General features: G+C 38.6%; 1 protein-coding gene across 1 annotated transcript; it reads right to left on the bottom strand.

Moving 5' to 3' along the window:
- Positions 1-48,483: 48,483 nt before the first annotated feature.
- LOC112053888 (uncharacterized) lies at positions 48,484-279,067 on the bottom strand. The gene is made up of 7 exons (XM_052889199.1): positions 278,788-279,067; positions 80,201-80,415; positions 79,945-80,080; positions 75,290-75,423; positions 58,245-58,453; positions 50,134-50,279; positions 48,484-49,574 (listed from the first exon to the last, which is right to left on the bottom strand). Exons 1-7 carry the CDS (start codon positions 278,843-278,845, stop codon positions 49,513-49,515), a joined length of 960 nt encoding a protein of 319 aa, XP_052745159.1. The 5' UTR covers positions 278,846-279,067; the 3' UTR covers positions 48,484-49,512.
- Between the last annotated feature and the right edge of the window lie 9,291 nt (positions 279,068-288,358).

Raw genomic sequence — 288,358 nt, 5'->3', positions numbered from 1 at the left:
GTTAACAGATCTGGCCGTCTACTAATTACATGTTGGCTACTTTTTTTCCAAAATTCATCTTTATACGTCAAATAGTTTTCGATATTACGCGATGAGTGCTTTAATATATTTAGATTAAGAAGGATTTTTAATATTATTGTTTACTACGTCGCCCGTGAAATCTCATGGATTTTTGCCTATGGAGCAGAGCCTATGGTCTGCTACAGGGTCCAATTTAACAGATCGACTTACTTTTGAATTTATAGTGTGGAATAACAAAAGACAAACAGTCATACGTACATTCAGGTCCTTTTAGGCTTTAAACAACTTTTGTAGCCGGTTAAAACAAGGTCCATCTATCCCCAAAACGTCTTTGATACTTCCCGGCGTTTTTTCCTCCTATTTAGCTTAGTGGCTTTTACTTTGCTGTTTTTTCCCGAGATGGGATAATAGTATTACTGGCTGTTTTGGGAAATAATATCATAATGTAATTATCTGAAACATTCCGACCTTCTATGGCTTTGTCTGATTTGATTTATTTTTGCTAAATATTCAAAATGTTAAGTTAGTATTATAATTATCGTGTAGATGGATTATTTAATGTCTCGGACTCCCAAGTCAAGCCAAGTCGATATTTTTACATTTTTTATTTTAGATACCTTGAAAAAAGATGGACCCCCAGGTCCCCAGGTTACTGAAATGGCAACCCCGCACTGGAAAGCGCAGTGTTGGTCGACCCCCACCACTAGCTGGGCCGATGACATCAAGCGGATTGCAAGAAGCCGCTAAATGCTAGCCGCCCGAGGACGTTTTGTTGGGAAGCCTATACAAGAGGCCTTAGTGCAGTAGTCGACATCCATCAGATGTTTAATGATGATGATGATGAAGTTAGAGTAAGTTTTTATACAAAATCTTTGATATTGATGTATGTTTGATTCTAATGAAAGACGGTGGATGTTTTTTAGGAGGTGTTCGGTATAAAATGTTTAATAAAACTTACATTAACGTGAAAAGAGACGCGTTCGATTGCTAGTAATTTTGAATTGTCGTTATCAACCCATATACGGCTCACTGCTGAGCTCGAGTTTCCTCTCATAATGAGAGGGGTTAGGCCAATAGTCCACCACGCGGGCCCAATGCGGATTGGCAGACTTCACACACGCAGAGATGTGAGAAATTCTCTGGTATGCAGGTTTCCTCACGATGTTTTCCTGCACCATTTGAAACACTTGATATTTAATTTTTTAGAGAATTTTGAATGGGTGTTGAAATTATTATTTATTTAATTTTTACTGTATGTTTCATAAGGTTCTTTTATCACACAAATTGATGTCTACAAAGAAAACACATTAATTTGAAACCTGTTTGCTTATTCATGTCCCTCAAATAAAGCTCTTTATGCCATTAGGTATTTGAATATTAAACGAGAATTTGGAAGAATAATACATTTGATTCGACATTAGTTATTTTTAACGCATTTTCTCGCTTTAATATACTTATACTAATATTATAATATTTATTTAGCCTTCCTAATTTCAAGATAAGCATATATTCCTAAAAATTGGTACATAAATCAGGAATTTCTCGGAGAAATCTTAAAACAATTAAATATTTCTTTCAAGAAATTTTAAAATGATGATAATGATACATGAAATCACATCACACTATCACACTAATATTATAAAGACGAAAGTTTGTGTGTAAGTGTGTAAGTATGTTTGTTCTTCTTTTACTGAAGCGATTTGGCTGAAATTTGGAATGGAAATAGATACTCTGGATTAATACATAGGCTGCTTTTGATCCAGGAAAAATCCATAGTTTCCGCGGGATTTGTGAAAAACTGATTCCACGCGGACGAAGTCGCAGGTGTCCGCTAGTATAAATAAAACGCCGCTTACTTATTTTATACGTTTAAATAAAATACGTAAGCGGTCAGTCATTAATTTCCTAGAATTGCTTAACATTACAGTCATGATAACATCTCCTAAACACATCACAGAAGTGGAAATAGAGTTGAGTTTTTGGAAGTCGACAAAGACAAGGACACTACGGACTAATTCACAACTTCATCGAAACTTTTTTCATTCATCGATGTCTTTTTACTTAATGTTTGTGTTTCTATGAAACGATTCTCGATATTACCTGCACTAGTGACTACTTTATATAGGGATTCAACTTCAAATTCCGATTTGAGACGCCGTAAAGAGTTTCTTTTATCTAAATTGTGGAATACTCTTCTGACGTTTGTGTTTCCTGCCAATCTAAATCACAACAGCCAATTATTATCACCCTAAGCCCGCTAATCTGCAAAGAAACAGCGTGGTGCTATTAAACTCCCTCTTCTAGAAGGAGATAGTACTGACCCTGAAGCCCAGTTAGTAATGCGAAAGCTTCGAAAATTAAAATGTGTATGGAATGTCATCCACTCTCGACAGGTCACGTGATCATGTTGTCGATCGGATTTGTCATTCCCATACATTTTTTTTCTCACCTGATGGTAAGTGATGATGCAATCTAAGATGGAAGCGGGCTAATTTGTTAGGAGGAGGATGAAAATCCACAGCCCTTTCGGTTTCTACACGACATTGTACCGGAACGCTAAATTGCTTGGCGGTACGTCTTTGTCGGTAGGATGATCATTATCCATGGCGAAAGCCTCCCACCAGCCTAATATATATTGATAGTTTCGAAGCGTTAGCGTTTGTAGAAAGAAAATTGACGTGCCACATGGTTAAGGTCCCTGACATCACAGTGAGCCGCTGATCTATACTAATATTATAAAGCTGAAGAGTTTGTTTGTTTGAACGCGCTAATCTCAGGAACTACTAGTCCGATTTGAAAAATTCTTTCAGTGTTATATAGCCCATTTATCGAGAAATGCTATACGTTATATAGTATCCCCGTTATTCTACGGGAGCGGGAACGAGAACCCAGTTGTTTTCACCCGCGCGGCGTCAGTTAGTACTGTATATATTCTCTTTAAAACTTTTTAAATCTTTAAAATAAAACCTGAAAAATGCACTTCAATAACGAAACCTCCTTTTTTGAAATCGAAATCAAAGTGGGAGATCATATTTTACTTCTGATAAATTTAAAATTACCCCGACTCAACTTCAAGTTTGCGAACAACCCAAAAAGCTTATCAAAGCGTTTCGATGTGAGTAGCAGAAGCAGTATCAGTGGCAGCATCTCAAAGACAAGTCAGCAACAAACGGCAACAAACGGCAACTTGTCTCAACTTGCGTTAACAAGTTCCTTGTCTCGAGCTCATTTGCAGACGTGCTAATTGCACGCTTTGTGTGTGATTGTTTAATTAAGTCAGGTTCGCGACTCAGAAATAATGACGTCATTGTTTGTGTGTCGTCACCGTGCGGTGACCCGGTTACACTGGGTTAGGTTTACTGTAGTTTGCACGTGTAAATGTATTTTTTATAAGTCAATGACGAGTTAGTCTTATAATGCGATGAGATGGTAAGTGACGATACCGTCTAAAGGTAGGCGTCCATAGACCCGCATTCTATGCATTGGACATAGAATGCGGGTTTTTTAATTTTATAGTAGACTAGCGGACGCCTGCGACTTCGTCCGCCTTTAGACCTCTTTAATCCAGCCCTTACAGTAGTAAAAATGGAGTAAATTCTCCCGTTTTCCCAACATTTCCCTTCACTGCTCTGCTCTGCAATGAAGAATAATTGTACCAAGTTTCGTTAAAATCTATTGAGTAGTTTTTGTTTCTATTACGAACAGACAGACAGACAAAAATTTTACTGATTGCAATTTTGGCATCACCATCGATCACTGATAGTTATATACCCGCTAATTTTGGAAATATATTTCATGTACAGAATTGACGTCTCTACAGATTTATTATAAGTATAGATAAAGTCCGTTCGATACGATCCCTACCATGCGGATCAGTAGACGCACTGACTTTCCATACAAGGAATATTAGAATCCGTTTGATGCAATGCGTCCGATACGATGCGGACCTGTGGACTCCTGTTGTTAAATGACACGAACTTATTTGGAAGAGGTACAAGGTTATTCTTTAACTTTTTCTCCCGAATTTTTGATATATTAAGTAACGATGAAGTCTAAAATTGTAATGAAGAAGAAGTAGAAGATTTTTCAACCCATACCTCTGAAGGTTTCTACGCGGCTTCGTATCGGAACGCTAAATCGCTTGATGCTACTAAGTCTTTGCCTGTATGTCGTCAAAGCCTCCCCGACAGACAGAGTGCTCATAGGTTCCATTTATCACTGCACCGAAATTTATCTGAATCGGCTTGGAGTTAGCCGTGGAAACGTTAAATAGACAGACATACAGAATTAATTTCGCATTTAGAACAACAACAACATTAGTGTAGATTGTCACATTATGTAGTTAACTTAATTATTTAAAAAAAGTCTAATTCTCTTATTTCTAATTTATACAAACTAATATTATAAGGCCCATAGTCAGCGACCAAGTCTCGGATCCTTGATATTAGAAGGCTTAAAGTCACTCAGCGGGCGATGGAGTGAGCTATGCTTGGAGTTTCTCTGCGTGATCTAGTCAGGAATGAGGAGATCCGCAGACGAACCAAAGTCACTGATATAGCTCAGCGAGTCGCGAAGCTGAAGTGGCAATGGGCAGGCCACATAGTTCGAAGAGCTGATGGATGTTTGGGTCCCAAGGTGCTGGAATTGCAACCCTGCACCGGAAAGCGCAGTGTTGGTCGACCCCCCACTAGGTGGACCGAGGATATCAAGCGGGTTTCCAGGGAGCCGCTGGATGCAGGTTGTGCTTGGAGGTCCATGTAAGAGGCCTATGTCCAGCTGTGGACGTCTATCGGCTGATAAGGTATAAGGAGTTTGTGGTTTTGTCGGGGCCGATCTCTGAATCTACTGAACCTAACTTCTTTTACTAGAAAGCCACGTTATTTGTGAGTGACATAGGCTATATTTTATCCCGTATTAAGACGGGAACAGAAATCGCGAGGCGTGGCTTAGTAAAGTATAAAGTAAAACAAAGTAATAATATTAGTTTGTAGCAGTTTTTTGGTGGTGCCCAATAAAGTGTATTCTATTGGTTTTGGCAGAGTACCAGCGCCCAGGTTTTACTGACAAACCCTGTAGCGTGCGCTGGGCCGGCGCCATTTTGTTTTTGTCATTTGCATTCTACTAACTGTTATTACTGATATGATTTATTGCTCATATTACTTATACAATAAAATTATTTCATAATTATCTACATCATGGATTAAAAACTATAATAATATTTAAGTAAATTAAATAATTATAATAAACACGCACCATCTAATTGTTCACCCATAGACAAGTTATATAATACGCTGCTGTTAGCCCTCTGGATGGCAACACTTATCCTTTGGGCCAAATAAGCGCCAGCTCTTACTGATATTAAATATCTATAATATAGTAAAAATAGTCCAATCTAAATAAGTGTCTTTATGAATTAGCTGATATTTGGTTTTGAGATATGTTATAGCCTGGATTAACACATAGGCTACATTTTATCCCAGAAAAATCCATGGTTCCCGATGGATTTGTAAAAAACTAAATTCCACGCGAATGAAGTCGCGGGCGTCCGCTAGTCAGACATTAATGATAATGACTTAAACATGTTCTCCAACCTACGCGGTATTTTTTTTTAATTTATTTGTTTAATAGTAATCAACTGTGTTTTTTTTTCTTATTTATGTTATGTTTTTTGGCTGAATAAATGTTTTTATTACTTTTTTTTCTCTCATTTATTTATTTCTCCTTTCTTTTTAAATTTTTAACAATGTTATACATAAAATATACAAAATACTATTAAAAACTTACAAAAAAAAAATTCAACCCTCCCGCTGCGGGACATTTGAATGCCCAAGCAACCGGTAGTCAGGGCTCCAGAGTAAGCAATCTCCTCACAATACGCGCCGCCGCAAGAATCACTGCCTTCTGTATCCGACTCTTGGTCCAACAGTTAAGCGAAAGCTTCTTAAGGTGGTGGTCGAAGCTTTTCGCTATAAGACTATTAACTGAAAGTGTATGATTATTAGAATACATTAACTTAGGCCACAAAAATTACAGTATTGATTTTCTTATAAGGTTAACAATACAATACAGTTTCGACTTTAACATTAAAAATAAAAACTAAGAAATATAATTGTTTTGAATTATAAGTTACCAGTTAGCATTATCGTGAAAATCGTGAGTGAGAGTAATTCTTGCCTTGAGTCCGAGAAAATCGAAGTTAAATTGAGTAAAATTTATTGGAATGAGGGACACTCATAAGTCGAGTGTTCCGAGGTAAAACCACCAACTTCACAACGCCGAGAAAAAAGAAAAGCTCATAATAAATAGCCCGAGCAAGCGAAGTACTGCACCAACGAGACAGCTAAAATATATTGCAATATTACGTTTGTAATTTTGTGATTGAAAACACTTAACTTCAAAAGCTTTCTAGTCCGGTGATCTGAATGCAAAACGAAAAGCTCTTATTTAGCTAAACCATCCCGCAAATAGCAGCAATACTCCACGCACGAACGAATCTGAGCGTATTTTTCAAATCCAATTTCATAAAAGTAGAGAAGAGATGTTAAATATAAAATATTGGATTTAATTTTGAATACTTTATCAACAGACGGTTGGGATTGCATAATTAAATTGGCTTTGTTTGGCTTTGTTTTGTGCGAAATTAAAATGGGAATAATGAAACCCAACGTTGGTTTGGATGCATGTAATGAACGACTACGATAATAATAATAATAATTAGTCGTGAATAAGCGGGTGTTGGACAAACAATTCGCTGATGAGTTGTGAATAAATTTATGATGTAACTGTGATTTAATTATATTAATAATATTTAATAACCGCCTAGTGGTTAAAATTCGATAATCATGAGGTAACAATTCAACAATTTTCAACAATATGCAACATAGTCAAGCGTTCCAAGACACACACGTTTTATTAATCATAGTGTAGTTTTTTTTAATCAAACATTTAACCAGCTCATTACTAAGGGCCCCGTATGGGTTCGAAACTAGTCGGGCATACTCCGACGTAATATCACGTGAGTTTTAGCCGTGTTTCATAATCAATTAATATGAATAACACTCACGATAGTTTAAATTCTAAAACTATTGTATTACTTAAGAGGGGTCTGTCTGTCTTTAACTGGAAGATATTAAAGGTTATTTAGCAACGTGTAAACTACTTTTAATTATGGAAAATCCACGGTTCCCGAAAAATTTGTAAAGTACTGAATTTCACGCAGATAAATTCGCATGCGTCGGCTAGTTTTAAATATAAAAGTGTTCATAGATAACTGTAGATTTTATTGAAAAAAGAACCATTTTTATTTTCCTTATCTGAGATTAATTCCTAATACCTCATGTTCCGCAAACAAACTAGCTAACCACTGAACCAATGAGACAATAGTAGTGTTTGTTTGTCACAGTAGTCGTGATTACAACCTTTGTTATAGTTTAATTAGAGGATATAATGCGAGAGTATAATTATGACTCTATTGTCTTTGCCGCATTGTGCTTCAGGTTGATTATACAGCGTTACATTAATAATAATATCTCGTGTTTTGTTTGTTCATACATATGTACTCTGTATCTCTGTATCTCTGCGTGATTAAATCAGAAATGAGGAGATCCGCAGAAGAACCAAAGTCATCGACATAGCTCAACGAGTCGCGAAGCTGAAGTGGCAATGGGCGGGGCACATAGTTCGAAGAGCCGATGGACGTTGGGGTCCCAAAGTGCTGGAATGGCGACCTCGCACTATAAAGCGCAGTGTTGGTCGACCCTCCACTAGGTGGACTGACGACATCAAGCGAGTCGCAGGGATTCGCTGGATGCAGGTGGCTCAGTATCGTGATGTTTGGAAGTCCCTACAAAAGGCCTATGTTCTGCAGTGGACGTCCATCGGCTGATATGATGATGATGATGACATATGTACAGTTAAAGTATATTACAATATTCAACATTGACTGTGTTTGGGTTGAGTCCTGGATCTGTGACTGGTTGTTGTGTTTGTTCATTCCTAATAAATTAAAAATGCTTAAACACCCAGAAAGCATTTCTTTTTTATTCAATGATAAGTTAGTTATGACTACAATCTCACCTGATGGTAAGTGATGATGCAGTCTAAGACGGAAGCGGACTTACTTGGACGAGGTACGAGTAGGTATATTCTATCTACACCTTTGATGTCTACGCGGTATCATACCGGAACGCTAAATCTCCTGGTAGTACGTCTTTGTCGGTGGTAACTAGCCACGGCCGATGCCTACCAGCAGACTAGATTTAAGTCTATTTAAAACTATAAAATCCAAATCTGACCCCAGCTGGAAATCGAACTCAGGCCCTCTTTATTGAAAAACACAGCACTACCAACCTTTTGGCCCTTAAGACACGGGCTTACCTAGTTTAAGGGCCAGGACGTCATTGCAATTTATGTACTGAGTTTTTTCAAATAAACAATTCTTATTCTTAACTGCGCCAGAGAAGGCATGATTTTTTTTTTAAATCTTTACAAGTAAGCTCTTGACTACAATCTTACATGATGGTAAGTGACGATACTATCTAAGATGGAAGCGGGCTAACTTATTAGAGAAGGATGAAAATCCACAACCCTTTCGGTTTTTACACGACATCGTACTGGAAGGCTAAATTGCATGGCGGTACGTTTTTGTCGGTAGGGTGGTAACTAGCCACGGCGGAAGCCTCCCACCAGCCAGACCTGGGCTGATTATGAAATCCTCAATCAGCCCAGCCGGGGTTCAAACCCAGGACCTCTGTCTTGGAAATTCACCGCGCATTGCGCCACGGAGGAAAGCAAACTTAAGGAAAGTAAAATTTTAACAGTACAAAAAGTAAAAAAAAATACTTTTAAATATAATTATGTCTAGATTTAAAAGTTGTAGTTTATTTGAGCTAAGCTACATTTCGATAATTAAATAGTTTGCTAAGTTCCTCAAGTCTCGGAGTACCAACTGCGGCACGTCCGTAGAAACTAATTTTGAGACGAAAACGGTCCAGTCTCATTTTCACTTCCTTTAGAGTCCATTAACTTAATTAAAGTACGCTAAAGCTTGCAATTTAGTTAAAATTAACAATTTGTTAAAACGCTCTGCAAAATGTCAATACAAAAAACTTCGTAGCTACAAGGTGCTACGTTGATGCTACGTGTCGCTACGAGAGCTACGCCGTAGATTCGATGTCAAGAGATGGTCAACAAATTGTTTTTACGGTTTTCAGAGGATATTTTTTTTTTTTGCCCTTCTCACAGTCTTTGAGACTACTACGAGGGTTCAAATTCAGGTACGTTATGTGATTTCTTTGTTTTTATTATGCTTGTAGATTTAATTTCAAAATGAATAAAATTGATAAAACATTATTTTTTACTACGAGGTTATAAAAAAAGAGACGTTTAATGTATTGTGACATGGAACATGATGTAATTATGATGATGATGTACTCGTATGGTGAAAATTGTGTGTGTACTTAGAAACTTAAATTTTATACTTTGTAAAAATTGAAGCTTTATGAAAACTGTTACTTTAAATATGTTTCACTTGTGAAAAATAGCTTTATTTATATTTATTTGCGAGGTACCTATTTGTTATAAAAGTGTAATGTCTTTGCCTCGAAAAAATGTAAATTCTTAGGTATTGCAATTTTGCGACGCACGAATGGAGTTTTCTATATTGCCCCATAGCATACACTGTGGACGTCTCAATACCTACGCTTGAAAAGTGAAAGGTGCGCAACCAAGAAGCAGCGGCAGCTTGCACGCTGTTGGCGGCAGTGCACGGTGAAAGGTGCGCCGAATAGGTTGTATATATTTAGGCTAAGCTGATTCAATAAAAATATTGCATTCCAATTCAAACAATCGTGACTTTCACTTAAACTTCTGACCAGCAAAGTGCAAACCTTAAAGGAAGGAAACGAAAACTCCTACACGCACAAAAACCTTAACGCTGTCATTCGTTCATCGAATTTTACTGCGCATATTTTTTTTCTTACCGGCTGTATATAAAAATTGATTCTTATGGAGGAAACTCCAATAATAAATACAGATAAGAAATGAATTCATTTACAAAAACACGTGGCAAACTACAATTAATTCACTTGCTCTTAGCCTACGACACGTAGACTAAATCGTTGTCTGTTCACAACTGTCTAGTTATTCCAGATTTTAAAAGATACCCAGTTTGAAAGCAAAGCGAGGTTCTGTGTCGGAATATCCGGCATAATGAGCTTGTTAGGAAAATGAAACGCAAATGAGAATTTAAATTAGGTAAATGCTTGTTGTTACATTCGAATAGGCCGAGAGCAAGTGAGCATTATTGATGCTTGACATTTATACTTTTGAAATAAAAACAATTAATTAAATTTGTGTAAAATATTACAGCGAAATTGGTTTATTGGCTATTATTAGTTGGTATGAGTTAATCGTGTAAACAAAATGGAAGGATTAGATTTTGGACATTTCAGCGAATTAAAAGCAAAGATTTTCCAGTGCTCTATCTGTGAGTTATAATATTCTAATTATTGTTTTACTAATAATATTATTCACGTTAATAATACATCTACGTGATTGAGATATTATGATCAAAATGAGAGTAAAACAAAAATTACTACACAAAGAACGGTATTAAAACAGTTTTAATGTATGTTTGGTTCCTAGGTCGCTAGCGCTTGGACTACAATTTTCAATTAATTTAATGCATTTTAATGTGAAGAACTACATTCAGTCTAGGTTAGGGAAAGTTTTATAATAAAAATATATAAACATTTTCTCGCAAACTTGATTATTATGATCTGATGGAGTTTTGTAGCATAGAATAATTTTTGCACTGGTAAATTAAAACACTGTATTTTTCCACATCTTCTACGGTCTATAAGGTCAATGTTCCCAGGCTTAGCAAACAAAGAAAATTGGTATTGGGTTTTTGTACGAGAATACATTAATAGAAAACTGGTGATAAGAAGTTACCTTTATTAATACGCCCCCCATGTCTCAGAAAACAAGCTCTAAAATAGCATGCTAAAAACGTGCGATTAAGTATGCTCCATATGAGCATGCTTATCATCAGTTTACATTTGCTAGCAATAATCATGCTATTTTTAAGTATGCTCCTGAATAAGCATGTTCAAAGCAAACATTTCAATTACACATGCTAATTTGTATCTATCGCTCTCTGTCTATAGTATCGTGTTAGACAGGGAGAGATGAAGGTGAAGAGAATACAGAATAGCAATACTGATCAACTAGCATATTCAATAAGCAAACCTGTTTAGACGCGCTAAAAGCGCACCCCCTTCCACCCTCGCAGCAAATAGCATGCTCATAAATCGCACGACTGTTGATTCTTGAGTAAGCGCGAAATAAGCATGCTCATTATTAGCATTGTTGCGATACACATGCTAACAAGAAGCAACTGCTCAATAGTAACATGCTTTCGTGCTTAAAATGACCATGTGTAACAGTAGCTTTACTTACCAATGCTAAAAGCACGAACTGACAAACTGACAGCCTTCATAAAATTAAGTTTGCTTGGCAACATCCGCCCTCAGTTCAATACACTCATTACACAATTTATTCCCATTTACAATCCCAAGTACACACACATATTATACATAAATTTACTTTCCCAAAGCGAATCAATTTCCACAAGCATGTTATGACGTCACACTCGCAGTTATTTGTGTTGCGACGACAATTTATAAATATCCGCGTTTGATATCCGCGCACTCACACCGACATCAGCTGAAATAGGTAAATATCTCAGATTTCACAGACTACATGTCTCAGATGAGAATATTCAGCGAAGCATCATTTATAGTCTACGATTTATATCCACAAAAGATAAAATTTATATGAAGATATATAAAGATCCTAAGCTGCACCTCTCTATTGTGAAGGACATCACTACCAACTCCAGCGAAGTCGTAAAAAAAAAATTTGGCGTACTGGTTATCTTATCAGCCGATAGACGTCCACTGCTGGTCATAGGCCTATCGCATGGACCTCCAAGCACAACGGTCTCGAGCCGCCAGCATCCAGCGGCTCCCTGCAACCCGCTTGATATCCTCAGTCCACCTAGAGCTGGGGGTCGACCAGCACTGCGCTTTCCGGTGTGGGTATTTCAGTACCTTGGGACCCCAACGGCCATTGGCTCTTCGAACTATGTGGCCTGCCCAATGCCACTTCAGTGCGTACTTACCTTTTTTGAAATTGTCTTGAGTCGCATACAACCAGCGGCTTCCTGTTCCTCTTGAGGTCGTCGTTCCACCTAGTGGAGGGTCGTCCAGCACTGCAGGACGAGTGCGGTGTCATTATATCGTATCGCATTATAATATCGTATTGTAATCGTGTCGTCGAGTGTAAAGCGTGCTATCACTCTGTAGCGACGCGCTTGATGTTGTCATTCCCATGTATATTTATCATTCGCCACATTCTTCGGCTGCAATAAATAGAATACCGTTTTCTCCGTTATTATGATAATGTACTCTATTTACGTACCTAGTACTGGATGGCTAGCATTTTGGATACTTGAAGAATGCCTCAGTAGAAGAATAAATTAATTACGATTTTATTCTTTTTCCCTGCTACATAGAGACCAGTAGTGCAATTTTAGTAGATGTTTTTCCTTCACCGTTTGGATTACATGTCATTTAATTTCTTAAAATGCACAGTTGGAGATACATGCCCTGGTCGAACCTACGAACAAAGAATCGAAGGCAGAGGTCATGTCCACTTTTTTTTTGTCGTTGGGAAATGCGTTTACGCATCCCGTCCGCAGACTGCACAGGCAGAGCTGTGCAGTCTGCGGCTAGCTATGTGGGACTAGCTGCAAACCAGAATACCAACTAAAAGCCAGCGGGGCCACCTAGCGTCCTATTGGGATGTAAAAGTTACAGGCACTTTCACATCCCGACGCGCTCGTCGTTCTACTCACTGGTGTCTACAAGGGTGGGAGAAGATGCGCATAAGGACGCCTTTACCACCCGTTCTTCTTCTGCGTAGCGGGTCAGCATCAGACGCCCGCTCTCTCTGCTGCTCCGCTGCCTCCTTAAAGCCGATGATGGTCTTACAAAAGGAGGCACGTGAGACCGAGCGAGAAGTCTCCCTGAAAAAAAAGACACAAGTGAGTGCCATTGCCTTTATCAAGTTATAATTAACCTTAATAATGCCTTCTCCTATTGCCTACCCGCGCGTTACAGCCTACAGGCTTCACCTCAGCAGGGCCGATGAATCCTTAATAGGGTTTCCTCGATGCATGTCTAACAAATCCCAAGGGAGAAAAGTTTAAAATTACCTTCGAAGTTGCCGCTAGCGTGTACAATAGGATATAGGTATTATTGCGGCCAGAATTTTAGTTGGAATTTGATGTTCAGTTATTTATTAGTACCTAGAGAACTTTGTTATAGTCCTCGTCTAGGAAAAGGTCTTATTGATTTTCTCTTATTGATTGATCTTTCGAGCACCATCTTGCTTCCAATCTGAAGAATATCGTTGCTGGAGTGAGTCTGATAAAAATATCTAATGGTGATAATAATTACAAGGGAATTTAAATTATCATTATCATCATCATCATCATCATCATCATCATCATCATAATCATCGTCATCATCATCATCATCATCATCATCATCATTAGCAACCCATTTTCGGTTCATTGTTGACGAGTCTGCTCTTAGAATATGAGGGGTTAGGTCAATAGTCCACGGATTGGCAGACCGTCTGAAGTAAACCTTTCATCTGTCACCAGTGAAATAATCAGGAAATAATTTATTTATTTATCTCCAAAGGTGCTGATAGGCTTAAGCATTGACTTGTAATGAGTATTCGTGCGAATGTTACATCACAGAAAAATACGAGAACATTTTAACGAGCATTCTATCGAGCGTTCTGACGAGCATTCTAGCGAGCAGACTTGCTTGATCGAATCGAGCGTTCGCTAGAATTCTCAAGATGTTCATAGCAATATTTGGCTGTATGTTTGACTTAGCTCGTTGTTGAGTTCAAAAAAATGTCGGCACGTTGTTCAGTTTAAAAAAGTATAAAAATTACGAAGACTCGATGTTCTGTTACAAGCGAATGCTCAAGCTATCTAATAAGGTCTATCAGCACCTATATTATTGTTTATTTATCTCGGTGGTCTAGTAGTGAAATTGTTAGTTTGCAGATCGTAGAGATACTTAGGATTCGCATTTATTGGTGACCAAAAATTATAGACTTTCACCACCACCGTCACCTCTTTACCATCGCACTGCAAGACACCGGGCTTGTTTCCACGCCTATGTCATTGACATCCCCAGTACTCGTACGAAGCGATTTGCTTCTTCGTTTCTTATTCGCATGACTAGAGTATGAAACTCTCTCCCGAAATCAGTGTTTCCTAATTCTTACAACCTGGGCATCTTTAAGAAGAAAGTGAATAGGCATCTTCTAGGCAAGCGCGTTCCACCTTAGGCCACATCTACACTTACCATCAGGTGAGATCGTGGTCTAGCGCGAGCTTATTCAATATAAAAAAAGACTAATTCTATCAGGAAATTCTCAGGATGTATACATTTTTGTTTAACTCAATTTTCCATTTAAGAAATCTTATAGTTGTAGGGTCAAGATGCTACACCTCTGTGTCCTGGGCATTAGGTACGTCGGTCCTGCCCCTAATCTTTCACCGGTCGTGTCGGCTTACTGTCCCGCCGGACTTTCGGGGTAGCTACGGAATGTTTGCTCACTTGTACACTGTAATATTTCATTTATTTATTACATACAAACTGTTTCCTGTCGATATTTCACGCCCTTACTTGAGAAACATTATTATCTACTAGCTGACGCCGCTTGGCTTTACCCGCGTGGTTCATGTTCCCGTAGGAATACGTGGATAATATAAAGTCTATAGCCTTTCTCGTTCCTTGATAAATGGGCTATCTAACACTGAAAGCATTTTTCAAATCGGATCAGTAGTTCCTGAGATTAGCTCGTTCAAGCAAACAAACAAACTCTTCGTCGTTATCAACCTATATTCGGCTCACTGCTGAGCTCGAGTCTCCTCTCAGAATGAGAGGGTTTAGGCTAATAGTACACCACGCTGGCTTAATTGACAGAATTAAGAAAATTCTCTGGTATGCAGGTTTCCTCACGAAGTTTTTCTTCTCCGTTTAATAGTTTTTTTCTGTGATTTTTTTTACTACCTGCGCGCTGTCGCGCTTTGTTACACGCGGAGATCTCACTTCTGTAAGAATACTCTACTGAAAAATAGCTTAAGTTACTTATAACATTCGCTATCTGCCAGTGAAGGCCCGTTAAATTGGTTTATTGATCTTGTGATATAGTTAGTAACATAACTGATATGATATCTGATAAATACATACAGCTGATGGACGTGCACTGCTGAACATAGGCCTTTTGTAGGGACTTCCAAACATCACGATCCTGAGCCGCCTGCATATAATAATACCTGCGACTCGCTTCGTATCGTCAGTCCACCTGGTGAAGGGTGACCAACGCTGCGCTTTCCAGTCTGTGATTGCTATTCCAACATTTGCCAGGGATTCACTTCAAATACGTATAATATTCTAGATGAACACCGACACAATTGTAAACAACCAATTTTATCAAACAAATATTTTTCAGTTGTAAGATTTTAATACACGGCCTTACTGACAAATACTAGAACAACATACAAAATATTTTTTTTACCTACCTATCATACGAAAATTATCATAATTTTAGTTTAACTTAAAACTATTAAACATTCCACTAATTCAATAAAGTTACAATAACGTCGTATTAACACAAAATTAGTGTAACAATGTAATACGAAATTCATTCACAACAACGTTTCACAACAGTTTCACAATAGTTTCACGTTAAATAACAGCTCACTTCATAATAAATAATGAAGTTTTAATCTCGCTCGTGAACTGCGCCGAGCGCTGTGAATAATAACTGAGCGAACTGTAAAACTGTACACGACTCAAATCTCTGCTTCCGTCAGTCGACTGAATTATTCACAAACGGTGCCTTTAGTCTACACGATGAAATCTTATTAATTATGAACATGAATTCATATTAACTTGCCTATCTATGGGCCTCATAAGAAGGCTCAGAAACTCAGAGTCACTCAGCGCGCGATGGAGCGAGCTATGCTTGGAGTATTCGCATGTTTTAATCAGAAATGAGGAGATCCGCAGAAGAACTAAAGTCTATACTTTTTTTTTAACTTGAAACTTATTTATTTCATAATGTACTTATTACATTATGTATTTACACCAAGTAAAATAATAATATTTACCTAACTAATTTAAGTACCTAATAATATTATAAAGATAAAATGTAAGAAAATATAAAATATTAATGGCGGTACGTCTTTGCCGGTAGGGTAGTAACTAGCCATGGCCGAAGCCTCCCACCAGCCAGACCTGGACAAATTAAGAAAATCTCAATCTGCCCAGCCCGGGATCGAACCCAGGACCTCCGTCTTGTAAATCCACCGCGCATACCACTGCGCCACGGAGGCCGTCAAAGGAGGAGTGGAGTGGTAAGAGAATTATAAAAATCAGGTCAGTAGATGCCGTTGCATCTACTGACCTGATTTTTATCGTTATACAACACCCTTTACTTCTTTATAATACTAGTAAAGAAAAACATTATACCTACTACTAAACATTCCTTCAAAAACTTTCCTGCAAATATACATATCTATAATAAAAACCTCACACAGTTTTTTTAATCTGTCTATGAAAATGTCTTGGCATATAAAGGTCCTTACGAGTTGCTCAATAGCCTTCCAAATACATTTCCTTTTCATCCCGCGCAGAGGGTGACTAATTAGGGGCGCGAACTAACATTACACTGCTTCCGGTTAACATGGCGCCCGGAAACGGAGACATTGTCGAATTAATACATTTAAATGACCTTACAGACCGCGAGGCTGCAGTCATTTTCGAATGTTTGTCAATCCACTCTCATACATAGTTATGGAATGGGTAGGGTAGGGTAGGGCAATAGGGTAGTTGACTTTTATCAAATTTAATATAAACAATACTAATTTTGCATAGTACATGGAATAAGGGTCCGAAATATATCGATATCAATTATTATTAGTTAAGGATTTCTTATAAAATTTAATTTAATTTAATTTAATTTCGGAACCCTAAAAAAACTAAAATTTCCATGTAATCACGTCTAAAAAAATATGAAAAAAAATACATCTATCTAGTAGAACGATAATGATCTATATAAAACCATTTAAAAAAGTGTCAATTAGCCTATTATGTTCATTCATCCATGGGGCACTGCTCCCATTTATGGGATATTCAGTCAAATACCAGCTCGCTATTTTGGATTCAGCGGTTTGCCGAACTAGAAGGCTCATTCGCTAACGAGGCGGTATCACTATATTGCAACCGTTGCGTTGGCTTAATTACAAGCGCTTTAAAGCGCTCTCCTTTATATTTAAAAAAAAATTGATTTGTTTGGAACATGCTTTAGAAGATCACAGAGAAGGTTCAAGCCATCATTCGCACGAGAGCTTTTTTATCGGACGTTAAAAAAGCGTTCAAATACAACAAATGCATTCCCAGGTATATGTTCACACGACAGCGTTTTTAAAACACAACGCTTTTTTTCGAACAGTGTTGCCTTTTCAATTTTCAAATTAGCCTGTTTTCTTCTTAGATTGCATCATCACTTCAGGCGAGGTTGTTGGCAAGGGCTAACTTGTAAATAGTAAATGAAAGGTCTGCATATTTTTTATATTATACGTAATTTCTCGTTCCATATCCATCGATCTGTGATATGACAGATTACCTGACGCCGCGCAGTTTCATCCGCGTGGTTCTCGTTCCCGTAGGAATACGGAGATAATATATAGCCTTCTTCGATAAATGGACTACCTAACACTGAAATAATTTTTCAAATCGGACCAGTAGTTCCTGAGATTAGCGTGTTCAATCAAACTCTTTAGCTTTATAATATTAGTATAGATAAGGTTGCCTTCATGCTATTAAGTTATTACATGGCAGAAGACAAGTTGCCAGTTTACTCAATAAAACGAAACACGGAGTAAGACACATAAATACTTTGGCCAAGCTCGGCGTAACAAATAGACGCTATCAGCGAAGAGCTTCGCGCCGCCAAGTCGCGAACGAACGCGCTATTAGTTTGGGGATTATGTTGTACTCGGTACACGGTGTTCGCTGTACGGAGACTTGGCTGGGAGATGGGTTTAAAAGTATTAATCAGACATTCTGGTTGGTCCAGTGGAAACTCCTTGTCGGTCTAGTGGTTAATATATACAGGGTGCTCGGGAGTATTTTCCATAACTTCAAGGTATTAACGAGACCTTAAAGGAACCGAACTGCTTATCTAATATTTTATTAACTACAAAAAAAAATGTTTTCATACAAAATAATTCAAACAATACCAGCTATCCATGTAACACACGCCTATAAGTAACAAAGTGACAACGTTGCATTTTAAAATATAAATACTTCATTATTATAAGGATAAGGAACACATTTTAAGATCTATTTACAAAAGAAATCTCAAAACTAAATGGAAACACAAAGTTGGCAAATGTAATTAAAATGTTGGTGCCCCATCACACGTTTACGTACCGCGCGGCTTATATATTTCAAAGATACGGCCGAGTTGGAATACTGCATTTTTAGCAGACTCAGAAGTGGATTACAAAAATAAGAAAACCAATGTCGAACAAAGTTTATGATTCACAATCAATTCAGGACAACTTAATTAACAAATCAAATTGTAACCAAAAAAGGGCAAAGAATGGCAGAGAATGATCTTGAGTGGAGTCACGCACTTGTGAACCTTGTGTGTAGGGTTAAAGGCTTTTGACAGTTAACTAACACTCCTCTTTTCTATTCCAGTCACTCTTCCCGCCTATCTCAAGTAACCCATAAAGAAATAAACAATATGAAAGGTGGACAGCTCAGACAGCACGAGTATACTGAAGCCGACCGTACGACGAGTGCCTTAAGTCTATATATAAGTATATAAGTTGTTCCCCCCAAACGATCGTTACCCCTCTCTAACTCCCTACTCTTTATGGAAACAAGTCGCGCCACCAGGCGCAGGCACGAGCCAACACGAAATCGAGCCATCATATCAGTCTCAGTACTACTATTTCCTACAGTATGTGTAATATTACTGTCACTGCGATCAGGAGAGAGGATGTCCATGAGGAGTTTTTCCTCCTGAAAAAAAAAACTTATATCGTTTCTCAGCCCGGTTGGAAATTGGTGCTACAAGCCAGTTCAGAGAGTAAATTAAACGTCGGTCCCGGTTACTAACATCAACATATTATAACGTTAACGAATTCAAGATCATCAGCCTAAGCCTGCCAACCTGCAGGACCGGCGTTGTGAGTCTAAACTTTCTCTATAAACTTTAAATCTTTTTCTATAAACGAGGGAGATCTACAATGATAATGAAGCAAAACGAATGTTCTATAACAATCACAACATTCCCAAACTTGAAGGGAAAAATAAACATGACGAAATTTCCTGAAGAGCTCTAATAATAAAAGGTAAAAAAAAATTAGTTATTGATTGCAGGATTTAGCGCGTCGTCCATTAGCGAGGCGGGTACGGTCCGCAGAATTCATTTAGTTTCGATTGTTTCACAAACAAGGAGCGCGGCCGAGCTCTCGGCAGCGGCTTGTTTTGCTGTTGCTACATTTATATAGAAATTGCAGCCGGGAATCGAAATATCTCGCTTTTAAATTTGTAGTTAACGGTGGAATAAGTGCTTTCTGTTTACGGAAAATAGGGATTATTAAGATTTTGTGAATCGAAAAGCTGAAAGTTTGCCAACCCAAATTTTTAAATTTAAGTAGCTAGGTAAGGAAAGCAAGTAATAAACTAGGTCAAAACGCTAAATCATAATTATAAAGCGATTTTTTTTAATTTTTCCGGAATACAATGACAAATCAAGTCCTTTAACCTCGTTTGAAAGCTGAAAGCTCATTAGTCAATATTTATTTATTTTTGTTTATATAATATTTTCATACTTACACAAAACACAATTAATTATTAATCAGTATTGACATACTCGTAAACTGTTTACGTGTAGCAATTACTTACAAACAAAAAATCACGTAAAAAGGGAAAAATAAAACCTCTTTAATACTCATTCAAATAAAAAAACAGTTTATCTAGAAAGCTACATGTAGAATCTTCTTCAGAAACTTATTGAGTGAGTCTGCATAGATATCTACTGCAGTTCTGAGATTATTTATGTGCCAAAGGTAATTACGGTAGCTAATATGGTATGGTAAGCGAAGAAATATATTGTTCCAACAATCTTTAACGATCTTCCGGACACGGTTAAAATTCTTCTAAGAGATACGGCCATAATTATTTACAAACGTGCATAGGCGGAAATTGAAATAACATTTTTTGAGACAACTCACACAATAATTATGTTGTTTATTTTACTACTCGCTAATGATTGTTCTATTTTATCTTTTCTCTTTTTGTTTGTTATTTCATTTTGATAATATTGAATATGTAATAATAACCAGTGCACAGTAAAACCAACTGTGGTTTGTGTTGCATCATGGTTAGTCTTAATTTTAATATGTATGTTGTAAAATAATAAATAGTAAAAAAAAGAGTAATAGAGTTTGGAACGTGGAACGTTCAAGGGTCCAGCATAGCCTAACATATTTTAAGTCTTACAAATTATCTCCTTACTACAATATCTGGATGGTAAGTCATGATGCAATCTAAGATGGAGCTTTGGTTTCTACACGACATCGCACCGGAACGCTAAATCGCTTGACGGTACGCTTTTACCGGGTTTGGTAACTAGCCAGACTTGCACCAATTATGAAAAAGTCAACCGGCCTAGCCAGTGATCGAACCCAGTGCCGCATACCACTGCGCCACGGAGGCCGTCAGTATCTGGCCTTCGCAGGTTTTTGGTCCATGTGCGGTCGTGCGTGCCGCAGCCAGGCTGCAGGTAGGAGGCAGCTAGGCTGAGGACAATAAAGCTTGAGACGCGTGCGGGTCAGATTGCCTTATAAAATATACACAGGGCCCCTTTTTTACGAGCGCACCGTTGATATAGAACCCTAGATACACATTAGCATTTTTAGTAATTACTGATAAACGTTACTGTGTCTAGACCCGTGTGTGTGTAGACCCGTGATAGAACAGTGGATATGACCTTTGCCTCCGATTCCGGAGGGTGTGGGTTCGAATCCGGTCCGGGGCATGCACTTCCAACTTTTCAGTTGTGTGCATTTTAAGAAATTAATGTGTCTCAAATGGTGAAGGAAAAACATCGTGATGAAACCTGCATGCCAGAGAATTTTCTCAATTGTCTGCGTGTTTGAAGTCTGCCAATCCACATTGGGCCAATGTGGTGGACTATTGGCCTAACCCCTCTCATTCTGAGAAGAGACTCGGGCTCAGCAGTGAGCCGAATATGGGTTGATAATGATGATGAACAGGAAAATGAGAATTCCTTAATCTACACTCACTCGTTTTCAATTTCTCTTTCTTAGTATATATGATTATTTTTTGACATATGGGCTGCTTGGCAATATCATACGTAACACTCCCGATGTTGCGCGCGGGCCGGTGGACGTGACCCACGACTGATGCACGTCACTTTCCCGCGCGCACGATTTAACACCCGCGCAGTCTTTCCCCCTGGTGCCCGCATATAATGTGAGTGTTATCAACGAACTTGCCAGACTACTTGGTTTTTAACTGGACAATATATTAACAAATACTTTTATAATGACAATAAGAGAAATGTGCATATGTATTGAGGTGACCAAATCAAGAATTAAGGTTTATTTGTACCAAACTGTATATCTTAGGTTTTGTATATCAATGGCTACATCAAATTTGTAAATTAACCCCCAGTCTTTTGTTCACAAAATGTAAGAAATATTGCCGCCACGGTGTGACGCGAGCGGCGGCTGATTGCTCAAAGCGGAGGAAACCACTGCTTATGTAAAGTGTTACATGTCAACTTTAGTACATGCTCGTAGCTAGCTGAACCTCGCAGTTTCACCTGCAGCGAATCCATTCCCTGTGTCAATATCGGGATAAAGAATATTTTATATGCTTTTTCAGAATGTAATCTATTGCTATGCTAAATTTCATCTATTTTCTGGGTTATGATACACATCGCAGGGTAAAGTCCAGGGAGAGTAGGTATGTAAGATACTAGCTGATGCCGCGCGGTTTTACCCTCGTGGTTCCCGTTCCCGTAGGAATACAGGATAATATATATCCTATAGCCTTCCTCGATAAATGGGCTATCTAACACGGAAATATTTTTCAAATCAGACCAGTAGTTCCTGAGATTAGCGTGTTCGATCAAATAAACAAACAAACAAACAGACTCTTCAGCTTTATAATATTAGTATAGATTGTAATGTGGTGGTGCTTTCTTTTTTTATGTTAACGTAAAGACAAATAAACCGATTATTATGTATTTTTTAGGGTTTCATGCGTCTGAGAAACAACTTGGAACACTTATAGTCGTATAGACCTTGTATGCCTTAGTCCGACAGTCATAGTCAATATTCTCTGAATCGGAAACGGAGGTCCTGGGTGACTAGTTACCACCCTACCGACAAAGACGTACCGCCAAGCGATTTAGCGTTCCGGTACGATGTTATGTAGAAACCGAAAAGGTGTGTGGATTTCATCCTCCTCCTAACATGTTAGCCCGTTTCCATCTTAGACTGCATCATCACTTACCATCAGGTGAGATTGTCAAGGGCTAACTTGTAAAGAATAAAAAAAAAAAGAATCTACTAGAACTGATTAAATAAATTGTTAAATTGTGGGACGTCCGCCGACACATTTTGACATCCCTCGTTTACGTGGGGCTTAGTAAAAAACAAAATAAAACCACCGGACACTAACCGCACGCATTAAAGTTGTTTGAAAAGGGTGGCGAGGGCTAAAACCAACAACCAAAAAGTGGAGGTGAAACCAGAAAACTAAACAGAAAGTAAAAAACCGACGTTGTATCTTATTAATCTTTAATACGGCTGCCGAAAATCCTTTTAAAAGCGAAAAAAAATCCCTAAAAGCCCTCCGCCCTCACGCCGTCCCTCGGGGACCGTGAAACAGAATTTTAACCCCACTACAGCCTGATGTTGGGGTCTATGGAACGAATAGACATTGTTATCCACCAATTACTAAGCTAAAAAGAAACATTCGTAATAATAATTAAACAGACAGATTTTAACCTACCAATGCTGAAATTTGAACAGTGTTTTTTTATCACACCAAGCTTATCTATATATATGAAAATGAATCCATATATCCCTTGGTCAAGCCATCACGCGTGAGCGGCTGGACCGATTTCACAATTTTTTTTGATGTGTTATTGTCAGGAGAAGGTTTTTATAACAGAAAAAAAACAAAAAAATACGCGAAAAATTAGAAAAAGGGGTCGGGCTAGGGTAGGGGTAGGGGTAGGGTAGGGGTAGTTGAAATTTTACATCGAGTTTCACGCGGACGAAGTCGCGGGCGTCCGCTACTTTATTATAACAATTGCTGTATTTATTAATGACAAAGATTCTTGGAGGTGATTGAATCGGCTTTAATTATCACTCAAATAGAATTGATAATACGAATAATTAATATTATAAAGAGTAATTATTTATTAAAAGATTAGTGAATTAATTGCCGGCTCTACAGTACCTACCATTCTAACCGGTGGTATAGCAGTTCGGAAAGTGTTTTTTTTTTTAAAGAGTAACTGTTGAGTTTCTTGCCGGTTCTTCTCAGCAAAACCTGCCTTCCCGGTGGTAAAATTACTATACAAATAGTCAACTGACGTGTCAAAAGTGCTTGTAAACTGAGCCCATTTGAATTTTGATTTTTGAATTTTATTTGTACCTATTTAACAATATAAATATTATCATTATTGAAAGTAAGCTGTGCTTGTATGACCAATTATTAATTTATTATCAAAATCTTTAATACACTCATTTATGTGTAACTTAATATTGTCCTACCGCTTCTAGTATTTTAGTAGATATTTCGATTAGTTATCTTTCAGATAATACAGAATATTGATTATAATGAAAAACTTCGTAGAAAATGTAATACTTCTTTGTCAATACTTCAAGCAAAGACGTAGTTAATCTCTCTCAGAGTTAATATTTGCCAAAAGTCGAGGAAATATTCAAAAACAACTACTAATATTGGCGTGGCTACAGGCGATATCAAATATCATGTCTTGTCTTGTCTTTTGTTATTCAAATTGTCCTTATATCTCTCTTATATTCATCCACGACCAAGTGAACTTCGACCATATTGTTTGAGCCATTGAGTTCAATTTGCCATAGATCGTAATACAAAAGCTTTATACGCATTAGTCGAAGAGACAGGTACAGAATTATGAATGATATTTAAACGGGTACATACCACGATAAAACGACGAGATTTTTATTGTCGATATTTCGACCCAGTTGCATGGATCGTGATCACGACGGGACTGAAGTTGCGAGATGAGAAGTGAAGTCAGCTGTTAGGTAAGTCAGCTCGGGGTATATAGTGGCGGTCCGTGGAAATAATGCGTGGATTATGGATCTCAATCCAATGTTTAGTTCCCGGTTGTAGAATGTGATCAGCTATCGCAGACTTTTGCGGGTCGTTGTTTTTTATCGCTCGTATATGTTCTGTTACACGGGTTGCTATGGGCCTCTTCGTTTGTCCAATATAAGAGCTACCACAGCTGCAGTCGATTTTATACACACCCGGACACTGGTATGGCAAACGATCCTTTGGAGAACGCATCGACTATAAAAATCTCGTCGTTTTATCGTGGTATGTACCCGTTTAAATATCATTCATAATGAACAACCACGAAATAAGTTTAAAATCATTAGGTACAGAATTGCTTTGAGATAAAATTCATTATAAAATTTCTTAGGGCTCCAAAAAACTCGTCACTTTATAAAGACAGTAATAACAGCCCATTACTCCTGCTGGCAAGCAGAAAGTTCAAGTTGAAGTTTCGGTCTAAAGGTAACTATTAATACTGTTTATAAAGTTACCACGAATATATTTGTTACTGAGAAGTTACTGACAACGTTTTTGAACCATATTTTTTTTATCATTTTCATAAAATTTTAAACTCGTCATTATTAAAAGCTCTTTTTATTTTATTTGGCTTAGCTGACAAGCACTTCCGAAACGTCAGGTAATAATTATGTAATGGCAATTATAATTGGTCAAAAACTTAAACTTACGTGGGTTCCAAACGCGCCCAGGTCCGAGAAAACTTCTAAACACCATGGCCGCCATTAGCGCCATTGTGCTGCCAGCGTCCCACGGCTGAATAACGCACTCGATGTCTCGCCGGTCCTCCTATAGTAGGGGGTCAACCAACACTGTGTCTGCCGGTGCGGGGTTGGCTTGCCAACATCTTAGGACCTCGACCATTATGAGCTCATCGAAACATAGTTTGCCCTATGTTTGCGATTCGTAGAGCTATTTAGTTCACTTTGTTTCTACGAATACGCCAACTATAGCACGCCCCATTGCCCGCATCTATGTTGTCACTGGCTCTTGCACTATATAGTAAAGGAGGACTATATTAATTCTTATTTCGGCAAATATGAAAGCGTGTACCGAGTGAGCGCTTTCTTTGTGCCAGTGAGCCCGAGCCGGGAGGAAATGATTTTGAAAATATCCCAAATGACACGATATTCCCCGATACATAACCTATTTATATTAATACATTCTCGATATTTTTGGGATAATTTTTCACATTTTGGGGTCGTTATTTTGATTTATGGCGCACATTTTTCTCGCTTACTGAAAATTGTATTGAAGTGAAGCGGGAAAGTGTATTTATTAAAGGACATTACTAAGTAGGTAAAACTTAACCAAGTGTTTTACAAGTAAAAATATACAAATTGGCTTATTATAGTTTTAAAATACTACATTATTATTCTTTAAAAAAAAACATTTTTTTTAAACTATTGCTCCCCTTTCTCCTCTAAACAAAAAAATACTGAACTATGACTATAGCTACAACTCAACTTTCTCGTTGGATAGGGGATAGTTTTTATGGTGAATATTCTTTATTATGCACCCTCGTTCCTCAGAGAGCAGGTTAAGCCGCTAGTCTCGGTTAATATTCCTAACATCTGATAGTCGTTAAAGAATTTAACACTATCACCCTAAACCAATTCGTATTGGAGCAGCTACTCCATAACCCCTCCCTTATAAGGAGGGAGGCCATGCACTGTAGCAGGCCGTTGAAATTCGCTTACGTTAATGACGGGATAAATCTATACTAATATTATAAAGAAGTAGAAGTACAGTAAGTACAGAAGCTTAGTGCAATGGATATGGAGTTTAAGTGAGATCCCGGAGATCCATTTGCCAAAGGGGTAAGTCCACATAAACCGTCTTGTCCCCCAGTAAGTCGGGTATCTCAGAAAGAGATGAAGGCAACCTCTGGATCTATCAAAACCGATTATGGAAATTCTTTTACCAAAAGAAAGCCACGTTATTTGCGGGTACCATAGGCTACACTTTATTTCCTTATTCCCACGGCAACGGGAACTATGCAGGTGAAACTGCGGGTCGAAGATTTAAGCATTTCAATTAATTTATTTATTCTAAATCTCGTAAATAAAGTTCTACTAACTTTTTTTACATTAACTGTAGTTACAATACAATTGCCTTGTCACGGTACAAAATTGTTTTTTCTCCCCACACGAGTACAAGATGAGAACATAATAAGTCTGTCTGTTTGCACACTAGACGTCGACTCCTTGCCAGTGACGGAGGTGAACGTTTATTACTGCCGTGGAGGAAACAGACGTTTACAGGACCTTTGGGTTGGAAGAAAAAACGTCGGCCAAGTCTGTTAAATACTCGATTGTTTTTATAGTAATTGTATAGGCTGTATTGTATCTCCGTATTCCCCGGTATTGAAATATACCTATCATAGGCATATTTTTTTATTTTATTATTCTTTACAAGTTGATCTCTCCGAAGCTATTTACCGCCGCATTGGAAGACGACTTTAAGCTTCTGGACTGGAGCGGACTTGGCATCAACATCAATGGCGAGTACATCACTCAACTGCGGTTCGCGGACAATGTAGTCATCATGGCACAGACTCTGGATGACCGTAGTACCATGCTCAATGACCTCAGCAGCGTTTCTCAACAGGTGGGCCTGAAAATGAACATGGGCAAAACAAAAATAATGTGTAATGCTCATGTATCGCTGCACCCAGTTATAGTTGAGAACGCTGCACTCGAAATTGTAGACGAATACATATACCTAGGACATATGATCCAGTTAGGTAGGTCCAATTTCGAGAAAGAGGTGAACCGTCGAATCCAACTCGGCTGGGCTGCATTCGGGAAACTTCGTAACATCTTTTCGTCCGAAATTCCTCAGTGCCTGAAGACAAAAGTCTTCGAACAGTGCGTGTTGCAAGTGATGACCTATGGTCGCTAACTATGGGCCTCATAAGAAGACTCAGAGTCACACAGCGGGCGATGGAACGAGTTATGTTAGGAGTATCTATGCGTGATCGAATCAGAAATGAGGAGATCCGCAGAAGAACCAAAGTCACCGACATAGCTCAACGAGTTGCGAAGCTGAAGAGGCAATGGGCGGGGCACGTAGTTCGAAGAGCCGATGGACGTTGGGGTTCTAAAGTGCTGGAATGGCGACTCCGCAGTAGTAAGCGCAGTGTTGGCCGACCCCCCACCAGGTGGACTGACGACATCAAGCGAGTCGCAGGGATTCGCTGGATGCAGGTGGCTCAGTATCGTGATGTTTGGAAGTCCCTACAAAAGGCCCATGTCCTGCAGTGGACGTCCATCGGCTGATATGATGATGATGATGATGATGATGATGATGACAAGTTAGCCCTTGACTACAATCTCACCTGATGGTAAGTGATGATGCAGTCTAAGATGGAAGCGGGCTAAATTGTTAGGAGGAGGATGAAAATCCACACCCCTTTCGGTTTCTATACGATATCGTACCGGAACGCTAAATCGCTTGGCGGTACGTCTTTTTCGGTAGGGTGGTTTTTAAATTTTTTTGTTTCAATTAAGAAAACCTCAATCGGCCCAGCCGGGGATCCGTCTTGTAAATCCACCGCGCCTACCACTGCGCCACGGAGGCCGTCAATTATGAATCCATAATACTCCCATTACTTTTGATCAGTTGCAACAAATCTTCAATGACGCGAGCAAACCTGCATCAAAAGGCAAGTAATCTCTGTAAATGTATAGTATTACGTCCGAGTCAGCGGCGGGATGTGAAACAGCGCGTTATCATGTGAAATGTTATCGCCCACTTAGTTATAAGTCCGACATGTCGAAACGTCACACGCACTGGCCAGGACCGCTTTATGCAATACTTGCTCTGTACAAATCTAATTATATTTTAATCGACTTCTTTCTTCTACAGGTTCTTCGAACTACCAGAGGGCCTAGTGGCAGTTTGATACTGTTAGTATCGCGTTAACGTAAACGCAATTTTCTAAGGAATTGAAACAGCACCATCTAGTGGCACTACTACACAACTGTTTGAATTCCATATAAATTCGCGCTTACGTTAACGCGATAGTAACAGTATGAAAATATTGAAAACTCCCACTAGGCACACAGGAGACCACTTTAGAAGTTAGGTAGGCCTAGATCTGTCGAAGGTCATTAAAATAGGTTGCTTACGCTGAACAAACAAATTAAAACATAAAGAATATCTTTTCTGGCTTGACACCGCTTTCAAACTTTTCGGCAGATATGACATAGATACAAGGTTATTGTTTGCTTTTAGCGAAGTACATCTTTGTATATTTTTATGTCAGTTGAATTTCTTGTCATATCTTTGTGTCAGTTATAATCCGGGAATGTATCTTATTTATATTTTCAAGTATATTCTTGTGTCTTCTCGTCATTTCTGACTTTAAAAATTGTTATTAACACTTACTCTTCTTCTATAAGTTGGTGCTGTATGTAACTTTGCCAAGTAACGAAGGTATAACGAAAATCTTTAAACAATCAAAGAGTAAAGCATATTGTTTATGTACGTGTCTACTTCCGCTAACCTAAGGCATAAATGGAAATATATTAAATAAAAATAACTGGAACTTACTTACGCCAATTTCTAAGGAATTAAAACAGCGCCATCTAGTATCACTACTGCACAACTGTTTCAATTCCATATAAATTCGCGTTTACGTTAATGCGATAGTAACAGTATGAAAACATTGAAAACTCCCACTAGGCACACAGTTGATAAAATTGTTTAGTCAAAAGTTAGAAAAAAATTGAATTATTTTTGCATGTCTTACTTCTACATAAGAGCGACCAGTGGACAGTTCACGCTGACCCTCATCACAGCTAACGTATTTATTGCGAAATTTAAATCAAACTCTAATGTAATAGCGATAAAGCACATTTTGCTGTGAAGGCTTTATTCTTATAATGAATGCTGCGAGGGTGCCAGTGTCCTGGTTGACATTTTGAATGTAACATGGAAACAATTGTTAGTTTGTCCGTCACACCCGGTGATGTGAAGCCTTTTTAAAAGGCAGTTTATTAACCGACTTCTAAAAAGGTTTGCATAAATAAATGTTATTTAACTCTGTTTATTATTGTTTATTAACTTAGGAGGTAGTTTACAGTAAGGACATTCGGTCCCAAAAGGACGGTGGGAGGTGCTGGAATGGCGACCCCACACCGGAAAGTGCAGTGTTGGTTGACCCCGCACTAGGTGGACCGAGGACATAAAGCGGGGTGCAGGGAGGAGCTGGATGCTCGCGGCTCGAGACCGTTTTGTTTATAAGTCCATGCAAGAGGACTATGTCCAGCAGTGGACCTCCATCGGCTGTTAATGATGATAATGATGATGATGATGATGATGATGATGATGATGATGATGATGATGATGATGATGATGATGATGATGATGATGATGATGATGATGATGATGATGATGATGATGATGATGATGATAGTATAGTTAGAGGTCTACGATTAAATATTTTGCACAAAAGAATCCCAATATTAACGATCTTATCCAGAGTGTGAGGAACCTTTTACCAATTGTATCGTATCTGGAAAATATAAGAAAAGCCGTAAAGTTTATGTGGCACAGGCAGCGCTCGGTGGCGCCTGGAACCCATAAAATTGTATCTACTGCTATGAATTCATGACTTATGACGTCACCAGAATTACTACCACCAGCACTCGACATTATTTGAAAGCCGCGACATTAACTTCAGTCCTTAACCGCCTTTTAAAAGAGGTACCTATTGTATTTGTACTTTTCAGTTGTGTGCATTTTAAGAAATTAAATATCACGTCTTAAACGGTGAAGGAAAAATTTCGTGAGGAAACCTGCATACCAGAGAATTTTCTTAATTCTCTGCGTGTGTGAAGTATGCCAATCCGAATTGGGCCAGCGTGGTGGACTATTGGCCTAACCCCTCTTAGGAGAGGAGACTCGAGCTCAGTGAGCCGAATGCGGGTTGATAATGATGATACGATACTATAACGAGGTAAAGCTTGTAGTGTTGTATGGGGTAATCTCTGGATTTGATGAACCGATTTGTAAAATTCTTTCACCACTAGAAAGACACGTTATTTGTGAGTGTCATGCGTTATATTCTCCACGTATTCTCACGGATACGGAAAAGAAATAATGCAAGTGAAATCGCGGGGCATGAGCTAATTTTCTCAGGTTTCCTCACGATGTTTTTCCTTCACCGTTTGCGACACTTGATATTTAATTTCTTAAAATGCATGCCCCGGACCGGATTTGAACCCACACCCTCCGGAAGCGGAGGCAAGTATCCACTGGGCTACTGCAACACTGATAGTATGTATAGATACGAGTAAATAAGGCACTGGGGGTGTAAATTTAATAAAACAGCTCTCAAGGGTGCAACAACAGTTAACAAAGGTTGTGATTATCGCAGTTTTTGCAGCAATTAGTTCCCGCTGCAGCATTCGCTCGCAGCTGCCGCTGCCGCTGACGCTGGTCCGTTCGCTCCCACAGTCCGTTCACTCCGCCGCGTCGCTGTTCTGTGAAACACTTTATTTATTGCTATTATGGAAATGTGGTAGCTATTTTCCTTTTCGGGTAAAGGAATTAATCGTTGTTGAATTTATTTTTCTAGATACTTGCTTGTTTCAAAGCAAATTGAAATAAGTAGGTCCTTAAAAGCCAAATGTAATATACGGAAAGCTCCTTCATAATGCTCGACTGATTTTAATAATTATTTTTCTTATATAAGTCATCATCATATCAGTCGATGGATCTCCACTGCAAGACATAGGCGTTTTGTAGGGACTTCCATTCAGCAAATCCCTGCGATTCGCATGATGTCGTCAATCCACGTAGTGAAGGGTCGACTAACACTACGCTATCTAGTGCGGGGTCGCCGTTCCAGCACCTTGGGAACCCAACGTCCAACTATGTGCCCCGCATATTGCCACTTTAACTTTGCGACTAATCAAGCTATGTCGGTGACTTCAGTTTTATATAAGTATTTGGTAGGAATGTGAATAGACCACTTTGTTGTCTGTCCATTTGTCAGCCTGTTAACTCTCATTCGTAAGTGTGAAGCTACCTAATACCGAACTACGGAGCAAGCTCCTTTATCATATGCGGTGTAAATGAGCTTCAGAGCGCGGTCGCAGCATCCGCGATCTCGCTCGAGTCACAGCTTCTGAACGTTTCCACTGCCACCAACGTGCCGCGGGCCCTTCAGCACGTTAAAGTGCTAATTGACGGATAAAGTAAATAACCCAGGCCATGATAAGTGAAAAATTCTGTTAATATTAGTTTATTCCACTTATGTACATGTCATTTGCTTGGTCTATCTCGTCGTCATCAACTCATATTCGGCTCACTGCTGAGCTCGAGTCTCCTCTCAGAATGAGAGGGGTTAGGCCAATAGTCCACCACGCTGGCCCAATGCGGATTGGCAGACTTCACACACGCAGAGAATGAAGATAATTCTCTGGTATGCAGGTTTCCTCACGATGTTTTTCCTTCACCGATTGAGACACGTGATATTTAATTTTTTAAAATGCACACAACTGAAAAGTTGGAGGTGCATGCCCCGGACAGGATTCGAACCCACACCCTCCGGAATCGGAGGCAGAGGTCATATCCACTGGGCTATCACTGCTCTCTGGTCTATCTATACATATTATAAAACAAAGATCTCCGATTCATCTGTCTGTTTGCTTTGGGACTGGGTATATAATGTGCCAATGTTTTGAGTAAATCAGACGATATATGACGATTAGCGTATGACGATATTTATGTTAGAAGTGTCAAGTCAAACTCAAGACATCTGAGAGCTTTTATCAAAAACGCTGCCTTATTCAGATATAATAAAACAATGTGTAGTATTTGAGATAAAAGTCTGCGATGGCACAATATTACAAAGATTGCTTAAATCTTCTAAAAAATGGTCAAAAACATAAATATTCTTGCAGCCGATTTCGCGGGCGTCCGCTAGTTAAACAAAAAACAAAGAAAGCTTACTTTTCCTCGCTATTTGCGCAGTTTTAATCAATTCCCCTGCTGTATATTTTTCAAAGAGTTTCGTAAGCAGTGTATTGGAAACGAGCCGTAGTCGCATTACTCATCGAAGTGCGACAGAGTTGCACTTGGTGTACAGTGACCCCCATCGGTAACAGCATCACGCCAACTTGGTCCTTACGGCTTGATAATAAGGTGCATGTACAGTGGTCGGGTGTACATTCGCTCGCGCCAAACTACCAAATGAAGTGGGGTTTGTTTTGCGAATGCACTTTATAGCCGTTTGGCACCCTTCCTTCTGGAGGCGGTAATTTTATTGTTTGTAGCAACATTCTTGCAGTTTCGCAGACGGGGGCTGGTTTGAGTTCACCCAATTTTTTGTACATTACATTTTGTATTATCGAGTTTTTTAGGCCCGAGGAAAAAACAGGGGTGAAGCTTTTGAAGCTTGTGAAGATATTTTTCATTTTCGAGAATAACAAGTTTTTGGTAGTTTAGTACTAGTTCGTTCAATATCCGTTCTATGTAGAGCTTGCTGCAGATATATTTTTTTATTGTTTACAAGTTAACCCTTGACTACAATCGCACCTGATGGTAAGTGATGATGCAGTCTAAGATGGAAGCGGGCTAGCTTGTTAGGAGAAGGAAGAAAATCCACACTCCTTTAGGTTTCTACACTACATCCGGAACGCTAAATCGCTTAGCGGTACGTCTTTGCCGGTAGGGTGGTAACTAGCCACGGCCGAAGACTCCCACCAGCCAGACCTGGATCAATTAAGAAACCTCAATCAGCCCAGCCGGGGACCATCGTCAAAATGTATTCATTCCAATAATCCATTCAAACCCTAACCAACCTTTAACTCCTTTCTAAGGCATATTTTACACTAACCACATAGCCATATTTCTAAGTCATAACACTCACTCAATTTTATTGTATAGCAAATAAGGATGTTAGATTTCCATGGCAAAGTAAGGGCTAGTTTAATAATAATTATTTTTTTAATAACATTCTAATATTTTCTACCAACAGATCAGTTTACAACGGTGCTAAGACGGTGATGCATCAATTCGAGGCATATCAAAAGATTTTGGTTTCTCGCACAGTGTTCTATCATTTTAGACTGAAATCAACACGGTTTACACTGACTTACGGATCCGAGACTTGGTCGCTAAGTATGGGCCTTATTAGAAGGCTCAAAGTCACTCACCGGGTGATGAAGCGAGCTATGGAGTTTCTCTGCGTGAACCAAAGTCACTGACATAGGCCACATAGTTCGAACAACTGATAGATGTTGAGGTCCCAAGATGCTAGAATGGCGACCCCGCACTAGAAAGCGCTGTGTTGGTCGACCCCCCCAGTAGGTGGACGGCAGATATCAAGTGGCTTGCGAGAGCTGCTGGATGCTGGTGGCTCGAGACCGTTGTGCTTGGAAGTCCATTGGACTGCCATCGGCTGTTATGGATAATTGTGATAATGATACTTTAATAACACCTACTTATTACTACATACTACCAAATATACCCTCCCCAACAAAAAAATATCAAATTTGGACCACTTATTAAAAAGTTATTCGTGTTCATACATAAAAAATACTTACCAAATTGAAAACTTTCCTCCATTTTATCGTCGGTTAAAAGAACATGATGTCGCTAATCAAATTTGTACCGTTATCACAAAGCAATACCCAGTAGGCAAATCGTTTATGCTGATGAGACCCCCACCCCCCTGTAACAACTCTATCCGACCCTTCGAACGACCCTTAATAGATTGTAGGCTCTTATTTACAAATGCCCTTCGAGAAGTACTTTTATTTGCGTTTTATGGTTTTTATTCCATCGCTTAAATGTTTAGTGCTATTGGTTTTAATTCCGTGAGTGTAGCGTGGTTACACCCTTTCGTTTGATTGGTTAGAATTTATCCTAAGTATAGAGTTAAACAGTAAATAGGTTACCAGAAATGTTAATAATAAACCAGCCAAGTATGAATCTGACTCGCGTAAAGGTTCCGTGCATTATCTATACAAATGGCAAGAAAATCTTGTTTGTTATAGCATAGGGCTCCCATCTAAAACCATGACTTTTGTTTTATCCTATTTATTTCGTCCTGTTTTTGTTTCTTAATAATAATGTCTCCTTTTTGTACGGAGCCCTAAAAAAGAAGGCCGTGTGGCGCAGTGGGTAGCCCTGATTTTTACGTCCGAGTCCATGGATTCAGTTCCCACAACTCCAAAATAGTTTCCTGATGACGTATATAAAATAAAGTATCAAACATTGCAAGCAAATCGTTTTCATAGCAAAGAATACCTTTGCCGATAACTGCTTTATAGCGCCGACCCGCGCCGTTAATGGCTTAGGGTGTAGGGTCCTTCCGGCGCGCGGCGGAGGTCTTAGTGAAGGTTTATTGGATTTTAAGCTGCTCTTTTACTGCTACGGGACCTCTTAGCGCAGGTGCTATTAATTGATTACTTTTTTTGTCTTTTAGCCGATTACAATTAAATTTAATTGTCATAATTATTGTAAGTAGTTGGAGATGTTCGCTATTGTAGGCTCGTTATCAAGTGGCTTGTCGTATTCCTATGCTATTATGGGTCTTACGGGGTGCTGAATGAAGCCTATACGTAACACTAAAAAATATTTGTTTTATGGGAGCCCCCTTAAATGTTTATTTCATTCTGTTTTCAGTATTTGTTGTTATAGCGGCAACAATAATATAATTTCTATTACAATCACGGTTTTTGATATACAATCTGGTGACAAACGGACGGATAGATGGACGTACAACAGTCCTACTAGGATCCTCTTTTACCCTTTGGGCATGGAACTTTAAAATCATTGACTCAGTCGAGATTGGGAACTTACCAGGACCAACATCTTCACGTTACGTTGCTACGTTGCGTTTACGATGATCATCATCGCTAACGCAACGCACATTCTTTCTTACCTTTTATTACTTCGCCATCATATTTGTACCACTATCTTACTCAATGCATTAGTTTTATGTTAATTACTTGTTATTAGTGAGTTAGTTAGAGAGCCGTGATAGCCTAGTGGATATGACCTCTGCCTCCGATTCCGGATGGTGTGGGTTCGAATCCGGTCCGGGGCATGCACCTCCAACTTCTCAGTTGTGTGCATTTTAAGAAATTAAATATCACGTGTCTCAAACAGTGAATGAAAACATCGTGAGGAAACCTGCATACCAGAGAATTTTCTTAATTCTCTGCGTGTGTGAAGTCTGCCAATCCTCATTGGGTCAGCGTGGTGGACTATTGGCCTAACCCCTCTCATTCTGAAAGGAGACTAGAGCTCAGCAGTGAGCCAAATATGGGTTGATAATGATGACTTCAGATAATTCAATTTGAAATGCATTGAGCTTAACATTTTTTCTTGGTACATTGTTATATTTAACTAATTCATTGAACCAGAATCTTTAGAATTCGTCGGTTAATAAAACGTAATGATTATTTTCCACGGAACCCTGCTGCTGCAGGCTACGAGTTCCTCATTAACGACCAATCGATACTTCGCAACTCGATACCGAGCCCTTTGGAACTTACAACTTTTAACAAGAAATTGTATTTTGCATTAATCGCTAGTCAAACTCAACATTTTCTTCATTAAAAAAATCGGTATACAAAAAAAAGAAAGACATTTTCTTCATAAATTTAATAACACAACAATTTATTGATTTTCAGGTAGTTCCAGAGAAAGTTGAAGCATAACTCAGTATATTCCACACGGAGAGAAATAACCTTGTACCTTACCTTAGTTTACCTTATCACCCAATAGACGCCCACAGTTGGACTAGGCCTCTTGCATGGACCTCCAAGCACAAAGGTCTCGAGCCGCCAGCATCCAGCGGCTCCCTGCAACCCGCTTGATATCCTCGGTCGCCATTCCAGCACCTTGGGACCCCAACGTCCATCGGCTCTTTGAACTATGTGGCCTGCTCACTGCCACTACAAGCTTCGCGACTCGCTGAGCTATAGTGACTTTGGTTCGTTTGCGGATTTCCTCATTCCTGATTCGATCACGCAGAGAAACTTCAAGCATAGCTCGCTCCATCGCCCGCTGAGTGACATGAGTATTCTAATAAGTTCCAAAGTCAGCGACCAAGTCTCAGAACCGTAGGTTATCACTGCCAACACGCACTGGTCGAGAACTTTCGTCTTCAAGCACTCAGGAATTTCGGACGAAAAGATGTCGCGGAGTTTGCCGAACGCTGTCCAGCCAAGCTGGATTCGGCGATTCAACTCTTTCTCGAAATTGGACCTACTTAACTGGACTGGATAAGCTTGTAAATTACTACTTACTGCGGGAGCAGCATACGTAAAATAGATGCCGTATACTTAGTAATGGTGCAGCTTATGCCGTTTAGAAGCAGTACAATGTTACCTAAGAAGCTTGTATACAACGTGGTGCCAGCTACAAGCGTAATAGTCATCTGCTACGTATTTAAGTATGGCGGTTCAGGATTTTTTTTGCCCTGATTTTGAACTTGGGAGAGAAGAAGTAATAGGATAGGTTGGGATTCAAATTGAACTGGGAATCTAAGCATATTGCTAGAGATGAAGGAGAAATGGGAAGCTATAAGATTTCATTAGGAAGGAATAATAAAGTGCAAATATAAAAACGAAAGTAATTATTGGTAGATTTCTCCAACGCCTGGGGGGGGGGGGCTTTTTAGGTAGGTAGGTGTCTTGTACTTATCCGATTCAAGATGCGTAGTAATCAAGTAACATTATAAACGCAAAAGTTTAATTGAGTTTGTTATTCTTTCACTTAAAAACTACTAAATCAATTTGGCTAACATTTAGAATTGAGATAAATGATAACATGTAGTAACACATAGACTACTTTCTATCTCAAAAATCCATGTTTCCCGCGGGATTTCCGTAAAACTGAATGTCACTTGGACATACTCGCGGGCGTCCACTAGTACTTAATCACTGTTGAGCACCAGTCTCCTCTCAGAATGGGGGTGAACGGTTAGGCTTTAGTCCACCACGCTGGCCATTTGCGGATTGACAGACTTCATACACATAGAGAATTAAGAAAATTGTCATGCTTTTCCATGATATTTAATTTCTTAAAATACACGTTACTAAAAAGTTGAAGGTGCATGCCCCGGACCGGATTTGAACCTACACTCGAATCGAAGACAGAGGTCATATCCACTAGGCTATTACGTCTCTAGTACTTAATAGTGGATAATAAACCATGCGTTATATAACTTGAAAGGCAAAGCAATGTAAACGGTTATTAATCATAATTTATTGGGGATAAATAACACAGAAGCGGCAAAGTTGTGTGCGGCGCGTAGTGAATCAGCCATTATAACTAATAGCCCATTAATGTGTCGTGCGGAGGCGTGGCGGGTTATAGCCCTACAATTATTGCCGTATCGTGACTTGATCGTGCTAAATAGAGTGTGTTACTCGTACTTAAGTGGGGTGCTCTTTAAGCAGACAATGATTGATAAATAGAGCATATTAAGCAGAAAGTATTGTTATGGCCTTTGAAGTTTGACACGAATATGGTGTCGTTTTAGCCCGATACATGTTATGATTATATGCAGAGGTGTATCTGAACAACACGCAGCACACATTGGCTCCCCAGCAACACTCCATGAGGCTATCGGCGACCTGGGCGGCCTGCTAAGCTTCTGGAGCGAGCACGGTTGACTGGAGTGACTCCGGCGGGGACCAGCACCAAATGGACCGACGTACAACGGCCAACCACTAGTGGCCAAGTGCGGAAAATGCCCAGGAAAGAAAAATAAGAGAAGAAGATGGTTTCTTTTTGTTAGTGTTATTTTTTTATCAAGGATTTCCAAATCTTTATTGGGTAAAACCAACATTTTATATCTATACTAATTTATAAAGCTGAAGAGTTTGATTGATTGAACGCGCTAATCTCAGGAATTACTGGTCCGATTTGAAAAATTCTTTCATTGTTAGATAGCCCATTTATAGAGAAAGGCTATAGGATATATATTATTTCCGTACTCTTAAGGAAACGAGAACCACGCGAGTGAAATCGCGCGGTGTCAGCTAGTAAGTTATATTTACCGACATTTTTGAAATGGATTGGAATGGCATTGCACTGTTCCTTGCATTTTTCTAGTTGAATTCATCACAATAAAAATACTTCATGTTATTAACCAAAAAATGATGTTATCTTCGGATTTGCTTACCTTATTACGATTATAATATATAGCTTACAACTTTCCCAATAAACAGCTATAATATCAAAGAAACTGAATCTAAATCGGTTATTCAGTTTATCAGAAGTCACCAACATCATTATCATCATCATCATCATCACTATTATCAACTGATGGACGTCCACCGCTGAACATATGAACCCTTTCTTAAAAACTTCCAAACAATATTGTTTTGGAATGCCTGTATCTAACAGCTACCTGCAACCTTTCAGTTTTTCGGTCCGCTTAGTGGAGGTTAGAGTGTGATTTTCGATGCGGGATTCCAGCACCTTGAGACCCTAATGTCCATCGACTTTTCAAACTATATGCGCCATTCGTACATAGAGATACACCACGGCCTTAATAGTTATATTATCATATGAAGTCACCACACCTGAGTTGTTATTCGCGTTTCCACATATCGTGCGATATTCATGATATATAGGGACGGCAGCTAAATTGTTTTGACACGATAAACTTCGCTGCCATGTTTATGTGCTTGTTTGCGCCGCTGCGACTTTTTATCAGATCGCTCCTTGACTATTGTTTTATTGCTCGCGGGGAATTGGCGGCGGGCTCTTGTTTTCAACGAGTTGTATTCGAGTTTTTGACTTTTTCGCTTATTATATATTTAAAAAATAGACCCACTTTGTCGGGTTGGTAACCTCTGACTCAAAATAGTGTTGTAAGCTTAGCGTGTCTGTATGTCTGTGTATCTTCCACATGGATGAATTACTTTGATAAACTATGCGTAATTTGTGTACTTGACAACCGACGAATATTTTATTTTATTTTATTTATTTGGGATCGAAAACAGTTAAGTACAATAATATAACTTATAAAACTAAAAATAAATTTTAGAACAAATAGTTTACATACACAACCTATCTCATCTCCTATACACATCTCTCATCTCCTATACATATCTACCTATACACATCTCTATCTACAAGTAATTATACAAAATGTAGATGGGGCTGATAAAAATGATTTTCAAATTAAACTATCTAACAAAGTGCTTTTATACAAAGAAAAGAAAATAATGAAATAAAAAAAAAGAAATGACACAATTACAATAAAAATGAAAATATGTAAATAATTAGCAAAATTATTAATCGCTTTTAAGTGTGCCGATGGCCAACTTTTTAAAAGTACCTACTTGACTGGCAAAAATATGCAAATTATAATTATATTATATAGTTTTTATATACTTTATACTTTTTTCTCTTTTCTTTTTTAGCTTTTTGTTCGATTGTAGGAAGCAAGACTCGAAATCGCAGCAAAGGCGAGGCGCAAGTTTGTCTGGAGGCGAAGCGAGTGAGGAGTTTCATATAATACAGTTCGAGTTAATACGGTGCCGGTTCTTTTCCGAGTTCTTATGTGTGATAAACGACCTTATTATTTTCTTCTAATTCTTGGTTGAGCACCGGAATCCTAAAAATCATCATATTTTTCATTTTCTCAAAATCATCATTTCCCTCACGCGCATAATTCTCTCGTAGGAATAACAATAAGCGGTTTCCTCCCTCGGTGCAGAAATAATACATTCCATGGAATGGAATTGAGCTAATAAAACTTTTCCCGCTGTCCGAATTTACGGCAGGTAGTGTTGTGGGGTTATGGAGTTACGGGCCGGATCGGGAATCGTCGATTCCGTATTTTATTACTACCGTATATTTACCATGAGATAGTTCGGAGCGTTCGGTTTGACTTTCTTAAACTGTCGCATTGGTTACGTACGAATAGAATGTGTACCGTAGACAGATAAAGAAATAGACAACTGGTTGAGCCGTGGTCATTTACGTTCTAATAATAAAAAAAAATAGTCCAGTTTTGACAATATAGTAGTCCAAATTAAAACGCTTATATCACGTGTATACAAAAGAATTAACCCCAGAAGCCTAATCTATTTCGGGCTTACATAAAGCCTTATTAATATACGTCTCGGAGGCGTACACATTTATTTATTATTAGCCTTTTTTAGAAATATTATTTTATTATTATTTTTATCCTTACGCAGAAATTTTAATTTTGAATATAAACTATAAATAAAACAACAGTGATATTAATTATAACTATAATCACGGTTTTTTTACAACAAGAAAGCAATAAGCACAGAAAGTAACTAAAAAAATAACTTCTTCAAAATCAACTGGAACATATTATTATTTTTTTAAGAAAATATTTTTTTTACGCCAATTAGGTATTATTACAGCAAACATTACAGTTAATCAGATTTTAAAAGAGTAGTTTCACTTTAGTAGCATTTTACATACATATGAACCTTGTGCTCACCACACACACACACAGATTTTTTTTGGGTTAGTGTTCATCTTCTCGATTTTCGTTATTTGAATCTGTAGGTTAATCGAGTATTTGGCTTATCTATACTAATATTATAAAGCTGAAGAGTTTGTTTCTTTGTTTGTTTGTTTGATTGAACGCGCTAATCTCAGGAACTACTGGTCCGATTTGAAAAGTTCTTAATTCAGGGTTAGATAGCCCATTTATCGAGGAAGGCTATAGGCTATATTTTATCCCGGTATTTCTATGGGAACGGGAACCACGGGGGTGAAACAGTGCGGCGTCTGCTAGTTTTTACATAAAGATCTTTTCAATATTGGAGCTTCAAGTCTCTTCTCCATCCAAGGCGTGACCAAATCTGTGCTGAGTATCTTCAAGAATTTTCTTCTGTTTAATGGTTTTGTATTATTCTTAATCATGTTGTGGCCATATATCATAACAAAAGCCATATTTTGGATACCAATAATTCAGCCACACATTCGTTCAATGAATCTACTTCGCGTTTCACAATATTGTGTTTTCTTACATTAATGTTTATATAGTTTTTACACTTCTTAAACACACAACTCGACTTTGTAGACAATATTTAGGTAATTTGTGTTAAATAACTTTCGTTATTTATTAACCGACTAAATGAAATTAAGACAAATATGCACATTTGACCGCCTCAATTTTGATGCTAATGCCCTGTCTCTAGTATAAAATATCGTTATCAGCACCAACAAAACGTAGCTTACAGTTCTTTCATTATCTTACGAGAGGTCCAAAAAACCAATATTAAAATATGAGTTCAAAAGATTCGATAATTTCATGCGCTTCGCCGGCGTATACCTCAGCATATGCCCGTCTTTAAATTCCACAAAATATGCAAGCTCAAAGCAGTCTGAAGCGCGCGGGGTATTCAGCAAACTTTACATCTAAAATTTAGAATTCACGATCGGAACTTTTCTTTTAAACTCCGCAATTTCACCTGTTATTTAAACATTTTCAACCCAATCCACTTTGCGATCCCGAGAACAAAGGCTTGCTTTAACAGGATTTCCTTTATGGGGGGAAAACTCAAAAACGGGGCTCCCGCACTGAGCCAATTAGCAACTTTTTTTCCGATAGCGGTTATAGTCGGGATTTAGCAAAGTATCCTGATTATTGAAAGGCTTTTGAATTGAAACTTTTTTTTCGATTAGAACTTCTTATAGAGCGGTGAAACGAATTTTTAGCTCGTTTTAAATATAGGCGCTGTTATTACCTCTAGTTGCCTAAAATTTACTAAAACTAAAATTATTGTGAACTAGCGGACGCCCGCGACTTCGTCCGCGGGGATTTCAGTTTTTCCAAAACCATGGATTAAAAATATTCTATGTGTTAATCCATGCAAGAATATATCTCAATATTAATTTTCAGCTAATTCAGTTCAACAGTCGAGGCGTAAAAGATAAACAAACATTCATATCATCAAAATCATCAGTTCAAAAAGAGACTCGAGCTCAGCAGTGAGTCGAATATGGGTTGATAATGATGATGATTGTATTATTTAGTTCTTTTACTAGTACTTGTGAGTTGTGCTGTGGATATGACCTCTGCCTCCGATTCCGGAGGGTGTGTGTTCGAATCCAGTCCTGGGCATGCAGCTCCACCTTTTCAGTTGTGTGCATTTTAAGAAATTAAATATCATGTGTCTCAATCGGTGAAGGAAAACATCGTGAGGAAACCTGCATACCTGAAAATTTCCTTAATTCTCTGTGTGTATGAAGTCTGCCAATCCACATTTGGCCAGCGTGGTGGACTATTGGCCTAACCCTCTCATTCTGAGAGGAGACTGGAGCTCAGCAGTGAGCCGAATATGAGTTGATAATGATGATGATTGTATTATTTACTTTTTCTACAAGTACTTGTAGTTCTACCTACTATTTTACTGTTTACTTTTTGTAGCATAGTGTACCTAGAAGCCGTCTAAATATAATTTGAACGAAAATACAAATAAAATCATAATAGATTCCTTTATACGGGAGTCTCGGGTCCGATCAAATGATATGTGAATAGAGAGAAGTGGAATTTTATTAGCTCTCCGAATGAATATATTTTTTTGGAGTTGTTCGGTGATTTTTTTGCCCTTTTCGGATTGAGCGGCCCTTTATGAAGGGAGGAGTGGACCGATTTGATTTATTTGCATACTTAGTAATATTATGTTAGGAGAGTTACATTTGCGATTGATTCTGTACTGTTTCATTTTTATTTTACACTAGCGGACGCCTGCGACTTCGTCCGCGTAAAATTCAGGTTTTCACAAATCCCACAGGAACCATGGACTTTTATCGGCATTAAAAATAGTCTATAAATGTTGCTCAATGTATTCAATCGTCCAGTGAAAGTCCTATGAAAATTGGTTCAGCCATTCAGCCATAGCCTCCGTCGCTTCTAAATCGATCCATTTATATGTTAAGATCAATTTTTTAAATCGAACCATTCATATGTTAAGATCGATTTTTTAAGTCTTTTTCCCAAATTTTAAATAGTAGTTACGGTTATTAAAATGAAAAGGATGCAAACAGGCCGGATTTTTTAAAAATGTCAATCAGTTTCTCCAAAATCAATATATTATCAATCATAATTTCTATTTTATGCCCTATAATATCAATATCACGACCCAAGTTGCCAGTTATTTAGCTACGGCAATCCTTCGAAAATTACCAATAAATATTAATCTTTAAGGGTCCGTAAGAAATATTAGTTTATTAATGTTTGTATTATGTGTGAACCTCTTACTTGTTAACTGGGAATCGAGCTCAAAGCACATCATTGGTCAAATAGAACAATCAATACGAAGGTCGTCAGTATTAGTAAGTAGTCAGGTATCTATCACTCCACTTATCCTTATCCTTCTAACAAGCTCGGGTCGCAGCCTAGTAGTGCACTCCTGGCTTTGCTCCAATTCCTCGCTTTATTGTAGGACCCTTCTCCTCCTTGAGAAATAACGACCCCACTCTCCACCTGACGCAACCGATATTATACCTTACACAACACCAATAAGAACTTTGTGAAACGCAAATAAAATTGGCAAAGATTGACTCTCGAAGACGCGCAAAATTTTATCACTGACAAGAGATTTTGTACTTTATTTATATTTCACATAAGGTTAACTTTACAATGGGGGGATTTTTTAAAATTGAATAAGAGAATCGGTTCTGAAGTAACCGTGGATTGTGTTAAGGCGCGCAAAGTTTTTTAGTGTGAGGTGTATTTTACATTTTGAACGACAAATCGTCTGGAACGACGTAATTTTGTTCTGTTTTTGGCACAGTTTTAATATATTGGATGCTACGAATTGCAGTTTAATGGTACAGTCTATATATATGTTCTGGCATTATGAATAGCATTTTGGCGATAAATAAATATTTGTGGAATCATTTTAGGATCTTTACCTTTGTGGCAAACTTCCGCTGAAGGCCCTTAAAGTTAGATCAAAAGATTGCCAGTCTACCGGTGTTTTACAGGATACTTTTCAAAAAGTGTTTTTTTTATACGAGACCAAGACATCATACGTACCTCTTTCTTTTTACCACCTTACTGAAAAATACCTAGTGAATTTTTATCCGTAGTTCTATAGTTGTCTAATCTATTAAACAATGTTAACTGTTATTAATGATACAATATAATATATTTTTTAACATATTTCTATTATTTTTTCTTTTTTATCCATTTAACAGATGAGTGAAGAATCAAGATCACTTCTAATTCGGATCTTAGACTGCTTGGCAAACAATGCTGATGCTGCTACCTTTTCCAATGTTGTGCCAAACGTAAGAAAATGATGTTTGATGTTTTTACTACTTGGGTTTTTGTCTCTACATGTCCAAGTGGAGACATACGAGACAAGTGGTACGATGCCGTGTAGAAACCGAAAAGGGTGTGGATTTTCATCCTCCTCCTACCAAGTTAGCCCGCTTTCATCTTAGACTGCATCATCACTTACCATCAGGTGAGATTATAGTCAAGGGCTAACTTGTAAAGAATAAAAAAAAAAACATTAAATACTACATAGTGTAAGGTTACAATTATTTTTTAATTCTCTTCTTCTTTGTCGCTACACTCTTGACAGAATAATCGTGGTTGTCATTTAGGTGTGGTGGCAAGCCTCACTATCCGTCGCCATTCCTCCCGTAGTGTGGCTCTCCAAGTACATTCGTGGAGTGATCCATGGAGAGCGGTTTTCACTTGGTCAGTCCAGTGCGTTGGTGATATGCCAAGTGTCTTTGTACCACTTTTCAATTAGTTTATTTACAAGATACAAAACGGCCTCTGTGACGCAGTGGTATGCGCGGAGGATTTACATGACGGAGGTCCTGGGTTCGATCCCCGGCTGGGCCGATTGAGGTGTTTCTTAATTGGTCCAGGTCTGGCTGGTGGGAGGCTTTAGCCGTGGCTAGTTACCGACGTAAAGACGTACCGCCAAACGATTTAATGTTCCGGTGCGTGTCATGTAGAAACCGAAAGGGGTTGTGGATTGTCATTCTCATCCTAACAAGTTAGCCCGCTTCCATCTCAGATTGCATCATCTTTTACCATCAGGTTAGATTGTAGTCAAGGGCTAACTTGTAAAGAATAAAAAAACAACTTTAAAACGAAGGATGTAATTCATAGTGTTGTTACCTTCGAGTACCTTTAGTGCTATAAGTGATTCAGCTCAGCACAAAGTCAATATGAGCAGCCCCATTACCCGCTGGCGACGCGCCAGACAAACACACAAACACACAAAAACCAACAGACACCGCCTACCAGAGATTGAGCCGCTACTTACACAGACTATCATTTTGTAACCTCTTGTTACATCTTTATTTTTGAAATAAGCCTTCGAGATTTTGTTTCATTATAAACAGGGGCAGTTTGTGAGGTCAGCTATCAGAGATCTTCTCACGTATATTCATTTTATCGTTATGTGGCCTGTGACTTGTTTTTTAGTAAAGAAAGTCCTCATGATTGTGTTTTATATGTCTACTAGCGGATGCCTGCAACTTCATTCGCGTAAAGTATGTTTTTTTAGTCCGTGGATTATTCCTGGAAAAAGTAGCCTTTGTTCTATTTCAAGGTGCACTTTATCTCTATACCAAATTTCGTTCAAATCGGTTCAGTGGTTTGGAGGTCCTGGATTCGATCTCCGGCTGGGCCGATTGAGATTTTCTTAATTGGTCTAGGTCTGGCTGGTGCGAGGCTTCCGCCGTGGCTAGTTACCACCCTACCGGCAAAGACGTACCGCCAAGCGATTTAGCGTTCCGGTACGATGCCGTGTAGAAACCGAAAGGAGTGTGGATTTTCATCCTCCTCCAAACAAGTTAGCCCGCTACCATCTTAGATTGCATCATCACTTACCATCAGGTGAGATTGTAGTCAAAGGCAAATTAGCCCTTATAAAGAATAAAAAAAAGTTAATCTTGTACAATAATGAGAATACAAATAAGGTTCAGTGGTTTAGCCGTGAAAAGGTAACAGACAGACAGATAAACTTACTTTCGCATTTATAATATTAGTATACCTACTAATAATATAAAGAGGTGAAGTTTGTGTGTGTGAGGTTGTTGGGAATAATCATACACCGTCACTATCATCGATATACTTTACTACAAGTGTATTGAACAGCTCGTAAAAAACACAGGATAAGATAAGATAGATAAGATAAAGTTCATTAGATAAAATAATTATAACACAAGAAGAACATAAAACAAAAGAAGATCAGTATAACATAAATGACATTGTGTATCAGTAACATTATACCGATAACAATGCTATAGTGTGACACTGAGTTGCAGTTATTACCGCTTTTGGCATACTTATAAAGAGTATATAAATAACATTAAATAATGTGTGTGGTGTTTAAGAGATGTATAAGACATAATAAGAAGGTTTTCAGTTTCATCATAAGTGAGGGTACTAAGCTAATTTGACAAAATTTTCTTACTTTTTCTTAATGTAAGAGGGTAGATAAGTATTTTATTGATTTTATTATAATAGTTTACATCACCAGAATCCAATTTCACAAGAAGGATTCAGTCCCGATGTTTAATAACCCATATCCTTTACATAAAGATTCGTTCCTGTGCCGTTCCTGCGCCGGTGCTGGGACGGCGAGCAGGTCTAGATTCTGCTTTACATTTTTATGACTTTAGTCAGTTCCATAATTTCTCGCTCGTATTATTCAGTGGCTCTTAACCTATTCCGAAAAAGTAGCAACAAAAATCGTAAAACAGTCGGCAAACTTTCAATTTCAAATAATTTCGCTTCAATTTTATAAGGTAGTTTACTTATTAACATCTGGAATAGGCGAAGTGCTTAAAAATGATAAATTAAGATCAGAACAATTAGCTCTAAATCTCCCATTAGTGCGGTGATTGTTGGATTAGTGATTGGAATAGGCAGGGAGAATGACCTGAGTGGAGAAGGGGAGTGTTAACTAGTTTTTAAAGACGCCTTAAACCCTACATCCTTCGGTCACAAGTTTGAGACTTCACTCAAGGTTATTCTCTACTATTCAGGGATTTATTTTTTGGTAGGAATTATTAGACTTGGTAGACTTTCATTCAATACCTAATAGTGTTTTGCCTTTAAATCCGAAATAGAGAAGTCTCTTTTTCTATTTCCAAATTCGTTTATCAATTTTTACCTGATAGACATTTTTACTGAATCCAAAGAACGTAATGTATAGATTGTCGGATAGATATGTTAGCCAGAGTATGAAGCGCTTAATACACCGTGTCGTTTACATAAACATTCGATATATATCCGCATCCGCCGGCTATCCTCAGGTTAGCGGAGACAGCTCGGCGGAGGAGATCCTCTTTACATTTTTATGAGCCGAGTCCGTATATTTTAGTGTGCAGAGATCCGCATATCTGATACAGTTCATTATCACAGCTGAAATGGTGTGAACTTTATAATATTACAGTATCATTGGAGAACTACCACCCAGTTTACCACGAGATATGGGGTTCAAATCCCCAGTATATGAAAATACAATAAATTGCTCAATACAGGTAGCAATTTAAAATATGGTGTGATAATTGTAATTTATCTATGATGTGGTCTATATTTCTCTATACTAACTGTAAAAAGGTGGTTTACGGTATTGTAGGGAATCGGTAGATCCAGAAATCTTTTACCACTAGAAAGGAACGTTATAAACCATCATTTGTGAGTGTATGTCGCGGTAACTACGCGGGTAAATCTGGGAGCGTCGGCTAGTTTATTTTAAAAAGTAATTTCTGGTAATTTCTGGATCTATTGAATCGATTTTGAAAATACATTTACCAATTCTGTTATCAAGAAAGTCTCATAGGCATACTAAGAATCAGAAGCTTTATTTTATCCCTTACTTACTACTAGATACTTTGCGGTTGAAAACACGGGGCTTAGTAGGAAATAAAAAAAAGTTAGTAACTAATAAATTTATTTACATATTCACATATAGTATTTTTAACATTGAAATAATTATTATAATATCATAACTTATACCTAATACGCACGGCAACACAGCTCTTAACATACTTACTATTATTCATATATCATTATTATTAACATAATAAACATCAATTGAATTGACCCTATCGTCATTTTATTTACATGACAATAAAAAAATGGAAATCGCATCTGTACGTATAAACTTTGGTTGCCGGTTGTACGTATCAACTATTTATTAATATTACTTTATCAAGACCATTGCGTTTGAGTCACAAATGTTTGCCAAACACATTTCCAAACATATTGCCAAACTACATTCACCGCGGCTGACAGAAAGACTGGCTCATTTTTCTCGCAAAGTATCAGCCTGGCTATCCAACGCAGAAATGCAGCCAGTATTCTAACCACTATTCCATGTGGGCATGATTTGTAAAGCTATTAGGATGAGCTTTAGTTTCTTAAATGAAAGAGGTATTCAAGAAATTATAAATAGAAATAAAGTTCACTCAATCGTGGACTATGCGATGTTTACTGGTTAACAATGGTGTCCCATGGACCTGGTGTCACCTGGTTGACAGGTGGCATTTCGGTAACACTTTAGTCAACACAATTTAGTCAACAAGTGGTGGGTATAATGAACGATGATCTTTAAGAGGCGGGTTAGCTATAAAAAATTGTCTTACATTAAGTCATTAATAATATGAGTAATGAGAAGCTTTGACAGTTGAATCAAGGGTACGATACAGAAGGCAGTAATTCTTGAGACAGGGCATTGTGAAGAGGTCCGTCACACTGGAGCCCTGACCACCGATTTCTTGGGCACTCAAAATGTGAACACCCGCAATGTGAGGCATTTTGAATAAATTTTTAATAATGCTTTGTTAAATATTTTGAAAATTATTAAAATTATAAATGGTTGTTATATTGGCATATAGATGTGGCTCGAACGCAACAGTCCTTATGTCTATCACAACATTCAGTTCCCTTACGCTGTTACGGCAGTCGGCCACGTGATCATAACGTGGCCAGAGCGCACGCCGCGCACGCCAGCAGCGTGTTGTAGCTCAACGTGGTACCTGCGGCAGACAGACAGACTGTTGTAGGTATATCTAATCATGGTCACATTGTGAATTATGTATATTTATAAAAGCGAAAGTCACTCATCACGAAATGTCGAAAACCGTTCCCGAAACTCGTTTTTCCCTTTAGGGATAAGTACCTGATGATTTCTACTTTGAGTCAGTGGGATTTCTTGGCCCCCATCAACTGCGAGGTAAGTAAGTGAGGCCATGGCCATAGGTTCCATAAAAGAGAACAAGGTATCTACTCGATTTTACGCTTTTGCCTTTACAGTTTTTTATGATAAAATCAAGCGCTTGACTGCAATCACGCCTGATGATAAGGTATACTGTAGGCTATGATGAAATGCTTCGTCGTCTAAAAGGTGCCTATTCACACTTGACTTAAAGATACTCACGTTGTAGAGAAAACGAAATCTGGAAGGGCATTCCATATATTTGCAGTGCGTAAAGAATAAGAACTCAAAGCGCTTAGTTCGCGTCTACCTACACCAATCTACAGCATATATGATGTAGATTGGTGTAGATTACTGCGAAGCTTGGCAATTTCAGTTACCTGATGAGTCTTCTCCTGTGACGGAAGCGGGGTGCGGGGCGTCCTCTCGGATGAGGACAGGCTCGCTCTTACGCGCGTAGATGTCGAAGATGGTCGCCACGCAGCCCAGTGCGAACTGGCCGCTGGCGGGGGGCACCATTGTGTATCTGAGGAACAGAAGATTCTATTGTTATATACGTAGAAAGATCAAAATATATCAATGAACCACCTTAGCTTTGCAGATTCGTTGAGCAATGGCAGTAACTTTCATGATTTACCGAGCGAATCTGGAATGGCAATGTACACATAATTTGAAAAACAAACTGATTTCGCGGTCTATTTAATGGCACCCGTGCATCAAAAAGCACAATGTTGGTTGATCGAAACTAGTGGAAATACATTATAAAACAGGCAGTTGCTAATTACACTCGGTACGAAACCACAGCGTATGTAAAAAATGTTTATGCAGCAGAAGACATCCATTGATTAAATAATGCATAAAACTTTCTAAAAGTAAGGTTAAATCGACCATTGGTAAGTCAATGACTGTAGTGGCCGAAACGGCGCCCCTCAAACGCAGGCGGGGCCCATGAGCGCCCACGATGAGCGTCCGTTTCCACTAGGAGATCGGCGTTACACCGCGTCCTAGTTCGCCGTCAACTAATAATAGTGCGATCGGTTAATCTAGACTGACCTTGACAATCGGCGTAGCCCTCTTGGGCACAAACGCCGCTGGGAGCCGCTATGCCACGCCGGGTGATCCACGTAGTTCAGGTTATGTGTATTGTGTTGGTCGTTGGTGTGAGTATCAGTGTATGTGGATCGCTCACCCTTCAGCAAAGACCCCAAGCACATGCACCAAACACGCCACAAAATCACTGCGTTCTGTGCCGATCACAAAGGGTCAATACCTCGGACACAAATTATAGTCCAATCACTCGATAAATGCTCAACCAAGATCGAGTTAAGCTACCATGCGCTCAAAAAACTCCGGAACAAGAAACACGGGTTCCCGGTCAAAGCGTCGGACCAAGACTGGCGGTCAACGAGGTCGCGCGCGACGCCGCGAAAACCGGTCGCAGGCGCCGGTACGCCCCCCGCGCGGGCGGGGAATCGTACTACAATCGAGCGCCCAGTCGCGCCGCGCCATCTAGCGCGAACATAAACCCCCGCTCGGAATCCCCAAAGGTGGATTCCCTACTCAATGGGCAATCGTGCCAGTGACGATACAGCCCGATGCAACAACGAATCTCCCACCATGACCTCAGCCACGCGGGGCACTCCATCCGATCCAAACATCAACTTAACAATACGTCCGCGACGCCAATACAACGGTAGCAAATTCGACTCCTTGACCAGAACTAGGTCACCAACCTTAGGAGGATCCGTCTTGTCAGTCCACTTCACGCGCTGCTGCAAAAGATGCAAATACTCCAGAGACCAACGATGCCAAAAGTTCTGGGTCATCTGTTGCAACAATTCAAAGCGAGTCAAACGAGAGGTTTTCGCGTCCCTGAAGGGGTACTCAGGCAACGCGCGAAGGGGCTGGCCAATCAAAAAATGTCCCGGCGTTAAAACTTCTAAATCGTTTGGATCGGATGAGAGAGGGCAAAGGGGCCGAGAATTGAGGACGGCCTCAATCCTGCAAAATACGGTGGCCAACTCTTCAAAAGTCAAAATAGTTTCCCCAATGACACGGTAGAGATGCGTTTTTGCTGACTTAATCACAGCTTCAAAAATTCCACCCCAGTGAGGGCAAACGGGAGGATCAAACTTCCAGGTTACCCCCATTCGAGAGGCAGCTGTGCCAATAAAAGTCTTATTACTATCCAAGAATTCGACAACTTCCTTCAAATACCGATCAGCACCACGGTAGTTGGACCCACAATCAGTCCGTATTAGTCCCGGAATTCCGCGTCGCGAACAAAGACGGGAAAGCGCGGCTACAAAAGCTTCCGTACTGAGGGAACTGACTAGCTCGAGATGGACGGCCTTGGTGGCGAGGCAAACAAATACGCATAAATAGGCCTTTACAGGTCTCGCATTCCGGAGGTTCGAGCTCCGAACCATGAAGGGGCCTCCAAAATCAGAAGCAGTTCCGTAAAACGGACGAGACTCCGTAACCCGATCCGCAGGCAGGTCGCCCATGATGGGTTGAATGGGCGCCGCTTTCAAGCGGTAACAAGGGATACACCGAAAAATTACGCTTCGAATGACGCGTCTGGCCGACAAAATCCAAAATTCACGCTGCAAAATAGCAGAAATTGCATTACAACCAGCGTGAGCATTGTTCAAATGATAATGCCTCACAAGCAGCACCACAAAGGTCCCACCATTTGGGAGCAACAAGGGATGTCGCGCACCATAGGGTAAGTTGGCGTTCCTCAAACGTCCACCAACTCTCAAGATCCCATCAGGATCCACAAACGGATTCAGGCGGGCTAGCGAACCCTTCAAACCTGAACCGGCTTTCAATTTCTGAATTTCAGCCGAAAAATGTTCGGCCTGTATCAAGCGCACCCAAAACAACAGCGCTTCCTTTCGTTCAATGGGAGACAAGACTGGGGTCCGTATCTTGGACTGCGGCGTTCTGCTATTGTGGTGGAAACGCCGGATCCAACCAGTAACTCCGATCAATTTTTCGAAAGAGCTGTACCGCTCCAGCAAGAATTCGTACGTGGGAGGAGACAAATCCTCAACCACTCCAACACGCAAGCAAGGTAAGGGCTCAGGGTCAGAAAAACGATTCTGAGGCCAAGAAGACTCAGATCGAGTCAGCCAAGCTGGCCCCCACCACAAAGGATGATCTACAAGAAAAGACCCCTCGCAACCACGAGAAGCGCAGTCGGCGGGGTTCATTTCTCCCGGCACATGCCTCCACAACAAGGTGGTTTCCGAATTCTGGATCTGTGAGACCCGATTCGCAACAAACACCTCCAAATTGTGAGGAGAGGCACGCAACCAGCACAAAACAATCTCACTGTCTGACCAGGCAACGACCTCAGTCAATTCGACTAGCGAGGCCATAGTTGCTCTGACGTGATTCAACAACCTGGCGAGAAGCGTGGCTCCGGACAATTCCAATTTCGGAATAGTCAATCTGGTCCGGATCGGCGCCACCTTGCTCTTGGCCAGCACCAAATGCACCGATACCTCACCGTTCGCATTGACGGTGCGAAGGTAAACGGCTGCAGCATAACCCTTTTCACTCGCGTCGCAAAATCCGTGCAAGCTCGCATGGCATCTCCCAGGCGGCAAGAAACGTCGGGAGATGGAAATCCGGTTCACCTCAGGGAGAGAGGACACAATGGAAGTCCACTCCTCTTCTAGTCTGCCCTGAAGTGGCTCGTCCCAACCAACCTGAGCAATCCAAAGCTTCTGCAGGAAGCATTTTGCCAGGAAGATGACGGGCGTTACCCAACCATTTGGGTCAAAGGTGCGAGCGACGGTTGACAAGACGGAACGCTTAGTCCAATTTCTCGGAGATGGGTCCAATTTAACTCGGTACGTAAACACATCCTGAACTGGCCGGTATTGTATCCCAAGGACGGACAGCAGGTTCGTATCATCCGGGTTCTCAAATATGTAAGGATCCTGTTGATCTTCTCCAGGAAGGTCCTTCAAAAGGTCAGGTGAGTTCGACAACCATTTGCTCAATTCAAAACCCCCTGCCTTCAGGATCGCAATCAATTCATCACGTAAAACTAGAGCATCTTCAAGGGTTGAAGCTCCGGTACAAATATCGTCCATGTAGACCGACGACTCCAAAACGGCTGCTGCTCGCGGGTAATTGAGCCTCTCGCGCTCAGCCAACTCCAACAAGGTCCTGATCGCAATATAAGGACTGGATCTCAAGCCGTACGTCGTGGTGTTCAACTCATACACCTGCATCGGGTCGTCAGGATGCTCACGCCACAAAATCAGCTGGTAGTTCCGGTCGTCGCGATGCACAATCGATTGCCGAAACATCATCCGAATGTCGGCTACAAAAACCACCTGGTGACGACGGAAGTGCGTGAGGATGTCCGAGATGTCCTTCAGCAATTTCGGACCCGCATGCAGGCACTGGTTCAAGGACACGCCGTTTGAGGTGGGTGCGGACCCGTCAAACACAACCCTGATCTTGCTGTCAGGGGTTTTCAAAACGGCGTGATGTGGCAAGAAGTAGTGTTCATGCGCGCGCCAATCAAAGGTTGACACCGACATGTGTCCCAATTCCTCGTATTCGCGCATGAATGCAGTATACTTTTCTCGAAAGGCCTGGTCTCTTCTCATACGCCGTTCCATAGACAACAGTCTCTTCTCTGCCAAGGCTCGTGACTGTCCGAGAGGGGGTCGTGAGGCCACAAATGGTAGTCGAGTAACAAATCGTCCATCCACACGACGACCAGTGTTATTCTGGTAAAACAGCTCACAATCCTGGTCGGAGGGGTTCACTCGAGACGCACAAGGGGGTTCCTCAATTTCCCAGAACCGCTGCACAAGATCAATAAGTGCGGTGCCCGCCACTCGGAGAGGCTCATCGCGCTCCAACGGTTTTACTGGCAGGACAGGACCGAGAAAACTATGTCCAAATATGGTTGGAAGGGCACTCAACCCCTTAGCCTGCAAATGTTTAATGCCACCGGTCACAATGCAACCCAAAACGTCGGCTCCCAACAACAAATCAACCGGGGCCGGAACAAACCAGTCGGCATCGGCTGGAGTAAGGTTGGCTGTCAAACGTATTGTAGAGTCCCAAATTCGCTCCTGAGGGAGATGACCCAAAATATTGTCCAGGACAGATGCCCTGACCACAACTCGGAGGTTACCCCTACGGGGTGCAAACATCAACTCCGCTTCTCCCCGGGAGACGAGTGGCTCCGAATCACCAATACCTCGCATTCGCCCTCCATGAGGCGACCATGGGAGGCTCAATTTCCTAACTAGGTAGGATGACACAAGACACCGCTGTGAACCCGAATCCAACAAGGCCCTTACAAATAAACACTCCCCCTTCGGGTTCGACACCTTTACCGATGCAGTGGGCAATAACACAAGCTGACAATGAGTTTGCTCCAAATCCAAGGCATCAGGAAAGGTGGCGGTGAGGGGGGTGAGAGCGGCCGCTACCTAGCGCGGGTCAACTCGCCTTGCCGGCCCTCGAGTCCGCGGCACGAGGTCTCGCGGCAGGTCATCAAACCCCCAGCCCTGGTGCCACTCGGGGCAATCCTCAGGGACTAGGCGATCGCCCTGCCTTCCAGTGGCAGGCGCTCGGTATCCCCGCCAACGCACTTGGGGAGCCCTACGCTCTAAGCGCGGCCACTCAGCCAAGGGTGGGGAAAACCGCGGGGGCTCTTGGCCCTGCGCCACAAGCTCCTGCTGAGGGGGTGCGGTACCCTCTTCAAGATTTCTAGGGGGGGAACCAAGTCCCCCTGTCAATGGGGAGCGCGCCCCCGCCCGTCGGGGCATCGCGCTCCTGCTCTCTTCAAAATAACGGGGGGGGGAGCTAAGCCCCCCAGTCAAATGAGAGCGCCCCCCCGCCCGTCGGGGGGGTGATTCTTCCTCGCGTCGAGCTGTCGGCAGCTCGCGCTCGCGCTCTGGCGCCTCTCCGTTGCGGTTGGCGCACAGAAGCCCCAAATGGTTCCCCTGGCAGTGGGGACAAGGGCGCCTACTCGCGCAATCCCGCTGCCAGTGTGGTTCCAGGCACGAATAGCACCATTTCCGCGCATTGGCGATGGAGCGTCGTGCCCGGACCGAGAGAGCCGCAAAATCCGGACAAGCCCCGACCCGGTGGCCGGGACCTTTACAAAAAGTGCAGCGGGCCGCGCTCGCTGTCGCCACGCGAAAGCGGGGAGAAGGCGGCGAACCCCTGGGTGCAACTCGTCCCTCCTTGGAGGGGCCTCCCTGGGGCGCCCCACCCCGACGCCCTTCTTGGGCTGAACGGCCGGAAGGAGAAACCGGAGCGGGCACTCCGGCGTTCTCCGCCAAGCGGCACTCCTGCTCCAGGAACGAGATCAGTTCCTGGAAGCCAGGCAAATAGGATGCCCCGTCCCCTCCGTGCCTCTGCTCAAAACGGAGCTTGAGGTCGGAGGGCAGGCGAGACAACACAATATGGAGCAACAAAAAGCTCCACTCCTCGACTGGTAAATCCAGTTTTCGGAGGCCATTAGTGGCCACCACAACTGGATTCACCAGTCCGAAGCGCAGCTGCTCCACTCCCCTTATCATGGGGAGGCTTAAAATTTGGCCCACATACCCGTCGGCCAGACGGCGCACGTTCGCATATCTCCTCTGAAGGAGGAGACGTGCGGTGGTGTAGTTCGTGGGCGCCAAGTCCAAATGTGCCACGACCTGCAATGCTTCCCCATCCAGAGCCGATAGCAAATAGGCCATCTTCTGGGTGGGGGCTAGGTCCTGGCGGGAGTCCACGAGGCCATTAAACATGGCCTCGAAGCCCAACCACGAGCTCAAGCACCCGCTAAACCGGGGCAGCTCGATGGTGGGGAGACGCCCCAACAATTCGGGCTGGGTCGCACGGCGCAAGGGCGATGAGTCCAAGGCGTTGAGCTTGGCCTCACGCGCCAGCCTGCGATCTGCCTCAAGTAGCCCATCGCAGAGCTCTTCCAGCTGCTCCAGATCTTTGCGGCTGGACTCCAAAATCCCTGCATCAACGCCGTCCATGCCGAGTAGCGCTCGGTACGCTTCCTCGGCAGCGCACAGCCTCGACGACAGCTGCGAACACCTCTGCCTTAGGCTCTCCACGCGGTCGTCACGGCCTATCAATGTGTGGGCTGCTGCAGCCCACCTTAGCTCCGCCGTGATCCTGATTGAGAATTCGCGCTGAGTCGGCATCTCACGAAGCTGTCGAATCCGAAAAACAACAAAAAAAAACCTATCGGTGCGGTTGCCAACAACAAAAAAAATTAATGTTAACCAACAAAATATTATTAAAACAAACAAAACACTATCAATTAATCAATAAAATAAAAGAAAACCTATCAGTTCGGTTGGCAACAACAAAAACAATTAATACGGTTAACCAACACAGTTAACCAACAAAGACAATAAAAATATTATTAATACAACAAAAAAAAACTATTAACTAATCAATTAAATACTAATCCAACCCATGAGTATCAAAACGCAAACAAAATGAAAATAAAAAAAAAAAATATTAAACAAAAGACAACAGAATATTTCAAGTATCATGGGTTGGTTAGGTCGCGCTATAGTACCCTACAACAACAATTAATTTACAATCTACGTGGTCAGCTAGACCAACCGATCGCGAACCACGCTCTGCTGCCAAAACTCTGTAGTGGCCGAAACGGCGCCCCTCAAACGCAGGCGGGGCCCATGAGCGCCCACGATGAGCGTCCGTTTCCACTAGGAGATCGGCGTTACACCGCGTCCTAGTTCGCCGTCAACTAATAATAGTGCGATCGGTTAATCTAGACTGACCTTGACAATCGGCGTAGCCCTCTTGGGCACAAACGCCGCTGGGAGCCGCTATGCCACGCCGGGTGATCCACGTAGTTCAGGTTATGTGTATTGTGTTGGTCGTTGGTGTGAGTATCAGTGTATGTGGATCGCTCACCCTTCAGCAAAGACCCCAAGCACATGCACCAAACACGCCACAAAATCACTGCGTTCTGTGCCGATCACAAAGGGTCAATACCTCGGACACAAATTATAGTCCAATCACTCGATAAATGCTCAACCAAGATCGAGTTAAGCTACCATGCGCTCAAAAAACTCCGGAACAAGAAACACGGGTTCCCGGTCAAAGCGTCGGACCAAGACTGGCGGTCAACGAGGTCGCGCGCGACGCCGCGAAAACCGGTCGCAGGCGCCGGTACGCCCCCCGCGCGGGCGGGGAATCGTACTACAATCGAGCGCCCAGTCGCGCCGCGCCATCTAGCGCGAACAATGACCAATGGTCGAGTTATCCTATGGTCTGCGCCATGTACCTACCATGAATGCGCTATGAAAGTGTTTGTTGTGTGTCAAGATTTAACACTGTGGTGTTTGAAAATCACATATTACAAGAGTCATGTATCCAGCAATCATGACAATAATGACTTTGTATAATAATATCCACTTTAAATGAGCTAAACGTGTTTTGCTCCTTGCAGCCCTGCTCCACTTACCTGACACTGACAACATCCCGCTCGTCGTCCGCCTCCGCCTCCCGGTCGTAGATGTAGTGGTCGGGGTAGACGCGGCTGAGGCTGGCGCTGGTGTACGTCAGCCCCACGCGGTAGTGCTCCGCCTCCAGCACTGTCAGTTCCAGCTGACTGAACGCGCCGCGCTCCTTGAAGTCCTGATCTGATGTCCGCCAAGTTACCGTCTCTGCTATCTGCAAAATAAAGCGAAAGGTCTTTACAAAAAATATCACAACGATGACAATGTAACTGCCTTTATAAATCGCTGCAACAGAATGTGCAGAGGTGCTATTTTTTGTCTTCCAGGTTATAACGATCAATGAAATTAAAAAGAAATTTTCTCAACATCTCTGCTAAAGCAACAGCTTTACTTGAGATGTTTTCTCTGTACCTAAAACATCCTAACCCTTCTTCTTTTTTAGACTTTCGACTTATCTTGTTGAACGACAGCAGAGACTCAGCTTTGATAAAATTTTCTCTGAATGGGCTGACATCTCGAATGGCGTACCCCAAGGTGGATTCCTGTATCCAATTCTATTCTCAATTTTTATTAACGAAATCACTAAAGTGATTTCTTCGCATTATCACATTCTATTCATTTCGACTTGGCTTGACTTGGAAATATAAAGAAGTGAGCTGATATATTATATGGCCTATCAAAGGGCACAGCGAATCATTTGTAGCACAGAACATTGAATAGTACATTACATCTCCTTGTAATAAAAGTAAAATGAAAATTAATTTTTCAAACGCAGTAGAATATCTGAAGTTCAACATTTACGTACGTTATAAAAGCAGGAATACATTTGCAGAAAATCTTTTAACAAGCATAATATGATCCTCCATAATAAATCCGATTTCGTTCGAGAAGTTATTACAGTGAGGCAAATAAAACTAATACTTTTATTTTTAACTGACTTGGTATAAATAGACGCGTCACGGTTTTATATTTTATAATATTTATTTACGTAGTGCGCAAATTTCTAGGAAGGCAGATGGTCTGTTCAATTGCCAGTATGGTGTAGTTCAACTATTTACATTTTTAAAACGATGCGCTGTTCCAGTGCAGGTATGAGCTTTAGCTGAATTTTGCTATGACTGTCAGTAGAGGATCCCAATATAAGACTACCTTCATCCATCTGTTTACTGAATCTAGGGGTTTGTCGTATTGTAGAGGATAATCTCTGCATCTACCCGCTTTAGGAATTATTTTACCACTAAAAAACTACGTTATTTGTGAGTGTCATAGGCCCATTTTATCCCCATATTCTCAAGGGAACGGATACTACGCGGGTGAAGCAGCAGGGCGTCGACAATATATTTATTGTTATAAAATACTTTTCATCCACTAAACAGATGGTTGGAAGTTGTTTCTAATCTGTGTACCAGCAATATGCTATTTAGTGTTTCGATACGTTGTCAGCTCTAGAGGTACGAGTGTAAGTAGAATGAGTTTAATGAATGTGAGAATTGCACATTGTCTTTGTCACTTTACATCAACTTGAGTAATAAAAGGTTTTCATTATTATTGTTTTTATTACTGTCAGCTTATTTTAACGGCCCATTTTAGGACAAAGCCTCCCTCCTTGTACGTAGGAGAGGGGATATGGAGCTCAGGCCCACTACGTTGCCCACTAAAAGCCTGTAGGTAATATAATAATAATAATAATTTATTTATTCATCAGAAAGCAGGTTTAATAATAATAATATATTACATAATTGGTCACGTATCTACTAGTAATAGATACGTGACCAAAGATATTTTTAATAAAAGAAAATGGCGCCGCCCGCCGGCTGTCTACTATAACCTGGATTGGTTTGCGAGGAGTGTACTCCATAGAAAGATTACTTAAAATTATAATAAGACCCTGATACTTTCTACCATAATAATTTGGTGTATGAAAAATTTAAATAGACTATGTATAATCCTAATTTAAAAGCAAACAAATAATTTAAAAGAAAACATATGTAATAGCTTATACAATTTAACATTTTAAGATTCAATGATTATGATAAATGTAACTCAAAACTACTGTGACAGATAAAATAAAATAATAGTCTTAATATATACTGTCAAAATTATTAAACCATGTTAAATTGAGTGCAAAGTCAAGTAATTATTACCAGTTAAATGTTAAAATGTCAATTAAAATTATGTCAAACACACATGTCAACTAAAATTATGTCAAAAAAAAAGAATATCATTAAAATTTGTAATTTAAATACTCATTTAAGTTATAGAAACATTTATATCCATAAGCATTTTAGAAACCTTACTCTTGAAACTATTTACATTGTCATTTTGTTATATATTTTTTCTTTTTGTTGAAATTCCAATCGTTTAGTGTTAATAACCGGTACCGACGACTTTACGTGCTTTCTGAAACACAGGGGTGTATACTAACATCCTCACACGGGAAGAGAGTTTTTAAATATTAGGCTAAATACTGATAAACTAAAAAAAACCTGGCTGAGATTCTTGTGGGCTCTTCTCGGATCAAGACGCGTTCGGAACCCTCGTAACTTTTAATTTTTAGTTTTTGACCAATTAATATGAACATTATCTAATAATATTATTTGACGTTTCGAAAGTGCTTGTAAAGTAAATCTAATAGATATTTTGTATTCGATTTACTTGACCATTCTTTACCTTAGTGACATTTTTAATATCATTATAGTAGAGCGTGTGCATCTATGCTTATCAAAACATCTGAGTCTGAATCTAATTGAATAATCTATTCCATTTTCCATTATGTTTGAAGCAAATAAAAAATGGAATAATCAGCCTCTCAGATTAATGGAAAGGTTTAAGCGGGCTCACTCTCCTCACTAATTGGTTAGAAAGATTTGTTATACCACAATACTCGCTTTTATTTCATTCATTTATTCTTTAGCTAATTGTATTCTTTAGATTACTTTACTTTGGCCGTATAGAATTTTGACACGAACTTAATAGTCATATTCTAAAGTGATATTCTCTGTTTGTGTGTATTTTTGTAAAGTGAATGTAATGTACATAGAATAAATACCTATATAAGGACAATATATCTATTGCCATTATGTCACAAAATATGGGTATTAAGATAATAATTATAAGGTATACATAAACTTAAGTAACATTATACGTATTTAAATAGTAAATACGTAAGACAGGACTTGTGGAAATAGAACCTACGTCCTTGGAGAAGTTTGCTCACTTGTATCACTGCACCAATCGACCGTTATCTCAATAATATAAAAAGTTTTTTTTTGTTCAACTTTACAACTTAGCTCAAGACTACAATCTCCCCTGATGGTAAGTGATGATGCAATGAGGAGGATGAAAATCCACACCCCTTTCGGTTTCTACACGGCATCGTTGCGGCTCAATCGCTTGGCGGTACGTCTTTGTCGGTAGGGTGGTAACTAGCCACGGCCGAAGCCTCCCACCAGCCAGATCTGGACCAATTAAGAAAACCTCAATCGGCCCAGCCGGGGATTGAACCCAGGACCTCCGTCTTGTAAATCCACCGCGCACACCACTGCGCCACGAATTTCGTTATAGTGATAGGTAAATGAGACCTAGTCATACCGAGCTGAATGTCAGGCTACTTATTTTTCCGGAAAAATCAGAATATCGAAGTTGCGAGCGTTTACTTAGTAATAAGGCAGATATTGTTAAAACCGTAAGTCGATGGGAAGGGGAGATTTAACAAAACACCCTGTCGATCAACACGAGGAAATTGAAGAAAAACACAAAACCTTTCTCGCTAACGAGCGGAGTCGGGACAAAGCGTAATGTAAGCGATCGGGACAACAACCGGACATACTCTCTATGTTGATGGAACAACAACTGGTCAAGTTGTTGTTGTACAATGTTGAACAAACTCGATCTGGGGGAGGTCTTTGTGTGAAATAAAAATGTAAATCGACCCAGCGATACCATCTGACTATGATTTGTTCGGGAAACGGTAAATTGTTAGAACATTTACAATGTCACAGTTTGTAAATGTCGTATAATAGTTTCTTGTGAATTGATAAGGGATTTTTGTAACACTTTTTTCATACTATGTTTATCATGCAGAACATATAAAACTCAAAGGTGACTGACTGACATAGTGATCTATCAACGCATAGCCCAAACCACTGAACGGATCAGGTTGAAATTAGGCATGCAGGTAGATGTTATGACGTAAGCATCCGCTAAGAAAGAATTTTGATCAATTCTACCCCCAAGGGAATAAAATAGGGGATGAAAATTTATATGAAACTTTGTCAATTTTGCGGCGATTTGGCTGAAATTTAGAATGAAAATAGTTTAATTTAACTCTGGATTTACACATAGGCTACTTTTCAACCCAGAAATATCCATGGTTCCCGCGGAATTTAGGAAAAACTTAATTCCACGCGGACGAAGTCGCGGGTGCCTGCTAAGCTGTAAGTACTCGTATTAATCACTTATTACTTCTGATATCCATAGTCAAGTGTATTTAACAGATGATATTCTATTTTAGGAAGACAGTTTGGCTTTGGGTTTAGTAGTAAGTTGATTTTAATTCTATGAAGTACAAGAGTAATTCCACTCTCATTCTCACTAGTTTTGATGTTCGAAAATTAAAAAAATGTAAGAGTATGACATTCACTATTGACAGGTCACGTGATCACGATCCTATATCTGTCATTCCCATATATTTTGTTAGCTTACGAAGCGTTAGCTTTTGTAGTAAGAGATTCGACGTGCCACATGGCTAAGTTCCTAGTTTTGTATAGGCTCAATTCTACTTGTGTTCGATTAAATTTTTGTGAATAAACAATTCATTCATTCAAGAGGACCCTCATGCTCGTACTCAACAGTGAGCCGAATATGGGTTGTTAATGATGACTACAAAATAAATAAAATGTTGATTCGATGAAACATGTTTATTTAATGTATTAAATATAAAAATTTAATATTTTCGTTTCGTTTGAAGAGCATTTAAGGTTTCTAGTGGAAAAACTTGCGTTATGAATTAAATGCCAGACAGACAAATAAATACCTGTTTAAAGCCCGTACTGAAATTCAATATAAATATTTGTGAGCAAATTTTCATAAATATTTTTAGATGATATTATACGGTGTTATTTAACCGAACCTCATATTAAAACCACCCGAGGTAAAATTATTATTTTTTAAGAATACAGTTTTAAGTGTCCCGTTGGTAAAATGGTTAATCGAATGGCGAAAGATCATTAAGTCCCGAATTCTAGTCCTGGATTGGGCTGAATAATTGATTTTATTGTTTTAGTAGCATCTTGAAGTAGGAATGTGTGTTATTTCGAGCACGTCAAGCTGGTTGGCTTAACGTGCTCTCTGAGGTACGGGGCTATAACACCAACTTAACTTCGATCTGACATTTGTTTATTAGATTTTCATACAAGAAAGCTCAGAACTTGAATATTTCACAAATGAGTTTTTGTCTTGTTGTCTGTTTATCCGGGCTTATCTACGGATTGGCTGACCCAATTTTAATAGAACTTCACTGGAAGATAGAGGAGATCGTTGACGCCGAGTCGCGGGCGTCCGCTAGTGTAAAATAGAAACCATACCAGAAAATCCTATGATTAAGAAAAGCAAAAGATTGTAAACAACATTTCCCGGAAGTTTCCTGTTACATATGAGATTGGATTTTTAAGAATTCATTTCCTACGCGTTTCACTAAAAATTCAGACACGAAATATTATTTGTTTAGGCTTAAAGAAAAATCCTGTTATCATATAGAGAAGTAAAGTGAGTGGCAAAACTCACGGCTCGAGACCGTTTTGATTTGATGTTCATGTAACAGGCCTTTATCCTGAAACTAGTATGCATTTAGTTGCAAAGAGTAAATTAACATGCTTAACAGATAACCGATAATTCATCCATAAACTACATCATCATAAAACATTCACACAATGAGGCTAATTCAAAACAAAATGTCCACTTTTCTTCCAGGCTTTTCACTTGTTTACATCCCCGTCCACTCGTTAGTAGCGCAAAGGTTTTATTTTCATCCAATTTGTCTCAAATAAACAGCCTGATTTTTTCCTCGTCCGTAACTATTGTATCAACTGAACAGACGATGTTATCAATATCGTGGACCCTCGTATCGGTGAAATTTCGAGACGCAATGTTTTCTCTTCCTTTTCACTTTTCTTTTTTGTTACAAATGGCATTGTTACAAATGATATTGTTACAATAAATTAGATGGTGTAGCTTGTTAGCAAGTTAGTTTGTTCGTTGTTTTTGTAGTGTGACATGTGATTCATAAAAATGTTGCTAGTTATTTTTTATTTTAAACTAGTAGATGCACGTGACTTCGTCCGCAAAAAAATATATTTCTTCTTTAACGTTAGTGATAGTCCATATTGATCACTAGCCAACGCCGCGTGGTTTTACTCGCGTGGTTCCCGTTCCCGTAGGAATACGGAGATAATATATAGCCTATAGCCTTCCTTGATAAATGGGCTATCTAACACAGACAGAACTTTTCAAATCGGATCAGTAGTTCCTGAGATTAGCGCGTTCAATCAAACAAACAAACAAACAAACTCTTCAGATTTATAATAATAGTAGGAGTATAACTAGTAAAACAATTTTCTTGCCTACAGATTTTTATCAAGTTTTCAGCCAAGACGAAGGAAAATAGGAATTCATTTTTAAACACATAATAGCTAATCGGGCAAACGTTGTTCATATTACTTTTTCATTCAAGTCCAGTCTTATTTAATTTTTCAATCTATACTAATATTATATAGAATTTTCTAAAGAGAAAAAAATTATGTAACTTTAAATTAATGGACCGATTTGAAAACCGTTTTCTTCTCAGCAGAACCAGCCCTCCGGACTGGTGGTAGAATCTTTACAAATAGTCAACTGACGTGTCAAAAGTGCTTGTAAACTGAGCCTACTTAAAATAAATGATTTTTGATTTTGATTTTGAAAAGTTATTTCACCAATAGAAAACTTACCTATAAAGGAGTAACATAGATTTTTTTATTCCCGTATTCTTACAAAAATATTAACTACGCGAGTAAGACATAGAAATATAGATATTCATATTTTTTTCTCTACTTCCAAACCAATCACACACGAACCAATTCCAGCACCTCTGAATACAGAGATTTCACGAAAAACTAAACAAATTTTATTAGAATAAATATAATGTATTTCCACGAAGCAAGACCTCTAAAATAAAAGTAACTATATATTATATTATAAAGGGGATTTCACAATATAATATTCAGTTAAAATGAAGAAATATACTGAAAACCTGCGATAGCTAGACATAGTTCATTTTATGAACATCAGCCAGACATAAAATGTTCAGCCAGACATTAAATGTTCAGCCAGACATATTTTTTCTTTTTTTTTTAAAGAATATTTGTCATATCTTTTAAATAGGACCAATATTCTCATTCCCCTCCAACTAGTCGGGAAAGACTGCATTAGGAGTGGGTACAATAGACCAACGGTGCGGGGATCGAACCATCTTCCCTCGGTGGTAAGTTCGAAAATGTTTAGCCAGACATAAAATGTTCAGCCAGACATAAAATGAAGAATGTCTGACTGTCGCAGACTTTCGTTCTATAAACTTCTGTGCGTTATTGCGAAATGTAACGTAGCCTATTTGATCCTCGATTCTAATAATATTTCACAGTCGGGCAAGTGTCCTGATTGAAGGGAGGACGTTTTATCCGGCGGGCTCACTACGGCTCGCCGTAGCTCGGGTTCTCTTTAGATATACTATTCATCTACAGCTGTAAGAGTTATCTATAAATACTCGTACTACGCTTCTTATCGTTTTATCATAACTTGTTTTTAATAAATATGTTTTAACTAATATCATCATCATTATCAACCCATATTCGGCTCACTGAGCTCGAGTCTCCTCTCAGAATGACAAGGGTTAGACCAATAGTCTACCACGCTGGCCTAATGCGGATTGGCAGACTTCACACACGCAGAGAATTAAGAAAAAAAATATTTTTTTTAAATACACTCCACTGAAAGTTGGAGGTGCATGCCCCGGACCGGATTCGAACCCACACCCTCCGGAATCGGAGGCAGACGTCATATCCACTTCGCTATCACGGCTCACTACTGATATCATAATAATACTAAAAGAATTTCTATTCCTGGGAAAAAACATACTTGCTTGCTTTTTAGGAAACAAAACCTTAGTACTTATTACTACTTATTACTCAGTTGTAAGGTTTACTATGTATTTGTTAACTTCAAAGTTGTTCTATACTTAACGAACTTAAATTTCAATACCTAGGGTAGAGGGGAGGGGGGCAACTTTCCCTCCCCGCCCCCTTGGTGATGCCCTTGTTATAGCTTTCTTTTGACTCCAATATCAAACCAACCTATACTAATATTATAAAGCTGAAGAGTTTGTTTGTTTGGTTGAACGCGCTAATCTCAGGAACCGATTGGAATGGTCCGATTTAAAAATATTTCAGTGTTACATAGCCCATTTATCGAGGAAAGTATAGGCTAAATATTATCCCCGTATTCTTACGGGAATAGCGTCAGCTAGTGACACTATAATTGGTGAAGTTTTGTCCAAGATTCGATCGCCTAATTAATATTTCAGTCCAAAGTCTAAACAGGGCTACTTATAAAAAACATATTTTTGTACCTACTTTATTATAGTAGGTAAGTTTATTTATTTATTTTTATTGTAGTCATTGATCACAAACGTTTGCGACGGTATGAATAAGTTTCTCTGTTGTGAAGTTTCCCGCGGTATGGTAATGGCGGACGTCGGACTCCTGATTGTTCATGAATTTTAAATACGTCTGTGTTTTTGTATAATTCACGAGACGGGACTACTTCGGAATTTTTAACTACCAAGCTTAAAGGAACCGTTTATGGAAAAAGTTTATCGGCTCTTTATCATTCATAGCGTTCGGTGCCTAGCTGTATACGGCCAGTTCACATTGCTCCAGTAGCATTACAGACGTTGGACTTGTGCAACAAATATCACTATGTGTTGGTCTGTTCGTAACATTTGGGCACGTAAGATTAACCGCCTTACATTTATAATTTGTGTACGTCTTGAATTATTAATTACCAGTAGATATCCCCGTGAAATTTTGTTTTTTCAAATTCCCGCGAGAACCATGATTTTTTGTATAAAAAGTGTCCTTTGTTCAGCTCCCAGGTTCAATTTACCTCTGTATAAAATTTCATCCAAATCGGTTTAACAGTAAGGACTATTAGTATTCTAATGACCTACCCAATCCTACCATCTGAACCGGTGGTAGAGTCACTAGTCACTTCAAATAGATAAACTTGACATTTAAAGGTGCTTGTTAACTGAGTCTAAACCTAATCTACTATTTTTTGTTACGCATGGAACATCACTTTTAGCTACAAAGTATAGTATCTATGGTACCTTTAGCCTTGTATTCGGCCGCAAACACTTGCGGTCCGTTGACGGCTGTAAGAAGTCAGCAGCTACGATTTGAAGCAACTGTATCATCAGTTTATAAAGACTCGCTTTCATGTGCACTGTGCAGTGAACTGTAAAAAAATCTACGTAACGAATAATAGAAACTGGTTTTTGAAGCCGGTTGAGTATCACTACTCACTGAATTGAATTCTCAATAGACTCATTGTCTCCTTTTCTTTATACTATGTATCTTCTATTAGCTTCTATCATACGTCATATTATCATCTATTCCTTTAGCACACAATATATACTCTTTCATACACTCCAATTTAATTTATCTTCTGGTAACACTTACTTTCACCCCTATGCATCAAATTCCCGTAGAAGCTTATACACAGTTCGAAATAAATGAATTAAATTTATTTGGACGGACGAGTGTAGTGCGTAGAACAATGTAAATCGGGCGTTGTAGCCTCAAAGCGTATTCGTCGGTGGCCTTTATTTGCAGTAATTGAGAGAAATCTTCGGCCAACTTGTGCCAAAGAAAATTTAACCTCAGATGTTGTTTTATTTTCTTTGACTCTTGCTCTGATTCATAAATATTAATGTTCTCATGTCGGGTCCCCGAGAATTGATCAAAGAAAAAACAATATTTTATCAGTTTCGATTCTTTTGTTAATCTAAAGTACTCTATAATCTTTGGAAATAAATTATTTTTACGCGGATTACAGTGAACGCCTACCTCCAGATCAAACAGACCACATTTAAAAGATAAACTAAATAAACCAATTCAACAAAGTTAGTAAACATATACAAAACTAGCTGACGGCGCGCGGTTTCAGTCGCGTGGTTCTCGTTCCCGTAGGAATACGAGGATAATATATAGCTTATAGCATTCCTCGATAAATGGGCTATCTAACACTGAAAGAATTTTTGAAATCGAACCAGTAGTTCCTGAGAGTAGCGCGTTCAATCACACAGACAAACAAGCAAACTCTTCAGCTTTATAGTATTAGTATAGATTTATTAGTAATTCTTAAGTCACGTGATTTCGTGTTCACTATGTATATAATACTAACTGATCAAAGTTGTTATTATAGGTACAAAACTACATTTGGCTACTGTAACCCATCGTGGATATCATAAAGTAGGTAAATGTGAATTTTGTTAACAATGGACGTTACGGAATACGATTACGGTTGTTATTAATTTGATGTTAATTAAATTAGGTCTAAATTAAATTGGCCGGCAGGATCTTTTTATGCCAATTACCAATGCAATACCTTCTCTTTAGATGAACAGAAAAGTCTAGATCTTAGAGTTATCCTGGCTCTGAAAGATAATAATTACATTTTTTATGTTAGCGATGTCTCTAGAGTTTGAATACACTAAAAACTTCGTTAACATAATATTTTTATTATTCTATTAGCTGAAGCACTAAAAAAACATCTCTCGAGAAGCTCTGGAGTGAATCTAAAATTACTTACGTCTCAAAAAATAAAGACGTTAAAAAATTTCGCAAGAACAAGATGGCGCCGCGAAATATTACAGGTCCTTTGTACAGCGATCACGTACGTCCTTTATTTGATAGTATTTCATCTGAGCGGCCATTTTGTTATTTAAATTACGACGTTATTTGTCGCCACTGTCGCTTACGCTAATGGGATTGCGAGGGTACTTACTGAAACGCTTGTCTACTGCAGTGAAGTGAGTTGAGAAGAATTGAGAAGTAGTATGGTAGTAGAAGCGATAAGTGTGACTTAAATGATTGGAGTGGCTTGTTATGTTTTTATTATTACTCTTGTTTTTATTTGAAAAAAAAAATAAAAAATCACAGAACTAAAAAGCGATAAATAACATCATATGCCCTACCTTCTTAACACTTTCAAAGTGCAGGCAGTGCTAAGTGCCAGTGACGTATTAATTAAAACCGTTTCTGAAAGAACCACAGGAAAGTTAATGCATCATTGTGTTGACACCGCTTTTAAAGTGATCAGAAGGTAGCACAATGTTATTTTTCGCTTTTTCATTTTGAAGTCGGTTTAATTTATTTATTAATAGGATTTTCTTTTTCTGTTTTAGTGTGTCCTAGCATAATGAACGCTAGCGCCACTGTACGGGAAATTTCATTATTTTCAATTTAACACAGAATTACTGAACCGATTTTCATGACAACTAAATGGGACCGTAAAAATGTGTTTCTTTTTATTTTTTCTACGGGACATCATATGATAAATTGTGTTGCCAGACCCTTAGCTTCGAGGCAACTGTGTGTGTAAACTCCATAATTAGCTATCTTACTTATCTATGGTGGAAGTAGAAAAACAAGCCTTTATAAAATGAGGTATGTGAGGATTTTTCAAATGGTCTGTCGTATAATTTTTTCGAATACCAAAAAAATGCGGAACCAAGAATACGCTAACTCAAAACAGAATTACAAAAGAACTTAATAAAAGTTGCTTGAAATGCTATGAGATGCCAAGTGTCGCAGCGCTCCGTTATCTTGTAGTCTCTTGTAGTCACTTCTACGCCATCTTGTATATAATTTACACTTTAAATACTGCAGTGTCCTGAACGTGTTTTAAATTTTTACACAATTCCAACTGCTGGAAGTATTCGGAGGACAATTGTAGATTTCCCGGAGGATTTTCCGTCTACTTGTTAGGAACTGAATTGATACTTGATTTTGCCAATAAAGTTTGATTCGAATGCCTGTGCGAATAAACGGATTGAAATTGGAAACAGGATGTTTTCTATCGATGTTTTGTGTTTATGTTACAAATATTGATAACGAGATAGCATTTTGATAATATTGTCTTACTAGCGGAATCCTGCGACTTTGTCTGCGTGAAAATCAGTTTTCCCCAAATCCCACATTTTTATTGCTTTTCTGGGAGCATATTTTACTGATGCACAGAAGTCTAGAAGATGGCTTATAAGGAAACTCCACCATCATAGTTAGTTACGTTCATAATTTGTTTGACTTGCCATGAATATCATATTACAGAAAGTTTAGGCAGCCAAAGTCAAAATTCATTTATTGCAATTAGGCTTCGCATACAAGCACTTTTGAAACATCAGGCAATGTTATTAGATTATGGTGATAATTTAAGTCGAAAGATTAATAAAATTAAAACCTTGGAGAATAAGAGCCCACAACAAACTCAGCCAAGTATTTGTTTTGTTTATCACCATTTTATAATATTTAAGTAGCCAGTCATATTATAGTGCACTGTCTTTCCAAACCTTTTTAGCCATACAAATATTTTATAGAAGTTAAGTTTGTGGTATTGTAGGGGTTAATCTCTGTATCTTGAAAATTATTTTCCATCAGAAAGCTACGTCATTTGCGAGTCTCATAGACAGAATACTAGTATCCCTGTATTTTGACGGGAACGGAAACTACGCGGGTGAAATCGCGGGGTGCCAGCTAGTCGTTTATAGAATATTAACACTATTATTCAGAAAAGTTTTATTATTGTATAAACTAGCGGACGACTGCGACTTCTTCCGCGTGGAATGCAGTTTTTTCACAAATTCCGCGGTAACCATGGATTTTTCTGGGATGAAAAGTAGCATATGTGTTAATCCAGAGTAAAATCTATTTCCATTCCAAATTTCAGCCAAATCAGTTCAGAAGTAGCGGCGTTAAAGAGTAACAAACATCCAAATAATTTTTTGCGTTTCTAACATTAGTAGGATGAAGCTTGCGTATAATAAAAGTTAGGAGTTTATTGAGAGACATGCCTGTGATTTCGTGTGGCACGATACTGAATCAACATATTGATTTTAAGCCCGAGGACTATATTATAACTTTGGTGGTTTTCCCAACCAGCACTGACTAGTGCCGCGTATCCATCAGTAGTGTAGTACAATATTTGTGCAATATTCAAAAAGCCCTGTTCTGTAAGACAATCCGTGATTTCCCGGGAGAGGCGCGCGATCCCGTTTCACTTTTAATTCTTTATGCTGCTGTACATACAGGAAACATTACTTCTGTTGTGTACCAATGTCGCCTTTCAGAATATTTTATCTAGGAATACCTCCTCATAAACTGTAAAACATCACTTATGTATTACAGAGGCGAGACTTGGGCTAACTATGGGCTTCATTAGAAGCCTCAGAGTCACACAGCGAGTGATAGAGCGAGCTAACTTCGTAGGTCTCAGCACGCGATAGAGCGAGCTAACTTCATAGATCTCTGCGTGATCGAATCAAAAAGGATGTGATCTGCAAAAGAACTGAAGTTACCGACACAGCTCAACGCGAGTCGCGAAGTTGCAGTGCAATTATAGGCTGGTTCCTAGAGCCGATAGATTGGGGTCCCAACGAGCTGGATTGGCGACCCCTACACAAAACGGTGTGGTTTGAAGTCTTTTATAGACTTCTAGAACTCTTTGCTACTGAATTTTAATGTCCCTTTTGTTTTATATATATAAATTGTTATATTCCAGAATTGACCGAATACATCTGAATGTATGTGTTCTCAGAAAATATATATATAAAATACATACGAATCAAATACATAACTGGATTTTTTGATATCGGTTATAAAGAAAAATGAAGTCAAAAAGTTCCACTATAGTAAATTCCTCGCAGGTGTTTCAGAGTGGTAGTCTCCGGGCGCTGCTTCGTTCACACTATTTGCAGCTTCCATGCGAATGGGGGAGAGAAGGGGAACTTATGCACACTACCTGTTCAATCAATCAATCAATCAATCAATCAAATGGATGGTTTATTATAAGACATTTTCTTGGTGCTAATCTTGTTTAATATTAACAGTCAATAGTCAATATTCATTTATTTCAATTAGGCTTTATAACACAATATATCTTGTTAAAAGAATACATCATGAAAAAAATTAAGGATTTTTTTTTAGGTAAACAATAGCTTTTTGATCACAAAACATCTTCGCTCATCATTGTGCTGTGTCCGTCTGTGTTTAAAATTTTATATGTATTAATATTTTGTCTTACAAGAAACAAAGATTCCGGCGAATTGAGAACCTCCTTCTTTTTTGAAGTCTGTTAAGAATATACTTGTCTACTATGTAAAGCAATTTTATTACAACATATTGTAAGACCTATATTATATGCTACAAAATGTAATGCCCTACATTCTGTAGCATATAATATAGAGTGTTCTGAGTCAGACTTCGATATCGACAACCCCCAGGGAATCCCCTTACGTACCAATATGTAGTACATGACTACTTATTGTCTTGCCTTTGTTATATTTTCTACAATGAATAATTTATTTTATTTTTAACAATGAACTTTTGGTCTGATCCAACCAATGTGTTTATCAGAGCGTAGACGCCCCGCGGTTTCGCCCACGTAGTAGTACCTACGCCGTACGCCGTGTTACTCGTTGAAGATGTAGCTTTATAAGCCCTGTAATCATCGTAACTTTAATTTTAAGTTTTTGACTTTAATTATCACTGTTAAATCATGACATCACTTGACATTTCAAAAGTGATTGTAAATCAAGTCTAATTGAAATATATGAATTTTGAGTTACTTTTTAGAGATTTTTGAAATCAGTTAAGTAGTTTTCAAGAGTAGAAACAAACAAACAAACATCAATATCTTATCTCTTTATAGTAGTTTAGATACTTACTAGCGGACGCCGGTGACTTTGTCCGCGTGGAGATCGACGTAAACTTTCAACCCCTATTTCATCCCCTGCGATTTTTATTATCGCATGTTTGTGTTATGTTTCTTAAATCGGTTCGTACATGAACGATTTATATTAAAATAACTTTCATATTAATTCTACCCCTTTAAAATTATTTTAAAATATATAAAAAAATCCAAACTTATATTTTTTTTCAAATCATCCCAAAGCATAACTCTGGTCTATAAAATTTTGTGTTCTTTATGAATATAGAACGAGTGCATCAGAAAAATTGTTTCAGTTATTTTTACAACCTTTTGCAGTTCGGTAGCCGATGCCTTAATATTTTAGAGAGCGAGGGAATCTTACAGTTTTGTACGAGCATCCTACAGCTGCGAGCAAGGAAAGAATGTGTTTAGTTAGTACATTAGTGCTGCTGGTACCCCTGGTACCTGTTTAGATGTTGGCAGCCACTCGGGGGAATGAAGCGATGTTATGAAAAGGTAACCGTTTGAGATATCTCTAAGCGGTGCGGTGTTAGCAGATGAGAGAATTCCAAATGGGTTTAGAAATATCTGTGGAAATCTTCATTTAATGTACGTCTAAAGTAGCTCGTTGTGAATTTTTTTGCAATGTTACATTTTTATTCTTTTAATCTTACTAGCAGACTTCGTCCACATGGAATTCAGTTTTTCATAAATCCCGTGGCAACCATTGATTTTGTTGAGATGAAAGTGGCCTATGTGTTAATCCAGGGTATTATCTATCTTCGTTTAAAACTTCAGCCAAATGGGTTGCGCCGTTAAAAAGTAAAAAACATCCATACAAATTGTCGCGTTCATATCATTACTAAAGGATACAATTTGTCGATTTAGTATTTTGTACGCATCGATCTCCTATAAGAGGTCAATGTTTGTACGTCGCCGGCAAAAAAATATTTGGTGCTTTTGAGTTTTGTTTCGTCGTCATCAACCCATATTCGGCTCACTGCTGAGCTCGAGTCTCCTCTCAAAATGAGAGGGGTTAGGCCAATAGTCCACCACGCTGGCCCAATGCGGATTGTCATACTTCACACAAGCAGAGAATTAAGAAAATTATCTGGTATGCAGGTTTCCTCACGATGATTTCCTTCACCGATTGAGACACGTGATATTTAATTTCTTAAAATGCACACAACTGAAAAGTTGGAGGTGCATGCCCCGGACCGGATTCGAACCTACACCCTCCGGAATTAGAGGCAGAGGTCATATCCACTGGGCTACCACGGCTTATGGAGTTTTGTTTACCTCATAATAACTATCTCTCCAACAGAATTTATACAAAATTTTCATCGCTCACACATTTTGTAATTTGATCGACTTAAATGTTTTAACTTGTAAGTCATATGTTATATGTATATAAGTCATATGTATATAAATGCTTTCTTTTTAATTTCGTTATAATTTTATACTAATGCGGAGATATTTTTCACGTATATACGGTACTCGGGAGTATTTCCCATAACTCTGGGGTTATATTATTTACCGATAATTAATTTAAAATGTTTAGAGAACATGTGTTCATAAATTAATATTTTTGGAGTAAATAATATTTCTTTTGTTCACCCTAAAATGTGTCCCCTAAATGCATTTATATAATTAAATATGTAGGTTAATATATTTAAATTTTAAAATGCAATGATAGTTAAAGATGAATTATTTTGTATGAAAGTAAGCTTGTCCCGAAGAGAATCAATTCCGATTAGTGTTTGTTGCAGTTAAATGACTCGAGTTGATACGGTGAGAATCTTTTTCCAAGTTACTTCCCTTCCACTCCCATGATATGCGGGTGACGGGGGAGAAGGCCTACGCGGTATGAAGGAGCATCGTTACCCGGCCCCGTGGACTATCGGGAGTGTTACGAACGAATTTGACACGCTATAGCTTTGCTATGACGCAAGACACGAAAACGTTACAGGCCTTATAAAAAGTATGCAAGTAAATAAGTGTAGTAAGTAAATGCAAGTGTAAGTATGTTTACCTTGTGATCGTCGAGTATCCACGTGATGTTGGGCGCCGGGTAGGCCTCGTCCACGGAGCAGTTGGCGCGCACCACGTCGCCCCGCGCGTAGCTGCGCTGCGACACCGACAGCTGCGGCGCGCGGAACGGGGGGTCTACAACCAACATCGAACTTAAAATATTTTTTTTCAAACCTTTATTTACCAGCACTGTTGAAACGGCCAATTTGTAAAGCCTCTCCAATAATCTATGATTAGGAAATTAACCTCGTGTGCAATGACGATTATATTTTACATACCAACAGTCTCAGCCGCGCGATGACAGTCTCAGAGTAACCCAAAGTAAAAAAGTTTTTTTTTAAATTGAAAAAAAAATCTATTTAGAGATAGTTCATCATCATATTTCAGTGTATGGATTCTTAATAAAAGTGGTAAGGACTAGCGATTGGTTTCTCATTATTATACCGAAATATAAAAAAATACGCTTAGACCTGGTTCAGGGAGTTCTGGACCCTTAGAATCTACTACATCTCAAACATATCACGGTCCAAACTCCACAATTTATTACCAGATTCATAGAACAGAAAACGCTAAGAGTTAACTACGATTATTCTTAACCAACGTTATGATCAGTGCCTACAAAATCACTGCAAATAGTGATTTGAATTCAACTACTCTACTGAACGCACACATGTACAATTTTATGTTTAATTACATTATATATTTATGTTGTTTTACACTTCCTCAGTACATAACTCGACTTGGTATTATTTGTTTAAATAACAATCGTTTACTATGCGAATTAGTCACCTTTGTTCGCCTCAGTTTTGACGCTTTAATGACATATCTAATAGTATAAAATCTTTGACCGTACTTATTTACGTATAGAAGCATGAGCTGACGAACTTTTCGCTTTTGTAAAATAAGGCAAGTCTTAGACCATTTGGAAAAGTAGACGGATTTAAAACTGCTTTACAACTCTCTGTTACGTAAGGGAGCACATTAATTAGTCAGTTGGTGATGTTTTAATTCGTTTACAAGAACTGCAAAAACGTCGGCCAGCCTTTAAGACTAATTAAAGACCATTTTATTTTAATGGGCGAGTTGTTTCGTCGCAAAGTCAAATGGGATGCTGTTGAATTATTTATAGAATCGTTTGCTGGAGTCTTGCTTGCTTGGTGAGCCATCGCTTTATTGGTTTTGTGCTTGCGATTTACAATTACCAATAAAAATCAATCTTTTAAGACTGCGCTGGCCGGTAGTATAGGTATTATTTTGTCATACATAATATGTTGTGAGGGTGTTACCTCGCAGAACTGAATGGACCAAAATGTCCCCTTGATAATCAGCATACCATTAAATATACTGAAATAATCGTAACACTATAAATATCTACCGAAAAAAATATTTCCTTTTCCCTCAATCCAATAACTACAATGAATTTTTTCATAATATTCACAAGAATCGACAATAATGTCTTGTTCAAATTTAAATTTTACTGAAAAACTCAATTTAATAGAAAAAGAATATGCAATAGTTCAAGTAGAATATCAAATAATAATTTACAAAATAATGTAGTTGTTATTTCAGAATATATTTCAAACAAACATATAAAACACTGGGAGCAACGGTTAGCGTAGCCTTAAACGACCAGCAAACAAAGAAGTATGAGAAATCAAGCAAAAATTCAAAGTAAATAAATAAATCAATTTGCATTGTAAAATAGGCAGCAGAGCTAACTGTGATGAGGGAGAGCGAATATTTATAAAAATACAGACAGACAACTGACGCAGTTTATGCAAAAGGTTATATAGCTGACATCATTATCAGTCTGAGAATGGTTGCTAAGCAACGGTTTCTTGGTAAACGGGTGTCGATGTCACATGCCTTCTGTATCGCTATAAATAATTTAACAATACGTTTCTATTGTGCTGACGTTCCTTTAGTTGACAAACACAAACGCGTTTGAGCTGTTATCGCGATTTTTTATAGGACGTCAATGGTTTCATTATGATTACGATTTAACTCAAGGACTATATGACTTTTTTATTATTTCATCATTAGAAAGTTACATCCTCCTCGAGTAACAAAGATTTATAATCATTTTAACCTATATATTCTCACAAGAACGGGAACAACGCGGGTGAAACCACAGAGCGGCTGCAAGTAAAATATAACATAACGCATAAAGTAGGTCAGGCGTCTACAAATACAAAAATTTCCACAAAAATGAAACACCTTCAAAGCCTTTTCACGAATCTCTGAAAATACGCCCGCTTTATTATAAAGGTGGGTTTCCTCGCAAATATTTATTTTGGAATGATATTCAGGAAAACTCAGTCACGAAGGCCAAAGAGCCAAAAGAACTGAAAAGACGCTAGTGGTTTCACAATTATTGGGAAATTGTAAGAAAAATTCAAAGTTTAATTTTCTCGAGTTGAAAAGAAGTCCCTAATTGCTAGTTAGCGACGTCGCTTGAGTCGCCAACTTACAATGAAGATCATTTATTATTTTACCAACAGAACGTCACAGCTTTAATTTTTTTACTTGTCTTTTTACTACGAGTACCTTCCATGTATATGACATAAACCGGAAACCTGCGCGAAAGCGATAGTAGATAATAGTTACTTTTACTATGCTAGGTAGATATACTTTTTAAAATCACTCGATTTAAATTACGCCAACTATTATTAGTATAAATATATCGAAGTATTAATTACTGGTATCGAGATATACCTCATTATAGGAAGGCAGCAGTGACACCAGTGCGGCAAAATCTAGCCCTGCTAATGACTAACCCAGTGACCATCGCCAGCGTGGTCATTCTTGTGGCATGAAACCATTATGGACAGCCAAAAACAAACAGCCCCCAGTCCCCGGTGGCCCCGCTATTCTCGGCTCTAGCAGAAGTTGTGGTTTGGTGGGACACCACCTGTCCCATCAAGTGTCAAGAATCTCCGGGGGAGATTTCGCTGCCAACCCCTACGACTAGACCGTTTACGCACGCACGAACATTTAACGCACGCACTTTTCTCAGTGAGCTAGTGTTTAGTGACTAGTGATAGTGTAGTGTTAACTGCTACATGGAAGATCACGTGAACAAAGTGACCTAAAGACGTAATAGTTAGTGAAAGACTAAGATTAACTTATTGGTCGCTAATAATGGGTCTTATGAGAAGGCTCAAAGTCACTTAGCGGGTGATGGAGCGAGCTATGCTTGGAGTTTCTCTGCGTGATCGAATCAGAAATGATGAGATCCGCAGACGAACCAAAGTCACTGACAGCGAGTCGCGAAGCTGAAGTGACATCGGGCAGGCCAATATGGCGAAGTTCGAAGGTTCGAAGAGACGAGAGAAGTTGCCAATACTAACAGAACCTCGCGGTTTCACCCGCGTAGTTCTCATTATCTTGTAGTTATCGGAGGGTAACATAAGCTATAAGCTTATGTTACTCTCCGATAATGTAGCTTTCTACTAGTGACAGAATTTTTCAAATCGGTCTAGTACTTTTGAGTTTATTGGTTATATAGAAAACACAAATCTTTCCTCTTAACAATATTAGTAATAATAAAGGCCACCCAGTAGAGTGAGAGTATCAACATAAAACTTAACTCAGGCTCGTTAGTCTCGTATTGCTTAATAAAATCCAGTTAAGCACAATAAAAAGAAACGGCCTTGCAAAATGTGTTTTTATACAAAAAATTCAACTTACTAACTGCCATTAAAAGCTATAGGGTGATGCCCGGTGACCTAGAATCTTAAAATTTGGCACGAAATAATGTTTCACAAGTGGTGAGAAAATTTTGATATTCAGTCATTTGAACCTATCATAATATGTCGTCGTGAAGAATCGTTATGACGTAATCATAATCGTTCTATCGGTCGGGTTGGCTCGTATCGGTAGTCGGTACAAACACGATAGTCTGGCAAGTTCACTGAGGACACTCATGATATGCGGGCGAAGGGAGGAAGATTGCGCGGTTGTAAAATTGTGCGTGCGGGGAAGTAAGGTACATCAGTCGTGGGCTTTTCTTTCATTGCTACACGCCCCCCGGCACGCGCGGTTCATCGGGAGTGTTACAAACGAAGTTGCCAAGCTATAGCACGAATTGTTCCATGAATATGGTGGGGTGTAGTGGGGGAACGAGTTGGGGTAATTCTTGTTGTGCAATCCTTCTTGACTTCTTTCGGGATAAGCAGGGAGAATAACTTGAGTAGTGAAGGTTAGTGTTTTATGTACGTCAAAAGGGATCCCTTTTAAACCTGCACCCACGGTCACAAGCCCGGGATGCTGCTCAAGATTATTCTCTGCCATTCAAAGGTTTATTCGATTACATTCTTGGCGAGAACTGTGGGACTTAACAGGCTTTAGGCTGTCAGCCCGTCTTCAGCAAATATTTGTCAAGTATTGTTATGGACTGAGTCCGCGATTGCAAATTATGGAGTTTGAACTATGATGATTATGAATGATAGAAAGATTCTGGTTAGCCAGGCTAGAAAGGTTTTGTGTGTTCAAATATAGCAGTAGAATTTATAGACGTTACGGGGGCGCCCCCAGAGGACCGTTCACCCGCTGAGTGTCGAATTTAAACTCTATGCGTGAAGGTAAACGATGGTGAACGACCCCCTGGATCCTCGTAACGTCTATGAACTCCACTGCAGGTAAACAAAGCCTCACCGACGACTGTGAGCGGCGCGGAGCGGATGTCGGTGTGGAACAGCGGCGCGTCGGCCGACACCTCGCACTGGTAGTCGCCGCTGAGCCGCCGGTTGAGGTTCACCACGCGCACCTGCTGGTGGTCCGACTGCGCCAGCTGCAACACAACACCTGGTCACTATACTGCCCACTGAGTGAACACGCCTGCCCCTCGCCGCCAGCACGGCGCGCGGCACGAAGATCGACAGGTTGTGTGTAATAGACTATATCAACATACGTCGACGCTAGCGCCGGGCAGCGGGAACACCATAGTGGGCGGCATCTCTCGCGGCACGTAGCGGTAGAACTCGGTCTCGCTCTTGTACCAGCGGATGGAGTACAGCGCGGCGCCCTCCAGGTCGTAGCTGCAGCGCAGCACGGCCGCCTGCCCCTCGCCCGACAGCACGGCGCGCGGCACGGAGATCGACAGGTTGCGGAGCGACCACACCCCGCCTGTAACAACGAGCCCTGAATTAAATTATAAGCTATTGCTTAAGGCATCACCGTCTAGAAAGAACACCAGAGACCGCACCAAAGTTAAAACCATTTCGAAATCCGATCCTAAATAAACATTTCTAATGATTCTTTGTGCACACTTATGGATCTATTCTCTCACAGGGGAAGTAGCTAGGGCATCAATTACCTTAACCCTGCACTGACAATAACGAGAACAACTGTTGTATTGTTTGAATACAATACGTATACACTTGTAATATCGAAACTAAATACTACCGCACTTATGCAGCGCGTAACTTAAGCAGTACGCAACTCAGCTTTGCCATCAGAGAAAAACATGGTAGCGGCCGGCACTGTAACCACAGACAATATTCAAATAGTAACACGGTATAATAGTAAAATAAATAATGGGCTTAGTTTGATATAATCGTGTTACACGATCGACGTTGTTACCTTGACAGTGTCAACTAACTGTACAATAACCATTTGAAAGTCGGTTAATAATTATGGTTCTTGTGCCATAGATTAAATGATTGCAACAGGTGGTCAAGGCAGCGTTAGCGAGAAGTTTGATCAGTGGCTTTGATTTGGTCTGTGGGTTATAGAATGCAGGGGAATTAAACGTCTCTCTAAGGGAATCTTCTGTCAAACTCGGACTTCAGCTTATAGAAGCTGACAGCCCAACGACCGTCACTGGTTAGAATGCATGCCCGTGTAACATAATATCGGAGAAAAATTAGACATCCATAGATTTTAAAAAGTGATAGATTGTACTGAGGCTGGTTCTTTTCTTTTCAAACTTCTCAGGGTTTGTGGTGTGAATGGGATCAATCTTGACTACCCTGTGACGTCACTTGACACGTCTATGTGATGTATAAGATCTGTGTACAATTATTTATTTATTCATAAAAGAGATTCCTAATGCTTACGACCCTTACCATGACTTAGCCACAGAGGAGATCGACAAACCCGTATTTATGGTTATGTAAAAAAAAACCTTTAACTATGGTAGGAGTTTACGGGCGTGTAAGAAGTAACAAGAACTAGCAGCTGTCGCAAAATTGTTTTATGAAAACTTTCTATTATTTAGAAAAATTACTGACTATAGACTCGTAATAATATTATTCTCTATCTAATGATACTCGTTACTTCATTCTTCACAAACTCCACTACGTAGACCTAGACACAGAATAATCAACAAAGAAAAAGTCTCCAAAAGAAAGTACTAACTAAAAATCTTTTCGCAACATTAAAGCTTCTTTTTAAGCGAAAGAAATTGTGGAATGTATGATTATTTATAAGACGTAGGAGCGCCACATTACGCCTCGCAAGTGGCGGGAAACTATCGCTGGCTCCTCGAGGACTTCTAGCGTGAAATTGTTAAAATAACAAACAATTTGTCTTCATCCCTCGGGCGATATAAAAAAGTTTTGCACCGCTGAGCCAAAAAACATCCGTAAAATTATCTAGTAAAGTTTCTCGTAAACAAAAATCCTTTGGAAGTTTTTTCTTGGCTAGTGGCGATCAATCTTTGATAGTGGAATATAATAATTGTTATGGTTATGTATTTTGAAGGGGGGTTTAACTGTTAGTAAGTAATTGGTTTATATTGCTTTTATTATCCACGAAAAACCAACAAAACTAAGCGACATCTTGGATCAAGATTTTATTTCTTGGTAACATACCAAAATATCTACGTATAATATGACTATAGTCATCATTATCAACCCATAATCAGCTGAGTTCGAGTCTCCTATCAGACTAAGAGAGGTTAGGCTAATAGTCCACCACGCTGGCTCAATGCGGATTGGTAGACTTCACACACGCAGAGAATTCAAAAAACTCTCAGGTATGCAGATTTCCTCACAATGTTTTTCCTTCGCTGTTTGAGACACGTGATATTTAATTTCTTAATATGCACACAACTGAAAAGGTGCGTGCCCCGAAACGGATTCGAACCCAACTCCGGATTCGGAGGCAGAGGTGCAGTCGTCGGTAGCTGCTGCCACTCGTGTAAATGAACACTAGTAAAATAATATTTAATTTTTGAAACAATAAATGTCTTGCGACACATTTTTTTATATTGTAACCAACCAGATTTAAGACCACCATGAGACCATTTAAAAAAAAGAAACGACTTTCTTATCAGTTACATAACAATGCTCGTAACACGGCCTCTAAAGTACATACTGCCTTAACAGCATTTAGTAGAGCCTCTAAAACAGAGTCGGAACCTTCGAAGACATAATTTCGTCGGGCGAAGTCCGAGACGAATGTTTCCGCGACATTAAACTCGCTAACAAGTGGAATTGTTTCGGTAAACTACAAATAATAATGAAGTGCTAGCAGACGACGTCTCTGCGGACGGCAGCCCGGCTCGGGAGCTACTGAATATTTGAAGGAATTTGTGTTTCTACCCGCTTTGTGTAGGAAATGTGGTTCCTTTGGTTTTGATACACAGCTGTTGTACGCTGCGGGTTTGACTCGTGTGTCGCTGACTAATTTGAAATTCTCAGTCATATCTGTTGATTTATTTATAGATTAAAGGTCGTAGCTCATTAGAGCCACCCGGGGCCGGACCCGCACTGCTTCGTCGCTAGGCGTCCACTTGTAGACGACAGATGACCACGGGTAGACGCCGTGTTGTTACCAGTAAACCTCGCGTGGTTAAGGAATTTCTGAGTAGTAGTTATTTCACGCGAGTCGAAGTAGATATAGAGTGGTCAAGTGGCAAGCAAGGCGATCCGGTGATGGTCATCATCATCATCATTATCATCATCAGCCGATGGACGTCCTCTACTGGACATAGGCCTCTTGCATGGACCTCCAAGCATAACGATCTCGAGCCGCCAGCATCCAGCGGTTTCCTGCAATCCGCTTGATGTCCTCTGTCCACCTAGTGGGGGGTCTACCAATACTGCGCTTTCCGGTGCGGGGTCGCCATTCCAACACCTTGAGACCCCAACGTCCATCGGCTCTTCGAACTATGTGGCCTGCTCATTGCCACTTCAGCTTCGCGACTCGCTGAGCTATGTCGGTGACTTTGGTTCGTCTGCGGATCTCCTCATTTCTGTTTAGGATATTTTTTATTTTGTTTTTTGACTAGTTAATTTTTATTGTTATTTTTTTGTGTATTCTAATTCTTGACTATTGTTATTAATTTATTTGAATTGTTTAATTTTAATTTATTTGACTTGGTTAATGTTAATTTATTCTTAATTTTTAATTTGTTTGAATTTGAATTGAATTTATTATTTTTAAATTATTTTGATTGTTTAATATTCATTTGGTAATTTTAGATTTATTGTTGTAATTATTATTTCTGTTTGCTCGAGAAACTAATTGGGAAACTGTAATGTTTCTCTGGGCATATTTTATGTGTATAAATGAATAAATGAATAAATGAATTTGTAAAGTATGAAACTCTTACTCTAGTTGAACCCAGGACTCTCGATTAGAAACCAACCTACAGCAATGCTGTCACAGCTAGCCGCTAGAGTTTACTGCACCGCCCAGTCACAGCAGTGTCATCTATATGATAATACCTCCATTGTCGCATTAGCATTGCTGACAAGCCGCAGCGTCTTACAAAGCCGTTCCAGATGACCGCGACTAGATTGCTTGTCGTCTTGCCGGAATATGCACGCCCCTTCACACACTCACCACCCACAAACCAATTTAAACCTTATTAACAATACCATAAAGTTTATTGTACTTTGGTCTGGTTATCACGTTTGCCATCAACAGACCAATTTTAAATTTTATTGCTAACAACAAAAGGTTTATAATGCTTTGCTTTGATTTCCATTGCCAGATTTGCTGACTACCTGTAGTTTAAGATGAGATTTAATTACATTAAGATAAGGTTTGTTTTGCTTTGATTGAGTTTGCTTTGTGATGTGATTGATTTGGTCAGATATGTTAATTTGATCACATGTCAATGTCTTGATTGTGTTTGATAGAGTTAACTGGCTATTTATTAGCACTAGCCGATATTTCACGGTTTTACCCGTATAGTTTCCACCGCCACATGTAAGAGACACAATACTGCATACGTCATTCGATGATAACGTAGCTTTTCATTGGTGTAAAAACGTAACATACAAACAATATCACCTTCAAATTTATAATATTGATAAAGAACGCCTGTGACTCCACTTACGTTAAATTTTGTTTTTTACAAATCCCGCGGGAACCATAGATTTTTTCAGTATAAAGATTATCTTAAGTTCTGCTGCAAGGTCTAATTTATATTTACACCAATTTTTATAAAAATCGGTTCAGTGATTAAGGTAACTAACAGACAGACAGGAAACAGTAAGATAACAGACCAAACGCGCTTTTGCGTTTTGTCTATCGTCCGAAAGTTATTTTCGTTAAAGAAAGTTTCTTAGAGTTAAATTCGTAAACCTTCAGTTTTACACACTAACACTCTGCTAACTGTCTACTGCTAAGTGCGTGTCTATACACGTTACCTTTATATCCAAAACGAAACAGACTTTAAAAATAGACAAACTATACCGTGAAATAACTATTATATTAAGTAGAACCCACAACAAAGTAGAAGAAGAAGAAGAAGAAATATACTTTATTGTACATTAAAAACAAAAATAAACAATAACTTATAATAACACTTAGAAACTAATGTACAAATGGCGGTCTTATCGCTAAAGAGCGATCTCTTCCAGACAACCACTGTGGAAGAAAAAAAAAAACGTAAGCACCGATTCGGGTATACGCACACAAAAAATAAGAAAAGTTAAGTAATTTAAATACATAAATAATATGCAATAACACATAATAATAATACTAACAGACTATACTTAACTACATCATACATACATACATACAAAGAAATACATATATACATACATACACACATACATACATGAAAACCTGCAAAACATAAAAACAAGACGGCATCTAAGGGAAGACACAAAGAAAAATAAATAAACAAAATAATTCAAAAATAATTAATAAATAAAACTTACACATAAAAGCGTAATTTGGTTAAAGTATTACCTATAGTATAGCTACTTTAAAAAAAAAAGTAAAGTGGTGCTACTTGAAACAAAGTGTTTGTAATACACCCAATTTTGGGTATAGTGGGGCAAGTGGCGCCAGGTGCGTCCACTTGCCCGAGATTACCCCGGCCGGGCCCTTTGTTTGACACTTACCTGGACGAGGGCCGGCTCTACATTGATTGCAGAGCTGATGTTTTACTTATTGCGATTCTGTCGAGAAAGATACGTGACTATTATTCTACTAGATTTTGTCAATCAGTTGTATGCCGAATGATTGACTACAGTTATTTTTCTATAGGTACCTCTTGTATTTTTTTTCTTATTAGAGCTTTCTTGATTTCCATGTATAAATGTATGCCGAATTTTATGATTATATTTACCTTTGAAACCCCTGAGTGAATTTCACTGGTACATTAATAATAAATCAAATAATGTTTATAAACAGCTTTAAGTTACTAGTTTTAAGTTAGGATAATAAATGAAAAATCATAACGGCTTTTATATTAAATTTTGAAAAATATAAATTTTTTAGGGCAGACTCATAAAGTAATCAAAACTTAAAGTATTTTTTTCTTTACTTGTGTAGAACAAGAAAAGAAAAAATAAAGTAATATTGTAACATTTTTTCAATTAATTTGTACATAGCCTTGGATACATAAGTCACACTTGCCAACTTTTTTCTTTTAAATAGTGTAAGTTGTTAGTATTATTTACCGTATTCCTTAACTTAATATCACTGAACACTTAACAACAAGCACAAGTATGAAAAGAAACAGAGCTCAATTCATTTTTCTTACTCATGGAACAATTATGTTCCAACATGTTCTCTGTTGTTAGCCTCGCCGCTTCATCTCTCCCCCGCCTCCCCTTTGTATGAAGCGAGATTATTAAGCGACGGAAAATTAGTGATTTTTCCTACGCTATTCTATCTGGTAGATGGACCAAACAAATGGCCTTGCTGACGTTAATTGGAATAATAGAGTATTGTTTTGTTAGATATATGGCGCTGCGCTGCGCCGTCTTACAGGCCTAGCATACGTTAACAACATGATGAATCTCACGAAGCAAAAAAATAAATATAGTAGTCGTCGATATCAACCTATATTCGGCTCACTGCTGAGCTCGAGTCTCCTCTCAGACTGAGAGTGGTTAGGCCAATAGTCTACCACGCTGACCCAATGCTGATTGGCAGATTTCACACACGCAGAGAATTAAGAAACATTTCTGGTATGTAGGTTTTTCTTCACGATGTTTTCCTTCATCGTTTGAGACACGTGATATTTAATTTCTTAAAATGCACACAACTGAAAAGTTGGCGGTGCATGCCCCGGACTGGATTACAAACCACACTCTCCGGAATTGGAGGCAGTGGACAGATCCACTGGGCTATCACGCCTATAATAAAATTGGTTCAGTAGTTTTTGAGTATTTTTAATATAGTGGCGGTTTTAAAATATCGCTCTCTCTTTCGTCCCATTGAGTCTTTCTTTCGTCTCAAAGAGACATTGATGTTTTAAATTTTGCCGAATCGTAATATCAAAATTTTTTATCGAATTTGTACTTCAACTTAAACTTCTGCATAATCAATATATATCTAACTGCTCATTACAGTTAAAAATATATTGATTGCAGAACTCTCTCCTTTAGACCATGTCTAAAAAGGCATCAGTTAATAAAAGCTAGGTTTGTTCTTTACACCATATATATTCTTATATTCTTTACACCACCAAAATAAGCTAATCTTATAAAATATTTCTTCATAAAGTATAACAACGAAAATGTTCACAAAGTAGTTATGAACTGCCAGCATACATAAAGAACAAGCCACAACAGACCTCGGAACAGTCAACAATAACTATTTCATTTTTCCTACTCCGGGGGAAATTATTTTCCAACATGTCCGCAATTGTGTCGGTGTCCCATCCCGCCCGCGCCTCCCCTCACACAGCACATAAAGCGCTTACTCTCGCTCACAGAAGCCCAATCGGACGTTTTGCTTTGAACGAATAAACATACAACTATGATTTGCTTTTGTTGTCAACATTTTTATTATAGTGTTGGTGTCAAAATATAAAATTTGATTTTATAATATTTTGTCGGCCTCCGTAGCGCAGTGGTATGCGCGGTGGATTTACAAGACGGAGATCCTGGGTTTGATCCCCGGCTGGGCCGATTGAGGTTTCTTAATTGGTCCAGGTCTGGCTGATTGGAGGCTTCGGTCGTGGCTAGTTACCACCCTACCGGCAAAGACATACCGCCAAGCGATTTAGCGTTTCGATACAATGTTGTGTATAAATCTATAGGGTGTGGATTTTCATCCTATTCCTTACAAGCTAGCCCGCTTCCATCTTAGATTGCATCATTACTTACATCACGTGTGATTAATGTGTGATGTTTTTCTTTTTATTGAATGACTATGCCCTGCTGGCCTATTCACTGATTTGGTATTTATTAACAACCTATTAAAAATAAATATCAAATCAACCGAGAAATGTTATCTACCTACTGGATGATATCCACGAAGGGTTGTCGTGGGCAACAGATGACGTTTGTTGCATACAATCTCAAGTTTGTATGTGTCAACTAACATAGTTAGTGAATAAGCCTGCTGGTGGATATCTTATAGTAGGTAAATGATATTTGGTTAATTGATTTGATGTTTATTAATAGATTGATTGATAATAACTAAATATTTCAACACTAGGACTCGAACCCAGGTTCAATGATTATGCCTAAAGTGCTAACCAACTGGGTAATGAGACATTTAAGAAAATGCACCGCCGTAAGATCAAAGGTTCTGCAAAGCAAATTCAATGTCCCGTAGATAATAATTAATTAGGTATTTGTACGCTTACGCTTTGTGTAATGATGATGTATTGCGATCTAACATGTAATTAACCGCACTCGCTAATTGGCGGGATGTTATTACACACACAGCCTGTGTACACACACACACAATACTACAAGTATTGTAACAGTAGGAAAATAAGATAAGAAAAGATAGTTAGTGTTAAGTGTACAAAAACATCATCATCATCTTCATCATATCAGCCGATGGCGTCCACTGCAGGACAGGCCTTTTGTAGGGACTTCCAAATATCACGATCCTGAGCCGCCTGCATCAAGCGAATCCCTGCGTTACGCTTGATGTTGTCAGTGCACCTGGTGGGGGGTCGACCAAAACTGCGCTTTGTAGTGCGGGGTCGCCAGATCCTAAGGGAATCCCAACGTCCATCGGCTCTTCGAACTATGTGCCCACCCATTGCCACTTCAGCTTCACGACATGTCGAGCTATGTCAGTGACATTGGTTCTCCTGCGGATCTCTTCATTTCTGATTCGATCACGCAAAGATATTCCTAGCATAGCTCTTTCCATCGCCCGCTGTGTGTACAAAAACATACAAGAAAATAAAAAAAATAGGTATAAATTGAAAAGAGGAAATTCTTAAATGAATCCAAGCTAGGCATCAAATTTAAGATCATGTGATTTGCATTTATACAAAGTGTAACAGGAATCAATCTTCAAAGAACAAAAATGTAACAAACATTTTCTCCAATATGTTTATACACGACACAGCAAGCAATTAAATACCGGAAGCACGATAGAGGAAAGAAAATATATATCTAAATTGTCTTAGCATTAACATTCTGTTATAATACTTTTATAAAAGATAACTGAAATGGATACGGTATAAAAGGAATAAAACTGCAATAGTAAATTTCCTGATTGAAAAAATACACTTAACCGCTGAGCAATCTAAATACAACCTAAAACTTTACTGAATAAAGTTCATTATTGAATGCAAGTGACCAGTACGTTGGCTGACTTCAAACCAAACGAAGGCTTTTGTTGAAAGGCACCGGAAATGAAGCCGAAGCCTCCTCGGAGAAGTTTCTGACGAGGAGAGTCGGGAAAAGGCGCCAAAAGGATAATGAAAAACGTTAAGACTCGGGAAAACTGCAATTCCACTCCCCTTTATGGAGATATATTTTTAAATAAGGCGAGAAAGAAAAATACAGGACATATTTTGAAATTTCAGAAAATGTTTTCATATTGCACAACATTTATTTTACAAGTATTTAATTTTAATAACTGCAATGTATTTTAAGAGTATATTAATTGTATGCAACATATTTCGCGAACTTTTGCGGATCCTTTAAAGAGCCTTTACAAGCAATTTTCTCTATTATCGTAAAGGTATTTTTTTTTTTCAATTGTTTTTATGTAGTCTTTTGCACTAGCACTTTTTCAAAAGTCAGCTCTGTCAGTAAGTTGTGAATCTACCACTGGTTTGAAGATCATTTAACTATACTTATAATAAATCTGTAGAGAGGTCAATCTATAAATGAAATATATTTCCAAAATAACTATCAGGGGGTGATTAATGATCGATACAGATGCCAAAAATGCTATCATTAAAATTTTTATCTGTCTGTCTGTATGTTCATTATATAAATAAAAACTAAACAACGGATTTTAACGAAAGTTGGTACAATTATTCTTCATACTCCTGGACAGGTTATAGAATACTTTTCATCACGCTACGATCTTTAAGAGCAGAGCAGTGAAGGGAAATGTTGGGAAAACGGGAGAAGTTACTCCATTTTTACAGCGATACTACTGTAAGGGCTGGATTAAAGAGGCCTAAAGGCGGACTAAGTCGCGGGCGTCCGCTAGTGTTCAAAGTTGTAAAACACCTAAAACTGTCGCAATATCTGATTACCACCTAAGACTTTTGACACCAAGTGAAACCAAACGCTAGTATATTGAACAAAAAAAATATTTCCACATCAGAGGGAGAGACAGCTGAAGTAGTTAATTGCCTGCCATAAAAGAAAAAGTGGCATATTCCCGAAGAGCACATCGCCTCAGCTGGCTGCCAGTAATAAGCTCATTACGAGTCTATTCCGTTATCACTCACGTCGACATCCCAATGGGCCGCATACATTGCCGCTCGCTCACACAACTCGCGCATCCATCATGATCATTAGCGGCAATGAACAAGCAGCGCGGCAGGAAATTACCGACATCAAAGAACTCAAATAAATGCGAGATTGTGGAATCAATTTGCCATGAATGGAATCACGCTGCGATAACAGTATTGCTTCCAATGTAACGCTGATGTGTGTCATTTGTATTTTTGCTACGTTTTTCATGCTGCATTGTTTTCTATACATACGGCGGTGTATACAAATAATAATAGCATTATAAATACCTAACACGGTAATGTAATTCACCACTAATGAATTTTCTATCATTAACAATCCATATTCGGCACGAGTCTCCTTTCAGAATGAGAAGAGACTAGAATAGAGAATTTTCTATTTTTATAATATATGTTTCCGATCGAATTGCTTTTTTTTCGGCCTAGGCGGCCAATTTCATGGTGCGATTAACCATGTACGCAGGAGATATTATAGTACACAAGTGTGTGCGCAAACACAGGTGCACTCTCTTTTCCCTCACTCTCATAGTCCGATAGGATGGCAGTATTTAAGCGGTTTCTATGCCTAGTAAAATTATGTACCACGGTTAGGAGTTATTATATCCTGGAATTTCCTTGGAAAAATCCAAAATTACGGAGGAAAAATCTTCAATTCGTAATTTCATATGATTTCGACCTACTGCAATAGTTTATATTATAATAGGTACCACCTACCTACCTTACCTTTGGAACGCCTTAACCGACTTTAACGGGAATTTTACTGAAAACTAGATGAGGTTATCGAGCAACATATACATATAGGTTACCACGGAAAAAAAACTACGGCTCCCGCGGGAGTTGTGTAAAAGTGAATTTCACTTGGTGAAAGTCGCAGGTGTCCGCTAGATCTGAAATAAGTTTCAAGTTAGTCAATACAAAACGAAAAGTGTAAGCAAAAACCAAATTCTATACAACTTGCTAAGTCAAGCAGCGAAACAGTTGATTTTACTGCCAGCTGTAGCAAACTGAAGCCGAGGCTTAATGAAGAGTATTTGACGTGTAGTTCGCAACTTGACAAGTCAACAGTTTTGCTGAACTTCGATGTTACAGCACTAGTAGGTAATGCCGCGGGTTGTCTGGATTAATTACTGTGCTAGAAACAGCAGATTATGTAAAGGTACTCACTTGAGCATTCTTGGAAGAAAGAAAATCTCTAAATTTCAGAAACCTAATCCGGTACTATAGCTCAGCGAGTCGCGAAGCTGAAGTGGCAATGGGTAAGCCACATAGTTCGAAGAGCCGATGGAAGTTGAGGTCCCAAGGTGCTGGAATGGCGACCCCGCACCGGGAAGCGCTGTATTACTCGACCCGCATGGGTGGACTGAGGACATCAAGCGGGTTGCAGAGAGTCATTGGATGCTGGTAGCTAGAGACAGTTGTTTTTGGAAGTCCATGCAAAAGGCCTACGTCCAGCAGTGGACGTTCATTGGCTGATAAGGTAAGGGTAAAGATCCGGTACTCCTAGGGACCTTTTATTTCGGGTGCAAAATCTTTTTGTGCAATACTCAACTTACTAGGGGACAAGACGGGTTATGTAGGACTTAGCACTTAAACCAACTCGGTGGCAACCCTCAGCGCATTTTGGTAACCTCCGGGACCTAATTTAAGCTCGCCAATACCTCCAAACATCACAGAACTACCGTACCTACTTAGGGTAGGAGAATAAGCTGACAAACTCTTAGCTTTTTGAAAATGAGGTATATCAAGCTACAGCAGGCCTTCGATCTATTAGTAGAGGATCCGAAGAGGGGATTTTAGCAGTTACTTAAGCGCGGCAAATGAACATAGGGGAGTACACCTTGCACGATGTTCAGTACCTCCACCAAGTATGAGCCTTTAATACTGGTAGGTACGTTTGGGGAAACCAAAAAAAAAACTAACTTCAGAAATACTCAACCAGCACGTCAGATTAAGATAAAGTAGGTGAGTTGATAGCTAAAAGATGTGCATTTCAAAAATCTGACGATTCGAGCGTAGCGCAATGGAATGGGAGGGTTCTAAAGTTACAAAATAAAACCCTTATATTTCTGTTATCGAGCCACGAGCGCGGTTAATTTTTTAGTTATTTTGAATGAACTAATCTCCTAAATAATCGCTCATGTTTTATTACGATTTCAGTAAGCCAAAGTAATAAAAATTGTCTTTAAAGTCTGCAAATTTAGCATCACGGGCTCCTCTACTATATACAATGTTACATTCCAGCTGCTGGCCTTATTACCCGTCGATGGGAATTAATATCGGAATATTCCACCTAGATAAGCTGAATTAATTTCACGTCAATGAGCATCATTCATACCTCTAATTAACTGAACCGGCGGGACCTCGTTAGCTATACGACTTCCTTTAACCCCTACCTACCCCTGGTAGAGGGGTAGGGGTGTACCCCTTGCAACGTAATCCTAATCATTGGAGTAATCGTGAACATAATAATTGTTATTAAGTTAAAGTTCGGCTTCCATTCCAGAAACGTTTCATTAAAGCGTAAAGTTATTTAACACATTCTCTAGTGTAGTGGATTTGTTAAACGTTTTTATATATTTGTTGTTAAGAGAGGTGCTAGGTTCGGTTTCCAACTCGGATAAAATTAAGATAGTTGAACCCTACTCCTTCCAAATCAATTATTTAAAACGTTTGTCTCACTCACTGAGATTTTAAGTGATTTACTGACAAACAACTTACCATCTCAGTGAGTAGAGTTTGGCTAATGAAAGTAGAGATTGAAATCGCCTGCCAAATTAAAAAAAATCAGAGTAAATTCTCAAAATTATAGTGCAAATATTGGAATAACTGAGTTTAACATTTATGGTATAGGTAGTAATGTACTCACAAACAATAAAATTATAAAAATTCATGTTTTTTAATTGGTTTAAATAACTTTTTACTTGATGATCTAAGGCTTGATGTTTGCCAAAATTTAGTTGAAATTATATTATTTCAGTCAATATTGACTAGCTTATTTGTTGAGAACTTGTAACGGGGACCAATTCTGACGCATTTTCATGATTTTTGAGTAACTTTAACCGTTTACCTTTACAAATAGTCAACTGACGTATCAAAAGTGCTTGTGCTGAGCCTACTTGAAAATAATGTATTATTGATTTTTTGATTTTTATTATTCTTGATAAATGGAGAATCCAACAAAAAATTATTTTTTCAATTTGAACCTGTAGTTCTTTAGATTAGCGCTTACAACCAAACAAACAAACTCTCCAGCTTCAGCAAACTAAGTATAGATATAAATCAACTAATATAGAGCAGGTAGGTATATCTGTTAAATAGATATTCGTAATCAATCAGCGCTAAGCTCCGTGAGCCACGAATGCGCTGCATTATTACGTAAAGGGACTCCACAATTTCAATCAAGCTCACTATTAAATCTGGATGGATTTGATGCGCTCTCGGCCATTAGCACTGCCTTAGTATTATTATAATGTTTGCGGGTAGTTACGGTTAAAATCTATATAAGGGACATATTATATGACCTCTGCCTCAGATTCCGGAGGGCGTCCGGGGCACGCACCTCCAACTTTTCAGTTGTGTGCATTTTGAGAATTAAATATCACGTGTCTCAAACGGTAAAGGAAAAACATCGTGAGGAAACCTGCATACCTGAGAATTTTCTTAATTCTCTACGTTGTGAAGTCTGCCAATCCGCATTGGGCTAGTGTGGTGGACTAAGGCCTATACCCTCTCATTCTGAGAGGAGACTCGTGCTCAACAGTGAGCTGAATATAGATTGATAATGCTGATGATGATGACGTATATAATCTAGGATATAAATTGTCTCAGGTCTGATCTGCAGGTGGAAGGCATCGGCCATGGCTAGTGGCTAGGTACGTATGTACCAAGCGTTCCGGTACGATGCTACGTACAAACTGTCAGACGTAAGTATAGAATAAACTTGTGTCTCTTCCATGTTAGCCCGTTTCCATTCTTATTTACAATCATTGATGCTAGTTGAGATATACGAAATTAAGATTCTATGTAACAAATGTCATCCGGTGCTTACTGGTGAATATCACACAGTAGATAAATGACATTTCTGGCAGGTTGCTAAAAAGACCAAAATAGTGAAAAGATCAGCAGGTGAAATAACGTAGTGCATATCCTTAGCATTCATCACGAACCTGTATTGGAGAAGGAAAGTATATAAAATACCTACCCTACTCAAGAGCCCTGTGCACGCCACTACAAAGCGCCACTAATTCTTATTCTACCGCAAAACGTGACGCCCTCCATACACAAACGAAGGGACACACACGTAGCGGACCATTAACTATAGTCTTTACAGAGGTTTGTCCCATCAACTAATAGAAAATTCAATTTGGTCTGGGCGTTAATCTTCAATAAGCTGTATGTTGGGGGGTGGAGGGAGGGGGTGGGGTGGGTAGCGGGTAGTGCTTATATCAAGTTCGCATAAGGTTCGCGCGGAGTTGATCGTAAAATTAGTTTCGATGTGTAAGCGCTTAGCTGTTTCGTAGTCGTTTGCTAATCTATTTAATTGATATTCGATATATTATAACATTGACCTAACATAATAAGACTAATAATTAATTACTTAATCTAATAAGTTATTAAATCATTTGTAATTTTGGTATTTTATTTTAACACTAGCGGACGCCCGCGACTTTGTCCGCGTGGAGTGCAATTTTTCACAAAACTTGCGGGAACCATAGATTTTTCCGGGATGAAGAGCCTATGTGTCAGTGACCTTGAGTGGAGTGACGCATTTGTGAACGTTGTGTGTAGGGTTAAGGCGTCCTTGACAGATATCAAACACTCCCCTTTTCCACTGAATTCACTCTCCCCGCCTATCCCAAGTAACCCATTTAAAATTACAAAACAATAAAGTTGGACGACTCGAACGCCTACGAGTCAAGCAGACTGTACAACGAGCGCCTTATATCGCAAGTCGTTCCCGCCAACCGATCTTTACCCCTCTCTAACTCCCCACTCTTTACGGACACACTTTTCGCGCCACCTGACATCTTTTTCCAACTTTTTCCAACACCAGACTAAAATCTGTTTCTACTTCAAATTTCTGGTGATTCGGTTCAGTAGCCGAGGCGTGAAAGAGTAACAAACATTCATACCATCAAAATCATCAGGTTTTCGCAAAGTCCATGAATTTTTTCAGGATAAAAAGTTCATGTGTTAATCCAGAGTAAAATCTGTTTCCATTCCAAATTTCAGCCAAATCGCTTCAGTAGTAGCGGCGTCAAAGAGTAACAAACATCCATACAAACGTTCGCGTTAACAATATTAGTAGGATATTAAATTGGTGAATCATTAAGTTTCACGCAGATGAAGTCGCGGGCGTCCGCTAGAAGGTATATAGATACCTATCAATAATCCACGCCACAAATCAGAAAGCCTCAACCATTTAGTACCAACGTTTGACAAAGGCTGGCTCGCAACACGTGTCGGTATAGTTGCGCTCCCGGAGGCTTATTGGGCGATCGCAGGAATTAGCGCGTGCCGTATTCCGGGACACGGGGATTCCGATAACCAATTTTTTTTAACAATTTAACCGCCTCTCGGCTTTTTTCAGAAATTAAATGTTACCAGAATTTAAATGTCTGTTGCGGTTTATGAGCTCCTGCCCCCTCTAGCCAAGTGGCACGTCGATTCTCTTTCTACGGTCACTAACGCTTCGAAAATTAGAAAGATGTATGGGAATGACATTTGCTATCACGTGATAAAGATCTATCATCTGATCTCGGCTGGTATTGGCTTTTAAAATATTGTTTTACATATCACGGTCATACTGCTCAACATTTGCGATATTTATGACAAGTCGGACAAAACTATAAACATAGCGGGCTGGTGTTTGGGTGGTTTCCTTCCAAGCGATCTTGTTAACTTCGATGCGTCCAATGACAAATATGCTCCTTGAAATTTGACCAACAATGTTACAAATAATGAATAGTTTAAAAAACTAAAAACAGGCTTATAATATGATACCCATATCATGGTGGTGCATTTCAAATAGCCTGTCCGTCATCTTGGACGTCCGCCATATTGGTTTTAAGTCACGTAATTATTTTTTCGTATTCCAGACAGCAAACCTGTTCATTTGATATCCCTATCATGGGGGTGAATTTTAGGAAGGCCGCCATATTGGATTTGTAATGACGTTTCTTAGCTAGTCATGTATTGTCATCAGAACTTGAGCATGAGCAAATTTTCATCCTAATCGAAGATCGGGAAGGGGGTCAAATTAAGATTCCAAAATTGTCTTACATACATAGTTACAAGAGCGTTAGCTTTTAGCGAAGTCTGTTCTGTGGTTACAAGTGAAGCTGATATAAGCGTGTTAAAAACGTTAATACTTAACAAAACACCGAGTACAGCTTGATCGACTAGTTATGGTTTACGTTATAAATCACAGTGGTAACACTATAGTCCGCGCAATCCGCGCCACAAATCAAAAAGCCTCAACCATTTAGCGTCGACGTTTGTCACAGCGGCACGCACCGCGGGTCGCCACGCAATCGTCCCGACGGCTTATCGGCGATCGGCTGACGGCGCGGGAATTAGCGCGTCCCGAATTCCGGGACACGGATTCCGATTCCTGATTTTTTTTTTACAATTTAGGTACACGTAACCCTTGATCTAGTCGCTACACTGTTCTGGTCCATGAAATCCTGGTGGAACTGTAAAATATTGGTTTTCGTTCAAAGATTTTTTTTGTAGAAGAAGTCTGGAGTTGGGAAATCAATGGTAAACAGACTTATTAAGAGAATATTAAGCTGTTATTTTGATAGTGATCGTGTCACAGTTAAACATTGTCACCTGAATCCTAGATCAATTCATTTCGTAAATTTCAAATCGCTTCTCTGAGAAAATCAGAATGAAGGGATCACACTAATATTTTAAATGCGAAAGTTTGTGTGTGTGTATGTTTGTTCCTCCTACGATTTGACTGAAATTTAAAATGGAAATAGATTTTACTCTGGATTAATACTTTCATCCCGGAAAAAATCCTTGGTTCCCGCGGGATTTGTGAAAAACTGAATTAGTGGAATTGTGGATGCGCGTGGAAGGGGCGTCCTCAAGTTAACAGTATTTTTATTCAAATATCTAAGAAAGATGCTCATATCTTTCTTATTCATCATCATCTATATTTTTTGACACCATTTCTAATATAAAAGTTATCATTTTTAGCTAAACTATGTATTGTGGAGAATGTATTTAATAAGGTATTTCGTACTAGCCTAAATTGAGTAAAAAATAACTAGAAAACCTAATCGATTACACAAACCATGTCTTTCTTTTTAATATAATAGTTGTAGAAAACCTTTTTTGTCGAAAAATATCCATGACAAGGCCAGGGCTACCGCAATATGCTAATGAAAGCCTCCGAAGCCGATCGCGGCGTCAGCGAACGCTTATCGAAGGACGATGGCTGATAGTGACGTCACTGTCAGCCCTTCTCTGGCAGATAGAACGTCGACAGGTATACTGACATCTTAAATTCTCTTCAGGTTTTATGTTACCCTAATACATTGCTTAAAAAAAAGAATCCTACTAATATTATAAACGCGGTTTGAATGAATGTTTGCTTGGATGTTTGTTACTCTTTAACGCCGCAACTACTGAACCGATTTGGCTGAAATTTAAAACGAAGATAGATTATATCCTGGACCCTTAGCTTGGTGTAACCTTTCCCTAAATACCCTTACTATTTTTTTACCTTTAACTGTATGTTTTAACGGTTGCCGCGAAGCTAAGGTTTCTAATATTAATAAGCCGAGGAAAATGTGAAAAAATTATGCCTGTACTTACTTGGACGGTTGAGAGTCCGAATCCTTAAACCCACTCCAAGCTACCATAGTACAAACTCCTTAGTTACCTACCGTACAACTATATGTAGCTGACAAATATTCAGCCTTCAAAATGATGAAAGTATTTTATAACTAGCGGACGCCTGCGACTTCGTCCGCGTGGCAATCAATGTAAACTTTCAACCCCTATTTCACCACTTTGAAGGTTGAATTTCAAAAGTTCTTGAATCACATTATGTTTCGTATTATTTTAATGATTTACGAACAAAATTTTAAAACTGTAACTCTAAAAATGAAGGACTTTCCATATAAACTTTCAACCCCTATTTCACACTCTTTTATTTTTTTTTTAGGGTCAAAGTATCCTATGTTTTGCTGCAAGGTTCCATTTACCATTATACCAAAGTTCATCTTGATTGGTTCAGCCGTTTAGCCGTGAAAAGTAACAGATAGATAGACAGACTTACTTTCGCATTTGCAATATTAGTATGGATGTAACTTATCCGGATACAGCCAAAGAATATCCAAAGCAAGTGTAACAGAGACACCAATAATTAAATTGGTTTCCGCGATCGATCTAAAGTTTAATTAACGAAGCGCTTGCGAAGGCTGCGCCTGAATTATTACGTAAAGAGAGCGAACAATTTCAATCAAGTCGCCGCTTTAAACAATTATTGAGTGATATAATTTCTTCTTCAAGTTTTAGTGAGGCTTTGACTGTATTTAGGCAAGGAAGCTTCACTAAAACTTGATGATGAAGTGTTTTTTAAATCAAAACCAAAAGTCATTTATTTCAAGTATAATGTGAAAACTGTCTGTCTGTCACAGGAGTTTACAACTCTTAAAAGAAGACTCTAGCCTTTTATTATTGAAATAAACTATGTTTATTTATTTATTTATATTTATTTAAAAACTGGGAAATCTATGAGGAAAATTTGGAGCGGAGCGATCGAGCGAGATGTTGTCGATTATCTCCACCAAGTACGGACCCTTAAAATTAGCAAATCAAACAAAACCAACTTTAGTAACTTATAAGTAAATAATATAAACCGCAAATGCACACATTTGCGTGAGAGGTAAAATAAAATCGTTGTATACATATATTCCTTTCTTGAGTCACGACCACCCTTAATTTTTATCACTTGAAATAATTAATACTTGTTCCGTTTTTCCGCGGAAAGTCGCAGACGTCAGGTACCTTATAGGAATGGTAAATAAACCGTGTTTTCTGTAAATTGGACGTCCTGAATCGCACATTACCACCCTGACAGCAAAAGATTGACTGCATCTATGACGTCATTCCCACCCCTCAAATGGTAATGCGATAGCCGTTGCCCAGGGCGTAGAGTTTAACGAACTTGGATCCGCTGACTCAGCTATAAAATGATAGATTTCCGTTCAAATGGTTTATCTATTGACAAGAATATTTGAGCAGCAAAAAAACAGAAGAACTAATACATAAATAGTTTACTTTTATAATATTTCAGAGTATCAGTCTACACCTACATCTTTAATTCATTATAAAAAACGGCTAAAACTCACGTGATATAAGGTCGGAGTATGCCCGGCTAGTTTCGAACCCCTACGGGGACCTTAGTCATGAGCCGACATCTTTGTTCTGGGATGGACCGCTTCCGACACTTTGGTTGTGCAAGAAGTCTGTGTCCAGTTACATCAACATTTTTCCACTAGATACTCGTAGTTATTTGTAATTTTCTGCTTTTAAATAGTTTTCCAATACTTTGAAATGTTTATCTGTAGTTCATTCAGGTTAATCTCATAATCTGTTAAATTGATTTCTATCCGTTTTTATACGTTATTAATCTAAGTTTGGAAAAAAAACAACGTACAAAAAATACGAACATCTTTTCAAACGAACGGATTCGTATGTTTTTTTTTCAAAACACATATTTCGATAACCTTACCTTACCTTACCTTATCTTATCAGCGGATAGACGCAGACTGCTGGACATAGGCCTCTTGCATGGACCTCCAAGCACAACTGTCTCGAGCCGCCAGTATCCAGCGGCTCACTGACATATTTCGATAACCACCACAAACATTTGATCTCGAAATTAATTATATTTTATCAAAGTAAACTCAATGAACTTATTACAAATAGGTTCGAAGTATACCGATCTAAAACCGAATACGGTTCGTTAGCACCCGACCAAGTCGGGCCGACTCGAGCCGACAAACGACCCGACTTGCTCTAATCTTTAATGGCCCAATTAAGGCTCGATTGTGCGGTATTTACACAGCATTAGACCGGATTATTATTGCTATTACCGGTAAATAAAGTTGCTCTCTAGTTGTGTAGCGAGAGCCTGTCGCGTCTAGACCTACGCATTTTTTTAAAAGTTTAATGTTTGTTAGATATATTTTTGACAGAATTTGTGCCAGAATTTAGTATTGCTTAAGTAAACTAGGGGGAGGCCTAATAACCCAACGAGAGATCGTTTTAATTTAAATAAATTTAAACTAATACCTACTACAAAAAAAAATCTGTATTTTTAAAACTAACAAACTAAATAATATAAACATTAAATATACTAACACTACATTTAAGAAAATAATTGTAACTCTACAAAATAAGGAAAAACAAAAGGCTTTCTTATTTTATAAGTAAACTCGGTTTCGTACAAGTGATTAGTATCTGGATAAGTTTCGCTTGGGATTCTCTTTTTGGTATTACCTAAATTTCATGAAAATCGTTGTAGCCATTTCCAAGATTCGGTTTATATCACAGGAATTGATTAGTTAACCGTAGATATAGTATGTTTTACGGGAAAATGCGAATTTCACCAGAATTTAAGCTCCACAGTTTCCTTACTTAAACATTATCATAGGAACATAAATTATAAAATTATCAGCCTTTAAAAGATGACGAAGATCTGGCGTTCACATTTCACAAGCTCTCGTTTTATAATGTACCTGAAATATTGCTACACAAATTGTTTCTATCCTTCACAATATATGCTACTGGATTTTTCTTTTGCTTTTACAATAATATTGTAGAAAGAAATTAAATTGATTGCTTGCAAATATTGTTTTGAAGTGATTCACGTTTTTTCTACATGTTTTTGCATTTATCCATTCCATATTCCATAAAATATAATCTAATCATAATATTCACACACGAAGCAAACACTTTGTGTTCTTTTTTACGAAAATTACCTACACAAACGGAGGAGCGTGAAATGTTACAGTATACCCAGGTTTAAATTTTAGACAAGGTTTTACTTTTATATAGGTATAGGTCTATTTATTTTCGAATACGTGGAGAATATTGGTATACTAGGATTTAATCGGAAAACACGAAATTAAATATTAAAATGTCTCTCCAAAAAAAAGGAACACAGGATGTACTTTTTTGGTTATTTTTTATGGATCTAGGTGTTTTCAGACGACATTTTCACGTGTTTTCCGGACAAGGATACATTTAGTTCCAGCAGGCTTCCTTCGTGAGCTTTTGTTTTTTCAGTCGTTAACTAGGACAAGACAAAATATATATTAAAGACGGAATCTTATGAGATAACGTCTTTAATCATTTTTTTGAACATTACTTCCTGCTCTATCTTGTGTTGAAAACCCCTGAGAGCAAATTCATGGTTGTGTTTGACGGGTCTGCAGCCACCTCCAACGGCGTTGAACCACCTGCATGTGGGGCCTACATTGTTGAAGGACATCTCAGACATACTCACACACTTTTGCCGTCATCAGGTGATTCTTTTGGCCGATATCCGAATGATGTTCTGGCATTTATTTGATTTTGTGGCGTGAGCATCCTGACGAATTTTGAAGATTTGTTACGTAGAAGTGCCTTAAAGATTGCACTTACGTAACACGCAACTAATACAGCATATCTATTAGTAGGTATATAAAACATGGTCCATTACTAACGGGGAAACTTGCCCTAATCTTTAATGGCCCTATTAAGGTCCGATAGGAATTAACCCTAGTTTATGACAGTACGTACTACCTGCCGACCAACTTCCGGCCTTTGCGAGTTCACTGGGATTTGCGCCGGCTTTAGATTGTTCCAACTACTAGCTCATTGTGTCACCTATTTAAAACTAATTTATAATATTATGTAGATTTATGGTTAGGAGCCGACCTCAAGTGCTAAAGATTTCCAGATCGATTCCCGTTTGTTGGACGGGACGGGACTGACACAGATTTTTGGTTAAGTACTTTAAATGAAAGGATGACAAGTATTTTTCCAAAAAATTTAACAAAAATGGGGTTAAAATAATTTTTATGGATAAAGTGTTTATGTGTGTTCAGTTCGAAATTGAGGATATTAAAATATCCTCAATTTCGTTTTTTATTTAATCATACATAATTGAACAAAAACCATTTAATTTTATAACTCAAAATTGAACAAGATGATATCAAAGATAAATAAAACATTACGTTGCCGAAAACGATGTACAAATGGTAAACACAAAAAAAAACACATTTGTGTTAAAACAAACGTATTTCAACGACAGAAAATTCGTGGTTATTTATTACAAGAAGCCTCTAAAAGGGTTTAGAAATAAAAGTTTCCCTAGTACTTAATAATTTCAGTTCATCTGGAACGTACGAGTCTGTAACTGAAACTTTTATAATAAAAGGAACTTTGTCAAAGGAAAATCAATATCAGTACTCACTTCCTTTGGAGAGGCCGAGATGTGCCGCGAGCCGTGTGAGGACGTGCCGGTGCTTGCGGTACACTTTGATATTGTAATGGCAGGATTACGTTGAATAATATATCTCGGACTGAGAGCTTCAATAGCTTAACATACCACATTATAAGGAAGATGGAAGTTGCTATGGCAACGAATTATGGAGTTCGGAATGTGGTGACTGGATAAAAAATGTTAATAAAAAGAATTGAACCGACTTCAAAAATATAAAACATACTGACTGTAGTATTTCTGATTATTTGGCTCGCCTACGCACCACCACGGGCTACCTGTCCGACGGTCTGGCACCGACTGCCCCCTCTCTTCGGCCTGCCCTAATGACGTATACGCTCGAGACAAACACCACTATAAATACATACACTACATCCCTTCCTTATTTTAATATATTTGATCTTTGTATGTATAATTGTATTCCATGATAATTAAACCACTAGGTCTGTACAGCAGTAATCCTTATTAACTCTGTAACATTATAATTTGATATCATAAACTCTGCACTTCTACACATCTACTAATTTTGTTTGTTTGATAAACTTAGATTCAATAATCAGCTATAAATTTATTTCATAATTATTTTCACAACAATCACATACATATTGATTTTAATCTGATACCATACCCTGCTTATCTTCCTTATTTCCATTATTTCTATCTGTATGCTCTACTTCCTTCTCTTTGTCATTTAGAACTTGCCACTGTCCCTCAATTCTTTTTAAATGAACTACATTTTTTCTTGATATTTGTCCCGTTAAATCATTGCGAACTTCAATATCTCCGCTAATACTTTTCTCTACGGTATGGGGGAGAGGATTATAATTTAGGCTTAGTTTGTTATCCTTGTGTAAATTTATTAAGTATACCTTATCTCCTGGCACTAAGTCACACTCTTTAGCTTTTCGCTTTTCATCTGCATACTATTTTCCAAGCTGTTTCTTTTGTTTATCCATATCTCTCATATCAGAGTCTTCTAGGTGACGAGTTAGGTCGCTAACTATTGGAATTTTGTCACGAAATTGTCTTTTGAAGAATAATTCTGCAGGCGGTTTGCCAGTTACACTATGTGGTGTACTGTTGTACATGGTTAAGTATTCCTCCAAAGCCTCTTTCAAATTGCTTTTTTCTGCTTAACAAACCTTCAGACGTTTTAAAATATCGCGATTCTGACGCTCGACCTCCCCGTTTTGGTCGGGAGTTCATCACGCCCATTGTAATCCAGTGCCACAGCATGTACCAGAGCCACTGCGAACAACACGGTCCTCCGCGCTCTGCATAAACTTCTGCAGCATTGCCTTCATGAGCACTCGCCTGCACGAGCATGCGTCTGCATGAGCACGCACCATCACACATGTTTATATCACAAAATAAGAACATCCTTTTGTTTGGTTTTAGAGATGTCCGTACCACATAGTTCCAGTTAAGGCAAAAGCTGTGTAGGAACTTAACTTATTTAAACCAGATGACAGTTTTATACTTTAAGAGTTCCTTATTCAAATTCAATACACTTTTGTTGCATAAATGACGTGTGTGGTAGACTGTTGAAAATTAGTTTATTTGTATTGCTGACGTTTCCAAGTTCACCGAGAGTTCACACAACTTATTATGCTTAAATAAATTGTACACTGGTATAATCTGTATTTGTGCAATCGCTATTTTATAGCTTTATTAGTAAGTCACTCTCAAACATTGTAAGAACCTTTTGTTTTTACTAATTTCCGTATTACAGATGACACTCTTAAGAAAGTCTGTAAGCATCGTAGGATCGACCACAAATTGAACCCCCTGCTCCACAAGTGACACTAATGCAGTCAGATTTATCAATACACTGGACGGCACTTCTAATACTATTACTTTGGAAGCAATGATGACAGAGAACTCAACAGTTTCCCTCTCTCTCTCTCTGTCTTCTTTTTTTTTTTTTTTTTACATAGCGGTGCAAAATCTTACATTTTGACTATATTTCTGTAATTTTTTGGTGCAGAAGACAACATATAAAACAAAGCTGATGATATTTCGAACATTCGTTTGGTTGAACCTGTCACAAATGTCAGTTTTCATTAATCAAGTATTATTAAGTACCCCTCGAAAGCTGTCACAATAATTGACAGATAATTCTAACTTTGCCGCAATGCTCTTACTTTGTTATAATATTTAATTGTAACAAATAGTTTTGTAAAATTGAAACTTACGCTGACCCGCTCATTCGTTGTTAGCCTCAATGTTGTTTGACTTCGAACCAATGGCTATTGTTTCTCATTCTAATATATATGTATATATATATAGGACTGTTCTTCCTGCCATTCACAGTCCACTGCTAACACCTGCTAAACTCAATCATGCACCTATACATAGTTAAATTGCGTCAAAACTTAAACTTAACTGCGCTAGGTCTTGATGAAAGTATTTCCACCAACCTACATTGCAAAATGACTAATCAATAATTAAAGCTTGTTGTAATCCGACCAAATGATGATCCTGTGCAATTTCACTTCACAACGCATTGCAAGCACCATCATAAAAACCCTTTGAAAATAAGAAAACTAAATTTCATCAAGTTGTACAAACTTGCAGGTTAAACAATGGCATCTGCTTGATCAATTAACAAGTCTATCAAATACACCATAACACACACATAAGGGTGAAACGACAACAAATTTCAATTCAACGTTCAACAACAAATCTTTAATCGAATGATACTAAATAACTCAAATGTAAAACAACTAAAACTTTTAGCGACTCCCTCAATGTCGCTCACATAACACGCCGCCTGACTTCGGATGTTCCTTGGCTATTTATAACTTCAAACTAACACAGTGATTTAGTATTAATACCCTAATACAAAGACAAATAATTATTATTTGAGTGTCACAAGCATGATGACAGAACAATTCTGCACCACCTCACCATCGAACAGCAACTCTTAGTGACATCTCCATGTCCACATTCGTTCAGAATGGTCTCTTACTACGAGATCCTTTACAACATTTTGCGTTCACAACACTTAACCACCTTAACCACAAGTTGAACGTCCCCTTCTATCACAGCATAGCCCATGTCATACTCACGACCAACACCAACGACGCAGTGGAGTGACCCCTTTAACCACGACACAACTACAACAACCAAGGAAAGAAGGAAGGGATGTAGTATCCCCTTCACATTCAAACTTTTCCAGCGTAAGTTGGGCCATATTAGCGCAGAATCTGAAATTAAAAAGTTTATCGATTTAACGATCAGCTATGCTGCTTCTAGATTGTCGATTTAACGACCAGCTATGCTGCTAGTAGGTCGTCACTTTAACGACCATCTACACTGCTTTCAGGTTGTCGATTTAACGACCAGCAATGCTGCTTTCAGGTTGTCGATTTAACGACCAGCAATGCTGCTTTCAGGTTGTCGATTTAACGACCAGCTGTGCTGCTTGTATGTTGTCGATTTAACGACCAGCTATGCTGCTTGTATGTTGTTGATTTAACGACCAGCAATGCTGCTTTCATATTATACATGAACTGCACGACTTAGCGATCAGCCATACCTGCATTATGTTTTTTTTTTTTTTTTATGAACAAAATATAATTTTTATAAGCAATGCTGCTTCCAGGTTGTCGATTTAACGACCAGCTGTGCTGCTTGTATGTTGTCGATTTAACGACCAGCTATGCTGCTTGTATGTTGTTGATTTAACGACCAGCAATGCTGCTTTCATATTATACATGAACTGCACGACTTAGCGATCAGCCATACCTGCATTGTTTTTTTTTTTTTTTTTTGAACACTGTATAGTAAATACTGCAGACTGATCACATACTACTGGACATGCAGACTATACCGCCCTGCAGTCACCGTACTGGCTGTACCTATTTTATTTTATTAAATGCACACATAAGTTAAGTTTGAGCGAGATTAACACCCCGAAAAATTATTATTTAATTCATACTACAGTCTATCTATACACGGTCATACTCAGTCGCGCAAAGGTCGAAGACAGTACGGATGTACTCGGAGACGTAATTTATTACAATGCCTTCGATTATTGTTTATGTGCTTATAGAATATATGTCTATTACGCTTGTCTAAGTAATTCATATGTCGTGGATATTCTACCCTAGTTAAAACAATATTTATTTTATCAACGTAATAGTACGATATTTTTTTGATCATCGTTCATCACTTGCTAATCCAAGTTTTTTTTTTTTCAATAAACCAGAATGAATCTGTTGTTTGAATGTGGTACTCGTTCTAATATAATCGCCCGGTGGCGCGTACGTCACCGACCAGCTCAATGTTTTTCGTAATTTTTTTTTTTTTTACATATCCATTTGCACGCCGCACCCACAACATTTTGTTATCACACTTCACACGATAGATTCAATTCACGCACTAACCCGTGCGCAAATTGCAGTATGCCAATGTTTATCGACGCGGGCGACTTATGCGCTTGACACAGAACACCAAGCTGTATCAACAGACGAAGACGAATGCATTGTTATTGTCATGTTGGTTGTAATTAAACATCACACAATGTAACTTGGGTAATACTTCCCAAGAGTATTTATTATTTATTATGCTCACGTTTGATAAACATCAAAATTATGTAAAACATCGTAAAAGTTACATTTGACCATTTAACGTTTATCACTTCTATCCCTTTTCAAATTATACAAACCATCAACCATGGTTTTAGATTTAGATCACGTTTGTAATGTATTAGCTGAAATGTTATGAGGGTAAACATAAAACAATAATAAATCAGTCGGAGATTGACCGCCGTTAAATGGCACAACCGACTCCTTATTTTATTAATTTTACTACTTTTCAGTATTCGATTCGTCTTTGTTTTTTTTTTTTTTTTTTTTTTTTTTTTGAGTTTAGCCTAATCAGTAAAAGCCAGACCAGCAAGCAGAAATCGGCTATGTCAATGTAATGTACACGCACACAATAGCAATTTACCTAATCACTAATTTGTTCACTCAATTAATTACTTTCACTTAATTGTGTACTGTAGCACCGTATTGCTATCGCTGTAATACTGGACTCTTAACACCACCATTAAATAACGTTGGAGCTCACGAATACCGCCTTCCTCATCATAAAACGTTGAGACAAGGCTATCGCTTATTCAAACGCTTATCATAAAGTTTGTACAATGTGATACCTGCAACGAATATCGATACCCATTAAACTTTAATTTTGAGGGTAATACTTGATGTGACGATAAATAAATTTAAATTCCTGTATACGTCATTTAGTAAATACGTAATGTATGTAAGACCGTCACTCCAACTGGCAAACAACACAATAACTTTTGTCTTACCGTACTGGCCGTACCAGCTTAGGTATAGTGAACTTGACAGTCTAGCAGGCAAATCGGCAAGGCGTACTTCACAAAACGGAATATGTCTATTCCAGCAAATCGCTGCGGGATACTGTCCCGGCTTACGGATCGCTCGACTCAACGAAGGTAACTAATTTAGCTATTTGAATTACTTTAGGTGTAGTGATAGTCAGTTCCAGCTATCCCCTCTCTGAATCCCTGCAGGATGTTATCCCGGCTTAAGGACTACTTGATCCAGCGAAGGTAACTAAATTAGCTATTGACTTATCACTTGCCCACTTAACGAAATTGCCACGCTACGACATGTCTATCACTTGTACACTCATAAAATGCCATGTCATTTGATTATCTATCATCACACAATGTCTTGATAAACAACATTAAATTTATTCAACAGTATTAAAAGAATAATTATTACTTCGACCTTCTGTCCTTTTCAAAAATAAAATTGACTAACCGCATTGCTGTATTCATTTTACTTTTTTTTTACGTATTATCTTTCTTTTTATTTTTTTTTATTTTTAGTCGCTGTAAACTAGACCATAGTCTACACAGCGACTTAGTTTAAGCTTAATCGCTGCAAACTAGACCGGCAGGCAAGAACCGGGTCCGTAGTCTGGGCAAGCGATTTTGCCAATTACCAAGTAACAGAACACAACAATTTACGGATAATAATTATAACTACTTAGTTTTTTTTTTTTCTTTTTTTTTTTTTTTTTCACCTCGTCGCCAATGTAGTATTTCTGATTATTTGGCTCGCCTACGCACCACCACGGGCTACCTGTCCGACGGTCTGGCACCGACTGCCCCCTCTCTTCGGCCTGCCCTAATGACGTATACGCTCGAGACAAACACCACTATAAATACATACACTACACTGACTAAACTAAAAAGCGAAAAATAACATCATACTAAGTTCTATCTCTCATATTATGTACTAACTGATGATCAGCTTGAAGGCGGTGCTAAACCGGTGTTGTGTTAATATAAGCCGTTTATTAAAGAATTACATGAAAGAACACTGTCCGAAAAACCTAAATCTTACATGGCTTGAATTAATACATCATTGGACTAGCAGCGCCTTTAAACTGATCATCAGTTAGTACATAAAATGATAAAACGCTATAGTTGCCAGACAGCACCGCACCTTTCAATCAGTGGCGTGGATAAGGTTTTTAACTAGGGTATGCAACATACGTTCAAATCGTACGAAATGTAATATTATTACTCCTCCAATGCAAGTATGTAATGAATCCTCAGGGTATGCATTGCTTTTATGCATCTATGAATTGCACACCACTGCTTTCAACGATGCAACTTTATAGCATAGAGGTATTAATTTGTTACTAAGAAGTCTTTGAGATTCCTAAGTAACTAAGAATCTCGCTCAATATATAGTATCCTCAGTGCCAGGTCCATCATTAAGAAAAATAGTATTTACTCCATAGACGACGACCTGAACTAACCTTGGTCTAAAAGTAGTTTCATCTCGAGCTAAGTATAAACATAGAAGCTGTTCTGTCGGGAAACATCGCTACTTTTTTAGTTCCTTGAAAATTACATTCAGTAAATTATATAAATTGCTTTCCATCAGAAATGGAAATTTTCCTCAAAGTGTAGTTTTTCTTCACGCACGAGCAAGGCGTCAGCTCGAGGCATTGGAAAATGAATGCTCTTGGATCTCTTTTTATCGTGAACTGCAGATTATTATCGTTACAAATCCTTAAAGAAGTTAAAAAGCATGAACATTTTAAGGAAAGTTTACACTTAAAGAGTGCTTCATCCAGCACGCGGACATGTGCAAGTGCCGCGATAGTTGGACTATCATAATCTTATCAAGTTCTAGCACAAGCTTTTGTTTGTAGATAGAATATTTCAATAGATTATATTATTCTAGTTTATACATTTTTATTGTTCAAACGAATCAATACCAATCAATAGTATTGAAATATTTTGTTTATGTTTAAGTTCTTTAGTTCTTAGTCTAATTTATGCATTTAATTGGATCATGGATGGATTTGATGTAAGCACTTTGTTAAGTGACGTTGCTATCGTAAAAAAATAAATATTTTTTACACATCTCATCACACTAATATTATAAAGGCGAAAGTTTGTGTGTAAGTGTGTAAGTATGTTTGTTCCTCTTTTACGCTGCGGCTACTGAAGCTGGCTGAATTTTGGAATAGAAATAGATTTAACTTTGGATTAACACATACGCTACTTTTCATCCCGGAAAAAAAATCCATGGTTCCCGCGAGATTTTTGAAAAACTGAATTCCACGCGGATAAAGTCGCGGGCATCCGCTAGACAGAATATAAAATTTGATAAATATGAATGATGAGTAAGCCAATATTTGGATAGAATTATTCCAACGCGTCTGCATGTCATATGTACCTACTTATAAAAGTTAATTGCTGTTTGTTAGTTTCGTTAAAAGTAACAAACAATTTGACTGACTGATTAGAGTAATTTAAAAGAAATATTACGAAAAACCCAAAAAAAAACAAAAGAATAATAAAATGTAAGTACACATAAGTAAATAATGATGTTTGGGAATGGTGTCACAAAGGTCACCTAGACAAAAATAAATATCAAAGACTATAAAATAAACAATCCAGGCGAGTAACCTATCAAGGACGCGAGTTAACTCTCTCCGTGTAAGTATGGCTTAAGACAAGTTTTTTGCACTAATACATTAGTAGAGTATTGCGAGCGCCTTTGAGCACAGCTCCAGTGAGAGCTGAGGAGCGCTTAAATCTGACATTTCTCGAGAAACTTGCGCTACTTATGAAAAACTCTGCAGATTATCTTGATGGTTTAAACGCTTATATAAAATGTTTTAAGTTTATTCGACGACAAGTTGTTGGCAATTTCATTTAATTTTACTCCGTACTTATGTGTTTTTAGTTTTGCGATGTAGCATTAATTTAGAAAAAGACCAACGTGGTATTTAAGTAGTAAATGAGCTCTTCGAAGGTCACGCAAGATCATCAACATCATCATATCAGCCGATGAACGTTCACTGCAGGGCATAGGCCATTTGTAAGGAAGTCTAAACATCATCATGATTCTGAGCCGCCTACATCCAAATCCCTACGACTCGCTTGATGTCGTCAGTCCACCTGGTGGGGGGTCGACCAACATAACGCTTACTAGTGCATGAAACCCCAACGTTCATTGGTTCTTCATACTATGTGCCCCGCAGATTGTCATTTCAGCTTCGCGACTCGTCGAGCTATGCTGATGACTTTAGTTATTCTGCTAATATCCTCATTTCTGATTCGGTAGGTAGGTACATCAACCTAAAGTGTATGTATATTGTATAATGTACAATTAGGAACAGGCCTTTCAGACTAGAACACAAGCTGTTTGTTACAAATTAAAGGTACTTTGAGAAGCTTGTTCCTCAGCTTCGCGCCTCAATAGGTACACAGTGTAAATCTACTCAAGGACTTGACAAAAAAACCGCATCGAAATTGGTCTACTCGTTTAAGAGCTACGATGCTACAGACAAACACACAGACTTCGATGTCAAAAATATAACACCCCATTTTTAAGTCGGGAGTTAATAAGAGGAATATTCATTTGTCAAATAAAAACAATTAATTGAAGCAGAATAACACCTTGGACTTCGAGTCAGGTCTTTGACCGTGGAACTATTGAGGCATCAAATTACATTGCATTGTCTTTGAAGGTTTCAATAAACTCCAAGAGAGGAATTACCAACTCTCAAAAGGTTTTTCATTTGGACGCAAGGAGTTTTCTTTGTGCTTTCCACCGACACTGTTTATTGTTTTAGCTCCAACTTGAAACGAACAAATTCTTTCCCTTGAAAGCTTAGATATTGATCAATCTTTAACAGTTTTCCGAATTTATTGAAAAGTGTAGTAGGTATTGTTTCAAACAATGTTTATACAACTAATCCTACTAATATTATAAACGCGAATGTTTGTATCGATGTATGAATGTATGTTTGTTACTCTTTTTTTCTTCTTTACGCCGCTACTACTGAAGCAATTTGGCTGAAATTTGGAATGAAAATAATTTTTACTCTGAATTAACACATAAGCCACTTTTTATCCCGGAACAATCCATGGCTTCCCGAGATTTGCGAAAACTGATGATTTTGATGATATGAACTCATATTTTTTACTCTTTCACGCCTGGACTACTGAACCGAATTAGCTGAAATTTGGTATAAAGATATATTATAGCCTGGATTAACACATAGGCTACTGTTTATCCCAGAAAAATCCATGGTTCCCGAGGAATTTGTGAAAAACTAAATTCCTCGCGGACGAAGTCGCGGGCGTCCGCTAGTAGTCAAATTCATGACTACATTGCTCAAATATTGTGTATTTATGTGATGATGATGGCTAGACGAGGTACAATACTAATGATTGTCATCCTTGCTTACCATTCAACATTATTGTAACAAAATACTAGGCTTTAATTAGTATAAATAAAAAAAATTGGCCAAGTGCAAGGGTTCCGTAGTTATACGTCACCAATGCTGAATCTCAATTATCTTTCAATTTTAATCCCAACTTAGCTGTCATAGTTTTGCTCTCAAACTCTTTAAATATTGTTTCTGTACATCTTTTAAAAGTATCCGTAAGCAACAGTTTAGCTGGCAATAGGAGATGACATACGTGACATAGCAAATATTAGCATTTTTAAAACTTAATATTTCACAAACAGATAGATATTTATATAATAATACGCCCACAATGTTTTTAAAGACCTATCCAATGACATTCTATTATTTAAACGAGTAAAAAGGGAGTACTATAAAAAATATTTTTTATGATTTTAATATGCATCTTTGTCGGCATAATCAATATAAGTACATACTTACACCAAATATTAATTTTTCTAGTAAGTACTAATAGTCAACTGCGGATGGTCAGACGGACATGACGAAATAAAAAGGTTCGATTCCGATGACTACGGAATCCTAAAATGTGAACATCATTGATTGTATAAAAATGCATTTTAAAACAATAACAAGTGTTGTCTCGACAGCAGAACAAAACCCCATTGAACGACCACTCGATATAATAAAATCGATTCGATTCCCCCCAGCGGCTAGTCGAGTCAAGTCGATAGTCGATAGTACGACAAAGTTGCACAACAGTTTTTATTGAACAAACAAACAGCGCCGGAGGGTCCTTATAACTTCTACACTACAAACTTTGTCGCGTCGAGTTCAAATGTCGCTTGTCAGACTATTTTTTATTGCAATACACTGTATTGCAATAAAAAATATTATTGAGAAGTGATATACTGACGAGCTATTTAACTTATCATTAATCATCATCATTCTCAGCCGTGGCGGTAGGCTATTATAATATGATAAATTAAACTTAATCTATAATTATATAAAAATAAATCCATAATATATCCCTTGGTCACGCCATCACGCATGAACTTCTGAACTATTTTTTTTTATGTGTTTGTTATTGTCAAGAGAAGGTTCTTATGACAGAAAAAATAAAAAAATAGGGTCGGATAGGGTCGGTAGGATAGGAATAGGGTAGGGTAGGGGTAGGGCAAGGGGTAGTTTAAAGTTTACTTCGAGTTTCACGCGGACTAAATCGCGTGCATCCGCTAGTAATATAATAAAAAGGGCTCTTGCCACCATATATATTCCTGCGCTAATCGAGCCTTCAGGAATCAGTTGGGATGATGACAAGAGACCTGATGGATTGACGCTGGTTCCCTGGGAAGGGCGGGCCCTAATGTTGGATGCTACATGCGTTGACACATTAGCACCATGTCATAGGGACACAGAATCAAGACCGGGAGCCGCAGCAGAAAAAGCTGAAAACCGTAAGTGATTCAAGTATGCCTCGCTGACTTAGAGTTACATATTTGTTGCCGTGGAGACCTTTGAGCCATGGAGACGCAGTGCCAAAAAATTTCACCGAATCATTTCACCGCGGCTAGTTGCCTCGACTGGTGACAGAAGGGCTGGCTCATTTTTTGCGCAAAGGATCAACCTGGCTGTCCATCGAGGAAATGTAGCCAGTATTCTTGGCACCATTCTACGTGGGCATGATTTGTATAGTTATAGTTGTGTTCTCAATAAAAAAAACATATCATAAACTCATTAAAAGAGTATTGCACTGACTTGATAGCTTATTCCTTGCAAAAGTTGTTGCAATAGAAAACAAGAATAACAGTAAAGAGTTTAACAAGTCTCTCGCGGAAAGTTTCACCGAGTCGGCAACAAGCGGAGAGATCGAGAACTACTCTCGGCTTAATGCTCAATACAAATATTATATCGTTTTAACGTTCGGAAAGTTTGCCAAATTAAACGCTCGACTGCGCTTCTTCGGGTTTATCTGTTTGAGTAACTTCAAATAGAGAAAACTGTAAAACTTGTCAATCAATAACTTATCTAGAAACATCATTGTCAGGATTAATGTTTATTCTTTACAAGTTAGCCCTATAATCTCACCTAGTGGTACCTAATGATGCAATCTAAAATGGAAGCGAGCTAACTTGTTAGTGTAATTATCAAGTAAAACACAATGGCGGTTGAACTCAGACTGATTTATTAACATAAGTTAATGACATAAGTTTTGTGCATACCCTCATATTACTTCATATATATTACAGTTAGGAGGAGGATAAAAATCCACACCCCTTTCGGTTTCTACACGACATCTTACCGGAACGCTAAATCTTTTGGCGGTACGTCTTTGGCGGTAGGGTGGTTACTAGCCACGGCCGAAGTCTCTCACCATTCAGACCTGGTTCAATTAAGAAAATCTCGGTCCAGCCGGGGATCAAACCCAGGACCTCCGTCTTGTAAATCCACCGCGCATCACTGTCAAAATAAAAAATAATATATAGTTGTAATAGTGATGTAGCTCAATGTCAACCCCCATACCAGACGTGAGCTAATTTAGAAATTAAAAAATCCTAAAATGAACCGAGATGGGAATCAAACCCTGGACCTCTGTGTTGAGATCCAGAGCACTGCCAACCGCGCCAGAGAGATCGTTGAAAATATACTCAGAGGCACAATTATCCGCCCTCTTTAATATGACGCGAATATATTGCATCTCAAGCAGATATTCCCTCTCATTAGAGGAGCCTGAAGCTATTGTTTATAACGAAGTGTCGAACTATGGGAGCCAAGGTTCCTCCAGCCATAACGTGTTACGAGGCCTGATGATGGCGGAACTTCTCGAGTTTGATTAATCAAAATCAAAATTGCTCGCAAACTTCCGCCGTTAAAAGTGATTTTATGTTGATTCTGACGATCTCCCGAGAGCAGGAGAATCAAATCGCTCCACTCGGAAACTTTGAGAATATAAAAGTCGAGATTATCGTCTTTCATTACGCATTTCCTCGGGTAACTGTTTACCTAGCAATACGCACGAAATAAGGGTTTCTACAAACGTACTGCCTATATACGTAGAACTTGGAACCCTCGTAACTTTAATTTTTAATTTTCGACTTTACTTATTATTAAAATAACACAAACTAACGTTTCAAAACACTAAACTTCAAAATTACGGTTAGGTAACAATTTGAGTTTAAAATGGCAATCCTTGGAAGAGGGCATAACCCGAGAGGGGTTCCAGTCTAAATATGATACCAAAAATGGTACACTTTAAATAACTTTCCGTTTTTGTTTGTTTAATTTTTTTTAGTTTTAGGTACCTAATTGTAAGATTTATTTAAGAAATAGAAGGCTTTTTTATTTTCACTATTTATTTATTTAACAATTTGAGTTTTTTATAACGATCCACTAGCCTAGACCTCCCTCCATGTAGGAGATATAGAATAAATTTAAAGCAGTCTCAGCACGCTACTCCTATAGCTGTCACAATTGGCGAGCTTAGGGTAATTATGTTAATTTTTTTTACGACCACAATCAGATAATAATGTTTACCTATTACCGCGGTTTTACCTATTTCCGTAAGAATACGTGAAAAATATATAGCCTATGACACTGACATTTGACACAAATCAAATAATGTGGTTTTTAATGGTAAAAGAATTTGCAAAATCGATACCGACCCCTACAATACCACAAACTTTATAATATTAGTAAAGATAATAACCGGGGCAGGAAATTTGACGTATTCTCCGAAACACGGGTAACACAATTCCCGACTTTTGGTTTAGTTATTGGGTAATATTGTTTGATCACTTTCAGGTTGTAATGATAACGACCGGGACGAGGCAATGTCATACGGTACGGTATCACAAATAAAAAATTGGTGATCACTAGCCCTCGGCGTCCAGTTAGCATAAAGTAGTAATATTGTCCGCGTCGCCCGATCGCCATTCGCTGCGCAATAGAACGGCGTCCAAACTGTAATAAATTCCGAAAACATTGCAACATTCTGACCGAGTTTCATGCAATTCAAATATTGTCTGTACATATACGGCTCGCGTTGATGGTATTTGATTTTTGATGTTTAGTACTAGCTCATATATATTTTATTTTATTCTTTACAAGTTAGCCCTTAATAAAAATCTCACCTGATGGTAAGTGGCGATGTAATCTAAGATGGAAGGTGGCTAACTTGATAGGAGGAGGATAAAAATCCACACCCCTTTCGGTTTTTACACGACATCATACCGGAGCGCTAAATCGCTTGGCGGTACGTCTTTGTCGGTAGGGTGGTAAAGCCTCCCACCAGTCAAAAAAAAATATGATTGTAAATTCTTTTTAATAATTCAATAATAAAAAAAAATGAGAAAATCGTAGGTATAATAGTTATGTTGAAATAATAGTTATCTTAACCTTATTTACTGGTGTTTGTGTGTGTGTCTTAAATATGTATTATATAACTATTTAAAAGTCAAACTTCCAAGTCGAGCAACTACGTCTACACAGTGTAACAGTCGCGTGAAAAAGCCCTTATTTAAAATCGGACACATTTCGATTAAAAGTCGATAATCCAAACAAATCGAATAGAATCCAGCCGAAGGCGGATAAAAACTGTGTTTGCACAAACACCGTTCCAATTAACGTTCGTAAACATCTGTCTGTGTGTTGTGCCGATTGATACTAACTGAATCAATCACAATAATATTATAAAAAAGTTCGTGTATGTTTGTTACTTTTTTACGGCAAAATTACTTAACCGATTTGGCTGAAATCTGGTATATCGAAAAATGGAAATAATAATAATTTATATCGGAAACATTCATAGTTCCCACGGGTTTAAATGAAATCAACGTCCTTGGTTGCAGAAGGTAAGGTGACCCATTAAGATACTGGGCCGTTCTAATGAACTTCCAGTTTCTATTACAGCTATGTAGGCAAATATATTATTATAGGGATATGTCACAAAATATATATTAATAGCTTGGCAAATTCGTTCGTAACACTCCCGATAGCTCGCGGGGGCCGGGAGGCATAACTTCACACCTACGCAGTCCTTCCCCCCCCCCGTCACCCGCATATCATAGGAGAGTCATCCACGAGCTTGCCAAGCTATATCACGTCAAAACTGATGAAGGCGGACAAAAGCGGCTAATTGTCTGAATTTCGTTGAATCGCATAGTAGACAACGAAAGTTATGTAAACAGATATAGAATGCCTAAAAATTGTATACAATGTCGAGTTGTCTGTTCAGAAACTGTAAAAACTGTATACTATACATAAATGTATAATGGAATAAAGCACAATATTGTGCATGTGTGTGATCAGTCGTCGTTATCAACCCATATTCGGCTCACTGCTGATTTCGAGTCTCCTCTCAGAATGAGAGGTGTTAGGCCAATAGTCGACCACGCTGGCACAGAATTAAAATAATACACACGCAGAGAATTAAAATAATTCACTGATATGCAGGTTTCCTCACGATGTTTTCTTCACCGTTTGAGACACGTGATATTTAATTTCTTTAAATTCACACAACTGAACACACACCCTCCGGAATCGGAGGCAAAGGTCGTATCCACTGGGCTATCGCGGTTCACAGATCAGTGGAGTAGCTAAATTCGGATCACTTTTTGCGGTGATTTTGTAGGCTTGTAATATGTCTATAGTATAAAATGTCGTAAGTAGAGCGTGAAGTTATTTATTAATATTAATAAAAGAATAAAAATCACACAGCAGCAAAAGTTCGCACAAAAGGCGGTAGAAAGAAAGTTCGCAGCACCGAAGCGCCATGTCATCGCTCTTCATAACACATTGTGAGAAAGTTCGGGAAAGAATCCATTAGAGCCGCCGCATACAAGTGTCAGTCGAAATTACGCCTCGCGCCGTAGGTGGGGGTGCTCATGTGACAGCTAGTTGTTAAACTTTTATATACTTTGGCATCATGAAATATCTATTCATCATCTTTATCAGCGTATTTTGATGGCCTTCTAACATTCAGTCAGTCAGAGAAATGCCCCTGGCATTTCTTTATGCAGGTTGGCTTGGGATGAAAATGAAAATGTTTCATAAAAGCCATGACGGAAAATGACTAGTCCTGGTGAGCTGTGGGATTGTGATGTCACAGAAAGAGGCGACGGAAAGGTTGAGAGAGTTCGACGTGGACTCTCATCCTATCCGCCGTAAGAGAGTCAGACGCAAGCGGCTCGTTCAGGCCCGTCATTTCCGCCCGTCACCTCCGGGTGATAGATACGGAGAATCTGTCACCCGCCGGAGATAAGTCCTTGAGTTGTTAACGCTTTCAGTGTTTCCTAAGCGATCTTAATAAAACAACAGGAGAGCTCGGTTTACGAGTGCCGCTGGCTGGGTTGTGGTAGTTTACGAAATGTCCCCGTGGTCCCGTCATCAGGCGGGAGTCGGAACACCGTGAGGATTTAGTCGAGTGAAGTCTGACATAATATAACAGTCTTGCCTCCTCGTGGCGAGAAGGATTACCCCACGTTTAAAAAAAAGGGTGAAAATGTTTGTCTCTTTAATGATCAGGGATCACTAATAGACGTCAATGGTAATCTGACGGCTAACGTGCCTAAAAGCGCGTTTACTCGTAACACCGCTAAGTTTCAATATCCAGGATTACTATTTTTATTAAGAATTTCTGGGAAAAACAGAACAGCTTTATATTTCATATCCTGACTAGCCTGACTCGAACCGAGAGGAACTCGAACGTCGTGATCCGAAACCACATTGGCTAACTACAAATCCAACGAGGTACTCAACAATACACAAATACACTAAACACTTGACTGCGATCATGCAATAACTGAGGGGGGTGAAACGTGATTGTCTGAGATTTATATTCACTCTTATCTTGAACATAACTTTATTGAAAGTGGTAGGGAAAACTACAGCTGGAAGAGTATACAAACCTTCAAGTGTTAAGTAAGGTTTTTAGGATTAGTAGAAATGTTCCGGAACTGAACCTAGGTACATCTTTGTTTTCTACAACCAAATGGACATAATTATTGTCAAGGTACTTGAATCACGTCGGTCAGCGCGAGAAGACGCAGATAATGGTAAAACTTAAAACTTTATTGAGATCTACATTGAGTTTAACTTCAGTCACAAGTTGCCCAATTTGTAAAACACATCATTCAATCGAATTTAAACCCTAATACTAAAAATATTAAGTTTCATTTTAAACAAAATCTTATCTAAAGTATAAGGTAAAATGAGCAATTAAAATTAAACCTTATGACAATGACGATTAAGTTTTAATTTCACCTACAGTTCCTTTCGTAACCTATAAAACAGTCAAAGGAATCCAAACCTTGTTTCAAAGAAATAAAGTAGGTATTTCAATAACATGTAAAAGTACAGTGTTTGCCAAGAAAAATACAACAACGCAAGAAGGATCACATTTGTTAGTATGATGATAGCTAACGAGCCACAGTTCTTACCTCCACACGGAAGCTGCGATCACCCTAAATGTCTTTCTTTGCGTCGTCTATATTCTCAGATTCCAGTGCAGACTGGCTAGACAGTTGCTGGAATAGGGTTGCTGATTCATATCAAATTTTATAAAAACAATATTAATTTCGTATAGTACATGGAATAAGGGTCCGAAATATATATTGGATTTCTTATAAAACTAAATTAAAAAAAAATCCAAACGTCAAAAACGCTGTCGTCCTTTTTGTGACGTCACAAAGTTACTTGATGTATCTAGGTACTTAACGCCAAATTAATTGTTAACTAATATTTTTGTCAAACGCTCCGTTGGTAAGAGATTTGTTATAGTGACGTCATGAAACAGTTGAAATACAGACCGTCATGGCCGACAGGCGTTTTGACTCGTATTGTCAAAACATATTTAAAAACTAAAATTTTCATGTAATCACGTCTCAAAAAAATGTGATAATTTTTTTTCAATCTAGTAGATCGTTGCACAATTTAAGACCATTTTAAAAAAGTCCATTATAATTATTACAATTTCCAAAATTTTCCAATACTAAAAAAACCTTTGCACATTCTGAACCCGAATCAGCGAAATCGAATCTCGTGATTCGGAGCCACACACTACTGTGCCAACGAGACACTTTAGCAAATCATCATCATCATTACCAACACATACTCGGCTCACTTCTGAGTACGAGTCTCCTCTCAGAATTAGATTGGCATTCCTCAAAGTGGATTGGCAGACTTCAGATACGCAGAGAATTAAGAAAATTCTCTGGGTTAAGGTTGCAGAGACGTGATATTTAATTTCTTAAAATGCACGCAACTGAAAAGTTGGAGGTGCTTACCCCGGACCGGATTTGACCCCACTCCCCTCCTGAATCGGAGGCAGAGGTGACATCCACTGGGCTATCACGGCAAGGGGTTTTATTGAACTTTAGCAAATAGTAAAGTTCAATAAAACCCCTAATCGAGTTCTCGGATCAATCGCCGATAGCCCTCTCTCGTACGAGCGGGTCGAATGTCCCTCTCACAAGCTCTCGCTGCAGACTCACACACAAAGGGTTGCAGTTTGAAGAATGGATTTAATATTGAATTTTTACTTAAACCTTTAAATTGTGCTCGGTAACCCTTATTTGAAAGTTTATTTAGTTATCTATTTAACCTAATGTTATAAAGGAGTTTGATTTGATATTTTTGTTTATTACTTGTTACGATTTAACTCAGAAATTTCGCCAAATCAGAACTGTACTCCTCAATGGTTTATAATTTCATGTTGACGATTATCGTGGCGCAGTGATACTTATATGCGGTGGATATACAAGAAGGAGGTCCTGGGTTTGATCCCCAATTGGGCCGATTGAGGTTTTATTAATTGGCCCTGGTCTGGCTGGTGGGAGGCTTCGGCTGTGGCCGTTACCACCCTACTGGCAAAAATGTACCGCCAAGCAATTTAGCTTTCCGGTACGATGCCGTGTAGAAACCGAAAGGGGCGTGGAAATTCATCCTCCTCCTAACAAGTTAGCCCGCTTCCATCTTAGATTGCATCATGACTTATCATACGGTGAGATTGTAGTCAAGGGTTACCAAAAATTAAGCAATTTCGACGTTATAACGTTATTTATTTATTTCTATTTAATGCATTCAATTACATCTGTGCTAGCCTGTACCGACTGAAGCGACGGCTAGTTATTTATTAACGCGATCTAATTTGAGCAATCTGCATACACGATGAGATCGGACAGATAACGGTGACGTGCGCCGTCAGTGACGGACGAATTGCCGTCACGTGACGGGTTGTGGAGACAGACAGATTGTTGTAGTGCGAGAGCCGATGTGGGGATTCTCGGATTTATTTAAGCGTGGCAGAATATCAAAAGAGAGTATACCTGCATATTCTTGCATATTAAGTACCTTCACTTAGTATGAGCTCTTAATACCTATTCGTGGGTATCTTTAGGGCAATCCAAAAAAATATCAACTTAAGACGCACTTTAAATAGGAGTTAGGTACGGGTCGGTAATAACTAAGAAGTTTGCACGTAGAAAATTAGATGATTTAAGCGAAACCGAAGGAAACGCAGTACAAATTTATGACAAAAATATCAAAAAGAAGAATCACAAAGTTGCAAAATAAAACTCATGTATTTTTGTTATCGAGTCACGGGTGCGCTTATTTTTTTTATTTTGAAGGAAATAATTCTAGTAATAATAAATTGTAAATTTTCTTTGAAATCTATAGCTTCTTTTATTTCACCGCTGAAGCGAAAAGTGTATTTGACCATTCTTCCTACCATCTAATTTACCAATCCAATCTTTCCTCGCGATGCTTAAATAAATCCACATTTAGCATCATGGGCTCTCCTACCATTATTATATTTGCTGTCAGCTCTAAAGGATTCGCTAATTTGATTGTATCCGGGAGATGTTATTGTCTGAGATGAAAATCTTGTTACTTATAATTGGAATATGTCTCGTCATTTATCATTACCTGTTTGTCTTTTTTATATTACAAGCAATGATATTTTATTCTAGAGATATGGCTCTAGCTCATCAAAACTGAGGCAGAAATGTAAAGACTATATGTATATACATAAATATATAATTTTAGTAAACACAAAATATGTTTGACTTTACCCGTGGCTTCGCTCACATAAAGGCTCGGCGCCGGAGCGGTGTCGCTGCGTCGTCTTAGGGTCTTAGGGGTCGTCTTAAGTCCGATGCGACGACGCATCTCAGAGTTGTGTTTTTACCCTAAAGCTATGGTATGGTAGCTAAAGCTAAAGAGAGAGAATGCAGCGTCCGTCACATAACCGTATGGAAAAGTGAAGAGTGGTCTTTAGTTCCGTCGTAGTCAGATCAGGAGACCATAGCTTTACATACATATCTGATTCTGATATTTACATAGAAATATCTGTGGCATGTCACACGATGTGCTCCGGCGTCGCACCGGACTTGCAACTCTGATACGGTCAAATCTTTGCCATGCGACGCCACATCGTGTGGCTCCCGCTAAGTGTACATTTTGGTTATCAATGCCTTTACTTTTAACCCAATAAAGGAGAGAGGATATGGAGATTAAACTACGCTACTCCAATGCAGATTGGCGGGTTAATAATATGTTAATAATAATGAACCGGACCGACTGATTAACTTGATCTTCGAAGTACAAGGATGTAACACAACTTCTCAACTCCGGGCTGAAAGTTTCTTGGATGGAAGAAAAACCCAGATGTCAAAAATATGATGAGTATCTATAGTGCTAGTTCTAGTTTAAAATTATTAGCCTTTTGTGAATCGGTTTAACCATCACAGCCGCGCTGCGCAAACAGTTTCCTACAACTCCTCATCTTTATGATTAAATTACCCGCCAGTATAAAAAGTTAACGCTCGTAAAGTACTGGTGGATATAAAAAACGTATAACGGTTTATTCGATCGTTTCGGCGGCCGCGTGCGCGGAATTGCATTTTTAGAGGATAAGTCTGCAGACTACAGAACAGAGCTACAGAAGTACTTACCACTTGACCTTTTATTTATTGTGTCATGCTCTAATTCGTACTGCAAAAATTTTGAATGCCCTTCTGGCATTTGTTCCTGACTCTTATAATTTAAACACCTTCAAAGCAAGAGTGAATAGGTAGGTATATTTTAGGTAAGCGCGCTCCTACTTACAGTTGAATTCATGGAAGGTATCATAAAACTAAGGGTCTGACGACTTGAGACAACTTGAGAAGCATAGGCTGACTATGTTAGAAGCATAGGCTGACTATGGGAGAAGCATAGGCTGACTAGGCAGAAGCATATGCTGACTATGGGAGAAGCGTAGGCGGAATGTGGCAGAAGCATAGGCTGACTATGGGAGAAAAAGGAGAAGAGTAATGAACGAATAAAGAGAAGTATAAGTCTTGCAATCGCTAGCTCTCGGTCAATAGTCTTCTGGGCCAGCTAGCGTTAAAATATTCCACCAGTAAAAGGATCTAAAAAGCGAAAATATCTCTCAAATGATTCCATTAAGCTCACCGTCAAAGCCTCCGTGACCTTAAGACTGTTTGAAAGGTCATTAAAATAAATTATAACAAGCAATTAGCAGCCCGTCCGCCGCGCGCTAATGAATTTTATTATGTTGCTAATTTGCTACGTTTTCCCTTTGTGATCACTTCGATGGTGAAATTTGATGAATTAGTTTAAGGTGAGAAAGAATGTTAAATAGAAGTAGGTGTTAATTTGCGGAAGTTCATTATGCACAATCAACAATTTATTTTTTAGGTGAAATTATTGAAAATGGATTATTGGTCATAGGAAAAAGATTATGGCAAAGTAATCTTTTAAAACAAGATTTTTTAACATGACTAATGTTTTATTGTTACTAGATTGTATCATCTTATTTTAAAAATTAAAAGATTAGGTATGCCAGAAATTATGTTTTCCGTCGTTATTTTTCTACATTATGGCTATTGTTTTAAACAAATATCCAACAAATATTTGCAACAACGTCTTCAGATCAACAGTTTCACTTCGAAACAAGAGCATCTTCAGATGTTCCCTACAATGTTCTATTGCGAAAAATTTTATCGTATTCGGTTGACTGAATTCATCAGTTTTCACAATCTATACTAATATTATAAAGCTAAAGACTTTGTTTGTTTGTTTGATTGATTGAACGCGCTAATCTCAGGAACTACTGGTCCGATTTGAAAAATTCTTTCAGTGTTAGATAGCCCATTTATCGAGATAGCCTGTAAGCTATATATTATCCCCGTATTCCTACGGGAACGGGAACCACGCTTGTGAAACATTATTACAATGAACTGTTGCGAAGTAACGCCTGCTTTCAATAATCCCAGTTAGCTTACTCATACGCAAAGTTAGGTATGAACAACAAGAGCTATAAAGTTTTCACATTTAGCCTCAGCCGCAGTTCGCAGCTCATCAGCGCGCTGCAAGGAAGAGCGCGCGCGTTGTTCAACATTTTCAACTTCTTGATGAATACTTAATGGACTCAGAGACTGCGACTGCCAGACCTGCCTCATGTTGTGAAGGGTGAAAGTTATAGTCTGGCAAGTTCGTGACACCTGCCAATGCATCGCTTTAAGCAATGTGTTAAAAAACATTTACTTAGTCGAGGTAACTACACCATTTGAGTTCCCTAAAGATAAAGATGCTTGGAGGCCATTGGATCAGCTTCCACCTTCACACAGGAAGTAAAACTATAAGAAATTGTAATGTTGTCTCAATTTAATTGATTATTCATAATCAATTAATATGAATAACACTCACGATAGTTTAAATTCTAAAATTGTTGGCTCAATTGTAAATTATAATACTGTATGATTTTTTTTAAAAAGAGTGACGTGTCAAAAGTGCTTGTAAACTGAGTCTACTTGAAATAAATGGTTTTTGTTTTTTTTTACACTTCCATGATATGTGATGGGCGACGGGGGGAAAGTGAGGTGCATCAGTCGTGGGTTTTTCATTCATCTCTACCTGGCACGCGCGGATTACTCTACGAAATTGATATTGATTATATTAAATTTGATACGAGTCAACTACCCTATTGGCTACCGTACCCACTTACCTATTACAGTAGGAGCATATTAAGTTGACAAATTTTCAGCCTAATGTAAAGAAGTATGTCTGGCTATCGCAGTCCCTCGTTGTATAATGCTGCAGCGAAAATGTTAACTGAGTAGATGTTTACAATGCCCCGCTGTAACACTGTGGTTGCGAACATCTCGTTTGTGATGTCTGGGTGCTTCTGCGCTGTATGCTCATTATCACTAAGACGAGATGATGATAAACCTGCAGTATTTTGAGCTCTAAAATAATTTTGTGTTCATTCTACTTTTGAAGTTTGACGTAAGTATGTAAGAAAAACCGGGCAAGTGTGAGTTGGACTCTTTCACCGAGTGTTCCGTACGTAGGGGCTTTATAAATAGTTCAGGAATCGAATTGCGCAGATGCCATATTTTTACTGAATTTTAGAGTCCCAGTTTTTTAAGATTTTACTACAAATGTTATGAGAATTTTTCTTGTATTTTTTATCTATAACTATAGAACTTGCCTAATTTGATAGTTCTAGGTCAACGGGAGTGAGACTTAATTCTACTCGATTAATATAAATGACCTTTTGAGTTTTGATTTCCTTGAGAGTATCGAAATATGCGTGTTTGCTGAATTGATGGCTTACACAGATAAACAAAGTTTAATTTTTTCACAACTATGACCAGAAGAAGAAGAGACCAGAGACCTGAGTATACGATTTAAATTTCTACTTGTACCTCCACACAAAAAAGTGTCTTGTCATACAGACCGACCGACGGACAACAAAGTGATCTTAAAATGGTCCTGCTTTTTCCTTTAGAGTAACAGAACCCTAAAAATTACTATAGTATATGATATAGATAGCTCCGGCATAGATATGTTATATTTAGAAGTCCCCGCTATATCCCGAGATAAGGCGGCGGGCCGGTTCAAGCGCCATTAAACTCTATCTCGGGTAACTTTTACCGACTTCCGTGATTCACTTTACAGTTCACGCCGCTCTGAGCACCTACATAACTTCACTCAACTTGTACGGTTTTACACTGTTGTGCGAGTTCGTCACTGCCGGGCTACGCCGAGTCATCTCCCAAGGCGTTGGGACTCATTCTATAGTATTGGAATCAAACGAGTAATATCTAATAGTATAAACTAACACGTCATAGCCCAGTGGGCATAGGGGCATGCATCTCCAATTTTTCAGTTGTGTGCATTGCATGTAGTTAAATATCACGTGTCTCAAACGGTGAAGGAAAGACATCGTGAGGAAACCTGCATACCAGAGAATTTTCTTAATTCTCTGCGTCTGTGAAGTCAGCCAATCCGCATTGAGCCAGCGTGGTGGACTATTGGCAAATCCCTCTCATTCTAAGAGGAGACTTGAGCTCAGCAGGGAGCCGAATATGGGTTGATAATGATGATATACTAAAGAATGAGTGCAAATAAAAACGTGCGTGATATACTGAAAGAGGTAACGTTTAGCGAGGCAGGTCCTATGGTAATTTGTCTGAGATTAAAACAAAATGGTGAATTTTCGCGAAAAATCTGCTCCAAATCGGTGTAAACAACTTCGTAGTTTGTTTATAGTTTGTTTACAATTTTGAGGAGCCGTGACATCATCAGATGATAGTCGTCGTTAGTCACCAACAACAAATCACCGTAAGCCACCAATCCGCATGGGAACAGCGTGGTGGGTCTATATTCCATATCCGCTCTCCTATAAGGCGAGAGGCGTGGTCCAGTAACTGGCCTGGGCTGTTAAAACAGGCTGCTAATCATGAATAAAAAAGACATCAATTAATTTGTTAAAAATTAATTAAAAGACTTGTACTAATGTAATTAAAATCCCCGACACAACAACACTAATCTCCGGATAAATAACGCGTTATACGAAAGAAAACTATCCCATAAAGAATTAAAACCAATTTGTAAGAAAATGCGCGTTTCAAAGGAAACTGGGAAATGTTATAAAGAGAGGCAGTCAGTTAAGTTCCGGACGAAATGAGAACATCTCATTATTCTTTGTGGTCGTTTCTTGGTGGTTTTTTTAAAGAAACGAACGCTCTTGTACTTTTATTGTGCGAAAGGTGAAATGAGAAATAAAATACCGAACAATTTTCATTTAATTATGAATTATATGCGAAGCAATTTTCGCGAAAAAATATTATTTTCAATCAACTTCAAAAAAAACAAGCGTCTGTATTGTAGCGCTCGATGTTTTTCCAGCAATGTTATGAATGTTATGAATACGCTCGCTTGCGGTCTGCACAAAAAATATTTTAGACTATAGTCTAGCAAGTTCGTTGATAATACGGGAACCCATGATATGCGGGCGACAGGGGGAAAGATTGCGCGGCTGTAAAATCGTGCGTGAAGTGACGTGCATCAATCGTGGGTTTTTCAGTCATCGCTACACGACCCCGGTCCGCGTGAAACATCGGGAGTGTTACGAACGACGTTGCCAAGCTATAAAAACAAATATCTAAGAAAATACTGGACAAGTGCGAGTCAGAGTCGCCCACCGAGGGTTCCGTATGTGAGATCGTTTTAAATAGCATGAGAATCAAATTGGGCAGTTTTTGCCGAGGTTTTTCCGAATTTCATGTTGTTTAAAATTTAATTTAAATTAATAATAAATTTCATTTAAATACTTGTGGTCTAAAACGATATTACATGCCAAAGGAAAAACCAAGTCTCCACAAACTCGGGCCCAAATTATACAAATGGTACAGAGCTGAAAATTTACTATAAATTAAGACAATTAAGGAGAACTCATTAGGCTATTTTTCAAAGAAATCTATATTTGAAATTCAAATAATCAGTGAAATTACTTGTTACAGGTGGGAAACAATTCGCATCCCTTTGGCATAAAACTAATTTCATTATCAGTGTCAAACTGACAGGACAGATATCATAAAGATTTCACTTGACACATTAAGTCAAAATACGACGTTATAAAAAGTCAGATCCTTATAAAAACAGCCAGTATAATAACCATAATATTTGACAATACCATCACATTAATTGATTGACTTTGACATTGACAGCCCGCGTCGGCAAAAACAACTGACAATCTGTAAATTATAATACATGAAAAAAGGTTCATAAATCACTACGATCTGTGTGAAAATAATGAAATTCTGCTTATTTTCGCTGTTAGCGAATATTATTTCGGCTAAAATTATAATGGAGCAATCTAGTAAAACATACAAGATTTTTACTACAATTCTCATTTTTGTATCGTTCTAAAAAGTGGGCCCAATTTCGGGCATCTTTCAAGTTCGTTCTGCAATACAGCATTTAGTACAAATTGCATCATCATAACAGGCGTAAAAACTTTGCCCCGTGTTTAGCAATGAACCTGCTCTTCAATTCCGCATTTAAAGGTTTTTCCGACATTGCGGTCACAGATTCACAATAAAGTGCGGTAAAGGGGGTGAGGGGAGGGGGAGTACACGTTTCTTTGAAGTTGCCTGTTTCGGCGGCGACAGTGGAATTACAATGGACTGGCGGTTGCGATTTTGGAAATTATGTTTTCTGTTTGGGGTCGCACAAGGTGCCTTGAGTTCTATTTGATGAGGTGATTTATTTTGATGTAATGCATCATCATATATCTACTTGGTGTCATCATCATCATCATATCAGCCGATGGACGTCCACTGCAGGACATAGGCCTTTTGTAGGGACTTCCAACATCACGATACTGAGCCACCTGCATCCAGCGAATCCCTGCGACTCGCTTGATGTCGTCAGTCCACCTGGTGGGGGGTCGACCAACACTTCGCTTTCTAGTGCGGGGTTTATCAACTATTAATTGACAGACCAAGTGGATTATCCATTTGATGGTAAGTGAAACATCTCCCATAATTGCAATACTTCGCAGAGCATTTATAAGTAAGGAACTAATCATTTTCATATTGCCGCCCTGTGACCATCAATCTGAGGCGAAGGCGTATTTTTTTAACAAGTTCACCCTTGACTACAATCTTACCTGATGGTAAGTGATGAGATGGAAACGGGCTACCCTGTTAGAAGGAGGGTGAAAATCCACACCACTTTCGGTTTCTACACGACATTGTATCGGAACTCTAAATCGTTTGGCGGTACGTTTTTGCCGGTAGGGTGATAACTAGCCACGGCCGAAGCCTCCCTCCAGCCAGACCTGGACCAATTAAGAAAATCTTAATCTCAATAATATGCAGACTATAAGATAAGATAAGATAAATATACTTTATTTGCACACCACAAAGACAAAAACAAGTGAAATATAAAACAAATTAGGAAGAGATCAGCATACAAAAGGTGGCCTTATCGCTAAGTAGCGATTTCTTCCAGGCAACCTTCGGTTTAGGAAAACTTAAGGACATCAGCAGGTGGCGTAAAACAAAAATAACCATAGTATTAGTAATACACATACATACAAATAATTTACATCCTAATACATAAACAATATTACACAAATACCTACAATAATGAATAAAATACATATCAAAATATACTAATAAATACCTTATATTGAAAAGAAATAATATATACAGATCGTCTTTACTGCACCAGATAATGAGACTTTACGACATTTTTAAAAATGTAACTATATGTTAGGGTAGAGTAGGGGTAGGGTATGGGTAGGGTATAGGTAGGGTAGGGGTAGGGTACCAGTAGGGTACGGGTAGGGTAGGGTAGCAGTAGAATAGGGGTAGAGTAGGGGAGGAGTAGGATAGGGTAGAGGTAGGGAAAAAGTGCACATAAGTCAAAGCGAAGCTTGACCGGGTCCGCTAGTAGAACAATAAAGGTACAATACGAGATCAAACAAAGAAATCTAATAAAAGCTTGTTATAAAAGGAGAATAATTCGAAGTTAAACATTCAACTCATTTCTACTTCAAACATTATCTTTCATTACGGTTTTAATGAAGCCAGTAATGAATACGAGACCGCGACCTCGACCCTTCCACCGCACTAATGTTAAACTTCTACGCCTTAACCCTCTAATCTTTACATTATAATTATATCTATTAATTATGGATGTCTAAAAGATAGGCTCTCATCTTTTCGACAAATTTATCTACACTGAGCGCCGGCTTGACCTTCTTTTGATAAGTGTCGGATAATCTAACTGTAAGTTTTGTCACTTTTTTGCTTTATGTCAAATGACTAAGACTGAAATTGAAGAATTGAATTGAAAAGAAGAAAAAGAATTGAAATGCTAATTGGCTTGCCAATGCTCCAAGTTTTCAGCAGCGTAGTTCCTGTTCCTGTGACAATACAGGGATAAAATACAACACTAGAAATAAAGTTGTACAAAAATTGTCAAAATCAGTCCAGAGATTACCACAAACATACCTTTTTCAATATTATTGTAGAAAATGGACTCTATTATCTTCTCTTGAACGGAATTTCAAAATCCACGGATTCTAAGCCATCACCATTCATTCAAATAAATTTGTTTCATTAGTTGCTAGAAAGGGAGATATGATAAAATCATATTAAACAAAATAAAAAAACTTGAAAAACACTCTTTTGAATCACTCAAAGAGAAACCGTGGAAAATTGTGAAAAACTCCACAAAAAACTAAACCAAAAAAGATTTCATCGGTCAATTTAAAGCAGCGGCTGAATCCGACAAATACCTCCATTAAACAAAAGAAAGCGAGATCAAATAACTAAACATTGAGGGGAACAGAAAGCCTGAATATAAAGGCCTCTCCACATTGACCGCGGGCCAATTTACTGTGTCTTTCATGTACATACGCTTTTGAAACGATAGCTGTTATAACAAAGCACAGAAGATATTAGTCAAATTCTTTTTTTTGCTTTCGTGTTTATATTTCAATTTGTTTAAAACTTTTTTTTTTTTGTTAAAAGGCCATTAAGTATCATTTAAGCACAAACCAACGGATTAGTTAGACTAGTTGATACACCAGCCAACTAATTGGTTTGCGTTTGACATTGATGGAAATTTGGGATGTAACTTTGTACATCGTACGTTAAAAAAGCTTTTGATTCAGCCTAGCATTAATAAGTCAGGAATGTGTCAATACCCTAATAATGTTTTTATACGAATTTATTTGAATGTATTTATACATAATTTAAAAACATCTTACCAGTAACCTAAGAATAGCATGGATCACAACGAGCACAAGGGCAGTGGAATGTGGCAAAACCTTAATAGCGGTAGGAAAAATAAGCCACTTGTGAATTCTGCTCTCGGAACGATTTTAAGAGCCCTTCTTCCTCGTTATTATCTTATTTTTCTTGCTTTCAAATGTGCAGCTATTTTATCCGGCGCTTCATGATTTCTATTTCAAGTCCTATGATAATATTTTCCATTGTACGGAATATTTTGGAGGGGATTATAATCTGTCACTAAGTTTCGGCCTATTTTTTTAATTGTAAAATGATTGACTTATTAAACAAAATACAACAACTATGTCTCAACATATATTTTTCAGAATTAGAGCTATATATAGAGTACATAATAAACGTATGTTATAAGAAAATGTGAATTCGTAAAACAATTTCATAAGTATTTATTGTAACATAGCTAAAAGGTTTTGTTTATTTTTTCCTTTCGTACAATATTTTTTCAATGCCACATTAAATGTACATCATGAATAATTTCATTACATACAGACCCTAGATCCCACCCCGAGGAACCCCAACTGCCGAATCTAATTTCTGGAGCGGTGACTGTCACCCCATTGTTATTCTACAGACGCCACCGGTATTGGTTCCGGCACCTTTGAAAGAATCGTGAATTTATTTACGTTCTTTTTTATTGTGAATCTGTGATCGACTCGGTCAAACGCTTTATTGAAATCGGTGTATACATTAGTAAATGTTACCCAACAAACTCTTTATTCTTTTACTGTACAAAAGTATAAATCGATTTAAGTACGTACCTTTTATGTACGTTTCACTCGTTGAAAGATTTTGTACAAATTATACTGTGAAAACTACCTCTTAAGTTAAGATAGTGGTTAGCCTATGCTGTTATGGACCATGAGGTTTTCGTCTCAAGTTCCGATCTATAAAACATCGGGCTTTTTCTAAAAAAAATTTTAACTCACAGCCCGTATAAAGACAAAGCTAAAGTCAAAATTCATTTATTTCAAGTAGGCTTAGTTTCCAAACACTTTTGAAGCGTCATGTCATGTTATGTTATGATCAAATGGTGATAAGTAAAGTTTAAATTTAAAATTAAAGTAAAACTATAAAAATTAAAGTAACGGTTTTAAGCCTTAATTTATTTTTATTAATTAATGAACCGATATTGTCCGTCATTATCACTACATAGTATAAAACAAAATCACTTTCCCTGTCCCTATATCCCTATGCATGCTTAAATCTTTAAAACTACGCAACGGATTTTGATGGCTGGTGGGAGGCTTCGGCCGTGGCTAGTTACCACCCTACCGGCAAAGACGTACCGCCAAGCGATTTAGCGTTCCGGTACGATGCCGTGTAGAAACCGAAAGGGGTGTGGATTTTCATCCTCCTCCTAACAAGTTAGCCCGCTTTCATCTTAGACTGCATCATCACTTACCATCAGGTGAGATTGTAGTCAAGGGCTAACTTGTAAAGAATAAAAAAAAAAAAATGTAGTTTTTTTAATAGAGAAAGTGATTGAAGAGGAACGTTTATAAGTATAACTAGCGACCCGCCCCGGCTTCGCACGGGTATCACACTAATATTTTAAAGGCAAAAGTTTGTGTGTGTATGTTTGTTCCTTCTTGACGCTGCGGCTACTGAAGCAATTTGGCTGAAATTTAGAATGAAAATATATTCATTCTGAATTAACACATAGGCTACTTTTCATCTCGGAAAAATCCATGGTTCCCGTGCGATTTTGAAAAACTCAAATCCTCAAGTTATTGATAAAGAACTCATAACGATCGTTACAGGCACAAAAATAATAGAGCTATGATAATCTGTACCCGTAGAGCCAACGAAGGCAAGACGCTGGGTCTAAGCTCCAAATTCGCTGTCCTTTATGTGAGACCTGGCTTCAAGGTGGGCCTTGAACGTACGCTGATAATGAAAGGTGATATATTTCTGTCCCTCAATAAGTTGTTCGCCGTCGATCACAAATTACCTCAACCGAAAATCAAAATTTGACTTTCGTATTATCTACAGAGTGGTCATTAAAATCTACTTTCCTTACACTCGAATTTTGCCTTACATTTTGAAAGTGCCCTCTCCAAGATTTCAAACAATACATCTCGATAAGAAAAGAATCTTCCCCTTAGATGTTACTTCTTTGTTTTCGAGATTAACCGAACACTTCCGAACTTGAGTTCAGCTTAAAACAGGCTCGAGTGCGCGATTGTGAGATAAAAAGGAAGATTTTAATATTAAATATTCTATCTTGATATTTTATATCGCATTTTTTTGCCATCGAAAGGTTTGGCCTTGATCGATTACGATGGATATGTACTTGTAATGAAAGAGATACATCTATGCCTTGACACTGATTAATTATATCACAAATCTAAACTAATAATATTAAATTAAATAGATTTGTTTTTTTTTTGTTACGAATAGGATCCGAAACTAGTAGACCGATTTTAAAGCTAGCTAGCTTTTAGCTACATTCTCTTATCTTTATATTATCTTGATCACATAAGACATATACGGGTATGTACATTGTACAAATAAAGAAAAAAAAATACAAGGAATTTTTGCAACAAAGTTGTCACATGACTTAATATTGTGCTGGTAAGTCTTTTACCAAACCTGTAATTGATTAAATTCTATCGTATCTACAGTGTTAGATAAAAAAACAAAATCGCTAAAGAGAAACACTATATAACTTGACATAAAAAAACCTTTTCGTATGGTTTTCAAACACTTTTAAACAATTTATACATTCACAAGCATTTCTGTAGCGTGAAACGCAAAACGTTCACCGCGTTGGAAAAACAAACAAAGAACGACTGAATCGGATTTCAAACACATTCAGATTGAGCTGAAGCCCGGCTGACACCCGGACGCCGTCCGGCTAGTGTCCGGACACCGTCCGGGCGCCACCCAGACAACGCCCGGACAGCGCCGGACCCATGACCCTTATAAAGGGGCGTAGAAATGTTTTTATCGCAGCACATCAAAAGATTTTCCTTTAATGCTAATTTACAGTCTGGGGTTTTGGAAAATGAAATAGAAGTCTTAATTTAGGAGACAAACACTTTTATTCTTTCTTCTTTATTTTTGTAACACTGTTTTGTCTGTAGATAGAAAATTTCTATATTTCAAAAACATTCTAATTTTAAATTTTGATCACAATCCAACTACTAATTTAAACTTTCTAACTTTTGTCCTCATCATGGGTTACTGCATGACATACTCGTAGACCATCTTCTAATCTCTCGCTTTTTAAAGTTATAAGTATGAATAACCCTGTTATCTTCAATTGTTGTTTTGTGGTGGTTGGTGGATAACCAATCTTATCAATAAGAATTGGTCTGTTTTTTCTCTCATGTTTAATTTAATATGCAATTTAAAATTCGTATCAAATAGCAAAACGCACAGAATAGTGCAGTAACTTAGATATATAAAAAAAGAACCCTTCATCCAAATAAGGCATTCAAATAAGCTAATAATAATGAAATAAACAATAATTATAATAATCCTACGTTAGTGATAATCTACCCAATGTACCTCTCACAATAGTTGAAATTAAGAGATTAAGGCTCATAAATAATGATAAACACCAGAAATAAAATAGAAACATACGAAAATATCTTACCAAACCGAATTTTATTTTATGAATTCTGACCTGTACACAACATAACCTATGAAGATTATAAGGCGACATAATAAAATGAACAAAATAGGAAAATCCAACCCATTATGTGAAGCCCCATCTATTTTTATTAAGCCAACTTTCAAATTGAAAATCCCATCCCAAAAGTTCAACCTGTGCAGTGATTACGCGACCGGGCAACAGACAGGCAACAGAGGCAACACACAGGCAACAGACAGGCAACAAAAAGGCAACAGACGTAACTGAGTTGGCAGAAGTTGGCCGCCATGTATACCTCTACCGCTGCCGTAAACTGAATCACGGCGCCGAGGAAGTTAGCGCAGATAAAGTTTAATGGCCCTTGAACCGCCTCCGCTCTTATCTTGAGCGAGATTCTGGCCCGTGGTACGATCGAATTCATAATATTAATATATAAAATCAGTGTCAATGTTTATGAAGTTTGAATTGGTGAATATTGTAAATTGGACAGTTGGTTTCGAAGATCTAAAGCAATTAGGTATTTGAGTTCTTTTTTATTAATTTTATTTACATACAAGCTATCACAAAATCTCGAAATTAGCTTGACGTACAAAGTTAAAATTTAACAGGGAGGTAGTTTATAGTTAGTAGACATTCGCTAAGAACGGATTGTGAAAGAAGACCAGGAGGTCTAAGGGTGCACGAAGTCGCGGGCGACCGCTTGTATGTTCTGTTCGTAAGTATGTTACTAGAGCAGTTTAGTAAAAGAAACACATACCATAATAACAATAAAGATCACATTGAAGTAATAAAAAAGATAAAAGTTATATTGATTTAAATATTATTTAATTGCAGCTCGACAATATCTGTGTTTAAATAATAATTTATTTAGTTGCCTTAGTTAACCTATGAAACTTCAAGCTACGAGATAAATTTGAAACTCACACTATCGAGAGCAGTAATTAAAGTTTGTATACAGAAATATGACAGAAATGTAAACAATTTGAATGTAGGGAAAGAATACAGGAAAATGACCTGTTTCAATAAAAACATTAAAGTGACTGAAGTGTTAATCCTAATTGCTCTAAACTTTCTAATCGTGATTACTCAAACAAGTGAACGAACAATACATCATAAGCCCCCCCCCACCCACCCTTCCCCTCCCCTCCACACAGCTTCTTTGTTTCCGAGATTAACAGCAGTTGAGCGATGCGAGTGCGGCGATTCAGAGATGAAAAGAAAGATTTCAAGATAAAGGCAGATCTAGAGCGAAGGTTAAACTGCGAACAGAGACGTTCCCATTTTCACCCCCGACGCAAGAGGGGATGTTTTACTTTAATGCGTGTGTCAGAGAGTTGTTTGTGGCATCGTAGCGCCAACACTGAGGTGCCGATTTGGATGCAGATTTATTTATTTAACAGAAAATCTTCCTTAATACGATGAATATTAGTTTTTTGCCATTCTAAATGAATGTATCTATATATATATATATATATATATATATAAAAGAAAGTCAGGTTTGTTACCGACCGATTTTCATGGTTTTGGATTCGTTAGATTTGTCTCCGTCAAGAATAACAGAATATATCTTAAAACAATGAAAACTAGATTTTTTTAGGATAGGGGTAGGTTAGGGTAGGGTAAGGAAAGTGTAGGGGTAGGGAAGAAGTGCACAAAAGTCAAAGCGAAGTTTGACTAGGTCCGCTAGTTGACGATTAAACGGATTACACATCTTGTAAGTGGAAAACTATTACCTATATTTGAAGTTACATACAGTTACTGTATCAAAAATGACATTGATTACAGGTTTCCACCATGAGTAACTTCATCATTAATTATTTATCAACAACCCATATTCGGCTGGCTGTTGAGCACGAGTCTCCTTTCAGAAGGATAGGTATTAGGGTCCACCACACTTTTGCAGATTTTTCACGTGTTTTTCCTTCACCGTTTAAGACACGTGATATTAAATTTCTTAAAATGCACATAACTGAAAAGTTGGAGGTGCATGCTCTGGATTCAAACCTACGCCATCCGAATCCAAGGCAGAGGTTATATCCACTGGGAGAACACGATCCTTACCGAGGAATAAGTTCCTAGCACTCAATCAATCAACAATAGTAAATCACAGTGCTACAGTTCTCGCGAGCGCCACGGCTTACATCATTATAAACTCACGGCTCTTAGCTCACTCGCTACAGCTACTGAACCGTTCTGTAGCTCACTGCAGCACTGTATCACTGCATCACTGTATCACTGCATCACTGCTTCACTGCTTCACTGTGAAAGTATACGAGAGACCTCATATACTTTACATGGCCTCATTGTTAGAATGTTTGATGTAGGAAAATGAAGCATGTTCGCGCTAAACTCGTTTCATCTTGCTGTTTATGTTTCATGACTTCATTTAGTTTTTAATAAGGTCATATTTTCTTCTTGCTGTATTAAAGAGCATTAGCATGAGCCTTGATAACCTCTACCTCCAATTCCAGTAGGTGTGGGTTCGAATCTGGTTCGGGGCATGGACCTCAAACTTTTCAGTTGTGTGTATTTTAGGAAATTAAACATCACGTGTCTCAAACGGTGAACGAAACACATCGCGAGGAAACCTGCATCAGAGAATTTTTTAAATTTTCTGTGTGTGAAAGTCTGCCAATCCGCATTGGGTCAGCCTGATAGACTATTCGCCTGATCCCTCTCGTTATAACTGGGCTATTACAGCTTTTATAGTCTGGATACTTTTTATTCCAGAAAAATCCATGGTTCCGGAGGGATTTGTGGAAAACTAAATTCCACGCGGATGAAGTCGCGGGCTAGTAGTTTATAATTTTGTTGTTCGTTGAAAAAATATGGGTAAAACAGACAAAAACAATGGAAAATGTGAAAAAAATATTTTTAACAATTACGAGTATATTCATTAATAATAAAATACTGTCGCTTCAAAACGTACCAATAGTACGCATCATGACCTATTTATTCCAATAATTACTGACATATTCCTTAACAAATACCAGTACGCAAAAAGCAAATAAAAACAGGACAGACATTAGAACCAAAAACGGTTACTGTGAATTGCAATTATCGGTGTTAAAATTTAAATTTCAGCACACAGTGCAGAAAATACATAGCGAGAACACATAGAGTATCAAAATAATCCCGGGGCAAAACTAGAAAATATTTTCATTTACGTATGCTAATGGGGTGACCGGGGACGGAGCGAGTGTAAAGCGGAATTAGTGATAACGTGAAAGGATTATTTGCATTTGAAGAGGAATTCTCTTCATTATGCTTAGAGGACTAGGGATGGGACACGGCTTGTACTCTTGAATTTTTGAAAGCGTTGCCTGAGGTGTAGTGCCTACTTAATTTGAGCTGTTGACCGTTCACCTTTATAATAATGATAAACTAAAAATTTCGAAAAAAATAAGTGAAACATTAAACATTAAAAAACTAAAATCCAAGAAGAAAACTACTGAAATGATTTTTGTAAAACTTCTAAGACCAATCTGAAATAGCTTGGAAATGAAATGTCTACTCTTATTGTTAAATGGTGGTAAACTAAAAACAAAAACCTGGCTGAGTTTGTTGTAGGCTCTTCTCGGACCAAGTCACGTTTTGTGAATTTAATTTTAAGTTTTCGACTAATTATTATCAGCACTATCTTATAATATTAACTACCTGGCGTTCCAACGTGCTTGTAAACTAAGCCTAATTGAAATAAATGGATATTGACTATTGAAGGTTACTTACCTTTTCAACCAAATAAATCCAAAACTGCTTACGTAGTTATGATGTAACGAAAGATACGCGCAAAATAGAAACATTATTTTTTTTCAAAGTCAATTAAAATACTACCATTGGTAGGCCATATAGTTTAAAGAGCCGATAAACGTTGGGGTCCCAAGATGCTCGAATGGCGACCCCGCACCGGAGAGCGCAGTGTAGGTCGGCCCCCCACTAGGTGGACCGAGAGCATGAAGCGAGTTGCAGGGAGCTGCTGCATGCTGGAATACCATGGAAGTACCAGGACCGAGAGCATGAAGCGGGAGCTGCTGTATGCTGGTGACTCGAGACCATGGTAGTCCATGCTAAAGGCCTATGTCCTGTAGACGTCCGTCAACTGTAATGTTAATGTTGATAATGTGGAACTAAAGAATAAGAGGTAAAAGATAATAAATATACCTACATACCCACATCGAATTCCCTTAATATAGTCCGCTAGTAGCATCACTAGCGCGCTCCGTGGGGAAATTATGTACATGCAGTGTTATGGCGTCGCCCGATGTAGCATTTCATTTCCGGGACTATTCATTTTATCGAATTGCTAAGTGGTTTGCGCAGCGGCAGGCTACATGCACTTCACTTCCGTTTAAAGTGACTTTAAGCCTTCGTATTGGTAGTTTGATTGACGAGTCGTCGTCATCATTAACAACCAATATTTGGTTCACTGTTGAGCACGAGTCTTCTCTCAGCATGAGAGGGGTTAGGCCTAAGTCCACGCTGGCCCAATGTGGATTGGTAGACTTCACACACGCAGCGAATTAAGAAGATTCTCTGGTATGGTTTCCTCACGATGTTTTTCCTTCACCGTTAGAGACACGTGATATTTAATTTCTTAAAATGCACCTGAAATATGGAGGTTCATGCCCCGGATCTACGCTCTTCGAATCGAAGGCCATTATCATATCATATAATCATATCACACATCATCACATCTCTGGATGGCAATGTCTCTCACGTTTGGTTGACGAGTACTCAGTAACTTAACATTGTACGTACTGCATCTTCCGAATCCAACTCCAAAAGAAAGAAATGTTCAATATTTTATTGCCTGCCCCAAACCCAGGCCTTCCTGATCCAGAGTCGTGACTAATCATTGGCCCAATCATGCTTCCATACACACAGTCATACGTCTGTAGGTATGTGATACCTGCGTGTACACGAGTAAATAAATTTTACAGTCTTATTATGGTCATCTATACTAATATTATAAAGCTGAAAAGTTAGTTTGTTTGCTTGAACGCGTTAATCTCAGGAACTACTAATTCAATTTGAAATTTTTTTTCAGTGTTAGATAGCCTATTTATCGAGGAAGGCTAGAGGTTGTATAATATCTCCTTATTTTTACGAAAACGGGACCCACGCGGCGTCATTTAGAATTTTATATTAAAGCGAATAAGTAGTTCGTCAGATAATACTCCTACTATTAAGTAAATGTGGTAATTGGCAGGCAGTAATGGAGTTTTGACCGTAGTGGATTTTTTGCCATGACGATCACACCTGATGTTTAGTGACAATACAGTCAAAAATGAAAGCGAGCTTACTTAAAAGAAGTACACATTTTATTTTCTCTACCGACTAAATCTCTTAACGATACACCAGAGACTTTTAAAGTACGATCTTTTACGTGTTTTCCCAACAGCTGCAGCGAATCGTAAGTGACTGGCCACTGGAATAATGCGACGGAGAAAATATAAATAAATACGCTTAATACTTGGGCGGTAGAGAGTCTAACCTTTGAAACATGCTAAATCTCAAGACCACGGTCCAAACTCTATAACTGCCTACCGTACCTAGCCAGTGGCGTAGCTAGTGGAGTAGCGTGCCTTGGAGGGGTCCTGATTCAAAATTAGTTGGGGGGCTTATAAAAATAGGTACAAATGAAGTGTAAAAAATTCTCACAAAAGAAGCAAAAATGCTGGTTTAAAATAAATATGACAGTTACTTTATCTATGTAGAATATTTTCAACTTTTTGGGCACGCTGAAAACCCGGAAAAAAGATTGCCTTTTTTGGCATTTTGCTCTGAACTGAAACTATACCTAGGCAGTTTTTTTGTTTTGATGTGAAACATCTATAGCCGCATTTAAAACCGATTTCTGGCGTGGAGACGCATGCCGTGGTGACGCGTCGCCAACCTATATGATGGTTTAAAATAAATAATTTGCATGTCAAATTGGCAAGATACATCTACATCTACCGACCACCTGTATATATATATATATATATATCATGCATGTATCTGCAAATAAATAAATTGATTGATTGAGTCTATATGCAGTAGTGTGTGCGGTGTGGCGACGCGTCGCCATATGCAATCGACTGTGTGATACTCTCGCACTCGATCCGGCGTTAAGCCATCTCTCTCGCTACACTGAGCTCGGATACCTGTAGTGTATACAGTGTTGTTTAACTTTTACTAAATAATGTCGATGTTTTACATCTGCCAGGCGTCCCACGACGGCTCACATTTGTTTTTTTCCGGAAAGCATCAGATTAAGTGATATTGTAGATTACATTTCACTAATTTTTGTATAATTTGTGATACTTCTGATACGGCTGTAGCTACGTCCCTGCCTAGAGCATAAAGCAGATTTAGCTTTTATAAAATAACCAAGTTCTAGTTGTCACTGGCTCTTAACCTATTACTATGGACATTAAATTATATTCAAGTGCGAACACAGTTCCAAATGTTCTCTATAATAGATAGTGCGTCCAGTAAATGTAGCCGCGAGCAACATTTACATAGGACCAAGATGGCGTATGACCCCAAACGTACTCACCACTCAGTGAGAGAGCAAAGGCTTGTACTAAATAAATTCCTCCACCAGCGAGTGTGTACCTACTTAAAGTTCCGAGTGGTGTATTTTTAGGCGTCCCAATACCCGGCTTTCGGCTTTCTACACTGAAATTTGTGTTGCAGCCAAATTTTAGTTGCAAATTGCAACAAATTACCATAGTTGCCACAGTGGGGAATTCGGATTCAATTATTGTGCGGATGCTGAAGCCCTGTGGCCGGCTGCCAGCTAATTTGGGCAAAAATTCAATATACGGGAAACTTAAACGAGAGCTCTGGGTGTGGTCACGCAATCCGTTTTTTTCGCTCATTAAATGACACCATTTAAATAGTTTACAAATCCAAATTTGTTTATTTCAAGTAGGTTAGTTTATGAATTCGGAGAAAAATTATGTGCCAATCTGGAATAATCTATCAATATGCTAATTTTCACGAACATCCGATATTGGTTAGATGAACATGTAGATGATTCGCGTGGAAGACTTTTTATGGAGTTAGGCTAAGTCCTGCTGATGCGTCCGGTTGCGTGCGCAGTGACGATCGAATTGCTAAACTTAGAATTTAGATAGATCAATAAACTAAATAAATACATCAGCTGATGTATAATATTATATCAGACTAGCAGACGCCCGCGACTTCGTCCGCGTGAAACTCGATGTAAACTTTCAACTACACCTACCCAACTCTACCCCTACCCTACCCCTACCCCACCCATAACCTACCCCTACCTTACACCTACCCTTTTTCCTAAATTTTCTTTGCTATAAACCTCAAGGAGCCCGGGACCTTTCCAACGAATGTAAAACCGTGGAAATCGGTTCCTGCATTCTGGAGTTATAGCGTCAGGAAGGAAAACCCGACTTATTTTTATATAGTAGAATAAACAATGCGTCTACGTGAACAAGTTCGTATGCTACGTCCAGGATCACCACCGTGCACGCCTCCACGAGGGCGAGCGGCGCCGTGGTTTGACCTCACCCTTACAGTGAATTCGTCAATGTCAAGAATATACTTCAACTATATATAATGCCTAGAAGAGGCACTTAGACGAATGGCAACGAGCCCAACTGCGTAGGCAGTTATCTAAGATCAAGAAAGTTCTAGTTATTAATTTCTTGCGAAAAAAGAAAACCGCTTATCACTGCGTCTGGCGTTAGACGGTTGTTTCACTACCGACGACAAAATGTTGTGGTAGATTTACGACACAGACAAAATAATATAGCTAGACAAATATATTTTTTTCTTTAATTTAAATCTAATAAAAATGAAAAAATAAAACAATCTTATGTCGCATTAGTTAAATTGTTTCATACAATATGGTCACATAAAATAAGTCAGGAACCTATCTATAAACACCTGATAGTGACCGTTAGAGAGTCAAGCATCATCACCCAATAACCCATATTGATCGAACCTAATAAGTTAAAATGCAACTAACAAATTTTTAGCATTTTAAAGCGCATCGGAAGACATTAGGGTGTGTTTGTGCAAATAATTGATATGTTTCAAATATGGTCTGAAATGGGTTGCAGTGCCTTATATTTATTTTAAAAGACATCATTTAGGTTGTATGAAAACGTACCCTTAAGGTTACCAAACATTTTTAATCTAAATTGGGATCTGTAATCGTAATTACAGCTCGAAAACTCGAAAGGTCTCCCGATTCACCATCTGTGATTGTACATATATTACATTAATTTGATCACAATTAACCTATTTCATATAAAAACCATCCAGCTAATTGTTGATTTCTGGAACAAAGATCAAAGATTTTTAAAATGCTATAATGACAAAAAAAAGGTTCGGAGCACAAAAAAGCCTATTAACGTTCACGGTTATAAAAAGGCTTTACGCAAATAATTTTGGCTTCTGAATAAACTTCAAAAGCTTATTTTACAGAAAAAAAAACTAATTGAGTTCGTCTGGCGATCTGGAAACGAATTTAATGCCCGATTCAATACAACAAGCAGAGTCAGTAATTATTCGTTTTACCTTCTGTTTTAAGGGTAATTCGAAATTAGTTTATTCGTATTTTCCCTTCAATTTTAAAATATTTTTTACCCCTACAAAGAAATGTGTATAAATTTTACGTTTTTGATTGATTATCTGTGGCTCTGTAGCTTCTAAACGAATGTACCGATTATGATAAAATTTTAATAAATAATAAAGTAGCTAACTAACGGGAGTGAAACTTTTCAGTTATATGCATTTTAAAATATTAGGTATCACGTGTCTCAAACGGTGAAGGAAAGACATCGTGAGGAACCAGCCAGCGAGGGCCAGCGTCGTAGACTATTGGCCACATAACTCCGCTCATTTTGAGAGGAGATTCGAGCTCACCAGTGAGCTGAATATGGGTTGAGTTAGCCCTTAACTACAATCTCACCTGATGGTAAGTGATGGTGTAACTAAGATGGAAACGGGCTAACTTGTTAATAGGAGGAGGAAAATCCTTTTTCGGTTTCTACACGGCATCGTACTGGAACGCTAAATCGCTTGGCGGTACGTCTTTGCCAGTAGGGTACTAGCCACGGCCAAAGCCTCCCACCAGCCAGACCTGGGCCGATTAAGAAAACCACAATTGGCCCAGCCGGGGATCGAACCCAGGTCCTCCGTCTTGTAATACCACTGCGTAACGGAGGCCGTCAAAATCTTCAAGCCTTTTATAGATAGGATACTACTTTTAGTATGTTTTGGGGAGACATCTCCTTCAGGCGTACCCTTGAACAAAAGTAAGTTATGACCCCGACGCGCCTCCTCACAGAAGCGCCGTAATCTACGGTTCACAGTTCAATACTCGCGGAACAATAACAACACTATTGTGATGTTTGCACGAACTTACACTTCGCCGCTAACTTTACGATGATAATTAACTGAATAGCTCGTTTATTTAAACTTGGAGTTTGGGTTCAAAACCACTTGGAAGTTTGATGTACAAAACAGAATTACTTTTTTTAGTACAAAAATCGCTTGAATGCACCATACTAGATGAGATAATAATAATAATTTAAGAAATTAAATATCACGTGTCTCAAACGGTGAAGGAAAACTTCATGAGGAAACCTGCACACCAGGGAATTTTCTTAATTCTCTGCGTGTGTGAAGTCTGCCAATCCGCATTGGGCCAGCGTGGTAGACTATTTGGCCTAACCCCTCTCATTCTGGGAGGAGACTCGAGCTCAGTAGTGAGCCAAATATAGGTAGATAACGACGAGATAATAAAAATATGTCGCAGCTATTTTTAAATTAGCTAGCTAATTTACATTTTGTGCTCTATAGCATGGTCCGGGTGACAGTTCGTTTCACTTTTGGAAGTTTGCCGTGATTCACGATAATAGTACGTACGTATTATGAACGTCATAAAGCAACTGTCACCCGCACCATGCTACAGCGCAGATAGTATAGGCAAAAAAATGAACTACTAGTGGAATCAATAGTGGATTAATAACTTTTTGGCTGGTGGGAGGCTTCGGTCGTGGCTAATTACCAATCTATTCGGTACGATGTCGTGTAAAACCGAAAGGAGTGTGGATTTCATCCTACTCCTAAAAAGTTAGCCCGCTTGTATCTTAGATTACATCATCACTTACCATCAGGTGAGATTGTAGTCAAGGGCTAACTTGTAGAGAATAAAAAAAAACTAATTTTAAGATGATGATGTATTGCATCAATCTGATGAAATTGACCAGAAGATAAGCTGCAGATGATTCATATTTAAAGATAAAAGCTATAAAGATATATCAAAAATAGATAGGTTTTATACCTAGAAAGGAAACTAAAAAGGTATTAAAAAAGTATCACCAAATCAATCTGTTCAAACAGCCAAAGTTGGACTGCAGGTGAAAGTTTCGACCCTCAATTTATCTGAACAATTAGAAACTTAAAGAGGAACTGCATAACGAAATAGTTCCCTCGTTTTGTCGGAGTTCATTACGGACAGTGAGGAGGTCAAGTGGCCAGGGGCAGTTACAACTCAACACTTAAATATTCCATTAAGATCTTCAAGTTTCACCCTCCATTTTGTTTTCACCCGCCTACTGAAGGGCTACTTTATTAACCGACGACGTGAAAGTGGGGTGTTTTACAGTGACTGTGTGACTTGTGTGCATTTTTAGAAATTAAATGTCATGTGTCTCAAACGGTGAAGGAAAAACATCGTGACAAAACCTGCATACCAGAGATTTTTTTTAATTCTCTGCACGTGTGAAGTCTGCCAATCCGCATTGGGCCAGCGTGGTGGACTATTGGCCTAATCCCTCTCATTCTGAGAGGAGACTCGAGCTCAGCAGTGAGCCGAATATGGGTTTATAATGATGTGTGTATCTATTCATTTTTATCTATCTATTATTATCATTTTAACGATATCTGCACATTTACTTGAAGGAATGGAACCATATCACACTATCACACTAATATTATAAAGGCGAAAGTTTGTGTGTGTGTAAGTGTGAAAGTGTATATTCCTCCTTTACGCTGCGGCTACTGAAGCAATTCGGCTGAAATTTGGAAAAGAAATAGATTTTATTCTGGTTTAGCACATAGGCTACTTTTTATTCCGGAAACTAAACTAGTGAAAAACTGAATTCCTCGCGTCCGCTAGTTAGTGATATAGCAGTCAAACGCAGATTAAAATTCGTAAAATTTGTTAATATTAATTATAGATTTTACCATAAAAATAACTTATTCATTGCTAATTACTTGAACACAATATCATGAATTAAATTTTGACTAAAAAGATAAACAGTGTAATTGCGCCCCAGGAGAGAGCACCAAAGTTTGCTCAATTACTTTTGATGGCGGAGCAAAATTTAATAGCACGAACGAGCCACCTCAACAAATATGAGGTTAACAAAGTCTCAAATTAAAATACCCCAATCCAATTTCAGCGCACGGGGATACGTATTAAACAGTGCCTCAAAAGTCTACGCCACCTCACACAAAACTACAAAACGCTCTCTAATTAAAACAACAATTGGCTCGCAAAATTCGTACCCTTTCAACCAATAACGGCCGGCAAACATGGCCCCTTGTCCTATTAATTACCTTGTTAATAAGGTCCGAAGCAATTTGAATTGAAACTTCCAACTTAATGTGATAAGGTTGCTCTGTAAGAACTCTTGCACACTCTACAAAAAAGGATCAGACGGCAAAAATAGTTTTCGTCAGAGCGAGTAGACGTATACTGATGAACGAAATTAAAGATAAAAAAAGTAATATCGCCTCCTATTGTTGAAGTCAGTCAAAATGTACTCTATATTATTCAGACCATAATAACGAACAGTTTATAGCTTGGCAAATCCGTTCGTAGCACTCCTGATGGTCCGCGCGAACGACTTCACATCCGCGTAGTCCTTCCCCCCCGTCGCCCGTATATCATGGAAGTGTCATCAACGAACTTATATTAGCCAAGCTATAACATCTTATTGATCAAAATGGGATGAATAGTTTAAGCGTTATGAAGAAAACACTATAAAATACATAGACTGCTAAATACATAACCCTTCCTCTTGTCTTCGCCATACTCGGGTAAATAAATAACTTACACACTTTGAATCGAACTATTTTATCTTACAACTCCAATATCTTGTTAGTAGTCCTAAAGGCGTAAATCCTAATAACAAATTCGTTCTATACATTCCGACATCCATGTACCGTTCTCCATCTGTGAGTGTGTCGGTATATTATATTAAATCTGAGTTTGTAAGAGCCCTTAAAAAGGTCCTCCTAAATGGGAGTTCGGAGAAAAACTTTTAGAAAATGAGGGGAATTTGGAGGAATTATGATAAAAGGAGGGGTTTAATAGGGGGTAATTGTAGAACAGAGGTCAAATGTTGCCGCTAATGTGTTTGGTGCGGCACAGGGTAATGAAATTACACGACCCAATTCTGTTTGAAGAATATTAAAAGGCTGTTAGGACCCTTTCGGGTTATTGAATAATGAGTGAATGTACGAAAGGGAATGAAGGGCGGAAACGTTTTGATTGGCTGTTAATGTCACCCTCTGTCATGCAGCTATGGGTGAGTGGACATGGAGTCTATCAAATCAATTAAAAAATGTTTTGCTAATTCGACTTACAATTTGTTTTCTTTTATTAATATACTAGCTGAAACCACGAGCTTTCACCCACGTAGTTCCCTTTTCCATAAGAGTACGGGAATAATATATAGCCAATAGCCTTACTCAATAAATGGGTTATCTAACACTGAAAGAATTTTTCAAATCGGACCAGTTGTTCCTGAGATTAGCGCGTTCAAACAAACTCTTCAGCTTTATAATATTGGTATAGAATTAACACATCATGTAGACAGTATTATCTAACATTCGTTCGTAGGCAAAGTTATAGAGCCTCGAAATACATGCCAAGAAACAAAACATAAAGATGCTTGCAGTGTTTCTACTACCGGTTAGGAAAGGCAATAGGCGCTACAGAAAATGTCTGGCAAGGAAATCAACAGTTATATTTTTGCAGCATTCTGAAACAAGCCATGCTTTACACTCAAAACTTAAATATTTTGAAAAATTGTTTGTATAAGTGTATAAAGATCGAATGAACGCAGATACAATAGTCATCGCACATAATTGGAAACCTTCTCCCTTAAATCAATTGTCTCTTAAAAATCCACATCCAAATCGATGCATCCGTTGGAGAGCTATGTTTATCATGAAAACTTATAACAGTTAGAAATTTAAAAATATTCTTTCTTAGCATAAAGTTCATCAACAACAATTATAATATTATATTTATACTAATATTATAAAGCTGAAGAGTTTGCTTGTTTGTTTGTTTGAACGCGCTAATCTCAGGAACTACTGGTCCGATTTGAAAAATTCTTTCAGTGTTAGATAACCCATTTATCGAGAAAGGCTATAAGCTATATCGTCGTCGTCGTCATCAACCCATATTCGGCTCACTGCTGAGCTCGAGTCTCCTCTCAGAATGAGAGGGATAAGGCCAATAGTCCACCACGCTGGCCCAATGCGGATTGGCAGACTTCACACACGCAGAGAATTAAGATAATTCTCTGGTATGCAGGTTTCCTCACGATGTTTTCCTTCACCGATTGAGACACGTGATATTTAATTTCTTAAAATGCACACAACTGAAAAGTTGGAGGTGCATGCCCCAGACCGGATTCGTACCCACACCCTCCGGAATCGGAGGCAGAAGTTAAATCCACTGGGCTATCACGGCTCATAAAAAGCTATATATTATTCCCATATTCCTACGGGAACGGGAACCACGCGAGTGAAACCGCGCGGCGTCAGCTAGTTATGGATGTACTTACTTACTGAGGTTATTTTCAAAACATGCGAGAACGATACGAAAAAACACAGTCTAAACTGTGCGTTCGTATTAATAAAACATCGAAAGAACGGGAATTTGATTGTTCCTAACCAAAGCGAAGGATTAGGTTCACAAAGGGCCGCAGACAGACAGATAACGATGTCAATCTGCACCAGTATCAGTTACATGTACCGAGCGCCTCTTTGATGTGAAGCGATATTCGTTAGCTGGGAGACTACATGTTTTTGCGATTTATGTAAATGCTTGTCAACTTCTCCGATGCACCTGTGTAGATATTATGTGTATGTATTGTTTATAAGTTTCGGGTTTGATTTCCGAGCACGCATAAACATTATAAGAGGAGTTTTGTTTGTTTATGTAAATATGGTTTTATAGCATTTTCAGTTCAATTAAATGTATTTATTTGCTATTGTATAGTTAGGTACATTAGCTGGTAAACATTAAATATTGAAGTTGGTACATTATACAATTCGCCATATACTGCATGCAAAATTCTTACTTAAACATTATAATCAAAATAAATATAAAATTAAATTATTTTTTTCACTTTCTTAAGCGCACTATATTTATGTAATTATATTCAAATTCAAAAGTCTTATTTATTCTCTGAAGTGTCAATCAATTACGTCAAAGTTTATTAAAAAATGTCAATTAAATAATCTTTTATAGAATAGTAACACTTCTTGAGCAATAAATCTTTGATTTTATTCTTAAATACGGCAGCATTCTAATAAGATAAAAAGAATTGATATACCTTGTGACACTTCCGTGTCTAGGAGAACACGAGCCGTAAGTCCCGGTATTTAGATGAAATTTGGTAGGGAGCTAGTTGGACTTCCGCTACGAGTGGGTTGTACGATAGGTCCGGATCAGAAGGCGATCAAAGGGCGGGCAAAGTCGCGGGCATGTAAGTAGAGTGAGCATGCTCGTAAATTCTAAAAAGTGTGCTCGAAGTACAATGTGACCGCGGCCTCCGTTCCCATTGAACCGTGCCGGCGCACAAAAAGGAGGTACGTAAGAGGGGTACGTGGGGGGGATGATCTTAATTATATTAGTGAGGAACTAGCGAAGTTCCCCGCTAACCAACCGACGGTATATTTTCCTATGTTTAGTTTAATTAAAGGTTCTTCGCGGATTGTTGTCGGAGTAATTGTTGTTTGTTGTGGAATCCTGGCTTGTTTGTTGTTGCAAATTGTTGTGTTGGAGGGAAGTGTTCGTAGCTCGTAGCGGAAGGTACATACTAGCTTACGACCACGGATTCGCACGGGCTGTTTATACATTATGAAGTTTGCTATACCTCACTTTCATCATCTTGTATACACTTAGGTATACTATAAAGAGAGAATACCGGGATATAGACTATGAAACTCACAAATAACGTGGCTTTCTATTGGTAAAAGAATTTTCAAAATCGGTTCAGTAGATCTGGAGATAACCTTCTACAAATTTCACCTCTTTATAATATTAGTATATATTTGCTTTATTTGTATTTTTCTTTTGTCATATACTCACGGTTAAGCTACGCTTAGGCGGGCCCTTAAATTCATGTTAACAAAAATATAACTGTCAGCTTATATGCAAAACAAAACGTAACGTAAGGCGTAGCGAGATTACCGTTAGGATTTGCTCGTAACGGACACCTGCGTCTCGTTACCGGCGCGTTACCGTCGCGTTACCGTCGTTATCGTCACGGTAACGATACAACAGTACAACGGTACGACTGTAACGATATTGTTATTCGTTACTGTTCAAATATACATGCCAATCCGAACCAACAATGAAATGAATAAGAATTTTATTTTGTTATTTCCTGCTGAAAGCCGTTCTTGGTGATGATGAAAAATATCTTCAATGAATTTTTTCACGCAGTTTGTTAACACCTTGGGTTATAACAGAGAGGTATGATTTACGTAAGGTAAGGTATTCTCAGCTTGGGCTAATTTAGTTTTTTTTAACCGACTTCAAAACGGTGGCATGCGATGCGTATTTTTATGTGTGTTGCCTAGTAACTCTGGTCATATATTAACCAATTTTAAATGTTTATTATGTTATTTATTTATTTCCCATATTTTCATTACAAAATTTTAGCAGTTTGGATTTTGAAAAAAATAAAAAAAGAATATTTTACCTGTTGTTGATCGGAATTAACCAACAAAACGATCAAAAAATAAAGCTTAACCGAATGTGTCAAGAACTTTAATTAATAAGACACTAACTATATGGCGCCGTCTTCAATCGGATGCAATAAAACAAATACTAAAGTCACGAATATTCAAATAATGCATAATCATTTCCATGCAGGAGGCAGATCATAATGATATCCTCCATATCTGTTCATAACGAAAGCCTCCCTCCCCTCCACCTTGTTAACCTTATTCTCTGTCTATTATACAGATAAATAAAATTCGAGTGTCCTTCTGTGGTTTTGAAATAGAAGACTGTTTTGGCTTGAAATTTATGAATAGCAATCATATCAAATTCAAATATGAACTGACGGAAACGGTTGAAGAAAGGTGCACAATGATATTTAACCTTCCTTTTGAAAAAAATATAAAAGAAGATCACAAAAGTTAAGTATATGTATATGTATGATTTTTTAATAGGACTGTTTAACCTGAAACTTACAATACACAGTATAATTTTTGCAACAAAATTAACTCTTCGTTATCAACCCATATTCGGCTCACTACTGAATTGGAGTTTCCTCTCAGAATGAGAGGGGTTAGGCCAATAGACGCACGCATAGCCACACGCTGGCCCAATGCGGATTGACAGACTTCACACACGCAGAGAATTAAGAAAATTCTCTAGTATGCCGATTTCCTCACGATGTTTTCCTTCACCATTTGAGACACGTGATATTTAATCTCTTAAAATGCACACAACTGATAAGTTGGAGGTGTATGCCCCGGACCGGATTCGAACCCACACCTTCCGGAATTGGAGGCAGAGGTCATATCCACTGGGCTATAAAGTAACCCTTACAGAATTTAAGTTTTGAATAAATTAAGTAATTTACGAGATATTAGTGTAAAACCGAATAAGTAGAGAAAGCAATCAAGGAAATATGTCAATGTCGTTGGCATTAAAAGCAGCCTTAAAATAAAAGCTATGACAGCTCAAAGCAACGCTAGTCTAAGAAGAAGCCAACAACAAAACTCCGCATTATTGTCGTTAGTAATCAAATTGTCAAAATCTAATGATCTCTCAAAATGTAATCATATCGAAAGAAAACAAACAAAGGTAAAAAATATGTATTTTCTCGTTAGGAAACATATCAGTCCCTTTGGAGGAGTCTCTCAGTGAAGCCAGTGTGTAACGAACATCTGTGCCCTCGTTACGGCGGTAACCTTGCCAATTGTGTTCCGTACTGAGCACTGTGCGCGCCTGTGGTAGCCAGATCATCCTCTTTTTATATAAAAGCTGTAAGTTTGTCAGTCCATGCTTTTACCTTATTTAAGAATGATTGATAACTATGGGATTTAGACTTTGGCTTTAGAAGTACACACAGCAAGATCCAGAAGTTCCCTAACTTTTTTTTCAGTACACGGAAAAAATGTATTTGTCTTCATACTAAATCCTTTTTTGCCTTTTCGTGAACCTCATGGAAATTTTCGTAGACCACGTTTGCGAATTGTGAACCTCATTTTTTGTCACGCCGACGTAGACCGAGGAGATTCCCTGACACCACTTTGGGAATACCTTACCCGTCTAAGTATAAAATACAGTTTTTAATGTTTAAGCATAATATAAGAAATCAGTCGACATTCACTTCGCTCTGTAGTAGAAAACCACTAAAAAAGATCAAGAGATTTAAGAGTCTTCAACAAAGAGTTGCTGTAAAGCTAAGAGACTAGTGACGGCAGACATGATTTCTTACGATATCATAAAGATTATAAAAGATAACTTTATATATTTGGACAGTTACTGAGAGTGTGGGTCTTTCAAACTTGCTACCACGGTTCAACAGTTTACGGTTCAAATTAAATTATAATTGCACACCGTACATAGGTATCTGTGGTAGGACCTGACAAACATTCAACTGTTACACAATGTGGAAGGTCTCGCCATTGCAGGCTCTCAGTCCACACGTCCCTTCAAGGTTAGTCGCGTATTCGCGCAACAATGAAACGTTTTTATTACAGCAGCGCTTGTTGGAATGTTATTGTTATGTATTGTTATAGGAAGATGAGAACTTGGAGTACTTCTCTAGATCTGAGGCGTGTTCTTGTGTAGTGAACTACATTTGTGTATGAAGATACTTGTCTCACTGTAATTTCGGTGGTTCGTCTTGATATGAATTCTTGAAGACGAAAGTCTTCGAACAGTGCGTGTTGCCTACGTTGCTTGAGTGATGACCTACGGATCCGAGACTTGGTCGCTAACTATGGGCCTTATTAGAAGGCTCAAAGTGTGATCAAATCAGGAATGAGGAGATCCGCAGACGAACCTAAGTCACTGACATAGCTCAGCGAGTCGCGAAGCTGAAGTGGCAATGGACAGGCCACATAGTTCGAATAACCGATGGACGTTGGGGTCCCAAAGTGCTGGAATGGCGACCCCGCACCGGACAGCGTAGTGTTGGTCGACCCCCCACTAGGTGAACCGAAGAAGATATCAAGTGGGTTGCAGGAAACCGCTTGATGCTGGCGGCTCGAGACCGTTGTGCTTGGAGGTCCTTGCAAGAGGCCTATGTCCAGCAGAGGACGTCCATCGGCTGATAATGATGATGATGATGAATTCCTGATGTAAAACCCTGATTTTTTGTGAATAGTGACCGTTTACCGGTGTACCACGGAATGCATCTCTTGGGTCATCATCATATCATTTTCGTATGATAGAGAAGTCTAGAGTAGCGTAATATTTTATTTTATTCTTTACAAACTAGCCCTTGACTACAATCTCACATGATGGTAAGTGATGATGCAATCTAAGATGGAAGCGGGCTAACTTGATGAAACCACACCTCTATCGGTGTCTACGCGATATCGTACCGGAACACTAAATCGTTTGGCGGTACGTCATTGCTGGTAGGGTGGTAACTAACCACGGCCGAAGTCTCCTATCAGCGAGACCTAACCAGTTAAGAAAGGTCAATCGGCCCAGCTGGGGATCGATCCGAGGAGCTCCGACTTCTAAATCCGCCGCAAATACCACTGCACCACAGAGACTGTAAAGATGTATGTATGACATTGCCCAGTTGATATTGTGATTATTGATAATAATGAGCTTTACGGAATACAAAATATGCTTTGTTTGCTAATGCTTTGTTGTTAATTAAATTAGGTAGCATAAACGTACGTCTTAAACGTATGTTAAACTGACGATGATATTCAAAACTGTTATTCAGTAACTGCGCTGCGACAAAAAAAAAATAGAATAGAATTGATGACTGATTTGGGTAAATCTCCAAAGCTTTCATCTGTTATTCATGGAAATAAAAACAAGGCGCTGTCGCGGGGGCGCTAGAGTCGCCCGTATCCGCCGTATCCGCTGTATCCGGTCAAATCCAGCTCCAAGTCGCGTAAACCGCTCCAATTTCCGCCGACTTGTGGCGCTTATTGACGCGAACATACCTACCTATTCCTGAACCATATAGCAACATCAGCAGGGCTATTATGTAACTCGGTGTACCATTCAAATAACAAGTCACTACATAGTTTTTCATCGTACTTTCGAAACGAATTGCGAGATTTGAAGACGGTGCTAAGTTGATGGTGTATTCTTTCAAGCCATGAATATTGAAAATATTTAGGTACCTACCTATTTCAGACAGTTCTCTATCATATTGTTCTTTTATAAACGGCTTAAAAGAATACGACAGCGGTTTAGCGCCGTTTTCAAACTGATCAGCAGGTAGAATGATGATGTATTTTTTTATTAAAATTTTATTCTTATGTTCAATCACCCACGTATAAAACATGTATACAAATAATGGATTTTAATACTTTTTATATGACTGTAAGAAGTAAAATCTATTAAAGCAAAGTTACAACTATTGGCAGTTTACTTCATACCACAACACTTAAAAAAATTACATTGAAAGAGAGATTATCATACTTAAACATTCTACATTTAATATCCTTCATTTAGTTTAGCGTGACAAAAAGTAATTGTTTCAATAGACCTGACAGGTTATTTGATATTCAGCCTTCACCCACCACCCCACCGCGTACTCTCGTGAACGATCAAAGGCTTTGTAACACAAGCGAGGCGGGCCCGAGCCTCGCCGAGATATCATTATAAATTCGATACTTTTCGCACGGCTACGCTCTACGATCTTTGCTCTCGTGAAATTTAAAAGTGTTTATTTTTTATAACATATAGGGTGCTCTATAAAGGAAAATGATGATTATTTTTTACCTGTGAAAATCCCTTATTTTGTTCACCTTGTTATGATATCATATCATAGACACACCACGCCTCATGGATTCCGTAACCATTATGCGGTTCGCCACATGGTGATGTTGAACACTTACCTGAAAAAAAGAAGAAAAATCTTTAGTTCTGCTTCATATTACAAATTCTTTAAATTATGGCGTACCCTGCGCAACCATCACTCGAGCATTACAAGCACTATGGCTTGGCAAATTCGTTTGTAACGCTCTCAATGGTCCGCGCGGGCCGGGGGGCGTGTAGCGATGGATGAAAAACCGACGACTGGTGCACCTTACATAGCCGCACGCACGATTTCGCACCCGCGCAATATTTCCCCCGTCGCTCGCATATTATAAGAGTGTCATCTACGAATTTGCCAGACTATAGATCAATGACCTGCAATGCGTGGCATAACCTAGAAAACATGCTGTCTGAAACACTAAACGCTTCATCTCACTACCCTTTCCCATTACATCTTAGTTTATTTTGGAAAGCTTTAGTCTCATAAAATAGTTTGGGAGACCTCTACAAAGTAATTTAGAACAATCTCTATAACAGAGTCAAGAGAGTGAGTTATGGCGAGCAATGGCGGACGGAGAGAGAGCTTTGATTCATTCGCTACTTGCAGAGAAAAATAACTGATAGCATGAACTTGGACCGCTCCTACGGTTGGGCGCGCGTCCACCGCAGGCGAGTAGCGCAGCGTAGCTATAGATGCATATTACAAGGACGAACCGCCAAGATAATTAATACAAATAATATGAACTATAATTATTAAAAAGTCATTTCATATAAAGTAGATTTTCCCTAATGTTTTTTTTGTAAATAAAATTGTTATGCTCTTAAAAACTATTATATGACAAAAGTCTGTGCATCAACAATTAATTATCAAAATTACAATATTGGCGCGACGTACATAACGTTTCATTTAGTTGTGGCGTGTGGTGTTACAAATATGTTTTAAATAAATTGTTTTATCTTGCTCAAAGTTATATTGTTATAATATCTATTGCATAAGATTATTTATTTATTTATTTATTTGGCAGCATTTACACAAATACAATCTAAAAAAATACAAACACAAGACTCTGCACAATCAAATGAAGGTAGACACGGCATGCACTTTTCCGTAATATTAAAATAAATTGACGAATACATAAAATCCGTTTACATAAGAAAAAAAATACATTTTACAGTAACAAGAAAAGGAAACATTTTACAACTACTATTTGAATATACTATATAATACAATAAAGATTAGATAAAGTAGAGTATACAATGGTGCATAATATCTACTCGTGACTCTATTATTAAGCTCACATTGTTCATGAACACACGCGTATTTTAATACCCTATTATGCATTATATTGACACCTGATAGTTGCTTGTCTTATCTAACTACCACATTGCGAAAACGTCTTGCGAAAGTAGAAAGACTATACCAGTAGGTTTAGCCTTCATCAACAAAATATCTTAGGGAGAGCGATATTTTCTACTAATAGTGGCGGAATTATATCTACAAACGAAACTCTTTTGTCCCAACGCAACAAAAAAGCGATATTTCGATGGCACCGTTATTGGTCGACATTTGTGTCTCTCTCGTTTCAAGATGGTGATGCGCATATTAGGTCTACAGCTGTATTTTTAAATATCCAGTTTAACTCGTCAACGTATAGCTTTCGGTGGAAAAGCGCCCTTATCATCCGAGTTGGCCCCTCGGCGCCGCGTGACTAATGCGGACACTTAGCGCCACACGTGCCTCGTCGCACGGCGAGTGGCTCTGAACCCGGGACTTATTGGTAGAAACGGAAACAAAAAAATTAAATGACTTAAGGTCTGCGCACATAGAATAAACTCTTGATGATACGTATCATATGAACAACTAGCCGACGCCTCGCGGTTTCACCCTCGTAGTTCCCGTTCACATGAGAACATAGCGATAAAATGTATCATATGACACTCACCAATAACATGGCTTTTGAGTGGAAAGAATGAAAAGAATTTTTAAAATCGATGCTCTAGATCCAGAGATATAAAATCATTAACTTTACCTTTTTACAATTTAAGTATAAAAGGAATATCTTAGCATTCCATGGATGGAGTGGCCAGGTCCATCCGGCACCTGCACGGTGAATCCATGGAATGCTAAGATATTCATTTCATAAGTTAAACCACTTTTTAAATGCGTACCTAATACTAATAATACCTATTGCGTTATATACGAGTAAGTTTCTTCTCGCTTATCTGCGTATTATCTTATCTTATATGTCTCGTATTTTCATACTAAGTCTGACACAATTTGAAACAACGTAGGTACAGTCTTTTTCTGTTTCATTAAGCTTGTATGTACCTGTCTAAGATGAAAATAAAATCTATTACGAGCGAACAAAATTGCTGACGTAGACTAGTCACAAACTGTTCACCGACTGAAATAAATGAACATTGATTGGTTCAAAGCATAAGATCTCTGATAGTGCTGAGACCTCTGCTACGTATACTCGTACTAGACCGTGTCACAAGGTCTCTTTCCATTTGTATTAAAATTTTCCTGCTTTTCCAGGCAGCCTGCGTCCTGTTTTTCCACTTGGCGACGGAAATTGTTATTCTGCACAACAATACTGGCGCTTGGACACTGGCCAGTGAGATGACGTCGGATGGAGCGATAGCTCGTATCAGCTAGATGAGACGTGAGTTGGTCAACGATGAACTTTATGATGAAACTATGATTTAAAACTACCGTATGACGTGTCTATATGCGCTATTGTAACTTATTTTTTTTTTTGGTCAAACCTCAATTATATAAGAGCTTGAATCCACCACGCTGCTCCAATCAGCTTAATGTGTTATAATGACAACTGCATTAACGACTACGAACTGTATCAGATTTTAATTTGTTCAGGACAAACGGCTTGAAGTGCTTTCCGAGGTGCGGGGTGAAACACCGCCAACTCCGGGCTGAGAAATTTAACTGAAGACCTTCAGTTTAATTTTGACATTACAGTCAAACTTTACTGTTAAAACGCCCGTGTGTAAGCAAATCTGAAAACTGTGTATGTTCGGGTGTACAGAAGAAAGCAGCGTTACGACGTAATAATACTATAATATAATATGAAAGTACTAAGTATTACTATACACGAAAAGAGGAGCTTATAAGCTAAGACAGTAATAACATCATCATTTAGTTAAAGTAAGTAAACATCTCTGGACTTTACTCTAGTTAGCGGTAATTAGTAATCGTCAATAACATCATTATCACCAAAAGTACACTCATCTACGAAAGTCTTATACATAGTGATAGTGTACAGTGAGTTACAATTAATGTATTCTTAATGTTATAAACATCACAGTTGCACAGTTTATCTAAAGTTTAATCGAAATACAAGTATCATTAAATAAAACTGTGCAGTAAAAATTTAAGGTTTGTTGTAGCCTCGGCAGGTGTAGACCCAGGACTCAAACCCAGTGGTGGTCCGAAGCCACATAGACTTACCTCTGGACTAACAATGCCTTCGTTTAACTAATTATTGCTTTGAAATAAAATATTTTCAAAAAAATTCTCAAAAGTGTTTCGTACGAGAGACGAGTATCGGCCGGCGCGAGGTTGCAGGGAGGCTGTACAGATCGATAAGCTCACAAATTTCCTACATTTGTCGGCTTTTATTAAAAAATCCGACGCGCCATAAATTCCGTCGACTGAGCGCTGTTTATACCGAAGGCTCGAACTTCGCTTATTAGCCTTTTAAAAAGTCTGAAATATTTTTATGTTTTTCGAAACCAACAGATGTTGGGAACACGCGAAGTTGGGGAACGAACGAGTGCGAGCGTCGAGTGCTGCTTTGAGCTCGTTGAGCCGGAGCTTTATGGCTCAAATGGCTTAAATGTTTATTTTGTAACAGCGTTGATGCTATTACCATTTTTAAAAGGAGATGAGTGGCTCTTTATCAGAATAAGCAGGTAGCTGAGATCAATTCTAAATTCTTTCACCAGAAAAATTGTTTAATATTATGTACATGTACATCGCTGTTCACCGTTGAGCAGGATGACAGGACATAAACAAGCTAGACACATCTGATATATAATCAAATCAATGTGTAAGTGTAGACTTAGTTTACAAGCATAACTAGTAATATAGAATAGAGCGGCAGATACGAACAATAACACAGTATAGTTAAGTTTTTAACAAATTATGTCTTATATTTAATCTCAACATTGTAACGTTACTCTAGAATATGCTCAATCTTGGAAAATCGGCTGTCTAATTGTGTAGATTAAAGCAAACATAATACCAAACAAAAAATTATAAAATTACTCAATCAGTTTTGATCACAGACATAATATGCAATAAACAGTTTTGACAATCTTCACTAAATAAAGGTTTTCAGTGAGTATATAAATATTGATTACCATTAAGTTATACTGTTTAATCGTCCACCAAATCCGTCATCCGTGAGCTTGTATGAGATCACGTCAAAACTAATATAGAATGTAGTGCAACAAACAATTGGTTGTTTGTGCGGAATATCCGCCCAGAGCCAGCAGCGCGCTCTATCGGCTGCAACTGCCGCCAGCCGCCGAATGGTGTTTTTGTAAACAACGTGAAATGGAACGCAATCTTTTAAAGTAAAAAATATTTTCAGCGGTACAAAATCGTAAATATTTTTAAGCTGTAAAGTGTTACGAATTCACATTGATTCCAGAATGTATTTTCAAAAGTGTTACAAATTTTTGTATTCAATGAAAAAATAGTTTATAAAAATGAAAATCAATTGCTGAAACGCTTGAGAGCATATCAATTCAGTCGATATTAATGACTTTTAGACCCAATTGAATCTGTATGTTTTACATGGAAAATTTTAAAGCTAATATCTTTAGCTATAGAAGTACAGAGTATGCACATAATATGCAGAGATACGTACTTATTATTATAAGAAAATAGACTAAAATTAAAGATTTCAGGTCCTCCAGATCTTTGTACTTGTAAATACGTGATGTTTTAGATATACAATTATTGAACACGGTCCAATTACGAAATTATTCTACGATTTGTATTCTAATTTTTTACTTTTTGCCTTCTTTCCAAGATATATAAATACATCTTATAATATACAAATGTAAAATCATTTAATTCATCACGAAATCTCAAAAAACGCTAGATGTACAAAGCTGAAATTTGGCAGTGAGGTAGTTTATAGTTAGTAGGTATCCACTAAGCGATAGGGTGGGATTAAAGATTTTGCGATAGGGTGGGATTAAAGAGGTCTAATAGAACGTATTCGTCGTAACACGTCATCGAATTCGTCGTAAACCAAAAAGGTCGGCATATTATGACGAATGTTACATGTGAGAAAAGTTGCCGCACGTCGCAAAAGCCTTATTATATCACAAGTGTCGGAAGTAATCAACGCGAGAAAAACTTACTTTCCAACAAAGGGTTGATCCGATACTTTATTTGTTCTCACAACTTCGGTAATGCATGCGGGGTAAATGAACAAGTTATTATTTACTTTAGAGTTATATTCGTGTATAGATCTGCACCAATATTGTAAAGTGGTAAATAAATGACATGGATGTAAGGTACGAAGTGCGATGTTCTGTGTAATGTTAAATACTTCATCATTTCATTCATTATCAACCCATATTCGGCTAACTGTTGAGCTCGAGTCTCATCTCAGAATGAGAGGGGTTACGCTAATAGTCCACCACACTGGCACAATGCAGATTGGCAGACTTCACACACGCAGAGAATTAGGAAAATTCTCTGGTATGCAGGTTTCCTCACGTTTGAGACACGTGATATTTAATTTCTTAAAGTGCACACAACTGAAAAGTTGGAGATGCATGCCCCCGGATTCGGAGACAGAGGTCACATCCACTGGGCTATCACGGCTCTTAAATAATTCATGGTGATGTAACTGATAATGATGATGGTATGGTACTAAATATGATTATATTTCGCATTTATTGACCCAATACCGTTCTGTTAGTTTCGCCAAACATGCACAACGCAATAACACAAGTAAGCAGTGCAAATCACGTCCGTTTTCACTGACATGCATTTTCATTTGCTAACAAGTTGTTACATAATTATTTGCTCGTATTAATTAAAATGTTAAATCGCTCGAAATGGCCTGATTGCTTCCGAGCGCGCGCGTGTTCGTATATTTGTTTGGCGGAACCGCTAAATGGATAACGTTAGACGAAACTCATCATTTCACTGTTTGTTATATTCAATGATTTTATACTATTAGATACGTTATGTGCCTACAAAACTGCTCCACTGAGCACATTTGCACAATTTGGTGTTTACTTACTTTATAATTATATTTTTGTACTTATAGTTTTTACACTTCCTGAACATAGAACTCGGTATTGTAGATTGTATCTAGGTATATCTTTAAAAGTCAAGTCAAAAGTAAAAATTAATTTATTTCATATAGGCTTAGTTTACAAGCTCTTTCGAAACGTCAGGTAATAATATTAAACTTAAGATAACGCGCCTTGGTCCGAGAAGAGCCCACAACAAACTCAGCCAAGGTTTATTTTTTTTTATTTATCACCATTTTACAAACTTATTTAAAACTAAGCACACAATCGTATAATACAGTTTAACACCAAGCTTTTTTATCATTTAAATACTCATTAACACTAAAATTAATCTTAAGTAACTTTAGTTGTTTCTTTACAACTAAATGAAATTAAGCCAATTAAGTAACTTTGTTCGCTTCAGATTCGACGCGAGTGCCATATCTAATATTTTGAAATCATTGGTTATAATAGAATCGGGTCAATGTGAGATAAGAATCCTCAGAGTCACCCAGCGGGCAATGGAACGAGCTACGCACGATAGATGGAAAACGCAGTGTTGGTCGACCCCCACCAGGTGGACTGACGACATCAAGCGAGTCGCAGGGATTCGCTGGATGCAGGCGGCTCAGGGTCGTGATGTGTAGTCCTTACAAAAGGCCTATGTCCTGCAGTGGACGTCCATCGACTGATATGATGATGATGAAATGTGGGATAGTTGCCACACTTTATGAAATAGCCAAATAAGCCTTTCACCTCAAAATATATAGACTTGTTAAAATAAACAGATGGTAATACTTCCGAGGACAAGCTCTCTCTCAAAATTATGATATTCTGGTTATTTACCTGTTGTGTTATTGCCGCTGGAAGTGCCATCAAACACCTCTTACAGAAATGAGCACTCGACGTATTACCCTCCCCCCTCCTCCCCGGGGAGCGGCTCAAATTGCAACTTGTTTATATTTCATATTTTTTTAACACCCTCTCGGCTGTGGGCTCTTAGCTTAATTACCTATTTACCCATACTAATGTTATTTTGTGGCAGACGGGCTACGATTTCGTCCGCGTAGTTCCCTTTCCCCTTAGGAATACGGGGATAAAATATAAATTATGTTACTCGGTGATAATGTAGCTTTGTAATAACGAAATAATTTGAAGAATATATTAAAAAATCAGTTCCGTAGTTTTTGAGTTAAATTGTAATACATCTTCTTACCTCTTAATAATATCTAGTTTAAATTTACAGAAACGATCGAACCTTCTATTTCTATTCCTAGATAGGTAAGCTTAGGACTTAAAAGCTTCTGAATTGGCTTAGGTCTAGACTGGTAGCAGGCTTTGGCCTTGGTCAGTTACAACTCTACTGGCTAAGATGTACCGCTGAGCGATTTAGCATTCCGGTACGATGCCGTCAGATGTACAGGTAAAATAAACATGTACCTACCTCTTCCAAAATTTTCTACTTCCGTCTTAGGCTGCATCCTCACTTAACGCGTGTGAGATCACAGCCAAGTGTAAACTTGTCAATCAATAAAAAAACTACTATAAAAATAAAACTTTCAATCAACTACATAAACCACGTATGTAAGTACATACGTGTCACAAATCCCAAACCAAACTACGTCATCCATCCAACAACCCTTTAATGGACGGGGGTTAAAAGTAACCCGATAGCAATAACAAACATTCAAATTGAGAACTCCCATTTTCAACTCCCTTAAAATCCATTCAAATCCGGGTTCATTTACATTTGAAACGGGTAGAGGCGGCGCGTACAAAGGGATAATAAATACAGCGCTTGTTTCTTTGTTTCTTGAATCTATTATGAGTTTGCATTGAACGGGGCACGCGCTCGCCGACATTCGCGGACACTCACCGACGTTTGCCGACAATCACCGACATTGGCCGACATTGAAACTGCTTTGAAGTGTTAGTGGCTATTGATCAATTACGGCTTCGGACCATTGATACTAGAGCAGTTTGTGATTTCGTCTGGAGTACTGTCGCATCGCTTACTTCTGCTGCAAGACAGCATTACTGTATTCTTTTCTGAAGGACTTAGTTGCTTGTGTCTTTACAGGCACATGATGCTTGAATTATGCCTTAAGTAGAAAGTGTTCCTTGCATGATCTGCGAAGATGTAACAATGCCTATCCTGAGGACTCAGTATGAACCTTGAACTTGGGAAATTTGTACAATTAGTACGTACACGGCAAACCCTAGTTAAAAAGTCTGTGCACGCCACCGATCAGATGGGCTGTTTGCTTGGTACCACATGTCTAAATACAAATGTATTTATATCAATATAAAGTGTATGTATGAAGACAATAATTAAAATCATGAAACATACTTGGTCATATCGAATGACTATATATTTGCGACGTTTGCCTTTGAAACTTTAGGCCCATGGTCAGATACTAAAAAATCTTTCAAAGCTATGTCTGACAAATTGGTCCATGCGTCAGGTGACCCAAGAGCTGGTGCTAATTTGGCGCAAAGGTTAAGCCTTGCTATCCAGAAGGGTAATAGCGCTAGCGTATTGGGTACCTTGCCTCTGGGTGAACAATTAGATGGTGTGTATTTGTTATAAATATTTTATTTATTATAAATTTAAATTTAATATACTGTGTTATTCTTAGTTTTAATTTATATATTTATTCGTTATTCTATTGTACGGAATATAAAATTAGGTACAGAATGGAAAGTAAATAATTGTTTTCCACTAACTAGCATCATGAAACATAAAGTGTGAATATACTCGTATTTCGTTAGGTTTAGATGTGCCTTCCTCTTAGCTCGCGTCAGCATCAAATATTTGTCTGACAAATTACATTCCTCGCGGTGCAGTAACAGGTGCAATTTATCATACAAATGCATGGAGCGCTCGCATGGAGCGCTTGTATGGAGCGCTTGTATGGAGCGGACATACAATAACTTCTTTGTTACTGTTTTAAAAGCCATTGTACTTACCGTGTATACCGCAGGATGGTGATGTACGCGCAATTTTAATTTATACTGGCTGTGACTTGTGTGCTTCGCAGGTCCAGCTACTGCCTCAGAGACCAATATTCCTTATTTCCAAACAAGTTAATCGTATTTCTAGAGATAAAAATTCCAAAAGACGAATTTTAGTAATGAAATATTATAAACTAACTAAAAATGGCCATGCGGTTAGTCGTAGAAGTGGGTGCAAAAGGAATAGCAGCAAATTCTTTCTAAAGTATGCTTAAATACTTTATCCTCGATAATGCAGCAAAGTCTATATCAGATCGGGTATCCATTATCCAAACAAGATGCTCTTGTAGAATCTTATCGAATTTGATAGGCAGAGAGAATTTGCTAGGCAGAGAGAATTTGCTAGGCAGAGAGAATTTGCTAGGCAGAGAGAATTTGCTAGGCAGAGAGAACATCACTAGCAGAGAATGAGAGTATTAACATCATCATCATCACCATCATCATTATCAGCCGACGACCGTCCACAGCAGGACATAGACTTCTTGCATGGACTTCCAAGCACAACGGTCTCGAGCTGCCAGCATCCAGCGGCTCCCTGCAATCCGCTTGATGTCTTCAGTCCACATAGTGGAGGGGACGACTGACATTGTGCTTTTTGGTGCGGGGTCACACTGCACCTTGGGAACCCAACGTCCATCGACACTTCGAACTATATACCCTGCCAATTGCCACTTCAGCTTCAAGACTTGCTGAGCAATATCAGTGATATTGGTCCTTCTGCGGATCTCCTCATTTCTGAGTCGATCACGCAGAGAAATACATAGTATGTTAATACATAAATAACATGTTGTGACGGAATTCCTTAACCTTACATCCATTAGCCACAATACCCCGGCTTTGTGAACTCTTAATAGAAATATATTAAAAATAGAGAAGTAACGATAATTTAATTTGATTCTTGTCTAATTTTTTCTCGCATGTCGATACTAAAACAACCCAAGCATCGATTCAGTACCGAGAGGTATATTGGCACTGTACGTTGGAAGCAAAGCCACGTGAACAAGTTGTAGCGACCGTCAGCCGCAGCACAGGGAGACGGCGCACAAATAACATTTCAGCAGAAAGCGCTGAATTAACTCAACTTGTGTGCGGCATAGAGCTACACGTGTCAAGAGTAGACATTCAGTTAATTATATAATAACAGTAAAATCATTCAATCTTGTGTATTACAATTGAGTTTAAATCGGTGAATCCATTTAGAAATAACAAAATTCAAACTCCAAATTAGAGCTTAGAGCCTCAATAGTTCAGCGGTAGGTAAGAGCGGTCGGACTCATCACCGAGAGGTGGTGGTTCGATTCCCACCCCGTTGGTCTATAGTAGTACCCACTCATAGCAGTCTTTCCCGACTAGTGGAAATGGGAATATTGGTCATATTATATAAAAGATACGCAAAAAAGTAGGCTTAGTTTACAAGCACTTTTTGTAGTAAGTAAGCTGCAATAAGCTTAAAGTTACAAGGGTTCCAAACGCGCCTAGTTCCAGGAAAAGCCTACAACTAACTCAAAAAATACACACCACATACAGACGCACAGATATACAGATATAAGTACTTTTTTACGTTGGAGGTTAAAAAAGATTTCTTAATACTTCGCCTCACCCACAGCAGAAGTTGCTCTATGATATTTATGCTCATGTCATTTGGTGTATTTTGCTTTGGACAAAGGCACTCTATTCCAGAGTTTGCGACTAATTCGGGGCTAGAATATGTTTTTTGAAATTTTCATATTCCATTTCCATTTTAATCTTCTATATTTATAATAAAAGTGGTCGAATTCTATACATTTATTCGCAATTTGAGATTTTACTTATACCATTTGTAACACCAAACGTTAGCGTGGCTTAACGGACGCCAGCACCATCTAGAATCTATACTTATAATACGAATTGTGTACATTTTGTACATTATGTACATTGAAAATATCTTATTTTTTTTTGTTTGGTTTTATATAATCGATACTGAAGCTAAAAATATTTTTTTTCGATTTTTTGTCTGTCTGTCTGTCTGTCTGTCTATCCTTGTTTTTTTGTTATTCGGGCATCACGCTGAAACTACTGAATGATTTACAAAGGCTATAAGATACTTTTTATTGCGAAAATAAAATAAGAAGAGGGTGAAATAGGGGTTTAAAGTTTGTATAGACAGTCCTTCATTTTTAGAGTTACAGTTTTAAACATTTGTTTATAAATCAAGAAAAAAATACGAAATATAATGTAATTCAAAAAATTTTAATATTCAACCCTTAAAGTGGTAAAATAGGGCTTGAAAGTTTACATTGATTTCTACGCGGACGAAGTCGCGGGCAACCGCTAGTATCTCACTAAGTACAGCGGTTTCCTTTCCACAGTCACTGCGATAGATGGCATACCATGTTCTCCGAAGCACGGGGCTGTAGCACCTCCAACTTCGCCATTCCGAGGCTCCTGAAAAAAGTTCGATATGCCATATCGCAACCAAACGTAGAACCATAAGATACGAAACCTATTCAATGTTATGTGCGCTTAGTACTTTTTTTTTCTTAACAAATTAGCCCTTGACTACAATCTTACCTGATGGTAAGTGATGATGCAATCTAAAACGGAAGCGGGCTAACTTGTTAGGAAAATGAAAATTCACACACCATTCGGTGTCTACACGGCATCGTACCGGAACACTAAATCGCTTGGCGGTACGTCTTTGCCGGTAACTAGAACCACCCGAAGCCTCCCAACAGCCAGATCTGGAGCAATCAAGAAGCCCTCAATTACCTCAGCCGGCGATCGAACCCAGGACCTTCGTCTTGTAAATCCACCGCGCATACCACTGCGCCACTAAGGCCGTCGAAGTATTTATAAGTGGCATATTTTATTTTATCTTTTTTTTTATTATTCTTTACAAGTTAGCCCTCGACTACAATCTCACCTGATGGTAGTGATGATGCAATCTAAGATGGAAGCGGGATAACTTGTTAGGAGGAGGATAAAAACCACACCCCTTTCGGTTTCTACACGACATCGTTCCGGAACGTTAAATCGCTTGACTTGTCTTTGTCGGTAGGGTGGTAATTAGCCACGGCCAAAGCCGCCCACCAGCCAAAGTCTAGTCTAGTCTGTCTAGTGTCTAATATGTGTATTGTTGGCGTACTATAAATAAATAAATAAATAACTAATTAATAAAAACCACACAAACTTATCAGCAAAAGTCATGTAGTCAAACAATTTTATAGTTAGTATTTTCTACATCCCACAAAAAGTACAAAAAAACCGTTTCCCAAAACGTTTAACACAACCATCCCCCGCTATTGTCTCTTATCGCGAGTGGGGGGTTGTTTACCCCCAAACAAATTCCGATCGGCAAACCCGCAAGTATGTTTAGAACGGCGCCGGAATTTGTTTTAAATAAACTGTTCCAGTCCGCGCGAGCGTGTGAATTTTTCACTTTACCTGAAATGCGGGATGACTCGATATAGTCTAAGAGACATCCTACATTACACAATTAATATTGACAGTATTTTTGAGGTCTAAGTGAAAAACATTTCATTCAGTGTAGGTGACACTAGAGCAAAGATTTATTGCTAGTTTATAGCGAATATTTTCTGAAACTACAGGACAGATTTTAAAAATTCTTTCACCAATGGAAAGCTTTATTAGCAAGTAATGTATATCTCCGTATTAACGTTCATAGGTACAAGATTTACGCAGCCGATGTTACGGCGGTAAAATTGGTCAATCTTAATAAATAAATGCGAAAGATCATTCATCCCGAAATCTTTATAACCGCTTGACGTACAGAAATGAAATTTGACAGGACAGGTAGTCTATAGTTAGTGTGTATCTGCTAAGAACGGATTATGTGATAGAGCTGGATTAAGGAGGTCCAAAGGGCGGACGAATTCGCGGGCGTAGGTAAGTAATTATATAAACTAAAGATCAAGATTTATTGATTAAGAATTATGATAATGATCAACAAAAACCAACTAATTAGGCTTATCTAAAAAGCTGCTAGTTTTTTATACAAACGGGATAACTATTTATTAGATTTGTGGCTGGCTCTCTACCTAGTTAGTCTACTTTTTACGGGGTGTTAAAGGGTGTCCCTTTCAGGGGGGGTTGCTAGGCGATCGGTTTTTGTTTTTTACATCCCCCCCTACACCCCGTCGATTTGTGGGCGCCGATAGTTCCAAAAGATGGTTCGTTTACCTCGCATCGGAAATTTTTGAGAATCGCTAGCGTGTTCGATAAGTTTCCAATGGTGAATTGGATTATTAAATACTGTGTTTTTATAATTTCAAGACTTTATAGGTAGAAGAAGTGATCTCTGAAAGCATGTAAAGATGTCAGCCAATGATCGTAATAGAGTAAATTGTCAGTTGCTACGTTACGTAGTTGTTACGCTAGCAATCCGACAAGCCCACGAAGCAAGCATCGAAGCAAGCTCGAAATCTAATAACATAAAATTTAAAATTTTGAAAAACCCCCGAAAGTCATGAAATTATTAATTACACTCTCGATCAATTCATTTATTTCCTATTTTAGTGCGTTTTCCTTTGAGAACCCACTCGAGTATATTAGCCGACATTCGTTTATTCTTTCACTTTCGCTTTAAGCCACCAGAATTTTTAAACGGCTCAACCGATTTTCATCAACGATGTCTAAGAACACTTGCACATAAATCACCTTTCATACAAAATAAACCAAATTGAAATCACTTCATCCGTTCAGGAGCTATGGTGCCACAAACAGACTAACAGACAGACAGACACGTCAAACTTATAACACCCCTCTTTTTGCGCCGGGGGTTAAAAATCAATGAAATCGTTGGAGGTAAGGAAGGGTAAGATAGATAGAAAATACTTTTGCCTCTTCCACGTAAGACCACTTCGCACTAACTTCTAAAAAAACTATTTCTTAGTGTGACTAACGGGCCTTTAAAATAGGTGATTTGAACAATAATACAACTGTCACTAAACCTTTTAAATCTCAATATATTCAAGTAACGTTTACTGATAGTAAATAGTATTTGCTAAGTGCAGCTGTAACTCGCACGGATCTCCGCGCAAACACCCTGTACATTATACAGGTGATACAATTTTAAAATGCCTGAGTGCATGAACACTTCGGTGTCCCTGCCGGTGACATTCGCGACGTCCACGATACTCGCGACGCCCGCGACGCCCGCGACACTCGCGACACTCGCGTCACTGGCGGTATGTTGACAGGCGCAATACCGAGGTTGATATTTTATTTCTCAATACCTGCTGCACTTCCATTTTGTTTGTTTACTTTATATGTCTTGGAAATTCTGCAATAAAATATTGAACACTGATTATTATATTTTCTTCTTTTTTTTAAAGCTTCTTGTTGGTCCAGAGGGTTGGTCCATGTTTTGTTGGATATCGAGGTGGCTTGGTGACTTATACGCGAATATTTATTAGATAGATGTGTTATGTAACGGGGTGTTTTGGTATTTCACCTCGTTCCTATTTTTTTGACGTGGATACTTCTTTAAAATTGCTTCCATAGTGGGGTTTCATTCCAAAAAAACCAATGTATAAAAATCGGCGGATACAGTTTGCAGCTGCAGCTACGCAACTATCATATCTATTTAAAAGATAAGTACATCATTAGATATCTAAATGATCTAAGAATTTTCTCTCTCCCGCTGTGCCTCAGCGTAACTATGCCCGGCCTCTGGCCGCGCGCATGACCACTCTCCGGCTATGACTCAGCATAACCATGCGCAACCTCTGGCCGCGCGCGTAACCGTCCTCCAGCCGAGACTTCACCTGCCCGGGCTTCGGCCGGGTATTTTACCTAACTACCTCGGCCTACGCATTCACATACAACAATAATACAATAGAGAGCCAAGGCTGGCATGGCTGAAAATTCCATCAAACTCGTTCATAAAGTACCTAACAGCCAAAGCTGCAAACAGTACTCTGTTGCAGTGTATATCGCACACACTAGTTCATTATAACATCGTCTACACGACCAGTCAATAAGATTATCCACTTTAACCGAAATTCAGTTACGAGAACAAAATGATATACATCATACAAGCCCGGCCACAACTTTACACGCAAATGACACAATGTCGGCCCCAACGTACATGCACGAAACATAATTATTTAGCGAGTTGTTACAGCGGTCACCGCCGCGCATTAACATAAAGTTACACTCTACACTTTATACTCTACACTCTGCACTCATCCCGACTCACTCTGCACTCATTGCACTCGCACTCTGCACTCACAACTTACTGCAATCACATTCTGTGCTTTCGTCCGCTAACAAGCCACATCCGTTGTATTATGAGTGTTAGAGACGTGGGCAAAGCGATGATAATTTTACTTTTATTTGTTTACTCTAGGAAAGCCGCGATAGCTCAGTGATATGACTTCTGCCTCCGACTCCGGAGGATGTGGGGTAGAATCTGGTCCGGGGCATGCACCACCAACTTTTCAGTTGTGTGCATTTTACGAAATTACATATCACGCGTCTCAAACGGTGAAAGAAAAACATCGTGAGAAAATCTGCATACCTGAGAATTTTCTCATTTCTCTACGCGTGTAAAGTCCGCCAATCCGCATTGGGCCAGCGTGGTGGGGTCTACTGGCCTAACCCTTCTCATTCTGAGAGGAGACTCGAGCCGAATATGGATTGATAATGATGACGATGCTTATTCGAATTACCGCTTGATTGTTATTCCATATTATAAAGTCTATTGATGATGGTGAATGTGTTGTTTGAAGGAATTAAAATTACTGGTAAATGGAATTTAAATTACCTAGAAAAGATTGGAAAAGCACTATTTTTTCATATATTTAAATTTCTTCAAAGAGTTGTCATTATCAGCCTATTTTAACGGCTCACTACGATGTGAGGCCTTTCTTGTGGTTTAGTAGGATAACCACTGAACACACGAGGCAATTGTTATGTGTAATGTTTTATGAGTATTACTAGCAGACGCCGCGTCTCGGTCTCAACCCTATTCCCGTGGGAATACGGGGATAAAATATAGCTTATAGATCAAGGATAATGTGGGAATCTAATGGTGAAAGAATTATTAAAATAGATTCAGTAGTTTCAGAGCCTCATATTACTAGTTTATTAGTATTAGTACCTATAGAATACAAAAAAACTGTTTAAATATAAATTGAAGCGACTTCAAAAACACAACAACACGCTCTACTGAAAAGTAAAAAGTAACATCGTATATGCTCTTTACTGATAATTTTGAAGGCGGTTCCAAATTATTAGTAGTTTTGCAAATCATTGTCAGAGAAGTAGTGCAACCAGCCGTAAAAACTTGTTCGCTGGCAGCTACACGAGCAAACATCACTGCGAGCTGACGGACGCTAAAATAACAAACTCAACTACAAACGTCCAATTCCATGGGATTCAATGCAACCGATATTATAGTGTAAGAGCTAGTGCAGGGCAGGTTCGCTTCGTATCGCGCTTCGTCATTTTATGAGTGTGACAAATTGTCAGCTTAAAGTAAGTTATGATCATTATCCGCCTACTTTAACGGTCTTACAGAGATGAGCTTACACCTGCCACGCTGTTTCAATGCGGGTTGGCGGGGTAATCTAAATTTTATTATAAAAGCGAAAGGTCACGAAATTTGGCAGGACGGTAAAAGAAGTAAATTAATGACCAGGAACGACGACATGTAACGTGCTTTCCATTGTATATCTTTGCTGAAAACTTTCACTGAGTATTTCTTGCAAGAATAAACAGTTCAATATTTATAACCCAAGCCAATACTCGAATCCAGGATCTCGTGATCTGTACCCACGGGAGCACGAGGCAGATCTAAAACACAAAGATATTAATGAAGAATATTAAAGATACCGAGATAAAATTTTTGTTTCAGCCTTTGTTATAACCATCATACATAGTTGCACGGACTGACAAACATTCAGCGTGTACAAATGACGAAGACGTACCCCCGCAGGCTCTCACGCTACAAGCAGCGGCCATCGTCCAGCGCCGAGTCAGCCAGACCATAATTCATCTGATATATATTGCGGGCTTGCATAAATTGCCGATACCGGCCGAAAGTCGTTGCGGTCGAAAAGTCCACTCGGAAATTTATTTGAGGCTCTATTTGTGGAGCATTATGTATGCGCCATGCACACGACGGTGGACTTAACATTATGATTTCTCTGTAAGGTTTTTGGAACTAAGTTCTTTTATGCGGCTTATAGTACTGGCAAAAATTATCACGTAACGAAATAGAACACACCCATACATACAGTCGTTAAAAAGATTGTATATTTATGTGTTTGTTTGCTGCCACTCATGAAACCATCTCGAGCTAGTCTCAATCAATCAATAAGTTCAGAGTTCTTATGAAAAACAAGCTTATAGAAAAGTCATGTTATACATATTATATGGTTTTTGGACATTTACGAAAATTATCCAAATCGTCCCATTTTCAACTCTGAACCGCTTCGTTCGCCCAGCTTTGCGTTAAAATACCCCATCACAACTATGGGCCTCATCTCAGCTCAGAGTCACACAGCGGGCGATGGAACGAGCTATGTTAGGAGTATCTCTGTGTGATCGAATCAGAAATGAGGAGATCCGCAGAAGAACCAAAGTCACCGACATAGCTCAACGTGTCGCGAACCTGAGGTGGCAATGGGCGGGGCACATAGTTTGAAGAGCCGATGGACGTTGGGGTCCCATAGTGCTGGAATGGCGACCCCGCACCAGAAAGCGCAGCGTTGGTCGATCCCCCACCAGTTGGACTGACGACATCAAGCGAGTCGCATGGATTCACTGCATGCAGGCGGCTCAGTATCGTGATGTTTGCAAGTCCCTACAAAAGGCCTATGACCTGCAGTGGACGTCCATCGGCTGACATGATGATGATGATGATGATGACGAAAATTCCGTAAAAAACACAGCACTATGTTACTTTCGATCAATAAAAACAAATTCGTTTTCCATTGTCTTGAAACGCTCAAAGAGCTGACAACGCCCGCTCGTGTCCCGCTAACAACACAGACTTCTAAGAAATCCTTTCAACGAAATAGATTCATAGAACTACTCTAAAACGTGTTATTACTATATTCATTCCAGCGAACTATACGAATAAGTTATTGGAGTTTTTATAATGCTGTAAATATAGCACGTATATCTAAGAGCTTAAGGTTGAAAGTCCATTGTACAGCACACCTGGCTATACCGTCTGCGAGTGACGTCACTAGCCACAGACCGCGAGTCTCGCTAGCGAACTTACAACTCGTATGAAGCACTTGTGTGAGTTCTATAATTGGATAGCTATTTCATTAGATAGTTTCAGTCACACGAATTTCATTCGATTAATTTATTTCGCTGATTTGATTTTGGGATGAGTTGAACGTTTAACTTCAGTCTAACTATCGCTGTATCAACGGTTGAGTGGATCGGTGAGTAGTAAGCTTTTGTATCCAAGGTCGTGGGTTTGATTCCCACAATCCATAATAATATTATATTATACTAATATTATAAAGCTGAAGCTGGTTTTTTTTTTATTGAACGCGCTAATCTCAGGAACTACAGGTCCAATTTGAAAGATTCTTTCAGTGTTAAAAATAAAAATAATACTAATAAAAACATCTATCAAATGCGGTTTAACGTTGTCTCCAATTCACGGAGATATAATACCACCAACTTTCTAACTCCGGTCTGAGAATTTGAACTGAAAGTTTCATAAAAGAAAAAAAAACTCAGTATCTCAAAGCCCGGCCCAAGGTTCAAACCCAGAACCTCCAACCAATAAGGCAATCCAGACTGAGAACTCATTACGATTTACGACCCTGAATTGTAGAAGGAATATTCCATTTTGTACTATCTTCAAATATAGCGCATACTCTAGTCAACAACCTTGTTCACGCCATTATGAACAGTCGGTGTTTATATCAAAACAAACGGTAAAATACATTCTAAGGCAGCTCATACATGTTGCATGATCCGTCTGTATGTGCATCTCATGTATATGTAGCGATGCATGTGACTCAGCACTTTAAAGGCTGTGTATCACAACTTTGACACTAATTAACATGCTGCTAATTTATGTCCCATTGCTGCAATAGCCCAGTGGATATGACCTCTGCCTTCGATTCAAATGGTGTATGTACGTTCGAATCCGGTCTTTGCACCTCCAACTTTTCAGTTAAGTGCATTAAAAAAACAAATATCACGTGTCTTAAACGGTGAAGGAAAAACTTCCAGGGAAAACTGGATTCTCTACGTGTGTGAATTCTGCATTGGGCCAGTGTCGTGAACTATTAGCCTAACCCCTCTCACTCTGAGAGGAGACTCGAGCCCATCAGTGAGCCGAATATGGCTTGTTAATGATGATGATGATAAAATCAATAATTTACAGAGCAAACAACTAACAGCTTCCAAGAATTATCATCAAAATTTCTCAACAAAACACAAAATAAGACACACGACCACATACATTAACGCGGGCGGCGCCTTTGTAACTTCGTGTCAACGCGGTTTGCCAAATTGCCTTAGAAATTCACAATAACGAACCCGTCAACTTAATTAGCACCTTACGCACTCAGCTATAAGGTCGACAGTACCCCAGCGGCGTGTGATTGCATCCCGCGTGCGTATGCAAGGTGCGAATTGGCGCAATTCACGTGACTTGTGTCGCTCGTTAAGGCGAACGCGCCGGCTGATCATATTTTATCTCGTTAGCCGACAGGTGGCGCCTTAACAAGGCAGAAAGTTTATCGAAGCGAAAAGTACCTAGTTGATGAATGTTTGTATTTATAAGTTCTTGAGCTCGCCAACCAGCATCGGAGCAGTGGTAGGTACTAGGTTGAGCACCCTAGCCTTTCGCATCAATTCATTATTGTTATCAATAGATGTCCTCCGTTGGACATACAGGTAGTCTTCTAAACACCACAATGAGCCGCTTGCATCCAACGGCTTCTTGCAAGCCATTGAATGTCGTCGGTCCCCCTAAGTCGATCAACACTGCACTTTCAAGTGCAGACCGTCACGAGCAAGAAGCTGATGAACCTTGGAACTTCCACGTCCGTCTGTTCTTCGACCTAAGTGCCCCATCGATTGCCACTTCAGCTAAGCGTCTCGTTAAGGTGTGTCGGAAACTTTTCTCTTCTGCGGATCTCTTCATTTCCGCCTCCTCAGAGATACTCTGAGTGTTGAAGCCTAATTAATTTAATAATTTAATCCATTAGATTTATTAATTAAATAACAAAGAGGTAGAATTTTCTTGACACCTTTATTTATTTTATCTATACTAATATTATAGATTGATGTTAAAACGAGAAGAAAAATCCAGACTACTCAGAGAAGAATGGAAAGAAGTTGCTTAGGCATAAAGTTAAAAGACCGGGTAAGAAATGAGGATATCCGTAATAAAACGAAGGTAACAGACGCTTTAACTTACTGTCTCAAAAGGAAATGGCAATGGGCAGGTCACCTAGCCAGATGTACGGACAAAAGATGGACCGAAAGAGTGCTGAAATGGGGTGGTCCAGTAGGCACAAGGGCGAGAGGCCGCCCAGCTGCTAGATGGGCAGATGAAATAGAGACGCAAGCAGGAGTCAAATGGCAAGATGTAGCTAAAGATAGGGAAAGGTGGAAATCATTGGAGGAGGCTTTTACCCTCAGGGGGTCCATATAAAACTTTAATTAAAAAGAAACGAAAAATCTTGTAAATATTAAATTTAGATTAACACTTTATTTTTCTTCATGTTATTTAAGATTGTGTATTAGTTTTAGGTTTATATGGAATTAAATAAAGCTTTATTATTATTATTATTATTATATTATAGAGTTTGTGAATAATCTCTGAATCTACAAAATCGATTTTGATTTTTTTTCATCAATAGAAAGCCTGTTTCAAAGCAAGCATTTTTTGTGAGTGTCATAGGGTATATTTTATACCCGTGTTCTCACGAAACGGGAACTAATCGGGTAAATTCGCAGAGCGTTTGCTAGTACACAATAAAGCGGCTTTAAAAATTACCTTTGTAACGTCTACAACTGAACGGAGGAAACAATTTCGTGACTCATCCGTTAGCTGTTCGTTTAAAATACAATCTCTCGCACAAGAGCAATACTCGTATGCAGGGGCATGTCTGAAGCTCCTCTATTCACTAAAGCGTTATAAAGTCAAAAACAAAAAAGAGCGAAAGAGAGCTAAAGAAATAATTCTTCGTTTAAAACTCTCCGGCGCTATAACTCCGCCGCGGAAGCGCGAAGTGGCTCAAAGTGCTCAAACTTACGCAATAAAAGTTCCGCACTAGAGCGCCGTACATAGTGCCACGCGATGCTAGGGATCGACTAAACATCGATGCGTGTATCGATAACTTAACGTCGATATCTAGTCTCGTACCTGGCTCGTTGATACAGTTAGCCTGTCTGGCTGCGGTTCAGGATTCGTGTCCTAACGTAGACTATGAAATATTGACCTTTTTCATATCTATATTTAATATTATAAACCTGAAGAGTTTGTATTTTTGAACGCGCTAATCTCAGGAACTACTGGTCCGATTTGAAAAATCATTTTAGTGTTAGATAGCCTATTTATCAAGGAAGGCCCTTATTCTTATATATACGGAAACGGAAACCACGCGGTTGAAACTGCGCGGCGTCAGCTAGTTTTTTATATTCTTTGTAGCAACTTAGAATTGGTAAAGTTGTGATGTTATACCCATAACACGTTAACCCTCAATCAATAACACAAAGATCTGAAATTGATTGTTATTACCGTCCCCAGTGAACCGCAAAAACAAAACATCACCGTCACTTGATGTAGTGGCTCACGTATACCGAGATACCCCACATATTAGTACGAGGGGACATCAGAGCCCGCTATCGGCAAATATCGGCACCGACACGGGCGCGTCACTAGCGCGTGCCGCGGAGGCACGTACGCGAGTAATGTGCCGCTATAAAACTCCGGCGTCTAATGACTTACACGATTGAGCGATGGGCCCGCGATTACGGCGACTCCTCGCATGCGATATCGATAGCTACACACAACACTACAGCGTTATGGCTGTATATATTCCATTATCTTCAGCCTATTTTAATCAACGGCCGAGTTTTTGAGTTATAAAAGTGGAGTTTGGAACTTTAATACCCCAGGTTGCGTTAAATTTTGCTTTTTTTAGAACGTTAAAGGATTTTAAAGGAGATTCTTCACCCTACATTTACAAGTCCGGGACTCTGCTTGGAGTTATTATCTCTGCCACACAATAGACCCAAGAATCCATGGAACTAAATATTTATATAACTCAAAGGTGACTGACTGACTGACATAGTGATCTATCAACGCACAGCACAAACCACTGGACGGATTGGGCTGAAATTTGAGATGCAGGTAGATGTTATAACGTAGGCATTCGGTAAGGAAAAAATTTTATAAATTCTACCCCCAAGGGGATAAAATAGGGGATGAAAGTTTGTATGTAACTTTGTCAATTTTAAACCGATCGGGCTGAGATTTTGCATGCATAAAGCTATTATAACGTGGCATTTTTTAAGAAAGGATTCTAATAAATTTCACGCCTAAGGGGATGAAATAAGACATGGAGGTTCTCCTTTGTGCTGCGGTTACTGAAGCGATTTTGCTGAAATATGGAATATAAGATTTTACTCTGGATTTACTCATGGCTGGCTGGCTACTTTTCATCCTGGAAAAATCCATGGTTTCCGCGGGATTGGTAAAAACTGAATTTCACGCGGATGAATCCCCAGGCGTCCGCTTGTGCTAACATATCCGTCTCTTCTAAATATAGTTGAAATTTTCCTTTCAAATTTTCCTAAAAACTAGGACAGGAATGGGTAACTAGTCGCGGTGAAATGATTCGGCAAAATTTTTTGGCACTGCGACCCCATGGCCCAAGGGTCTCTACGGCAAAAGGTACAAATATGTAAATCTCTGTCAGAGAGGCATACTTGAGTCATTTTCTTTTATTCACGTTTCAGCTTTTTCTGCTACGGCTCCCGGTCTTGATTCTGTCAGTTAACAATGGTATGACCAGGTCTGACCACATATGGCCGGGACTGACATCAAGGCACAAGGTAGCAACGCCGCCAACTTAATGCGTACAGGCCAGGTCATAGTAATATACGCACAGCAAGTAATAAATAAAAATTCCCATTTGCATATCTCCCTGTAAACATCAGTATGAATGCCAACAAACAGATTTGTCACACATTCCGCGAGACCGGAGCGAAATAAGACACAAAACCAAATAAATTATATCCACGGAACGCCTTTGTAACTTCATGTCAACGCTTTGCCAAATTGCCTCACGAGTCCAAAACACCAGCCCAGCTAAATTGAACCTTATTCCGAACAGCATGAGGTCTATGTTGAGTCAGCAAGGATGGTATGCAGTGGTGGGTGCGTATGCAAGGCGCGAATTGGTGCGATTCAGTGTGACTTGTGGTGGCCATTAAAGCGAAATTGTCGCTGTAACGTGTTATAACAATATCACGACCGACTTTACGCAGCGCTTTAAGCGCCTTACAGTGCTTAATGGGGGCGTTATAATCACGTCATAATTCTGAACGAGCTTTTATGATGTTTCTACAGGAATTTCCTTAAAAGGTCACAGTCTTATTTCAGTTCTCGTGTTTCAAGCTATAAAGCAATGTGCAAACTCTTAGCTTACGTAGGTGAGAAGGTAAATTAAATATCTTACGAGTAGCGGTATAAGTAGATTATGAAACGATTGCAAAACAGGGGTTTTAAAAACTCGTGTATCATATAAATACCAAATGAAGAGAAATTTATAATGATACTAGCTGATGCCGCGCTGTTTTACCCGTTTCCGTTTCCGTAGGAATACAAGGATAATATGCTATATATATTATCCTTGTATTATAGCCTTCCTCGATTAATGGGCTATCTAACACAGAAAGAATTTTTAAAATCGGACCAGTAGTTCCTAAGATTAGAGCGTTCAATTAAACAAACAAATTCTTCAGGTTTATAATATTAGTATAGATTAGATGAGAGTTACCCAGCCATATAACCGTTTCATACTCTAATGGTGCTGTCAGAAATAGGCACTTAATTTTGAAATAATAACTAAGAAGAATAATCCGCTTCGTAACGTAATGCACGCCGTTGACGATCAATTATTCTCACGTTTCTGCAGCACCCACGACTATAACTGATCGTGTATTGGTCACTGCGTGCATGACGGCTCGACTTATGAAACGTCTTCGCTGCCGTTTGCGCTGCGGAAACTGAGTATAATTGACCGTCAATGGCTGACTTAACACGTTACGACGCCACTCTGTCTAGTTTCACACGTTTTTATTTTAAATACCTAGATAAATTTTATTATGTATGTCTTGAATATGTGTAATAAGATTTCGAAAACCGCTAATTTACCGGCTTTCACGTCGTAATAAGATAAGACGCGAGAAACGGAAATATTTTTCATCCCCTGACACAAACGTCATCCCTTGTTAACGAGAGTGGGAAACCCCTAAACAACAAACACGCTATGACGTAGATACTGAAAATTTAATTTGTCTCCTACAATGTACAGATTATATAATAATAATAATATTTGTTTTTTTTTTCATTTTTTTTGGATTATGTTTCCCTGGTTAAGGACAGATCAAAAGCGGGATTGTCCCGCAAAAAAGCGAAACATGGTCACGCTATGCTTACCCGTGATACTGTACACGACGTAATGAACCGTAAAATGATCCGCGGAAACCTCTAATGAGATTAATAAAGATTATGTTCATTAATTAAAGCACAGATGCAGCTAAATAACAATATATTAACACAGTATATCTCATTAGTCAATACTGTTCACATAATTAATTATATTTGGTCACAAGCTATCTCATTGAATAGATCAAATCTCCTTGTCGCTGTGAACCTCTTATGAAATCTCAATTCTAATCTCTTTGCTGGGCTTATAACTAAAGTGGTTCCTGAGTTCCTGAAACTAGGAATTATAGAAAACAAAAGCTAGTGGCATAACTAGTCACCAAGATGTAGTTCAAACCGGCCAGGTTGGTGTCTCAAGATGTACTGGAAAAAATAAGCTGCTTAAATGAGCTTACACAGGGAGCTTGCAAATTACTACTTACTGCGGGTGCTTACGTAAAATATATGCCACATACTTAGTAATGGTGCAGCTAACTGCGCCGTTTAGAAGCAATACTTTGTTACTTATGAGCTTGTTTACAACATGGTGTCTACTACAATTGTGATCAGTGTATGGTTTACGTATTTCATATCCAGTTTGTTTTTCTCAGTGCACTGGTTTGGAGAAAACTTTGGAAGAATAAATATAGTTCATCATTAGCACGTTGAGCACGAGTCTCTTCTCAGAATAAGAGTGTTTAAGCTAATAGTCTTGACTTGCCCCATTGCGTCCCTTACATACGTCAAAAATTAAAAAAATCTCAGGTATGCAATTTCTCACGACGTTATCACTGCACCGTTTGAGACACGTGTTATTTAATTCCTAAAATGCACTTGACTGAAAAGTTGGAGACGCATGCCCCGGACCGGGTTCGAACCAACGCCCTCCGTATCAAAGGCAGAAGACATAACCACTGGTTTATCACGCTCTTAAGAATTATTATAGCTCTTTGTTTTTTGGTAATACTCTTCAAGCTTCCTCTCACTAGCGCTGCAGTCCACCGCAATCACTAAACACTACGTCAGGCGTCCACGTCACGCTCTCCCATTGGCTACCGAGGACGCCGAGCGAGCCAACCAATGAACGAGTCCAGCGTGTACCACACCCACCAATCATGTGGCCGTTTAATGACTTCCAACGTAAAACTTTTATAATGGACGATCTGTCATACGCATATTATTTTAATTCTTGTTTTTTCTTGTTCTCCTTAAAATTTATACTCTCTAAGCATATTATTCTCCGGCAATCAGGTAGTTACTCACCCCATTGCCCGCACGGTTATTTACACGGCCGGTGATAAAACACAATCGGTACATGCACGGCTTTATGAGGCGCAGTGCCTAGCGGGGCGCAGCGGGGCTCAGCGGGACTCAGTTGGGCTCAGTTCACTGTCAGTGATTAGTCGGAACTAAGCCACTAAGCCCCGGCGATCTGCGCCCCATACTCAATCCTTAATAACCGCGAGTATACGACTTTTGGTGATACGTGCTAAGTACTTTTTATTAACTCTCTCGTTGGTGCAGTGGTTCGGCTAGTGTAGCTTTGGTTAATGACATCGTGGGTTCGAGTCCTCGTTCAACGAGCTTAGTAAGTTGGTGGTTTTACACCTCAGAAAGCACATTAAATCCAGGTCATCTATACTAATATTATGACATTATAGAGATAAAGTTTGTAGAATTAAGTTGTAGGAATTATCTCTAGCTTTAGCGAATCGATATTGAAAATTCTTATACCTTTAGAAAGCCACGTTATTTGTGAGTGTTATATGCTATAGTGTATACCCATATTTTCACGGAGACGCGAACTACGCAAGTGAAACCGCAAGGCGTCGGCTAGTTATCCATATTATTATTATTATAATGTAATAGTGATTGTTACATAGTCGAATATTCTAATCCTAAGTTCGCCTGGAGCAGCGTAGTGAGTCTAAGTCTCATATCAGCTGCTCTTCAATTAGGAGGTACGCTTGCTCTGCAGTACATTATTCGAATACGTTATTGTTGAAAGCCTGCCTACTATTATTGCATTTAATCAACGATTAATAAAGTTGCACGGCCATATTGCAACATGTCTTTAGACTACGTCACGTCTTTATATTAGCTAGTCAACTCGTCCAGAGTTTGGTGGCCTTAAGTTCTATATCCTCTAACCTACAAAGAGCCTGGCCCTATAGTAGTTCAGTTAAAAATAATTCATACAATAACAAAAAACAATTCGTTAATAACAAACTATCTTTGAACACATCATTGCATTTACTTTTTCATTTTCTAAGCTGAACAGTGCAAGAATTAACAGATTCCCCGACAAGTAACAACAGAGCATCACTAATCACCGCACTGGCCCTAATCTTGAGTAATCGCATCGACTGAGCGCCTGAGCCGCCTGAGCACTAAGCGCTGAGCATTGAGCGCTCGCCACTCACCACCCACTGAGTTACACGACCGCTCTGTTCACTAATTAACAACCAATCTGTAACTGTATTGGTGAATTCTGATAGATCGACAGTCTGTGATTGCCAGACCTTTAACAACGTTTATCGCTGACTTATTTTTTAAAGAACATTTGCTAATTCTTCTAAATATAACCCATACTAGCTGACGCCGCTCGGTTTCACCCGCACGGTTCCCGTTCCCGTAGGAATACTGGTATAATAGTATAGCCTACAGCCTCTCTCAATCAATGGGCTTAACACTGAGAGAATTTTTCAAATAGGACCAGTATTTTCTGAGATTAGTGCATTCAAACAAACAAACTCTTCAGCTTTATAATATTAAGTAGATTTACATCCCTTCCCTTCGTAATAACCCTTTGGGAGCTGCGATATTACAATCACACTAATATACACAGGAAACCAATAACACGAGGCGTATTATGCTAAAGATTTAACGTTTTTTTTCGAACAGTGTTGCAGTTTTAATCTTGGGCATTGGAAATAGACCTTTATTTAAGTTTATGCTATATTTCCGTTAAAAAAAAAATCTCGTGCGAATGAGGGGTAAGGCTGTAATATAATAATTTAGAGAACAAAGATGACATTGATCGCCGCCCTGATCTGGTGGGCGGGCGGCGAAGGCTACAACGTTAGAAATGAAAATAAAAGTTAAAATAAAAAAGCAATCCCGTGTCCCGCTGTCAAAGTTCATTACGACGAGTTATTTACATCTATTTTTTAATATTTACTGTTTAAGTGAAATAAACGGCAGCTATACGTTTATATATATAATTTTATAGCGTTCCGTAGCTTATACCGAAACACGGATTTCTTATAGGACCATTTCAAAATCGCATGTCTATCTGTCCCCTATTGTATTATTTTTTAAATATACACTATACATTAAATGCAGGTACGCATTGAAGGAGATAATAGGCTTTTTATCCCGGAAAAATTCATGGTTCCGGGGATTAGCTTAAAACAGAATTTCAAGCAAACTAAAGCTTTCTTCAGTACGGAAGTACCTACGGAACTTCGGTACGCAAGTGCGACTCGCACCTGGCGGGTTTTTATTTTCTCTCAACGCAACAGTTCTCGGCGTATAATTAAAAGAATAATTTTCCTCATTTCCCGGCGCCGCCCGCAGCGGGCAGAAAGTAATCTTTTGTATGAACAAGCGTTTAATTTACCATTTGTCCGCATTTGTTTCTATTTGTTGCACTTTTATAAATTCACTCGGTTTAACTCACATGTGCGCGTAATTAGAAACAGTGTTTATTACACGAGTCTGTTCATCTATCTCTATCGCACTGTTCCCAGCGGAACGAGAGAGCACTACTCGTACTGTAAAGTCATCTATTACGTTTAGCTCAAGACATTGAGTCTGGATTTAACGATAAGTATGTAAGTAGTGTACAAAAACATAGCACTTACCAATGATATTTTGTACTAGATAGGGCACCAGTGCATAATTATTGTCTTCATTTCATTTAGTCGCTTACGAAAGTTATTTAAACACATAAAACCTTAACATTGTCTACAATATCAAGTTATGTGTCTAAGGGCGATGGATACAGGGCGGTACTTTGTAGTTCCTTGCTAGCACAGCTAAATGTTGGTATATAAAAAAACAATCTTTTATTTACAATGTTAACTTATATGGTATATCAAAAGCAATTTATTTCATCAAAAAGCCGTTCTAACGCGTGGAATTCCTAATAAAACTGATATAACATCTGTTGTATGGCTATAATAATTGAAGTGACTATCATTTATATTGATAGGTTGTTTTGTCTGCCGTTTATAACAAAAAATAAGAAAATACACGTGGAGACGGATCTGATGTATTTTATCAGATTTTCTGCGAAAATCCGCCGCGCGTCTGAAATTAGTTTCAATAGACCTTTTGTTATTAATCTCTGTTTGGTCTGGTTCATAAGCGACAGCGGATAATATACGAACTGTGTATTTCATACTGTATACTGTATTGTATAGTAATATTAACCTTTTATATGAACTATTAACTGTAATTAACTCTGGATGACTATGGAGACCGGATATCCAAGTGTCCGTTATTAATTTTCTTTTTAGAATGCCTTGAAAATTATCTGTTTTTTGATGATCTGATGAATATCGATCGATCTCTTCCGATGTTACGAGTATGTCATGAAGGTAAGATGTCAACGATATAATCTGAAAAAGCCTTTTATAATGCGCCATATTAATTGGTATTTTGGCCTATCAAAGTCACGTAGTACTTTTATAATAAAAGATCATTCTTGTCGAACTTGTTGTATGTGTAAATATGTACCTAAGTAGTTGACAATAGTTTATTGGGCGTAGATCGAACCCATGGCCTGAGTTATTGAGTTTCGCGTTTTTACCGTAAAGCCATAGACGCTTTATAAACGTCTACATAGCTAAGCCTTAAAAAATAAAAAAGTGTGTCAGCTCCGACGCACGAATGGAGTTTACTCTTTCAGATCGACTGTCTAAATAATATGTTGAACCGCAACATATACTATGTACATCTCAATACTTACGCCTGAATAGTGAAATGCGCGCAACCGAGGTGCAGCAGCCTTTTTTTTCATACCGGCGGCTATTTATGCAAAATCGATTCTTAAGGAGTAAACTCCAAAAAACAATAGTTAACATTATTTCTCTTCCTGAATCGATGGTAGAATATTTACACAAGTATTTGTTTGTGTATTTTACCATCAAATACTTTTCAAAATTTCCAAGACTTTCCAACGCTTTCACTTGTGACCTAGCGCACCGCTCCGCGAAATGTAATTTGTATCAACAGTAAGTATCTGATTGTTGCGCCGTCACCCGCAGCTCGCTGACCGGCTCGCTGACCGGACCGACCGGCTGTCTTCGTTCACTCCTCGTTCTCTCCTCATTCACTCTTCGTTCACTCGCTCGCTCCCGCGGGTCGGCTGATGGAGGGCCTCCAATTAATTCCGTCATTGTCAGATTGCTAATTGGTTATTAAGTTGCTACTATTGCCTCCCTTGTTAGGAGCAAGTCTTTTTGTAAATGAACCGTTTTTGTCTAATAACATAAGTTATCATTTAAATCCACTACAGGATCAACAGGCTAATTCACTAACTTTGACGAATGTTAGTCGACATTTACGAAACTAGCGGACGCCCACGATCGTTCGCGTGGTATTTAGTTTTTCACAAATACCGCGGGAACCATGGACGTTTCCGGGATAAAAATTAATGCCTATGTGTTAATCCATAGTACAATCTATTTCCATTCCAAATTTCAGCCAAATTCATTCTGTAGTAGCGAAGTTAAAGAGAACATCCAAACAAACATTCATAGAAACTTTCGCGTTTGTAATATTAGTAAGATTGACATAACTAATGTCTTCCGATGCCTACAGACAACTCTTTGTGGATATCTTACCGTAGGTAGATGACATTCCCCAGTTCATTTATTTATTTATTTATTTATTTATTTATTTATTTATTTATTTGTAACGCCAACAATGACAGCAGAAAACATTATATATAAGTGAGTTACAAAATTCTTGAACTACTGCAGCCATCTTTTACAGGCATTCACAACACTGCAGAGTCCGGTTAAAAACTTAAAGTAAAAGATTAACTTACAATCTAAAATAATTTACAATAATAAAAAAAATAATTAAAATGTCAAAATCAAGAAGGTTTACAATGTTAATTAAAATGTCAAAATCAAGAAGGTTTACAATATTAATTAAAATGTCAAAATCAAATAATTGAGTTTAAGAAAGCGATGTCATTAATTAATACCACTACTAAACTTACTACTAAAAATAATTTACTAGCTTTACCCACTTCTGATGATCCTGCTTTTATTTTCTGTCAAGTCACTGATAGTGATGTTGAGAGAAGTATTCGTGAGGTCAACTCTGATGCTATTGGTACTGACTGCATTAGTCGGAAGATGATTATTCCTCTCATTAACCTACTAGCTCCAATAATTAAATCCTTATTCAATTTCTCCATGTCTTCCGGGAGCTTTCCTTCCTCTTGGAAGGATGCTCAAGTCATTCCACTACCCAAAAAATTAAATCCTTCCTGCTTTTCTGACTATAGGCCTATTTCCATCCTCCCATTCCTTTCAAAAGTTTTTGAGCGTTTAGTCCATCGTCAATTAAGCCTTTTCCTAACCCGACAGAATCTTTTAAATCCTTTTCAATCTGGTTTCCGCACTGGTCATAGTACGACTACTGCATTAGTAAAAATTACCGATGATATTCGTTTTAATATGGACAATCAGTGTGTCACAGTGTTGGCCTTACTAGATTTCAGCAATGCATTTAATAATGTCGATTTCGAACTTCTACTAGCCAAACTAGCTTCTCTCAACATATCTCCTAATGTGATAGACTGGTTTCATAGTTACTTGTTTGGACGTCGGCAGCGTGTGCGAGTCAATGACTCTGTGTCTGATTGGTGCACTATTTCTGCCGGCGTACCGCAAGGTGGCGTGTTGTCTCCTCTTCTTTTTTCTCTTTTTATAAGTTCTATTACTCTTCAACTTACCTCGCTCTATCACTTGTATGCAGATGATCTCCAAATATATGCTCAGTCCAAACTGGCTGATTTACCCAATGCAATAGATGCCATAAATAAAGATTTAGATTGTATAGTGCAATGGAGTAAGTCTTATGGCCTTAAAGTCAATCCGTCTAAAACCCAAGTTATTATTATAGGCAGTCACAATTTGGTTGCACGTATTGACTGGGATAATATTCCTTATGTAATCTTTGATGGAACGCGTGTGCCATTTAGTGACACGGTTAAAAATCTCGGAGTTACTTTTGACAAGTATTTCACTTGGGCCCCTCAGGTAAGCAGAGTAAGTGGGAAGGTGTTTGCATCCGTGGGGTCACTTCGTAGGTTACGAAACTTCCTTCCTTTATCTACTAAAATTGCGCTTGCACAATCTCTCCTGTTACCAATTCTCGATTACGCGGACACTTGTTATCTAAATTTGAGTGAAGAATTACTGGATAAACTTGAGCGCATTCAGAATGTTTGTATAAGATTCATATTTGGACTTCGCAAATATGACCATGTTTCCGAATTTCGCGAAAAACTCAAGTGGCCCTCGATCCGCCTTCGCAGGAATACTCACATTCTGTCTTTTTTGTATAATGTCCTGTTTAATCCTACGACTCCGATTTATTTAAAAGAGCGTTTTAGCTTTTTAAGTGATACTCACTGTCGCTCCCTTCGCTCCGAAGACAACCTAATCTTGAAAATTCCTTCCCATAATACTTCCTTCTATTCTAAATCTTTTTCTGTTAAAGCTGCTCGGCTCTGGAATTCATTGCCCTTAGACACTCGGCGTGCCCAATCTCTAACCTCTTTCAAACGGCTGGTAAACATGCACTTTTTTCCTCCCTGATCTTTTAATTTAACTTATTAATCCAAATTACGCTTGTATGTGTATGTTTTATTTTTTATTTATTATTATTTTTGAATTATTTTGTTTAATTATTTTTCTTTTGTCTTCCCTTAGATGCCGTCTTGTTTTTATGTTTTGCAGGTTTTCATGTATGTATGTATGTGTGTATGTATGTATGTATGTATGTATGTATGTATATATGTATTTCTTTGTATATATGTATGATGTAGTTAAGTATAGTCTTTGTATTATTATTATGTATTATTGCTTAATATTTATGTATTTAAATTACTTAACTTTTCTTATTTTTGTGTGCGTATACCCGAATCGGTGCTTACGTTTTTTTTTCTCTTCCACAGTGGTTGTCTGGAAGAGATCGCTCTTTAGCGATAAGACCGCCATTTGTACATTAGTTTCTAAGTGTTATTATAAGTTATTGTTTATTTTTGTTTTTAATGTACAATAAAGTATATTTCTTCTTCTTCTTCTTCTTCTTAATACATAAGCTAAAGTCATAAATTAATATATAAAAATAAACAATAATACAATTAATTAATAAAAATAACAATAATAATAATATTTACAGAAATGATGTCAATTTCCTTTTAAAACTAAACAAGGTGTCCTGAAAGATATCAATATCATGGCGGGTCAGACTGTTGTATCCGTTAATAAACCGATTTATTGGAGAATTCCTGCCTAGGTTACTATGTGAGAAGTGAGGTATAAAAGTTATCGGTAGGGGTCGTCTTGGATTTCGTCGCTGTGTATTAAGGTTTACCTCATACAACAGGTCCGGAGAATCTATTGAGCTATTGACTATTTTGTATAAGGTAACAAGATCCGCTACACGCCTACGTTTATCAAGGGATTGCATTTTATAGTGGTGCAATCTTGTTTTGTAATCTGCTCTGTATTGAGAAGTGGGATCCTTGAAAGCAAGATACCTGGTGAAGGAACGCTGTATACGCTCAATTCTTTCCGTATGTGTTTTATAATGCGGGTTCCATGCCGAGACTGCATACTCCAGAATACTTCGAATCAAAGCGTAATATAAGTGTAAAATTGAGTCAGTTGTTCTGAAATCTTTGGTATTACGTTTAATGAACCCCAACAATTTCCATGCTCTAGCAAGTATTTGGTCGATATGGTCTTTAAATGTTAGTTTGGTATCAATCATAATACCGAGATCCCTTATAACTGTAACCTCTTCAATCTGTTGATTTTGTATGAAATATTTAGTCTTCAGTGTATTCTTTCTCTTACGAGTGAATTTAATATGCGCGCATTTCGAAACGTTAAGGATCATTTTGTTACGATCACACCAGTCCTGATAGAGTTGATGTCACTTTGCAACAGATAGCTGTCTTCAATAGTGTTTATTATGCGATAGATCTTAAGGTCGTCGGCGAAAATGGAACATTTACTGTGGCGTATGTTATCAGTTATATCGTTTATGAACATAGTGAACATAATAGGCCCTAAATGAGATCCTTGAGGTACTCCTGAAGTGGCAATGAAAGGATCAGAGATATGGCCCTTAATAGTCACCCTTTGTGTTCTATTCGTCAGATATGACCTAAACCACGAGAGCAATGGCTCGTGGATCCCGTAACCACATAGTTTTAGAATTAAAATACTGTGGTCTACCTTATCGAAAGCACTACTGAAATCAGTATATATGGAGTCAATTTGTAATTTTTTATCAACACATTTAGATACATATGATACATAGCCTACCAGATTTGATATCGTTGATCTGTTTCGACAGAATCCGTGTTGTTCAACTGAAATAATATTATTAGAGTAGTTGGTTAATAGGGGGCATATAAGTTTTTCAAAGATTTTCGAGAATGTGTTAAGCATAGAGATGGGTCGATAATTGCGAGTGTTATTTTTGGCTCCTTTTTTAAATATCGGTAAAATATTTGCGGTTTTCCAGATATCAGGAAATGTTGAGGTTTGTAGAGATTTGTTGTAAATAATTTTCAAAGGCCACGTGAGATATTTGTACGTCTTTTTTATAAAAATTGGAGGGATACCATCGGGTCCAGCACTCTTACTTTGGTCCAACGATTTAAGCACATTGCTTATATCACGTTCTCGTATAAAAATATTTGATAGACTTTTTTGGGGAAAGAGATCTGGAACATTTGTTGTTGCGCTAAGTGTGGGTGTTGTAAACGTCGAAGAAAACTGTTTCGCGAATAGATTACAAATATCTTTACCACAAGTGGCCGTATCGTTGTCAAGGGTCATGTGAGATGGGATTTCGCTATAAGTAACCTTTCGCTCTTTTATGTACGACCAAAATTTTTTTGGAGCCTTCACGATTGCCTGTTCAGTTCCCTTAATGTAGTTAGAATAGCAAGATCTTGTTACCGAATCGACTCGCCTCTTGGCTAAAGATAATTCAAATTCATCTCTGGAATTGTGATATATTTTAAGTCTACGTCTTATTTTCTCTTTTTCTGCAATTAACTTGATTAAGTTAAAAGTGAACCAGACAGGATGCTTTTGGTCTCTTTTTTTATCTTTGGAATTGTTAAATTTATGATTGTGTTAATAATAGCGTAAAATTTTTCAACCATGATATTGACATCGGTGCAGGTTTGTAGTTCGAGATCCCAGTCGACGCGCCTCAATTCAGAATTTACTACATCATAGTCAGCTTTTCTAAAACAATGAGTAGCGAATGTTTTACAGTTAAGAAAGTTAGTAGTTTCAAAGGTGATTTCAATATCTAAAGTCGGATGATGTGGATCTAATTTACTTAATCGTTCAAGAGAATTAGTCACTTTTATAATGCTGAAGTTAGCCAACACCAAATCTAAGACGCGTCCATTGTGATTCTGTACACAGTTACATTGGGTTAGATTATTCAATGATAAGAAGTCTATTAGTGCTAAGCCTAAGGAGTTACTATAATTTGTTGGTGAACAGATATAAGAGTTATTGGAGTCGGGAGTCCAATTAATAAAACCTAGGTTAAAATCACCAAGGATTAAGATGTCCCCTTGATAGGACTGCAAGACTGAGTTTACATTGTCAATAACCGAGTTAAGAGTATTAAGAGCAACTGGTGGAGGGAGATATAATATGCAGAATAGAATATTTTTTGACACTCCGTTAGTTTTGAACTTAATAGTAACCCAGAGATCTTCATGCCCACTCTCATAATGGTCTAGTCGTCGCGAATCAAATTTGGTGGATACAGCAAATAGCACACCTCCGCCTTTTTTTGCTGGTGTATTGGTGGTGCTACGGTCTCTTCTGTATATGTTATATTTATTGGAAAAGAGTTCGCTGTCCAAAACTGAGTTATCCAACCATGTTTCTGTTGCTACTATCATGTCATAATTGATTTGCAATGTCGCTAGTCGAATATCATCTAATTTAGTGTTCATACCACGAAAATTTTGATAGTAGATATTAAACATTAGTGTAAAATAACAATAACAGGGCTCGTATAGTGGAATTGTAAGTTACAGATGGTTTAGAGATTCATAACATTTTATCTGTTTCGCTGGCGACTGGTCATTTTTTCTTATGAATATCCGTCCATTCCTTACCCAGACATACCGAATACTTTTTTCTTTTGCTACCAATCTAGTACGTGCGTGTAGCGCCTTATAATAAGGGGATAGGTGTTCCGATACAAATATGTAGGATTTATTTACTCCATATCCTAAGTGACTCGAGTTCAGGCGATCATTAGGTTTGCTTTTATTGAACTTCGATACTGCAGCGATGATGGAGTCCCTCACTTTGGTATTTCGGAGCTTTACTACCACGGTACGAGGTCTGTTATTCTTGTCATCCATTTTACGAACTCTGGTACACGTTAATATATCAGTTTCAGGTATAGGCAAGGACACTGCCACACCGAGTTGATTGATGACTGAATAAAGGTTTTCAGATTTATTTTCCGGGATTCCATTAACTTCGAGATTATTTTCACGAGAATGTTGTTCAATCATATTCAGTCTAGTTGATAGGGATTCGACGGCTTTACTGAGATTTGTATTTTCCGTGGTTAAAGATTTGATTTTTTCTTCTGATGTTGTAATACAGGATTGCATCCGATCGTACTCGCTACTTAAAAACTCCACAGACTCCTTTACATCATTCAGCTTTTTCAATTCACATTTTATTAAATCAAATTCTTTGCAGAAAAAAGAGTCTATGGCGGTTTTTACGGAGTCTTTAACGGCAAGTTGGATTTCATTTCTTATTGCAGACATTATCGCTGAGTCCAGGACCGGTACGGTACATTTGATGTTTAATTATTTATTTGGGGAATGTGGAGCTTAGACTCACCTAGCTACTTCAATGCTGGCTGTCGTATAACGGTATAACTTGCTCTCCGAGGTAAGGTGAGCTTTTCCTCCCCCGAATTGGTGGGAAACTGTATGAAAGTGTGTTCTTTAAAATTCTAAGGGTATAAGAGCTTCCCATACAGATGAAGTGATGTCATGTTCTAACCGAAAGGGGTGTGGGTTTTCATCCTCCTCCAAACCAGTTATCCCGCTTTCATCTTAGATTGCATCATCACTTACCATCAGGTGAGATTGTAGACAAGGGCTACTTGTAAAGAATAATAAAAAAAATAATAATACATCTTGAATCTCTCAAGATGTTTTAGACCGATCTAATTTACCTAATACAAACAAAATATAACGCACCGCGAAAGCTGAAATTCACCATGCTCGACGCGGATGAAGTTGCGGGCATTCGCGTTGTTAATACCGGTACTCTACTGCTATATTTAAAACCAAACCATTCCTCAAAAAAAATAGAGTAACTCTACTACAACTGCAAAGCATCAGCAAGCAACTTTGCAACTGAAGAAGTCACAAAAACGCAGTGAAATAATCATGTCGGGACTTCCGTAAGCCGTAGACTTCCGTAAGCCGTAGACTTCCGTAGACACGATACTCGTTTACGAACTCAAATTAAATTCGTGATTTAATACGAAACTTTAAAAGTATTTTATTACTTTCTTGCGTTCCAGCGCAGGAAGGGGGAAGGAGGAGACAGGGGGTAAGTTTCCCCGATCGGGGAAATTTTAATTAATTCGCAAAGTTTTAAAGTTCTGAATGTTATGCACAAATATTAAGATGTTTGCGTGATGTCGGAGGCTGTTGTTGGAGCTATGTTGTGATGTTGTTGTTACAGTTCAAAGTTCAACGTTGTTGTTTTGATGCTTTTGATCCGATTCGCTTCACCGATTGGCCGAGGCATATAGAACCATACAGAAGAAGATTTTTGTTGTAAATTGGATTATTGGAAGTTTGTTTACTTAAATGGCAGTCAAATAGTAAAAAATAGTTTTGTATATATTATAGCTATATTTAAGAGAAGCGACATTAAATCTGGGAGAGGTTTGAAAACTATGTATGTATGTGAAGTTTGTTCTTTAAAATTAAAAAAAATGTACATAAAAGAAGTTGAAGGTGCATGTCCCGGACCGGATTCGGACCTTCACCCTCCGAATCGAAGGCAGAGGTCATATCCACTGGGCTATCACGGCCCCCTTTTTATAATACACAGTGATAAATCAACTCAAATGTATGACAGAGAGATAGATAAAAATAGACTAGTGTTTATAATAAGGGTGATTTCAGACTAGCGTATGTTTTGCGCGTATACGGTGGCCTCAGAATACGCACAACATAACGCGCTTCAAAAAACCGGGCTCGCGTAAACAAACAAAAATAATGTAAACAGTAATTGTTATCAATTGTAAATTATAATACTGTAAGACTTTTTCAAAAGAGCAACTGTTGAGTTTCTTGCCGGTATCTTCTCAGCAGAACCTGCCTTCCGAACCGGTGGTATAATCTTTACAAATAGTCAACTGACGTGTCAAAAGTGCTTGTAAACTGAGCCTACTTGAAATAAATGATTTTTGATTTTGATTTTGAAGCATATTTCGGCGTATTCGCTCGAACCGGTGATTTCGTGTCAGTATCTCTGGGAGGTGTCTCTCGCGGCTCGCGCTTACACGAGCTTAGAAGCGCGTCAACGCTCGTACGAGTTGAGCGTGTGCCAAATGGCGTGCATACATGCGCTTTTAAAAATGAGCTCATACGCGTGTATAAAACGCTAGTCTGAAACCGCTCTCAGTGTAGTGTGTCGTACCTCTAGATAGCGAGTAACATTACGTCGGTTTACTCGGCGTACTGCGGGCCATTACCCGAGACCCGGGAGTTGTCTCAGGAGATCAGCTTATTACGGACGACCTAGATTTCTTTATTACCTGCTCTTACACCGAGCATATAGATCAGCGGGTCACGAAGTTATATAATAACCATATATTAATGATTTTATAACCTACTTATCATAGTCTCTAGTGATTGTTGCATTTATGCGGTAAATAAAGTGTTAATTTCTTTCCTATTATTTCACGGCTGAATGTATCAAATATAGGATCATTAAATAATGCTTACATGTTAGCAGATTCGAAAGACATTCGTTCATAAAAATAATATATTTATTTTTATTATTAACAAGTTAGCCCTTGACTGCAATCTCACCTGATGGTAAGTGATGATGCAGTCTAAGATGGAAGCGGGCTAACTTGTTAGGAGGAGGATGAAAATCCACACTTCTTTCGGTTTCTACACGACATCGTGGAACGCTAAATCGCTTGGCGGTTCGTCTTTGCCGGTAGGGTGGTAACTAGCCACGGCCGAAGCCTCCCACCAGCCAGACCTGGACGAAAATCTCAATCTGAAGAAAATCTCAATCTGCCCAGCTGGGGATCGAACCCAGGACCTCCGTCTTGTAAATCCACCGCGCATACTACGACACGGAGGCCGTCAATATTCCCTAGGGATAGAAAAATACTTTTTCCCAGTCATCCGGCATAATAACTTAGCTGACTGGCATGAGTTGATAAACTAAATTCAACATTTTATGAATACGAAGTACATGCCTAATGGTAAAAAAATATACCATGCTCGAGGTAGAGTAGATTCTCAGTAGTAAAGAGGAAAGTATTTTTGTTTGTTTAAAGCGTATAGGCTCCGAAACTTCGGGACTGATTTAAACAATTCTTTTACCTACGTGAACAATGAGACGCGTGGCGTCAGCTAGTACGAGAAAGTTATTATAATCGAAATTTGGTTTTTGACATTTTCACGTGAAAATTACTCATTTAATTTTGTGAATTCTTTCACCAATGGAAGACGACATTATCAGCGAAGTAACAAAAGCAAAATTTAATTCCCATGTTCTCTGAAACGGGAACTACGCGGGTGAAATCGCGGGGGTTTGCTAGCGTTTGATAAAGATCAACCATTCCCCTACACAGTTAAGGTTAAGTCGGAATGTTTTTGAGAGACACTAATCGGTATTAAAGGCAGCTGTCCACCTGCGCGGTCATGCGGTGTGCGGTCTACCCACACTTTAGTTACTTAGTTAATTTCTGTCGAGCCTTTTCAGTGAATGTAGCCTACTAAACATTCCCAAAATCCAAATCAAAGCCAAATCTGATAGGTAGTATGTAATCGTATAATTTGATATTACCTACTCACTCATAATCACTTTAAAAGTCGCAATTGAAAGTTTTATTATTTATTGTTTATCGGACAAATTGCAGCACATTGTAGGAGTTTTCAGAGTGCCCTATACAGAGTCTTCATCACCATCATTAATAATCCGTCCCATATTCGGTTCACGGTTGAGCACGAGTCTCCTCAGAATGTTAGGTGTTCGGCTATAAGTTCACCACGTACCCAATGCAGATTGGTAGTTTCATACACGTAGAGAATTACGAAAATTCTGAGGTATGCAAATTTACTCACGATATTTATACACAGCAAATTGGACACGCCCTACCCAAATCAGCAGAAGTTCAGAAGGGATCTTTCACCTTCAGAAAATAAGAAACTAATATCATTGTCATACGTGTGTGCGTATCAGTGTGACAGTGCCTTTACATTCGGCCGTGAGTCACGCGCCAGAGAGCGCTGTCAAAGGTAGATTAACTGGAGATTGATGTCGCGGGATGAGATTTTCTAGATTTCCTAATCTCCGAGAGATATGAGGACGGAGAAAAATCGATGCCTATTTCTTAGAACATTAACGTTCAAGAAAATTGTTCTTGATTAGATATAGTAAGTAAGTAAGTAAGACGTTGATGTCTATACTTAAACTGAAATTAATACTTAAATGTAAACAGAATTTCTAATGATAGGATAATAAACAAGATAAATCAAATATTTTTCTTTTATAAAAATTAAGGTCAGTTTAGAATGTTTAAAACCGGTTATAACTCTCATGTATCATGGTTCTAAAGGCTTAATGTATGGCATGGTTTAATAAGTAAATTGTACTTATTTTGCCTATTGCATACAAAATATAACGTCTTAAATGAACAGAAGAAATCCAATGTCTCAAATGACTTGGCGTTTGCAACTTCATTAATGACTCTTTTGTTAAACTTTGAGCTAGTGCTACTCTGTAGATGTTAAGTAACTAATAACACAATTAACATTCACTCTTCAACATATTTAGTGTCATTGTAATTTAGTATTTTCACGTAATAAATGTAACGTTTGAGTCGTCGCTAACTCGTCGTAGATCCATGGGCCGCCATTAGCAGGGCCGTGTGAGGGTCGGCCGCCACAAAGCATCAATAAGCTAAGTGGTGGTGACGTCACGGCGCGGAGATAATTGCCCATAAATCAGCGTCCGCGTAATAAGCGATTGATCGCCGCATCCGTCAGCGGACGAGCGATGAATCAGCTGAGAGCCGCTACGTTTGGAGAGAGCTGATTCGCGCTGATTTATATGTCGTGCCGTGCCCAGTGCCCCCGCGCCTTCGTGCCCCCGTGCCCCGCACACTCGCGTGTGATCTAATAGAAATCAGCCTTAAAATAGAATTTTAAAGTTTATTATCATCCTTATCCCATACCCATATTCGGCTTATTTTTGAGTACTGTATCCTTTTAGAATGAAAGTTGTTAAGCTAACAGTCCGTCCTCCGAATCGAAGGTAGAAGCTAACACGCCTTCTAAAGTTTATCATTACTCGGCGACACTCCTTTTCTGGCGACCATTTACAACATTTGAACAGCTGTCTGAGAGGCGATTGCTGGTGTAGTTACAGGCACACGAGTCTTAACAACTACGCTTCAAATTGATGCACTAACTGACAATTTATATGGATATTGGACGTGTCCCTTGAATGCCTTGCAAATAGTGTAAAAAAAAGTCCTTAATCCATACGATGACATGATGACAAGTAATGCTTATACCCAGGCAACACAAACACAAGCTACATAGGGTCTTCATCGGAGAACACGAGGTCCCCAATATCTAACGTCACCCGGACGTGGGTTTATTTACGATCTTCACGAATCACGATCACGAATGGAGTTTACTCTTTCAGATCGACTGTCTAAATAGTGTGTTGCCCCGCAGCATACGCTATGTACGTCTCAATACTTACACCTGAAAAGTGAAAGGTGCACAACCGAGGTGCAGCGGGCCACAGCGTGCGCGCCCTTACGTACACTGTTAGCGGTACGGTGTAAGGTGCGCAGAATAGGTTGCGCACAAAAAACGTAACGCTGTCATTCGTTCATCGACTTTCACTGCCCAAATTTTTTTCATACCGGGAGTTAAATATGAAAAATCGTTTCTTAAGGCGTAACATCCAAAAAAATAGTGTAAAACTGAGCAGGACAGTGTATGCAGGTGTAGTATGTGTGTATAGAAGAGGACAGGCTGTGTGTCAAGAGTCCCTTCGATGAGCGGTGACGAGGGGCGGGGGCTCGAGTGGCTCCTTTATAACGAGATTGAGAGCAGCTCTTTTTGAAACGGGATTTTTTTATAATATCATCATTATAATTTAAGCCTGACTAACTCAACGATAGCTATTGTAATTCTGAAAGTGCCATGGTTTAATTTACTTACATCCGTTGTATATTTTTTTTTATTCTCTACAAGTTAGCCCTTGACTACAAACTCACTTAATGGTAAGTGATGATGCAATCTAAGATGGAATCGGGCTAACTTGTTTGGACACGATTCGTACCGGAACGCTAAATCCCTAGGCGGTACGTCTTTGTCTGTAGGGTGGTAACTAGCCACGGCCAAATCCTCCCATTAACTAGACCTGGACCAATTAAGAAAACAAACTTCGGTCCGTTTTCTTAATTGGTCCAGGTCTGGTTCGCCCAGGACCCTCGTCTTGTAAGTCCACTGCGCATACCACTGCGCCACGGAGGCCGTCGATTTTAGTTTCGTCGAGGATTACTTAATTTTATTTATTATTTTAAAGAATATTCACGAGATGCAAAGAAAATTGGGACACTGCATTTTAGTTTTATCTCGCAGATACTCCTTTGGTCCTGAGATAAAATATATCTCTCATCATCTCCAAGAACTACTTCTCTGTTGCTGTAACACATTTCGTGAAAATCATTTCAGAGGTATGTTACAAACAAACAAACAATTTGTTACAAACAAACAAAATAATAAATTTATTTCGTAGAAACAATTGAATATTCTGAACATCCAATGAGGACGCCGACTCCAGTCTCGAGTAAAACGTACGTAGAAGGTGACGTAGATACGTGACAAGTCCTTGGTTGTAGCGGGAATTAGCAAACGATCTAAATTAATGACTCATTATTCATAATGATCTTTCCCACAGTAACGCCTGCTTCTGTTTCATAAATAAGCAAACAAACTGACGCTCTTAAAAAAAATTACTGTATTTCAAAGTTTACAAGAACTTTTTAAACAAAGTTTTATATAAGAATTTGGTTCAGAAGGCAGGTCCTGCTGAGAAGAGCCAAGAGTGATTCAAGAAGATGGTTTATAGGTACGTGTAAATAAAGGTAGCTGTAAATTTTAAATGATATCTATATTATTATTCAAATTAATTGTTAAAAAAAAACAACACAGTAGTAAGTAATTTATACGCCAAATACATTTACCACGAGCTAACGCCGCGCGGTTATGGTTAGTTATGGAAAAAAATATAAAGAAATTTTGTATGGAACGACTTTTAAGAACTTACACTGCATACCCTAAAATAAATAGCTCTGTCACTAAATGTCTACTACTGTTGGAAACTGTACTGCACTTTAATAAAAATTGCACCAATTTTTTTGCAGACGAAGTCGCGTACATCATTGTAATTAATATTGATCACTGACTTACTACAAATACAAACATAATTACAAAACAAACGAGCTAAATATAAGTTCAAACGACGTCAAAATGGCTGCCAAAATACCGACAGCAGCACGTCGAAGCGGTGAGGCTTATTTTGATAGATTTTGAAAAAACCCATTAACTTCGCCCGCCGACGTAATCCTATAATTGTGTGGCACGAATTCGCGCGGCTTTACACAAAAGGTTGTTTCTTCCGCTCTGTTTTAGTGCGGGTAGGGCGACCTTGCGACGAGACTTCAGAGGAATTGTGCTGAATCACAGGAAACGTGATGTTTCAATCCAAAAATCAAAAATTAAATTCGTTTATAAAAGAGTAAGAATTCTTATACTGAGGAAACTTACACGCATTCTTTCCACAGACCGCCATTATATGCCCGGAGTAGTTCTAGAAGCCATTAAAATTCGAAAATACAATAATTTCAATCGGGAAGATGGTTTCAAACTAGCCAGCGAGTGGAATCCGGTGGTGGAATTGTGCAAACCAAGAGGGCGCCGCGAAAAACCTAATAACAAAAGCGATGTCGTTACTGTGGTTTGCCTAAACAGACAAAGGTTGTTGAAAACAGAACAAGAAAGAAGGTAGATCTATTCTGCCCCTAGCAGCTTCGCATCTCGCAACTTCAGTCCCGTCGTGACCACGATCCATGCAACTGGGTCGAAATATCGACATTAAAAATCTCGTCGTTTTATCGTGGTGTGTACCTTTTTAAATAATATTCGTAATTCCTATTTCTGTTTTAAAGAGTATACTTCCAGATTGGTCCTAATTCATTTTCATGAAAACTAGTCAAAAAGTCAATTCAACAAGAAAATCAAACAACAGAAATACGCCTTTGAAGTCGGTTCCGTTTTTGTTAAAAAAATATTTTCAATACGATTCCAATGTCAATGAAAGATATATTATCAGCGAGTAATATAGGCATCACTTTATCATCCTATTCTCACACGAACGGGGACTACTCAGATGAAACTGTGGGGTGTCCACATGGTTACATCATAAGAGTGCAACTACTAGAATAGGTAGGTAAATGCAAGTCCTCGTTTTGTAGTATAGAACATGGTGCACCTTATCATAAGCCCTCTCTGTGAACAGCGCTGGCTTTATTTATTATTCATTGTAACTCCATGCAAACCATACAAGCGAACTTTTTGTGTGGAGGGAAAATGGATTTTTAATATTACTTTTTCAAAAGTTCACTGATTTATAAATGGGATTAAAAAATAACCAGCTTGATGCGTGACTACTATGATCGCAATGAATAAAATCTTTAGTTAATTATTTAGCAGTGTATTGATTGTATAAGGTACTAGCTGCGTTTCGCGTTTTTTCCTAAGAAAATATCGGAAAAACCAACTTATGTAAAATCAAATATAGATTTTTTTTCATTATTTTATGTACTTATTCCATACTTTAATCTAATTCTGTACGAAAATAGTTGTTTTCTAATAGTAAATATGAACGCGCTCATTCAAGTATCAAAAGCTGTAACCTGAACCCTTATTATTGAAAATAGTTTCAAATATATTTTGTCATAATAACGAATTGATCTTTATTGAACTTTATTGATCAAAATCGGATGAGTAAAGGCGAACTAACGTGCATTACGGAGGAAAATACGTAAATACAAACATAACATAGATTGCTAAAATCCTAACTTTATTTTTAGAAAATATAAAAATAGTTCGATTTTTAGAAAATTCTTATCAATAGCAAAATTTTTTACTGTATGTTGAAATAAATAAAATTTAGATTAGTTGTTGATTTTGATAGCAGCCTTATTTAAAGGCCCACTAGAGGCCCAGGCTTCTTTATAGGAGATGATATATGGAGCTTAGACCCACCGCGATGCTCCAATGTACCATATTCCCTCTTCTTTAAAGAAAGAGAGAGGCTTTAGCCTTTTCTGGATAAAAATATCGTAAAATGTTTTTCTAAGAGGACAATGTCATAGCAATTCAAGGTCCAGGCAATCAATCAGCCGATAAAGCCTTCAGCTGTAAGTCCAGGCTACAGTTACAGCGGCCAGCGTCCAGCGCAAGATATACGATCTGTTTTGTCTCACGAAGCAATCTGTTAAGTTGTGAGCGGTTTAGTTGGCGCGGATTACGGCACTTAGCCAGATTAGCACAACTTTTACTGCTCCCGCGTGTTTGTCGGGATGATTCACTGCGTCTTACTGTGACTTATTGTTACTGACTTCATACAACGAGCCTGCTATAGCCAGACTTGCTTTTTAAAACGCTTATATTAGCTTCACTTGTAACTTTGTATGTAAGAAAGTCTTGGAATCTTAATTTGACCCACTTCTTGGTATTCGATTAGGATGAAACTTTGCACACGCTCTGAGTTCTGATGACAATACATGACTATCTAAGAAAAGTCCCCCGCCTCCCCCATCCAATAAGGAAAAATCATGTGTGGGTAGGTACATTTAGAGTAAAAGGATACAAAAACCAACTTTAGAAATGCTCAACCAGCACGTAAAATAAAGATAATTTATAGCTAAAATGTGCTTTTTTTAATTTCGAAAATCTGGCAATTTCAACTGGGAGTCGGAAGGTTACAAGGTTGCAAAAGAAAACTCTTGTATTTCTGTTTCCGAGCAACGAGCACAATAAATTTCTTTTATATTTCGAAGAAAATATTCCCAGAATATTATTTTTGAAGGAAACAATCCCAGACTAACGCAAAAATATTGTCCTAAATCTTCAGCATGCCGAAATAATAAATATTGTCTATTAATCTGTTGTCACATAGTTCGAAAAGCCGATGGACGTTGGGGTCCCAAGGTGCTGGAATGACGACCACGCACTAGAAAGCGCAGTGTTGATCGACCCCCCACCAGGTGGACTGACAATGTCAAGTCGCAGGGATTCGCTGGATGCAGGCGGCTCGAGATCGTGATGTTTGGAAGTCCCTCCAAAAGGCCTATGTCCTACAGTGGACGTCCATCGACTAATCTGATGTTGATGGTGATGATGACTGAATTTGTAGGTTTTTTCCCCGCCCCCTCATTTCTGAAAACTGAACTGAGTATATCTAAATCACCAACTATATTTTCTTCCAAGAAAAAATCCCTTAAAATATGCCAAGTTGCATACGGCAGTGCATGTGGCGGGAGCAAACCAGATCTTAACCAATTTAGAAAACATAAAATATTATATTAACCTAAACCTAAACTAAGAATCGAATCCAAGACTTCACCGGACCACGACCTCTGATAAAAATCGCAGCAGTGCCAACTGCACCAACCTGTATATACCACACGTCATAAACGGGGGGTAATTGCGTAGCTGGATCAGATCCGTTTGACCAAAAAAACCATTTTTGTTGTCAAACTGACAGTTTTCCTAATAATTTGTAATTTTTTTGACGTTTATATGATAAGATGAAGTTGTCAAACGGTTCTGATCAAGATACGCAATTACCCATCAGCTGGCTTATTCACTAATTTCGTCTTCATTATCAATCTATTAAAATAAAGATCAAATAAATTGACAAAATGTCATTTACTCGCACCCACAAAAATAGTGGGTGCGAGTAAAATAGCCTGTAGGTAGTAAATTATAAACACAACCCTAAATAAAACTAAACATACTCGTACATTGAACACTTAACCACAAAAATAAACAGTTATTTCACATTCTAAAACAAGAAAGTACCGAACGCAGTAACGCTAACAGGGTCACGACATTACCGCACTAAATACATTTCTATTTTGGCGGCAAAACGCAAGTTCGTACATTAGAAACACTCCGAGCGACGAGCGACGAGCCACGAGTACTGTAGAGAGACTCGAAGGCAGAATTAACATCAAGCGACGAACTAAAGCAAAATGGTTTTGACAATTTCAAAACTTACAGTCGCGCAGAAAAGTCGCTGACTGTGAGTGGGAAGTTCTTTATTTGTAACTAACTGTACTTTTTGAACTTTATTGTGAAGTTTTGTGTTTCGCGTAGCTCGCACTAGTTGGATGTGGTTCGATATATCGTTGGATAAAAAATAGTAAATTTTTCTTTTCAACGTGTGTGAAACAATTTTTTATCGGAAACGATAATTCCATAGATGTCTAACAATTGATAGAATTTATAATTCTTTCTATCAAACGGCTCCTTTTAACTCGTTTAAAGTATTTTTTTTTTCTCTACAAGTTAACCCTTGACTACAATCTCACCTTATGGCAAGTGATGATGCAATCTAAGATGGAAGCGGGCTAACTTATTAGGAGTTGGATGAAATCCACACTCCTTTCGGTTTCTACACGACATCGTACTGAAACGCTAAATCGCTTGGTGGTACGTGTTTGTCGGTAGGGTGGTAACTAGGTACGGCCGAAGCCTCCTACCAGCCAGACCTGAATCAATTAAGGAAACCTCAATCGGCCCAGCCGGGGATCGAATCCAGGACCTCCGTCTTGTAAATCCACCGCGCATACCACTGCGCCACGGAGGCCGTCAAAAGGCGTCTGTTATTTAGTTGAATGGTATGGAAAGAACAATAATTCTTACAAATAAATTATTTGAATTTGAACATTGATTTACTTGATAGACACTAAGTGACACTGTCATCCGGAGAATGCTCGTTATTTCAATACCTTGGGGCCCTAATGTTAATTGAGCTGTATCCTCAACCTCATTCGTCATCAACAGATATTCGACTCACTGCTGAGCTCGAGTCTCCTCTCAGAACGAGAGGTGTTAGGCCAATAGTCCATCACGCTGGCCCAATGCGGATTGGCAGATTTCACACATGCAGAAAATCAAGATAATTCTCTGATATGCAGGTTTCCTCACGATGTTTTCCTTCACCGTTTGAGACACGTGATATTTAATTTCTTAAAATGTTCACAACTGAAGAGTTGGAGGTGCATGCTCCGGATCAAATTCGAATCCACACCCTCCGGATCGGAGGCAAAGGACATATCCACAGAGCTATCACAAGTCTCAACCTCATACAAAATATAAAATATCTTTAAAGAATAGTGCTACTGTTTTGTACACGAGTGTACTGCAACGATCTGCAAATGGCGGCGCGTGTTTGAAATTACGCGAAGGTACCGGCGGCGGTGCGGGGCGGGAGGGGGAGGGGACTTTCCCGAGGAAACTAATTATTGCAGCTTACATATTGGGCTTCATATTTTGGGAAGGCTTAAAAGTAGCGAACTTCTCAAAAATTCACATAAACCACATCTAGTACTAACATACGAGTATAATGAGGAACGACTTGATTGTTTGTTTGTTCGCATTTAATAGGATTTGAAATTACTGCACCAATCTGAAAAGTTCTTTCACTATCAGAATCCTACATTATCTATACTAATATTATAAAGCTGAAGAGTTTTTTTGTTTGTTTGATTGAACGCGCTAATCTCATCATCTACTGGTACGATTTGAAAAATTATTTCTGTGTTAGATAACCCATTTATCGAGGAAGGCTATAGGCTATAAATTATCCCTGTATTCTTACGAGAACGGGAACCACACGGGTAATACCGCGCGTCGTCTGCTAGTCCCTGACAAACATGGGCTATATTTTATCTCCGCATTTTCACTGGCACCTGAGCTAAGTCGCGTTGTCTGCTAATAATACTTAATATTATTTTGGTCAAATGCTGAGGTTCTGTAGGTAGTGAAATCATGTATCTATAGCTTGAAAATTTTGTTCGTAACATTCCCAATGGTCCGCGCGGGTCAGACGCACGACTTCATACCCGCCCAGTCCTACCCTCTGTCCCTCACGCACGACCTCACAGCCACGCAGTCCTTTCCCCCCGTCGCCCGCATACCATGGGAGTGTCATCAACGAACTTGCCAAGTTAAGCTAAGCCAGATCCTTAGCTTCATGGCAACCTGCCATCTTCCAAAGCTACCGCACAGTCCAAACCTAAATATGGCTCAGACACTCCTCTTTTTAGAGGTCAAGAAAATCGTTTTAGTGATAGCCTTTGCTTGACATTGGTAGTTTTATGAATCACGCTAATATTACAAAGACGAAAGTTTGTATGTGTGTAGGTTTGTTCCTCCTTTGCGCTACTGAAGCGAATTGGCTGAATTTTGGAATGATTTTACTCTGGAAACACGCTTTTCATCCCGCTAAAATCCGTGGTTCCCAAGCGGTTAGTTAAAAACTGAAGTCGCAGGCGTCCACTAGTTTTAAACAAACAAACAAAAACATAAACACTACAATTCACTGGCGCCTTTCTGTCCTTTACAATATCCTTTAAGTCACTGTAACATACTTCTACCAGTCGCGTTTAATAAAAACTTTCAACTTATTGAAGTTCATGTAAACTGCGCCCCGGCGCAGCGATGACAGCTGTAACAACTAATTCAACAACATGTGCAGTGGGGGTGCAGAGAGGGGGAGGGGGGATGGTCGTAAATTAAACCAAATGTACTAACAAGTGCATTTACAGCAGTTACCGCACTAGCTGGGAACATTAAAAGGGTTTCTTTATGCAACGGAATTGTTTCGAGTTTTCTTTTTAACATGCAATTCTACGTTTTGATTCTAAAAAAGACGCTCTTAATTTGGGCCTGTTATAGCCAGACATTCGTGATTAAAAGCTTAACGTTTGTAATCATAAGTTCATGCCATAAGTATGATAGGTTGGTACCTAACTCCTTAGTAGAGTTGAGTTAGGTGGTTTTCGGAGTTTGAGTTCGGTTTCAAAAGTCCAGACCTTTCAAGTATTCAGTGTATTTGTTTTATATTTATCATATCTTTGAATTTGAATTTGGGCCTGTTATAGCCAGACATTCGTTATTAAAAGCTAAAAGTTTGTAATCCTAAGCTCATGCCATAAGTAAGTATGTTATGTTGGTACCTACTCATTAGTAGCGTTGAGTTGGGTGGTTTTCGGAGTTTGAGTTTGGTTTCAAAAGTCCAGACCTTTCAAGTATTCAGTGTATTTGTTTTATATTTATCATACCGTGCAAATTAATGCTGGCTACAGGTACTTTGTCGGACATGTTCCTTGCCTGCCACGTGAAGTGCTGCTCTGTTTATAAATGACTAGCTGGCGCATCGCGGTTTCATCCGCATAGTTCCCGTTCTTGTGAGAATACGGAAATAAAATAAAGCCTGTGATACTTGCCAATAATGTAGCTTTCTAATGTAAAAGAATTATCAAATTCGGTTCAGTAGATCCAGAGATTACCCTCTACAATACATCAAACTTTACCTCTTTCGAATATTACTACAGATGATTTGCCACTCACCATCAGATGGGAGATCTGCTTGGTCCCTCAATAATTACTATAAAAAGCTTTTAGCACAAATTATTTAATTGGATTTTGGGCAACAAACACATAACCCTTCTTTCCCAGTCAGGTCGAAGAGACCTGTAGTTCTTACCATCTCGTTACATACAGCGGCGTGTGCTGTACGAGGCACACGATCGTTTCAATTTGGCTCTCGCGGCTAAAAGCTTCCCAAATTGTTTGAGACGGCCGGCGGGCGGGCGGGTGGCGGGGCGGGCGGGGGTAGTGTTTAGAGCATATAATGCAATTAAAGCACTCTTAGCTTCAGCTCCTGGAGGGGATTCATTTAGTTTGCATTTTCGGGGATGTACATTTTGAGGGTTAACTTGATAAATATTATTTTTAAAGTGGTCACCCGTTCGTTGATAAATAAACATTTTTATAATGGGGATGATGTGAATATATTGATTTTTATGATACATTCGGGTAAACAGGGTCAATGTTAACTAATTTATACATAAAAAGCAAAGATTGTCTGGGTATTTGCAAAATAAATGAGATTATATAATTTCAAAATGTATTAAATTCTTTTATCGTAGTTAGGTGAAATTCATACAGTTTTAGCTTCCTTACATTAAATGTGACATTTTTAAATAAATATAAACGCACAAATATCAAAGATATTAGTAATTTTGTTTGAGCGCACATCTAACGATCATTACATTACTTAGACGTCATTAGTTCGTGCCATTTCGTATGGGGCGTTTTTCAGGGATCCGCGGCAGCGCCGCAACTCTGACCCTTTAAATCCCTGTAGCTCCGAAAGTAATGATCGCAGATACCCTGTTCCTTTTACAAAATTGCTTTACTATTAACATACTCTTAATTTATAAAAAAATAAAAATCTCTAGATCTACTGAACTGATTTTGAAAAATCTTTTGATTATGTAAGAATTTTGAAAAACCACTAGAAAGTCACTATATTTTATCCCCGCATTTTCACAGGAGCGGGAACTACGCTAAAAAGACGCCCTTAGTGAGGATTGAACTCTGGACCTCGTGATACAAAATCACATAAATTAATCACAAAGCCAACTCGGAGGGCAATTTAAAACGTATTCACGTGAAATATTATATGAATGTTTCATAAGGCCTATTTGAATAAAAAACTTCTTCAAGTCGCCCTCGAAATCATTTTTCGTCTTGACAGAACATTTCACCTCTAAGCCGCTTGCAGGCGCTCCATCGCTTTAATTAAAACAACAAGAAAAAAACGTAAAGCGCTTTAAATATTAAATTGTATATTTTTTGCGCGGCGCCGGCTAATGAATGGGAAGACTTTGAAAGAGGAATAACAAGATGGCGACCGCCGCGCGCGCCCTCTGCGCGACGTCGGATTGTGTTTCATTGTGATACCTGCGACGAGATTACAGAACCTTCGCGAAAACATGCTCACCGAATAACAAGATAACTTTCCTTTTCTTTTTAAACAAAATTTCTTGATCGATGTTTTTTCCGCCACGTGTAGTGTTCTAAGAGTCCGTGGTAGCTAGAACTTCGTCAAAAGACTAGCAGACGCGCCGCGTAAGTTCCTATTAATTAAGAATATAAAAATAAAATAAATCCTATGAAAATCACATAACGTAGCTTTTTATTTGTAAAAAAATTTACACTTGCGATATGCTTCTGCGACTAAAAGCGGCGGCGTTATTTTTTACAATAACAAGCGTTACCACGTATCGCTTGTTGTTGTAAAAAATAACGCTTTTCCTTGACTAAAGAATCCCTAAAATGTAATATTTTCAAAGGGTTGATCATAAAATGAAGAAGGTCGAGACACCGCAGGCTCTCGCTCTACGAGTGTGATGTTCTTTGTTGTATAAATATTGTGATCCACAATTTTTCCAAAGCTTTATGTTGCGAATTTACTAAAACCGCCGCTTAAGTGCTTTTGTGTTCTATGATCAAAACAACTCATGAATTTTCTGGAAAGTATATAGACATAAATAGAAATAATCTGGGTAATAAATAACTAAAGAAAGTGTATTTTATCTTACACAGAAGAATTATTGTTTTGTAACTATAAAATCCTAATTTACTTTAGTTTCCATGTATTTATACCTACAATTTTTGTATAAAATACTTTTCAACAAAAATAACTTACCACAGATATGCAACTAGCAAATAACTGAATAGCTTGTTTTTCCTTTTCCGTTAAAAGTAAGCTTACTTACGATGATTTGCATTGATGACTTACCTGTAAAATAAATCAAAAATATTCGTTAATCTCAATAACTTATTTACTTTAAAATAATATAGCTTCATGTAATATTTTAAATCAATTTAAAAAAGGATGAGGTCCTAAACTCGACGTGATTATTGTTGTTTGTTGTAACTATGTCACCTACTTATGTACCGATTAAAATACAAGATCAACAGCTTAAATGAGGCGCCGCCTTAAAACCAATCAGTAGATAGCACATAGTTTCATCATCATCATTATCAACTCATATTCTGCTTACTGCTCGAGTTTCCTCTCAGAATGATAGGAGGAGTCAGGCCAATAGTTCACCACGCTGGCCCAATGCGGAAAGGCAGACTTCACATAAGAAAATTCTCTGGTATGCAGTTTTCTCACCGTTTGAGTAGCTGAAAAGTTGGAGTTGCATGCCCCGGATCGGATTCGAACTCACGCCCTCCGGAATCGGAAGCAGAAGTCATATTCACTGAGCTATCACGGCTCATAGATAGTTTGTACAATGTTATTTTTCGCTTTTTAGGGTGTTTACACTTTTAAAGTGAAATTTTCAAAAAGAAAGTTGTGAGAAATTAATGTTAACCCAGTCTGAAAAGCTCATTCGAGCAATGTATTATGAAGCTGATGATTCTAATTTACTATGATATTATCATAATCATTAAAATGCCGATGAAGTCCACAGCTGGACTTAAGCTTGAACCTCTTGCTTGAACTTCTAAATACCACGGTCTCGAGCCGACGACATCCAGCGGCTCTCAGTAACGTTGATGACCTCGATCCACCTAGTGGGAGGTCGACCAACACTGCGCTTTTCGATGTGAGGTTCTATGTGCCCCGCCCATTGCCACTTCAGCTTCACGACTGAGCTATGTCAGTGAGTGGTTGTACACGGTATAATTAGCCGGAATTCAATCGTGAATATCCTTTCACGTATCATGCTCCACTCGCACTGTCAACACGATAATGATGTGAGTTAATTACGTAACTCATAAACTGAGCTCGTACAGCCGCCGCCCGTCGCTGCCACGAACAGTGCATTATTTGCATAAAAATACAACGAAGTTATCGGCAGTCAAATGTTGTTAAGAGAGACAATCTGGCGGTAGTGTTTATTGTTTCAAACTAAAGACATCGTATACAATAAACAACACGTTTTATTCACTAAGGATGACAATAGTAGATTGTTATACAAGGGGCTAAAAAGACCCATTATATACGAGGTATTTTTAAATAGAAACCGAGTTTATAATGGGTTTAGCCCCACGTGTTACACTCTGCTTTTCACTACGATTGCGAGAAAATAAAATAGTTTAGTTCAATATTCAATGATTTATTTAATTGAAAATTAAATTTACAAAGTCTACAATTTTGGATATTAAGGGAGATGCTTTTACCCGGTAACATAATTTCCGACTACTGAATAACGAGTATATGAGGTAAACGTGGGAGATAATAGTTTTTAAAAACTCCTTTCGTAAGTGAATCCATTTGTTGTTGTTTTCTTCACTTATTAAATTTTTCGTAGGTAAGTATTTAAGTAAATGCGTCTGTTATATAATGATTTATTTATTTTGCTATCATCCGCGAAAACTCGGCGAACCCATGCGACAACGTCACCCAGGTCCGACAAAATACTCTCTACGTACGTTTCACCCCGAAACCGGAGCATCCTCAGGAGATGTTGACTCTACAACGTGCAATTGCAAAGTGTCGTTTTCGACCTTTGCTTCGTCTTTTATAGACCAAAAAGTAGGTGGGGCAAGAGGTGGGCGTTGCCAAGATACTCATAATATAAGCGATTTATCTCGCATCGCATTCAAACATTTTTATTAGTGGTGACTTCGATAACCTCTATTTGTTCATTTAATAAGGTAATTCCTGACTTATTATGTTTTATTATTTCTAATTGTTCCAAAACGCATAGTCAACAATAAAAACAACAATTAGAAATAATAAAACATAATAAGTCAGGAATTACCTTATTAAATGAACAAATAGAGTTATCGAAGTCACCACTAATAAAAATGTTTGAATGCGATGCGAGATAAATCGCTTATATTATGAGTATCTTGGCAACGCCCACCTCTTGCCCCACCTACTTTTTGGTCTATAAAAGACGAAGCAAAGGTCGAAAACGACACTTTGCAATTGCACGTTGTAGAGTCAACATCTCCTGAGGATGCTCCGGTTTCGGGGTGAAACGTACGTAGAGAGTATTTTGTCGGACCTGGGTGACGTTGTCGCATGGGTTCGCCGAGTTTTCGCGGATGATAGCAAAATAAATAAATCATTATATAATCATGATGAACTTCCGCAAAGTAACGCCTGCTTCTATCCAATAAATGCGTCTGGACTTTGATGGTAACAGATTGAAAATTTCATCCATCTCCAAATTAGGATCACCATTCTCTGTAGATGAAGACACTAATAACAATTAATGTTGAAATATATGAAAGTTACAGTCACAAATTTACAATTATTTTCTGAAATAAATCAAGTATGTATTATTTGTTTTTTAAATTCTCGCTTTTTAATTTTATTTTTTTCACATGAGAAAAAGGTAAAGGTATTACACCGTAAAGGATGTCCCATGTCTTCAATAAAAATTAAATAAAAAAATGAACGCATTCCACAGACAAGAACGCTGCATTTATTTCCAATTTAAAGTTTTTTATTTATTTTTCAAAACAATCAGAGCCTTACCTATAATGATTCAATTTTCGAATAAAACCTCCTCCGTTTTATAGTAGGCTAGTACTCGTAACTGACAAGAATTAAAAAAACAAAATTACTTTAGCCCCTAGAGGCTAATATGCTTGTTTAGCCCCGCTGTGGAGTGGTAATATGACAGTGTTTTTGAGCAAGTGTAGTGAAAATGGTATTTTTTTATTGCGATTTTTTTATTATGAAATTGCGAGCGTCTGCTAGAAGAATATGTTCCTTGAATGCACCGCTAAAGTTAAAGGCGATAGTTTAGTTTTGTAAATTCTTTCACCATTAGTAACTTACATTTTCACCGAGTAACAGGCTATATTTTACCCTCATATTCTTTTGGGAATGAGACCTACGCGAGTGAAACCGACGGGCGTCTGCTAGTGTTACCGGTATACTCAGTGACGTGCACTTCATAGATGCATAAACGCAATGCATACCCTGAGGATTCATTACATACTTGTATTGGAGGAGGAATTTTCCATTTTGTGCAATTGATACATACCCTAGTTAAAAACCTTGTACACGCCCCGGGAAATACTATAAAAGTAGATAATTATTAACACCCTGTTGATTCCAACTTTATATCAATCAAAACAGCAGCACATCATTGAAAACTTATATTTTAGTTAAAATACCGTAAAATATTTGCCATCGGAATTGAATTTTGCCCACAATAATTTAGTTTTAGGTTATGAAATATCAAATTAATTGTTTCCGGATGAATAATTACATTCCGTTCATATTATATGAAACGAGTCGCGCGCTCACATGACGACAGTGCCTTGTGATTAATGACATTATCAACATTATTCATTTACTGATCAATTAACTTTAATGCGAGAAAATTAATAGGTATATTTGATTTTAAAATCACCATCATTCATTAGCAACTAATTTTCGACTCATAGTTGAGCACGAGACTCCTCTCAGAATGAGAGGTGTTGGGCCAATGGTTCACCACGCTGGCACTGTGGACTGGCAGACTTTAAGCAAGCTATGAAGAAAATTTTCAGGTATGCAGGTTTTCTCACGATGTTTTTCCTTAAGACATAAGTGATATTTAATTTCTTAAAATGCACATAATTAAAAAGTTGGAGGTGCATGCCCCAGACCGGATTCCAACCTATGCCCTCCAAATCGAAGGCAGAGGTCATATTATCCACTGGGCTATCACAGGGTTTTAAAATTACACGTCATGTTGGTGATTGATCTTTCTTTACGAAACACTAATTTGAATTAGTCTTTATAATATTTTTTATTAAAATATTATATATTTTATAATATTTTAATAAAAAATATATAAACAAATGATTATTTCCCCTTCGAATTAGCAAAACTATTACAAGTCTGTCACAATACATTTCCGGGATACATTCGTTTAGTATAGGTAATCATTTTACTATAACAAAATTTCACAATAACCTTGTAGTTTATTTTTAAATTCGGGTATAGTTACTATAGGGGATGGAGCGGTTTGACTCTCTAAAAGAAAAGAGGTATCAATAGATACAATTTGTTAATACGGAATCTATTCCTGGATGTCCGTTTGGCTTTCGATAAAATGGTAAGACAACAGACAAAGCGAGTGTGTGTGTACAAACTGGTGGCACGTTAAAGAAAGCTCGTTCAGTCTTAGACCAACGTGTTGTTTGTTCACAATTGTGTCCAGTGCAGTACAGTACATTATACCAGTACAGTGAGTCCAGTACTGGTCGAGCACTGGATCAATGTGAGCGCGCCGCAACGTATCGCTACAATATGGCGGATCAAATAAACCCGTTTGAGGTTATTTATCGCCGACCGTTCATCGGCTCGATTGAAACGTCCTGTGAAATGTGCGGGTCATCGCGCCGGCAAATAAATAAATACTACATTTAAATGCCGACACAATCAAAATAATCGTCGCGATTTTATTATGGTCACACATTAATGTGACATTATTTTGACAGACAATACCTACCGTTCTTACGACTAACAAAATAGACTCCGGCTAAAACCTGAACTAAAATTGACAGCGCCTTACACAAATGACAATAAGACCGCCATTACCAAATGACATTAGCGCCGCATATGGGGGACTTCTTTCATGAAAAGGACTATACAGTGTACACGCGCATTATAAGAGCGGTAGCCCGTCGCACACGTCTTTTAAACTAATCTATTTCCATTCCGAAATTCAATTTGAAGTCAAATCGCTTTAGTAGTAGCGGGTTACAGAGTAATAAACATCCAAACATACATCTAAACATTCATACAAACTTTCGCGTTTCTAATATTAGTAGTATTAAAATATGCCTAGTCATATTTTAGCATTCCAGGTAAATTAATAAAGGGATACGAAGTTTCAACTCACATATTACTAATATAATATTTTGGTGAAAAGTTCTCTTTATTAGTACCTCTTCATACGTGGCTGGTTATTACACACACAGATTATTGATATTTATTGAAATATTTCTATCGCTATTGAATTTTGTATTCTAATTCCATGGGTTTAAAGTCTTTCTTAGCACGACAGTCAAAATTAGCCTTTCGAAGCCTTTAGATGTTTATTAGTTAAGGTTAAGTTCATCGTTAAATATTAAAGTTGTTATTAATTTTGGATATTTAAATGAATAACGGAGGGAGTTGTGTTTTAGAAAAGTTCTCTTGGTTTTATCCACGATAAACGTTGAACACGAGACGTAGTTCGGTGTTTGGATCGTTTTAATTGATTTTCAAATTTACAAGGTCATATAAAAATAGTTTATATAACAATGGTGACCTCCTCATTTTATTTATTTATTTCATCGTTGTAAAAACAATGCTTAGGTAATATTTTTTTTTATTATATAGGCTCACGCTTGACTGAAGAGAGATTTTGTTTTAACGATATCCAGGTTTTATGAATGTAGCCTTCCTAAGGAATAAGGATTCCTAGATTTAGGAAGTTCCATACCCTAGCCGTGCGTATAAGGAAATGAAGACGCAACGTTTGTACAAATTCTACTTTATTCGAATGTCAATGATATTGCAGTGCGATGGTAAAGTGATGCTGGTGACAGCTCCTGCGTAAACTCTTCGAAATAATTTATACATACTAATATTATAATGGAGGAAAGATTTGATAGTTTGTTTATATATAGGCTCTGAAACCACAGGACCGATTTAGAAAAATCTATTCACCGTTACAATTCTAGATCATCCCTGATTTAAAATAAAATACGCTAATCAGGGATGCTGTAAATGCGGGGATATAGTATACTTTATTCCCGTATTTCTAAAGCAACGGGAACTACGTGGATGAAACTGCGGGGCAACTTCTTGTCTTATCCTACTCCTACTAATATTATAAACGCGAATGTTTGTAACTCTTTAACGCCGCAACTACTGGACCGATTTAGCTGAAATTTCAAACAAAGATAGATAATACCCTGGAATAACACGTAGGCTACTTTTTATCCAGGAAAAATCCACAGTTCCAGCGGAATTTGTGAAAAACTGAATTCCACGCGAACGAAGTCGCGGGCGCCCGCTAATATTCTATAAAATACGAAAAGACAAGCTACCTTCCGGCTATGGTCAACTATTTCATTACAACAAACAATCTTGACTGAAAATCAAACGATTCAACAAGGGTTTCCTATTTTCCTTTTGGGATACAATACCGTATAATCCGGTAACAAGCCAGTAATATTTTGTAAATTAATTAAGTAAACCTCCGCTCATTATCTGGACCCTTTGTTAATTACCGCAGCAGGTTGTCGCGGGGCGTGCGCACATTCATCACTTTGTTATGCTTCTTACAAACGTTCATTGAACTTGCTCTGTTAGTGTAATAGATGTAGACGGGATGCCCAGTGGATGTGACTTCTGCCTTCAATTCAAAAGGCATTCGAAAGGCATAATTTTTGACGGCCTCCGTGGCGCAGTGGTATGCGCGGTGGATTTACAAAACGGAGGTCCTGGGTTCGAGTCCCGGTTGGGCAGATTGAGATTTTCTTAATTGGTCCAGGTCTGGCCGGTGGGAGGCTTCGGCTACTAACCACCCTACCGGCAAAGATGAACCGTCAAGCGATTTAGCGTTCCGGTACGATGCCGTGTAGAAACCGAAAGGGGTGTGGATTTTCATCCTCCTCCTAACAAGTTAGCCCGCTTCCATCTAAGACTACATCATCACTTACCATCAGGTGAGATTGTAGTCAAGGGCTAACTGGTAAAGAATAAAAAAAACATAGGTTTTTGAGTAGGAATTTGGTCCCAGAGCATGCACCACCAACTTTTAATTTTAAGAAATGAAATATCACGTGCCTCAAACGGTAAAGGGAAAACATCGTGAGGAAACCTGCGTACCAGTACAACACGAAGCGTCGCATCAGTTACTTTCAGTGTTATTCAAGAAAAATGGCGTTTTATATTTTTAAATATTTTAAAAACTGTTCACAAAAACTAAAGAAATAAGATGGAGTATTTTTTATTGGTAATTATATTTTTTTAATTGGTAAAAATAATTATTAATAAAATAAAAAAGTAAAAATATAATAATTAATGACTATTATATTAATTTACGTAAATTTTAAACTACAAATTATGGAAAAAAATTGTATAAGAGGATTTCAAGGAGAAGCGTGACGTTTTTTTATGGGTTTCACCGGCGTCACCACGCTGCTTGTAAAGACTCACTCTGTATCGTCTCTAAGGATTTACTCTGGGGTGCTACTGAGAATTTCATATGAGAAAAAATCCATGTTACACAGCTCGAGCCAGGCTTCGAATCTTGGACAACATGACCTAATTCGTTCATATTAAACGGAGACAAATCGGGCTAGGAGTGACATTCCGACGCATCGTCTCCACATTACACAGAGCCAGTTCCCCCAGGGGAGGACACACGGACAGACAGACGTGCCGCCCTCACCCCCCAGGGGATTAGGGGATGAACTTAAACTGGTCGGCAATTAATCAACGGTATTGTTTATTGAGCGCTAATTAAATCAGCCATAGATGCGATCGCTCCGTATATTTTCGGTTCAGAACTAAAATAGAAAGTCGTTTATTATAATTTAGAGAAAAGCTTTCCTTAATAATGTTTAAAGAGATAAAATAGCTAATATAACAAAGCGTGAGAGTTGGTATGTTTGTAAGTATATTAAATACTCGGATTGTAAATTACTGTACAATTATTCTTCATACTTCTGGGCAGGTTATAGTATACTTTTCATCACGCTACGATCTGTAGGAGCAGAGCAGTGAAGGGAAATGTTGGGAAAACGGGAGATGTTTCTTCATTTTTTAAGCTTCCGTCGCGTGTGCAGCCTTAATGGGTAGGGTAAGGTAGGGGTAGGGACTAGGGTAGAGGAAGGAGAGGGAAGGGTAGGGAAGGAGTAGGGTAGGGCAGGGTAGGGTAGGGGTAGATAAAAGTTTACATCTACTTTCACGCGGACGAAGTCGCGGGCGTCCGCTAGTATATAACAAATATGATTGCGAAGTACTCGTACGGTATCGGTGGTATCGGATTTTAGAGGAAAAAATTACCTACTGGCGGCTTATTTGTAACTACGCCACTGCTGTGTAGAACAACACACCAAGTAAGAGCTGACGGCAAAAGCTACAGCGAAACAAAAACTGTACTTATTATTAGAACTGCAAATTCGTCTTCATTTTCTGAATCATTACGGAATGAAATAAAATATAACCGCTCCTGAGTATCGCGAACAATCAGAAACTGCTATTAAATCAATCGCACAGAAGTTACGGGGGTGGAAGGGGTGCGAAAGGGGGTTAGGGGGTAAAAATAGGGGATTGAAAATGTGCGGTGAGTTGCGAACGGACCGCTATCGAAATCTTGTAATAATTGTTGCATTGAGAAGATGCTAACAAGAGCGGGTGGGGAGGTAGAGGGTGGGAGGAGGGGGTACTAAACGCGCGGTGGTTTGTTTCTTCTCGGTGTATCTTCCTGTAACATTTTATTCATTAAATCAGCATCATTATCAGTCTATTCAAATGGTCTTTCTCTTTCTACAAACGCTAAAGCTTCAAGAATTAAAATATGTATAGAAATGACATTCACTATCGACAGGTCACGTGATTAAGTTGTCGATTGGATGCGTCATTTCCATTCAGTTTGTTAGTTTTCGAAGCGTTAGCGTTTGTAGAAAGAGACGTGCCACATGGCTAAGGCCCCTGGGCCTTGTAGGATGGGTTTAGAGCTTACCAAGCTGGTTCAATTGCCGAGACGGACGGTTTGACACAATCTCTGAGGCAGGGCGCGTAACATTGTAACTAACGCAAGTAACAATTAGTAGAACAAGGAGATAGCCTACTTGTAATCAAGTGAAATAAGATCACTTGCAACAGCAACACAATACTCTATACTAATATTATAAACAGGTAAAGTTAATGGTGCTGTAGATCTACTGAACCGACGTCCCGCGACCATCCGTGTAGTTCCCGTTCCCGGGAAAATACAGGGATAAAATATAGCCTATGACACTTACAATTAACGTGGCTTTCTATGGGTAAAAGAATTTTCAAAATCGGTTCAGTAGATCCAGAGATTACTCACTACAACGTCACAATGTTTTTTGGTTGGTAGGAGGCTCTGGCTGTGGTTAGTTACCACCCTATGGACAAAGACGTACCGCCAAGCGATTTAGCGTTCCGGTACAATGTCGTGTAGTAGCCGAAAGGGGAAAGGGATTCTCATCTTCCTCCTAACAAGTTAGTCCGCTTCCGTCTTAGATGGCATCATCACGTGAGATTGTAGTCAAGGGCTAACTTGTAAAGAAAAAATAACAAACTTTACCTCTTAATAATATTATTATAGAAGTACTCGTAGAGATAACCTTGATAAGTTATTCCATATTCCACGTAAATAATAATTATTACAGAAACGTGTAAAACATTCTTCTTAATTACTGTTTGTTGTGCGGCAACAAGCTACCTTCATTATTACAACAATGCTCATAAAGTAAGGCTTTGGGTCTAATTAATTTTGAAAACAATATACAATATGCCGACTTGTTATTGTACGCGTTTTTCAAATGTTTTTATTGGGTTTCATTGAAAATTGTTTATCTATTCGATATAGGATGAGTAACATTTATTTTACACTACTTCCACGTTTGTTCGATATTGTTTTTTTTATTAAACCCTTATAGCTTTATTAGCCTGCGATGTCTATTCATAACTCATATTATGAAGGCTGAAAGTTTGTTCAAGTCAACGTCAAAATCAAAATACATTTATTTAGTTCGAGCTTAATTTCAATAATGTTATGTTTAACCATTGTAAGATAATATTATATGTTTTTGTGAACGACTGTTGAGTTTCTTGCCGGCTCTTCTCAGCAAAACCTGCCTTCCTAACCGATTTTAGAGTCTTTACAAATAGCCAAAGACGTTTCAAAAGTGCTTACCAACGAAGTTTTCATGAAATGAATTTAGATATTTAGTAGTAGGGTTTGTAATCCAGGGAAGTACTACCATCGTGTTTGTTCGTTTGCTCCATGGGATGATAACTTAATTAGTCCCGCTGTGGCGGACGCGAAGCGAAGCAAGAAGCATTAGTAAATTAAAAGTACTCTCCTCCGGGACGCGCGGTCATTATTGCTGGGAAAACTCCGCCATTTTAATTCACTTGGAAATATGATGAGGTTCCCCGTTGTTTTAAAATAGAAATGATTGGTTGGGATCGATTTATATTAATACTTCTTCTATACTAGCAGACGCACCGGCTTCACTCGTTCCCGTGGGAACGGAGACTATTTAGCCTATGACACATATATACTGTGGTTTTATATTGGTAAACAATATTCTAAATAGATTTAATAGATCCAGATATTACCTACCCTACAACCTCACGTACTCACAAATTATTATCAAAAACTATCCGTAGGTACAATATAATTTTGATTTTCGTATTATATTTTTAATAAAATAAAAATAAAAATATGATACGAAAATATATACCCTCACTCACACTTCATGACGTGTGAGCGAGGGTAGAAGCTCTGCTACATGAAGCTCGAGTGCTACAAAAACGAAGGAGAAAGGAACACCTCTACAAGAGACTCCTATGCTTGGACTTGGATTAGGATTGTCAAAGGTTGTAGTCGACATTTAGTGACCGTCAGAAACCGGGAATCAGCTCGGTAGAGCAGGCGCGACAATGTTGCTACAGAAGGCGTACCTTAGTGCTCTATACATATTTATATATTTGTAGCTTTTAACAAAATATGTACAAAAAGTAGGTGCAAGTAAAAAAAAAAAATTTTTAAAAGAAATGATAGTGAATAAAACGACATTAATAAGTAAATCACAATTAAGAAAAATAGTATGAGATTTATTTAAAAGTTCGCAAGTTGAATGAAAGTGAATGAGCTTGACTGTGTGTGTGTGTGTGAGTGTGAGAGTTGGTGTATTTGCATTGACCTCTTATAATCAATAGGAGATCGATGTGTATAATATGTTAGTTATTAAGTTTATAGAGTTGTTTTTCTGTAAGTGTTTGTTTGTTGACGTTTTAGCCACTGGCAATGGTCGTTGCAGTCACTGGCCGTGGTCGGTCTAATACCTAAATCGTTGCGTAGCTGTAATAATAATTAAAAGTTCTAATTACATTAAAAAATCTCGCCCGTGTAACTAACTCGTGCTAGTTAAGTAACAGTTTCTCAGTTAATTGCGGGTTAATTCGTCGATGCAAGCCGAGCCCCTCATTACCGCGGGGTCTCGTGTCAGCGATTTGTCGAATAATTGGATACCCGCTACTGCTATATTGTAGGTAGCTAGTTTACGTTTCTCGGCTGAGATGTGCAATAGTACACTAGCTGTATTATTTGCTGTTTATTGCTGAAATTTAGAAAAATAGACATCCAAATGAATACATCTCCATATATGAGAAGGCATTTGGAGCTTCAAACCACCACGCTGCCTGAATACGTATTGGTAAAATTACTCTGTAATGATACCTAACTTACGCGTTAAATTACTTTGTAACGATACCTAACTTACGGGTAAAATTACTCTGTAACGATACCTAACTTACGGGTAAAATTACTCTGTAACGATACCTAACTTACGGGTAAAATTACTCTGTAACGATACCTAACTTACGGGTAAAATTACTCTGTAACGATACCTAACTTACGGGTACAATTACTCTGTAACGATACCTAACTTACGGGTAAAATAAGTCTATAACGATACCTAACTTACGGGTAAAATAAGTCTATAACGATACCTAACTTACGGGTAAAATAAGTCTATAACGATACCTAACTTACGGGTAAAATAAGTCTATAACGATACCTAACTTACGGGTGAAATTAGTCTATAACGATACCTAACTTACGGGTGAAATTAGTCTATAACGATACCTAACTTTCAATGTTAATAATAGTCATCTCCATATTGTGCTCTCTGAGACATTCTGGTGTAACTCTCCCAACTGATTGCTACTGATATTCTTAAAAAATAGGTTTGATTACATAATCAAACCCAGGATTTAAGATCTTAAGTCACACATAACCACAAGGTCGATATATTACTTAAGAACAGAAGCGGAGAGATAAATGTAGTTAATCAAAGGTTAATCGTACATCCAACAATCAAAGCCTTCGTTGTGTGAACTAGCGTCACCTCGCAGCTCGCGCCGCCTCTCTCACGTAATTGGATTGTTTACGAAACAAAAGCGAGCAGTTTTTGTTTGAACTAGAGCCTGCAAGAGCCACACATACCACATGTTATGAAAGCTGAAAGTTTGTCAGCCTATGCTCTAGGTAAATACCAATATATGTAATAGCCAATTGTAAGGTATGGACTGTAGTGGCTTTAGAAGATATATTCATTCAGTCCATAAACCATCCAAGTTTAAAACAAAGATATGTTTTTTTAATATTTTCTACGGCAAAATATGAGAAATCCTCTATCGACTGTCACTTAGCAAATCGTATTTTTTCAAAAAGTACTTAGTTTAGGGATCTAGTGACTGGATACACGATCCTATCCTTATATGTGTATGATATATATGTTTGGATGTTCGTCACACTTTTGTTTGCAACTACTGAACCGTGGTTGAATTTTGGAATGGAAATAGTTTATTTTATTTAACTCTGGATTAACATATAGACATTTTCATCGCAGAATAATCCATGGTCACCGAGAGATTTTGAAAAACTAAGTATAAAAAATAAAAAGTTAAATTACTTTTTATATTTGGATAACTGAGAATACACTACGGTTTAAATTTTGTTATTGGCTACCGTACTTACCTATGGTAGGAGCATAGGTTAGTGGGAGGTTTCGGCCGTGTCTAGTTACCACCCTACCGGCAAAGACGTACCGCCAAGCGATTTAGTGTTCCAGTACGACGTCGAGTAGAAATCGAAAAGAATGTGGATTTTTATCCTACTCCCAACAGTTATTTCGCTATTAAATTCGCTCCCATCCCAGAGTGCCTCATCACTTATTATCAGGTGATATTCAACGGCTAACTTGTAAAGAAAAAAAATTAAAAACAAATAAACTCTCAGCCTAAGGTGTATCTGACTACGGCAGGCTCTCGTTCTGTAAGAACTCGTCCGTAAGTTTCTGCTTTCGCTAACTTGTAGTTTGTTTTTCGTGTTCAGCGTTTTTCCCCGTTTGCGTTTATTTATGTAGTTATGGCCTTTATAATTTACGACTTGATGTCTCGGCGGCGATATGTCTGTCGGTTTATCGCTCGGCTGCGATAGGCGTTAGAATAGAAGGCGCACTTGAATAAATAAATTGGAACTTAGATTTTGCTATCTAAGTGTCTGGGTGTGTTTATACTGTAGGAAATTGTAGTCTGAGACGGTCATGACGTCGCTTGTATTGGCTCGTGCCTACGCTAGGTGGCGCGACTTGTTTCCGTAAAAGTGGGAGTTAGAGAGGAGTAGCTATCGGTTGGCCAGAACGACTTGCGATATACGGTCGGCTTCAGTGTGCTCGTGGCGTTCAAGCAGTCCACATTTCTTGTTGTGTAATACTTCGGATAGGCGGGGAGAGTGACTTGAGTGGAAAATGGGAGTGTTGGTTGTTGGTGGTTGGTTGGTGACTCCACTCAAGGTCATTCAAGGACCAAGCTTTATTCGCTATTATTTTTTTGTAAATTAAAAAAAAATCGTAGATTTATAGCCCCTGAAATCCCCTGCACACAAAATTTTATGGAAATCGTTTTGAGCCGTTTCTGAGATTCAAATAACATATTATATAAAATACGTTTCAAAAGGTATCGATGTAGATACGAGGAGGTCTATTTGCACAACTTGCAAAGGAAATAATATCCGTGGACGTACAGCGATGACGTCACGGCTCAAAGGGCTCAAACCATAAATTCGTGTTTACAGGGAAGCGGCTCAAATACACAGACGTGAGGCCAATCACGTGGCCTGTGTCAAAAGGATTTGTGCCACCGAGTAAGTATTTGCTATTAAACTATCACACTAATACTATACTCTACCCTATAGCTTTTTGGTTAAGGGCCTACACTCAACACCGCAAGGTCTAGGCACACATTGGATTTGGTATTTACCCAACCGCGTTTTTTTATTTTTTTTTACAAATACCGCAGAAACCAAAGATTTAAAATGTTGCTGAATAACCTTTTCTATCTTCCAGTGAAAGTCCCTTTGAAATCAGTCCAGCCGTTCTAAAGCTTAGTTCAGACAAACAGACAGACAGACACGAATTTTATAAAATTTTGATTGTTCTGATATCTTGTAAGTAAATGGAAGCAGTTGTAAAACACAGTTATGTTTTAATCATAGACAGACAATTCAAAAACTATTCCATTAAATATAGAAAGCTACATTATCATGAAGTAACACAAGCTTTATTTTATCCCAACGGGAATGAGAACTACACGTTTGAAACAGCGTACTACTCCTTATTTATGTACTTATATTATAATGAGAAAAGATTTGATTGTTTGTTGCACTGAATAGAATCCGTTACTACTAAATCGATTTGAAAAATTCTTTCACTGTTTGGAAGCTACACTATCCCCGAGTGCGTATTCTTACGGGAACGGGAACTACGCGGGTGAAACCACGTGGCATCTGCTAATATTTAATAAAATCACGAATATGATCACTCTAACGGACGCCCGCGACTTCGTCCACGTGGAATTCAGTTTTTTACAAATCCCGCAGGAACCATGGATTTTTTCGTGATGAGAAGCCTATGCCTAGCCTGTGTGTTAATCCAGAGTAAAATCTATTTCCATTCCAAATTTCAGCCAAATCGCTTCAGTAGCTGCAGCGCAAAGGAGGCACAAACATACACACAAACTTTCGCCTTTATAATATTAGTGTGAAGTGATGCTCTCACACTATATTGTTTTCCACAAAGTTTCCTCCAGCGAGCAGTAGTCCGAGAGCGCGTGGACTGATAAACAGGAAAAGCTAGCGACGTGATTTAAAGACAAACAGAACTTGTAACGAGGCAGATAAAAGTTTCGTTGAGTCAGCGCCAGGACTGCCAGCAATGCTGAATTGTTATTGTTATACGCTGTTTGTTAGTTTATACTGACATACCTCCTTAAGATCTTATCAGATCTTAAGGAGGTTACTCTATCGAGTTACTCGTTACTGAGATGACTACTATAACAAAACAGTTGCAAGCGATGTAACCGTATAGGTACCTAAATATATTTACTAGGTGACTCAATTATTAGTAGTAAGATTAAGCCGTGATAGCCCTTAGATAGCAATGGATATGACCTTTGCCTTCGATTCGAAGGCGTAGGTTAGAACCCAGTCCGGAGCGTGCATCTCCAACTTTTCAGTTGTGTGCATTTTAAGAAATTAAATATCACGTGTCTCAAATGGTGTAGGAAAAACATCGGGAGGAATACTGCATACCTGAGTTTTTTTTTTTAATTTTCTAGGTGTTTGAAGTCTGCCAATCTGCATTTGGCCAGCGTGGTGGACTATTGGCTTAACCCCTCTCATTCTGACTGATCAACAGTGAACCGAACATGAGATGTCAATGATCAAAATTAAGCTCGCCAATTGATACCTTCAGTTTTAAATTAATAGGATCAGCCGGCTAGTTTTAATAGTACCTATCATAAGTTAATAAATCGTATTTTTCACTACTCTTGCTCAAAAACACTGTCATATTACCACTCCACAGCGGGGCTAAACAAGCATTTCAGCCTCTAGGGCTAAAGTATTTTTGTTTTTTTAATTCTTGTCTGTTACGAGTACTAGCCAAGTACTAGCTTACTAAAAAACGGAGGAGGTTTTATACGAAAATAGAATCACTATAGGTAAGGCCCTGATTGTTTTGAAAAATAAATAAAAAAACTTTAATTGTATAAATTGGAATGAAATGCAGCGTTCTTGTCTGTGGAATGCGTTTATTTTGTTATTTAATTTTTATTGATTTGCGAATAGAGCGAGATTTAAAGTCATGGGACATCCTTTACGGTGTAATACCTTTGCCTTTTTCTCATGTGAAAAAAATAAAATTAAAAAGCGAGAATTTAAAAAACAATTGGCGTGAATAATACACACTTGTTTTTTTTCAGAAATTCATTGTAAATTTGTGACCGTAACTTACATATTTTTCAACATTAATGGTTATTGTTGTCTTCATCTAGTGAGAATGGTGATCCTAATTTGGAGATGGATGAAATTTTCAATCTGTTACCATCAAAGTCGAGACGCATTTACTTAAATACTTACCTACGATACCTACGAATACCTGCGAAAACTTTAATAAGTGGAGAAAACAACAACGAAAGGAGTTTTTTAAACTATTATCTCCCACATATACCTCACATACTTCATTATTCACCTTCACAGTAGTCGGAAATTATGTTACCGGGTAAAAGCATCTCCCTTAATATCCAAAATTGTAGACTTTGTACATTTAATTTTCAATTAAAATAAATCATTGAATATTGTACTAAATTATTTTATATTCTCGCAATCGTAGTGAAAAGCAGAGTGTAACACCATAAAACTAAATGGCTAAACCAATTATAAACTTAGTTTCTATTTAGGCCTAAAAATACCTCGTATATAATGGGTCTTTTTAGCCCCTTGTATAACAATCTACTATTTCATTCTCCGTAAAGCCTATTGTTAACGAAAACCACAATAACAATTACTACACTGTGATATCCACGATGGATTGATAGTAACCACGGAATGCTATTTTTACCTATAATATCAACTTCGATGTCATTAAATAAATCTAAATGACGTAACTTAAGAATTGCTGACAATAGAGCTAGTAGGTAAATTTCGTGAGTAGGTCAGATGGTGTACGTTCTTTCAAACAAAAGACAAATATTCATAAAGTAGAGCTATTGACCAATTAGAAGCCTCATCTAGTTATATCAAACTATAACAAGCATGTCGGTCAAACTTCCCCGAATGATCACGGTCACAAACAGCGCTACTACTAAATAAAGTTAGTATATCAAAGTGAATAGCGGTGTGAATGACATGCTGTGAACACAAAATGGGTCATTCGCGGTTTGACACTACGGCGGTGGCATCGAGTGGGTTCGGCGCTCGTTAGTGTCGCCGCACACGGGAGCCGCGTCGCAGACAATGCTACTACAACCCATATAAGCTCAATGTTGAGCCCTAGTCTCCTCTCAGAATGAGAAGGGTTAGGCATTAGTCCACTATGCTGCCCTAATGCGGATTTCACACACCTAGAAAATTAAGAAAACGAGAACTAAGAAACGTGATAGCCCAGTGGATATGACCTCTGACTTCGATTCGGGGGTGTACGCTTGAATCCGGTCCGAGACGCGCACCTCCAACTTTTGCGTTATGTGCATTTTAAGTGATTAAATATCACGTGACTCAAACAGTGAAGGAAAACCATCGTGAAGGAATCTGCATACACCGACATTATAAATAAACATTTTATATTAGCTCGCTGATGGCAGGTAAGCAATTATTCAGCTATGGTGGAATGTACTTGCTTAGAAGGTGGGCAGATGCCTATTCATTCTTGACTCATAACCATGTTGTAGGTGATAGGAAAAATGGAAGGCCATTCCATAACGCAGTGCGAATCCGGAAAGAACAGTCAAAACGCTTAGGACGAGTCCACGGGAAATCAACTACGTATTGATACAGACCTACTGCGATGCCTGCCAGTTCAATGATAAAAAGGTTAAAGAGGAACTAGATCGAAAAGTTCCCGGGCACACTCTACAAAATAAAGCTACATAAATCTTGTAGAAAACCGACAGACAAGCAACTATTCGGCGATGCTCCAACGTTTGCAATTTTGCGTTAGTTAATCGCTGTACAAGTAATGCCCGTGTGCGGCGACACTTACGGATGCAAATTACGTTTTTATCAGCGCTCGGTGCGACCACTCCGGTGCCGTTGTCTAGTGTGCCTCGACCCGCTAGTTTTGGCTTTATTTGGCTCAAAATGCAATCTCTCTCGAGTGGATGAAGCGAGGATGCAAATTTTTAATCATTTTTATGTTTATTGCGTTTTTATGCGAAATGGACACGGTTGTTGGCGCTTTCATATTTTTCAGAAATAATTACAGACTGCTCCGGTGGTGCAGTGGTTATAGATGGCATCGAATCGTAAGGTCCCGCGTTCGAGTCATACGTCAGGCTGTGACATGAGCTTCTTTCTCAGCCCGATGTCACATCCCCGTGCCTCGGAGCACATGAAACCGTCGGTCTCGATTATTATCTCATTAAATAATCAAAACCAAATCCATAACCAAATCACCAACCCACATTGGAGCGGCGTGGTGGGTCTAAGCTTCATATTGTTTATTGTAAGAAAGGAAACCGGGCTCTAATGTTTAATAATTAATAATTCATTTGTTGAAAAAATATCTGCATATTCATCATCATCATCTTAAGAACCCATATTCGGCTCACTGTTAAGCATGAATCTCCTCTCACAATTAGAAGGATTAGGCCAATAGTCCACTACGTTGGCCAGATCCATGCGGATTGGCAGATTTCATACATGCGGAGAATTAAGACAATTTTCAGGTATGCAGGTTTCCTCACGATATTTGTCCTTCACCATTTGAGACACCTAATATTTAATTTCTTAAAATGCATATAACTGAAAAATTGGAGGTGCATGTCCTAGACCAGATTCGAACTTACGCCCTCCGAATCGAAGGCAGTGGTCATTTTCATTGGTTATCTCTACCTGCATATTATTACAATTTATTTGTGATATTTAAATAGGTACATGAAAATTCAATTGCGATGAGTGTCAAACAGTCTAACCGTAAGTTCTATATCTTTCTTACTTTACATTAAATGACAAAAACAAAACTTAGCTCAATAATATAATATACATTAATCAGAAGGTAGTGAAATTAACCCTTAAAGTCTTAAACTTAAAACTTTGTATTCCAAACACGTTATAGTCTACAAGAGCACACAACAAACTCGACTACGAGTAAGTAAGTAAAGGTCGCTGCACACTCAACGAAGCCGAGACGTGGACGACAAGAGACGTGTACGTAAACACCACGTCGCCATTGCGTCCGTGGCCCGTGAAGTAAACTTTCGTATGTTTATGTATGAGAGGAAGTTTCCGAAACTTGCCTTCTCGTCCGAGATAAAACACGTTACTTATGCAGCTTCAGAGTAAGTAAAGCTATGATTTTGAACTTAACGAAGTAATACTTCTATCTAGCTTAGTTACATATAGATTCTCTTCCTACTCGTATTAAAGCCGTTTCTGAAAGAACCACGGGAAATAACTGTCTTTAATCCTAAAACTTTATGAATTAATGCATCACTGTGTTGACACCGCCTTCAAAGTAATCAGAAGGTAGCACATACGATGTTATTTTTCGCTTTTTAGTTATTTTTTTGTAATTTTGAAGTCGGTACAATTTTTTCGTTACAAAGATTTTATTTTTCTGTTTTTAGTGTGTCCTAGCATAGTGAACGACAGGGCCATAGTAAAGACTAAAGCAGTATTTAGATGTTATGTGTATAAAATACTAGGGTAAAGATAAAATAATGTGAAGAAATAAATGTATTTGTTTTAAGATATTCTGTAGTTATGCTGATACATAAATTATTTCTCTTGTATTCTATTATATTTTAATAGAAGTAAATAGAACCCGCAGGCAAAATCGTACGGATCACTGTAGCGTATTTACCTGAGCTAGTTTGAAACGTAATAAATCAAGGCAACCCCGAAAAACAGATTTAACATGAATATTATATACTTTAGCGGGAGGCGGGCGGTCGGGCGGGGACGGAGGCGGGCGCGGGCGCGGGGGCGGATAGTGAATTAGTGTACGAATGTGAACACTAATCAGAATTAGACTCGCACGAGCGGAGCGGCGCGTCGATACTTTAGTGTGCTGTCGCATTGATCGCGAGCTGAAACGTATTTCAATGTAACTATGAGTTAGCAATAATATGAAAAAACATTAAATACGATATTCAACATTCAAATAAAATGACAAAGGTTTAACACATTAAGAAAAAATGACTGGTGCGCCATACTTAAAATACGTAACAAATCAGACATTATTATGCTTATAGCTGGCACTATGTTGTATACAAGCTCTTTATGTAACATGTTGCTTCTAAAAGGCACAGTAAGCTGCATCATTACTAAGTATACGGCATCTATTGTACGTATGCTGCACCTGTAGTAAATAGTAATGTGCAATCTCCTTACATAAGTAACTCATTTTTCTCAGTGCAACCACATTATTTTCCGGCTGTCAACATTTCTAAACGAATTTTGATGCAATTGACGTTGGTATAATCTAATTATCCCACTATAGCATCTGGCACTAAGCACTTAAATATTTAGAGTATATTTTTTCATTAAAAATGTATCGTAAAAACAGCACGCGGATAACGGGCATCAATAGTTACACAATAATTTTATAACCCGAGGGCAACAAAGCTAGAGCTGTTGTTTAGAGCGTGTAGTTGTTCCAATATTGCCTCACAACTCAAACACATTAACAATTGACCTCATGAATTTTAAGTAACGCGCGAATAGCGAAACATAATTTGGCCGAACTACAATACGCGCCAACTAAATGCGTTATACGGTCAACCGGCTTTTGTACAAGCGAAATATTATGTGACAATTTTTTTTGACACAATTTTAATAATATTTTTAACTAGCCGTGACTTTATTTTCGAAAATTTTGTTTTTCACAAATCCTGAGGGAACCATAGATTCTTCTGAGATAAAAAATATCCTTTGTTTTAAGCCAGCGTTTAATTTATTTCCAATGCAAAATTTCAGCGGTCCAATTAGTTAACCTACGCGACTCTTTATTCCGGGTTTGATCCCTGGGTCTTGCAATGAAAGAACTTTTCAGTCATTCAATATTTTTTCAGTAGCAATCTAGTGTCTCAACTCAACACTTAAAAGACTTATATCATTGACATAGTTCTTCATGGTTTGGAGTATCCTATAAGTAGTCCTTCATTGCCTTGTTATTAAATTTTTTGTGGTTAAGTCAGACCTAGTCAAGCTTCACTTTTACAGTAAAGCTAGCAACTAATCACAAGAAAGCTATCGGTAACATACATAGTTTTTATTAACACGCATAAATTACCTTTACTTGTAACTATGTATGTAAGAAAATCTTGGAATCTTAATTTGACCCACTTCCCGGGCTTCGATTAATATGAAATTTTGCTCACGCTTTGAGTTCTTATGACAATACAGGACTAATTAAGAAACGTCATAACAAATCCAATATGGCGGCCTCTTCAAGATGGCGGACTGGCTGTTTGTAATCCACCCTCATAGTATGGGTATTAAGCGTGTTTTTTTAGTTTATTTAACTATTCATGTTAGCTGCTTATATTATAAATAAGGAATCGCTGTAAGTGGAACCATACATCATCAGTATATCAGATTAGGCGCTATGAATGGCGCTAATCTACGCACGCAGGCTAACCGGCGGATTCATTTGCATATTTCAATTTATTTCTGTATTGGATGTGTACGAGTACTTAGTCAATATGAGTCTGTCTGTACTGATTGACTGACGACCAGAGCGTGAGCTAGAACTAACCATAAACTATATTTTATATATTTTTGATAAATCTCGAATACAATATGCATATAAAAGTTAATATACCATCATATTGGATTTAGAATGACGTCAGTTTATTTATTGTGTAGCAGTTATCAAATCAAATTAAGCCCTTCCATTTCATTCCCATATTTCGTAATACTGTATTTCATATAGAATTGCCTTTTTAGTATTAAATTTTATTTAATATTTTTAATTTCTTAAAATTGATATTTTTATATGAAGATAGATAAAGTAGAATAGAAACGGCATATATCTTGGTTTTAATACTTTTATATCTGTATTACTAAAACTTAAACTCGTCGGTAAAACTGAAATTTTCAAAACTTTTTCAATTCAATCGATTCGTAGTCTGCTACTAACAGTGGCGTGCACTTTATATATGCAATAATGCTTACCCCGAGGACTCAGTACGAACCTGTATCGCAGAAGAAACTTTCCACTTCATACAATTGCGTATAATGCCTACTCTAGTTATAAGCCTTGTGCACCTGCATGGACCTGTCAATGCATAACTATAAGCAATGTGTCAAAAAATATTTACTTAGTCGCGGTTACTACACCATTGATGAGTTCCTTATTGATAAAGGTGCTTAGAGGCGATTGGATCAGCTTCACACAGGAAGTAAAACTATAAGAAATTGTAATGTTGTTATAAATTGTAAATCCATTATATTACTGTATGATTTTTTTTAAAAGAGCAACTGTTGAGTTTCTTGCCGGTTCTTCTCAGTAGAACCTGCCTTCCGATCCGTTGGTAGAATCTTTACAAATAGTCAAGTGACGTATTAAAAGTGCTTGTAAAGTGAGCCTACTTTACAAGCTCTTTACAAGCCTATAGCAGTTACATAATAACCATTTCATAATATTCTATTAAAACACATGATGTCCAAAACGTCAGTACCAACATCCCAGCCTGGTCACCCTACGCGCACCCACACATTTCCTCTAATCCAGTGAAATCCTCAATCACAGTTTGTAATACAAATTTGACACATCTACGTCACTCAATATCTCGGCACCAGCTGAGGCGTGACGTCACGCGGGTACGTTCGCACAACAAACTGCGCGAACCGCCGTGATTAACGATACAACTGCGTTACGCGCGAGATTAATAATGTCTTACTGGCTGAACATCCATCTGGGAAATATAAACAAAATCATTTTCCACTAGTGCACACTCGCGTCTCTGTCCACGTGAAATTCCATCATTTCAGATCCGTTACCTTTCAATCATCATCAAAAAATCATCAGGGGCTTGACTACAATCATGCGTCAGGCTTGACTTTTAAGGGATGGTGAGAGGTGGTGGTTGAAGCGCACTTGCCTAGAATGCACATTTACTCTTGCATTAAAGGATCAAGGTATAAAGAAGAAAATTTTAACCTGATCCATTAAATTAACGAGATTTGATAAAAACAACTGGTGGTAGAGTTACTACTGACTGACAGTCTTGACTTCATAGATTTCATCATCATCATCATTCACAAATAATATTCGGCTCAATGTTAATCACGAGTCTTCTCTCAGAATGACAGGGGATAGATCTTAGTTCACCACGCTGGCCCAATGCAGATTGACCAACTTCAACACCTAGAAAATTCTCATGTATGCAGGCTTTTTCACGATGTTTTTCATTCACCGTTTGAGACACGATATATTTAATTTCTTGAAATGAAAAATAAAGAATAAAACTGAAAAGTTAGAGGTGCATGCCCCGACCGGAATCAAATCTATGCCCTCCGAATTGAAGGCAGAGGTCACCTGATACTCGAAAGTTCATCGCTAAAACGTTCTCGGACTCTGAATTGTGTCGAGATCTCCAATGTATGCACGAAAGCGTCATGATTAACGACCTAGCGTATCAGCCGTGGTAGTACATCCGCGCTACATTAATAACGTCTTATTGTTTGAACGGCGTGAAACGGAAATGCGTTAAATCACTCCCGCTCAACGCTCGCTTGGATAATTAATATATTTGGAGTGGTGTACCCCCTCCCGTCTGCGCACCCCCCTGGGGTAACAGTCACTCATGTGGGAGATCTTTTGGAAGAACTGACTCTAACAAACAGGAGGATAGTCTCCCGTTACATCTGTTTTCAGAGTTGTTTATATAATTTTCAGGCGCTTTCCAGACTCTTCTAACAATTATCGATATATTTCAACAGATTTACACAAAACCTAAGCCTTTCTGATGAGCCCACTATATATTCCTTAAAACTGCATGAAAATCAATTATGAAGATTTTTAGTTTATCGCGAACAGGCAGATAAAAATAATGGTTGAACTGATAAATCTAACAACTTCTGGATACTTGCTTTTTTATGAAAAAAGAAAATTATTAATTACCTTTATACATTACGCAGTGCGTGTTGCCAGTGTTGACCTATGGTTCCGAGACTTGGTCGCTAACTATGGGCCTCATAAGAAGGCTCAGAGTCACACAGCGGGCGATGGAACGAGCTATGTTCGGAGTATCTCTGCGGATCGAATCAGAAGTGAGGAGATCCGCAGAAGAACCAAAGTCACCGACATAGCTCAACGAGTTGCGAAATTGAAGTGACAATGGGCGGGGCACATAGTTCGAAGAGCCGATGGCCGTTGGGGTCCCAAGGTGCTGGAATGGCGAACCTGCACTAGAAAGTGCAGTGTTGGTCGACCCCCCACCAGGTGGACTGACGACATCAAGCTAGTCGCAGGGATTCGCTGGATGCAGGTGGCTCAGTATCGTGATGTTTGGAAGTCCCTACAAAAGGGCTATGTCCTGCAGTGGACGTCCATTGGCTAACATGATGATGATGATAAATGTTACGTTATTTTCTTGAAATAACCGTGGTATATGATCGTTAAAATAGAAAAATACTGCTGCTGGCTGCTACTTCAATGTAGAGGCTCATATTATATAGAATTATATATACAAATGTCCTGACCTCCTGAGCCTTTATAAACATGTTACTGAGCCATTACTACCGCATCAAACTAGGGACCATCAGAAGGCATTCGTCATAGTTATCTAATCTATCACGCTGCCTCAATGTAAAATGGCTGACTTCAGCACTCTATCCAAGAATTTTTGATCTATACTGGTTTCGTTTCAATTTATAATATCTAGACTGTAATCACACTAAATAATATATATTATATAGATAGATAATCCCGACTCCGCTCGTAGAATATCCCGCGCCGCGCGCACTCGTAGCTGGTACAGCGCCGAGTCTATAACAAATTCATAGAGCGATAAAATTACATTTCCTCGGCAAGTTGTTGCCGGAACGGAATTAGATTACATTTTTTGCTCCGACGCGTCTATTGGGAGCTGATCCGTGATCGGAGCTCGGCGGAGCTGCCGTCGGCGCGCGGAGGACGTGGGGATGTGTGTCACAACAAACATTTTATAATAGTTTTAGCAGACTCAGATTACAAAAATAAGAAAACAAATGTCGAACAATTCACAATATTTGTTAGGACAACTTAATTAACAAATCAAACTGTAACCAAAACAAGACCCTAGAATAGCAAAGAATGACCTTGAGTGGAGGCACGCACTTGTGAATGTTGTGTGTAGGGTTAAAGGCGCCTTTGACTTTTACTACTTTATACGGAACCATTGTGGGTGAGTCCAACTCACACTTGTCCAGTGTGTTTCTTATTATTTTTTTTAATAGTGACTATAATATTTTGTATAAAAAAATATTAATAATTTAGTTAAGCGCTCAATCAGATTACAAATAGAATACAACACAAGTAGTCCGTCCGAGCGACCAAAGGGCACGTGTCAGTGTCAGCGACAACAAAGCCATCACTTGTCGACGAGTTCCATTCAACGGCTCAATTTAGAGCAATTTGAGTCGCTCGAGTGCCGGCGCCGGCTCAGCCTGCGAGCGCTCTGCTGGAAACCACTCGATAGCTCTGCGATCCGACGTAGGCTACGGGAAAAAGACTCAAAAAAATGATGCGGATCTTTTAGCTCAAAGAGCCGTTTCATTCTTTTATCTATCCAATACTGGCGATTAATTTTATTTGATCGTTGAAGTGGAGATACGTATTGTTAATTTTTTATTTTACATCATCATTAACCCATATTCGGCTCACTGCTGAGCTCGATTCTCCTCTCAGAATGAGAGGAGTTGGGCCAATGACAAACGAATTAAGAAAATTCTCTGGTATGCAGGTTTCCTTATGATGTTTTTCCTTCACCGTTTGAGACACGTGATGTTTAATTTCTTAAATGCACACAACTGAAAAGTTGGAGGTGCATACCCCGGACCGGATTCGAATCCACACCCTCCGGAATCAGAGGCAGAGGTCATATCCACTGGGCTATCACGGCTCCCACGATAGCCCATAGAGAGCCGTGATAGCCATCATCTGAACTATTTGGAAAGACTAACTTTTTGGTGGCTAACTTGGTTTGGTTGATTGGGCTCGACGACTAGACGCGCTTTACGAAGCACACAGTCGCCAAGATGCTACCCACACGTTACACACGTGTAGGTAGCGTTCCTATCTTGTCGCGACCCGCGCCCGCGACCTTTTTTTTGACAACCCACCACCTCCACCTTTCAACCTCTCGGTAATTTGGGCCGCACGGAGAGCGCACCCGGTACTCTTCGCGTGTTCCCGGGACGCCTTCTTCACTCCCTACAAGTTATTTTCTCTTTTCGCTCCTTGTCCGTTGAGATCCGCTTGCCCGCCGCGGTCCATGCATCACCTTCGACCGGTGGTCAACGGTCCAGAGCGCTCCGCCTCGCGTGCCACCGATGCGCGAACTCCCGTAGCTTGCCGAAGTCCGAGTGTCCCGCGAAACGCGACCACGACCGGATCGTACGACCCACTGCTTAGTATATATTTATATGGAGCACTAAACAAATCCGGTCGCGGTTGCAGGTCGCGGTTGTGGGTCATGGTCGCTAAGATGGGAATGCAACCTTAAGAGTCAAATTCAGGAGCTCATGCTCCGAAGTCAAACTACATAAGCTGACGATGATTAATAATTTTATCAATAATTAAATGACTTAAGTTATTTATAAGGTAGTCTAATCAAGTATCTTATAAGTTCTCGTGATCTAATCTCACATAGGCTACGCACTGAACCAATGAGACATCATTTGTCAATGATTATATCAATTCCTTACAATGCTGTAGTTCATTTTAATCGTCATCTCACGACGATCGAAGTCCCACACATCGTTTCTTCGCACTCGTCGCCCCGTGAAACGCGGCCATTGTGGGGGGAGGCGGAATCGTTTTATTTATCAATCTCTCTCTGATTGTGAGCGTCTGAGGCGGAGGCACTCGTGCACTTCAAAGGCTCGCGCGCGGACGGCGGACGCGCGGCGGACGCGCGGCGGATGATAAAAGTTTAATTGGTGTAAATCAAACAATAAGATGACAACTACCTACTTCTCTTGCGAGCACGTGTGAGTGGCACCCGTGTTTGTGTCACACTTTGAACGAAGTTCTTTCACGCGGCTTACGGTAGACGCGTTACGTGGCTATTTCTGCCAGTTACGGCAGTAATCGTAACGCAAAAGGACAAATACTCGGTTTCTCAAAGTACCAAGTAACAGAAGCTGTGAAGGTTTTATATATTTTCTCAAAAGAGACTTATGCACATTCATTGAAGTCCGTTGGATGATAATAACAAAAACACGTGCGACTCGGATTGCGCGACAGAAGTGATAACTTGAACTAATTGCTTTAATTAATTGAGTCTAATTAGTTACTGAATTTAATTAAGAAACCGCTACTGTTGGTGAGGTGTGAAGAACGTTTTTACAGCAATCAATCCGAAGTATTCTCTGTCAAGTGCAAGTGTCAAACGTGCCAACTTCAGCTGTAACGCGTTACGTTACGATAAAGTTGCGCCAAAACATCTCCGCATATAACTAGTGCCTATCATGATCGCTGAGGCCGATTCCCGATCAGCATTAGCACAAATACTTGACAGAAAAACAAAATATATTACAGGCAATGACAAGGAGGAAAAAGAAATGATTGATCGTCAGTATAGAGTGATTGATAGACAATCACTCGCGATAGATCTGTGTCGGACTGTCGGGAGATCGCGCTGTGAATTAATGTCCTCCGCCGGCTCCGCGGCGATGTCTTTATGTTGGTACTTGGCTCGCGTTGAGGCTGTAAGAGTCTGCCACACTCCGCGCCAATCATTCATTTCTTGCAGTTTTTAGACACAAAGGAGGGTTATATTCAATATAAGATTTTCAGTTTCTCCATATTTATTGATTTGTATTTCTGTGATGTTGTAACTTTGAGGCAGAATAATTGGAGGCGGTTTTTTTTAGCTGGGTAATATAAGCTTTTCTAAGAAAACTGATTTTAGGGAGAAGTTTCTTAAACTTTGTCAGTGGACACGCTTTGAGCATTGCGTTTTGTTTTTTTGTATTTGTTTTTTTTTGTATTTATTGTTTTGTTGTATTTGTATTGCCAAACGTTTGTTTGGCAATACAAAACATTATGTTAAATCTATTAAGTTTGCGCTGTTGAGTAGTTGCCCCTATATTCTTTCGCAACTCGTGCTGGAAGAGGGATACCTACCGTCAGGACGTGGGGGCCACTAGAGAAGGAAGTTGTTGACACTAAATGCCGCGAGGCGGCATATTGCTCACCGAGCGTTAACACCAGTAAAAATTGTGTCATATAATAAGTATTGTTTACAAAGTTAAAATTCAAACCAAGAGAATATTGTAGTAAGGTTTTAGTTTTTGTACTTATTACGAACTAGTATCTCGACAAACTAATCACCTTCGATAACAACCATGATGGATTTTGATGACACTAACTTATACATCAAAATAATAATAATATGCTCCCGACCGACATTTTCGGTCACGGCGGCTAATCTCATGGCGAGATTAGCCATATTCGCAGGAGATATTATAGCGGCAGACCGACACGACCGGTGAGAGATCAGGCGCAGAACCGATGGTTTTACGTGCTTTCCGAGGCACGGGGGTGTACCCTGGACCTCATTGTCCGTAGCTGAACCAGCTAACCACGGGACCAATGAGGCAGTTAGTTACATCAAAATATTACAGATTTAAACAACAAAGCCGCGAAACTAGTCGCGGGACGTGCTAGTTGTAGTAAAATGCGACCACGAGCAGCGAGCGGAAGGATATCTGCGGCCGCCGACTGAACAGCGCCTGCACATGTCCCGACTTGTCACCCGCCTCGACCCGCGACCCGACTCATGACCCGGTAAAAACATTAGGGCTAAATAGACTAGCCAACGAACTTTAGTGACTGCCTCATTGAGAGCAGGGTGCCTAATGGGAGTTTTCAATATTTTCATCATGTTACTATCGCGTTAACGTAAACGCGAATTTATATGGAATTGAAACAGATGTACAGTAATGCCACTGAATGGCGCTGTTTCAATTCCTTAGAAATCCGCATTTACGTTAACGCGATCGTCACAGTATCAAAGTGCCACTAGGCTATCTGGTAAATTAGTTGGTCCCGTAGACTTAGAGTAAGACAAGAGCAAGTGAATACGTTATGATCCTACGTCCACCAATACACTATAAGAAAATAGGAGAAAGGAGACTTGTGCTCTTCAGTGGTCCTTTAAAATCTACAACCGAACATAAAATTATGTAACAATCAAAGCTTTGGTTTGCCACTTCGCGTTAGACCAGCCTCGTCATTCCATCAACTGAAAAGAAAAGTTGGGTGTTGAAAATCAGCTACCAAGTTTGCGAATTGGAATATGTATGGATTCTCTTTGTGTATGCTCCCCCCCCCCCCGGTCCCCGCCCCCACTCCCGCCGCCACTAAATTGCAATCTACATAATAATCCGAACATGTGTGTAACGTACTTAGTACATTTGCTGAATATATTAATATCAAATGTAGGTGTTTGTATCAGCGTTAATGTTTGACAATTCACCAGGTAATGCGAGAATTGAGTAAATATATTATGGGTTTAATTAAAATTTGACGTTGTAGGTGCAGAGGGTGAAGGGTTGCTAAACGCGAGGGAAGTATACAAAGTTGAAGACTAAAAGTTTATTGTATTTGTAACCCTTATAGCCTTAGCTAAAAAGAAGTGTTTACCGTGTATCGTGTACGAATATCTATCTGTTTGTGGCATCGTAGCTTTCAAACGGACGGACAAGTTTTACGTGGTTTACCTATTCAATACAAATAAACATAATAAAGAGAAAATACATATGTATGGACATGTACTATGACGGTAGTATACGATAATGCGATATATCAACATTTATTTACGTATTGTATTTAGTTATGATGTTTTGAGGTTATTTAATATTTCACCATTCTTAGGTGTTTTTAATGAATTATGTAAACTTGAGCATAAGAACAATATTACATCGTCCCTTCTCTTCTAATATAAAGATCTCAAATTAAAAAATCCAAAAGGTAAATACGGTCGAATAGTATATCTTTAGCGATTAACTAATCGCGTTCAATATGGTTTACCACAAGGGAGCATTCTCGATCCGCTGTTATTTATTTTATACATTTATGACTGCTATTCCACGATATCGTAATTTGAGGTCATTTAATCTTCTGACGGTATTATTACATAGGAGAGAGGAGGTATAGAAATAATCAATTGACCAGGATATACAACATCAGCTACGGTAAATATCAAAGCCAAGAGTTTAGTAGTCATGTATGTATGGCGTGACGAATCAATTACAGAAGTTTGACAAAATTGCTTTTAAATTTGCAAAATATTATTAATTACTCGTAGTGATAAATCAGATAGAGTTGACCGTAATCTAAATAAAATATTTACTACATATTACATTATACTAAGAAATATAAAAAAAAAACCCAAAGTGTCCCATGAGAAAAGAGAATATTTACAAATTTTAAATTATGTAATTTAACTAAAAGCTCTGACCACGAGCACACTCAAAGTGAGTCGGAAAGGTCTTGTGTTTAAAGGATCAAGCGGGCGGCCTGCGGGTAATAGCGCCGCTCGCTTAGCAAATGATCAACGCGAACTATGCCACTCGTGGCCGCGACCGCCATTCCGACCCGACCATAGACATCCTAATGACGAGGCTATAGAAATATCGTGTACCGTGACAATGTCGCTACACAAATGACCTAGTATCGACTGACTTTACAGTCTACGACGGTAGCAAGCTGAAATGAATGGAACGCTGCTTAGAAGATGTTTATTCTATGTCCAACGACTTGTACACGGCATCATACCGAAACGCTTGATTTATTAACGGAACGTTTTTTGGTGATTGGTAGCTAATTATGACAGAAGTCTACCACTAAACCAGACTGATCCAATATAGAAAATATTAAATCTTAGATAGATCCAACCTGAGGATTGAACAAAAACATTATCAACTCTATCATAGATACCTACAGACATAATATTAATATTCTGGAGTTTAACATTGTCAAAAAGATTCCCACTATGCAGTGTTTTTGCACTCGACACTTACAGTAAAATACATTGCGACAAATGCGACATTGGTCTCTGTAGAGTAAAACTCGCCAGTTCTATTGCCTTGTTATTACGATGTCTATGGCCCCGACCACTGTACATCCCTCGAGTTAAGAGCCATCGTCGGCACTACAGTCACGAGCTGTGACGCTATCTCTAGCGCACTCGTGTACTTTGGCTCATGATTGGGTGTTCCTAGTTCTATTCCAACATTTAAAAATTAATATCAATTACAAGTGCATCTTTAAATAAGTTCAAGGTCTAATAAAAATTAAATTATAAAGGTCTCTAGCGCATAGTTGCTAGGAGTCTAACAACTGAGATCATGATTTCTCATACTTAGATTATATAAAAACAGAGTAAGATTGATCATCTATACCTCAGTATGCACGTCTTAACTAACCATACAGCAATCTCCGAAATCTAACTTCAATGATCCAAATAGAATAGTTGCTTACCGTGCTTATCTTTAGAAGCAGCTGTTTTATGCTGACTTAAAAAACAAATTGTTAAGTTTTCAGATTTTATAAAATGGCGAAAGTCTAGTGGTTATCAGCTCTCACTCTATTAATTTTGTAACTTTACCATCTTTTTACATTACCGTAAAAATAGATGGGACTAAACATAGACAGGATTAAGAAGCTTTTCGTTATACCATGGATGAGAAGATGTTCAAAAACAAATATGTCTCATGTGTTCTATATTTTAATTACTCTTTGAGAATGTTTTATAAAAAACATATCAGTAATACTGATGCAAAGCTGGATCGAGTCGCTGATATAATACTAATTGTTAAAGTTATTTCCAAACATTTCCCTCAGCATAATTAAACAATCAAAGAAAAACAAGAACAAAGCGGAACGACATCAAAGATGGCCATAAATGTAAATCGCGTCGACTGAAGCTCGGACTTTGTTTCTGAACTTGTTATATGAAAAAGGAAATGCGAAATTGTTCCGCGGCGGAGCGTAATTGAAATATTAAATATTGTATTCAGGTTATGAAAGCCTTGTTGCTCCAGTGAATAGATTGTAGACTCTGAATCATGAGGTACTAGGTACCAAGCCTATCGAAGCAAAATATAAATGAAATCAGTAAGCGACCTTACATTTTAAAACGGTTTTCTTTGACGTTTGACTACAATTAAGCCTGATGGAAGAAGATGCCTATTCACTCTTGAAGGTATATAAATTTTAAGTGTTAGTGTTGACAAATTGATCCATACATCAGGTACTACCCAAGAGCTGGTGCTTATTTGGGACACAAATGCAAACAAACAGTTAGTAAGTAATAATGAATCGTCGTCGTTTATAAATTAGCCGAAACACCTTGCAGATGTGGTACATTCAAATTATAGCAAGACGTGGCGACTTTGTCGTTTGGCCAATATTTTATCTGATATCAAAATTTTGTAGATATTTACGAAAACAAAGCGTAGGGTCAGAACTAGTTAGCTTTAATGTTAAAAACAAAGTTGGCAGGGAGCAGATAAAAACTAAAATCAGCGCATTCCCGTAATAGAAAACCCAGCTGAAGCCTGAAATAGAGAAAGTTAAAACAGAACTGATAAAATAAAAACGTATGACAACGTTTGAAACAAATAGAATAAAATACTTATACATATTGATTCGGAAACTTTTGCACGATTTGAATTTGTTCCGACGGATTTAACGAATCGTTGGTTTGTTTTTAAATTATTGTTTTTATTCAATAAACGACATATACGTATATGTCGTAAAAATGTAGAGTCATTAATAAAAATATGGACAGAACCGCTGACCTAAGCTTGGTCATCGGCTCTGCCAATTACAATAGGTATGCTATGCTTAACCTCACTAATCGCTTACACAATAAACTACTCTTAATTTTACTATTTTACCCTGGTAGTTGTGGTAGAGGAAGTACATCGAGCAAGTCCCAGGACTTGTGACCATTGGGTGTGGTTTAAAGGCGCCTTTTAATACTAGTAAACACTCACCAACCCTGCCCGACATGCTCTCCATACCCACAGTAAACAATTTAAGATCAATAATTACTTCATCACGAAACATTATCGAACAAAATCACTAACGCGACAAGCAGCATGACGCCTCAAGCTGCTCAACAAAGAATTAAACCAATTAATAGCCCAAGTCACTAATTACTTTCCTTTTCTTAATAACACTACTTAACACTTCACTATTTCACTATACTTAACAAGTAGATTGTAGAAGACGATTATTCCATCTTAAAAACGCGATTAGAACTGAATTACTAAATCAGCAGACTACGGAGACAGACGGAGGCAGGATGCCTCACTAGAGTGAATACACAGTGACGGTACACGCGTACGCGCCATTTGGGATGCGATGCCATTGGATGAGAGTTACGTGATCATTTCCTATTGGTCGATCGCCGCCACGTTCGTTATGGTGGTAACGTTTTACAATCTTAATTACTTCAAGAGTAAATAATCAAAACCTAATTACATGAAAACTTGATTCTAAATTTATTAAATTAACTAACGTAGATTTTGCTGACCATTACGACAGCAAAATCTCAACACAGAACCTAAAGAGTTTCTTTTCTACTGCTGTCAACTGTCATCATTACTTGAGAGACTAATTATTAATTAAATCAAAACGGAACAGTATTTTGATTGCAAAATGATTAGATTACTAGATAATAAGTCAATTCGAAATAACTACAGAGTAAACATGATAATTATTAGGTTTGAGGTTATAGATTTTTCAGTGAGCCAAGCTTCCACGGCGACGTATAGTATAAAACTGATATGAAATTTAACTATACTTTTTTGTAAACTTTTCTTTTTTCCTTTATTAGACACAAAATATAAATTTATAAATAAAAATGAGTAAAAAGACTACTACTTATAGATACTTGACTTCCCGCCCTATATAGAAATGGACCTCACCAAAGATATTAAAAATCTACTCATGTTGCGGAGTTTATTAAACGTGGGTACCGTATGCCATATACGGATGGTAGGAGCGTCCTCCCAATGGCTGCAAAGCCTGACAAACTTTCAACATTAATAAAAGCATTAATCCTGGCTATTGGCTCAACCAGTGATAATCACCTCGTATAGGTATCGTGTAAGTCACCTTTGGACAGCCATTAGATAATACAAAAGCTTAACAAGTTACAAGTGACGGCAGGTTGGTTAGTGTTCGCTCGATTTGTGTAATTATAGAGAGGTGAGTACGGGCGGCAGCGGCGCCGGAATTAGCAGCAATTACTGTAAATAACCGCTCGCCCAACACCGGCACATACCGGTACACAGCGGCACACATTGGCACACGGGTAAATTTCCTAATTCCGTTTTTTTAATCCCACGTAAGCTGTGTTGTATAAAAGAATTTTTAAACATAGCAGATTATGATATTATTTACACGTTTTGTCCGAGTTAAAATTTTTATATTTAGCTATGTTTTCCAGTTCGTTCAGAAAATCAACATTTTTTGTTTTCATTCCTTCATTAATAACTACAGTTGAAGGTATAATTAAATATTAATTGAATCATAAATCAAAATATTCTATGTTTTAAATATATTTACCATAATATTAATATAATATGTAAAACACCCGTGTAACAATTTGGGTAACAAATATTTGAATTTCTGAACGTTACGTAGACTGATGTCAGATGCATGTCAAACCACAGATCACTAATTTAAACTTGAGTAGCAGTTGTCATTTCACAAATGGTCCGCGGAACGAAGTATTTATTCAAGGATTTGAAATAAACTATTTCCCGTGAAATTGTTTAAAATATAAAATTAAGTTGTATTATGTGTTTTTTGGAATAGTGAACTAAGACCTGGCCAGAAATGAAGCAGTCCCTTTGTGTTGAATTACTGTTTCAACAATAACTCAATACTATACAAACGTAGTCTCGGGCACTTGCTTAGCTTAGTTCCTGGATGACCGAGATCAATATTTTTTTTGGTACGTTTTTTAAAAATGAAAGCTAGCTAGACCGATGTATCGTCCCCGAACCCCTTGCACACTAAATTTCATGAAAATCGTTGTAGCCGTTTCCGAGATTTTATACTACAGCAAGAATTGCTCGTTTATGTATTGGATTTTAGGCGTGATTTATATTAATAATAATAACTGCTAGTTTTAATATGCTTTGTTTTATATTATATTCGTTGAATAAAATACGAGTACAATACAAAAAGTAAAAGTTGAAATTCGTCCGAGTAAACCAAGTTCACTTTCTCCAGTAAATAACATTTCGTGTTCTCGTCCACTCTGCGCTCAGCTCATACAAAATGTACAAAACTTGACCGACTACCGCGCACGACCGCTACAGTCGCTAAGTCGTGAAAAAACAAAGGTTTAGCTACAAAGATAGAATAAATTACCCGCTTTTTGCGTTAAACGTTTAACTGGAACAAAAAGAAATGCTAAAGTTAGTTTTTTCTGCGAGACGGGAATACCGTGCTTCAGTTATCCCACTTCTGAATGCCGGAAGTTTCGCGAAATATAGAAAATATTCGTGTGCATTTTAAACGGCGCTGCTGGAATTATACGCGTCGTTTTAACCCGACCACCACATTGTCTCCGCGCTGTTAGAGCGTTCGAGTTAACTACATTTGAACCTTCATCACGTCGTGCTAACTAAGAGCTAACTCCACCACTACTCTTTAAAAATTTTAACGAAATACTAACATCTTTTGTCGTTATCAACTCATATTCGGCTCACTCGAGTCTCCTCTCAGAATGAGGGGTTGAAATATGCATTATTTTAACCGACTTCCAAAAAGGAGGAGGTTCTACGTTCGGCTGAAGGTATGTTTTTTTTTATGTATGTCCAGCGATATTTCCGTCATTTACTAACCGATTTTGAAAACTCTTTTTTTTGTTTAAAAGGGTATACTTCTAGAGTGGTCCCATTTTTTTTCATGTTAGGATCTGATGATGGCATCCTGGAGAAATCGAGGAGAACTTTCGAAAATCGTAGAGACGGATATGCGGATGTCAAGGAGACGCGTGACGTTTGATTTTTTTATGGGTTTCACCGGCTTCACCACGCTTCTCGTAAACACTCATTCTGGATTTATTCTCTACTCTGTGGTTATCAAAAATCACAATAATCAAAACTCTTTAATCAATGTTGAAATCTCAATAAATATACCAACATCCAAACAATTAATTCGGCTCAGCTCGATACTTAATATACGACTTCACAAACTAAAATAAATTCCGGCGATGTCGTAAGAGAATTCGCTCTTCAACTTGCAAAAATCAACATAAAGTTTGCAAATATCGAGGAAGTTGTCGAACACCTACAGCTGTATGGAGATCGGAATAACTGAAGAGAAGAGGTTTTTGTTGCGAAGTGCTGAAACTTGCGCTGCCAACTTTACTGGTTGGAACTTACTTATTGGAAGATGAGTGACCGTGGTAATTGGCAAATATATACCTTCATTTACGTTTGATATCATTGTTCATTTAATTTATTACATATTTTTGACGGCCTCCGTGGCGCAGTGGTATGCGCGGTGGATTTACAAAACGGAGGTCCTGGGTTCGATCCCCGGCTGGGCCGATTGAGATTTTCTTAGTTGGCCCAGGTCTGGCTGGTGGGAGGCTTCGGCCGTGGCTAGTTACCACCCTACCGCCAAAGACGTACCGCCAAGCGATTTAGCGTTCCGGTACGATGTCGTGTAGAAACCGAAAGGGGTGTGGATTTTCATCCTCCTCCTAACAAGTTAGCCCGCTTCCATCTTAGACTGCATCATCACTTACCATCAGGTGAGATTGTAGTCAAGGGCTAACTTGTAGAGAATAAAAAAAAAAAAAAAAAAAAAAAATATTGTATTTAATTTTATATGAAAAAAGTCATTTTACATTCGAATTAAAAAAAATTATTATATTTTACAATCGACTAGCTGATGCCCGCGACTTTATTCGCCTAATTCATTAGTTTTTATTTTTCCGGCATAAAAACTAGCATATGTTATGTCTAATATATCTCTGCACCAAAGTTTATCCAAATGGGTTTATTGGTTTAGTTGAGAAAAGGTATCAAACAGGCTTATTTTCTCATTTATAATATTACCTAGTATGGATACTTGAGATGTACTTCTGTGCCCTTACAGCTCTTCGTATTTGTAAATTGCTAATATAAAATTTAAGAAATTAAATATCACGTGTCAAACGGAGAAGGAAAAACATCGTGAGGAAACCTGCATACCAGAAAATTTTCTTAATTCTCTGCGTGTGTGAAGTTTGCCAATCCGCATTGGGCCAGCGTGGTGGACTATTGGCCTAACCCCTCCCATTCTGAGAGGAGACTCGAGCTCAGCAGTGAGCCGAATATGGGTTGATAATGATGGATATAAAATATTTTTTATAAGATTTCAAGAATTTAATCTAACACAGGGGCTTGAAAACTATAAACTTTTCACCCTTAAAAAAATAATGGTGTAAATCAGCACTGTGTAGCCCACTACTCGTAGCGGCCAAGTATCACTGTCGCTAAGTACAGATTATATTAAGATAGAGTTCCATCTGTCGGTCGGTGAAACCTTACGAGCTTTTCTCAGGAACGCGAAAGCTTATGCGCTTAATTGGTAATTACTGTCCCTTCCGGAGTCGGGCAGGTTACAGCGCGGCGTTGATATCCCTGCACGAGTTTGGAGATCATTTCGTATAGCCAATGATTTATCAATTTTATTTAATTACCCTCAGGTAGTAGGGTTTTGCAAACCCAAACTGTTTAACCTTAACTTTAAACGTCTGGATGCTTAGAGGTTGCGTTTCTGACGGGTCGTGATCGAATAGGAGATGTAACTACAAACTGGCGTACAATTTATAATTTAATAAAACTAAATGCTATATTTAAACTATATTTTTATTATAGCACTAAATAAATAACATGAATAAATTATTATTTTTTACAAGTAAATCTAACATCTGTACGTTTTTCTATCGGAAGTTAATAACATTATCCAGAGCAGCAGTGGAGCGCCGGCGCCAGTCGCCAGCTGGCGGTGCAGCTGAACAGAGAACTGTTTCAAAAATTACACTTTCAAAAAACGAGTTAAAACTTCGTATAGTTGTGTACGTGCCCGCTGCGGGCGAACGGTGCAACGCGGCCACTGTATAACCGACGTCGAATGGAAAGGATTTTTGAATCCATTCAGAAAAGAGAAATATGATCGCAAATTTTTGTTGATTTTTTTCAAATACTTACAAATATAAATGGCCTGCGATTTAGATTTTTAACAATTTTCGGGAAAACTATGGATTCCTACGGGATAAATTAGCAATTAAAAATACAATCTATTTAGTTACTTTTATTTTTACTGTGCTACTGATATAGGTAAAGAAGGTTACATAATAATTAATATATATGGATAACTTTACTGTATATATTTGAATTTTTTTGGAGTAAAAAAATGTTTTCATAATATTTTGTGTACTCTATAACAAGATCCCCAAGACGGTTATGGACCTGCCAATGCATACGAGTAAGTTCAAGAAATGTGTTACTACACAATTGATGATTAACATAATGATAAAAATACTTAGATGATCTTCCACTTTCACTTAGGAATTAAATGTAATTATAATATTTTTAACTATTATAATTAAATTATAATAATGTGTGAATTTGTATAAAGGCAACTGTTTCTTGCCGGCTCTTTTCAGAAGAACCTGCCATCCAAACCGGAGGTCTTAGTTACGTAAAATCAAACTTGACGTTTCAAAAGTTTTTGTAAGCTACTTAAGTTACATGAATGTTGATATTGAGAGCAACTGGAAGAGGATTGCACAGCACACAATCATGGCATCACAGGTGCTTTCACGTCTGTAGATCTCCCGTAAGCTGTCCCTCGCAGAGATAGCTTTGTGCGCCCCCCTCCGCTGCCCCTATGCTCTATCTGCCGGAAGCTGTTAGAGCGAAGGGCGCGCAAACTTTGCCGCAGTCCATTGTAACGGTGAACTATCGCTTCTGAGCCTCCGTACCTTTTTCTGTACATTGCATAATAATATTATAAAGCACAAAAGTTTGTTTGTTTGTATGTTATGTTAGTTTAATCTCTGGAACTACCTACCTAGTCAGGTTTTTAGAAAAAATATTTTTGTTATGATATGAAAATATGGTACAGATTATTATTGTTCGTCTCTTGTCTGTATTACCTTATAGGTATCTCTTCTTTTGTACGGAATTTTGAATTTAGATCCATCACGCTGCTTCAATGTGGATTGGCAATCTTTTATAATGACAATGTTTGATTTATAACAATCACATGTTTGGGAATAATGTTGGCCTAATTTGCTGTTGTAAGCGGCGGTGTAACACCAGTAAGTCCCAACTCTGGGCAACTTTTAAGAACTTTTTGGACGAAAATAATAAACTGAATATTACACAAATCAAAATATAAAATTTAGGAAATCCCCCGAAGGTCGTGAACAACTATTTTTATGCCAAAAATTCTATCCATCATAACAGAAAATTTAAATGGTGTTGCAATGTAAAACTTCATCTTTCAAATGAAAAAAAAATTGCATTGAAATCGGTCCGCCCGTTTGAGTTCCACAGACAGACACACACACACAAACAGACATCGATGTCAAACTTGTAACACCCCTCTTTTGTGTCGGAGGTTAAAATCCGACACATAATTCAAACTCAGGATCTCGTGATCCGAATCTTGACTGACTAACCGCTGACATTTCGCATGGTATGAATGAAGGAACCAAACTAAACATGATAGCAAGGAGGCCATCGAAGCAGTCCTTCAGTATAAGACTCAAGTTGTGTAACAAAGTAGGTATTTCCGTAGCGGCGCCGCTTATCGGGGGAAGTCCCCGTGATTTACAAACTGGGGTCAGCCGCTCGTCCACGGCTCAGTATCTAAAGCCTCCGAACCGTGTGCTGCAGCTAGCCGAATGCCACGACTCGCCCCGCATGGCACGGTGCACGGTTCTTTATCGTTTAGATTTATAACAACAACTTTCAATTGAACGGTGAAAATGCTTTTTTATTTACCTGTCTTCCAAATAAGAAAAGGTTCGGCTGTATGTATGTTTCATCTATACATATAATTAAAGTTGAAGTGTCTGTCTTTTATTTCAAGATATCTGTGTTTTCTCAAGTGCTGAAATGGTTATACGAGTTGGTATTTACACGATACTAAAAAAATCAAGCTTTTTCAAAATTTTCGTCTGTCTGTCCGCCAACACACATTGGAGCAGCGTGGTGGGTCTAAGCTCCATATCCATTCTCTTCTCTAGGGACGTATGAACCTGTAGTGGATCTTTTTAACTGATTGTTGATGATAAAACTGTGTAATACTGCAGCTTCGATGCAACATAACACAATCCTAGCTAATAATCAAAATATTCAAATTTTGGCAATTTTTTAATAATAACTATTCAGCTCTTCATTTAAACCAACTCCAACCCCTCCTCCCTCCCCCTTATAATAAAACACATTACAGCCCCATTACCCGTCCCAAAACCCAAAAGTGTCGCCGAAACAAACTCGACTGAAAAATTACGCTCCGTATAAATTTTTCCAAACTTTTTTGATGAAGCCTTTGACCGCTTCGTTACAACGCGGGGTGCGGGGTGCGGGGCGCGGGGCGCGGGGCGCGGGGCAGACTGACTGGAACTTATTTGAACTCATTTTTGACATGTAAAGGATAGTTTAATTTACTCTTGCTTATTTAGAAAGATATAGTGTAGATTAAAGTCTGCATAACATGAATGTACTATTAAATACTAACAAAAACTAATAAAACGGGATCCGGCGGTAACTTCCCTTAGTGGTCCCCGAGCTAGGATGGTTGTCGTCGGTCATTCAATCCCAGGCCAGGCATAAAATTATTATACCTACTCATTTTGTCCAGTGAAAATATTTTGATATTTTGTTACAAGTTTCTCGATTACATTCATTATAACAACATAATTATTATTGGTGTAACATTCATTATTAATGTTGATGTGGAAGGAGGTATCAGTGTTGGTATAAATAAGAGGGTATTTGATGACTTGAGCTCAGTTGTTTGTGCGGCAGCGTAAACATCGTCACGCTGCCAGTCGCGTTAGTGATTTAGAAAACGATTTGTGTTGTAATTATTGTTTATCATAAATTGTTTAGTATAGTTTAGATAACTATTTTATTATTATATTATTTACTAATTTAATTGTTAGATTTATTATAAATATAGTACAGTTCGTTGTGTAAATCTATAAACGTCAACAAAACCAGCAAAACATTAGAAATGAGATGACTGTGTGAAGCAGTGTACGATATAGGTACATATTTATGTTTATGTTTATGTTTGCGCCTGATATAGTCTTCAGTGATAAAGCTTTAAAATATATTCATAATATAATTAATTGTATTAACTACAATAAACTGTAGCCACTAAGTAGATGATTCAAAGAGTCAGTTTCCGCCATTTCAATGGCGGCTTGATAACAATACAAATAACTTGAACAACTCCCAAACAAGTACAAAGAACAAAGCGATACAAATTAGCGTTTCACTGCCTCGACGGCGGGAACATTGGCGAGCAGAGTATCTTCAGCCAGTACCCGCCAGTTCAATGTACACTGATGTGGTGGAATTTTTTACGCAAAAGATTTTCGTTACAGAGTCGAATATTATTGCATTAATCTGCAACTAAGTGGTGGTTTTCTTAAAATCCTTAGGAGACTTGGGGTTAAGGTTATTAATAATAGATTGATGGTGTTGAACATGATTCTGTATCTTTGTGTATCTTATCGCATCTTAATCCTTTTCCTTCCTCCCTCCTTCCATAAAAAAATGATGATGATGATGATGATGATACAAATCTATATGAATATTGTAAAGCTGAAGAATGTGATTGGTTGAACGCGCTAATTTCAGGAACTACTAGTACGATTTGAATAATTTTTTCAGTGTTAGATAGCCCATTTATCGAGGAAAGCTATAAGTTATCTTATCCCAGTATTCTTGTGGGAACGAAAACCACGCGCACGCAGGTGAAACCGCAGGATGTTTTCGACTAGGCCTTATTGGTCTACAATGTTATTCTGTCTTTCCGAGATGTGGCCATGTTACCAACGACATACTTGTATCTCGTAAAAAATACACTAATGACGCCTGATGGCGGTGAAGTTGTCTCAGTCCCGTCTCTTCCGTCCCAAAGCTATGAAAGAGATTTCCAGTTGCGCCGCTGTTCGTTGATTTTTGTCTATTTATCTTCACAAGATATGTTGGTGGGTCTACAGACGATAGATTCGATTGAGTGATTTGATTCATTAATTTAAAAACTTCCAGAAAATTGGCTCTCTACATAATGTACAGTGGAAAATTTGTGAGCACTTCACGCGACAATTATCTTGTTTAATTGTTCAGCGTCGGTGTCTCTTTGACGATTGTTGTCCTCGGGAGCGCAACAAATCGGTAACTTGTTGTTTACAGCGTCAGCTTCATTAAGTAATTGCCAATAACTTCATTTGGAAACTTTCCTGCGTCACAGATTTTTTATAATATCAAGACACTTCATTTTACTCTGCTTTAAGTATATTGCAATTTAAATCCATTCATGTTTATAAATGTGGCCGATGAAGATTAAACTTGAAGGGTTGCCACAAAAGCAAGTTACTGGCGGTGGTGACTGAGATGAAGACTCATGATAGAAAAAATTAAAACATTTTATTATTGGACAATTAAGAGCTGGACCATTGAAAACTCTACCTCCAAAAGCTACCAATGTCCAAATTCCATAGTATTCTTCTTGTAATGAGGTACAACTCTTGTACTATAGTCTGGCAAGTTCCTTGATAATACTTCCATTATATGCGGGCAACAGGGGGAACGACTGCGCGGGTGTGAAATCGTGCGTGCGGGGAAGTGACGTACATTAGTCGTGGGTTTTTCTTCCATCGCTTCACGCCCTCCGGCCCGCGCGCAACATCGGGAGTGTTACGAAGGAAGTTGCCAAGCTACAAAGAACATAGTAAACGTTACAGAGACATCAAGCCGCACAAGACGCCGCGGCTCGTCAAAATGACGTCACACTGGCCGCTACTGCAAGCATACATTTATTTTTTTGTTTACGACCAAGTTGCAGGCGATAAGCGATATTTTGTATACCTAACTAACCTTTTTACGAGGATTATAAATACATATTTTTTATAAATAATGAAAAAGAATGAATATGTTTTAAAAGTAAAACTTCTCTCTCTTGCTCCTACAGTAACATACGAAACGTAACTGCCTCTCTTTCCATCTCCACTAACCTATATCTCGCTCTAAACATGCTTGCGCCTCACTTGTTCACCTTGTTAGTTAGTTATATGTACATACATTCGTAACGCTCGCGTCACACACTGTGCTTACTCTCCAAGTCATATGTGCGTCAACAAGTTATACTTCTTACTCTGAGCAGGCGGTGTATGTGAGCTGCTGACTGAGAAGTATCCAGGTACTACTTTGTATTAATATGTGGATACATATCCACTAAAACCCAGCTGCTTGCGTATGCATCAATGAATCACGGAAGCATGACTTTGACAGAAAGGAAAATTACCAAATATTTCGAAGATAATTTGTATAACTTCCTAGTGCATATTTCGATACCTCTATATTTCTCATTCTATAGTATCGTGCTAGACAGAGAGAGATAAAATGAATACGAAACTCGCACTAGCGAGCTATAAAAACATCGTTACTGAATAGCCCCAAAGGTTAGCAGTTGTTGTGTTAGCTCAAGCATATATCTCGCTGTAGCGTGTACCTTGCGCCACGCCAACACGAAGCGTTTGCTTGGTGCGCAGCCAAGACAGACGCCTTCGCGACAAAAACTCGGCGCCGCCACCAGCCCACTGAGGCCGGAGCGTGAGGCCTTGCACCCGACCTCTCCCGCCCTCCCCCACGCTGGGAAAGACTCCCTTCAAACCTAAGGAAGATGTCGAACATCGATAGCGTTGGTAGAGATACAAAGAGCGTGGTACTGGCTATTGGGACCTATGATTAATTTTGTCGGTAGAATCATCCTCATCTTGTTATTTTAATGGCGTATTAAAAAACCAAAATTATGACCTTCTGGGAGAGAAGATTTGCTATCTAGACCCACCACTCTACTCCGATAATAAAAAAGTATTATGCTCTGAGGTATTACCAATTTCGCAAGTAAATTCTAGTACTAACAATTTGTCTTCTTGCTTCATGCAAATCGATCTATCAGGTGATACGATAGACAGACAGACAGAATATTCGGTAATCTTTAAACACCCGTCTTTTGAGTCGGAAGTGAGCAAATAAAACTTCGCGTCACTTTTATAATTGATTGTTTAAAGAATAATGTAATTTGGTGTTCGCGCTCATCGAAGCGTGAAGCGAAGATGAAAGTAGTGCCAACAGCGAGTGGCGCTGATGGCTATCGCGCAGTTAACGAGGGAACTTTCTTCCCGCATTAAGAAGAATCGCTTTTATTTTGAAACTTTTGAAATAATAAATCTCCGAGCCGTCGGATAGAGATCTCTCCTAAACAATAGTTCTTTAGCCATTTATCATTCCGACTGTAATACTGCGCGGGACAAAGAGTTAATCTAATTATTCCGCGAACAAAGGGAAATTAACCAAAACCATACGGGTTCTTTGTGGCCTGCAGTCCGACTCGACCCGGACCCGCTCTGCAAAAACCTCCGCTCTCACACCGACACGGACTGACCCGACCTACAGCCCGACACTGGTCGTACACGCTGCGAGATTTAATTACAGTTTGCATATAAACCGCCCAAATGTGAGTCGGACTCGAATGGGAGCAACCTATACAACAAACATGACAATATTTATTTAATTCATTTTATTTTATAGTATTTTTTGTTAAAGTAGCAACAGATATACATCGTTTGTGAAAATTTCAACTATCTAACTAGAAGGTTGCCTGGAAGAAATCGCTACTTAGATAGATAGAGCCATAGAGCCGCCTTTTGTATGCTGATCTCTTCTTAATAAGTTTTTATTTCACTAGTATTTGTCTTTGTGGTGTGCAAATAAAGAATATCTATCTATCTAACTATCTATCACAATTCATGAGTTGCAGCCTGATGACAGATGGACGGAAGTTCAGCGAAGTCTTAACAATAGGGTCCCGTGTTACCTTAAAAATAGACAATACTGTACAGAATGGTAGAAGAATTTTCTTATTGCGACTCTCTCTCTACGTTCAATACCATCATGTCAGCTCGGCCCGTTTAACTGTTATCGTACACACACAAAACTATCTTTAAAAAAGTTCATTTTACGAAAAAATAGGATATTTATATCATCATCATCATCATCATCATATCAGCCGATGGACGTCCACTGCAGGACATAGGCCTTTTGTAGGGACTTCCAAACATCACGATACTGAGCCGCCTGCATCCAGCAAATCCCTGCGACTCGCTTGATGTCGTCAGTCCACCTGGTGGGGGGTCGGCCAACACTGCGCTTACTAGTGCGGGGTCGCCATTCCAGCACTTTGGGACCCCAACGTCCATCGGCTCTTCGAACTATGTGCCCCGCCCATTGCCACTTCAGCTTCGCAACTCGTTGAGCTATGTCGGTGACTTTGGTTCTTCTGCGGATCTCCTCATTTCTGATTCGATCACGCAGAGATACTCCTAACATAGCTCGTTCCATCGCCCGCTGTGTGACTCTAAGCCTTCTTATGAGGCCCATAGTTAGCGACCAAGTCTCGGAACCATAGGTCATCACTGGCAACACGCACTGTTCGAAGACTTTTGTCTTCAGGCACTGAGGAATTTCGGACGAAAAGATGTCGCGAAGCTTCCCGAATGCAGCCCAGCCGAGTTGGATTCGACGGTTCACCTCTTTCTCGAAATTGGACCTACCTAACTGGATCATATGTCCTAGGTATATGTATTCGTCTACAATTTCGAGTGCAGCGTTCTCAACTATAACTGGGTGGAGCGATACATGAGCATTACACATTATTTTTGTTTTGCCCATGTTCATTTTCAGGCCCACCTGTTGAGAAACGCTGCTGAGGTCATTGAGCATGGTACTAAGGTCATCCAGAGTCTGTGCCATGATGACTACATCATCCGCGAACCGCAGTTGAGTGATGTACTCGCCATTGATGTTGATGCCAAGTCCGCTCCAGTCCAGAAGCTTAAAGACGTCTTCCAGTGCGGCGGTAAATAGCTTCGGAGAGATCACATCTCCCTGACGCACTCCTCGCTGCAACTGGATTGGCCTCGTAGTCTGATCCTGAATACGGACTGACATAGTGGCGTTTTCGTACAAGCACTTCAACGCTTGGATATACCTGTAATCAATTCGGCATCTCTGCAATGACCTTAGCACAGCCCAAGTTTCCACCGAATCGAAGGCTTTCTCATAGTCCACAAACGCTAAGCAAAGTGGCTGGTTATACTCGTGAGTCTTCTGTATAACCTGCCGCAGCGTATGGATGTGGTCTATGGTACTAAAGCCTTTTCGGAAACCGGCTTGTTCGGGAGGCTGGAAGTCGTCAAACCTGTTAGCGAGACGATTCGTGATGACTCTCGAGAACAATTTGTAAACATGGCTTAGCAGCGAGATGGGTCTGTAATTCTTCAGCAAGGTGTTGTCACCTTTTTTGAAGAACAGAACCACCACGCTCCTATGCCACGCCTCAGGCGTCGTGCCCTCGTGAATGACGGAATTGAACAATCGCTGAAGGACTTTAAGTATCGGTTTTCCACCCGCTTTCAGGAGTTCTGCTGTGATTCCGTCCTCACCTGGCGCCTTATTGTTCTTCAGGTGTTTGAGAGCCACACTAATCTCGTATAGGCTGACGTCCGGGATATCTTCGGTATAGTGTCGGGTCAACTTGGCTCTGGGGTCTTTAGCCAAATTGGCAACAGGCTGCTGAGTAGTCGTGTATAGCTGTCCATAGAACTTCTCGACCTCACTTAATAACTCGGGCTTGGAAGAAATTAGATTACCGTGTTCGGTCTTCAAACGCGTCAGCTGCCTCTGTCCAATAGACAGATCTCTGGCGAAAACTTTCGAGCCTCGATTATTTTCAATCGCATTTTTAATACGCTCGGTATTGAAATTTCGCAAGTCGCTGGTTTGCGACTTAGAGATCTGTCTACTGATTTGTCGGTATTTTGACCGACATTCAGCTGGAACGGTATCGACTGGTGAAGTCTACGCTCCGACCTACTCGTGCCCATATTCAAAACCCCGAGTCCTTTCAACTAGAACTGCAGAACCGCTTTGATTGCCTAGCAAATTGCGAAACTGTGGACGATCTGAACAACAGGTTCGTGGAAACTGTCCATTCCGTTGGGTCTAAGTTCTATAAGACCCACCGTGCGAAAAGAACCAAAAAGTTCTCGGACCAAACACTTAAACTCATGGAAGAGAGGCAAGAAATGAGATTACAGTCTTCAGCAGATTTATATCATCGTGCAACAAAAATCTACACTGTGCATATTGCTTTATTTACAGGTAGTTATCAGGCAACAGCGCAAGTCGGGTCACAGGTCGGGTCCGTGTGTAGCGCCAAACGAACGGGCGAGGCTGGACGTATTTCTTTTTTCCGTTTTTATTGTACGAAGGGCACAAAGCGCTTCCAAAAAAAGTTGAGGATATTTATTCGAGCATAACTCCGGAGCGCACGTTTTTGTGTTGTCCTTACGTGTGCAGTTCTGTGCTAATTTATTTGGATATGAACAGGCGGAGCTAATGTGCTAGATTACTTTCTGAAATATGAACTACGCGTTGGCCAGCGTGTGATGTTACTGTTGTATTGTTGTAACAGCGTTTTCAACAAAAATAATCAAAGTAAACAGAATCAGAAGTATGAAGTAGAATCTTAGACTCTCATTTATAATTAAATAGTTGACGCCGCGTGGTTTCACCCGCGTGGTTCCCATTCCCGTATTAATACGGGGAAAAAATATATAGCCTTCCTAGGTTATTAACACTGAAAAAATTTTTCAAATCGGACCAGTAGTTCCATTTGAAAAATTCTTTCAGTGTTGAATTAGCGCGTTCAAACAAACAAACTCTTCAGCTTAATAATATTGGTATAGATTGCGATTTTAGTAAAAGAAATGTATAATTATGGCAAAGCAACCTCTGTCACCAACGTTGTTCGGGTTCCCTTACATTTAAAGTAAGGATATAGTTTTCTCGACTATCCCACAGTGTGAGGTATCAGTATCGGTATTTTAGCGATAAAAAAGTTCAAAATGCTAATTAAATCTACGGAACACTGCGCGTGGCGCGCCACACAATCGTCTGGTTTTTTGTTGACATCCAGTGGAGTGGCACGAAACGTTTTGTCACTAAACCATATAGACTAACCACTGGACCAGCGAGACGTTGAGTAGACTATATAGTAGTTTATATAGTAGGCTATAGAGTAGGCCTATACAGTAGGATATACAGTAGGCTATAGAGTAGGCTATACAGCAGGCTATAGGTATACAAAGCTGTAGATTTCCTCTTTTAAAGAATTGATTGAAAATAAATACCTATCCGAGTTAACGAACAAACTGCAAAAGTTTGCTGTCCGCGTATTTGTAACACAAGCGCCGGTCACTCCGGAATGCTCGCGCTGTGTTTTTTGTGTCGCGACGTGACGTCCAGCAGGAAATTGGATTTTTTGATAAAATTGTCGATCCTCGACCGAGTCGACGGATGCCGACGCGACCGACGGGTTTAGTCGAACATTAGGGAGCCCATGATGCTAAATGTGCTCTCACTCGAGTGTTGTGGGGTCCTTTTAATTGGAGATCAGTTGAAAGGAAGAATAAAAAGTTATATGTTGCTTTCAGTGGAGGGGAAAGAAACACACACACAACCTTCATCCTAATAAAATGTGTAAAAAATAATGTCTTGTTTGTTTGTTTGTCTGCTTGTTCCTTCCAGTATCTCGTAAAAGAGATTTGCTATTTAAAATTTTCAAGAAACAATCCCTCCAAGACATCACAATCGCCAGGAAAAACAATCGTTATTTTCATAAATCCTTTTTCTTTTATGTTTTCTCCGTTTATAATTTTCCGAACACAGCTTTTCCATAAAGCGCGTCGGCAATCATTTAAATATCAACTTTATTGTGCAGTTTTATGATCACAACTTATTGTTTATTTTCAACACATTGAACGACCATTACGGACGGAGCGAGAGCCTGCCGTCGCCACACATGCCTCATGTTGGGAAGGCTGAAGGTTTGTCAGCCTAGGGTCTTGCTGTAGTTTAGTACGGTAGCCAAATATTATGTTTGGACTGTGGTGGATTTGGAATGTAGCAGATTTCAAAGTTCTTCAATTGTCCAAGTATAAAACTTAATTTATTGATATTTTTTTCAGGATATGACGAGGAATCATTCTTCCGGATACTTAGCAACTCTTCGCTATAGAACCTTAAAAGAGAAACCCAGTCTCCATACAAACTCGGGGCCCAAATTATACAAATGATACAGAGCTGAAAATGGAAATAAATTAGGACAATTAATAAAATCTCATGAGGCCAATTTTCAAAGAAATATATGTAGTACCTATAAGAAGTATATTTGTCTAATCAGTTAAATGACTTGTTACACGTGGGCAATTTTTCGTATCTATTTGTAATCCTTTGAGAATTGTAGTAAAATATACAAGATTTTTCACGTATGTGGAAAGTGGACCAAATTTCGGACATCTCTTTTTTCTTGAAAAGAGATGTCCGAAAATTATGTTGAACGGTGTTTTTTATTGTTGCAATATTCGTGGCGTACTTACCGGCAGGTATGGGCTGACAAACTTACAACCTCTCTAAAACGAGGTATGTCTGACTATCGCAGGCTCTCGTGAGATTATCCAAAGTCTTTGCTGTTGCAACTACGAATGTCGTTGAAAAACGTATCTTATAGTCAGTGTAATAGAGTGAAGAATCAAATGTTTGCGGTTCGTTGATGATATCGGTGTCTCCAAGATTAAACCTATAATGTGCATTCTCAGAACAATTAAAAATAACGATATTTTACTACACGCCCACCGCACTACGGCGATGTACGATATATTTTGTTTGTTTTTACTTACAGCATTCAGATATCTTTCGTTTCAAAGAAAAAATGTTTTGTAAAACACAATTCCCAAATATGCTTTTAATGTTCCAAAATAATGTTTTCTCTGGAAACCTCTCTGGCGCTGGTAATGCTGCTGCTTCTGTTCTGTTCTCTTTCAAAAAAAAGACCTCTCTTTCGGTTCGAAAGGGTTCGAGTTAGAACCAGCTCGGACAAAATCTCTAAATCAATGAGACTCAATAGCTCGACGGTAAAGGGCCGGACTCATCACTCAGCTTTTGTGCGTTCGATCCCTGCCTAATTGGAAGAGGACGTGAATAACATTAAAAATATATATACCAAATATTCTTAAAAAATATATAAGTGAATCTATGATCAGTCAAAAGTCGTATTAAATCTGCAATTGATCCAAGCCAAGTGTCATTGTCCATCAGTTGACAATCAACTAGCGGTACAACAGTTACGATTATCGCGAGAGCATTTTCACTAATTTTTCACAACTGATGAAAGACTTTCGGCTTTAAAACATTTTACAATGGAATCTCAATTAAAACCGTCCCCCCACCTCCCCGCTCCCCCCCACAAACTCCGCGTGACAATACGAGCAAAAGGCGACTCGAGTCGTTTTTAATTTATTGTCAATTATTTTATGAACGTAACCATTTCGATAATGCATACTTGCAATTTATCGCAACATTTCACATTTAGCCCCCTCCGAGAATTGAACCTTATCACAAACCGTTTAAGATTTAAAATCATTTATTTCAGTCCATTTAATACGCACGTCGAATCGTTGGTAAAGAAAGATGCATTGTCACCGTCGACCATTGAAATTTCTGCTTTATTTTCAAGTACTTAAAGTTTAAATCGATTTTTTTATTTATTTGATATAAAAGAATGTTTGTCTGATATTAAAGAGATGTTTATTGTTTAAGCGGATCGCTGTAAGGACGCCTGTGAGGCAGTCTGTGCCGCACGTCGGCCATTTTGTTTGCGTCCTAATTGGACTTCCTTCAAGTTAAATAGTTTTAATTACCAATATCATATCACTGGTGTCTGTCGCCAAATGTCCCAATACAAACGAAACGAATTAAAAATATTAGGTAATTAAATTGTACCTACTAATCGCATGTGATATTAGAAAGAGGGCAGATTAATTTTTTTCTTGGTTACTTTATTTGTCACGATTTAACTCAAAAACTACTTATATTAAACGATTGAAAAAAATCTTACCGTCAGAAAGAGCTACGTAAAGGGAACCGTGGGGTGTCCTGCGTGTCTTTATTATTAAAAAACTGAAAAGTTTGTATGTTTGGTTAGATGCACTAATTTCAGAAAAAAATTAAAGCACATTATCATCATCATTATCAATCTATTCCAACGAGCGGATATGAAACTTAGATCCACCAGACTTGCAAATTTGTGGGCTTCAAGTGGTAAAGTTTTTACTCTTCTAAAGATTACATTAAGCAGACATTATAACAATGCCTAGGATACACTAACTATCAACTGCGAAATGCTACTGATTTCTTAGAAGAAAGAAACTCAATATTACAGCCCACCTCGAACCCGAGACCTCGCGACCTGAGACCGCACAGGCTGACCACTATACATCCACAACACGAAGAAGCACGCGCCGCCGATACATCAGCACAAGATGGCCGCGAGTTATGGCGGAGATGTGCGCGAGCGAGTGACGTAGTACGCGATGTGTGTTACATTAATATTGTATACCACGACTCGCGGGCGGCTCTCATTGTAAGGCTCGCCGCACACATGCGTCATACAATGGCCTCCGTGGCGCAGTGGTATGCGCGGTGGATTTACAAGAGGTTCGATCCCGGGCTGGACCGATTGAGGTTTTCTTAATTGGTCCAGCCTACAAAGACGTACCGCCAAGCGATTTAGCATTCCGGTACGATGTGTAGAAACCTAAAGGGGTGGGTATTGATCTTCCTCCTAATAAGTTAGTCCGCTTCCACCTTAGATTGCATCATCGCTTACCATCAGGTAAGATTGTAATCAAGGGCTAACTTGTAAACAATTAAAAAAATGTCAATCGTAAACTTTGCTCGAGCGAAGAGGAGCGGGAGGAGTACGTCTATATGCTACGAGCGACGATTAAACGAAGAGAGAAAAAAGAGAAAGAACAAAAGATTAAATGTCTTGAAAGAAAGAAAAGCTGAATGATTCATTGCTTGACCTAAGACTTAAACCTGAGACCATACTCTGAAGCCACACAGGATTACTGGAGGCAAAACATAAATCAGTAAAATCAGCGATGGTTGCCAATATTTTTAAACATTTTCCACAGATATATCGTCTATTAATTTCTTATATAAAAGTAAGAGAGTAGCCAAGTGAGTATCATACCCGGGCACGTCAGATAAGTGTAAGGAGGTGTAACATATTTCACCCGCCGCGATAACGTCCGGCGCGTGCTGGCGCGCGGCCAGCGATAGCGCGCGACTGTCGCGTCGAGCTGCGGCTGTCGCGCTGTCACGTCATACACTTTGAAGCGAAAAACTATTCAAAACTACTTACTGTACAAATTCTGTTTCTTAAATAGCGTTTCATCTAATCGTTTAAGTTACATTTTTTTTGGCCACATTTTTTTTACTTATTTGCTTATATTATTTGTCGATGAAACAAAGCATATTTAGACTAAGCTAATCTACATTTACCTAATAAAACCTATAAAATCTGCATAAAAAATCCGGTTCAGTAGATTCAAAGACTAACGCGGAAATAAACTTTTTTCAAATCTTATAAAAATTTAATACTTACTCTTTGGTAAGTATACAAATAAAATACTGTGACCATTTCAAAACTGAAATATCGTCACTGTTGTGAAATGACTATCGAGACTCGACGATAAAAACACTGATTACTATTATTACTGATAAAATATGACTAATAAAATCACAACATACTAATATTATAATGGCGACGGTGTAACTGTGTGTAAGTATGTTTGTTTCTCTTTTTCTCTGAATTTCAATTCTAAATTTAAGCCAAATCGCTTGAGTAGCCAAACGATTTGGCTTAAATTTAGAATTGAAATAAATTTTACTCTGGATTAACAGAAAAGCAACTTTTCATCCCAAAAAATGAATAGTTCCGGGGGATATGTAAAAAAAATTTAATTCCACGCGGAAGAAGACAAGTTGTCCGCTAGAAAATAAAAGGTATCCAAAATATGGGATGCTAAGTCTATGAAAATTAATGACATTACATTAATCGGTCGAATTTTCGAAAAGTTAAGCAAGTGAAAGGTGCTCTATTTAGTAAAGTAGCTATTTGTATCAGCTACTTGTGTATGTTGGGGGCTTTAAGAATTTTAAATTTTAACTCGTTATTTATAACTTTGTGATAGGCCATTAAAAAGCTAAAATGAGTGTATACAGTCATCGCGTTCTGTAATAGGATTCGTTGGCCGCATCAGATGTAATTACAAGTTGTTAGGTTTGGCGCGTATGTTATGATTATGAAATAGTTGAGTTGTGAGCCGGGTGCGACAGCGGGCCAGGGGCTTCGTTACACGCCTCACGTTTACTGTACAAATTGATCATGTTACACTCCGTTGATATCGTCGGATAATTGTTTTTGTCTCAGAGAACCTCATCTGCTGAAAGAGTTATAGAAGTATTTGGAAGTAAGCTGTAGGTGAGTGCGTTACGAAAATTGTAATCGGGTGAGGCAAACGGACGGTTTATTTACCATGTAGTCACTAGTACATACAGCAAAAGCAATTTGTCTTTCACATTTACCTACTATTTTATTTTCAATTCTTTTGCCAACAATATGCCGTATAATTAGTTTATTCACCGGCCAAAGAAGTTATATCAACAATTTCTCAGACATAAAAAATACATGAGAAAAGCCGACAAAAGAATAAGTAAGGCCGACCCTCTCGTCCTCAAATAATATGTTAAGACGGTGAAAAGATTTATGTGACAACATGACGACGGGCTGATGAATTGATCGCGGCGCGCGACCGGCGACCGGCGACTGACGCGGCGTGCGACCGGCGACTGAAGCGACTGGCGATCGGCGACTTACGCGGCGTTGTTGAAATATAAACTACTGTCATTTCTTTTGTTAATCACTTAGGTATACTTCAGGAATAGGAACACCGCGTAGTTCCTATTTCCATGGAGAAAAAGAATCCATCGGCATCTTACTGATCATCACCAGTCCTGGCTCAGTATAAATTATATTTTAAGCAATTGCTTAAGGCACCAATGACGACCGAGAAAAAAACGAGCACACTAAAGATAAGGCTATTTCAAAATGCGGACGTTTCATATCCACGTTGATTGATGCATACTTTACTTATATTACGGTACATTTCTCTTAACACTTTTTTATTACTTATTTGTAGTTGCATTTAAAGACTTGGGGCCCACAGGGAAAGATTGTTTAGGGCATTAAGTTTCCTGAAACCGACACTGATTGTCACAGCGTCGAAAGCATTATCTTCCCAAGCCCGTCTACGTGGAGTAGAGTGATGTAGCACTAAGTCAATATCAGCTCCACATTAAGTCAATACGTTACGAGGAATTAAAATAACAGTACGTATGCGCCGCGGAGACGCCGCGCCGTCTGCCGGGCCACGACCTTGACACGCCGGCGCCGGCGGGCTACGGCTTGTGTAACTAGCGGTGAATAACACTACCGTCTTGTTATATTTCGCAATAATACATATATATTTTTGATCAACCCCATAAAGTAAATTTGAATAAGACACAACCTTCACACATCTGTTTATTGGATGAAAAGTGTTTTATACATCAAAAGTACTTACGCCAAAAAATATATTGCAAGTTAGTTGCCTCAAAAACTCCTGGCCAAACTATTATTAACTTATTATTAATGATAGTTTGGCCAAGAATTTTTGAGGTAATCTACTCGCAACATATCTTTTAACATCAATATATTGAAATAAGTTGGGTGGATCTCGTTTTTAATACGGATTTAGATTACTTATAGTGAAACAATGATCAATTACTCGTATCAAGCGGCTAGTAAGGAGCAGAGGAGCTTTGCAAGTGTAGAAGACGCATTGACTGATAATGATAATAATATTTTTTTATACATAAGCAGTAACGGGCTCTTCACAGATGCAAAAATCCCCAAAAATCGTTCGTCCTCGACTAAAATATTACAGTAGTTCGAACTAGGCCTTAACGACTCTGCTAATTAGTTGCCGGACTAATAACAACAATATACAATTTATACAGTTATTTAGAAAGTAAAATCAATTTATTCATACGATTGCTGTATGTAATGACTTTGTTATTAAAGAAGGAATTTAGCATTGTATATAATTTTTACGTATAATATCCTAGTGAAAAGGATACTCTACAGTAGATCACATTCACTCGGTAGAGCTACTTATTGAGAAGTACCAAGAGTTCCAACGACCACTCTATATAGCGTTTATAGATTACCAAAAAGCGTTTGACTCTATATTCCATTCAGCAATATGGGAAGCTCTGTACTCGCAAAATGTAGAGGCCAAATACATTAGAGTGATAAAAACATTTATTAAAACAACACCAGTAGAGTAAGGCTAGAGTCAACTGGAACCCCTATTCCAACTAAAAGAAGAACCAGACAAGGGGACCCGCTGATTTTCATTGCAGTACTAGAGACCGTTATAAACAAGTTAAACTGGAATACGATGGGCTTAAATATAAACGGAAATTATATAAACCATTTGAGATTCGCTGAAAGAAGGATAAAAGGGACATGGAAGAAATATTGGAGCCTTAAAGAAATTTTCAAAAGTCAAATGCCAACAAAAATTAAAAGAAATGTCATGAACACCTGTTTCTTACCGTCTCTCACATACGCCTGTCAAACATGGAAATTCACGCGAAATGTCAAGAACAAAATAAATTCATGCCAATGGAGCATGGAAAGAAGTATGATGAAAATCCGAGAAATTCAAAAAATTCGCAACTCTACTGTAAGAGAAAAAACAGGAGTAATAAAAATTGTAATTTATTTTCGTTTTGCAACAAAATTATAAATTTTATTAACCTAATTGTACACATTATCTACTATAAGATCACTATGTATATGTGCTTACTTATGTGCGAAACTAAAGGCTTTTTATTATTTATTTTATTTATAATATCCTAAGTACAGCAGCAAGCCCTGCTGGACCTCCATCCAACCTCCAGCGCGGCGAGCTGTGGGCGCCAGCTCGCTGCGTGTAAAGCTGCCGTCACTTCATCATCGTTTACCGCTCGCTCGAATGTTAAACCGTACAATAAATTAACAGCAATTAAGCACATTAAGCCCGCGGCTCGCGATGGCTTGTTGAATTAAAATTAATGGTCCCCGCGAGTGTGCGTGCGGGGGTGAGGGGGCTGGGGTAGTAGGTACCTACTTTACAAAAAATATGTCCATTAAAAGTTCGATACTAATATCTTATTTCACTAAGTAACGATTCGTAGATAGGTATTCGTAAGAACGACTTCACGACAAGGAATCGGATAAATGCGAGCTGGACTCGCCCACCGACCGTTCTGTACAATTACTATTCGTCGTCGAAAACTATATTAGAATATAATGATAATCAAGAATATCTATAAGCTTGTGAGAATGAAGCCCCACATACCACAGAACTTTCTTTTCATTGCATAAAGACACTGAACGACAATTACGACTACATATTGTTGTTTTTCGATTATTTTCCCAATCTCAAAGTTCTAGGTTAACAGGAATCCCTACGAACTTCTTTAACGGACGTTAAAAAAGCTTTCAAGTACGACAAATGCATTCCCAAGTATACGTTTACGACATAGTTTTTAAAACACTACGCTTTTTTCGAAATAGACCTTAATTTATCTTCATACTATATTTGAACGCTTTTTTTAACGGACGTTAAAAAAAAACTTACGTGCGAATTAATTCTTAGGGTTTTTCTTTTTGAATGACGGAACTCTAAAAATAATGACTATTCGTAATTCTGTGTACACGGCGCCTTACGCGCGTAGGTATTACTTCCATCCCCAATATCTCCTCCAATTAAAACGTTCTAATCGAAAGTAATAATATACGAATTAATTGGAACATTTCCACTGAAACCTATTTTAGACTCTAATTTCATTCCCACAAAGTTTATTTTAGAACGAAATCAATTATATCTTTAATTTTAAAGGCTACCCGCAAATCGGTTTCGGGTTAATTTGTTGATTTGTGATAATAGCGGAATATTTTACCAATAACGCGGTTTTGAGATACGCAGTGTTGGCTCACGTCGGTCTGTCGGCACTCGGTACTCGGTACTCGGTACTCGGTACTCGGTACTCGGTACTCGGGACCAATAGTGTAACTTTTGGAGTATTAACTGGATCAAAATAGTACCTACTTTATAATACATTGTGTAAGATTTATATTGATTTCTTTTTATTATAAAATTCCTTTAAATGTAATTTATATAAACAAATATAATAAAGCTGAAGAGTGTACTTGTTTGCTTGAACGCGCTAATCTCCGATGGTCCGATTTAAAAAATTCTTTCATTGTTAGATAGCCCATTTATCGGTGAAAGCTACCCACCACTCAACCCCTCTCCGCGCGCGCAATGCGTGCAGCAGCGTGTCGCAGCCGCTTCGCAGTTTGGATCGTGCCGCGATGCAAGAACCAGCTCATGACTAAGGGCCCCGTATGGGTTCGAAACTAGTCGGGCATACTCCGACGTAATATCACGTGAGTTTTAGCCGTGTTTCATAATCAATTAATATGAATAACACTCACGATAGTTAAAATTCTAAAAATCTCTTCTGCTATAGGCTATATAATATGCCAGTATTCTTTTCTTCTATATACCGTATTCTTGTTTTGAGAACGGGAACCACGCGGGTCAAACCGTCTTATCCGGAGCTTGCGTCATTGATATCGTCGTCTCCGTCGTTACCTCCGGTGTCTGCGCCTTCAGAGATGGCCATTTGTAGAAGCTCACGTGGCAGAGGACGCCCATTTGGTGGTCTTACGCAGTGCGGAGCTATGCCGCGGAGATGATTGTGCGGTCCGTTATCCGCTCGCGCGAACATTCGGTGCGCTAGATCTCGGACGAACTGCTCCACGGAGGGCGTCCTGGTGTCACGGTGATGATGTCATTTCTGATGTACCCTCGGTGCTCCTGTGGCAAGGCGCAGGCATTTGTTCTGCTGACTCTGCAGTCGCTGTTTTGGTATGAGGAGCACAGTGCGTACCATGCAGCCGCATACGTCAATCGGTAAGAAACATAGGTGCTGATGATCATCAGCTTGGCCCTCAGAGGTAGGCGGGATGTTAGGACCTGGTACAGCATCGACTTGGTCGCCGCAGACTGAGGCCTGCCAACCTATGTCCTGTCCCCGTAGTTTTAGTTGACGTAACGACTTCCGAACGCCGAACAGAATGGTGGCCGTGTTGTGTACCAGTTGTGTTTTCTCGTCAATTCGCATTTCACAGAGCCGCACTAGATGGCGCTAGTGGTATGTTAGCACGCACTAGTGTTTTGTTTTTGGAGGAAATATACTTTACTACTAATACATAATGTTATGCAGTAATCTAACTTCAAATTAATTTTCGATGACAATAACGAAAATAAAAAAAATTTTGAAACTGCTTTCGTTTAAATGCCTTTTGCATGTTATAGGAAAGCGGTAATAATCGTTCATGTAATTTAATTAGTTCAATGGAATTAAACAATATGTTAAAATTAAGAATATTACAATATTATATTTTGTACTTAACAATAATAATTAAATTAATTGTCTTAGATTTAGTTTGATACTTTACTTTGTTCTTCTCTTTCTATCTGTTTTGTATAATTTAGAATAAGTTTAAATATATTGTCAATTTTAATTTTGTATGTAATTTTACCTAGGAATCTAATCTAATAATTGTATTCAATTAATTTGTTTTCTTTTATGCTAATGTTTTATAATGTACTTTTTTATTAACTTTGACTTCATATTGCAATTTTTTTCATAAACTTGACATATAATTATTATGAAAGTGTTGACATTTAATTACATAAAATGTTATGTGCGCCCAGCGTTAATATACATATCAGATTTTTTGTGGCATACTGTATAGTTTTTTTTAATGTTTAATATGTGTATTGTTGGCGTGCTATAAATAAATAAATATTCTGTTTAGCTGAGGTGTAACCAAATTTTTTTAATTAGCTGTTATTAAATTCTTATTGATATCAAAAAATAGCTGCTATATTTTAAAATACATAGTTGACTCTTGTCAAATATAATATAAACAATAATAATTTCGTGTAGTACATGGAATAAGGGTCTAAAATATATCGATATTAATTAAAAAAAGTTAGGGAGTTCTTATGAAACTTAATTTATAAAGATTTTTTTAAAAAATTTCCAAACGACAAAATCGCTGTGCTTTACTTAAGCCGTCACAATGTTACTCGATGCACTAAACGTAAAAGTAATTGTTAACTAATATTTTAATCAAACGCTCCGTGTTTAAGGGATTTGTTCCAGTGACGTCATGAAACTGGTGAAATCGTATTGTCAAAGTCAATATAAAAATAAAAAATTTCATGTAAACATGGTCTCAACGAAAATCACGTCTCCAAAAGTACTGGATCTAAATTTTTTAAAAAATTTTCAAAAGTTAGCTGTCTTGCTAGCTTGAAGATTTTCGAAAACTTTGAAACTCTAAAATTTTATATTATGAAGGTCATTTTTGGGGAATGAGGTGAAAAACTAAAAAAATAGTGCAAACTGCATCGTGTGACATAAATTAAATCAAAGAGTTTTTTAAAAGGATCTCTAGTATATATTTTTTTTAATTCTAAAATAAATTGCCTTCAAGTTATTTCCAAGGTTGTCTCCAAGGATTTCCTAGTCTTTATACGCTTCCTTGTACGGCATTGGGATCTTTCTAAACTACTAAAACTACTACCACTACTACTACTAATATACTACAAGCTCATGTTTTCCGTCCAAATTCATAACATGAGGCATGTGTGGCTACGAGGGACATCATCGAGTCGCCAGCGCGTCGCGCGCGAGTCGCCAGCGCGTCGCGCGCGAGTCGCCAGCGCGTCGCGCGCGAGTCGCCAGTCGCTCCGCGCCGGTACCTCACGAACCAATAGAAATAATTCCGATTTCAATTTGTCAAGCGAAGCTATTTGCTTTGGCGCAGGCGAGTGTTGCCAGTGTTGTCGCGAAATGGAAGCAATCTCACTTCACACGGCGCCGCCATTTTGAAAGGTTTCTTTGTCCGACGCGAGCTACCTGCCCGTGACGCGGGCCGGGTGAACAACTCATTTCTACAATTTTCAACAAATTAAGACATCCAGGCTATTGACAATTTATTTATTTTTCATCTCAGTTGCTTAGAAGTGATTGTTTATTTGGCCAAATGAGCGAGCAGAAGTTGTTTTAGCTGGGCAAGCAATATTTTTTAAAATAAAATTCAAGCAACGAATTCTATCTTTAAAGTATTTTTTCTCTCTCATTTATTTATTACTTCTTTTTTTTAAAATTTTTAACAATATAAGTATAATATAATATAATACAAAACATTATTAAAAATTTATAAAAAAAATTCACCCTCCCGCTGCGGGACATTTGAGTGCCCAAGCAACCGGCGGTCAGGGCTCCAGAGTGAGGAACCTCCTCACAATACGCGCCGTCTCAAGAATCACTGCCTTTTGTATCCGACTCTTGATCCAACAGTTAAGCGAAAGCTTCTTAAGGTGTTGGTCGAAGCTTTTCGCTATAAGACCATTGACTGAAACAACTATCGGAACAATAATAGTTGACTCAACATTCCACATGGCGGTAATCTCGTGAGCAAGGTCCAAGTATTTTGATACTTTTTCCTTTTCGGCTTTAACCAGATTATCGTCATGTGGAACTGTAATATCAACAATTATTGCACGACGCACTGACCGATCGACTAGCACACAATATACCTGTCAGTGATAATCGTTCGGTCCCAGTAGAGCAATGCACTGCTATTTTCAAGAACTGACGCTGGGTCGTACCTATAGTAAGGCATCTCAAAATCGATAAGGTCATATTGAAGAGCAAGCTGTTGGTGGATTATCTTGGCTACTTGATTATGTCTGTGCAAGTATTCGCCGTTAGCAAGGTGAGAACACCCGGACACAATATGCCTGAGGGACTCCCCAGGACGATGACACGCTCGACAGATGTCTAGAGTGCCATCTTTCATAATGTGTTTCCGGTAGTTTCTCGTCTTTATAACTTCGTCCATAATTGCACAGACAAAACCCTCGGTTTCCCCAAAGAGGTCACCGAATTGCAACCAAGATACAGATGTTATTTGATCTACATCCGGCCCAGTAAGGGCCTTGTAGAATCGTCCATGCAACTCCTTGCTCTTCCATATTGCCACACGATCTGAGTTACTAATTACTATAGGCTTGCGCCAGTTCTCTTTGCCTAGGGATAGCGGGGTAAGTCCCTTATCCACTGCAACGACATCCTGAAACATACTCACATTCATCTTGAGAAAATGATCTCTGAGATTGCACACCTCACGATTATGGAGGTTCTTGGCGTTTAAGAAGCCACGTCCTCCACACTTGCGTGGGATGTACAATCTCATTACAGATGAACGGGGGTGATGCATCCGGTATGATGTCAGCAGTTTGCGGACTTTACAGTCCAGGGAATCCAGTTCGGTTTGAGTCCACTTTAGAATGCCAAAAGTGTATATGAGTAAGGGCATGACCCAGCTATTGAAGGCACGCACCTTGTTACCGCCTGATAAAAGACTTTTTAGGACTTTTTTCAGGCGGCCAAAGAAGCGTTCCCTCACTACCTGTTTCATATTCCCTGTCTCAATACCAAGTGCTTCTGTCATTCCAAGGTATTTATAGGTCTCGCCTTCAAGGAGTGATCTGAGAATGATAGTTTCTGAAATAACTATATTCTCGGAGCTCACTATCCTTCCTCGCTCTACATTGATGACCGCACACTTGTCTACACCAAATTCCATCCTTATGTCATTGCTAAAGGTTTGAGTAATCTTCAGCAATGACACTAGGTCTGTACGCTTTGATGCATACAGCTTGAGGTCATCCATGTAAAGCAAGTGAGATATGAGCTCACCACCCCTGCGAAGGCGAAAGCCTAGCCCTGAATCCCGCAGTAAAGTACTGAGAGGATTAAGGGCTAGACAAAACCATAAAGGGCTCAAACTATCGCCCTGGAAAATACCTCGCCTAATCCCTATCAGTTCATTCGATTCAGAACACTCAGAAGCGCCTGGGTGACGAAGAACTGTCATCCACTGTCTCATACATGACTCAAGAAAAGAGCATAGTGTTGTATCGACCTTGTACAACCGCATGACCTCCATGAGCCATGAATGAGGCACCGAATCATAGGCCTTCTTGTAGTCTATCCAAGCAGCCGTGAGATTTTTTCTGTTTCGCCGAACCTGTTGGCAAATAGCAGTGTCTATGAGGAGAAGTTCCTTTGTACCACGAGACCGGGCCTTACATCCATTCTGTGTTGGGGCCAAAATATTATTTGCATTTATATGCATCGTTAATTTTGATGACAGAATGGATGTAAGGAGCTTATAGATGGTGGGTAAGCATGTTATCGGTCGGTAGTTTTTGGGGTCTGTGGTACTTCCGGATTTGTGTAGCAGGAACGTGACACCAGTTGTTAAAAATGCCGGTAGCGATCCAGTGTCAATGGCATTTTGAAATTGCACTGCCAAGATAGAATGGGCGCTACGAAACCATTTTAACCAGAAGTTGTGCAATCCGTCCGGTCCTGGGCATTTCCAGTTTGACGCCGGACGAATTGCACAACTTACATTTTCTGTAGTAATGGATATCGGAATCATTTGTTCCACCATTGCACACTCTTCCTTGACAGTACTCATCCAATCGCCTTCAGTGTGGCCTACGGGGGCCGACCAGATGCTACGCCAGAAATCTGACATAGCACCAGAAGTCGGAGGTTCCCCATCTGTCACACAGGCACTGGATCGTTCCCAGTTCCTGTACACTCTCCGTTGGTCACTTTGGAAGATTCTATTCCGATTATACCGGTCTATGCGCTCTTTATAACGCCTAATGCGTTGTGCCCATGCATAGACTTTCTGCTTCAAGAAGTCAATGCGTTCGGTGACACAAGCCAAGTACTGGAACGGACGTGTGTCAGTCCCAGCAAAAGCCTGATTCACAAATCGCATAACTCTAGGGCGATTGTTGCCCTCCTTGAAGCAGATTAGCTTAGCTATGAGAGTTCTAGTCAGTGTGATACGCCTTTCGATTCTGGTCCGCCAAGCTGGTGCTTGACCCGTCCTCTGCGGAACCGTGCGTGGTTCAGGGAATTTAACACCCGCAATACGACACGCCGCAACGGCTCCACAGAATAGAATCGAATGCGTATCACTTAGGTCCTCAGATGTTACGAGATATTCACCTAAAATCTGATCTAGAACCCCCACTAACGCCATATTTCGTCTATGTACAGGCAAACGAGGCAATTTTGGTCTTAAATTAAGAGGCATGTACCTGTATGTCACAATAGAATCCTCCAAAGTTCTCCTCAATTGCTCATAATTCTGACTACTTACTTGCATATCGATACCATCCTGTAGCACCTCTGGGATGTTGGTTTGCAATGTTTGCTGAGGTACGCTACGGATGGTATCGATTTGTACTGAAGTAGAGCGCAGTCGTTCAAGGTGAGCTTCATCTAGCAGATGACGTCGCTGGATTGCTCGCACCTGATCCGATAGTCGCTGCGCAGTCACGGTCACTGTTGGCTCAAGAGTCTGAAACATAGACAACATCCTTGACCGGTACGCAGTAAGGTTAGTTCCCCCCTCTGTCGCCCCATAGTACGCTCGCATGACGCTCTCATTGAGTGGACGAGACCATCTCATGCGACGCACTACACCACCGGTAGCGGGAGCACTCACAGGGGCCCGCAGCCCCTCTTGATCCAAGCTCTCCGGTAGTGGTATCTCGTCGACGTCCTGCTGGTGTTGTTGCTGTTGTTGTTGGTGTTGCCGTCGTCGTGTGGTGACACCCCGATGAGTCGTCCGCACGGGTGTCTCATCCCCCGCAGATGTTGGCGGGGTCTTAAATTCCTCAGACGACGACGGCGACGTCGACGACGATATGAAGATGTTATTTCGTGCGCTGGTGCTCTGGCCGCCAACTCGTCGCATATTTTCTATGGTTTATAATGTTCTTCAAATTCATTTTACTGTTTCTATTTGATTTGGCTTATTTGTAGCGTATATATTTAAATTATTTTAATTTTATTTATTTGTTTGAAAAAAATATGTCACTCCAGACGGATGGCAGGTGTCAAGCAAAGTAAAGTATTATTGTTATGGTAGGGTATTGGTACCTTAGCCGAATATTTTAGCATATTTCCAATAAGATGATAGTAATTTCTTCGGGCGAACATTAACGTCAAACTGACTTGTCAAACTTGATTTTTTTACTAAGCAATGTTTGACAAACGCTTCCAACAAGCCACTCAAACGGTCAAAATGTTCGATTTGTCGAAGAGTTGGGTCGTTCACAAGATATCTTACACCAAATCCTAATACTGAATACGAGTACAAGTTATTATCATCATCCATCATCATTATCATCACCCATATTTGGCTCACTGCCGAGCTCGAGTCTCCTCTCAGAATGAGAGGGGTTAGGCCAATAATCCACCACACTAGGCCCAATGCGAGAATTAAGAAAATTCTCTGGTATGCAGGTTTCTTCATGATGTTTTCCTTCACCGTTTGAGACACGTGATATTTAATTTCTTATAAAGTACACAACTGAAAAGTTGGAGGTGCATGCCGCGGACCGGATACGAGCCCACAACCTCCGGAATCGAAGGCAGATGTCAAATCCACTGGGCTATCACGGTTGTTCACAAGTTGTAGCTGTTGTATAACGAGTTAATATATCTACTGTTTATTTATTAATTGAACTTGTGTTACGAAAACTATCATGTTTGACTCCGTAAAAATCTGATAAACATTGACAGTGATAGCGAGCGGTCGGGCGGCGGTAAATCACCGGCCGGCTATACTTTATCGATGGGTTATGCTGTATCTTTTTTGTTCATTGAATTCGTTAGAAGCAAGCTACGCTATCGACTGGAGCGTTTAGTAGGTTGGTTGTAACAGATGCAATAGTCATCTTTACCTACTTTGAGCTGTATGCGTGGCGGCACCTGAACTGGGTTCTAACTGAAAATCAGTGCTGCATACTTTTTTTGTACAGGAAGTATGTGGCAAAATGCTGAGTTAGGGCCTTTTTTAGGTTATGCCACACCATACAAGGCATTCTTCTTTTATTGCTCTACTGTTTGCGTGGATAATTAAGCTATGTAATAATTTTGAATTTAAGAATGTAATATGTGGCATTGCTTAATAAAGATCTTTCTTTCTTTCTACTTTTTCAATTCTTTGGTGTATATTCTAGTAACTAGTGTACGATTTTTTTTATTAACCAATGAGGGAAGAAGATTAAATAAAATAAAAAATAAACAATTATGTAATACTGTGGCATTGTGAATATTTGCTATAATTTATTTCTTATCCCAATTAAATAACAGATCTATTTATTTAGACAGGCCAACGACACACAAAATAATTTACATAATATGATATAAAATAAATATACTGGAAATACAGATATAAAACATAAACATATATAGCTAGCTTGTACAGTAGACACAGAAATACTTAGGATACTCGCAACTCATTATGTGTTGACTTTGGTGCTTCTGCGGATCTCCTCATTTCTGATTCGATCCGCAGAGATACTCCTAGCATAGCTCCTTTCATCACCCGCTGTGTGACTCTGGGCCTTCTTATGAGGCTCATAGTTAGCGACCAAGTCTCAGAACCATAAATCAGCACTGGCAACACTGGCACACACTGTTCGAAGACTTTAGTCTTCAGGCACTGAGTAATTTCAGATGAAAAGATGTCGCGAAGTTTCCCGAATGCGGCCCACCCGATTCGGCTTGAGCGGTTCAACAATGCCGTTTAGAAACCATCATTTATGTGTAGAAAAAGCTCGTATCTCTTCCAAGTAAGCTCGCTACAAAAAGTCTAACAGGAATTGTTTGGTGACACGTCAGTTATTATTAAATTCGCTGAAAAGGTGCGACTTGTTTCTTCAGTTGGCTCTCGAGTGAAGGGTTTGCACATCCCCGGGGTGCGGGGTGCGGGGCGCGGGGCGCGGGGGCGGGGGCAGCGTGACACGGGTGACGCGGGTGCCGACATCATTACACGTGTCGACACGGGAATTACTTGTCACTTCGCGTTACTGAGTGTAGTGTAACGTGAGGTACAGTTTTTTTATAGATAACAGCGCTTGACCATGAACTTCATTGGCAGTATCTCACTACAGGGCCAGGCCTTCGTTATTGTAGCAGACGGATCATGGAGCTTGGGCCCACCATCCTGTTGGTGGTCCAATGCGGGCGGGCTTAAGGTGATATTTTTTTGACTATATGCCAATAACTGTCAGATTATTGATTATGTGATAATGGAAGGGACCGACGGTTTTACGAAAACGAGGTGTAAGGCTGTAGCCCTATCAACTTCCTACTTAACGGCTTCCGAGCAGAAAATTTAAACTGTTAAATTTCTAGAAAATAATTGTCTACTAAAATGAATAAGACGTCAAACTGATAGCGATATCTCCCCTCAAAGTTATGTTTCATTAAAAAAAAAGTATCAATCAGCCGTCTCGCTCGCTCTGTCGCGGAACAACGGCTCAAGTTAAAAGTTTACACTTTTTGAAAAAGGGCAGCCTCGGCACTTTGTGACGTCATTTAATAACAACTTCCCTAACGACGAAACTTCGACGCTTTGTTGTTGTACCCCCTCCCCGCGCTACCCCCCGGTGGTGGGAAATATTATTTGTGTTACATTACAGCTCATTTAATACGCCACCCTTGGCGCTAAGTGCTCAATAACAATAATAACATCAGACCATACAAATGGAATACCGACCAGTTCCGACTGATACTTCGATTCTTGAGTGGACCGAGGATATCAAGCAGCAGTTGCAGGGTAGTGCCTTGAAGTCCGTGCAAGAGGCCTATGTCCAGCAGTGGACATCTATCGGCTGATAAGGATGGTTACCAAACTTTTATCCTTCATAAAATGAAGCACATATGACTATCGCAGGCTCAGTCAAAAAGTGAAGGGCGAGGAAGCTGTCGTCTGACATTGCTCGCAATGAAAAACGAAACATTTCCACAATCCCGAGCATGGACCACCCCGCCCGTAACTTATAATGAGTTGACAACATAATGAAGTCGCTTCCTGTCGGCGAGCTGTCGGCGAGCGGCCGACGGAGGCCGACGGGTCCGACGGTCGGAGGGAGCGTCGCTGAGAGGAAATTAAAACATAATCAATTACGTTCGGCTCATTAGACGACGGCCATCGTCGCGGGGATTAATGCGTCTGTAATACAGAGCGCTGTAATACAGTATGCTGTTATATTATGGATCTCAACAGAGAGGTCCCGGATTCGTTTCCCAATTCGTTTCAGTTTAGGATTTTGTGTATCCAAAATTGACTGATGTCTGTTCAGCACGGCTATTCTCTAACAATGTTTTGTTATCTATCTTTCTCATTCTACAGTATCGTGTTAAATAGAGAGAGATAGAGGTGAATTCTAAACTCACACTTTAGAGTTATAAAAATATCGCAATAGCCTCATCATTATCAACCCACACTCGGCTCACTGCTGAGCTCAAGACTCCTCTCAGAATGAGAGGCCAATTAGTTAGGCCAATAGTCCACCACGCTGGCCCAAGGCGGATTGGCAGAATTCACAGACACAGAGAATTAAGAAAATTCTCTGGTATGCAGGTTTCCCCATGATGTTTTTCCTTCACCGTTTGAGACACGTGATATTCAATTTCTTAAACTATTTTTAGGATAATAATTATGATTCGTTGTATTTGAATATCAGCTCTACGTCTCTGCGATGTGTCCGCCTGCAACTGTACAGGCCCTCACCCGACTCTGTACCGCTACGAGTACATAAGGCGTAGCATGAGCCGGAGCCATCAGCTCTCTACAGAGCGTATCTCAGTCACACAGGATGGTGTACCGTTTCGTCGCTCAAGGAGCTATGAGAAAGCTAGCCATAAACTAACCATATTCAGAATGTCTATGAAAGATGAAACATAACCGTCTAAAAATATCACAGGTAAAAACATATTAGATTTCGTGCTGTAGCTGTAGCTGTAGTGGTGCAGGTGACAGTTCGTTTTACTCTTGAAAGTTTGCCGCGATTCACTATAATAGTACGTATTATGAACGTCACACAGGCGACTGTCAGCCGCACCATGCTACATCACTCATAGTGTAATAGTGTAAATAAGACTACAATTTTATTACTAATTAGCTGTACTGGTTGATATTTGAAGTAATTAATTTGATTTCTAAGGTATTTGCTTCGGTACTATTAGTGACTCCGTTGGCTTACCGGCGTAACTCATATTTCCGTAAGAATGCGGACATAATATATAGCTAATGATACTCAAACGTACAAATAACGTAGCTTTCTAGTGGTGAATTTTCTTTATCGGTTTAGTAAATCCAGACACATCTTGTATCGAATCGTAAATCTATGTCCAGACATTATCCCCTACATCACTACAAACTTTACCTCTTTATATAATATTTCAAACGTTGAAATGTTATAAATATTTGTCTAAACTTATATTTTGACAATCTAAAAATTGTCTCACAACCGATGTAATATGGTAGTTAGGGTACCGAGTCTATTAAAATTTCAGGATAACGGTCACAAAAATCGATTGTTTTACAAATATCTCATTCTATCTATTCCCATTCTCTAACGGCACTCTCCCCGCCATTTATCTCAAAAACGATTCAAAAATAAAATAAATATTTTTCTACAAAAGTTGTAGACAGTTAAATTTTCTACAATTTCCATAATTAGATTATAAATAATCAGAGCAATTATTGACAAAAAAGCGTAGTAAAGTAGCTTTTCAATATTGATTATAATCATACACCTAATAGAGTAATGTACACTTTCTCAGAACTAATTGAAGTCGATATTTTAATCTAGTAAAACATCAGTAGTTGACAAAGCCATTATATTATGCTAAATGAATATTTGTTAGTTATTTTCAGTATTTCGTAAAATATGCTGAAAAAGTTATTAAACGAGATTCTTAAAATAATTTAAAATGAACAACACTCGTACAGAAAAATCTTTTCAAACCGTTCAGTGAACGCAGACACGTGCATTGAGGCGAGGGCGGAATTTAATGAAAGTTGCAGTTTCTTTGACGCTCGAGCGCTGAGACGAGCGGCGCCTTCACTCAGTTAATTACAACATAATTCTCTACAAACTCCGTAATTAAATAGCGGGAACTTCATAAAAAGGCGAATTTTGTATTAAAAAACGCTCTTCCCGGGTAATAACTCGGAGATAAATCGTAGCACTCACCGTCCAGTAGAAAAAGGAGCCGGAAGATGAGGTGACAAATCCTTTTCATCTCGAACATCTAATTTACTTTACTAATTAACTTTGAGAACTACTTTTGGCAACTTGCTTTCTAATTCTCTACAAACTTTTCGTCAACTGACATCACATATAACAGCACAGTGCACTAATTTATTGCAATGATTACGAATGTATAACTATTTATTACTATTATATGTTATCGCGTAAAAATAACTCGCGTGTGAGACATAGCAGCGCGCGCAACATCCGTGCGCGACGGGATTTCGCGGCGGACTGCCCGCTACGGGCTAGCGGCTACGGGCTACGGGCTACGGCGGCGCTACGAGAGCCCGCTACGGGCTACGAGACTACGAGAACGATTGGACTAGAGTTATGAAAATAACAAGATTCTCAAATCTCCAATCAAATTTCTCAATCTCTAAAATGAAAATTATAAATTTAATTTTGTAAAAATGACTATTTTTTATTACCAGCGTTTCTGTTATGTGGCTTTACCGATTGATTTTAAAAATTAATCAGTTCTTAACCTTAGCAAACATAGTGGATTCATATCTAAAAAATATAAAAAATAATTATATAAAAAAAAATAATTTTCAATAAAACTAAAAATTAGGTCCTAACAGGATTTCGGCGGCAGTGTGCTGGTTGGTGATTGCTTTTTACTTCGTTTCCCCCAAACTGCTCGCTCGTTCAATTGATCGTGTCTCACGTGTCTCGAGCTGATAACATTATCTGCAACACGTATATACGAGACTATTACTTTTTAGAGTGTGTAAGTAAATCACCTTATTATAAAGTAATTTCACGACCACTCCAGGGGCATGTCTCTCTTCTTATGCGAGTAGGTGACAGAATTTTCCGACTTTGACTCTAACGATGACTATCAGACGTTAATGATAATGATCGAGAGGCTAAGTGCATTTCTCAAGACCAGAATTTCTACACCGCCAACTTCACTGCTCTGGGCTGTTAATGAGAAGTTTCAGAACAAAAAAAACTTAACCAAGGAGGCAGTAGAATCAAAAACTTGTGATAGTCATCAGGGGCTGTAGCCATATGGCAGGTCGATTCTCTTTCTACAAACGCTAATGCTTCGAAAATTAAAAATGTATGGGAATGACATTCACTATTGACAGGTCACGTGATCAAGTGGTCGATCCGATCTGCCATTCCCATACATTTTGTTAGTTTTCGAAGCGTTAGCGTTTGTAGAAAAATAATCAACGTGCCACTTGGCTACGGCTCTTGACTTTTTCCCTCTAAGTTCTCTCTAAGTTCAAATTCAAATTCAAAATTCATTTATTTCAAGTAGGCTCAGTTTACAAGCACTTTTGACACGTCAGTTGACTATTTGTAAAGATTCTACCACCGGTTCGGAAGGCAGGTTCTGCTGAGAAGATACCGGCAAGAAACTCAACAGTTGCTCTTTTGAAAAAAGTCATACAGTATTACAATTTACATTTGATAACAATTAAATTACAATTTCTTATAGTTTTATTTCCTGTGTGAAGGTGGAAGCTGATCCAATGGCCTCCAAGCACCTTTGTCGTTAAGGAACTCATCAATAGTGTAGTAACCTCGACTAAGTAAATGTTTTTTAACACATTGCTTAAAGTTGTGCATTGGCAAGTCCATCACAGTCTTGGGGATCTTGTTATAGAAGAGTACACCCAAACCCACAAAAGATTTTTTAACTCTTTGGAGACGATATGCAGAAATAACTAACTTATGCCCGTGTCTAGTAAGACGTGGGTTTAGATCTCCTTTTCGTTTGTACAAATTAATATTTTGTCTTACATAAACTATACTGTTATATATATACTGACAGGCTACTGTTAAAATGCCTATTTCTTTAAACTTTTGACGAAGGGACTCGCGTGATTTTAGTTGATATATTGCTCGAATTGCTCTTTTTTGAAGTACAAATATAGAATGTATATCAGCAGCCTTGCCCCACAACAAAATACCGTAAGACATTACGCTGTGAAAGTACGCAAAATAAACAAGTCTAGCTGTATCAACATCAGTAAACTGTCTTATTTTTCTCACTGCAAAAGCAGCTGAGCTGAGTTTACCTGACAGTTTTTCTATATGAGCACCCCACTGAAGTTTAGAATCCAAGGTCACTCCCAGGAAAACTGTGGAATTCTCTATTTCTAGTGTTTCACCATTGATCATTATAGACTTATCTAATTTTATAACATTTGGTAATGAAAACTCAATACATTTAGTTTTCTTTGCATTTAAAAGTAAGTTGTTAACAGTGAACCAATGCGACACATGCGATATGGCACGGTTTACATCGTCGGAATTATCTTTACTTCTGTCACTCTTAAAAATTAGGGATGTGTCGTCAGCAAACAGTACTATCTCACAGATGCCGCTAACATGGTGTGGTAAATCGTTTATGTACACTAGGAATAGAAAAGGACCCAGAATTGAACCCTGTGGGACGCCCATTGTGTTAGAAAAACCGCGAGACTTTGAATCATTTATGCATACCTTTTGTGTTCTATCACTAAGATAAGAGGCGATGAGATCAAGAGTTCTTATGTATCACTCAGCACAAAATATGATTTTATCAACGTGTTGAAATTCAGCATTAACCAAAAACAAATCATGAGGAGCTAATATAAATAACAATATGCTTTTAAATTCTTTTCATCATAATAAAAAAACATAAATATCTTCATATTAGAATATTATCCATTGAAGTATATCTAAGAACTATCCCGAAATTGATTGAATGATTGTACTATAACCAGTTCATTCATTTACAAGCTACGATGTCTCAAATGGACACACTCTTAGAGATATACCTACAATAAAGAGCCGTATTTATAACACCCCTGTTTTCTTCGTCTCAGGTTAAACACCCTGTCCCAGTGGTTGTTGACGCCGTCGCCCGCTGGCAGCACCGCTGTAATACCTGATGTTATATGCAGCAATAAATCTCTAACGTCGCGATTGCGTACAGCTTAACTTGTCCCAACTTGTGTGTTTGCTTCAGTTAAACCCCTTGAACAACATTAACTGCCGCTTAAATAATAAATCTAAATAATTTGTCAAATAATCGCATTTGAGTTAAATAGGGTTATTTTTGATCTATGAATCGCATCATTTTAAAATGGACCGACTTTGTTGACCTCTTATTAAATAGAAGCAGGCGTTGCATTTCCAATACAAACGCTATTTATTCCCTAAATCCAAATTTCGAAGTTCCAAATTATTCCCAATTGCCAAATATGGTTTGTAATAAGAAATAATTGATGTGTTTAGCTCGTCAACATCTACTTAAGATGTTCCGGTTTTTATTTGGATTAAAATATATCTAGACGGTTTTTAGGCGAATCTAGGTGCCATTTTCAGATGGATTCGTATATAATATAGATTGAAGCGTAAAACAAAAGAAGCTTTGTAAATGGATTTCCACTTTTGAAATCGATGTTTTAAATTGGCATCATCACTTTGAGAACTATAAATACTCACAAACACATCCAAACACACATGTTACGCTCTTCACAAGATTGTTTTGGGTTGAAAGTTAATAACATTTCGTTTTTGTCCAGCACGTTTTCAAAGTCTATTAAAAAAGCAATTGATATGTTGTGTGAAGTAAACACAAATACACACAAACAAACACACACACATCGGTGAATGTGAACAGTGAACAGTACGTGGGCTATCACAGCGGGGACACGACACGTGTTTTTACATAACTTACAGCCGGGCCACGACACAGCCTGTTCACTGTTTATCAGCGTTTTAAAATCAATTTAATACAATATTCAATAATAGTAAAGCGTTTTGTGACAGAGCTCGTAAGGGGGATTACACAAGGCTTATTTCTGCCACTTACTTTCTTTAGGCTGGTGGGAGGCTTCGGCCGTGGCTAGTTACCACCCTACCAGCAAAGACTTTCCGCCAAGCGATTGGGGTGTGGATTGTCATCCTCCTCCTAAAAAGTTAGCCCACTTCCATCTTAGATTGCATCGTCGCTTACCATAAGGTGAGATTATAGTCAAGATCTAAATTGTAGAGAATAAAAAAATTACCGGGACTCTCGGCTTCACCCACGTAATAAGGTTTGGCGACTTCCAGCCTCCCGAATCAGGAATGAGGAGATCTGCAGAGGAACCAAAGTCACTGATATAGCTCAGCGAGTCGCGAAGCTGAAGTGGCAATGGGCAGGCCACATAGTTCGAAGAGCCGATGGACGTCAGGGTCCCAAACTGCTGGAATGGCGACCCCGCACCAAACCCCCCCCCCCCCCCCCCCCCGATGAACCGCAGATATCAAGCGGGACTTCCATATTTCATATTATCGACCGGATCTCGAACGCAGTACCTCATATTCCGATGCCACGAGACTAACTGCACCAACGAGACAGAGTCAGGTGTCTGCTGTTGTATATATCACTGTTATGGAGCATTTTTCTCAGCTTAAAATGTTAAACAATCTAAAAATACACTACAAAATAAATGTAGGCTCCGTGAGACGAAGACAAACATAATTGCGCTGTAAGTAGGGTTGACACTTTGTTTTAATGAAAATAAAGTACACTGTCTCCAAATAAAGTACGGTTAATTTATTCTATTTTATTACAATTATTTTTATAATACTCATAATAAACGGCAGGTTTACAAAATTAAAAGTTACTATTATCACAGAATATTCTAATATTCTGTGATAATAGTAGCTGAAATAATTTTAACTAAATAGTAACTAATGTATCAATTAACCTTATTTTTTACAAGAAAAAGTTAGGTAAGTAAAATAGTAAGTACCTAATATTTTTCATTTATCACATTTATAAATTATTTAGTCGGTTAATTAAGTTGGTAAACGAATAGCAAGTAATTTATATTGAATTCAAAAAGGCTTTGTTTCATTCATACCACAAAACGAATTTTCAAAAATTAAAATGGAGTTATTTCGCGTAGTTTATTTTACCCAAAATAATTTTAGAATTTAAACTATTGTGATTGTTACATACTAGCGGACGCCCGCGACTTCGTCCGCGGAATTCAGTTTTTCAGAAATTCCGCGGGAACCATGGATTTTTCCGGGATGAAAAGTAGCCTATGTGTTAACACAAATTAAAATCTTTTTTCATTTCAAATTTCAGCCAAATCGCTTAAGTAGCGGCAGCGTAAAAGAGGAACAAACATACTTACACATTTTCACACAATATTAGTGTGATATTAACTTATTATGAAACTCGGCTAAAACTGATACGTTCGAAACTAGTCGGGCGAACTCCGATGTTCTATCACGTGAGTTTCGCCGTGTTTCATAACAAATGAATACCGGAAATAACATCCAATGTTTTATTAAACTACAGGTGGCAGCCCTGACCGCCCCTCCGCCCTGCCTTACTCCACCCCGCTCAAGCTACTTACGGGAAATTAAAAATCACATGCAAACACGATTTAAGAAAGTAAATAAGCCGTGCGAGGCTCGTCGCACACCGAGATAAGGGCGTTATTGTTTCAACCCTCCACGTCAAAGATATAGCTTATCATATTACTGGCAGACTTCGAAGTAACATAGTACAGAGTTGATGCTACTTTTTAACCGACTTCCAAAAAGGAGGAGGTTCTACGTTCGGCTGTATGTATGTTTTTTTTTTTTGTATGTCCAGCGATAAATCCGTCATTTATAGACCGATTTTAAAAATTATTTTTTTGTTCTGAAGGGTTTACTTCCAGGGTGGTCCCATTTCTTTCATGTCAGGATCTGATGATGGCATTCTGGAGAAATTGAGGGGAATTTTCGAAAGTTGTAGAGACGGCTAGTGCATTTGTTAGTGTTTCCATAAGGTTGTAGTGGTTTAAAACCACTACAACTTTATGTAGGTTTGGAGTTGGTCTGATGATGGAGCCGAAACACAGACGATGGAACTCGTCAACGATTTACAGCAGTCACCTTTTGTTTGGGCTTGATTCATTTGTATTGATGAGTACTTTCCACCTTTATGGGTTGTGACTGCATTAAGGGTCTGGTGATGAAGACGAGGGACAGTGAAGGGAACTCCTCGACGGTTCACAGTAGCTACCTTGTGTTTGGACTTGATAAATTTGTATTGATGAGAACTTTCCACCTAGATGGATTGTGACTGTATTAAGGGTCTGGTGATGAAGATGAAGGTGAATTAAAGGACCTCCTCGATGGTTCACAGCTACCTTGTGTTTAGACTTGATTAATTTTATATTGATGAGAACTTTCCACCATATGGGTTGTGACTGCATAAAGGGTCTGGTTATGAAGACGGAGGACAGTTAGAACAATCCCTTATTGGTTATGATACCTTTCACGTTTTTCTGAATATTCATATTACGTGTGGATAAAGGGGGAGTGAAATTTTGTATATGAGTAAAACAGTACATATTTTCAAAATTGGGAATATAGGTCTTAGGTACTTATCATAAGAAAATACTGTTTTAGCTAATTGCTTATTAATTTTTGTTCACACGCAGTAGCTGTATGCTAACACTAAAAATAATAAAATAAAAATTTTAATAAAAAAAATTTAACCGACTTCCAACTCAAAAATTAACTTTAACTAAAAAGCAAAAAATAACATCTTACCTATGTGCTACCTTCTGATCAGTTTGAAGGCGGTGCCAAGCCAGTGTCGTGTTTTAATTAAAGCTGTCTCTGAAAGAACCATAGAAATTTTGTAGTTTAAACGTGTTTAATTAAAACATCACTGGCTTGGCACCGCCTTGTAACTGAACTAAGAAGAAAGCGGGCTAACTTGTTAGGAGGAGGATGAAAATCCACACCCTCTACGCGACATCGCATCGGAACGCTAAATCCCTTGGCGGTACGTATTTGCCGGTAGGGTGGTAACTAGCCACGGCCTAAGGTGTAATTAAGAAATCCTCAATCGGCCCAGCAGGGGATCGAACCCAGGACCTCAGTCTTATAAATCCACTGAGCATACCACTGCGCCACGGAGGCCGTCAAACTTGCATTCGTACCAAGCGTTTTGGCTCATCGTTCCCGATTTGCACTGCGAAGCTATAGAAATTAGTATGCTCGTTCTATATATACCTTCCATTTTCCCTACCACCTACAACATGGGTGTATTCAAGTGAAGAGTGTATACTGAATAGGCATCTTCTTTATCAAAAAAACAAACTACATCGATAAGGAAACACGCGGGGCCACGATTAGAAAAACAACTGGATACACGAGAGCTCAGCGCCCGCACCCCGCCGTCGCCCGCCTCGAGTGCAATACTCTGCGCTAGTCACAACTGTTGTATATTCAGGACATTGTATACATTTAAGGCCGGTTTCACCTCCTCATAAGTGTCTAGTAGCATAAGCGCGAGACAGCCATTTGTGGCCGCTTTTTTAACCCATACATGCAGTATCATAGTCACACGAGTGGCACGTGGCGGCGCGCGAGTGCACAAGTGTCGACCACCGGCCACAAGTGGCTGTCGCACGCTTCAGCTACTTTTGTGGCCCCTTCTTTCTTCCTGCGGCGGCCCGTCTGTGGCGGTGGCGACACTAATTCACAATTTTATCATTGTTATCTTTGTTTTTAAAAAAATAAGAAAAATGTCAAAACTTACCGTCATACGACACTTACTTCTAAGACCAGACAAACAGACATTCGCAACTCCATGCAGTTAAAATATACAAATCATTAGTTATTTGTATAAACAAACAATCAATATCCAAGAGATACTTTTCTACTCGAACTCTGGACCTTAGCTCCAAACTATAGCTTGGCCAGTGAGGCAGTGTGAGGCAGTCAACACATGACCTGACCCCATCTGCCGTGCAGGGAGTCCCAGTGAGCGGATACATCACGAAGTTTGGCGTCGGGGACCCCTCACAAGACCCCGAGCGGACCTTCTTTACACACACGCGATGCGTTTTCGAGTGAAACAAAGATACCATTTTAGGGTTCTGTATCTTAAACAACCCGTGAAGCCGCGATAAGCCACTGAGGTATAACCTCTTCCTTTGATTCGGAGAGCGTGGGTTTGAATCTATTCCAGGGCATTCGCCTCCAATTTTCTAGGTAATAATTATGTGTACTTTAAGATATTAAATATCACATTAACCTGCATACCTGAGATTTTTCTTTATTTTATACGTGTGTGAAGTCTGCCAATCCACATTGGGTCCATCCACATTGGGGCCAGCGTGGTGGACATTTAACCTAACCCCTTTTATTCTGGGAAACTATTGCTCAACAGTGAGCCGAATATCGAAGGTGTCTCGCGGTCGCTAAGTGCTCTATTGACGACTCGTGTGACGCGAGGGGGGGGGGGGGGGGCACAGAGTCATTAATCTCACTTTGCTCACTCGCCAGTGCGATGTCGCAGCAAAGTAGCGAGTCGCCGCGATCTTTGAAACGCTTCCTGTGTGCTGGAGCTGCTGCACTTGCAGTTTGTTCTAGTAATAGCCTGGCTGATTGGTGTGAGCTTTGTCGGTGTGACGTCCTCTATCTTTCAATGAAGGTTCAGTTAAAATGGATTCAGCCGTTCTATATTTATCTGGACTAACAAGAAGACAGACATATAAGAATTTTAAAGAAGTACCTATGTTTGTATTTTACTTTTAATTTAAATAGGTAACTATAAAGCACTTGACACTTCACTTTTATTTAAACGCGATATTAATGATTATTGAAGCAGCGTGGTGCTCAAAGTTTATACTCTAAACTTATTAGAAGTAAGAATAGCTCAGCTATCACGACCTGACTCAGGACTCGAACCCAAAACCTAGTGATGCAAAGTCACAAACTTAAACCAGTGGCGTACCGCCAAGCGATTTATAATTCCGGTACGATGTCGTGTAGAAACCGAAAGGAGTGTGGATTTTCATCCTGCTCCTAACAAGTTAGCCCGCATCCATCTTAGATTGCATCATCACTTACCACCAGGTGAGATTGTAGTATAAAAAGCAAAAGTGTAAGAAGTCTATATTGAGGTAGAGTGAAAACTCCATTTGTTAGTATATTCACATCAGAAACTCCCGCGACTTCGCCTGATATTGAGCACCACGATCCGTCGCTATCTGCAGCACAGCAACCTGAACCTTAAGTACTCAGACATACGTGTGAGTATCGCTCGACGGAAGTCAACTTTAAATTCATAATTCATCACGCTGACGCGCAGAATTCGCGCGTAACGAGATATTACGACGGCGGTAAGAGACGCGTGGTGGGGGGGGGGATTTTTCAAGGAATTGTTTTCCAAAGGGCAAGATTGTTAGCGTTCTGAGTTGTGCTGCGATGGATCATAACAAGACAAACATTGCCTCATATATTACGAAGTGGATTACAAAAATAAGAAAACAAACGTCGAACAAACTGTAACCAAAATAAGAATGGCAGAGAATGACCTTGAGTGGAGTCACGCACTTGTGAAAGTTGTGTGTAGGATTAAAGACAGTTAACTAGCACTCACCTTCTCCACTTAATTCACTCTCCCCGCCTATCAAGTAACCCATAAAGAATTACACAACAAGAAATGTGGACGGCTCGAACGCCACGAGCATACTGAAGCAGACCGTACGACGAGCGC

The sequence above is a fragment of the Bicyclus anynana genome, chromosome 25 (genome assembly GCF_947172395.1).
Source record: "Bicyclus anynana chromosome 25, ilBicAnyn1.1, whole genome shotgun sequence".
Lineage (NCBI taxonomy): Eukaryota > Metazoa > Arthropoda > Insecta > Lepidoptera > Nymphalidae > Bicyclus > Bicyclus anynana.
Note: the sequence above shows the minus strand (reverse complement) of the source record. Positions and strands in the feature narration are given on the sequence as shown.

Excerpts from the sequence above, each read along its gene's own strand:
- LOC112053888 (XM_052889199.1), bottom strand. The coding sequence starts at position 278,845 with ATGTTCGAGATGAAAAGGATTTGTCACCTCATCTTCCGGCTCCTTTTT. Across the intron at positions 75,424-79,944 it reads CGCGCCGCTCACAGTCGTCG|ACCCCCCGTTCCGCGCGCCG; the intron begins GTGAGGCTTTGT and ends TGTTGGTTGTAG. Across the intron at positions 58,454-75,289 it reads GGATACTCGACGATCACAAG|ATAGCAGAGACGGTAACTTG; the intron begins GTAAACATACTT and ends TTTATTTTGCAG.